The sequence below is a fragment of the Simochromis diagramma genome, unplaced genomic scaffold (assembly GCF_900408965.1).
Source record: "Simochromis diagramma unplaced genomic scaffold, fSimDia1.1 OVJJ01000457.1, whole genome shotgun sequence".
Taxonomy (NCBI): Eukaryota; Metazoa; Chordata; class Actinopteri; order Cichliformes; family Cichlidae; genus Simochromis; species Simochromis diagramma.
Genome location: NW_024387277.1, coordinates 1 through 205,000, shown reverse-complemented (window position 1 = coordinate 205,000; position 205,000 = coordinate 1). Strand labels below are relative to the sequence as shown.

The 205,000-nt window shown below is 43.4% G+C and overlaps 6 protein-coding genes across 15 annotated transcripts in view; 4 read left to right on the top strand and 2 right to left on the bottom strand.

The window, feature by feature from the left end:
* Positions 1 to 6,306, top strand: part of tubgcp4 (tubulin, gamma complex associated protein 4) — a 13,976-nt gene extending 7,670 nt beyond the window's left edge. The window contains exons 3-8 of the mRNA XM_040002780.1: positions 4,060 to 4,204; positions 4,291 to 4,468; positions 4,757 to 4,891; positions 4,981 to 5,097; positions 5,177 to 5,316; positions 5,430 to 6,306. Coding sequence (XP_039858714.1) covers positions 4,060 to 4,204; positions 4,291 to 4,468; positions 4,757 to 4,891; positions 4,981 to 5,097; positions 5,177 to 5,316; positions 5,430 to 5,436 — 722 coding nt within the window. The 3' untranslated portion in view covers positions 5,437 to 6,306. The remainder of the gene's footprint in view (positions 1 to 4,059; positions 4,205 to 4,290; positions 4,469 to 4,756; positions 4,892 to 4,980; positions 5,098 to 5,176; positions 5,317 to 5,429) is intronic.
* On the bottom strand, positions 6,296 to 27,717 carry tp53bp1 (tumor protein p53 binding protein, 1). Of its 6 annotated transcripts, XM_040002784.1 has the most exons (29): positions 27,471 to 27,717; positions 25,304 to 25,520; positions 24,609 to 24,687; positions 24,439 to 24,523; positions 24,291 to 24,358; positions 24,089 to 24,193; positions 22,709 to 22,763; positions 22,454 to 22,623; positions 21,326 to 21,452; positions 21,147 to 21,241; positions 20,877 to 21,064; positions 18,054 to 19,116; positions 17,755 to 17,871; positions 17,483 to 17,674; positions 17,341 to 17,407; positions 15,980 to 16,072; positions 14,817 to 15,075; positions 14,648 to 14,716; positions 14,406 to 14,558; positions 13,761 to 13,981; positions 13,296 to 13,466; positions 12,349 to 12,734; positions 11,979 to 12,170; positions 10,462 to 10,641; positions 9,514 to 9,702; positions 8,172 to 8,266; positions 7,776 to 7,972; positions 6,721 to 6,857; positions 6,296 to 6,629 (listed from the first exon to the last, which is right to left on the bottom strand). In XM_040002784.1, exons 2-29 carry the CDS (start codon positions 25,481 to 25,483, stop codon positions 6,430 to 6,432), a joined length of 5,133 nt encoding a protein of 1,710 aa, XP_039858718.1. In that variant the 5' UTR covers positions 25,484 to 25,520; positions 27,471 to 27,717; the 3' UTR covers positions 6,296 to 6,429. The 6 variants fall into 6 exon arrangements, with proteins under 6 accessions (XP_039858718.1, XP_039858722.1, XP_039858721.1 ...); XM_040002788.1 differs by lacking the exon at positions 27,471 to 27,717 and having other exon boundaries at positions 14,427 to 14,558; positions 25,304 to 26,644; XM_040002787.1 differs by lacking the exon at positions 27,471 to 27,717 and having other exon boundaries at positions 15,980 to 16,069; positions 25,304 to 26,644.
* A 5,926-nt stretch (positions 27,718 to 33,643) lies between these two features.
* On the top strand, positions 33,644 to 93,628 carry map1aa (microtubule-associated protein 1Aa). Of its 3 annotated transcripts, XM_040002850.1 has the most exons (7): positions 33,644 to 33,897; positions 34,599 to 34,700; positions 81,339 to 81,421; positions 82,944 to 83,084; positions 83,203 to 90,100; positions 90,188 to 90,414; positions 92,273 to 93,628. In XM_040002850.1, exons 1-7 carry the CDS (start codon positions 33,669 to 33,671, stop codon positions 92,426 to 92,428), a joined length of 7,836 nt encoding a protein of 2,611 aa, XP_039858784.1. In that variant the 5' UTR covers positions 33,644 to 33,668; the 3' UTR covers positions 92,429 to 93,628. The 3 variants fall into 3 exon arrangements, with proteins under 3 accessions (XP_039858784.1, XP_039858786.1, XP_039858785.1); XM_040002852.1 differs by lacking the exons at positions 33,644 to 33,897; positions 34,599 to 34,700 and adding an exon at positions 52,758 to 52,787; XM_040002851.1 differs by lacking the exons at positions 33,644 to 33,897; positions 34,599 to 34,700; positions 81,339 to 81,421 and having other exon boundaries at positions 82,980 to 83,095.
* Positions 93,629 to 99,059: 5,431 nt separating this feature from the next.
* ppip5k1a (diphosphoinositol pentakisphosphate kinase 1a) lies at positions 99,060 to 129,854 on the bottom strand. The gene is given in 33 exon segments (XM_040002855.1): positions 99,060 to 100,898; positions 101,942 to 102,055; positions 102,157 to 102,294; positions 103,642 to 103,821; positions 104,450 to 104,509; positions 108,131 to 108,193; positions 110,132 to 110,257; positions 111,981 to 112,074; positions 112,364 to 112,504; positions 112,592 to 112,720; positions 113,964 to 114,071; positions 114,166 to 114,280; positions 114,371 to 114,498; positions 115,000 to 115,223; positions 115,342 to 115,483; positions 116,500 to 116,682; positions 116,840 to 116,961; positions 117,236 to 117,317; positions 117,319 to 117,362; positions 117,452 to 117,537; positions 118,383 to 118,492; positions 118,593 to 118,668; positions 118,747 to 118,833; positions 119,436 to 119,537; positions 119,619 to 119,740; positions 119,830 to 119,991; positions 120,330 to 120,431; positions 122,770 to 122,924; positions 123,816 to 123,901; positions 124,030 to 124,120; positions 124,359 to 124,554; positions 125,111 to 125,628; positions 129,725 to 129,854. Coding segments are annotated over 32 exon segments (4,335 nt in total). The 5' UTR covers positions 125,255 to 125,628; positions 129,725 to 129,854; the 3' UTR covers positions 99,060 to 100,275.
* A 3,117-nt stretch (positions 129,855 to 132,971) lies between these two features.
* Positions 132,972 to 163,921, top strand: LOC120715748 (aggrecan core protein-like). 2 transcript variants are annotated; one of them, XM_040002853.1, is made up of 21 exons: positions 132,972 to 133,189; positions 138,437 to 138,668; positions 142,302 to 142,393; positions 142,497 to 142,588; positions 142,895 to 143,186; positions 143,351 to 143,525; positions 144,431 to 144,558; positions 144,640 to 144,933; positions 146,575 to 146,877; positions 146,994 to 147,168; positions 147,250 to 147,377; positions 147,457 to 147,744; positions 147,948 to 148,046; positions 148,128 to 149,708; positions 152,208 to 152,285; positions 153,096 to 153,209; positions 155,221 to 155,379; positions 155,453 to 155,535; positions 161,067 to 161,211; positions 161,577 to 161,759; positions 161,839 to 163,921. In XM_040002853.1, the coding sequence occupies exons 3-21, from the start codon at positions 142,303 to 142,305 to the stop codon at positions 161,904 to 161,906; spliced, it is 4,476 nt and encodes a 1,491-aa protein (XP_039858787.1). In that variant the 5' UTR covers positions 132,972 to 133,189; positions 138,437 to 138,668; position 142,302; the 3' UTR covers positions 161,907 to 163,921. The 2 variants fall into 2 exon arrangements, with proteins under 2 accessions (XP_039858787.1, XP_039858788.1); XM_040002854.1 differs by lacking the exon at positions 153,096 to 153,209 and having other exon boundaries at positions 132,977 to 133,189; positions 161,839 to 163,920.
* Positions 163,922 to 167,423: 3,502 nt separating this feature from the next.
* On the top strand, positions 167,424 to 191,349 carry znf408 (zinc finger protein 408). 2 transcript variants are annotated; one of them, XM_040002841.1, is made up of 9 exons: positions 167,424 to 167,575; positions 169,319 to 169,604; positions 174,373 to 174,431; positions 176,338 to 176,537; positions 180,980 to 181,737; positions 183,029 to 183,238; positions 183,541 to 183,664; positions 186,229 to 186,462; positions 189,278 to 191,349. In XM_040002841.1, exons 2-9 carry the CDS (start codon positions 169,323 to 169,325, stop codon positions 189,916 to 189,918), a joined length of 2,508 nt encoding a protein of 835 aa, XP_039858775.1. In that variant the 5' UTR covers positions 167,424 to 167,575; positions 169,319 to 169,322; the 3' UTR covers positions 189,919 to 191,349. The 2 variants fall into 2 exon arrangements, with proteins under 2 accessions (XP_039858775.1, XP_039858776.1); XM_040002842.1 differs by lacking the exon at positions 167,424 to 167,575 and adding an exon at positions 167,613 to 167,733.
* The last annotated feature ends 13,651 nt before the right edge of the window (positions 191,350 to 205,000 follow it).

Here is a 205,000-nt window from a genome sequence, read left to right as displayed (position 1 = left end):
CTGGTTTGGCAGCACTTGCACCATGTTTTTGTATGCTGACAGAAATATATTTGAGGTTGTATCAGGTTGTACACTTTCAGTGCATTGCAACTCAGTGGGTATTTTCCAGAGAATGCCAGAACTGGTATGTGCCACGCTCATGGAGTCTTAGTTTGGTCAGAAATATGCACACGAGAAGTCCACTGGAGGTCCTCTTGTATGGCTCTTACATTTATCCTCACTCAAAGGAGCAGATACCAGCGCTGCTGCACAGCTAAGCCCCGTCTGCGGCCCTGTTCGGCTCTTTTTTGTCCGATCCTTTCTCCATCGCACTCTGGCAAGAGTGGGACCAGACACACAGCAAACCTCCATGTAACGCTGGAGGTGCTTGAATACATGTGAAACATGAACAGGTTGTAGAAGCAAAACTAGACAAGAATTAGTCAGTGAGGACAGAGCGATGATCTGTGGCCACCACCTGCAAAACGAGCCAGATTTTCTTTTAGAAAATTAAAGATGACGTGCTTTAGGACCACAAAATGTGTGGACATCACATTTTGGGTTATTTAGACCGCAATACAAAATTGTGCTCTACAATGGCCTGATATCCACTAACGAGGACGTTATACCGACACTGTTCTATCGAAATTTAAAATAAATGTCCTCATATTTGGATCTCATTTTTCTCAGACACAAAAATCATGTTAAAAAAAAACAAAACAAAACAAAAAAACAAATCTGGTAATTCTTTGTTTGTACATTCATCAGGTCCCAATCAGCCCAAATAGCAAAGAGAAATTAAAAAGAAAGAGTCTTAGGAGGTTAAATATTTTTAACAAGTTTAATGACCCTTCCTGTTGGACACTATTCTTAAACTGACAGTAATGTAAACGTGTTTCGATGCATGAACGACACACGTGGAGTCAGAAATAGTTCAAACACTGCTGCCCTCTAGTGGTGAATCCTGGGACCGACTGTAAAATGAACCAAATTAAAGTTGTACAGAAGATTCATTGATGCACTTTGAATCCAGTAATGTGCATTTTTGTGTTTGGTTTTTTATGTTTCTACAGAAACAAATATTTAGGACCTTTTTGAATAGGCCATGCAAATGTGACGCGCCCATTTTCCACTGATCATTTTCCTGTTTCGACCATAAACCCGAGTGGATCGTGGCCTGTGTCCAGTGGAAAATAAATAAGAGCCCAGTCATGTGAATGCAGTCCACTCAGCTGTGTCGAACAGGCCCGAAGCCTGCTTATATAAACAATAAGTTAATTTCAGCTGTGGGAGGAGGTGGAGCATGAATGTCACTCAAATCACTGACGGCTCCTCAGCCGCGATCGCTTTACGATCTCTAATGAGCCACTGAGTCAGGAAGTGCAGCTGTGGATGAACTTGAGCTAATTAACGTTAACGAGAGGAAATACGTGACCCGAGTCGCTCGTGGAGTCCAGATTTCTGTTCAGAAATCCTCAAAGTGAAATGAGATCATTAGGTTTAAGAGAGCGTAACGATCGCCCCTCGAGCTCTGGCGCTCACACAAAACACACTTAGCTTAGTTTCAATTTGGTTTATTTAAAAATTATATAGAAACAGGAGCACTGGTGTAAACGTACATGGAACAGTACAGATACTCACAATTTAACGCAACCCTGTTCAATTTCAACCGAGACTGCAAGAAAGAAACAAACACGTTACGGCAGCACGTTACCCTCAAACACATCAGAAACACACACACGCGTGTCCAAACGCACATTCTTCATATTAACAACCAAATACTTCAAACTTTCTCTTTTTTAACATCAACTTATTAATAATAATATCAAAGAAAAGCAGTAGCATTTACAGTCAAACAGGTACTGTAGTTGGCAGAGTCTCCCTCAGTTTCTGTCTGAATAATAATAAAACAAACAATCTTTAGTTAAGTCTGTGTGGACATGTTTTTAAATCACTTTAACCTGGGATGCCAGTTCCATGAAGAACTGGAAACCAGTAACCATGACTGTAACCAGGATTTCAGAAGTTTATCTCAACTAAGACATAATCAACGCACTGTTTCTCCAAGCTAATCAAAAAATTAAGAATAATGTGATCAATTCAACAAGGTGCAGCCCTGCTCTCCTAATATGATATCACATATACTGTTACAGTGGGCGACGCTCATATTAACAATAAAACCAGTGTTTAGAAAAACCAGGGAATGTGCAAGTAACACAAGTGAGCCAAAAGCTGCCAGTTTTTCTCCTCTTGGCTCTGTATGACATCAGCGAGAGCAGGCGTGGCTTACAGCACACCGATCATACTGCTGTTCATGACAGGCAGCCAATTAGAATACAGCTGACTGAGAGGGAAAGGAGCTGAATCAGCTGGTTTCAGACAGGGGGAGGGGCTGAAAACAAGGAAGAATGATTGTGAATTATGTTACAGAGATGGGAATGAGCATGAGAGGTCCCCCTCTTTAAGTGCAGCTCACGACAGAATAACAATGTCATTGCAACCCTTCACGAGTACAATTAAAGGAAAAGACTGACATTTATCACTGAAACAAGAAAAAAGTAAACTAAATGTGGACTGGTGCGCCACAGTCTGATGTTTTTAATATTCTCAGTAAGGAACATCATGTTTAGAAGAGAAACGTTACCCTGACAGGTTATTGAAGCTGTTATTGTTGAGACCGTGTGACTCACTTTGCTTGTAAGTTGTGAGTTGGAACCTAAAAAACAAAAACTCGATCCCTACCAATCAAATAACACCTCATGTACTCCTGTGTTACAGTCATGAAATCAGCAGATAAAAAGCTGTGACACAGGAAGTGGGGACGAGCTACTGGCCAAACTGCTTAAACAGTCACAAACGGTGTAATATTGCAGTTTTGCTCATTGGTGGCTGCTTTTAACCAGTGCCACAGGCGCCCACTCCACACTTTGGTTCGCTGTTTGCTGTCTTTACAACTCAGATAATGGCTGAAAATATCAGGTACCAGGTAAGATTATTTAGAAATGAAGGTATTGTGTGAAATGCACCATGACAGTTAATGCTCCAAGTTACCTAATATTCTCTGGGATTAGCTACGATGGTCAGCTGCATAACAGTCTGGTCCCGACACAGGCGCGAACGCCTTCAGTAGCTCCGCCCAGTCAAAGCTTCTACGATGAACCGTCTTCCAGCTGCTCGTCCTGAAAAGGGTAGCTGAGAGCAGGAGGAAAGCCCTGACTGCGGGGCTGTTCGTCCAACAGCATCAGATCATCCACGTCTTTCCCTTTGTACCTCCGCCGACAGATCTTTACAGTGACTTTCCGCCCCTGAAATACTTTAAGGGCTTCTTTGGAAGCCATGGCTCTGGCAGCGGCCTCGTCGCGCCCGTATCCTGTGCCCATGAAAACAGTCTGACAGCGAATTTCACACACGTGGCCTTCCTTCTGTGTGCGTCCTGCGGGGAGGCCCGTGATGTCCTTAAGCGGCACAAACACGCACGTCAGGGTTTGCTTGCACGACTCCACGCAGCTGCGAAGGATTTCAAAATGGTCCAAGTTGGGCCCAAAGCCCCCGGCCGACACCAGCTTCCACGCCACAGCCTTGTACAGGCGGTTGAAGAAGGGCTGGTGCTCAGCTGGAGCCTGTGGAGGTGGTCCCAGCTTCTGACTCGCAGGCCGCGCCGCCGTCCTGAGCGCAGGTCTGCTGTCGAGCTCATTAGGCCCGGCCTTGGCTCTTTTCACGCAGCTGTCATCCTCAAGCTCTGCAAAAGACGACACAGCAGGCAGGAAAACGTTCAGGCACGGGACGGAAGGTTAAGAGGAAACGGGAAGCCGCAGAGGTGGGGGGGGAGAGAAACAACGGAACCTCCACAGCACGCGACCGCAGGGACTGGAGTGGGTGGAACGCCCCGCGACAGAAAACGGGGGGGAAAGCGAGGCGGAGAGAAACACTACATATCAGATGTGTGTTTCACCACACCATAAACTGCAGACTTCAGGTTTTAAACCCTCCCCCACACACACTCTTACAGACAGTATTCACCTGGTGTACTTACACCTGTTATCTCGAGCTGATGGTTGGTTACTGTGCCTGCTTTCTCAGATGCGTCACTCCCCAGAGAAGGAGCCACTCCTCCACAAGACACTTCCCCTCGCGAGGTTCCTCCCACAGGCTGGGCAGCCCTCGGTCTCACCTACAAGGTCCAGTGGCCGCTGCACATCCTCTTCACTCCTGCTGTGCTGGAGAAGTGCGTGTTTGCACCCCTTACTGCAGCTTTGATGTGTTTAGTCCCAGTGCATCCAGTCACCGTCCTCTCCTCGTGTGTGTGGTCAGGTACAATGTTGTGTTCAGGTACCTGCTGAGCGTGAGGCGGGTGCAGTCACAGCTGCAGCACTGCTGGGCTCTGCAGATGCAGAGGAAACACCTGAAGTCCAGCCAGATGGACGCTGTGAAGTGGAGGCTACGCAACCACATGGCCTTCTTGATCGACAACTTGCAGTATTATTTGCAGGTAACAATGCAGCCGAGAATTTTAAACTACCAGCGCACAAGATTATCATTTAATGACCTTTGCACGAGGTTTTAGGTGCCATCAAAGACTTTCCAGCTCAGGGTCTGAGAGATTTAACCAGTTCTCCCATATCCTACTTAAAAATTGACTGGTGGCTAAATTAAGTGACATTTCCAAGTCTGATGCAATCAGTCTCCATTCCAACTCAAGCCGATGTTAAAAACCATCATAGGAATAATAATTCAAGGAAAAAAGAATCACGTGCTGTTTGAATTATTTAAACTGCAGGTGGATGTGCTGGAGTCTCAGTTCTCTCAGCTGCTTCAGCAGATCAACTCCACCAGAGACTTCGAGAGCATCCGACTGGCCCACGATCATTTCCTCAGTAACCTGCTGGCCCAGTCCTTCATCCTCCTGAAGCCGGTATGAGACGCCAAACAAAAATGATGCTCAGCTGCTACATTTCACCCTCCTTACCTGAGGCCGCTCTGCTCACCTACTCTCACCTTCAGGTGTTTCACTGCCTCAACGAGATCCTCGAGCTGTGCCATAACTTCTGCTCTCTGGTCAGTCAGACTGTGGTTTCACTGGACGACAGGGGAACCGCTCAGCTCGATCTGCTAGTCAAGGTAGCAAATACACACCTTTTTTTTCCTCTGTCTGAAACTGTAAAGAGATTTTTGTAATGCCAACTCTGTCAAATTTCAGGGCTTCAGACGCCAGTCATCCCTCCTGTTCAAAATTCTGTCGAGCGTTAGGAACCATCAGATAAACTCTGATCTGGCTCAGCTGTTGCTGCGACTGGACTACAACAAATACTACACCCAAGCTGGAGGCACACTGGGCAGGTAGGACCAGTGTGATCGTCATCTATAGCACATGTCCAGGTGCAGAAAAATTCAACAGACGGTCATCATGTACCACGGTTAATCTAAAATATATACTTCCTGCTTTTTTTCAGTGTTTAAGAACAGCGCACAGGAAGTTATTTAACCTGCAGAAGAGACTCCCATCAGTGTTCTCCACCGGCTTCACCGAATCTTTGAACAGCCAAATTACAATGATCACTTTCACTGTAGTAATACTGAACTGAGCAGATAGTTTGGGTTTGTTTTACATGCAGAGATGATCAAACTGCTCTGAAGTTAACATGAGAAGCAAGAAAAATGAACGTCGCTGTTTTTGTAGAGCTCACTGCATCAAAAAAAGACATTTACATGTAAGAGCAAGTCTTAACTTGAGTGGAAGTAGTTCAGTGTGGCCCAAACAACCAAAGGAAAAGTCTGTTTGTTCCCTTTGTCGATGAGATCATGGAGAACAGTCTGATCTTTGTTTGATAAAACTGTAGAATTGATGTAAAAGATGAGATTGTGACATCACCTGGTTTCTGGATTTGAAATGACCACATACCATATATCTGAGCAAGCAAGGTCCTATTTGTGAAAGCAGTAGGTAGCCCTGAACAGACGGGTAAGACAGTTGTCAAAAATAAAAAAAACGAGTGCTTTTTAAACCATCAGATCTCTGTAAATGCGTGTAGCCATGGCGACACTTTGCTATGCATCTATTCTAATTGACAGATTAGCATCCTACACTGGCAGCTGCCAGTGTAGGATGCTAATCTTTATGTTTAGCTTGGCCTAAAGCACAGACATGGATTCAATGTGCAGCCTGTCATCGAACTACGCTGGATCATGGAGGCAGAGCTCACAGAAGCACTGCTGGATGTAACGTGGGTGAATCCTCCCTTTGACTCTTGTATAAACTGTAAATATTAACGGCTTGTTGCGTGTACCATTTTGTGTGGAGAAAATAAACATCAATGCATTAAAATGAAACAAGGGTCACAATTTATTATCTCATAAAAACGGACAGGATCAAGTTATATACAGCAGAAGCATGCAACAGAACTAACGCTCAACATTTAGCTTGGTCAAAGGCATTTTGCACGTGGGGTCAGATTATGAGGACGACGAGGACGAGGAATAGTCGTGGCAAAACTGAGGCTTGCAATCGAAAGCCAGGCGCTCCCCGCAGATGAGACTCTGGATGAGCCACTCCGGAGACACCAGCGGGATTTCCTGTGATGTTGCGCTTTTCTCGAGCAGCGGCGGACAGGCATGGTCTGTCACCACGAGGTCATACTTGCCAGCAGGAATGTCTAAGGATGGAGCGGGAAAGTGAACGCATTAGTTTCAGCACAGCAGCGAGACAGGGTGCATTGTTTGGACATCACTGTGTGGATCCTGTACCAGAGTCGTCTTTGTCTGCTTGGAACTGCCGGACGGAGGAGCCTCCACCCATGGTAATCAGCTGGGCCCAGAGTTCCACCGGCTTCTCAAACACCAGAAGAGCCCGCAGGCCTTTGAAGGGGCTGCAGCGAGGATGCCTGAGAGACAAACAGAAAAGATCAGAAAGAACAAAGGCTCTGTGACTTATAAACAAGAACACTTTACCAAAGTACCATCATAAAACAATGTCACAGCAGATGACATCATTGAATCAGCTGGGATTCTTACACCTCTGACCTCGTGAGGACGAGGAACAGCAGGAGAAACCAGAATTTTATCAGCACGTTTTCACACTGGTTTCCATTCTGAAGTAACATCCAGCTGTTACATTGTAGCAGACGAGACTTTTACCCCCTAATGTGCTGAAATCTGCCACTTTACTGCTCACAAGGAAAGACGTTTATTAGAAGAGCAGAGATCAGCCATGTGATCCGTTTCATTTATTATACAAATAGGTCAAATGATGAGGTGGGTGGAGCTTGATTTTGCCTTTGAGTGTCAATTCCAATAAAGATTTTTCAAAAGAAGATGGTGTTAATTTGGACCAAGTCTGAATGCAAACTGCACTGCTGGCTTCATCAGTAAACTTACAGCATTTGGTGCCCACACGTGTTGTTTGGGGTGGCTGTAGCTCAGGCGGGAGAGCAGGTCATCTACTGATCAGAAGGTTGGTGGTTCGATTCCTGGCTTCCCCTAGTCTGAATGCCAAATATCCTTGGGCACGATACTAACCCCAAATTGCTCTCTGATGCATGTGTGAATGTTAGTTAGAAAGCACTTAGAAAATGTGTGTGAATAGGTGAATGCACAAGTTGTGTAAAGTGCTCAGAAGAGTAGAAAAAGCGCTGTATAAGTACCAGTCCATTTACCATTTGGTTGTTTGTTGACTTTCATGTTCCCCCAATAAAAACAAATCTTTTGATGTGATGTGCAGCAGATGTGCTACATTTCATATGGAACCTTTTATTTTTGCACCGTACTGATAAATAAATCCCAAACATAAAGCAGCCTCTCACCACTCCACTATGGCATCGTCCAGCCCCACGCCGGCAGGCAGCAGGTAGTTCCTGTAGTTGAGCAGTTTGTTTTCTTTGCAGCAGTCTCTCACCCATATGTGCGACACACACGGCACGCCGCTGGCTAAACACAGCAGGTACTTCCTGGTACGGCAGTGCTGGTCCGCGATGAGCAGGCTCTGGTAAGCTGCCTTACACTGAAAAGGGAATCAAACACACACTCATTTACTGCACTGCATCAGACTTTAGGTGATGTTTGTAACCACGGAGAAGACAAAGTGCACATGACCAGCCACTGATATTGCTTTGGTGAATACAGCCTGGAGCTGGACAGATATGTGTAACATAAACATATCTGTGTGATCACAGGCACATGCTAGTGTTTTCATTACTTACCTGTTCTTCATTGAAGTTTGGTAGGATGAAGCCTCCGCCCGCCTGCAGCTGGGTTTCTGTGTATGACTTGTTATACGGACCCGTCTGCACATAATCTGAAGAGAAAAGCATGAAAGGAGGCAGGAAGAGCTTCAACAATTATAATTAGGGCTGGGTCCAGTGTGTAGTTAGCCAGCTGCACATACTCTCATGTTTCCAGTGGTGAATGTTCATATTAAACAAAGCCAGTTTCACATAATGAAATAAGTCTGTGCAAAACGCTCGGGATGCTCTGAACACCCACTTTCAGAGTGTTTTTCTCAGAGTGGATAATTATGTTCCCCTCATCTGTCTGTGAGGCAGCTAAGCAGAAGAAAGCTGCCTGGAGCTGCAGCTGAAACAGACGGTTTCAGACAGAGGATGAACTGAGGAGCTGCACCAAGGTCAGCATAGGACGAGGATTACTTTCAGCTGTGAACCATGTAAACCACAATCAGCCCCCTTTAATATCCCGAGATGCACCTGGCTGCACATTATATGCATTTTGTCATTGTTAGTTCATTGTAGCTTATTCGTGGTTGTTTTGATGTTCCAATACTTTTTGGAAATACACAAAAACATTACTTTGAGTGTTTGGTGTGTTAGCTACCATGAACATTTCTGCAAACCATGGAGAAAACCGTTTGTGCAGGTCATCACATTTTTTCTGATAATGTGGAGTCCTGTTCAGTTCGACAGTATTTATATTGCACCAAACGACGACAACAGTCGCCTCAATTTTCTTTATATTGTAAGATAAAGACCCCACAAAACTAGAGAGAAAACCCAAACTATCAGACACTTGGCGACATTGGGAAGGAAGAACCCTCCGCCAGCACCATGACCAGTTGGGGGTGAGGGGCACCAGCACCACATAGTGGGAAAGAGGTAATTATGGCCCAGAAATCAGCACCACAAAATGATGGGCTAAACTGGACCCAGTGGTGCTACTGGAAGAAGTTTTACTCGCTGTAGTTGAAACTGTGATTCTCCCACAGTGGGAACGAGCCCAATAAGCAAGTTTATGCACCAAATGCTTCTCAAACATGTGGAAACATATAGTGTTATTAAATGCACGATCACTGGGGAAAAGCAGTAAGAGTGAGTGTTCGTGTTCATCTGTCCAGGCACATGTATGTGATGATATCACTGCTTCATCAGTGAGCAACACTGCTGCCGCCAACAGAAAACCCTGTCGACAGCTACGTTTGGGCTTCCAGACAAATCTTTATGCAACATTAGTGTTTATGTGACATAACTGAAGGCTCAACTCTGGGCTTTGTCAAAATCAAATCTGGAGGTACTGAAGCAGAATCTGTCTCACCCTCCTCATCCTCGCTCGTGAGCTTGTTGGTCAGGCGGTCGGTCTCAGACGACGCGGTCAGCATGAAAGCGAAGCCCATAAAGAGGGACGTGTTCTGGGGCAGCGGACCGTGAGAGTCTTCCACGTCCCCAGACTGACCCGGGACATCGGTGCCACTGCCCGAGGTATTGCACACACCGACCCGCTGAGCTGAGGACGCAAACACACGCAGGACTTAGAGGTTAAAGACGGGGAACAGTGCTGCACTTTCTTTAAAGGACGAGTTCACCCAAAGCCACAATAAAGCAGTTTCTCACTTATTTTAACCATGGAGATAGTTTCTGATGTATTGTTGTGACGTGTGGAAGAGTTCCTGCCCAGAGAATAAAGCAGGAGTGTAACAGCAGCATCATTCCTGACAGCACGGGAAATAACACACCCACGGTGGGCGCACAGAGCTCAGAGAAACTGTTTCTGTGATGTGGCTGAACTCGCCTTCCCAACGTCAAACAGAACAGCTGTGCTCACATAATGCACCCGTGAAATCCACTTCCCTTCCCCTCCACCCGTGAAGAACACCACGCTAAAACTGCAAGTGGATTATTCATTACCGAGTCAGTCTCAGCAGCAGAGGACGCACACAGGCCGCAGACACAGGTCTTCATTATGCTCAGTACAAAAATGGCATATTACTGATTTCACATGAACAACAACCTGAATCAAGTCTGCATCAGGATGAATAAAACAGTTTATAACACACAATCATTAAAAGTCATCTTAAAACTGTTAAAAATCAGCTGCTAATCATCAACAGTCCATTAAAACCAGTTTGCATCGCGTTTAAAAATCACAACTTTAAAATTCAAAGTTAACTGCAATACCATAAATATATGACATTAACCCCAACAAACCACACACACACACACACACACACACACAGCCATGGTCACGGCGAGTCGGTCTTCGTACCAGCTCTGGCCCCCGCCCCCCTGCGCCCTCTCTTGGCCGGCCCCTGGTTGTCCTCGGAGGCCATCAGCTTCCTCTTGCTGGAGGTTCCCGGGGAGCGAGGGCTGTTGGAGGAGCTGCGGTTGGGAGTGTTCTGACCTCCAGGGGTTCCTCTGCGTCTCCTCTTCCCCTCAACCAAGTTATCTGAGGACAATAATAAATATCAGCAAACTGAAGGGAACACTCAGCTTGACACAGTAGCATATATTAGGTTTAAACACTGGTCTCACTATAGGTCTCAGTGTATCTGAAGAGCTGGACGACGTCTGTCTGCTGATGATGCTTTGGACACTAATATGAGCTGTAGGATGACACAGGTAGTCTTTACTCTCGGGAGCAATAACACAGGAGGAGTCTGGTGCAGGAACAGAGCTTCTGTATTAGACGACCACGCCTGCTTCCAGAGCAAATCTTTGTACGTCATCTGTCTCCTGGACAATTAACCCTGATCTCATAACTTACACAGGCAGCATAATCTTAATCATCATGTTTTGAATGGTGAACCCAAGCCTTAAATGACAGAGGGCGGAGCAAAGAGCAAACACACATGTCTGATCAGAGGATGGTGGTTTTGTTTGTTGCTGTGGGTTTTATTAAATACAGCTGCTGCAGAAAACGATCACTGTTAGGAAGGTTCAGTGTGCCGAGGAAACGCTGCTCTGGTCTCATTTTTCAGTGCAGCTGTATCAGCGGGCACGAATGAAAGGCGCCATCGAGCACTCCTGATGGCGTTCTGTACGTTCTACCATTACATTAAACCAGGGCTCTCAAAGGTGCCTTTAAGCTGAGTTCAGGATGATGCGTGAACACTCCAAACAGGCTCACAGCCCCCTGAAGCAAACCAAGCTCTTCCTAGTGTATTCTTTAGACAGAGTGCTACATGTATGCAGGACTTCTTCCCAGCTCTCTGAGCCTGCCGTTTACATACTACTGCATTTGCCTGCTGGGCCAAACACACAGACTTCCTGTAGTTACTGCCTCTAAGCATTAAAATAAGTGAGGAACCTCTAAGGCTGCATATCTGAGTAAAAAACTAAGAAGGGGACCTCGTCCTTTTATAATGACCCTGTGCTGACCCGACTGTCATCACAGAGGAACGCACGGGCCAGAAGACAGAAGAAGATGCTAACACTGGCTCCACACCATACTGTGTACTGTAACAAACACACTATAACATGCATGTTATTGGTTCCTTCTGTCTCCATCATGGATAAGAATGATTGGCTTTGAAAAGCTCTAAAAACAGTGAGAGCTGCGATCAGAGGAACAGACGCATCAGTCGAGAAGAGGATCAGAAGGAACCTGGTTAAACTCAGGCTAAACTTTCTATTGGTCTGTTTCAAAGAGTTTGACCTGTTTAAGGAGGACTGTAGGTGAAAATAAAATCCGTCTTGTCGAGGTTTAAAACAGTTAAGCACAGTCACGGGCAGAGGCGGTACCACAGCCGTGTGGGTCCATCCTCAGCTCTGCGGCTGCCTCACCCAGACTGATGTCGGAGGCCTTGGCCAGGGGAGTGGTGGGCTCGTAGGGCCCGAGGCTGTGCTGCTCCCTCAGCTTGTTTCCCTGCTCCAGCGACAGGATGACCGATGTCCTGTTGTACCACTGCCTCCGACCCTCCTTCTCCACGCTGTAAAACAGCTCCTGGCCCTCTGTTTTATGGCCCTTAACGACACCTGCACAAACACAAGAACCATCGGTCCTGCATGTTTTAGTCTTTCATGCAACAACCACAGAAACAGTCAGAGCTGATGTCACTGTTAAATCTCCTCAGTCTAAACCAGGTCGAAGAAAAGGACAAAAACCAAAATCACCACAGCGATCTTACTAAAGTACGCGCGGTCACTTCCTCACCTATACTGAAGTACTCATCTTCCAGCAGAGCAGTGACCTCCGTCTCCAGCGGGATGGGATCACACAGCAGGATATCCTTCCCGGCAACCTCACACTCGTAGCCATCGTCAAACCGCAAGCGGAATCTCCCCTCGCCGGCGTCTTTGATGATGCGACCAGAGTAGAAGTAACCATTGGATGACCACTTAGCCACCACCCGCAGGCCGATGAAGCTGCTCCCGGCTGAGCTCGCCGCCTCTGGCGAAGACCTGAGGGAGTCCGAGTGGCTGGGCAGCTCGGGGTCCGTGGGGCTGACGGGGAGCACGCGGCTGTACGGCTCATCTTCTGAGGACGACTGTGGCTGGCCCTGAGCTGTAAGTCTCTGCAGCGAGCCACCACCTCCTCCCCTTTGAGAGAGAACAGTCTCGTATAAAAGGCCTGTGTTGTCCCTATCCAAGCAGAGATGGAAGACATTCCACAGATTCACGGAATTTTAATGGAATCAGTGAATATCCTTTAGCTTTAACAGTACGCACAGTGCTGTTTTGGACCTGCTATGTCAAAATAATCCTTATTTGTTGAAACAAACCACGAGTATCTTTAAAGCAGCTTTTATCCAGCTGGAGGTTAGCAGACAAACTAGCTTTCTGTCCCGTACCTCAACTAAAGCTTACAGTCTAATCTGCTGCTGTCTGTGTGGCATGGGAGCACTTCAAGAGTATCAGCTACAAACTCTGCAAACGTGATAACACGCAGCACCCCATCTAGCCCCAGATTAACTACGCAGGGTAAATCTGCACGAGGCAGGTTCACGGTGATGCAAACCGTGGACCTGAATAAGGTTTGAGTGAGAAGAAAATGAGTAAGAAAAGGAAAAGTGTTATTAAGGTCGTGCAGCTGGCGAGGGCTCAGAGTGTTTCCTGTCCATGGTTTCTGTAAGTGCAGAGCGAGCCTCAGAGAGGACTCACCTGGACAGGGAGGAGCGGGACGGGGGTCGGCCCCTTCTAGCCCTTCCTCTGGGGGTCAGCGGGACGAAGGCCCGGGACCCCAGCGTGCTGTAGCCTCTGTTCAGTGTGACCACTGACCCTGCCCTGTGACCCCTGTGACCCCTCTGTTGATGCCCACCTCCCCTCCTTGGACTGCAGACACACAGAGGGGACGAATGGAGCCGGTCAGGTTGCACAGGCACCGATCTGGGGACACTTTGAAAAGTCACCTCACTGTCAAGTGAGAGCTGTGCAGCGACTCCAGATCTACACCTGTGACAACACAGACCTGTCGCAGGCAGGGATCAGTGAATCACTGAGAAATCAGGGTGTTAGAGTCACAGCAGGTGAAGAAGTGACACAGCATGCAACTAGTGCAGAGAGAAAGAGCAGGAAGGTTGAGGAGAAACGGTAAGAACTTTGGGACGGTGGAGGATGAGGAGTTACCTCGTGGATTTGAACCCTCTGCTCGCTGGAATGATGAAGTCTGGTCTGGTGAGGCCCGTACTGCTGCTGGTTCCCCCGGAGCTGTGCTGCAGGCTGGACGCTTTGGACGAAAGCGAGCTGATGTCCCCCAGATCACCAGAGGTCACAGAACTGCTGCCTGTGCGGCACGGAGAGATGTCGCTGTCCAAGACCTGACAGTCCACCACGGGCTCCTCGCTCTCCTGGACACGTCGGGCAGTGACACGAACACGTTAAACAGCCAAAATCCATAAATACATTTTCCTTTAAAAACAAAGAGGCCTGATAGTGAAAGAACCACGGATGTCTGCACAGGATTGCATGGCAGTCAATGCTTTCCTTCTCGTTCTGGAAGCTGCAGCTCGTGCTCATGCATACTCAGACCCATGTGATTTTTTAAGAAATGAATATTCAGCAGAAATTAAACGAACACTGTGTTTGGACAAATGATGCAGATTTTAATCACGGTGATGTTTCTCGATAAAACCACATAACTGTGATTTGCACAGCAGTGCTGCTCTCTGAACTGTGCAGAGGAGGATTGCATGAACTTACAGCCCTGACATGTTCTGACAGACAGCAAATACAAAAACACAGGCTCCAGGAATCAGACCCAGAGACAGTTACCTCGGTGACTTTGCGATCTACCTCTTTGCCGTCCTCATAATACACGTCGGTAATGATCCGAGTGACGGTGGTCCGCACTTCCTGGATGGTGCGCACGTGTCTGCGGTGAGAGGGAATGGCGGTTCTTCTAAAGGACGGGGACTCGGGTTCACCCTTTCAATACAAAAGAAATTGAAGAATGACAAATGAACGATAGAAACGCGTGGTTGATCTCTTCGTCCAAAGAGGCTCAGTGTGCGTACCCGGCCAGCTGGGGAGCGAAACCCCGCTGCATCGAAGCCGGTCTGCTGGGAGACTGTCCGCTGGCATGTCTGAGCACACAGGACAGACTGATTAATATCACAATAACATCAAATATGATGGAGACCACATTTTTATTCAACTCTGCATCACTGATCGTGAGTCGCATACCTTGCTGGGGGGTGTGGAGGTGATGGTGTTCTCAGAGGCCGGCTGGGAAACCACCTTCTGCCTGACTGTTGTGCTGCTCGGGGAGGTCGGCTCTTGAGCATCAGGCAGTCCTCTGCTGTCCTCAGGCGGCTCAGCGGGGGCGAGCGCATCCCGCAGGTCCTGCTGCGGCGCGGTCGATACATCCTGGCTGTTCGGCAGACTGTTGCATTTCGATACGGACGCCTGAGAGCTCCTCTGTGGTGAGGCGAACAGTTCCCCCCTGGAAAAGACGGTACATAACTATGGAGCATCTTACCAGTGATCAAATTACAGGTCAGCAATCCCAACGAGAACCTTTCTGCTTTTAAACATTCATGTTTAGCTTTTCTAGTGGTTAGTTAGTCCAGCAACAACCACAAAATACTTCTGTTCACTGCTTTTCACAGATTTGCTGAAAACCTGTTTGTACCAAAGGCTCCAAAAGCAGTGTCACACACCAAATCGTTACCTTTACTTTCCAAAGGTAAACACATGGCATGGACGCGTGTCTTTTCTTAATCAGTCGACTGATAACGAGTCAGAGCAGCCCTAATGTTTCCACAAAGGATCACAGCAGTGTGGCTGTTCCACTACGTTTGCAGAGAACATTCAGCACAATGACCCAACTTTGTCACACCTTACCACTCTCCATGTCCTGAGAGAATACGCACCAAGTAGAAAAAATAACCACCCAATCTCCTCTGGAAACAAAGTAGGTCTCACTGTCACATGCACACGCAGGCTCACAGCACGAAGCCTATTTCTGTCCTAACACACACTACATCAGGGGACAAATCCCAGGGTCAGACAGACATGTGAAGGACTAGATGATTTATAAAGTGGGAACAGATAGTGTCAGGATGACACAGGACAGCCAGTGTGGTGAATGCTGTCATGTGCATGTGCTAACATTAACACTGGGCAAATCACAGGCTCAAAATGCTAACAAAAGTGGGACAACACTGCTGTGAGCGTGTGGCAGGCTTTTCCCTGTGGACCTTCATGCCTGCAGTGCAAAGTCACAACATTTATCCAGACATATGAACCTGTAATGGCATTCCTTATTGACAAGCACAGTGAAAGGCTTAAACAGTGTCAATCTTTATGCATTTATCTGCCTCTGTGAGACTATGATGTGAGCTTACCTGACCAGTGTAGTGTTTCCTCCAGGCTGGCTGTCCTCCTCCACCTCCTGCTGTCGGTGCACCTGCCTGACCCGAGTGAACACCGACGGGCTGCTGGAACGTCAACAATGGAACAACAAACCTTTAAAGTTTTATCCTCACGCGCCGTAGCTCAAAGAAAACGATTTCTTTAACATAGTAAGCAAACCAACATGCTTGATATCCAGTCACTGCACTGCACACTACCTGCATGCTTACAGTCTAGCAAATGAGTATGTACAGTACATGCAGTAAGACACTTAAATCTACCCATGCATATATCCATTACACCAGGGGTGTCCAACTCCAGGCTGGAGGGCCAGTGTCCAGCAGGTTTTAGATCTCACCCTGGGTCAACACACCTGAACCCAATGAGTTCAGTACCAGGCCTCTGGAGAGCATCAAGTCATGTTGAGGAGGTCATTTAGCCATTTAAATCAGCTGTGTTGGATCAAGGACACATCTACAACCTGCAGGGCCCTCGAGGCCTGGAGTTCAACACCTGTGCCTTACACTGACAGACTTTAGCCAACCTTAAGAAAACCTCATTAATGTTACTTTTGCATCCCAGCTTTAAGGAAAGTGAGCTTCAGCAGCCCCACTAGTTCAGAGACTCATCACTCATGAAGAAAGCAAGACAACGACGGAACGGAGGCTGGTCGGAACCAGGCTGTTGGAGCTGAACGCTCCTCACCCGTTTCCTAGCCAACCTCGAATAAACAGCCTTTTATTCTGAGAATACAAGCAGCACCCATTGTAAAAAAAACCTATGGTCACAAAAGGTTGAAACACTGTGCGTGTGTGTGTGTCTTCCTGCCACACAATATATGCTTACAACTGTGTAACCACATTTCCTGGTTATCTAAAGGTCATCTCCCCACACCCGTATACGGCTTAACTCTAATGGTTCACCATATGCAAGCATAGGCGAGCCCCTAAATGACCGGGGGTGGACATCCCTCAGAAGATAAGGAAACCAGAATGTCACGTGGAATGTGCCTGCAGTTAAACAGCTAATTACCTCCCACAGCATCACAGATGTGTCGGGGAGGAGCAGAAGAATATCTAACCATGCAGTTTAAGGCACGGTTTCCAAATTTAAGTACAACAATGGCAACATTTAACAATTTGAATCCAACATAAAGTTTTGGTGCATACTTTTAACAAAGTACTAAGTTAAAAATGTTATTTAGAGTTCAATCAATACGACGTGAGCACCTCAAAACCTCAAACTACACTGGGAGATGACACAGAGACAGCATGCACAAGTGGATTAGACTGAAATGAGAAGAAGACGACAAATGAAAGAATTTAATTAACGTGCTGAGAGAGCGCCAGCTTACCTGGTTACAGCCTGGGAAATGGTCGTAACCTTGGTGACAGATCCATCCTCTTCTGGTGGCGTCGGCTCTGGGGAAAGAAATGCATCGCTGAGCGTGCGGCAGCGAGACACTTTTTCACAAACAGCGTGGAAGGAGTTCTTACTCTGCAGGCTGAAACGCTCCGAGCTGCCCTCCTCAACGGGCGTCACCAGCTTCATCCTCAAGCTCAGCTTCCCGTCACCTTTGTCAGCTGCGTCACCGCCACTTCCACCCAAAACGATATCGCTGCTGGCCATCACCACGTCTGCAGAGACATCACCCACTGCATCCGACTTTTCAGAAAAAGAGCTGATCTCTGAAGGAGGGAAAAAAATAATATTACTAGGACCGTGTTATGTTCTTTGGCTTTTGGTGAACCGGTGTGGTGCCACTCACCGATGGGAGTGCTGTGTCTCAGCGTCTGCTTCAGCTGGTTGATCAGCGGTGGCGTGGCGCCGACAACAGGTCCAATCAAGTCTCCTTCTTTAGGAAGGGTGAAGTGGAATGAAATGTCTGTAGCAGAAACACACGAGTGGAATCAGGTTAAAGACAAAGATAAAGTAATTCAACCTTTATAAGAGGCCTTTCAGTTCTTTCTAACAGACACTACTGGGTTTTGGGTTTTTACTCTTTGGACACTATGTGGACACGACTCTCTGCTTACTCTGCAGAAAACACATCTTCAGAACGCTCACCTCCCGAGCTGTCGCTCAAGCTCTTTTCTTTGAGGGCCTCTGGTTCACAGCCCGCCCTCTCCGTCTGGGACAGCCTATCGGGAGCCGAGTGCGCCTCTTTCTCCTGAGTCTGGGATTCATGGCCATTGGTAGAGACTGACACTTGGCCTGTGATTGGTTGAGAACTGTGAGTCTTTGATTGTGACGCCACCTCTTTCTCACTGTCTGTTACACAGAGGATGCTGTCCTCTGCCTTGTCCTCAATCTCCTCGTCCATGGGTTCAGGAGACAACAGCTGGCTCTGGGAGAGAACCAGACCCATTCCCGAGGTACCCTCGGCGTTCTCCACCTCCATCGCCACCTCCTGATCCTCCTCTTCACCTCGTTCGTGCATTGTGTTTTTGTCTGCCTGGCTGTTGCACCCCACCTCAGGCTGTGGCGACGACGATTCCACAAAGGGACTTTTTACAGTTCCTCCTGACACATCTGCATCCACAGCAGATGTTTGAGAAATCATAGACTGTGAAGGCAGGCTGCAGGGCGTAGTGTCTGAGGGAGTCTCCTGCACACAGCTTTTACCTGTCAGATCAGCAGAATCAAACTTTGGCTGCGAGCAAGACACCATGTCAGCACAGCCAGCATCTTTGCTGTCAGCCTTCACATCGTTTACATTCACATTTTGTACATTCAGAGAAACTGCTGATTTCTGGGCCAGATCGGTCGCTTCAGTCTCAGCACATTCAACGTGGCGCTTCGGTGATTCAGCAGAGGACAACACTTTGGAGCCGGCGGCGGCTTGTGACTCCGACGGGACGGCTTTACTCTCCTCTCTCTGATCGTGACACGAAATCACAGAGTCGCTGGTGTCGACGGCAAGCGGCTCCTCCAGTTCCTCTATCTGAGTGGCTTGACTGTCCTCCTCAGAGGTGAGCTGATGACAGCTGCTGTTCTCTGTGTTCACAGAGAGCTGCAAAGGCAAGGTGAAGGGAGCCGACTCAAGATGCTGAGACTCTGTCTCACAAGGCAACGACGCTGACTTTTCATGCGTCTGTGCATCCTGGCTCTGCGTCGGAACAAATACGTCCTAGAAACACAGAAAATCATCAGAGCTGCAGCTAAACGACACGTTTATTCACACACTGCATTAAGTCTGTTTAACTATTCATTTTCTACGCATGCACCAACGCATTCACCAACGTTTCAAAGTTAGTCTGCATTACTGTGCAAAACTTTTGAGTCACCCTTTATTTTTTTATATTTTACCAGAAAAACTGGGAAGACATTTATCGACACGCGTGCAAACGTAGCACATATGAGGGAAGAAGAGCTTTTGCTTTATTTTACCAACACAGCCTCAGCTCTCTTAGGCATTCCTGCTTTTTCTAAGCAGTCTTCAACACTACTTCTCCAGGTCTCTTTGGACATTGGCCGGGTTTGTTCTGTTTTCTGTCAAAGTGATCCCACACTGTGGTGAACTGTGGACTGGCAGTGTGCCTGGCTACACTGAAAAACCTGAAGCCACTGTCAGTCAGATGCTTTCCATGTTCATAATTCCACCTGGTTTGACAAAATCCCTGAAACGCAGCCTCAAACCACGTCAGAGCCTCCACCCTGTTCTACAGGTGGCTGTAGACACTCACTGCACACCCTCGCTACACATTTACATTCATTTGAACCAGAAATTGTGCATTCGTCACTTTCCTGATTTTCAGCCCAGCCTCTGTGTAACTTGGCGTATCTCAGCCTTCCACTGAGACCGTTCCTGACGAGGCTTCACTGATCAGCCGGTGGTTTCTAATACAGAGTCACACGTGTCTCTTAGGTCCTGCGTCAGGCATCTTAAAACATGACTTTCAGATGTTCATCTGCTGCCGATAGTCTCAGACCTGCTGTCTCTTTTGTCCAGTTTCCTCAGATTATTTTTGGTGCACATCACGCTGGGACATGAAACTTGAAACAGAGTGTTATCATTGGTATTCTTCATAGGCTCAACAAAAGAAAATGATGGGAACACATTATGTGTTTCTGTGACAGACTTCTAATAACCAAGTGCCAAAAGATACATTAGACAACACTGGCTCACCCGTTAAGTTAGGAGCCTTTTATGCTTGAATTAATCATAGGTTAATGTTATGAACTAAAATGAGTGAAGGGAAGGAAAAAACAAAAAACAACAAAAAAAAGAAAAAAAAACAGCAAATGTCCAAAGAAACCTTTGGACCTTTAGAACGTCTGGAAAACTGTCCAAAGCTACAAGAAGCCGTCTGCTTGAAAGAACAAGATATACAAAACCCAGATGACTCAAGACTTTTGCACAGTTATAAACCAGAGATTCAGCCTTTAAACTGGACGTTGCATGATGCGACTGAGAGGACATACTGCTCATCTGACACAGAAGCAAACTCTACCTGCTGCTCAAACTCTCTTTACGAGGGGCAGCCAATCAGACGAAAGCTGTTTACCACGTCTCCCTTCATTTCTGAGAGTGAAAGGAGGAGCGGCACAAAGACCCGGTGTAACAACCAGCAGCAGTCCTACACTGAAAGTAACGGTTCTCCTCCTCAGAGGAACAACTACAGTCAACATGGTTTTCTTTATAAGGGCACAAACAAAGTTGGTGCTGAAACCAATGAACTCTTCAACCAGCTGGTCAGCTGACCTACAGCCGACCACAACATCATCTGCTGATCTTTGCATTTTTTATTGATTAGACAGGTCAAACGGTCTTTGTCACTGGGCCTAGCACTCTATCCTCTGACAATTTAATACATCACATATATAATCCATATTTTCTACTGGGAACATTTTAAATAGGCTGCTGAAAGTAAAGAGTGAAGGACATACATGAGAGAACTCGGGCTGGGACGGTACAGAGAGAGTTCGCTCTAAAGCAAAACCAGGGGAACTTTGGGATATGGGAGTAGATGCAGATGGTTGTGGCTTGGGGGCAGCCTCGGTTTCCATTGGCTCGTCTTTTTCTCCTGCTCCCCTGTCATCCGGAGGCAGTGACGTATCCATTTGTGAATCAGCACCTGACAATGCAAAGGGACGTTAGCTTTATCCACCAGCTGATTCCATGTCTGAACCCAAACTGAGATAATAAAGCAGATCTACCATTTTCATCCTCTAGTTCGGTTGGTGAGCTGGGAACTATTAAAGGGGTATGGCTAAAGTTGTCTGGGGTGGGGGCGACATAATCAACAGAGCTCCTAGAAGGGAGAGAAAAAAGGACATCAGCTCATTTTTCAGGGATTTATTGTGTGTGAATGATGCAAGAGCAGCACGCCGCTTACTGGGACAGACTCTCCTGCACCAGTGTTCCCTGTCCCGATAGATGCAGCAGCTGTAGGGTGTGGGCGGGTGTGGAGGTGGGGTGACCCTGCTGCTCCGGCTCAGACACTGTACTGTCCACTGCAGCACCTGAAAGCAAAGAAGCAGTTTGAGTAATTTCAGATCATTTTCTGTTTGTACGAGAGAAACAAACCAGGACTGTTACTCACAGTGAAGGAAGCACAAACTGGGCTCCACACCTCTACTTTCAACAACTTCTCATACAGCGAGTTATTTTTTTCACAGTTATTCTGATTTAAACACATACACGGGCTTATATGGGCCTGTCTACTAAGCCTCGCCCTATGTTAGGAGCACACCAGCGTAGCTGTAAGGGCTTAGAGATCGCTGAAGACAACTAGAGCAAAGGAGGCTTTGCCATTCAGGGCCATGCTCACTGTGCCAACACGTTCCATGTGTTTGTGATTATTTGTGATTTAACAAAAAAACAAACAACCACGTCAGGTGACACCTTGTCCACGATGATTTCCCTGTAAACTCATTTTTACGCTACGTTCAACATCTGTTGGTTAGCTCGTCACTAACTTAACAGCAAAATGTAAGCAGGGCAAATCATTTAGGTAAATAACTGAGTTATTGTGTCTCTTCCTCACAGTGAGGAACTTTCAAACACTCGTCCCTCCAACAACCCCTGGGTTACTATGTGTGAGGCAGTCAAAGAGCATACAGTCATGTTTGGGTGTGGAAGGCGTGGAGTGAGATGAGAATGAACAAATAAGCAAAATACAACAGGAACCAAGACCCTTTTTTATAGTTAATGATTAAAAAATATTAAACTAAAAAAAGACCTGCATTTTTAAATAATTTAAATTACAAGGCTGACACAGTACACCTCTGCCAAAATGTGTTTTTCAGTTATCCACAGCCCACCTGTTACAGAAATGAGATCTGAAAGGTTTGTCCAAATAGCGCTGACTGCCAGACGGCAACCTTCCAAAAAAAACGCCACAACTCACACTTAAGGCCAACATTTCTGATGTGACAGTTTGTCAGTGTGGTCTTAGACAATATGAAGGTGATGGGCTTAAAAAGACAACATGTGTAATCCTTCGAGTGCTACATGAATGTACCTGTCTTGTCAGCATCGAACAGATCGTCCTGTGAGGACAGGATCTCACAGTCCTGCTGGTCCTGCTCAGCAGAGTCCTGCAGGTTCTGAGAGTGCAGCAGAACCTGGACACTCAGCTGCCTGCCTGACTGACCCAAAGACTCTGATGAGCTGCTGGAGCTCACCTCAGACCTGGAGAAGAAAAGAAATTTCAGTGCAAAGCCAAAACACAAACATCTAATGAATGCAGACTTTGAATGGTCACATGGAGCTGCACCTCAACGCTTTGCTGTCCTGACTTTCTGAAGTCCTGGAACTGATGTTCTGCTCTGCTGGGTATGAAGAGAACATTGATTATTTTGTTTAACTTCATGGAGTCACTGGGAATGCTCTGATCGGAACAAGTAAAAACGTAATTATACCCAACACCCCTCATTCTGCATCCAGAGATCAGGAACGCATTTCTGTTGCAACCATAGACTGTATATAAAGGATGGCAGCACACAAGGCAACATCAATCACCATGTTTGTGAATCCTGTGTCCAAGGCTCAACATAAGCATTTTGATCTCTGCTGTGTTGCTTATTTGAAAGCAGAAGTAGGGCTGTTTGTTTCGACCAATAACCATCATAATGTGTTTGTTCAATAACTGCAATTTCCACTATTTATGATTATTTAAAATCAAAATCAAAAAAGGGGTGACCATGGTGAGGAATGAAAGAGTCATCTGGACTTGATGCTGTTGACTGTAAAGCCCTTTTAGCAAGGGCAACCATCAGCTCCTGCTGGCCCAAAGTCTTCACCGTGGGATGCACGATGGTGTCAGGTGGGGTAAGGAGACGCACAGCAGGGGCCGAGGGAGCAATAAACAGCAAACAGCTGATCAACAGCAGAGTGACGTGTCACTGAAACCAGACCAGTTGGGCCACTAATGATCTTTCTACAGGTGCAATCAGTGAAATCTTTCACAACTTTTTCAACACAAGTCTTGTTGACTAACGACTGTGTGTCATCGTAGATACTGCTGAACTAAATCATGTGTGTATTTATGTTGAAGACGTGCAAATCGACTGGTTGTGCTTGATTTACCACAACACAAAAACAAGCATTTAGTAACAAAAAGTGAAAAAAGGACCCATTATCTTGTTTCCACTGGAAGCCAAAGTCATGACATCAAAATTTAAACAAAGGCCCAGCGAGATCTAAAGTTGTAAGCTAGTACATAAGGTGGCCAGCTTTGTTAGCAAATCACCTGTCCATGTATGAATCACAGTGAAATAGATGCCTGCTAATGAGTGCTATGAAGTGCTAATAAAATAGTATTTCACTCCTCCTTGGAGACACAGCTATCATTATTTTGTCAGATCATTTCATTAAAAGTGCAAAAAACAGCAAACAAACAACAACAGCACAAACACGGTCATGAACCTTAGTTATGCTGGTCGCATTAGCAGCCCAGCAGACAGATGTTAGTTGCAGCTGTTTGAAAAGCACAGCAGCTCTGCCTCCATGTTTTGCCTGTCAGAGGTACGACACGAATACGATGTAAACCAGAGCGTCACTGCCCCGACGCAGAGTGACAAGCAGCTGAATGCAATCCTTTATTAATGTGGATAATGACAGTGTAATACAGACACGTGGATAAAAGTCCTTATACCCAATTTGTTGCATTTGTCTCGGTCTTCCTCCTGACTGTTCACAGCTTCCCCACACAGATCCTGAGTCTGAGAAAGCTCAAGAAAACCAAACTGAGAAGCTTCCCCTGAAACACAACACAACCCGTAGCAGTTACTTCCAAGCACGACATCAAACAGACTGGCAGATGCTTTTGGAACTTAATGTGTTGGAAAAATGCGTACCTTCAGACTGAATACAGTGTGTAGTAGAATCAGCACCAGAATCCATGTCAGCGTCCTCTGGTACACACCTGAAAAATAAAGTGAAACCTTCCATTGCCATCTGACCCTGACCACAATCAAACTGCAAAAGTGGACAAATCAAACACACTTTTTGTTGTTTGGAGGAGCGCAGATATTTAAAACTTGACTGTCCTCCTGGAACACTGAACTGGGGTTGGCTGCAGCAAGACCGTCTAAGAAAGAAGCAAAAGCACTGTTTTATCTTCATTCAGGACAAGAAACACTTAACTATCTCCCACTACACTGGAAAACACTTACCAGGCTCAGCCTGGCTGTTGCTCTCTGATTGGCTGCCGGTCTGAGAGCACCTGCTTCCTATTGGTGAAGATATTAATTCCTAGAAGAGGGAAGGTTGTAATGTAAATGACAGAAGTTGTCTTTTTTATACATTTTCAACTTTTAACGTGCAACATTTGTTTTGGGTTTAAACTAATTCAAAGCTGCACAACAACTACTAACCGACAGTGGTTTACTGTTACAGATGCCTGAGTGTTGTATCTCACATGAACTGTGCTTCAGTGTTTCCCTGAAGGTTTAGTGCTTTAGAGCGTGAAGGAGAGATCGCCTGCCAGCAGGTCTGAACAGAAAGCCAGCACAGGCCTCTGTGTGACGAGTTTACTCTTTACATCTGAGTCCTCTCGACAGCTCAGATGTGAGTGTGAGTCAGTTTGCTTGTAACAGATTACCAGCCTCTGGCTCTGCCAGTATGTCCAAAGTGTAGCCTGCATTTTACCCAGTTTTTCAAAGTGAGCCTGACTGATTAATGGGCGGATGGATAGCTGAGGAAATGAACTGGACCGTCTGTGGTCGAGTTGAGTGCAACGTCCGTGAAAAAGCCACTCGTCTTACCATTTTACTCAAGTATAAATCTGTGCTTATTGTTCTTTATCTGCTCAAGTAATCAGTAACTGCATTACAGAGAGGAGAGCTACTGAATGAGATCTTCTCCTTACCAGTACCGGGCTGCGAGCGGTGGGCTGTAGACTGGACAGGCGACGGGCCAGCAGAGCTCGGTAGCTGCTCTCGGGGTCGTCTTCTAAAGCGACACTGTCCGGCTGGGAGTCCTCTACTATCAAACACGGGTTGTCTGGCTGAGGCAGGCTGGAGTCCAGTTCACTTCCACCGGGATCCATGGGGTCAGGCCGAGGGCAGGAGACGGGCTGCTGTTAGCTAGCCGAGCCGTTGTGAAACAACAGAGGTGTCGCCATGTGAGTCCCTACAACCGGCTATCTGAGGTAGTCGCTGCTAGCTAAATAAAAGGCTAGCAGCTAACGCTCCGCCCAAAAACAAAAGGGTGCCGCTTCCAACGCAACAGCAAGTATGCCCGAGAGGACCTTAACCATGCCCCCAGTGACACAGGGTACATTTACATGTAAGCCAGCAAGGCCATTACGTTTTGGTTCGCGTGTGTATTTAGCAGCTTCTTTACATTTTCTTTGGAAGGACGAACATGGACACGCCCATATTTCGCTTCCTCGCGGTAAAATTGCTAGAAGTAATTTCATTGGTTTAGCTGCGATAACGACGTCACACGACTGGTTCGACGGTAGCAGGCTGGCTATAATGGATAGCATGTGTGGTACACATTCACTGTATCATTGTATTGATGTTAATATAGCTATAATTACAGTTTCTATGTGTACCGTATGTATTGGATTTTAAGGACTCTACGTAACACGGTGGAGTTTCACAGCCTGTGGTGATAAATCGTATCAAAGACAGAAATATGGGACACCAGGTCCCGCACTGGGATCTCGGAGACCTTCATGGGTCCTTGTGGGGTTTTCAGGAAGAGATATGGGTTCACTTTTTTACTGTAATTCCCCTCAAGAGTTTGTGTGCACAGATTATATGTTACCTGACATCCTGGATACAGTATAGTCTGTGTTTTCTGTATTTTGGCAAACAAGGGTTTTCAGAAAAGGGGAACCCTGAAACCAAACCTGGGGGCATGGTTCAATAGCCTACACGTGCATCTCGGGCACTGCAGGCCTGGGCAGTAATCGTAAAAGAAACGAGGCCCTGTGATCACATGATGATTCTGGGTGATTAAAACTGCAATGAAGCCCAGGTTTATACAACACGCTTTGTAATGAGCTTTTAATCTTGTGCTGCGTGCTTGCAGGTTTGAAGATTAATATTAAGTGACTTTGTCATATGACAGCTCCAGTTTCCATGGAGACACCACATTACCAGTAACACCGCAGTCTATGCTAATGTAGATCACGGTTTGGCAGAGGAAGTACAAAGGACCAATAATGCGCTCCTATGAAGGTGGGGTGCACGGCGACCTTTAAAACCAAACTAAATGATATCCACACCATGTTCAAGAGTCAAGAAGACCCTCCACTGCAGTCATCACAACCATGAAAGGCCAACAGTTAGACATTAGAAGGGTGCTTTGGATATCAGATGATCCTGTGAGTGATTTTATACCGATATGACAGCACGAGACTAACGAAGCAGGATGAGGTCACTTTAAGCCACTGCGCGCTCCAAGTTCATTCATTTTTACTCCAGCAGGCTGGAATCGTCTCTGCAGACTGGTTTTTGTTCTTATCTTTGTGCAGCCTGTTCGCGTTTGATCTCACCCTCTACTCGCAGTGATCTATTCTGCTCAGCTTAAGCCGTGTGTGTGTGTGATGCCAGACAGAAGAGATGGGCCCTGGTCCTCTGATACAGGGAAACAGCAGCAGCATGGATACTGACCGGCATTTCAATATGGAGACATGTGGCTGGCAACAATGCAATAATGAAGCCCAGATTGTGCCAGATAGCTCGCGGTGCTTCTATTCGCGGTAACAAAAGATGAGGAGGTGTGATCTTCACCCCTAGCTGGATGGATGCTGCTGGGCATCAGCTTCCTGCAGCCAACCTTACGACTGACACCGCAAAGTTCAGCGTCACGTCGTCATTTCTGCAGGTCGGCCTGACACCCACATTAAGAAATGCGCAGGCACTGCCCAAAATGTCTAATGTGAGCCACCTCTGCTGGAGCCCGACAGACACACACGCACAGACACGCCGTGGACGCATATAACGCTTCGCCCTGACAGCCCCATCACTATCTGCGCCCGCTTCTTTACCGCAGTGCTAAGAGAAACAAAAAAAGAGCTTTACCTTTCGAGATCAATATGTCTGCTCCTGGGCTTCCCAGTTTCTCTCACCGTCCCGTTGCTTGCAATAATAACGCGTCCAGCATCGCTCAGTTCCTCCTTACCTCTGTTTTGCTGAGAGTCGGGGTGTGGGATATACACGCATGGCACGTAAAGATGCAAGGGCATTTTTTAATGTGGATTTCGCTTGAGTCAAACGCGGCACCGATTAGACTAATTTAGAAAGATAAAAGTATTTTTTACCCTCATAAACCAAAAATAAGCCCAGAATTTAATGTCTCTCAAATTTATGCTCGACTTATTTCTAAAGTCATTTGTTCTCTCGGTGTTGTACTGAACATGTGACAGATACGGGTATTTTTTTATGTTTCTCTGTGTATTCATACTGTACAGCCACGAACTTTGGAAGTGTGGCAACAAACAGACCCAAAGAATAAAAATAATAATACGGATGAGTTTTTGTGTGTAGACTGCAGTCACAGGTCGTGACGACAAACATTTGATTTGTTAAAGTAAACAGACACGGTGTGTGTGTGTGTGTGTGGGGGGGGGGTGGGTGGGTGGGTGTGTGTGTGTGTGTGTGTGTGTCTGTGTGAGGGGTGTGTGTGTGTCTGTGTGTGTGTGTGTGCGTGTGTCTGTCTGTCTGTGTGTGGGTGTGTGTGTGTGTGTCTCTGTGTGTGTGTGTGTCTGTCTGTGTGTGGGTGTGTGTGTGTGTCTGTGTGTGTGTGTGGGTGTGTGTGTGTGTGTCTGTGTGTGTGTGTCTGTCTGTCTGTGTGTGGGTGTGTGTGTCTGTGTGTGTGTCTGTGTGTCTGTCTGTCTGTGTGTGTGGGTGTGTCTGTGTGTGTGTCTGTGTGTGTGTGTGTGTGTGCCTGTCTGTCTGTGTGTGTGTGTGTCTGTGTGTGTGTGCTGAACATATTAAATGGGAAACATAAATAATCCCTGAGGAGCGATGCTCCTAAGTCTGGGAATATGTTGGAAGTGACACAGAAAGAAAATCACTGCCTTATATTCATGTATGTTGAACAGATGAAGTTTGGTTTAGACGGGAATCTACTTCCTAACCAGAAACTCCTCTTATCCGTACACGGCAGCCTTCCACATTACTCACTGATGCAAGTGTCTGTTTGAGAGATGGAAAAGTCTAAAGTAGGGTACAACAATCATCCGTTCATCATATGATTCTCAGCTTTCCTCGCTTAATATGATTCCCAGACAGATTTAGTCTCTCCTGCCCTCCTGTGTGTTTCCGGACTGTGACGAGTGTAATCAGTTTCACAAGCCTGAGCATCCTGTTGTCTGTGAATGTAACTTTCTCACATGTGTTCCCTTTTTCATAAAGTGACTGGTCAAAGTTTGGAAGTCGACAGCTCCTCACAGCTCAGATACATCTCCTGCGGTTTTCTGCACATTCAACAGTGTGTGACATGTTTCTGTGATTTGGGGGGTTAGGAATGAGGAACATCTGAGGTACATCACTGAGACAGGAAGCACAGGCTACATTACTGTTAAGATTAGTTAGCAAACTCACAACAACACTGCTTAAAAATGTCTTGTTACTTTCTTGATTTCAAAAACTGATGTTGGACCTTCTGTCTGCAATAAAGCAGAAGTGAGGAGGAGCGGCACTGCAGCTGAGACATCTCCTCCATCCTGAAGTCTAAGCTGTGTTTTAGTCAGTCCTACAAGTCCTCACACAGGCTGAGAGACGCTGTCTCTGTGCATGTTTAGGACATTTAGTGCTCTTCATTATACTTTGGACAAAAATGCGTTATACTGTATATAATCATTCGATTTTCACATGTTCACTACTATTTTTATTTTTTTTTGTATTTATCATTTTCTTCCTTCACTTACTTTTGCAGCTTAAATGGTTTTGTTATGTTAAACAACTGTGGTCCAGGTTTGAGCATGAGGTGGGTGTGGCTGTCATGTTGCGTGCTCCTGTGTTTGCCCACGCAGACTGGTTCTCAGTCAAACACAATGATGTGGATGAAGCTGTAGTCCAATGCTGAGTGGTTGGAGCAGACTGGACAGTGTTCACTGGAAATAAGAGAAGGGATGCTCTCTATGAAAAGCTCTCGGTTTCTCTTCATTCTCTTCAGCTCCTGACTTCGCTCTTCTCGGTGGCTGGCTGATGACCAACAAAAGCACAAGCAAGAGCAGACCACAGAGCGGTTGTATCACATATTTTTGACACTGCCACCATCTGTTAACAGATGCTCTCTGCAGGTAGACAGGCAGCCTGCAGCTGCCCACACACTAACATCACTGAGCCATTCATTTCCCCTTCACAGAGTAGAAAAGCACTCTGAATCAGAGGACTAACTAATGAAACTCAGAGATTAACTTTTACAAACACTAACCTCATTCAAACAATAAATGTATTACAGAAAATAAACAAACACATAATTCAATTAAAATCAGTTAAATTGTGTTCCATGTTATTTATACAGCTCCGAATCACCACAACAGTCACCTCAAGGCATTTCTTGTATTGTAAGGTAAAGCCCCCTGCTGTTGGTGTTCAGGGGAGAGAGACTCAGAGATTAATGAGAACTAATGATTAAATGCAGAGTGGTGTAAAAACACATAGCATCATCATCATGGGAAGCCCCAGCAGCCTGGGCCTATTTCAGCATAACTAACACCTGATCCAGCCCTAACCTTGAAAGTAGAGATGTTTCTGTCTCCTGAATCCAGACTGGAAGCTTAAGGCTCTGCATCCCCTTCTACTTAACAGTGCTCCATTCATTAGTATTTTGTTTTTTCAGTGAAATTATTTTTGTTATTGGTCCGCAAACAGGAAGTGTACTGGGGGGCAAAAAACTGCTCTTGTAGCTCTTTTTTCTCCCAGCAGAGGCCAGCAGATACGCTGGAGTGTTTGACCTGGACTGCTGACTCACTCCTGGTAACACACATCTTCCCTAAGAGTAAATTACTCTGTGAGGAGTCAAATTAAAGCCAACAATGAGCAATCACTGGAGCAGGAGAAGTAAGAGCCTCCAGTCACAGTCATGTGCTTCAATTTAAAAATAAAAAGCTTTATAAAGGATTAAGGGTCCAATAAAAACCACAATTATAAAAGCTTTTAAGAGACAAACAGATGAGAACATCTGTTACTCTGGATCTTCTGTCAGGAATGCAAAACTTACAAAGATGTGTATGTGTAGGAATAAAAGTCAAAAGAGAAATCTGGCTGGTACTGACTGTTTGCATTGATTCAGTTTTGGTTTTATGGAGGAGGTGGTGGGGTGGGGTGGGGGTGTCAAGTTGCAAATCCATGCATCCTCTGCAATATTAGAAAGACTGATTTTTTTCAAACTATAGAAATGATGTCAGAAAACACCTTCAAATACCAAAAGCATCAGCAATAAGAATCAGAAGGAAGGGAAAATAGCAGACAGTGGACTGAAGGATCTGTGCATTCTTGGGCAGCCTGGCTGTGATTTGTTAGACATTAGATGACTTTGTTTTAATGTGAGCTGTGTGCATTCATCCCCTGTGTGTATGCCAACGTTACCTTTCATTAAAACTTGTTTGTGAAGCAAAGAGTTCTTCAATCACATTGTCTAACAGAAATGACAAAACAAGCAGGCTCTTGTAAACTCGCAGGTGTTAAGACATAAAACCTGCATGTCTGCCCACAGTGTACTCATATCTGCAGTGAAGGGCACACATTCATCCTGCAGCCTTCCCTTTAGGCGTTATCTGAAACAGGTTCACATCATTTTCACATCCATTCATGTGTCAATAGTTGTTGGTATATATGCAAACAAAAGGCAGCAGGAGAAAAGCTGGAGTGTCCAGAAGACTCATTCTGTGTCTTTATGTTGAAGCTTTCAATATATTCAAGGTTCAAGGTTCAAGGTTCTTTATTATTTGTCACATGCATAGTTATACAAGTATAACACACAGTGAAATGTAGCCTGACACGCTCCTCGACATGTGCAAAAATTGGGGGGGGGGGGTGTAGAGGAAGAACATTATATATATATATATATATATATATATATATATATATATATACACATATAGTATATACACTGGGTGAATGTGCAGTAGTAGCAGCAAGCAGGTGAATCTGTACATTAATATGAACAGACATCTGACTATTTTACAGGATAGACAATATAAACATATTTAAAATTAAAGGAGTTGTATTCTGTTGTGTTTGTACTTTTCTGCAGTCTTCTTGTTGCCAACGATGGTCTGTATCTTGGTGACTTCCTTTACTAGTTGTTTTCTAACATGCTTGTTTTTTTTTTATTTCCTTTCCCTCCTCTCCTTATTTTCTGTCTCAGCTCAGTTGTTCCCACCCAATCACATCCTGTGTAGATCTAGTCTTGTTTTCATTGGATGTTGGGTTTTCCACCTGTTTGACCGCTTGCATTTATTCCCAATGTTCCACCTAAACTTCATAATTTTACATAAAAAAATCTGTTATTGACATTTAATAATTCTGTTATCCATCCATCCATCTATCAGGTACGCCCACGTGTAATCACAGCAGTTAACCTGACATGAAGTGTGAAAGTAAGCTTACAAGAAAGACACAAACAAAAACCTCCTTTTCTGATTTCTTAGTTTTTTGTATATTTGTCACCCTTATGTGTTTCAAATCATCAAATAAATTTTTCAATACAAAAAGCAGTTTTTAAATGATGGTTTCATTTATCCAGGGAAACAGGCATCTAAACCCACAGGGGCCTGTATGTTAAAAAGCAACTGCCTCCTAAATTTAATACCTGGTTGTGGCAACAACTTGGCAGTTTTCACATTGCTATGGAGGAACTTTGGACTGCTCTTCTTCGCAGAATTGTTTTAATTCAGCCATATTTGAGGGTTTTCCAGCAGACCTCAAAAACGTATTCACCAGCCTGGTTCTGCCAGAAGTCTCTTCCTGTTTTAAGAAAGTTTTTCCTCCCCACAGTTGCCAAGAGTTTACTCTTAGTGGACAATATAATCATTTTTTGTAAACATAAAAGTTGAACTGACAACAGTGGAGTTCATATATATGATATTATAGAGGAATTGTAAAGACCCACACTATAGACAAAAATGTCTTGATGCATGCTCAATCAGGAAATCCCAAAAAGTTGATTCTGTTCATCTGGACGTTGTCACTGGGAGAAACATCTCATCACTTACTTTACGTGAAAAGGGAAAGACCATCTTTGAATGGAGGAGGGGGCCTAAGGGTGCATCTGTCACCATCTGACGATTGCAGCCATTCCCCAACTCTCTGTGGATGGGACTCATGGCCATTGATCACCAAGCACTGATCAATGGCCATGACAATTTGCATATTAATGATGAAGAAACTGATGTTCTCCCAGCCCACTGTTCCCTCAATGGTGCTGGTTTCAGTCATGTGCAAATGTCCTATTTATAAGATTGGGTATTGATGAAAATCTCACTTTACTGCAATTTATTGCATCTCTTCAATGATTTGTTAACAAGTTGTAGAATAGGAGCAAATACACGCCTCAGCAATGCTAATACTTTTCTGCAGAGTTTCAGATTTGTTGTCATGTATAAGGACAACTTGCAACTTTAGTACTGCTTCATCATTCAAATGAAGCCTAAAATAACAGTTTTCTGTGGTGACTGTGAGCCTTTGTTGTCAGTGTTACTCTGTACACAGATGAAGCATTGTTCTATTCACAATCTGAACAAAGACACATCAGTTCAGTAATCAGAGGCACACTGCCTGGTACTCACAGTCACACAGATATAAATAGACGCTTTGTTTGCCACAAACTTTTTAGTCCCAGACACCTTTGTCTAAAAAGTTAATACAAAAACACTATGAGGGCTATTGTAAGTGCCATTGATTGGACTCAATACACACCAAAATCTTTGGTTTGAAAACAATTATTTTGTTTAATCAAACATCAACAGTTTTATGAATATTTTCACACATTCGAAGATGATAAATCTCTCTTTTCAAGAACTCTGTGGAAAAGCAACTGACACTTTGATACTGTAAATTCTTTTTTTAAGCTTCAGCTGCCTCATATAGGAAATATGATCAACATAAATTCTCATATCCCTCTCTTCTTTCTGTCCAATGGCATGCTGCAACATCAAATAGCAACATCACCTGGGATCCAATCAAGTGTTTAGCTTCTTCTGAGCCACGCCCGTCACTCCTCCCACCCCATCCTGCACTGTCATGGTGCTCGCTCTGGATGCAGTTGTCATGGAGATGGAAAAGGGCTCAGCGTCCATTAGTGGCACTGTTACCATGGAAATCTCTATCTCAGCCGCTGCCTCTGTGGAGCAAACAGAACCAGACGAGTCTGTTCAGCACCGCGGACAGCATCACCCTGGAGCTGCGTTCCAGCATAGAAACTATCGCATATTGATCGTGATTGGAGAGATTTCCTGCAGCCATCATCTCGAAGCTGCCAGGAGACAGATCACACAGGGTAAGGCAAACTCAAGTGGTCGGTGACAGCGGAGCGGGGCGATGAAACGGCTTGGTGTTTACATAGTATCTGTTCCCACTTAGTTTCTTTAATGAACTCATAAAAACAAGAAGTCCGATATTTATTGGTTAAAAATCCAGACGCAGTCCCGGAAAGAGCTTCAAATTTTAATTAGCTGCATAAGAGTGCATTAACTTTTAATAATTCCCCTCAATCTAAAAGCACTGCAGTGCAAACTTAGGTAAAACTTCCATAACTACAAATCCAGTTATTGCTAAAATATTCTTTGTAACAAATGCACAGAATGGCACCTTTCACTTTTTTATTAATCCAGCTATTTTATTATTGAAGAGTGCACATAAGCAGCATGTTAATGTTGTAGTTTTATCGTGTTCAAATGTTAATGCAGCAATAAATAAAATGTACCAAATACAATATTAAAAGGAAATGTGTGCAGTAATTAATTTTACTTATTCTTTCATTAATACTGATACTTCTTCTTCTCCTCATAAGAACAATGAATAGCTTTGTTTGTTTGTTTTTAATTGTTTGTTTATGGCAGTTTTGGTCTTCCATAAATTTAGAAAAACAAACAAACAAGCAAAACTTTTCTCACTGTCAGAGAAATGTAGTAAATTGTTGTGAGGGCATACTGAACTCTTGATTCTGAGCATTATTGCTGCTGTGTGTTCCAAAAACAGGTTTACGCTCCTGGAGCGTTGAGCTGGCTGTTTTTGACCTGGATAAAGAGCTGCAGCTGTTTGAAGCCAGGCACACTGCACAGTTTTCCTCGCAGGTCAAAGGTCAGTGTGTTCATTGTTATCTTCAATAAAGTTGACAGCAAGAGGGATTTTTTTGGATTTTAAAGGTGGAACTGTGACACAGACAGAGTGTGGCATGCTTTCACCAGCACGTACCGAGTCTATACTTGCTGCTGTTTGGGATGTGCCGGGCTTCAGGTGAACTTTGCATGGACTTTCTGAACAGTGTAATCGCAATAAGAGCTTCACTCGCCTGTACCTGTCGTGCAAAGAAATACTGGGATTTCAGCTAGAGCAGGTCATCTGCTATTTGGAAGGTTTTGGTTCAATCCCTGGCTGCTCGAGTGTCCTCGGGCAAGATGCTGAACCTCGGGTTTCTCCGATGTGCTCAATGGAGTGTGAATGTTAGATATAAGGGACCAACATGAGTGTGTGAGTCATGGGTGAAAACTGAGCGTTCGTGTAGAAAAACACTATAATAAGAACCAGTCTGTTTACAGTAAACAAGCAGTCCATCATTTTCCCCTTTACTATATCTCTAAAGTATGTGCAACTATATTTCTATACATAAAGGATATCAGCCAACATATTTAAAACCAAAACATTGTAAAAATGAGTTTTGTCTCCAGCTGAGCTCTAAGAGAGTTCATCAGGTTATCAGTTTGCACGCTTCTGTTGACTGGAACCCTGAGACCTGTCTCAGTGATACAAAACCATTAAAGCCAGTTTTTGCTGGGTGCTTTTGATGAATGACTCACAGACTTTGGTTCTTTTGAATGATCTCTGTGTCGAATTAGCAGAGAAGAACCTGGCTGTTCGTGTGTTATCAGACAAAAGTGAGAACAGGACTCTTCAGACACCAAAATCATTTTTTTCTAAATAACAATGTCGTCAACCATGATATCATCTGCTCTTTTGGCCCATGAATAAACCCATATTGCACAAGGGTAAACTGCATTGAATTCAAGTTGACAGATTAAGATGTATAGATGACGTGTTCGTGAAATGAAATCTGTGGAACCTTGAAGTCTTTCCAGCTCCGCATCTTTTATGGCTACATTATAAACTCTACATAAAAACATAAGTTTGTGATGCAATGCTAAGAGCATGCTCTCATCTCTTTGGTTTCTTTACTGATCCATTGGGATATATCCTATTGATGATGGTCTCACGTGCAGACTGCATGTCACACTTGGAATCAATAAAGGCTGAATCCGAGAGGTTTTACCCCCTGCTGGGGTGATCGAAGATCAGGACGTGCCATAGGTGATGAATGTGACTCTTGCTAGGAAAGTATCTGCTTTCTGATTCGCTGCTTTGCATTCACAAAGAAATGTATCCTACCCACACTCAGCTTTCACTCAAGCCTAGCAGGGTCAGATGAGCTGTTCGGAGGAGAAGGTGTGTTGGCTAAATAAATGGAACTCAGTGTTCAGCGTGGATTTTAAACATGGATCCTCCCACACAGTGTATTGGATGGTAGTCTTATGTGAAGAGTGGAAATATGTACATTTACTACTACAGCACACATACACAAATTTGGCTGAATTTTAGTCATATGGCCCGAGCTCTATGACACATTTCACTGGTAAATGGACATGTCTTCCAAATGCTGTGCCTCCCAGCAGGCTGCAGGTTACTTAATGCTTTTCTCTACTAACCCAGGTCTGCATGACTTCACATTATTTCACTGTGTCACTGTTATAAGTCACGCAAGATGCATAAATTCCCAACCAGGATTTTTCTGTGTTGGAAGGTTGGAACACACACCAACAGGAAGGAAGAGTGTGGCTGAGATACTTTTACAGATTTACAACCTTTCTTTGATTTCCTTCTTCTAAACCTGTTCTCCTCTCTGTTAGTCGACACACTGCTTTGTCTCATTGCTTGTTTTTATGTATTTTCTTGTACGGACATATTTTACTGAAGTCTAGAAAGATCGCAGCAAGAGCTGCAGCGGAGCTTCATCTGCCATCCAGCCTGAGGAGGAGAATTTTTCTGCTGCTGGCGAGGAGCGATAACCTTGCCACTCCTGGGAGCAGTCTTATTTCAGCTATATTAAATTATTAAATCTGTATCTACTAAAGTGCCATATTTTCTACACATGTTTGAGCTTTATTTCTGTTAGTTTAGCCTCAAAAGTCAACAATTTGAACTAGACTGCCATGTCACTTTCACTCATGCCTCCCATAGGAGGAATCTGAACGTGTTTGATGATGCCGTCACTTGTCATGCATCAACAACCAACATGTCAGTTAACCTCAAGGAGATAAAAGAGCTCAGCTCAGTTTAGTTGTCAGCCTGACCTAAAATTTAAGACATTCAAGGTTCTGACTTTGATTATCTTTTGATTATCCTCTTGTGCCACAGTGAGAAGCAGATTCTGGTTCATTTCCAGAGTATTTTCTGTAGAGCTGTCAAAATGTAGCAGAACAAATCACATCCCCACCCCATCAGCTGCAAAGCCAACACATAAAAATGGAGAAAAGCGTAAACTGTAGACCTGCTAAACATTAGCATCAGAATCATGACCATGTTAGCATGCTAATATTAGCATCTAGCCAAAAGCAATATGTGTATTTTACTTGTTACCTGGTATAAAGTACAAAGTATGTGCTACCTCTTCAAATATGACCGTAGGAGGAAACTATTCATATCCTTTTACACAGGCAAAGTGAACAATAAGGACAACATCAGCACTCACACGCAGTCAGAGGGCACACTAGCATAACACAGAGAGCTAAACAGCTGATAAAGAGGAAGTGTAACAAAGAAGTAAAGACGCACTACTAGACGCATTTTTTTATGTCCCTACGTACAAACACACACACACACACACACACACACACACACACACACACACACACACACACACACACAGGATTGTGTTTCAGTATTTGCTGAATTTGTCTACAGCCTGTAAAATAATATGTGTCTGTCAGATGTTGCCCATAAGGTAACTGAATATGGTCTAAGAGCTTATCCATGCATTCAGTCCTTCAGAAAACTGCATTAAAGCACATTACAGAATCCACTCGCTTCCACTTTCAATTATTGTATCACAGGTGGTGTTCTGATAATTCCACTTCTGCTTGTGTGTTCTGTGGTTAATTCAACCTAAGGGTAGGCTTACCCTCTGTGCCCGATGCTCAGTGTCTCAGTGGAAGCAGGAAATTACGGGAACATGCTTCAGTTTAAGAGATGTCGGTTGTCTTGTGTTTTCTCAAGAACACAGAGAGATTTTTAAATCCAGAGTTTTTTGTTATTGGGCCAATGTGAGGAAAACAAAATGAGTAAAAAGACCTTTATGTGCGCTAGAGAGACATTTAGCCTGTATAGCAGCATTCACTGAACCGCTGACAGCAGTAGCACAGCCTTCAAACAGCCTAACATATTAAGACACAGTCCTTGGTATTATGTAGTTTTGATATTTATCAGTAAATCCAAATAGATTTTTATATAATTTCAGTTATAATACAAAGGCTGTCGAGCCGACTGGAAACCTTTACAAATTTGACCTGGAATGGATTTGGCATTGACCGATATCCAGAGAAACACTCTCACGTGTGGGCATTATTAGAAGCAGCCTGTACGCTTACCTGCATATCTTAGCACCCAGATTCAAATTCACAAGCCAGGGACATGAAATAACCCCTCAGGTTGGGATTGTCTTAAATTATAATATATAGCTTCTCTTATTGAGGTTACTTTGATGGATTGGGAATTGATTTGTTGATACACACGTTACGCTCTAATGAGTATTTACAGGGAGTGCAGAATTATTAGGCAAGTTGTATTTTTGAGGAATAATTTTATTATTGACCAACAACCATGTTCTCAATGAACCCAAAAAACTCATTAATATCAAAGCTGAATGTTTTTGGAAGTAGTTTTTAGTTTGTTTTTAGTTTTAGCTATTTTAGGGGGATATCTGTGTGTGCAGGTGACTATTACTGTGCATAATTATTAGGCAACTTAACAAAAAACAAATATATACCCATTTCAATTATTTATTTTTACCACTGAAACCAATATAACATCTCCACATTCACAAATATACATTTCTGATATTCAAAAACAAAACAAAAACAAATCAGCGACCAATATAGCCACCTTTCTTTGCAAGGACACTCAAAAGCCTGCCATCCATGGATTCTGTCAGTGTTTTGATCTGTTCACCATCAACATTGCGTGCAGCAGCAACCACAGCCTCCCAGACACTGTTCAGAGAGGTGTACTGTTTTCCCTCCTTGTAAATCTCACATTTGATGATGGACCACAGGTTCTCAATGGGGTTCAGATCCGGTGAACAAGGTGGCCATGTCATTCGTTTTTCTTCTTTTATACCCTTTCTTGCCAGCCACGCTGTGGAGTACTTGGACACGTGTGATGGAGCATTGTCCTGCATGAAAATCATGTTTTTCTTGAAGGATGCAGACTTCTTCCTGTACCACTGCTTGAAGAAGGTGTCTTCCAGAAACTGGCAGTAGGACTGGGAGTTGAGCTTGACTCCATCCTCAACCCGAAAAGGCCCCACAAGCTCATCTTTGATGATACCAGCCCAAACCAGTACTCCACCTCCACCTTGCTGGCGTCTGAGTCGGACTGGAGCTCTCTGCCCTTTACCAATCCAGCCACGGGCCCATCCATCTGGCCCATCAAGACTCACTCTCATTTCATCAGTCCATAAAACCTTAGAAAAACCAGTCTTGAGATATTTCTTGGCCCAGTCTTGACGTTTCAGCTTGTGTGTCTTGTTCAGTGGTGGTCGTCTTTCAGCCTTTCTTACCTTGACCATGTCTCTGAGTATAGCACACCTTGTGCTTTTGGGCACTCCAGTGATGTTGCAGCTCTGAAATATGGCCAAACTGGTGGCAAGTGGCATCTTGGCAGCTGCACGCTTGACTTTTCTCAGTTCATGGCAGTTATTTTGCACCTTGGTTTTTCCACACGCTTCTTGCGACCCTGTTGACTATTTTGAATGAAACGCTTGATTGTTTGATGATCACGCTTCAGAAGCTTTGCAATTTTGAGACTGCTGCATCCCTCTGCAAGATATCTCACTATTTTTGACTTTTCTGAGCCTGTCAAGTCCTTCTTTTGACCCATTTTGCCAAAGGAAAGGACGTTGCCTAATAATTATGCACACCTGATATAGGGTGTTGATGTCATTAGACCACACCCCTTCTCATTACAGAGATGCACATCACCTAATATGCTTAATTGGTAGTAGGCTTTCGAGCCTATACAGCTTGGAGTAGGACAACATGCATGAAGAGGATGATGTGGACCAAATACTCATTTGCCTAATAATTCTGCACTCCCTGTATAGCTGTGCGCTAATGTATGTTTTTTATTTATTTTTTATGTTTTCAAATTTGACATTTAAGGCAAGGTGCTTTTTTGATTTCTTCAGCTACACTGGGTACACTGACATCAGCGGTTTACTTCAAAATAAGTCAGCCCAGGCACTAATCAAGCTTTGCATCGAGAGGAGGGAGAAGGTACTGAAACTGTGTTGCACTGTGAGATACTGTCTGGTTATAGTGGCCATTAAACAGATGCGTGTTGTTCCTTTTCCCTTCGAACTCTGAGAGGAAATGTGTTGTTTTATGTTTTTGTTTCTTCATCTTGCCAAACCTCTGGGAAAGCTCAGCTCACAGTTCAGCTGCTTGAGGATGAACTGGGCTGCTTGCTGGTATGCAAAGGTCACATTGGGAAATCGATCAGACCCAAGAAAAAGAAAAAACAAGAAAAAGTGTGTGTTTTCAAAAGGTCGAGGCTAGAAATCGAAGGTCTGTCTTTCCGAGCTGTCCTCCAGTGGCTTTTCCCCAAATTCCCTGATTGTGTCTCTGATTTGTATTTACCTTTCAGGAAAATCGCTCACACCACCCACAAGGTGTTTGCAGGATTGGTTTTCCAACCCGTCATACTCCAGCTCCTCCTCATCTGTGCCTTGAATACTAATGTGCAGCTGGTGGAGGAGGAGTGCACAGTCATCATGGCTGAAAGGCTCACACACTGAAAACACAAAGGAAAATCTATAAGAGAAAGAGGCTGGACTGCTCTGATTGGTTTATATGAATGTTTTGAGAGATAATTTCAGATGTTCATGTCTATTATTTCTTGGATTCATATTTAGTCATACAGCAGCATGGCTTTATGGCATCATTAACCTGTTGTCTGCAGCTTTGTCCATCCATCCATTTTCTTAAGCACTTATCCAGTTCAGGGGGGAAGCCTGTACCAGCTGTCACAGGCCGAGAGGACCTGGACAGGTTCTCAGTCTTTTGCATAGCTAACACAGAGAGGCAGACAACCATGCTCACATTCACTCTTACAGCCTAAATGTCTCATCAATCAGTTTTTTGATGGATCACCAGAAACTTCATACAAGATGAGGCCTATGATTCTCCGACATCTTTGCCACTGTGTTGACATTTGCCTGAAAAATCTTTGAAACCAGCATTTTTTCTAATATTGGTGCTCCTTCTTCCTGATGTTGCTGTCATTGGGAACCGCTACATCGATCACTACAGCCGTCTTCTTTTGCTTGTCTACCACCACTATGTCCGGTTGGTTAGCCATCACCATTTTGTCCGTCTGTATCTGGAAGTCCCACAGGATCTTAGCTTGCTCATTCTCCACCACCCTCGGGGACGTCTCCCATGTTGACCTCGGCACTTCCAGGCACAGATGTTTCTGTAACCATCAGAGTGGCAGACAGAAAGGATCCACGAAAGGGTCTCCAGTATGAAGAGTTGGACAGCACCAGGCCCCGACATGGTTCACGCCTACTGGCTGAAGAACACAAGCGTCTGGCAGTAACAATAAACTGCAAATGCTAGTAGATAAGAGATACCCAGAGTGAAGGGACTGAGAGAGCAGAGAGCAGTAATATAAGCAATGACAGAACTGACAGCCCCAAGAAGGGACCGGTCCCCTCCAACTACCGGCCAATAACCTACCTCAGTTCCACATGAAAGCTCCTGTCAGGCATCATAGCGGCTAAGATGAATAGGTACATGGGTCAGTACATGAATGGGGCACAGAAAGGGATGGGCAAGAATACCAGAGGCGCAAAACACCAGTTACTGGCAGACCAAGCAGTCAGCTGAGACTGCAAGACTCGGCTGACCAACCTGTGCTCTGCCTGGATTGACTACAAGAAGGCCTATGACTCAATGCCCCACACCTGGATCTTGGAATGTCTAGAACTATATAAGATCAACAGGACCCTGAGAGCCTTCATCAGGAACTCAATGGGGATGTGGCAGACAACACTGGAGGCCAACTTCAAGCCCATAGTACAAGTCACCATCAAGTGCAGGATCTACCAAAGAGATGCTCTGTCCCCACTGCTGTTCTGCATAGGCCTGAACCCCCTCAGTGAGATAATTGACAAGACTGGCTACGGACACCGACTATGGAATGGAGCAGTTGTCAGCCACCTCCTGTACATGGATGACATCAAGCTGTATGTCAAGAGTGAACGAGACATCGATTCACTGATCCACACTACCAGGCTATATAGCAATGACATCAGAATGTCGTTCGGGCTGGAGAAGTGTAGTCGGATGACAACAAAGAGAGGGGAGGTAGTCAGAACTGAGGGGATCGAACTACCGGAAGGCAACGTTGCAGACAACATTCATTGGAAAACCATGAAGAGGCCGCTGGGAAAGCTGCAACCACCAAGTACCTGCAGAGGGTCAGGCAAGTCCTGAGGAGTCAGCTGAATGGGAAGAATACACCTACACTGGTGATCAGATTCCCCACTGGGATAATTGGCTGGAACAAATGAGGAGATCGAAGCCACTGACATCAACATGGAAGCTCCTGACCATGCATGGAGGGTCTCACCCCGCATCCAGCACCCCAAGACTGTACGCTGAGCAAAACAAGGAGGCCGAGGAGAATTTCACCACTGATTTATCAGTGATGTCCGATAAATGGATGACTGGAATATATAGCTTATAATTTTAACAATGTATTCTATAAAATGGAACTATATATGCCAGATGTGGTGTGATGCTTCATCAGAGCTCTACAAAACGTTACAGTACTCGTACTTTACCAAACGTTTGGTGGCTAGGTGTGCAGTTCATGCTTTAAATGCATGAGGCACCATGGTGTTTTAAAATGAGGGAATTTACATCAGTAGTGTGATCTGTAGTCTTAGCAGAGAGCAGTAATATAAGCAGCGACAGGACTGACAGCCATTATTGTCTCAGTGTGATAACACCTGGACCGATGTGTTTACAGACATCATTTAATTGTGATTTTAAAGGCTGTAGGTTGCAGCCGTTGCTCTAACACTGTGTAAATGTAACAGCTGTTATTCCAGTGTAACATCCCTCTGTAAACTATTAACAGTGAGAACTACTACAAACTATCTAATGTATGAAATGGCTGTTACTTAAACCATTATATCATCTAATAGTGTCAAAATAACATCAAATTGAATTTAAACATACTGACAGAGTTAATTAACACTAGTCTTTACAAAAGAGCATTACCTAAAAATCGACACCTTCTTTTATTCTGAAGCTCAATAAAGATGCAGATTCCCAGTTGTCTCAGCAGTATTGACACACTGCTGAGGCTCTTCCATCATGATGTAATGGATATGACGCAGGTAATCAGAACATCCATCAGTGTGTATGCATTAGTGTCTCATTCCCCAGCGTCTGCCCTGCTCAGTGGTAATTACTGATTGACCAGTGAGGCACACGGACAGTCTGGCAACGTGAACGATCGCATTTCATCTCAAGAGAGGAGGAAGATGATGAAGGAAGTGCCAGTAATGGTGTCCATGAATGCAGCTGTCGCCCACATGGTGCAATTAATAAAGACTGGGTGAAGCTGTGCTTCTGACTGATGGCGGTGACTCTCAGGGGAAATGCAGTAACATTTAGTGAACGTAATCTCTGGGTCTATACACACAAACATCAACACACACACTGTGTATCAGAGGTTTTACAACCATGAATCCATACTTATGCCAGTACGTTCCATAAATCCATGATCCAAACATCACTGGGCAGTAATTCACATTTATGGCAAAGATGATCGCACCAGTGCAGCTTTCACAAATAATCAAATTCCAACCAAAGACAAGAAGTTACAAATTACAACCAAATTTCCCCTTGTGGGACAATTAAAGGATTATTCTATTCTATTCTATTCTATTCTAAGTAATAATGAATTAGATTAATTACTCTTTCAGTCAGCTGAATTCCATCAGTTTATCCCAAATACAATGTAAACATTTTTAACGTCTTAGTTAATAAAGCCTGTGTTACAGTAACTCCGCTAAACACTGAGACGTAAACAGAAACTTATTCTTTTCCATTTTTCTTTCTTTCACCTAAGGGTCACCTGTACAGTATTTGGGCAAAGACCACCACAAACCAAATCCACTTGTTATTATTTTTGATATTTTTGGTTGCCAATAGATGTGTTGAAAGCACTGCCCCTGAGTCTAAAGACTGGTGTTGGATGGAGCGCTGAGTGACCAGGGTGAGGCGGAGATGGGGATGAAGTGCGATACATGACTGACGGTTTGAAAGGTAGAATGACCACCGTGCACTGAGATTTAAAGCTCGCAGAGTGGAGGCTGATTGGCTCAGAGATGGCTGAGTCTGACAGCATGGGAAAGTGGAAGTGATATAAAGAACAGACAAGCACTCCAACACTCAGGAAAGCAGGCAGATGACAGAAACAAGTATTCGATCACCTTGAATCACCTGATTTAATACTTGGTGGGGTACGAGTTAGCGGCCACATCTGTGACACATCTCAAACATCAAACACACAGGGATTGTCCTCTTTGCAGATTTTGTTTAAACCCTTAAGGTTTCTAAGTAATCACTTGGATGCACAAAGCTTAAGCTGTCTTTTGAGCTGCTGTGTGGCTGGGCTGCTTCTTTGTTGCCTTGGCCGTATGATTTGGGTTATTGTCCCACTGGAAGACCCACCCACAACGCATTTTCAATGCGTGAAGCGAGGTTCTCATCACAGGTTTTTCTAACCTTCCTTCCTAAAATGAAAGGCAGTTGCTCTGTAACCTTGGTAGAACAACATCTTCAAAGCGTAGGGATGGTGTTCTTGGATTTAAAACTCGAGTGGCATCTAACCGCATCTCCCAAGCCTCATTGGACTCGCTCAGGTGGTCATTGGCAAACTTGGTCACATGGTCATTCCTGAGCAGCGGTGCTCTGTGGACACTGCAGGATTTCAAACTATGATGACATAATGTGTTTCTTGGTGACTGTGCTCCCAGCTGCTTTGAGACCAGTAACAAACCTAATATTGAAATAACAGACTGCTTATTACTTTGTAAGTGGTTGAAATTAAATTCAGCAGTCCAAATACTTATTTGCTCATGATGGAGAAACCATCTGTATCCCAGAGAGAGAGAGTCTGCTTCCAATGCCCCTGAAACCATTTAAGATTTTTATGATCCAAACTGATAAAAACCGGGATACACATAGACTCACTAGACCTCCACAAACTCCTGCTAGAATAATGATGAGTAATGCCATCATGTTTATGTGCTGTTCATCAGAGAGTTCACAATCTAATCCAAATCCATGAAATGTAGATCTGGAAAATGAGGTCTCAACAGACGACTGGAAGCCTGTGCCGCAGCTCGTTGTAGAAGAACACCTGGGGACTTGTTGTAAACTGTGCAGTTTTTAGTTTTATTTCGTGTTTGCCTTTAAATATGAGAAATATAGATAGTTGTTGGCTTTCCTTTTGTTCCGGTGGTTAAACCTTTGTTTGTTTTGGTGCAGATTAATGTACAGATGAATATGTTAATGAATGAAGAGGAAAAATTGCAAAGGTAATTCGAAAATTCGCTACTTTTATGATACATTTTGTTGCCATGTTGACAAGCTGTATGTATTCTTTTCAACTTTTGGCAAACGGGTGACTCGAATCTGCTCTCTGATTGGTTTCTTTATAAAAGTGGGACAATATCAAAAGGCTCCCAGCAAAACAATGAATGTCCACACACCCACCGGTATGTGCCAGACTCTTGTTCCTGTGCAGAAAGCATGTGGAAGAAGCAGAGCAGGCAGTTTTATCTCTAACTCACTAACAGTGCTGATAATATGGTGCAGTTACAGGCCTTCTCAGCTGGTAATGCAGACCTGCATGAAGGAGATTTCTCACTTAATAAAAGCTTAACACGACTCAGAAAAACTCCCTGGAAGCTAAAACGTGTTCATGTGGGAATTTATAAAGCGTGAGACTCTTTGCACTGGCCTGTGAATGAACTCGGCGTCCATGTCAAACGTGCCACCCTGCTGTACACAAACCGACACTCGGGGTCTGAGTGGGTGTTTACAGACTGTGACGGACAAAACAGCAGGTTGAAGCTGACAGGCACAGATGAGTGATGCTGCTGCACACACACACACACACACACACACACACACACACACACACACACACACACACACAGTAATGCTGTTTTATTAACCAGCTTTTTTTTCTCTTCTATAATCTTTAAAACGTTTGATTGTGATAACGATGCTGGACCAACAGCAGGGCTTCTCTCTGCACAAGCACTCATCTGTTTCTGTCTGAGGAGGCCCGAATACACAACAAATCACAGACGGACGTGCTTTGAAAAGCAATGAGTGTAGACTCCACCAATGAGCAGGAAGCTGATTCTGTGATGTTTAAACTGCATCACTGTGAGTTTAACATTTTTATGACACAACCTAAAAATCTCTCTGCACGATAGACAGGGTTGAATGCAAGCATATTAATAATTCAGCCATCGTTATTGATCTGTTCCTCTGCTTCTCTGAAGCAGCACAGAGGGTCTCCTGGTCCCTGTCGACAGCACACACCCACATACTGACACACAAGCTTGGAGGATGTCAGTTAAGCTGTTTTTCCTTAAAAGCTTTTGCAAACAGCTTTATGTATTAGGAATATTAGAAATTAGCCGACTATGAAGCTTTGTCTTTAACTAAATGACGGCTGATGTGAGCTGCACGATGAAAGAAGAGAGTCTATTGATCTGGTGATGTTGTCGGGTTGGAGGGTGAATATACTCTGGGCTACAAGTTAATAAGGTACAAACACTCCATGTAGTGTACTGGAATCCAGTCCAGCCGCCCCGCTGTGTGCAGTCAGACTTTCAGAAGCTTTTAATGTTGCTTGTTTTGTGGAAAATCTTTTCTTTTATATGCAGCAGGGATACAGAGAAGGGCACTTAGAGAGTGCAGTTCTGGACCATGGCCAGTGCCCTGGCTCATCATTTTAACCAAAGATATCTGGAACAGAACCAAAGTTTAATGGCTTCCTCCTTTCCTCGTGTTCCACCTCTCCTCCAGGTTTCATGGATTTCAGCGTCCTAGTTTTTTGTGTAATTCTGCTGTCAGACAGGAGCACAGTCAGCACAGGCAATAATAAATCTGTCGAGCCTTCATCTTCTTAGTATTGGAATAATATTACTGTGGTCCTAATTTTTAATGTCAAGAGTGAATAATAATATTTAATCAAGAAGATTTCTAAAAAGATAACAAAGCATCTCTGTACTTCAGTGTAGCACATTTTACCATGTGAAGACGTCTGAGAGACTTTCAAATCAAATCAAATCAAAATGTATTTATATACCACATTTTTAAAAAAACAGTGTCGATCAAAGTGCTTCACAAATTAGGAAATAAATAAAATAAGACAAATTTACCAAACAGCAACACAAGACAAGACAAACTTAGAAGCCAACCAAATGATAGTCAAACTAACTTAAGTCAGAGTAAAAAGAGTCTTTAAATGAGATTTAAAAGCCTGAATCGACTCAGAAGAGCGAATGGCAGTAGGGAGATTGTTCCACAGTTCAGGAGCTGCAATAGCAAAGGCACGATCACCTCTGGTTTTCAGCCTAGACTTAGGTTGCATTAAGAGCATCTGGTTCGAAGATCTTAGTGCTTTTTTAGGATTATACAAATGGAGAAGTTCTGTTAAATAGCTAGGCGCCATATTGTTTACGATTTTATAAGTGAGTAAAAGAATTTTAAAATCAATGCGAAATTTGACAGGAAGCCAGTGTAAGTTAGCTAAAACCGGAGTCATATGATCATGCATTCTGGCAGCTGATAAAAGGCGTGCAGCAGCGTTCTGTACTAATGCAAACGGTAGAGAGAGGAGTGAGGGAGGCCCAAATAAAGGGAGTTACAATAGTCCAGTCTAGTGGTAATGAATGCATGAATAAGCTTTTCAAGGTCCTTGGGGAAAAGAAAAGGTTTAGCTTTAGAAATCTGACATAGCTGATAGAAGCTGGATTTAACCACAGTAGATACTCGTTTCTCTAATTTGAAGGAGCTATCCAAGAGTACCCCAAGGTCTCTTACAATGTGGGAGAGGTAGCTAGCAAGGGGGCCAAGGGTATCGGTTAGTTGGTTCAGTGGGATATGGCTGTCAAAGACAATAACTTCAGTTCAAAGTAAAACAGTTTTGAGATAGCCAGGTTCTGACATCATGAAGACAATTAAACAACGTATCTGCGACATTCAAACTCAAAGGAAAATAAATTTGAGTGTCAGGTTCAGGTAGAAATACTGGGTTCTGTGGTGTGTTCCTCAAGCTTCTCTTGAATGGTTTTGGGGTTGGGGGCGATCTGCGTTATCCTGCTCAGGAGACCAGCACATGGGTGTGCTTGGACTGCAACAGTGTATAACTGGAAGGTGACCCAACGTTTCACAGCAGATTTGATTAAAACCAAATACTGCAATTTTCAGTTGTTCACCACACACGTAGGTTGTTTATTTACATTTTATTGAATTGTTTTTCTATTGATATGCTAGAACAACATTACAGGTAGTAAAATTTTGGATGATTAATCAGAATCAAGGAAGAAAAAACATGAAACAAAGCATGGTTCTGTTTGGTATTTAACACTATCAGCATGCTTCTCTGTTCTCCAGGACGCTCTAAAAATAATTTATTATGTAAAAGCTCAGCACAGCACATTTAAAGAAAGCCTTGTCCTTGTTTTTGTCATGATCCTGGGCCATGTTGGCCCAGCATTCTTAGTTTTCATGTATTTTTGTATTTTGTTCTTTATTTAGGCCACAGTTCCTGGGTTGCTCTGTTAAGTTGTTCCTTATTTGATTTCCCCCTTGTGACTTTTACCCCCTGTGTGCCCCTCTGTGCCTGTGAGCCCTCGTCTCCCTTCCTTGTGTTTTATTCCATGTTTCCTGTGCTCTCCTGTCTCTCTCTCTCCTCCTGTCTGCACCTCTGTGTACTTCCTGTTTTACTTTGACAGTCTCCCGTCAATGTTGTGTTACTCCTGCCGTGTCTCGTTATGATTATCTGTGTCACCTGTGTTCCCCGTGTGCTCCCACTTCCCTCGTTAACCCTCTGTGTATTTATGTGCATGTCTCCCTCAGTTCGGTGTTGCGTCGTCAATGTCTCCTCCCTGAACCTGTGTGCTTTTGAGTTCAGCTTTTTGTCTCCGTGAGTTTTGCGTTTGGGTCCTCATCTGCCTCCACACAGCCAGTTCATGACAGTTTTATTTTTATTCTTAGATCCCACTAGAGTAGCTTTGCATGTTTCACAATTCAAAATAATCCTCACCTTGTACCTCTCCTTATTACCTTCACTTGTATATGTGCCGATGTCGCTATCTGAAACTTGGCTGTCTTTCCTGTGGGCGTGCACCACTACAGCAGCATATATCTGACAGAGAAATCATGAACAGCGTAACAGGTTTACTTTAAAGGAAAATTAATTGAAAATGAAGTGAATTTGACATGTTTCGTCTTGTCCTGGGCTGTGACACTTCCACACGCTCATGCACACATGTTAGAAAGCTCAGGTTTAGTAACTGTGTTCTCACTCAGAATATTAAATAAACTATTTCACCCAGAATAGAGTTAAAAGCAATACTCAACTATCTCAGAAACACATAGACCCCCACACACTGAAAACCCATGTAACCTTGGCCAGCTGCCCTGTGTGTGTGTGTGTGTGTGTGTGTGTGTGTGTGTGTGTGTGTGTGTGTGTGTGTGTGTGTCCTTCCATTTGTCAGAGAACTGAGATGATGTCAGAGGGAGGGAGAAGAGAGCTGGAATAGCTAAGACATTTCAGGGCAGAGGAAGGCGGCTCGTCTGGAGAGAAGGGCGCGGCAGGCCGGGCATCCGAGCCGTGCGGCTAACAGCTGTCTGACATTTAAAGGAGCCTGCCGGTCATCTGAGAGGATGCTGCATCAGTGCTATGGCTGTGATGCACTTGAGTTGCTCTAACAGGCTTTTTGCGCCGACATTAGAAAAACAAATGCGAACTTAGGCAACACCCTCTTGGAAGAGCACTCAGAGTAAGCAGAGACCAGCATGCCTGACCTACATAAACATATGAAGCAATCAACATTTTAAACTTTATGAAATAATACGTGGCTGTATACATTCACGGGGCACCATTATATACTGAAAATGTCACAAATGAATTCATTAAGCCCACTCCTTAGTTACTGTTGCTATGTCAATCAAAATTTCAGCTATAGCATTAAACACATTTAGCTTAGAGAATGGATGCAGCTTTTTCAGTGTAACCTGTAAAACTATTATGAGCTCATCAACCATGAAGTACTGATCTGTTACTAACGGAGCATGAGCAAAGTTTGTGCAAGCAAAAAAGGTCAAGCTAAGACACGCCCCCACCCCAAATCTTCCTTTGTTCAGTTCTTTGCTTTGGTTTGGCGCGGGAGGAAAAGCAGGTCGTCTGTTAGGCAAAAACACTTGATTGATTGTATGAATGAGTTACCCATATTTGAGGCTCATATAGGTTAGGCCATGTAGGTGCCATGGCAGTTCAGCCCTTAGAGGGCCTTCTGTGGCCAACATATAATAGGCTTGCCCATAAAAACTCATAGTACCAGTCCCACAGTTCACCCACACCTACCCACTGTGGGTCCACGGGGGCACATTCACTGGCAAATTATTAGGAAATGTAACTATTGTGGACAAGATGAAACTACAGATTTATTACATTGTCAGGAAGACGACGCTTGAAGAAAATGATTGATTCAAAATCTCAGTAACATGGAAGTTAAAAGAACCCCGGTTCAGAAATCTGCCAAATCAAATCTGTGCTGCTGCTAATGTGGGAACCCTTGTGAATAAGGGAGCATTTGAAAGTAGTATTTTTTCCATATTCCATATCAGTTGGTGGTGGTAATGTACTATGGTGCACATCTGGACTCCAGTACTGGCGTGAAATGGAGGCCACATCTGGGCCCTGTAGAGTAGGGCGGCTGAGTGTGGGCACGCTGTGGGTATGCTGCAAGCCTACTGCCTGCTTACACTGTAAGATTTCACTGCTTTGTGTAGGCAGCCCACAGCCAACCCACAGTGCAGGCCCAGATGTCTCCTACATTTCACATCAGCACTAGGGCCCACAGTGGGCCGCCTACTGTGGCTCTACACAACTTCCAAGCAGACATGTATTCTGGGTATTATCAATGGGTTCCTGCACAAGTTCCACAGAAAGTTCTTCTGTTTTTGTGGAAACTCTAAACTACTTTGTTCATGTGGCTTTATTTACGTTTGAGTTGCACTAAATCTCATGGCAGTACAAAGTGCTTCAAATACTTATTATAGCCCCTGCAGGGTCGAGTACTTCTTTAGTCATAGCAGTCCAAAGACGATGAACAACAGTGTCATCCTGTTCAAGTGTCATCTAGTTTTTCCTCATCAGTTTTTTTTTAATCAAAGAAAATCATTTTATGTTTGATCTAAAAAAAAAGAAAGAAAAAAGCTGCAGACGTGTTTTTGTTTTGTTTTTTTGAAACAAATCATTAGTGAAATGTCTAGACTGTTCTAAGGGTCAACGAAGCACACTGCTGAATAGCATCAGTCTTAGTAAAGTGTTGTGATTCATGGTTTACAGTGGCTCAAGCTGGCACAGCTCAGAGTCTATTTTAGTTTGTCTCTGTCCCACCCAGCAGCTGCTGTTTGAGTCACAGCTGTTTGAAAGATCCCCTTCCCAGAACAGACTATCCACTTGTTTTGCATTAAATGATAATGTTTATTGAGGACTATATCTATTCTACTAAACGACATATATAGATCGACCACCTCACCAAACTTGGCAGTTGGGAATGTAAAGCAGTGAAATTCAATGTTGTAAAAAGAGAAGCTGTCTCAAGCTAAAATTGAGTGGTGACATATAATGACTCATTATTGCTGCTAATCTTAATATTATTGTTGTTGTTCTGTCGAGTCGAAGCTTAGTGACATGTAGCAGCCAAAGTAACATTTTCCATTCAGTTCAATTCAGATTTATTTTTGTCACATTAACAGTCGCCTGAGGGATTTTATAGAGTAAGGTAAAAACAGCCAGACACGCCCTATGAGCAAGCGCTTGGCAACGGTGGGAAGGAAAAACTTGCTTTTAACAGGAAGGGGTCTCTGTAGATGCTCAACACTAAACAACTACTGCAACACAAACATGTTGCATTGTTTTACAAATTAGACTTGGATGATGAGTCGTGTTGGTGACACGTTTGTAAGGCACGATAACCTGAGCGCTCGGTGCCAGTGAAGAAGCCAGAGCAAAATTTATTATGAAGGCGTGCGAAGAACCCCACAGTGGGGATGCACAGGTATCACAGTTGCTATTATTTCTCCTAATCCATCCAGGCCAGCAGTATAATGACGTTTATATTATGAATCCGTGCTGGGTCCCTTGAATCGCTTGTGTACGACGGGCTCCTGAACGCAGCAGCGCGGCGGTTAGCTCGGTGTAGGTGTTGAAGTGGAGCAGGCCGATGCTGCCTCCGTCCTCATCCGCAGCAGCAGCACCAGCGCCCCTCCCTCTGCTCCATCCACCCGCTGAAAGACGGTAGGATTCTTCATCGCTTGTTCTCGCGTCAGGCTCTCTCTCTCACTCACATTCTGCTGACTTATCCGCTTCTCGTTCGCGCCCGAGAGGCTTCGTAGTTATCCGTCGTCCGCGATGCTGTAGACGGAGAGGATGCTTTTGGAGAGCGGTGGTGTTTTTAGACACGGCTGCTTGTTTGAGATCCGCAGACGGTCGGAGCCGCTGGACGAGACTCGTCTGCACTGACAGTAACTACACGTGAGGCCGTGGACTGCAGCATATCATGTGAGTAAATACTAATACTGCATAGCATATGGCTGCTGCACAGCGTTTCTACAAGCTGAAACACTATCATACGCATACGGTGGCTTTTTATGGGAAGGATAGAGGTCATGCATCCTGGATTACACCTCAGCTGAAGGTGACCAAACGACTTTAGATTTGTGTGCGTGTGTGAAAATCCTAAAACATCTGCTTACAAATGCAGTTTCCCATCTGGGTTATTCATAGTTTTAAAGGAATTTTCATGTTTTCATAGATTTTATTGGTGAACTTCAGAATTCCTTCAGAAAATATCAAATTTAAGAATAAAGACTTAAAAGTCCAGATTTAAACTCCTGCTCATTTTGCTGAACAAAATTCACCAAACCAGCACCTAGGCCATGACCTCGGTGTCTTCAGCAGCATTCAGCATGGCATCACTTCATTTTCTTATCAGAGGACAGTGCCATTTGTTTTGATCCAGAGTACACTGTCAGTAATAAGGGTAGAAGATACAAATGTAGCCATTAGGGCTAATCATTGGACATCCCAGTAACAATGTATATGTTTTCAAGGGCCACAAAGGCAGATGTGTTTCCAGCCTCAAGCCTGCTAGCAGCCTGTCTTACTCGTGTTTACATATTAACATCCAGTTTATGCTCATTTGTTAGTGAAGTGACTGCTTTCAATTCACTCGAGTAAATTTGGATGACCTGATTTTTAAGGTGAGGAGAAAAAAAAGGCCCAGCTCATCTTCTGACCTGAAGGCAGCAGCTGAGGCTGGCTGTGAGTCTCTCCTGTGGCCAGGCTGCAGCAGCTTTGTTAGCTCATGTGAAATCTGTGGATTAGACTTCACTCTCCAAATAACACCACGCCAAAATGATGCAACAAGCTAGACAAAAATGGTCTAAAATTAGAAAGGTACATGCAGACGCACGGACAGCTGTTTTAATCCAGAAACAGGGAAGGAGAAGAAGATTAATTCCAGCCGTTAAGCTGTTTTACTTACATAATGGAAATACTCGGCAAAGATAAACATGTTTCTTTGGTGATACAGCTAATCCATGGATATCCACTCCTGCAGTTTATTAATAATTGAAATCATTTATCGCACAAATATATCCCCTGTATTTAACCCCTTTAGGTTTCTTTACTGTTCGTCGTAGCAGAGCCAGTGGTAATAATTTAATTATTAATCATCCAGAAACTCAAGGTAACATATTCCATAGTGGATTCATATTCAACAGACAGCCACAGATTGGTTTCCAGCCCTTCAAATGTACAATCTGTTTGTTTAATGTCACACTAACCTGAATATCTTTGGGCTCATTTTCACTTCTGATTTGAAAATTCTTCCTTTTATTTTGATATTTATCCTAGAAAATGTAACAAAATATTGACATTTCCTAGAACACTTTTCCTGACCCTGCAGACAAACTGGACAGAGCTACTGTGACATCACCCTTTGGATTGGTAGTTATCATGGTGAAGCCTAATTGTTAGTGCTTTGACAGTTGCCAGTGTTTTATCAGCTAATATCAGCAAGCTGCTCAGACCACCAGTGGGCCGATGTTATTGGCTGACCTATTTATTGGTCTATCGGTATACACATTAATGACAAACAATGGCTCAAAATTAAAAAGTAAAGAGGAGACAGGAGGGAAACCTTTCACTCATGGTGTGAGTGTTGACGTTGCACAATTTGTCACCGATGCCACAAACACAAAATCTAGCTGATCTCAGCACAGCTGGACAAGTACACAAATCATTAAATAACTACAAATAACAAATGTTAGTTTATTTTCTGTGTCTGAAAGAAAGAAATAATTATTTGCTGATATATTTGAATATTGGATTTTTAAAAAGTCTTAAAAATCTTAAAATTCAGTCAGGTGCCCCCAACTATAGATGGGCTGGCTGTGAATTCATCACACAGATGTCGTTGGTACTCCAAAAGGCACCAGCAGCAAACACGGAGACAGGTCTAATTTAATTACTTGAATTAGCTCTACAGATGGCCACGCCCCCAACGTTAAAGGTTTACAAAGGAATTAAGGTGCATACAGTTTTTATACCAGGCTCTAAACGTGGTTACTTGTGCTGTAAGTCGGGGATTTGAACGTGGAAGTCTGTGGGGACCGGCTCGTTTTTCTGGATCAGTCTCAAGTGGCTGTTAGAGGATCTGCATGATATTCTCTGCTATTTAACTCACTGATTGTACAAACACATTGAAGTTATGAGAAATTGCAAACATCATTTGTGTCAACTAAACAAGTTTGTTGTATAGCTAAAAGCTACACTGCCCTGTTAAAACCCTGGCCTTTACTGCGCTCTGTGTCTTTGAAACGTCCTTGAGCTGCTTTTGTCCTGCAGACTGCAGGATGTCCACACGCAGACTGAGCACAGCAGCTCGGGTCACTGGGGACCAAATGCCGCCGGATTCTTGTTTCATAATGTCCAAATCCAGCGGATCAGGTTTTATTCTTTGGGTTATTAGAGGTTTGCACAGACTCACTATCCAACAAAGCATCCCTTCCCCAAGTAACCCCCACACTGCCCTGCACTGTGCTCTGTGAACTCCTGTAATGCCTTAGGGTGGGTGTGGCGTGCGTGCTGAGATCAGCAGGATGGGACGGGGTGCGGTCACACTGGATGTCCAGCAGTGGGGATAGTACCACACTGATAAAGCTTTGGCTCAGACTGACTGAGACTCAGCTTCTTTTACAAACAGACAGTTGTCAGTGTCATACATTAAAACAGCAGAGGTGCAAGGGTGCTGCTACTTTGCCTTCACATTCAAAGATCACAGGCAAAGGAATGGGCTAAAAATGAGAGCCCAGATTCCACACCCACATACTAAAGACCACAATGCATTGCAGCCAGGGGCATACTAAACTCCTCAGGTAGCAAATTGTAATTACCTACCGACATTTTAGCATCAGCACAAGAGCCTGGTGCTGATTAGGCAAATAGTTCATTACCTGCATATACAGGAAAACGTTAATAAGATGCAAAACATAGAGACGAGCATCAGGGGTGCTTTGCAGCAAGACTGAGAGGGAAGGTTTGTAATAAGGGACTGAGACCAGCTATGATGATGTGCTGGAGGCACACAAAAAACAGATGAAGGACGGCAGTGCTGAAGACCAGGAATGAGGAATGATTACTTTTTGGCAAAAAACAAAATATTCTGTGACTAAAGCTGGACCTTTATTGGAGACACATGTGTAGACAGCAAAGACACTAAGACACGGAACATGGAGGGCAACTAAATACGTGACATCCTGCCCAGGGCTCGCAAAATCTCTAGCCGACGTCCCGGGGTTATTGTGTCTTCCAGTCGGGCTACCAAAATCTATCTCAGCCCTGCCTGTCGGGCTTTCATAGGAAAGGAAAATATATGTCAATGCTTTTGCTTTCTTTCACAAATTTAACTGGGAGTTTCCCCCTGACTCGACACACGCCTTTGTTGCTGGGACCAGTAATTTTAGGAAAGACCCCATAAGAACCCATGAGAAATACAAGAAATGCATTATTGCACAGTCTGCAGCATCTTTCCCAGAACAAACACCAATAAAAAAAAAATACTAAAAATAACCCAAGCACAACAAGAAGTCCTGAAAAATCTGTTTAGAACAGCGTGCTATGTTGCAAAGAGTGAAGTACCACCGGCAAAATGTAGCAGTCTTTGCAAACATCACAAAGCAAATGGCCTGGATGTTGGTTCCTCGTACCCGTGACGTCAGATTCAGGATCCGACACAGACTGATTCATGTTCTTCACAGTTCTTACAGGTTCATAGAAATTTCTGTTCAATTAGAACCAAATATTTGAGTTGATGATTGTAATTTTTATACAGTAATTTGTGTTTAACGATCTTTTGACTGATATTTTGTTTCTTTTACAATATTGTACATTAAAAATAAGCTCGTTTTTATTCAGGCTACTTAAATTTATTTTGTTTGCCAAAATCTAAAGAGTGCCTGAAGGGCTACCAGGGATTTCAAAGTTTTGCGAGCCCTGCTGCCACAAGTACGCACTCCTCACTGTGGGTAGATTGATGCTTTCTCCTGCTCAGTGATATGGTTGTTGGGTGTAACTGGGTACAAGAAGAAAGTTTTAGTTTTTTACACAGATTATAAAGGGAGGGGGGGAAGTATAGCAGTGAGAATAGACATAGTGTTTCTGGCAATCAAAAATAAAGCAGTGGTGTCAGTCGGTAACTGCACATGTGTACCTAACGTGCTGTACAGTAATCAGAGGAGCTATTTTTAACTGCTGTTGCTGTTGAACACAGTTTCTATAAGTGAGAAGAGTCTTTGTTGGCAGTGTAAATGAATTTCTGCTAATGAGCTCTGTCTCTCGGTTACCTGAGGCAAGATGTATTTTCAGCGGAGTTGAAATGTGATGATGTCAAGAAGAGGCGACGTGCAGGTATAAGATCAGGTTCAACAGGTACTGGCTTTTGTCTCTCCCAGGCTGGATACTGTAAACGCAAATGTGGTTTGAGAGCAGCTTTGACAGAGAGCTCAGGTTGGTGCCTGATGAGCGAGCGCATCCTTCTAACAAAGCATGACAAATCACACATTCAATCAGCACCATGTTGTTTGGGCTCATACTGCTCTGTTTCAAAGCTTTCAAAGGTCTTTTGTTTTAAGTTAATGATCAACATAATTAGCAAATTGTGATTTTTGCAATCAAGGATAAGGCGGTGAGATAAATGAATTCAGCAGCAGCAACAGTGTTAAGAGAGCATTCTCATCCCAACACATCGACGACTGGTCACATAGCGTCGGTACGTGATGAGCTGCGATAAGAACGTGTTGGTATTAACGGTGTTAACAAAGCTATCATGTCCAAGATTTGAAAATCAATTCACTGACTTGGATTCAGAGCTCACAGCTGTTGCTAACCCCAGACTCTCAGACTATGTCTGTTTTTAAATTGTTCTCCCAAATCTTGGCAGTCAGGGAACAATTACAGTTACTGTATACTAACACACATCAAAAAGGTATTCAGATTCTCCAGAATAAAAGGTTCACCTCTGACCTCTAAGGGTTAATGAAAGTTTGAGACCGTTAACATGAAGGTCCATCTTTTCTTGCTTAGATAAGTTTAAAGTGTTTGCTCCTTTCCATCAACATGCTCTGTGACACCGTTTGGTTGGACATAACTGCCTTCAGGAATATTTCCACTTCCAAGTACTCGTTCACACATTTTCATGTCTGTACGGCGGGTCGAGTAGACTCAGACTCACTTTTTACATCTGGATGTCCCTTTTTGATACTGTGCATTCTGCAAATTCATCATGGACCTTTGCACAGAGAGCAAACATCTGCCCAGCGTCAGGTGAGGAGACCTTCAGCACAGTTTCATGCTTGTGTGACTCACGAGTCTCGGGCCTGTAACTGTGCTTCCCCAAAAATAAATATCACTCTGAAGGGTTGCATTTTGACACCCCAGAGGAGATCCATGGTGGAGGCACATGTGCAAGGGGACATTAGGGGACTTTGGCTAAGAAGTCTAAATGTAGCACGTTAGCAGTTTTAGGATTTTAGCCTTTTTCCAAAACTCATGAATCTCACCTAATGCTGTATTCTGATGCTTTACAAATACTCTTGAATGGAGCAAAATATATTCTATCACACATCTACAGTTATAACCACATTAAAATCGATAGAGTCAAAATTAAAAAGTAGCTTTTAATATCAGAAGGACTGCTGCCGTGCCACAGGCTCAGCAACAACTGCGCTTTGATTATTTCCCCCCAGACTTGCCTGGAAACTGCATCAGTGTTAATACAACTGACAGGAGACGCAGCAGCTACAAATCAGCTACACTTCACACTTATGTCCCTCTGAGGAAATGAAGACTGGAGTGATTTCTTACATAACTCTTGGCCCCTAGTGCTTGGAGTCATGATTCACTTAGAATTGAATTGTCTGTAGTTACAGCAGTGCACTCCTCTCTTAGTTTATGTGAGAGTACAGCATCTGTACAGTGTGATGGATGGTCGCACAGTCACTCGTGATCCCCCGAAAGAAGAAATATCACTTATGTTTCGCTTAGTTGGAGCGAGACTGTAAAACGCAGTTTGAGAGAAACATGAAGGGCCTCAAACTCTGAAGTGATCATTCTCATTCAAGCCAAACTACCCCAGTGCCAGCTGGAGGTCACAGCTTAGCACAAACAGCAAAACTGTCACCAAATATAATTAATAGTAATTAGTAAGCTGCATTAATACTTGACATATGTCTTCAGTTAGCAAAGTATGTGAAAAACAGCCCATCGAGCACTCGCAGAAACAATTGTGCTGTATAAATGAGCACCTTTGTTTCTAACTGAGAGTCGAGCGCTGGCTGATGGTCGAGCATCTCACAACTGTAGTTCTTGAAGCTTTTCACTGCTAGCTCGCTGTAGGCATCTCAGAACGTGGTCACAGGTTGTTGAGCTTCAGTATTACATTCGGAGCAGCAGATACTTTTATTTTGTAGAACAGTCTTTACTCTGTTTGAACCTTTGTCCAGTAAATCAGAAACAACTGTCACTCCTCAAAATTTGTACATTGCTCTTATATTTGGCGCTTCCAAGTCCAATACTGGGTTTTAGTACTGTGTTACAGATAAATGTAATGCCATTACAGTAATCCATTACATCCTCAGTAAAACAGTACTCTATGTTGGTCTGTTGCTTTCCTATATTACACAGTAATACTTGCAGACTCTGTGAGCTTTCCTGTGTAAATATTCTAAGATGACACAGTGCTTTCATCGGAAGCAGTTTGTATGAGATAATAATTGCAACATGATGAAACCAGTAACTGAACTCATTATGTTCTTATTTAGTTCTCACTACTCTGACCAGTCATAACAAGCGCACCTTATTGCTTTTGTTACAGAGGGACAGCATCATTTATCATGCTGCTACTGAAAATAATAAGCTTGTATGGTAGCCTATAAACATAAGCTGCTGACAGCTGAAAACCTGCCAGATACTATAAGCAGCTTTTAATTGGTTTGTTTATAAGAGCTTCAGAGCAAAAATCAGAAAGCTGCACTTTAATGGAGAATTTAAAGTCTTACTGGAAGTCCAGCAGAACAAGGTTCTATGTGTCATCACGTCTGTGTGCTTTCTTTGCAACGGAAAAACTGAACTGCCACTGGCAATGTTATCCTGTTTTATTTTTAACCACCGTGGTTAGGGTGTAGGATCATGCTATGTGGAGGCACACAGAGTGACATATATGGGACGTGGTCTACTTTTACAAGTAAACACACAGCCGAGATCACTTAGGTGGCATTTTATGAAAGTGTGGCCCTCGGCTTGGAGATGATTTGGCAGTAAATGTGCCGCTGCCTGCATGGACGATAGCAGATGTAAAGCACTTCCTATCATGGAGACGGGAGCGTGTAGGCTGGTGCTGCTTTGGATGTATTCCTCAGTGCTGTGAGCACCCACTCACTATCGGACATCTCACTCAAATTTTCAAGTGTAGGGGGAAGCTTTACTTGTGCACTCTCTTGCAAAAACAACTTGCTACAAGATTTTGCAACATAGAGGTTGCACACTAATATAAAACGCTTCATAGTAGTTCTTAAATATGGATCGTTTTAGAAAGCAGGACGCTTCAAGATGTTCTGATGGATTATCAAAAAGAACATTTCCCATGAAAAAGAAACAAGTTAAAAGAAAAAAATCAACATAAATGCTGTTTTCTAGAAATACCCACAAAAACTTATTTGGAAAGGACATGAGAAAAAAATATCAAAGCCAAACCAAGCAAGTTGTTACCAAGCAGCAACCTTGGGGGGTAAAAAACACTCAATTACATTTATACAGCGCCAAATCACAGCAACAGTCGCCTCAAGGCACTTTATATTGTAAGGTAGACCATTATCCATATCCATATTCCATTATCAATATCACTTTTCATTTCCATTCCATTTTGATTCTGTTATCAGTTCTCATTGGTTTTGCTTTGAAAGTCACTGCCATCTCTAAGCTGCATATCAAAGACATTACATTCATGCAAATTAATTGCATGGTGTGTGGCCAAATGTTTGTGCATGTTGGTGGTATTTCCAATCTTTCTTAAAATTAATGCATTACTTTACTTAATTACTCCCAGGAGAAAGTAATTCATTACACTACTCATTACATTACTTTCATGTTTCTTCATAAAATAACCTAAAATGCATTGTCGCATAATTACTGTTAACCAATATAAACACAAGCACAAAAGCCTATCCCAATGAGGAAACACATACAGTTGTTCTCTTAGTATTTAGTTATGAGCACAAAGCTAAGAACACAAAGGAACGATGAAAACCAGAACAAAGAGATGTTAAAAGAAATCACCATGGTGGCTTTACTTCAGAAACATGTAGGCAGGTAGAAATGGAACCTGACTGCTCATTAGTTTGTTACCTGTTGAAGTTCAGGGTCTGGCTGCTGGGCTGGGGTCGGCATTCACTCTGGGTTCTTGGCTAGCTTAGCGTTAGCATGCTATCTGTGAAGGTGCTTGCAGAGAGCCACTGTCGTGTTAGCAGCATAAGCATGCAAGAAGCAAAGCAACATACAGGAGGTGTATGCACAGAGGTCTGATTAGCAAGTGAGGTACAATTGGAAACAATTATAGTGAGTTGACAATCAGGAAAGGATGGAAAACCATCAGACAGGAAATATAAACTCCAGACGCATGGCTAAATTTACCTTTAAGATAAAAAAGACTAAAGAAAGAAGCTTGAGAAGAAGAGGAAACACTGAAACCTGTAACAGAACATAAGAACACAACAAGACTAAATATAAAATATAAAAAGGCCATCACAACACCATGGTGAGGTCCATTTGATATAGAGTATTAAATTATTCTATACAGCCAACATCCTGAAGCTATATTGTTCTTCTCCATCCCATTAGAGGCCACAGTGAACAGTCATCATGCAGTTGTTATTAGAAACAGCCAGAGCCAACGAGGCTGATAGACTGTCACATTTCTACTGCAGCACCTACTCTGCTTCAGTTAATCTTTCTTTATTAGTGCATGCTGCTCAGCCAGATCACAAGCATGAGCCACAGAGGCCCACACTACATTTGGGCTGCATTTGTTTCCATGATAACAGTGTGAGTGATGTGTGGGCACAGAAGTGGCCTTACAGGAGATTGTCCTCAGACACGTTATTAAGTACAAATAAGGGTGAGCAGTGTGAAGCGGTTAATAAGCTTCTCAGACATGCAGAATATTTATATTAGTGGGCTGGAGTGGAAGTGTTTCGTCACACACAGAGGCAGCAGGGAAGAATGATGGGTAATGGCTACAGGATGTTTGTTTCACACACACATATAGAGAGAGGGAGAGAACAGGCGCACAGGCTTAAACACAGACGACTGGTAGAGTCATATATCACAGATGGTTACTAGATTTTTAAAGGAATTTTTCGAGGCAGGTTACTGGTGTTGGTTGAGGATGGGGCTCTGAATGCTTTTCTAGTTTGTTGTTTGGACTAACCAAGATATCTGAAACTAGCATACAGTGGTGTTAAAAGGTGTTTGCCCCCTTCATGAGTTACTGAGTATTTTGTAACCGTTTCAGATTATCAAAGAAATTGAAATATTAGAGTAAGATAACACATGTAAAGCCATATAATGACCCATCAAGGACTCATTTTAACCCTCGTCTCACATCTTCCCCGTGCTAACTTAGCCTGTGCTAAGGCTAACCAAAGATCTGTAGGTAGCCATGAGGTGATTATTGAAGGTCAGCAAGCTGGACTTTTGTCTCTGTTTTATCTTATGTCCAAAGCTATGCTGTAAATTTTTGTTTAATTTAAAAATACAGTAGAAACATTTTTATACATCAACTAGCTAGCTAGCTTACTGCTAACTTCTAACTCCATTTGACATCATAAACCTTTTTCACAAACTCCCGGACATTTGACTTTATTGTAAAACCTGGATTATACCCTGTTGCAGACACAGACAATGATAGCTGGAGATCCGACAGCCGAATCATTCCTGATATACATCTTTGAGGCATCCGAGCAGATTCTAGCGGAGTCACGGACGTGGAAAGTATAAAACCCACTCGACACGTGACAGAACAGCCACACTGATAATTCTTTGGAACTAAAATCTAGAATGTTGTTTATTCTGATGGTATCTTGGTGCTTGTTTTCCTATTAGGAATGAGAACTCAGAATCAGATATGGCTAGTGATATCAAAATTAACAGAAGCATTAACATTATTTGCAGATAAGGAAAGGTTCAACTCAGAGCAGCCGGGGTGTGTTTTTCTGTTGAAAAGACTTTTAAAATGTTGAGTCATTCAAATTAAAACATGGCCAAAGTTAAAAAATGAGGATTTTTGTGATGATTATAATGTGATAATAGTTAGATAAACAGAAGAGATAACGATAGCTGGGGTTAATGTTAGGCTCGACTGTACCATCAGTGGTCCTGATGTGTTTGCTGATGAACCCATTGTGACTGTTGTGACATATACAGAAACCTAAGTTTGAGCACAATTTCCCTTTGAGCTCCACATGAGGGAACCTGTGACCACGAGGAGCATTAGGAGGTGGTCAGAGGAGGCCTTAGCGGAACTACAGGGCTGTTTTGAGGTGACCGACTGGGAAACACTGTGAGCCTCACACCGAGGACATCAATAGGCTTACTGAGTGTATCACAGACTACATAACTTTCTGCACCGACTCCATTGTTCCAGCTCAGACTGTTCATTGTTACCCAAATAACAAGCCGTGGGTGACTAAGGACATCAAAGCCCTCCTCAACGACAAGAAGGGGGCTTTCAGAGGGGGCAATAAAGAAGAGGTGAGGAAGGTCCAGGTGTTACTAAAGGACAAGATCAGAGAGGCTAAGGACAATTACAGCAGGAAGCTGGAGTGGAAACTCCAGTAGAACAGCATGATAGAGGTGTGGAGGGGCATGAAGACCATCACTGGATTCAGGCCAACCAACAGCAGGGCAGCTGAGGGAGGTGAGAACAGAGCTAACGAGTTGAATCTGTTTTTCAATAGATTCGACACCACAGTGTCTGCTCACACCCCCACAACCTCACCCGTGGTCAGCCTGGAATCCAGAGCCACACCACTGTGCCAGCCTCTTCTTCACATGGCGCTGTTGCCTCCTGTGAGATTTCTGAACCCCCCCCCATCACTTTTGGTCAAGACCAGGTTCAGATGCAAATGAGAAGACTCCACTCAGTCTGCTGGACCAGACGGAGTGAGTCCCCTCGTCCCCAAGGCCTGTGCCCCCCAGCTGTGTGGAGTCTTTCATGAACTGTTTATGCTGAGTCTGAGTCTGCAGAGGGTCCCAGTGATGTGGAAGACATCATGCCTCGTCCCTGTACCAAAGACGCCACGTTCCAGTGGCCCCCAGGATTACAGGCCCGTGGCACTGACCTCCCACATCATGAAGACCCTGGAAAGACTCATTCTGAACCAGCTGCGACCCATTGTCAGACCACATCTGGATCCCCTTCAATTTGCTTATCAGCCTCGTCTCGGAACAGAGGACGCCATCATCTACCTGCTCAATCGTGTCTACACCCATCTGGACCAGCTGGCGAGCACTGTGAGTGTCATGTTTTTTGACTTTTCTAGTGCTTTCAATACCATCAGGCCGACCCTCCTGGGTGATAAGTTAACAGCGATGCAGGTGGATGCTTCTCTGGTGTCCTGGATTGTTGATTACCTGACAGGAAGACCACAATATGTACGTCTCCCACAGTGTGTGTCTGACAAGGTAATCAGCAACATAGGGGCACCACAGGGGACTGTCCTCTCCCCCTTCCTCTTCACCCTCTACACCACAGACTTCAGCCACTGCACAGAGACCTCCATCTTCAGAAGTTTTCTGATGACTCTGCGGTGGTTGGATGCATCAGCAGGGTTGATGAGACAGACTACCGGGCTGTGGTCGACTCCTTTGTCACGTGGTGTGAACAGAATCATCTGCAGCTCAACGTGGCAAAGACCAAGGAACTGATCATGGACTTCAGGAAGACCAGGAAACACTTGACCCCTGTTTCAATCCAGGGGGTCAGTGTTGACATTGTGGAGGACTATAAATACCTTGGAGTACACATGGACAATAAACTGGACCGGGCTACAAACACCACAGCACTGTACAGAAAGGGCCAGAGTCGTCTCTATTTTTTGAGGCGACTGAGGTCCTTCAACATATGCCAGAAAATGCTGAGGATTTTCTATGAGTCTGTAGTGGCCAGTGCGATCCTCTATGCCGTTGCATGCTGGGGGAGCAGGCTGAGGGTCGCAGATGCCAACAGACTCGATAAACTAATCCGTAAGGCCAGTAATGTTGTGGGGACGGAGCTGGACTCCCTCAAGGTGGTGTCGGAGAGGCGGATGTTGTCCAAGATAAAGACAATGTTGGATGACACCTCCCACCCACTCCATGACATGCTGGTCAGTCACAGGAGCGCGCTCAGTGAGAGACTGAGATTACCGAAAAGCACCACTGAACGACACAGGAAATCATTCCTGCCTGTGGCTCCCTGTACAACGCATCCACTTAACACACTGTTTACTGCAACAGCTACACCCTTTTTGCACGTTCTTCCTTTTTCAGACATTTATTAATAAGTGACTTTATGTATATATATGCCTGTATATATTGTACTATTCTTAGTGTATTGTCTGTCTTTGTTAATGTTTGTTTAGCACTGTAACAAAAGAGAATTTCTCCTAGGGATCAATAAAGTATTCTGATTCTGATTCTGATGTTAGAGATGTGAAATAGAAAAACACATAAGAAGCGAAGTGGCACTGTTAGCTCACATCAGAAAGGTCGTGGGTTTGAATCCGCCATCTGGCCGGGACGTATATGTTTGCTTGTTTTGTCCGGACACTCTGGCTTCCTCAACAGAACAAAGACATATACTCACCTCTATCCCAGCTGGGATCATTTCCAGCCCCCCCACAACCCTCAGTTAGATAATAGCACTTAATCCATTCAGATTTATTTAGCAAGCTCCTTGAGAGCACCGACCCACTGCAGGATTCTGTGCAGGACCCAGGTCGAGAGCAGAGTATAAGATGAAGGTTGATATTGGCCTGTCCCACCTTTACCTTGATGCATTGCAGCCATTACACTGAAAGAAAAAAAGGAAATGCATAACAAGTTTGCCTTGGCACAGTGTGGAGGTACACCAGGCTACAGATTCACTGCGAGGTTCCAACTGTTCCCCCCAAATTTGGTGACAGACTTCTCAGCTGTGTAATTCAGTCAGTTAGAGATGTTCAGCAGTCTCAGGAGCTTGGAAAGAAACGGATGACCTGGATGACTGAGAACATACACAGATGTTCAGCAGTGTTAATTAAATAAAAGACTAAAAAACAGTTTTTTGGACAGTTTCCTTCACAGCTGCATGCTGAATGTGAGCAAACAAAGCTCTAAGAGGCTCACAGTGATTCAGCCAGGATTATTAAACTGTTCGAATGCCTGTGGTGAGTTCAATTAAAGACTTGAAATTCAGAAAGTGTTGCAGTTCAAATGTTTATAGATCTATTTTGGTAGATTTCATGTCAATAAAATACGTGCACAGTTGTGGATCTCTTGGAAATCAAAGAGCCTACATTCTCCCTTATTCATACTGAAAATGATATAAAACAAGAATAGAAATATCATCTTTCATTGTTCTTTCAGCACCAGTTGGTTCATTAAAATGCGATGCTCATGATGCTCCTGCTTTGGTGCTTTTACACTCTGCTTGCTTGATCAGCAGCTGAGCAAATGCAGATTGTTCACAGGTTTGACATTATGTGAAAAGCTGGAGCACATGTGTTTACTGAGCAGACATGACACTAGCTGTTAGTTTGCTCCTGACTACGACTTGAACGTGTCGATGGATTATCTCTGACCCTCCGTGCATCCTTATAACATTAAGGCATGTCATTTTCTCCTCGAGTGCTACCCCCCACCCTCACTAACCTTCCCTTTCCAGCAGGGAAAGGACCCATTAATAGCCAGTGTCAGCTCCTTCACGTTTTCAAGGTTGAGGAGCATCTTTTGTGCTAAATATAGATTCTCGTGGCCGAACCGCCTACATGGTTATTATACTGCTGATGCTCTGTCACTGGCTTTTACCTCCTATACTGTGTAATGCTGCTTGCATGCTAGCGTGCAATGCGAGCCTCCCCTCCCTCTCACAGAAATGCTGCAATGCGTCTCCCTCAGCCAAGACTGGGTCAGTGTAACTCAGCAGCAGGAGCCAGTGAAGCGTGCCCATAGCAACAGTAAGACTTGTGGCTGTGGATTTTTTTTTTGGCAATATTGTTGTGATTGTACACAAGAAAGATGTAGGATTGAACCCCCACCCCTCTGTCATCGGGGCTTTAGTTAGTGGCAGTGAAGAAAAAACCCAGTGTGGAAAACAGAGGGCGGAGCTGAGGATGTTAAGGATTGTTGCTGCAAATGTTGAAAGCAGGATATTATATTATCACCAGCACTTTGCTCCATTCTGACACATTTCACTCAGTTTTGTCGCAGTGTTTGATGCAGATGTAATGTAATAATAAGTGTTTCAGTTCGGTCGTCACCCCGACCATAGTTCAGGGGGCGACTGTGGTTCAGGGGGTTAGGAAGCTTATCTTGTAACTGGAAGGTTGCCGGTTCGATCGAGCTCTGTCTGTCCTGGTCGTTGTGTCCTTGGGCAAGGCACTTCACCTACCGCCTACTGGTGTTGGCCAGAGGGGCCGATGGCGCGATATGGCAGCCTCGCCTCTGTCAGTCTGCCCCAGGGCAGCTGTGGCTACAACTGTAGCTTGCCTCCACCAGTGTGTGAATGTGAGAGTGAATGAATAGTGGAATTGTAAAGCGCTTTGAGGGTCTTGAAAAGCGCTATATAAATGCAGTCCATTATTATTATTATTATTTCATCTCTTCATCTTCAAACCTTTAGCCTGTTGATGGGACACAACAGATAAACAGTACCCACTGATATCACCGAATGCCATTTTATTTGCAGATATTAGTAAAGAAGGTTGATATTGACTCTATATTCATGCAGTGCTTTGATGTATGAGCCTGTATGTTCCCAACCAATTACATTTCCAGCAGTCTCACCTGATATACATATAGCTGTGTTAGAAAATGCTAACTTGCTAACACGATGACATTTCCTAGCATGACAGCATGTTAGCATATCTGGGTTTTGGAACAAACTCTGAAAAAAGCCTTCTGCTACTCTCAGCTGTACACTGACTTCATTTACAGAACTACAAACTGTTCTCTAACTTTCACTCTTTTTACTTGTTTTGTGTTTAAATATTCTTTTTGATACGTGTGTAAATGCTCTGATGTCGATAGTGAGATTTCAGAAGTAAAAATCCCACCCATATTCTCCACAGAGACTTTGATTATGAGCTACAGTATAATGATGTAACTGTCCAGCATTTCTTTGGGCTATGACTTTCTACAGTCATGTCCTTGGTTTAACAAAAAAAAAAATTATTAGCAGTTTCATGGAAAAGAACTAGTCTACTGACAAAAACTGAAACAGCAATATCTGTGACTGGTGGAGGCTGCTGTAACCACAGAAGTGTTTAAACCCATGACTGTGAGGTTACATGCAGAGCGTGAAGCTTCAGAAACCACAAGTCTACGTGGGCCGGGTCCTCAGAAGGTCGGGTAGGCTGGAAGTAAACGGCTGTGAAATTGGATGGTCTAGCCTTCAGATTAGCATCACCGCTGTCTCGGTGGAGTTTAATAAACTCAGCCGTCTGCTCCTTGCTATCTAAAATATAACAGGACACTGGCGTAAATTCTCGACCATCTCACAGTTCTGTTTAATCAGTTTTCTGTTTGACGTTTATTCAGCTGTATGAAAACCACCCAGGGGATTAGATAAAATAAAACTTTATTAATCTAATCTAATAACTTTAATCTGAGCCAAACCGAACAAATAACACACTGAAAAAAGCTGAAAACAGCTGAAACAGTAACATTTTTAGGTTATCTAAGTGACTTATTACATTTAACCTGAGTAGTGAAAGTCCGCGGTGATCTGAAAATGATGTGCTGGGAGTTTGCTGTTCTCGACAGCTCGAGTGACCCTCGAGCTCCCGGCTAGCTATCGAGCTGGTGGGTAACGGACGTTGGAGCACTTTTGCAAATATGTGATATCTTGATAAACCAAACAGATATTTGAAGTTTACACAGCTACATTCTCGCCTGAAAAGTTTATTTTGTGACCCAGAAAGAGTAATAAGAGTAATATTAAAACTGAGTAGCGGCCGCCATTGTTGGAAACTGGAAATCGGCTGGGCCGCGCTATGAATTCTTGGATATGAACAGCCTTCATCATGTCGCTGTGACGCAATTGGTCTACAAATGCGGCCTCAGGAGGATGCAGCCCGTGAATTTGGACACCCCCTATAACTCGGCTCTTCTTTACACATCAAATCTGTTCATGGTGACAATTCACCTCATAGCTGGTTATCCTTGTTGGAGGATTGTCTGGAATGTCAGTGGAGAAAATGAATCTGAGCTCTGGAAGCAGAACGCTTAAAAAAGCTCTGATGTGACTTGTATAGTTTATGTAAAGCACTTTGAACCGCATTGTTATTGAAATGCTCTTAAATTCCTTGAAGAAGGCGGCTTGAAGTAAAGTTGTACCAGAGAGTGCTAGCACGCCAGTTCGCTGATTTTACACTGATAACCCACAATTAAAGCTACAACACGGATATTAACTATTTGTGCATCAGCAACTACCTTTTGAAACAGTCCGACAACATGCCGCAAAGGAAAGCTGTAGTGTCTGACACCACGGAGGGCCCCAACCTACAGAGCAGAGAAGCTAATGAGAAGACTAGCATGGGAGCCGACGCGCAGTTGGATATTAGATCCGAACCAGCGGCCCGCGAGGTGATCCGGGAAGTAACTGTGAACCTCACTAAAGTTATTGAAGATAAACTTGGACGGTCTCTGCTTTTACAAGCACAAGGAAAGCAGCTGGAGGACCACGAGACACGGATAAAGGAAGCGGAGGCCCGGATCTCAGTTTTGGAGGATGCCACCAACCCGGCGCTGGATAAGCTCCAGTCACTGGAGAAACGGGTAAAGGAGCTAGCGGAGCACGCTGATGATTTGGAAAATAGAGGGAGGAGGAAAAATATTCGTATTATTGGTCTCCTGGAGGGCGCAGAAGGTAGCGACCCTATCAGTTTTTTTTTTTGAGTGCTGGCTGCCTGAGCTTCTCAATATCAAAACAAAAGCAGGTCGAGTTAAAGTGGAAAGAGCGCAGCGCACAGCAGCGCAGCGCACAGCAGCGCAAGCCCCGTCCTCTGGACAGAGAGCATGTCCTGCACTGGTGAGACTGCACAACTATCAAGACAAACAGCGGATTATGAACGCAGCATGGGCGATGAGCAGGGACAACCAGCCCTTGAAGCACGGGAACGCCACAGTGATGATTTTCCAGGATTACTCAGCCGCGGTTGTACGTAAACGGAAACGTTTTGACGAGGTAAAGAAGCACCTTAAGTCCATTGGAGCTATAGGCAGATTTACCCTGCTTTGCTGAAGGTGACCCACTGTGGATGCACTAAGATCTTCAGAGATGCGGCTGAGGTGGAAGGCTTCATCGAGTCGCTGGACTTAACCCCTGCGACTGATGACGAGTGAGAGCTGGCCTCCATTCGTCGTCCCACTCGAGCGTGGATTTGTTTTATTACACACCTCAAGTAGCTGCCTATGGTTGACTGTTCCTATATATTTCTCAAAATTTTCTCTTCCTCTTTTTCGGACGTTGCATAGTTAACACAGAGTCCCACTATCACTACCTTTCGCTATGAGGGCGACTAGAATCATCCTGCTGAACATTTGCGGTACGTTATGAGCGTTGCTATAACTCCTGGGGTGTTTTTTTTTCTCTTTTGGGCAGGGAAGTATCTTCTGCTGTTAGGAAACCTCTACACTTGAGCTCCTCCACTGTAGGAGGGGGGCAGTGGGTTCTTCTTATTTTTGTTTTGTTTTGGTAATGTTGAGCATTGTTTGTTTAGCTTGTTTTTATTTGTTTACCTGTTTTGTTTTGTCCTGGCTCTGTTTTTATGTTTACTTGCATTACTCTCATTATTTAATTTTGGGAAGATGTTCAGAATACTCCAGACCCTATCTGAATAATAAAAGACTAGCATGTCAACAGTGAACATATGCACCCGGAATGTGAATGGTATCCATATGCCTGTTAAGCGAAGAAAGGTCTTGAATTATCTCAGGAGTGAGCAGGTCCGCATTGCTTTATTACAGGAGATGCATTTGAATCCTATGGAACATGCTAAACTAACACAGGGGGATTTGGGCAGGTCTTTTTTTCATCCTTTACATCAAGAAGCAGGGGTACAGCTATATTAATAATAATAATAACAATGGATTGCATTTATATAGCGCTTTTCGGGGCCCTCAAAGCACTTTACAATTCCATTATTCATTCACTCTCACATTCACACACTGGAGGAGGCAGCTATGGTTGTAGCCACAGCTGCCCTGGGGCAGACTGACAGAAGCGAGGCTGCCATATCACACCATTGGGCCCTCTGACCATCACCAGTAGGCGGTAGGTGAAGTGTCTTGCCCAAGGACACAACGACCGAGACTGTCCGAGCTGGGGCTCGAACCGGCAACCTTCCAATTCCAAGACGAACTGCCAACTCTTTGAGCCACGATCGCCCGTATTAATTAGGAAAAATCTACCATTTACACCTCTTGATTGTATAAGCAACCCTGGGTTAACTGATGGCACGACCATAGCTGGACTGGCCATCGGGCATACCGGACATTTGCCCAGTGGGCCGATGGTGATTTTTCGTTTTTATGGGCTGATGGTGTTTTTTTGTTTTTTTGTTTTTGTAACGGTATAAACAATGAAAGGTGGTGGATTGGCCAGATGCTGGCCGATGTGTAAAAATAACTCAGTTGTTTGGTGGTGGATGTGCTGGAGCTTCCACAGAGGCCAGCAGGTGGATGAGGGAGAGGGGAGGCAGGGGGAGGAGAGACCCGAGGCGGCCGCTGGTCCGAGTGTCAGGTGAACTGAACTTCAGGTAAGAAGTTATGACCTGCAGTCTATCTGGGTCAGATATAAACCAAGTTTAGGTGGAGTTTATTTTCGTTGTGCTGACTTTTTACAGTCAGTTACAATAACTCGCACTGCGTGCTAGCTAACATGACGGAGTTTCTGTACAGCTGGGTGGGTGCTATGATGTTACTGATAGTGAACTTTATTTAATTCATAAGGTTAGTTAGTAGAGTTGCCAACCGTCCCGTAAAAAACGGAATTGTCTCGTATTCAGAGAAATTATTACGCGTTTCGTGTTGAGCTGAGAAGGAGCACAGTTTGTCCCGTACTTCAGCTAGAATGGAAAAAAGACACAAAGCTGTAGTTATTCTGTCGTCAGCTGCCTCCTCTTCTCTCATTCTCTCCCCTCCCTCTCCTGTTTCTACTTCAATCATGAAAGTGATCAATAATCAGCTGATCGGCTTTTCTCTCTTGTTTGTTTATCGCCCACTTTGCGCCGGAAAGAGGAAACCAGCGGATGTCGCGCTAAACAACAGCAGCACGTTTAAGCTTGATCAGCTGTTGTTAGAATTTATTTAATATTAATTTCTAGTATCAGCTGATGTTTGCTGGAGCCACAGCTGTAAAAGCTGCTGGTCATGATATCGGTTTGGATATGTGGTGAGAGGGAAACATGAAGATGAAACCAGGAGATGTAATTACTGAATCATCAGAGCTGAACAGGTGATGGAGAAACAGGTTTACCTTTTAGGTGACATGAATGAGTTGAAGGGAAGTTATGAACTGTTTCTGAGAGACAAATAACACCAGGATCCTTTTTTTACTTAGCTGACAGCTGGTAACTGTGCAGGGGCGGGTCTAGCAAAGTTTTGCCAGGGGGGCCAGGTAGGGCATTAACAGGGAGAGGGGGGCACAAAGATATACTTTCTTATTCTCATTTAAAATCTCTAGCTTTTAATAAATAATTATCTGAATCTTAAAAGCAAAGTTTTTATCTGATATAACATGTATAGAAATCATACATATACCAGAAGACAGTGTACATCACTGTCACAACAGCGTTTGTTTTCATTCAAAGGCTTTATGGCTTTACTACCTGGTGGGCCGATTTTTTGTCCCAGTCCAGCCCTGGGCATGACATGCAGTGAGTTAATCTGAGAGGGTGCATTAAAAAATAAATGGCTGGGCCAGTGTTGCACATCGCAAATTAGCTCGCATAGACACATTAGTTGTGCCTCTTCTTAATGACGGTATCTTAGCTAACAACCCCAACTACCAGATTCAACTTGTAATTGGCTAAAAAAAACTTAGCTTACTGGTGAGAGGGACGTTGCTTGCTGGCAGTTTTTTCAAGCAATGTTGAAATTTCCACATTCCGACACTTCAAATGCTTCAGCAGCTGTCGGCTCAGCGCAGCATCAGCACCGTGGAAATACACGGATACATCTGTAGAGTAGAGACAGAATTCACAATGTGTTTTCGGGACTTTCAGGTGTATGGACCAATGTTTTCTTTTCTGATTGAACCAGAAAGCTTTAATGAGCAGCTGGATTTGTCTCGCATTAACTGGCTGAGTTAATGCCAGTTAATGCGACATCAAAATGCAGCTGATTGAACTGAAAAGCTCGACTCTGTGGGGGTCAAAGTTTGCAGAACTACGAACGCAGCTGGAATCCACAGCTGTGCGTGTTCATGGAGCTGCATGTTCACCTGCTGGACGTCACTACCTGACAAGTTTAACTGTCTTCAGAACATTGCAGAGGCCTTATTGACAGTTTTTGGCTCTACATATCTGTGTGAGCAGATTTTCTCTCACATGAGTCCTCAGGTAGCCGTCTGAATGCTGGACACTCGGAGACCTGTGTCTCTGAGTGGGAGACCAGAGATCACATTAACATGTGTATCTCTGTATTAACAAACATGCCATATTGGCTCAGTTTATTTTTCTTATCATTGTTTTGAGGAGACCATAGATAGCATTTGTCTTTTTATTTTTTTGTTTCAAAATAGCTGATAACTATTCGCTGATAGCTGCCAACATCTGCAAACAAATATAATCTATAAAGTTGTTCTATATAGTGTGTAACTGTTAATATAGTGTGTTATTAAATTTATTGCTAATGCAGTCATATGGCACATTGACTTCTGAGGAAATTTTAGATGGCACTCATCATCAGAAAAGTTGCCGACCCCGGTATAAGGGATACCGATAGTGAAATGTGTTTTATACGGAGAAGAAATTGCCATTATGAATATTTACTGTCCCCCTAGTCACCCAGGAGACTTTTTGATTACAGCCTTCACAAAATTTGTGGACTAAAATGTTAGAGACTCATTCATTGGAGGGGACTTTAACTGTCATTTAAATCCAATTTTGGATAAATCTCCTCAGGGTAAACTGTCTCTCTCACCTCAAGCCAAGACCCTCGTTACCTTATGTAGGGAACTGGATTATGTTGAGGTGTGGAGAGCACAGCATTCAGCAAATAAGGAATTTACCCTTTTCTCTAAAGTACATACTTGTTATACAAGAATTACTACTTCTTCGTCCCAAACCTTATTTTACCATCAGTTATATCTAGCTCGATTGGTAACATAGTCATAGACCATGCGGCAGTTTTCATTCATCCGGTCGTTAAGTGATGACGTGACGAATCCTACTTCCGGGCCTAAAGTAGTCTGCGTTTAATATGGCTTTTGTGTTGTTAACATGTTTAATGTTATGTATTTTCTTCTATTTAATCTCAAAAAGCTCCTAAAACAGTCAGTGATCACTGTTGACCTCCCTCGGCTTTTATTACCGCTAATCATTTATTTAAGCTCAGTTTTTAAAACCTTAGGATGTAACTACAGCCCAGCCCATGCAGCAGTATATGAATGACTAACCTCGTATTGTGGATGGATTATCTCAGTTGTTCTCCTGGCTGAAGTTTGGTCCTTTTACAGCATCCTGCCATGCGATTACATTTGTTCCTGACCACCGAGAACACTCACGTTAACTTTTATCGAGTGGGAAAAAAGTTAGCTTGTTTATATTATGCTAACATAGCTGTGTCGCTAGCGGTCATGTAGCACATCATTATATACCAGCTAGCCAAACTTCAGTAACCCTACAAACGTCACTGCTGTTTAGTTTTCTGTCTTCATTTATGTTGGAAGTGATAACAGAGCTGTACGTTTTAATTTTTTTCCAAAACCCCGCAGTCAGGACATGCTATATTGTATTTAGATAGAAGCTAGCGAGCTAACTTCCTGCTAACTTCTAACTCCGTTAAATGTCATAAATTCCGTTTTCATGGATGCCTGGATGTTAAACTCAATTGTTACACCTGGTAGAGCAGAACGCTGATCATTTTATTAAAGATGAAAGACTTTAGACAGTTTTTCAACTCTCAGTAATGCCATAGTGATCGTTTGATATATGGACCTGCAGCGGAGTTTAGGTCCAGACACGGCTAGTGACGTCAGACTTTACGACCGGATTGCAACGTCAGGAATCCAGCCCCCCGGGATAGACATTAACACTTTGACCCTTCTATCCTGTACGATCTTGGATTCACAGGTTACCTCACAGAGGAACTTGGACAGGTCTTGTTAATTGATACACCCTCCACGGATAACCCGTCGTTACTCTGGGAGACACTAAAGGCCTACTCAAGAGGTCTCATTATTTCATATACTAAAGGTAAAAAGCGTAGACAAGCAGAGCAGAGGAAGGTTTTGGAATCCAAGCTAAAACACACAGAAGGAGATTATCTTAAAAAAACCTTCTAAGGGTAAACTCCAAGAAATGTATGCTCTATGTTCGGCATTAGACTGTCTACTGATAAAAGATGTAGAGACTAAAATTAGATTTGCTAGGCAAAGGCTATATGAGCATGGTCACAAACCTGGGAAATACTTAGCATACCTGACTAAGAAGAAATCAGACTCTCAGAACATCACTTCAATCAAAGATGTAAATGGAAAACAGCTTTTTGACAACGCCAGTATTAATGATATATTTAGAAATTTCTATGAAGACCTTTATAAATCGCAAATTCAGACAAATAGAGCAGACCTATTGGATGTATTTTTCGCCCCTCTTAACCTTCCCAAGTTGTCTGAAGACCAGAACCTCAAACTGGACTCTCCCATATCAAAACAGGAGGTATTAGATGCCATTAAAGAGCTGACGATTGGCAAAGTAGCGGGACCAGACGGACTATTTGCCGAGTTTTATAAAGAATTCTGAGGAAATTTTAGCTGGCCCGCTGTTGAACATATACAATGACTCCTTTAAAAAGGGTCTCTTGCCCAATTCTCTAAAGGAAGCCAATATATCCCTTATACTTAAAAAGGGTAAGCTACCTGAACACTGTGCCTCCTACAGGCCAATCTCTTTGTTGAATGTGGATCTGAAAATCCTCTCCAAGATATTAGCAAAATGTCTGGAACTTTTACTCCCCCTGCTTATTAACGAGGACCAAACGGGTTTCATTAAAGGGCGCAACTCATATAATAACATGCGTAGGTTGTTGAATATGATCCAGTTCTTCCAACAAAAATCTCTGCCTGGTGTGGTGATTTCCCTTGATGCCGAGAAAGCATTTGACCGTGTCGAATGGTCTTACCTGACTTTTTACACTACACCAATTCGGTTTCAGTGGAAACTTTATAAAACTGGATTAAGTTACTTTATAACAATTCCTGCTCTGCAGTTCTCACAAACGGGTTTCGGTCCTCCAACTTCCAGATACTGAAGGGAACCAGACAAGGCTGTCCCCGCTCCCCTTTGCTCTTTGCCTTAGAGCCACTGGCAGAGGCAGTACAGGCTCAGGCAGACATACATGGTCTATCCATAGGACAAAGACAACACAAGATACGCTGATGATGTACTTGTTGTGTTGACTCGGCTGGAATCATCAATCCCCTCTCTGGTTGAAACTATTAATAAGTTTAGTGAAATCTCAGGCTATAAAATTAATTATAAAATTAATATAAAACGATAAAATTAAGCAATGCCATTGGGCAGTCTGAAACAAAAACCGGGCCCCGTCTTCATTTCCCTTCACTTGGTCCCCACAGGAGTTTACGTATCTGGGAATTAGGGTCACACCCGCCTTCGACCAGATGTATAAAAGTAACTTTACAATAAGGGGGTAAAGTCCTGGCTCGGTCGTATCGCTCTTCTGAAAATGAACATTATACCCAGGCTACTTTACCCAATACAGATGGTGCCGACCCTCTTCCCACACAAAACTATCCAAACTCTAAATGGCTGGTTTAGCTCCTTTGTTTGGGCAGGGAGGAAACCTCGTCTTAAAATATCCACGTTATGTCTTCCATCCTCAAAGGGGGGCCTTGATTTCCCAGATATAAGGAAGTATCAGCTGAGCACCCATATGCGTATAGCTGCCGATTGGGTACAACAGCCTTCTCCTGTCTGGTTGGATATTGAGAGCTCTATGTCCAGCTTCCCTTTGAAAAATTTGCTTTTTGTGGGAAAACTCAAGACCTTAAGGATGTTCTGTAGCAACCTACTTACATTATCTACTGTTAAAGCTTGGCGAATGGTTCAAAAACTAGAAGGAAGGTCTCACCTAACATCTCTTTTCACTCCCTTATCCGATTATCCTCTCTTTTTGCCTGGAACCACCGACCCCGGCTTTTGGAACTAGGCTGCGAATGGTATTTCTACCTTTTCTGACTGAATGGACGGGTCTAACTTTTATGTCCTTTGACCAGCTAATCGATAAATACAACATTCATAGGACTTATTTACAAGTGAGGGACCACATCCAAAGGGCTACAACAATACTTACTAATCAAACCGTCTCTAACTGTGAAAAGCAGATATTTCAGCCAAATCTTAGAACTTCTATAAAAATTTGTTATGGCCTGTTAACAGAATTTGGGGTCATGGACACAACTTATTTGGGAAAAGGAATTACATATAGAGATTAGTGACGAGGTATGGGATGAAGTCTGGGAGAATGCTAAATCTCTGAGCGTCTGTAATAAAGTAAAGGCAATCCAAATTAAAATTTTACACAGCGCTCGCATTTCACCTTCTCAACGCCATAAATACAATTCAGACCTTTCTCCGCTGTGCCCTAAATAGTAGGGGTGCAACGATACACAAAATTCACGGTTCGGTTCGGTTCGGTTCGATACTTTGGTGTCACGGTTCGATATTTTTTCGATACAAAAAAATGTTCATGCATTTTTAATTTGTCATTTATTAAAATTATAAATATATATTTTAACTCAAAAGTACAGTTTTTAAATTTAACCCTAACCCTTGTGCGTGTTTTTTTATTTTGACAGCGAATGCGCACCTGCGGACCACTTATGTGCAGCCCTGGTTATTTAGCTCATCATATTGCAGCCACAGAAATTCTTTTGTCCATGAAACCATAAAGCTGCACTTTCTTTTTGCCTTATAGTCTGATTTGTCATAACTTCTCCGTTTTGTGGTAAGCTTTTCTTTGGCTGTCACTTCTTCACCCTGACCTGTCTTATTTGGCTCAGCAGAACTGAAATGCTTTTACACATGCACTCACATAAGCTCAGCGATTCTCTGCGCGATCAACCTCTCACATGTTTAAGCTTGCTGCGGGAGATTTCACTTGTCATGTTTGCATAGTAAGCTAACGATTAATAAGACGATGTCAGAGGAATTGGTGCGCAAATTATCATCACTCACAGATCAGTGCTGTCGCTCTCTATACACAGTTCGCACGATTGCAAAGTGAAAGCAAAAAAACAAGCGCAAATTCAAACGCGACTTCAATATGTCACATATTGACAGTGGCTCACCGATGCCAATGACATAATTACCCAGCTACATTTCTGAAAGAATGCAAAAGCATTGACATATATTTTTCCTACAATAGCCCGACGGGCAGGGAAGAGATAGATTTTGGTAGCCCGACTGAAAAAATCGCTAGCTCCGGGACGTCGGGCTAGCGATATTGCAAGCCCTGTATCTGATTGAGGAATCACTCATCTTTGGAAAAGAGAGTTTATTACAGAGAAATGGCTCTTTCCAAAATAAAAGCTATACTATCCGCTTCTTCTGGGCTATATTCTCAGCAGCATAAGGAGAATCATGTGCTAACAGCTGTCTAAATGACTCGGCTAAAGTTAGTAGCATGCTTGCTTTTTTTTGTCTGCTTCCACTTGTCTTTGCACTAGGATGATGTCGGCATAAATGTGCAGTCATATTCGTTGTGTTCCCACTAGTGCTTTCAGGTTAATCTCGTTGAAATGACCTTAACGCCACAACACGGCAAACACGTTAACGAGCTAACTGCGCTAACACACTAGTTCACACCAATGTAATTGAGCATTGCATGGCACATCCAACATACTGTTTTACTTTAGTCCATGACTCGCTTACCTTCAGGGTCATACGTCACATGAAAACCAAAATAATTCCAAACGCCAGATCTGAATGAGGTTCAATTTGCCTGTTGCAAGTAGAGCTTAACTTCTGTCTCGCTAGCTTGCCCTGCGCTCTTCCTTCTGACTATGCTGTCTGTGTTGAGCGCTCAGTGGATCTGCGCTCGACAGTGCAGCCTAGGCGGAGTAGTCGAACACAGATTCACTGAGCGCTCAACACAGACAGCATCGTCAGAAGGAAAATTGATAAAATAAATTACAAATGTTGTATTGTTCGATACATATGCGTACCGAACCGAAAGCACTGTATCGAACGGTTCAATATCGATACAAATATCGTTGCACCCCTACTAAATAGGGATGGGTATCGTTTAGGTTTTATCCGATACCGGTGCCAAACCGGTACTTTTGAAACGGTGCCAGTGCTTAAACGGTGCTTAAACCGGTGCTTAAAGAATGGAGAACACAAAATTGGTCCAAAAACCTCTCATGTTCAGCTGTTTTTTTGTAAAAAGATAACAATGTTAGCCTTTTCTGCAGCTATAGGGGATTTATGGTATCACTCTTGGCTAGAAGCAGTGCTTAAACAATGGAAAAAACACAAACTTTGTCCAAAAACCTCTCATGTTTAACTGTTTTCCACTTTTTCTTTGGTCATTTTAGCCTTTTTGGCCAGGGTGAAGGGAGTATCTGCCATCAAACAAGAAGACAGCCGCATGTAGCTATGATGATGTTTGCTAGTTCACCTTACATGCATTAATGTAATAACGTGGTTAGCCTACTCAACGTAAATTACACGAACAACATTAAGCTACTCATGCAGAGAAGAAAGGCTGCTGCTGCCGTCATCATCCGTCATCATTTCTGCTACACTGGCAGGGCTAGGGGCCAGGACTCTCCTCTTCGTGTTTTTGGGGGATGTTGCTAACTCCGGCGCTATGCGTCGCCAGGTGTTTCATCGGATTTGAGGTGTTACCTCCTTTGACAGTATCACAGTATCAGCTTAAAGCACTTGTTGCAGGCTGCTGAGTTTGCATATTTTGCTGTGAAGTACAGCTAGGCTTTTGACCACTTTGCCTTGGTCATTTTTAATCTGTAGCTCTGCTCTAAAAGAACGTACGTACCTGGCCCCGCCTACTATCCTCGGAAACGTAAAATGATTGGCTAGAATCTAAAGTGTATCACAGCTCAGGAAAAAAAAGCACCGAAATAAAGCACCGAAATGTGCGCTGCTTTTCGGTCTGGTTACTACCGTTTATGTCAGAACCGGATACCGGTACCCATCCCTAGCCCTAAATGTAAAATAGAGGTGGGCAACCTCACGCACTGTCTATGGTCCTGCCGGAAAATACAACAATTTTGGTTTGTCATAAAGTGTGAACTGGATAAGATCTTCACCACTGACACTGAATGCAACCCATTGTGTATGCTACTTTGAGTGGCAAACGACACAATCAGGGGGAAGTTTGGAAAGCAGCTCTACGCACTGTTAACATTCTGTGCAAGGAAATGTGTCCTTTTGAACTGGATCGCGGATACGGCCCCATCTAAGACTCAGTGGCACCGGACGGTACTGGAATATATGTCACTAGATTTCTTAATATGCAAGTTACATAGTAGGGACAAAAAGTTTCATAAAATATGGGACCCATTTATGGCGTATGCCGGTTTGGATATTTCTGCTATTTTCTCACAGGCCCTGGTATAATGCAAGCATGTCACTGCTATTTTACATATGTGTATTGTTAATTGTATCTCATAATCAAAGTGTCTGGATTTTCCATTTATTTATTTGTATTCTTGAGCCGGGTTGTTTGTTTTATTTTGTTTTGTCTATTTTGTTTTGTCCTGTTATGTTGGTTTTGTTTTGTTTAATGATGGTGTCAGTATAAAGTTTAAAACTCAATAAATACATGGAAATGCTCTTAAATATTAACTTGCATTGCCATGCTTATCATCCAGAGTTACAGATGCTCTACAGTCCTAATATTTACTTGACAGAGGTACATGTGAGACTGCACTTGTATTGTACCAGAAACTCTAATCTGTTTGGCTTTAATCAGCTGATGGTTTGCTTCTTGTTCCCGCCTGGTCATCAGAAGACCTTTTAAGTTTTTATGTATCTGTTCCTGCAGGCCAGCGAATTCTCCAGTATCAGAGTGATGTCCTCCAGACAGTTGTGTTGGTGAACCCATCAGAGGAAACTGCTGTTTCAGAGGTGAGTCACATTCAGAGAGCATACAGGAAACGAGTGCGTGGCGATGATCAAAGTGTTTGGTTCCTATTTGGAAAAGTTTTTTCATTTAAGTCACACTGAGGAGTTCTGGGCCAAAGTGTTCAATGTGATCTGAACTCAGTTTGTCTTATGAAGACCGTAGCAATACCTGCTGTTCACCAGGGATCCCAGAGTTGGAGGTCCATGCCTGTCCCAGGCTTCTCTGATTAGCATCAGTACACTTTGTCAGCTGAAGGACCACAGTGTGAGTCACAGACAGTGTGTTCATATGTTATCTGTCTTTGACTGCAGATAACAACTTTCATACTAGTTTTGTTTACACAGGTCGACCTCATAGCTTTAATTAGTCACTATAAACATTTAATTAGTCCTTCACGAGTAACTTGCATCTGTAGATCAATGTGGAACTACTGCCAAGTCTACATCTACAGGACTGAAACAGCTGGTCCCTCAAGCTGCCCAAGAAACTCACAGTTTTGTGTGTTTATTCTCCTTTTAATCATTTTCCTTAGGCCTCCGGAATCTCAGCTTCTCAGCTACTTATGACTAAATCGAGACTTTAAATGTGCCTAAAATGGGTCCTGTTTGTTGCAGAAATAGAAAATACTTTTTCAAACATTCTATTTTGGGTGTTAAGTGACAGGCGCTCATTTTTAAAATGCTATATTTAGATTTGTAAAAAGGAGCAGGAGTTTTTGCAGCCTGACTGACCTTTTTTTCTTAAACTCATTTTGTTAGAGCAGCTATTTTGATTGGACATATTTAGCGTTCCATTCATCACACAGAGGACAAACTGCAGCTATTTTACTCATTTCCAGCTCCATGTAGGCTACTCTGTTCTACATTTAAGCAGCTTTGTATGATGACTTGTTAGCTCCATAGACAAAAAGGAATAATATTGAATATATTTTATATTGATTATTCACAAAAAGAAAAATATCCATTTATTAAGAAAATAAAGAACATTTAATTACTTTGTAATCGTCCTGCCTGAATTGCTTAACAAACATCTGTAAAGCATTTTTCTTTCCTTTGCTTATCAGCAGCAGTTGGCCCTGGTAGTCCAGGAGCACAGCAGTCATCTGGCTATCCGTTACTTATGAAAGAAAAAGAAAACAAGGAGCCTTTTGTGCACAAGTAGATTGTGTTTCTGGTACAGGCTAGGCCGTGACACACCCTTTCAGTTCATCCTAAAGGTGCCGTTTTAGGTCCTGTCCCTTTAAGGCTAGCTTTCCTTTTCCCCCCCCCCCCCGTGTCTGATTGGCTGCTTTTCACACACAGAAAGTTGGAATTGCAGGTACATGTGGGATAAAATGATCCTATAAGTGTTTGGATGTCTGCAGCTTTGAATCAGTCCACCACATGTTTGGGTACTGAAAGATTTTTCATCATCCTTATGTGCTGCCATTTGACTATTTTGTTTGTATTTCTGGTAGATTATTGATGATATAGTATTCTAAATATATCAGTTGTTGTTACAGTCGTATTACTATCCTCTGCCTAGACTCGCTCACTGATCACCGACTCTGCTGCAAATAAGTTGCTGATCCTGAGCGGCCAGAGCTCTGAGCAAGGCGGTGACATCCAACTGCAAAGTGGAGCCTTCACCTGGCAACATTTCTCCGACATCATCTCCAACCCTGAAGTAAGCTGCACGTGCGTTCACTCTAAATACTTTGTTTCAGTGTATGCGTGTATAGATCAACGTGGAACTATAAAAATGATTTTGGGTCATGTTTCCCTCTTCCTGTGTTTGATTGAAGGTGATTGAAGTCCTGTCCAGGGCCTCTTCTGAGCAACCGTCGAAGCTTACCGTTTCCTGTCAGGGAGAAGGGGGCTGGAGCTCCCTGGGCCAAAGCCAGGAGCAGCAGTCACTCCTAAATCTTCTGGAATACCGCCTGAACCCCGAACCCCACCTCCCCAACATGGACGGAGTCACAGAGTTTACAGAGTATGTTGCAGAGACAGTGGATGTGCCATCACCCTTTGACCTTCTGGAGCCCCCAACCTCCGGTGGGTTTCTGAAGCTGTCCAAACCCTGCTGCTACATCTTCCCTGGAGGCAGGGGAGACTCTGCTCTGTTTGCGGTCAATGGATTCAACATCCTGGTGGACGGTGGGTCTGAGCGGAAGTCCTGCTTCTGGAAGCTGGTTCGGCACCTGGACAGGATCGACTCTGTCCTGCTTACCCATATTGGCGCAGATAACCTCCCTGGCATCAATGGGCTGTTCCAGCGAAAGATTGCTGAGCAGGAGGAAGAGAGGAACCAAGACTCTGGCTCCAGCAGCAGCGGTGACTGGATGAAGAACCTTATTTCCCCCGAGCTTGGGATTGTGTTTTTCAATGTCCCGGAGAAGCTGCGGATGCCCGAGTCCACCCTTAAGGTAAAGCGAAGCATTGAGGAAGCATCTCTGACACTGCAGTACCTCAACAAGCTTGGCATCACACCAGAGCCTCTTCATAGGGTAGTAAGCAACACGATTGAACCTATCACACTGTTCCACAAGCTAGGTGTGGGAAAGTTAGACATGTATGTTCTAAACCCCGTAAAAGAAAGCAAAGAGATGCAGTTTCTAATGCAGAAATGGGCCGGAAACAGCAAGGCCAAGACAGGGATCATGATGCCGAACGGAAAAGAAGGAGAAATATCGGTCCCCTATTTAACGTCAGTCACAGCTCTCATCGTGTGGATTCCTCATCGTCCAACAGAAAAGATAGTCCGTGTGCTTTTCCCAGGAAATGCACCACAGAATAAAATATTTGAAGGCCTAGAGAAACTAAAGCACCTGGACTTTCTGCGATACCCAGTGGCTACCCAAAAAGACATATCATCTGGCGCACCACCTCCCATCATAAAACAGACCAAAATAAGATCAAGAACTGATAGCAAAGAGAGTCTGAAATCTTCGCCCAAACCACATTCGAAAACAACTAAGAAAGAAGCCAGTGGACCGGAGGAAGAGTCAAAGAGCGATACCGGCAAAGAAAATAAGGCTGAAAAGAAAGAAGAGAAGAAACCCAAAAGTGAAAGTCTAAAAGCCACCAAGCAACAGAAAAACAGTGAAGTAGCCCCTGGAGTTAACAAGATGGAAAAAAAGAAAATATCAAAGGAAAAAGCTGCCAAGCAAGAGAAAGCATCAAAGATGGATGAGAAAAAAGACAAAGAGAAAAAAGAAATGAAGAAAGAGAAACGCGAGGTAAAGAAAGACGAGAACATACGAAAGGAGGAGAAGAAAGAAAGCAAAGCCAAGGAGGACAAAAAGAAAGATCCAAGTAAACCTGAACTGAGAAAAATCACAAAACCAGACCTGAAACCATTAACCCCTGAGGTGAGGAAAACTTTGCACAAGGCCAAGACTCAGGCTAAACCTAAAAGCGACAAAAATAAAGCAGTGAAGGAGGAAGTGAATGAGAAAAAACCAGTTTTAAAGAATGTGCCTGAAGAGGTTGAGGCAGCAGCTCTGGCTGACAGATCCATTGTGTCCTCACCCGAAGACCTCACTGAGGACTTTGAGGCATTGAAACAAGAGGAGCTGTCCAAACACAAGACAGAACCGATCCAGAACGATGTCATGCCTGAGCTAACAGTGCACTCTGACGCTAAAGTTTCTTCCTTAGTTTTCCCTGAGGAAAAAGTCACAGCCTCAACCACTGAGACAAAGTCTGCTTTGCCCAAATCTCCAGTCAAACAGGAAGAACAGGTGGTGGCAGCTACTCAAAAGAAGAACTACGGCGATGATGGTTCCAATAAAAAGTACGAAGAGGAGAAAATGGAAAAATATGATAAATACTCCATAAAGGATGATGTAAAAGATAGATCGAAGAAGAGCGAGAGCTCAGAGGAAGAGGGCGATGTAATCGAGAAAGCTGACCTTGAAGGGACAGAAGACGATGAGGTCCTGAAGTATAAAACTGAGGAGGTGAAAAAGGAAAAAGCAAAGGAGTGGGACACCAAGCCATCGCAAAAACCGTTACCAACTGCACAGGCAATAGCAGCCTCTGCCTCAGAGCAGTTCTCTTTTATCCAAGATGAAACCATACCCGGATACTCTGAGACTGAACAGACCATCTCTGATGAGGAGATCCATGAGGATACCGAGGACAGGATTCCACAGCTGCACTATGATGTGGGCTCTTATGACATCTCTGTTCCCGACGTTCCCGGCACCTTTGATTCGATGCACGGTATAAAGGAGATGAAGAGTTCCGCTATATCTGACGTTGCCGATGTCAAACCCAAAGCCTTTATGGGAGGTCCCGAACCTGAGCTTGCACCTTACCCCACCATCATTGCTGCTCCTCTTGCTGAAGAGGAGCACATCTCCTCAGCCACATCCATCACAGAATATGACAAACTGTCATCCTTTGCCACATCTGTAGCTGAAGACCAGTCCGTTGCCTCCGTGACAGCGCCCCAGACCGAGGAGGCTGGGCGGAACTCTCTCCTGCTGGATACCATCAACAGCATCCCCTCACGTGCAGAGGCTGCCCAAGGGAAGGACTATCTCCACTCAGCAGGAACCATCTCACCCACCTCCTCTCTAGAGGATGACAAGTGTTTTAAGTCTCCTTCCTCTGATGAGTATCAGCCCCACATCCCTGAGATCGAGGGTGAAGTGAATGTCCCATCAGTCCAGGATGAAGAAGATGATGACGAGGATGAGGATGAGGACCAGACCCCAAACGTTGACATCCCTCTGGGTAAACTTCAAGAGGGCTACGAACATGCAGCCTCCATGATGCTCCAGGAGAAGGAGAAATCGCCCTCGTCCACTTTTTCTCCTCCTCCCTTCTCCACTACACAGTACTCACCCTCACAGTCTGTCAAAGAAAACCTCTTCATTGCAGAGGGATTTAAGACTGGTGTTGAAATAAAGCCTGTATCACCCCCTCCTTCATCATTCTCCCCAGGGCCAGAGTCCCACTCCAGGCAGGAGAGTGAGGAAAGATGCCTAAGTCCGGACGATAGCACCATGAAACTTGCATCACCCACACAGTCTGTGCCTACCAGCAGCGGCTACTCTCCAACGGAGGAAAAGCCCTTTAGGACAGAAGACAGAGACGAGGCAGTGACCAGCACGAAAGCTGACATCCAGAAAACAGAGAAATCAGTCACCATCTCAGACAATACCTCCTTCATTGGTGTGTCAGGTGACAAGACCATGTTTGAAGCATCTGAAGAATCTGATGAGGAGGATGATGACGATTATTATGCCAAAAAGGATCTACAGCCTACCGTCAAGGCAAAGCTTATGGAGGCCAAAGAGGGTTGCTTCTTGGATGATGACTTTAGTTTTGATGCAAAATCTGCAGGAACTCAAAAGGAAGTTGTGAGCTCAGGCAAAACAAATGTGGCCTTTGCCACAGAGGAGAAACCCAAACCTCACGTGACGTATTTGAACAAAGATGAAAAAGATGACGACTTTCCAGTTAGGGTAGGGTCTCAGCCCGTTTTGAGTGATCGCGCCGAAGCTGACATTACAAAAGACAGCGCAGAAAAAGCAGATATCACTATTAAAGAGCCTGAAAAAAGTGTTCAGTTCAACCTGTACGAGTTTCCCGAGAAGGAGGGTAAAGTAAAGGCCTCATATGTAAGACAAGACACTCCCTATGTGCACGGCAAAACGTTCTCTTATAGTGACATTTACGACAGCAAGACAAGCTCAATTGACTCTGACTCATTTCGTCAGGAGTCCTTAGAGGTCCTTAAGGTGGAGAAAGACGTAGCAAAGGACAGCGCAGACCTGCTAAAACATGAGCCTCCCTTCACAGTCAGGGATAAGATGTCAGAAAACGAGGAATTTGCTGTTTCTTATGGAAAGGAGTCCTTATCATGGCTAGACTCCAAGAGCACTCCAGCTGCAGCTCAATTCGAAAAAGAGGTGAAAGAAAAGGAGACATCTAAACACAGTGAAAGTAGTCGATTCCCTTCAATGGCTGACAGACCTGAGGCATGGACCACTTCTTTGTCATCAGAAAAGGACCTCAGAGTCCCAACTGACAGCACAGAGGCCTCAGCGTTGGGTGTAGACAAGCTAGCTGCCTCGGCCTACAACGAGAAAGGTGCGTGCTTGGAGATTGATATGCGAAAGCTAACGGCGAGAGACGAGGAGGACTATGATGATGATATTGTTGATGACGACGAAGAAGAGGAAGATGACGAAGAGGAAGAGGACGAAGGTGCTGTTGATTCTGATATTGAGAAAGGTGCCAAAGAGAAATCTGAAAAGGAAGTGAAAAGTCCGGTCAGTGAAACGCTTGGCCAAGACAAGCCTGAGTTCATGGTTTCCATGGCTGGATATGGTAACAGCGGTCAGGGGAAGCCGGTTATTACAGGAAGCAGTTCGAGCTCCCTCACAACGGTCGAAGATAAAACCAAGGCCGACTCGTCATCGCTAAGTGGAAAACCACTGGATTTAGGGGCTGCAGGTTTCTCTAGCTACTCATCAGGATTTGAATACAGCAGCGGAAGTGACGAGAAGGAGACGTTTGTGTCCAGTCAAAGCTCAGACAAAGCAAGAGAGAACTTCACCTTGAAATCAACAGACGGCAACTATTACCAGAACGACAGAGCTGATTCTGATTTTGAGAAACAAAAGACACCAGATCTTCTGAGTAAGAGATCATTGGACACAAGCTTCCAGTACACCACAACCACCACTGCCCCTGGGTTCTCCTCCTCTTCGGCCTACAGCTACTCCTCCTCCACCTCGGGGTCTCTGTCCACCAGCCGTCAGTTCGGAGAGGAGCTGGAGACACCTGCCTCAGCCGAGCCTCTCTTTGAGTACTCCTCCTTCAAAGATGAACACTCGCCCGTTACGGATTCTCCATTCTCCAGCTCCGCTGTCGCAAAAGATGACTATTTAGAAGTGACTGAGAAACAAATTACGGCTACGAGCGCAGCTGAGACTACCTCCGGTTTGGCCCGCTTCTCACCTCTCAGTCCTTTTGAAGAGGTTAAATCATTCCCCTCCCTCTCGTCCAGTACCTTTACTGATGACAAGAAGGAGCACATGACTTCATTAGGTGGACTAACAGATAAAGTCTCTCAACCTGAGTGTTTTTCTAAGCCTGAGTGGTCTGAAGGGTCCCAGCTGGACACAGCTGTTGGATTTGGGGCCACAGCAGCGTCACCATTCTCTCAACTTTCAGAGTTCTCCAAGGACAAGGAGGCAGCTAGTGCTGCTCTGTTTGGCGTCACGTCCTCGCCTCGGCCAGACATAGAAGGCAAACATTACTTTGAGGAGACCGAAAGCAGCGAAGAAGAGGACGAGGAAGCGTATATGCGTGAGATGACTCGGAGGTCTCCTTCTAGTGGCCTGGCTAGTAGCCTTTTATTTTCTGACAAGCCTGTTGCTCCACCCATCGCTGAAAAGCCAGGAGATGCGCTTCCAGATGTTCTTGGCTCCTACACTCCCTCAACGCTTCAGACCAGCAAGCCGGACACAGTGAACGGGCCCACGGAGGTCAGCACGAGTTCCATGCTCCCACCTGCAGCAGCAGTAACTGGTGCAGCTTTAGGCTCAGCCAAGCTGGTGTCACACGAGGGAGCAGCAGGTTATGTAAGGAGCTCCTATGAGTGGGAAATGCCAAAATCCCAGATGGGAATGGTGCCAGGAGACTCTCCCCCTCATTACCGTCACGATGATGAGTTTGAAGAAGAGTGCGAGATGGAGCCAGAGCATCCTGCCCGCCCGCTCTCACTCTCCTCAACTGATCAGCCGTTCCGTTCACCGTTCTACGGGGAGGAGTGCAGCCGGGGAGGGCAGGATGACGAGGATGACGATGACGACAGCGATCGGGATGCACCCATAGGAGCCACCTCCTCCTATACGAGCCGCTCCTCTCCCGGATATTCGTCTTCTGAGTACAGGCAACGCAAAGAAGACCTCTCACCTTCCTTCATCAACCCCTGCATGCGGCAACTCTCCAGTGACGAGGACGATGAGGAGCAAGGCCGCAGAAGTGATCAGTCGCAGGAGGGTGACGAGCACGACCTCTCAGTCAAGAGAAGGGCTCACAAACACGCCCATCAACACCAATCCCACAGCAGGGACAGCAGCTCTCTGCACCAAACTGGTGGGATGTCAGCAGGATTAGGCTTGGCCACGGAGGACACTCCACCCACCTCGGTCAGCGAGTCTCTGGCCTCCCAGTCAGATTCAGATGCACCCCCGGGCAGTGAAGAATACCCTTCAGCTACTGGTGAAGGCAACATGGACTCAGATGAGGATGCTGACTACATGCCAGTTGATAAAGCTGCCCTAGGAGGAGGCAGCCACCACTTTAACTCCAGGAGGAGCCACGATCCTTCTCCTGCTCCCCTCATGGATCCTTCCCCACACCCCCCACGGCCAGACGTTTGCATGGTGGATCCCGACTCTTTAGACAACGGCTCCCTGAAAAAAGAGCCAAAAACTAAGAGCTTAAAAAAGACTGCAGGCAAAACCAAATCAGGATCACCAGCTAGGCGCAAGCGGTCTCCTATGCCTGTCAAACAGACGCAGTCTCCTCGTAGTGCTTCGCTGAAAAAGAAGGAGGCCGACAAGAGTTCGCGGATGTCTCGTCTTTCAGATGGACAGGGCTCCAAAGATGACGACCTGTCCAGGTCAAGCTACAACCCTGGCAAAGGGCTGACTAATGGTGTCAAAAGCAGTTCAGGTGAGCAAATGTCATTGAAAACATAACATCCTAACTCTTTACACAACACAAAAGGGAACAATGGTTTGGCCTTCTTTACCCACACAGGTTCTCAGAAGTCAGGCTCTGTGGCTGCTCCCGGCCAACCCATTTATGTGGATCTGACTTACATTCCCAACCACTGCAGTGCCAAGAATGTGGACCAAGAGTTTTTCAAACGCATTCGTTCTGCATACTATGTGGTGAGTGGCAACGATGCAGCGAGCGGCGAACCGAGCCGAGGAGTCCTTGATGCACTGTTGGACGGCAAAGCTCAGTGGGGATCAAACCTACAGGTATTATTTACGTGTGTTTTAACCCATCGATTTAAGTCATCACTGATGACCCTAACCCTGACTCTAACCTAGGGTTAGTTTTTAATACATTGTTCTCTATCAAGTTCTGGCAATTAGGGAACAAAGAATATAATCTTTCTAATTGACACACAGAAGAAACTATTCTTTTTTTCCTGACCTCCAACATGACCTTAAGGTTAATACTGGGGTTATCCACTTGATAAAAAAATATAAACACAATAATTTTCACTTTTAAATCTCAAAGGTTTGTGGTGGCATTTATTGACCACCTCAATCTCTTACTCGACCTACGTACTGAGGTGTGCAGCTGGTGATGCTTTTGTTTTCCACTAAGCCCAAATTTCCTTAAGTTGGACATCAGCCAGTGTTCTTTTGTGCCAGAAACCTGTTGGATGTCTACAGACATTTAACAATATCTGATTGCTGTCAGAGCCAAAGAGGTGACAACAACAATCTGCGCTAGGCCGAAAACTAGATAGCCAGCATATTCTCCGTGATCCTGCTGTTCAGCGGTTGCATTCACTTCCTGTCGGGTAACATGAACGATCAGACATCAGAGTCATTTACCTCTTTGTCCTTCCAAACCAAAACGCTCAACTCCGGTGGCTTTGGCCATGTTTTACATGCGGTCTGTTAGGACAGCTGAATACTACTACAGCTGCTAGCTTCATAAATAGGTTAAAACAATTACATTTGCCAGCTTAAGTGACATCACTGAGCTATATGAGTGTAAACATACGTCATGAATTTGTACAATTGTGGTCAAAACTTGGCATGAACGTCATGGTAATTACAAGCTTTTATTGATTTGTTTGAACTGTTGTCTTTCCAGGTTTGAAGAATGGTGCAGCAGTACATCTTTAATAATCTCTAATACATTTAAAGAAGAATAATTGGGTTAGCTGAGGGTAAAAAGTACATATACACTCACACTAATATTTGGTTACTTCTCAGCAAGTTGCTTCCTGACTCAGTGGTTTTGGTAGACACCAGCAAGCTCAGGGCATAATCCTGACTGAATATTCGATCAGTTGTCCTGGCAGAATTGGTAGAGCTTATTTAGGCTACGTTGACACTAATCCGGATAAATTGGAAAACTGCAGTTTCGTCTAAAAACGCTCCGCGTCCACACTATCGTTTTCAATCGTGTTCATCCACACTGAAAATGCTACGTTGCTGTGCTGCGTATGCGTGAAAAGTACGATGATTGACCTGTGTCTTTTCCATCTGACGTTTGTTTATTTTCCGGCTCTTTGAGACGTCGCGGCAAAATGTCGAGGAAAAGTGCCGAGTTTTATCTGGAACATGTACAAACTGATATTAATCTTTAATAGGGCTTGAGAGCAAACAAAACAAATGCTGTACGATGCCGTCCGCCATCACAGTGTGGACGGAACGCCAAAACGGAGAGAAAAAGATGCGTTTTCAAACCAAAATGTATTAGTGTGGACGTGGCCTTAAACAAGTTAGTTTGTTGGCACAGACCCAATCCTCTAACGATGGTACCCAGGCCTGTGCCATGAGGACCGATCAAACATCCACCCAACTCCTGTTTGTTAAAGTCATTGCAGATGCGTGCTGCACAATCACTCCACACTTGAAAAAGAACAGTTCAAAGAAGCCCCAAATTACCAAGACATTATTAATGTCTACGATAAGTGTTTACGAACTTTTGACCGCAACTTCACATTATAGCAAGTACTGCTAAAACTAGATCGCACTCACCGCATCAAAGCAAAAACACAATCCTTCAAAGTGTAACAAGTTTAAAAATCTTCTAGGTACTCTCAGTTCTGGTGACTACACCTCCGCACTTTCCTTTGTGTTTCCCTCTCAGGTGACGCTCATCCCCACCCACGACACTGAGGTGACCCGTGAATGGTACCAGCAGACGCACGAGAGGCAGCAGGAGCTCAACATCATGGTTCTGGCCTCCAGCAGCACCGTTGTCATGCAGGATGAGTCTTTCCCAGCTTGCAAGATCGAGTTTTAAGATCCAGCGTTTGTCTCCTCTCTCCTCTCCTACTGGCCTCCCCAGTGTACATCGGTTTTTATTTACTCTTCTCTATAGCCCGATATGCAAACATGTATCTGCCCCAGTTATTTGTATTTGAGTCCATTTGTGTGAAACAGATCTGGGTAACTGTCTCTGTTTTCTAGATTTTTATTTATTTCTAGGGTTGTTGTGGCTATCACCATTTGTATAACAGAGTCGTTTTTTTAATTGTTCACTGCAATCTTAATACTTTGTCATGTGAAGGGAAGAGTTTTATTTTCTGTCCCTTAACCAGATTTTTTCCTTATTTTATATAACGCAGTGATTTTTGCCCCTTTGTATTGTCAAAACAATACTTAGAATAGGTTCTAATTGAAGCACAATTAAAGCCAACAACAAGCAAGTCAAACAAATCACGTTTATCGTATCGGAGAAGATCTACGATATTTTCAGCTGCTCCGTTATTCACGGGCGGGTCGCCACAGACGCTAGCTCCACATTTGTTCATTTGGCATTTTCATTTGCGTTTGATTCCCTTCCTTCCTGTTAGGCAGTGTGTAAATCACCACACAACAGAGTTTGTGATGAATTTCCTCTGTGTTTCCATTTCCGTCTCTTCGGGGCTCCCGCTGACGTAGAGAAACAGAAACCCAGAGGTCCACTCGGGCTTTTCAGTATATTTGCTGTAGCTATAGGGACGCTCATACTCAAAGATAATCTGTCTCGTAGTGACTTGTGCTCTTTCTAAAGTCCTTTCAAAGTGAAAACCACTTGTTCCAGTTTCTCAGTGACTGTTTTTCCTACAGTGAATTTGAGAAATCAGTTGTCTGCGTTTGCTTCTGTAGTCTTTGGTGTATTTCCAGTCAACATATCGTCACAGAGGTCACATAGAGAGCTGTAGGTGGAGGTCATGATGTAGTTTAAAAAGAATCATCTGATCTTTGGTATTTACATATTTATATCTTTACATACAGAAAATAGCACTCATTAGAGTAGAGTAACCTCATACCTGTTGCTGTGTCGATACAAAGGTTGTGTTAAAGAATGTATTCCATTACAACGATAGGAACATGTGGTTGTAAGGAGAGATTGCGCGTTCGCCTGGTTGACGGTCGCCCACATGTGCCTTTCTGTCCTGCTGTGCTGGAAGGGAAGAGAAAGTGATGGTAGAAATGTTAGGCACGCCTGTGTGCGATACATCGCTGGCTCCTCTGATGTTTTCTTGTCAGCGCACAAAAGGTCAGAGTTGTACATAGTGAGGGTAAAACGGCACCTTTCAAAGCACCCAATCAGTATTTCAGCTGCCACTCAAAGAAACACAAAGGAGTGTGCTAGACTTCAACTGGACTTGTTTTATTAATTCGCCATCATAAATTGTGCAATTTCTTTATTTTTTGTTGAATTTAGCCACAATCAACTTGTTGCATTTGATTTTGTATTAAATTTTTTCTGGCCATAGCTTGGTGGTCATTTTTGGATAGCACTTCATTATCTTAATATTAGACGTAGATGTGATTTGGTCAAGTATTATCAATGATGATTTCTATATTTTGATACTTTTTGGGGCAATTTAATAGATTTTAACCAGGAACTAAACCAACAATCAAACAGATGTAAGGACCAACAGGCCTCACCAGGGTTGCTACTTTATGATCCGCAACGAAAACGCAGATTTTCCCCTCTATGTCTCCTCGGCTCAGCTAGCGACGCGTGTTCGACAGACGCTGGCGTCATTGGCTCATATTTACTTTGAATGTGAAGATGCAGATTACCTTTACGTTCTCCGTGGAGGACTTCGATATCCGGGTTGCCTTGGTTTTTGCTGCGCATCGTACCGTACACCCGAGTCACACTCGCCAGATCAGCCTCACCGTAGCCTGAAATACATCACATCAGCTGTGTGCAGGCTAAAGTCAGCGGTTTCTTTCTTTGAATGACAGGACACAGTCTGACTGCCATTCTGTCAACAAACAACTTACAGAAGCGACAAAGATATGGAGTCGAGGGTTATATATAATTTTATGTATAATTACATTTAGCCTACAGCTGGCTAGGGTAAACTTTCCTGTTAACTCTCTGCGCTGCCGGGTCATTCAGTGACGCTGACATTCCTGCGGTAAAGGAATATTATAATCACGCACTACTCACATATAAGCAAACCACTCAGACTGCCAGACACGAGGGACTCAGTTCGCTCACGTCACTACATTTTTATCTATAGTGGACTTCCTGTTACTCACATTTCTCTCAGTCAAAGCTTAACACACACACAGCTAACTGCTCTATTTTCATGTGCAAAAAAACAAAAGTTAAAAAAGTCAGTATCTGTGGCATTCATACTTATCTGCAGTGGAACGACTCATAAATCATAAAGACTGTTGGTTTCCAGTGAGCCCTGCTTGTGCGTGCATGTGTACCTTCCTTCTGAGTTCTCCTGTATCGTAATAGCTGAAAACAAACCTGACTTAACATAGAGATGCTATTTTAAATTATGCTAGTTAAGAAGCTAAGCTGCCTGGTACTGAGGAGGCACTGTGCTGTAAGGAAAGCCTCGTGATTGTTTCCTCCCTCCTTTTCTGCTTCATGGTTTTACTTCCATCTCTTGTTTTAAGTGCAATATTCTCTTTATCTCTCTTTAAACACGTAAACAGGTCAAATAGAAAAGTGATTTATTGTTGAAAGGGAAAAGTGTGGTGAAGATCAATAAAAATATCATTTACCGAAAGAAAATGTGTCGTCTTGTCATTTTGTGTCTGCTGGGTGTTTTTTCTTCATACACTCACATGTGTTCGTACACCACTCTGCATCTAATCATGAGTAATTATTGATCACTGGCTCTCTTCCACAGTGGGTCTTTAGCCCTGCCCCTCCCTGAGCCTGGATCTGCTGCAAGTTTCTTCCTGTTAAAAGAGAGTTTATCCTTCCCACTGTCACCAAAGGTCTTGCTCATAAGTGGTGATATGATTGTTGGGGTTTTCTTTATCATTTGGAGCTATATAATTAAAACTGAATTGAAGACTTTTAGAAAACTTGACCTCTCACCTTGAGGTCACAGATTTGAACTCGTTCAAGAGTTTCAGGAGTTACATGGATGGGGTGAAACTCCAACCTCACTTCATTCTTCAGCCTCTTACTGCAGAGGGGTAAAAATTATATTAAGTATATTTTGGATTCTCTGAACTTCGGCAGTGTTGGTATTTAAAGGTTGAACGAGCCTGATGTTGAAACAAAAAAACTACAATGTTGATAGAAACGTTACCACGGTTTATCCTCTGGGGATCATGACAGTCCAGCTTGTTTATGGGGAGATGTTTTTCAATAATTGGGAGTCGTCCTCTATGAAGACATTAATGTATTGACAATTAGTTATCTTGGCACAATAAGAAAGGTCAGAGGATCAGTAGAGTTCATCACCAGAGAACAAAGCTTTCAGACCGCCCTGTCAAAACCTTTTATTTCGGTCTGAATCATGCTTGCGGACCAGCTCTGGCTGCCCCCTCAGTAAAAATGGGTGGAAACCACCAGATAACACCACTAATGTCAGACACAGCTTCTGAAACAACCACATCGTAATCAAACCATTAAAACCTTGGTTCATCCAGTGATGCCCCACATGATACACCCCACGTGCTGTTAAAGGGTTTCTAACTCTCAGGTGCAAAGCAGTGAGAACCGCGAGCCATGGAAACTGGTTACTGTAAAAGCTAAAAGAAATCCTAATATATTCTAATTAAATAGAGTCAGTTTGTTTAAGGCTTTACACTTTTATATGCCTTTATAAGTGATGAATGGTTAAGTTTATGAACCACTCAGACTACTTTTCCTTCCTCGTGGCCTTAGTGTGGATTTAGCTGTTTTCATCTTGACACTCTGCGGTCCAGACACTGGAACAATCTGGGCTTCGTTCTGCTTGATGAACCCTTTAAAAAAAAAAAAGAAAAAGAAAAAAAGTTTAAGAGCCACAAATTATGCTGGATTGGAGTGCCGAGGCCCTCCACTGGTGATAGGAGCCATTTATCAACCAAAACAAAGCAAACAGATACGGCAGTGATTCCCAGACACCGTGGAGTCTGAAGATGGTACCATCCTAGGGGAAGGAGCAGCCTGGAAGCTGGAGGACAATCCTCGCTGTGAGAAGCTGATGAATGGATGCAGCAATGACATCACTCGCTGGGTCACAGGATCAGGCTGGAGAATAGAGGGAACAATAGATGTGGATGTTTCCCTTTGCTTTGGAGCTGGAAAGAACCACGTACTCCTCTGAAGCAGATTTGTGCCTAGCTGGTTACTCTAAGCCTGTTAACTGTAAACCGTCATATCTGACCTGTCAAAGGTCAGTGAATCCACAGACAGCATGATGTTCCCATTTGTTTTGGAAACTTCAGGATTTTGTCCAAATCTTGTTTTTGGAGGCAGAAGTTACCTTACAAATGAAAGTGTGGAGTTAGCATGCTAGTTAGCAAAGCTGCATTACTAAACTGCACAGGTGCAGCAGACACATATAGGCTAATTAATACCAAGTAACAGACAAATTATACTCACACAAAAGTCTGTAGCACACAGCAGGTCATAGTATTAGTCAGATAATCCAAAACCCGAAAAAGGTCCAGTTTAACGACTTGAAGTAGTGGATGAAGCCCAGCAGACTCCAACGGGGACACCAGTAATTATCATTAAAGCCTGAACTGCTCCTGTACTGGGCTGTAAGACTTTAACTACCATTGTAACATAGACTGACGTTTGGAGCCAACCTCGAGCAGCACAGAGTAAACTACAGTTTTAAATAAATCACTAATGTTTCAGGCCTTGCATGGTGATGAATGTCAGAAGATAAGTTGACGTATATAAAACAGCTGATACAGAAGCACTCCTTCAAGTTTACACTGGGTGATTTTCCTTTTTAATGCTTTGGTTTGACTGAACGGGGTGCCGAGCTAATAACTTCATCCAAATATAGTCACTTAGCTCTGGTCCTGGCTCTGCTAGAGGATAGATAGGCACAACAGTTACAGGCAGGCAGGCGGATACATGAGGAACTATATTCTAGGTCCTAGAATATAGGACTTCAGGAAAATCTAATGTTCAAAAAATATCGGGTCCTTTCCAGGACGGAGGTGCAACAACTTGCCAAAGACCGATGGGCTGAACCAATGAGAGCAGAAAACATCTTTCTACAGTCAGTGAAGGTTCTCAGTCATCCAGGTCATTGTAGTTTAAGAAGCTTGGACTTCTTTAAGTTGCTTGAAGCTTTTTCTCGGATGAGAGGTGAAACATCTTCAAGCAACTTAAAGAAGTTCATACGCTTTTCTATCCAAACTCATTGGGCTGAAAATACTCTCAACAGAAATCCAAAGGAAAAATCTAAAGACAATGGCAGCAACGCAACAATGACTTTAAATACACCTCACTTCATGGACTTTCTAACACATCACCTGAACATCGCAACCCTGGACATTAACAGAACTTGGTGACTGAGAGGTCTTTGTATTCCTGAAAAGAGAAGAAGTTTTTGAAAACATTTAAGAGAGAAACGTGCTACTCTTTACCTAAGTGTGTTCATCAAACACCTGGAAATGGTGCAGATGAAATTTTTCCATTCATAAAATATCCCCATCGCCTACGTTCCTCTGCACTTCTGTTCTCCGGCTCATCACTCACAGCGCTGACCTCCACGGTGACAACATACACTGTGAGAACGGTAACTCCAGGTGTCAGGACACATCTACCTTTGACACATTTACTTAGCGAACACTTCAGAGCTCATTTATTCTCAGGAAGAGACTCAGAGTCCTGGAGAGCGCTGGAGCCTCTGAACCTTCCCCCACTTTTTTTTTTTTTTTTTTTTTTTTTTTAAATTTACAACGTGCTCCATGCATAGAGAAAAAAATAATAAAGAAAACATCATTGTGTTTAGAGTGGAACAACCTGCAAGTCCTGACATCAACTTGAACACCTTGAATAACGGCTTGGCAGTAGATTGAAAGCATCTTCTTAGGTATCCAGTTTACAGTCGCTGGGGGGCCGAAGCCACCCCGGTTGTCTCAAGTCAATTTAAATTAACAGGCATTTACTAACACTAACACTATTACACCTTTTTACCACAACCAGCATCGGTCTTTTTTTTTTGATTGATTGATCATACTTCATTCATCCCGAGGGAAATTGGGTTAAGGCTGCCAGCCGTGCCAGCGCCATCTTTGATGGTGCAGCAGCTCCTCTGTTGGATCGGAGCATTCGGCCTTCGTTCCCCATTTGCATGAATGATCCACACAACCACATTCTGTTCTGCAATACGCCGACAGCTTCATGTTGCTTCAATTATTGTTCTGGGAACCCATCAGCGACCATGGAGAATAAACTTCTGGGGGCACTCGCCCCACTGCCAAGCTGGGACAGCTCGTTCCTGAGTGGTCGTTAGTTTGGAGATTTAATTCTCTTTTGCTCCCAACAGTTTGGCTACATGCAACTTCAGCTTCAATGCGACTGTGTGGAGTGAAATGGAAGCTGCAGAAACCAAAGATGACGTCCTTATATCTGAGGGATAGAACCTGCACGCTATAAGTAAGTCAGAAGGACATAAATGAACCCATCGTGCACAAAAAACATGAGCTCAAGAAGACAGCAGGGCCACACTGGTGTCACGTTTTTTATTCTGCACACAGAGACAGGTCAGAGTTTCCCAAACTCACAGTCATGGATTTCACCTGCAGTACTTTGTGATGTAACATGAAACCGGACTGATTGAACACGCAATTGCACATCAGCATCCTCGACTACCTGAATCAAGCGTGTGCGCCTGCCTCCACGCACACGGCTGCTACATAACTGGTCGCCACATTAAAAAGCACACAGAATGTAAAATGCCCCTCCCGTTTGTTCAGTGATGACATAAAAGATTAGCTTTCGGATCCTTCCTGCATCACGTCGTGACTTTACAAAAACACAAATATACACAGTAGCTGTGGTACAATTCCATATCCGATGTGTGGGTATTAAAAATACAGACTTTTGTTTTTAGATGCCGTTTCAAAATAAATATTTCCTCTATCATTTCCTACTGATTATATTAACTTTGTAATGAGGCTTGAGGACTTTGGCAGTAAGCAGTGCACACACGGTTTGACCCGGAGACTGAACACTTCCACTCAGCTTCAGCCTCTTTAAAAATCAAACATGCAGTGCCACGGACGCCCGGCACCGGAGGGACGCTGCAGATTGACGAAAAGCAGAAGATTTGCTGATTGTATTTTTCAGAGTCTGCGTTTGATCTTTTAGTTCCTGTACTGAGGAACAAACAGAAGGCTCGCTGATCGCTAACGATCATTAGCCACACCAACATGCCCTGAAAGCTGGTACTGTGAGAGTAGATATACATCCAGCACACGTAACACAATTTAAAGCTCTGTTAATCAGTAACTTTATGGTCACAATAAATCAAGAAAAAAAAGAAAATCATCTTGGACAATTTTCTGCAGCTTTTCAGCCTCATTTAGCTCAAGCTTTTAGCCTAATAGCACATTTAAGACCCCGTGTCTACAATCATTCAAACAAAGGCATTTATAACAGCGAACAAGTGACAGTAACAAAAAGCTTTTCTATTTAGCTTGACCTTCTCCAAGCTGTCCCATCTTCACCTGTGGATGGACTGAACCAGAGGGCCGAGCAGGCGATGAACAGCATGTACGGCACTGTCATCTGATTCTCCAACACAGAGCTGCCCGAGATCACTCATCAGAGTCACAAGAGAGAAAAGGGAAGGCCTGGATAGTTGTAGCTCAGTTCAATACTACGCTGTTCATATTAATGATGAATGCTGGAACCACAGCAGTTGCCCCAGTGTTGCTCTACGGCTCGCCCATGTTAGTGCGTCCAGCCTCCAGGGGCGTCTCTTGATGTGGGAGGCTTTCTGGACTGTCCATCCACAACTCCATGGACTCATGGGTGTCAAAGAATTCGTCAGGCCCCTCTGGGGACTGGGGTGTCTGGGAGCTGGAGCCTGCCTCGCTGCTGCTCTCTCTGAGCTCCAGCAGCACAGGCAGGGAGCCCGGGAGGCAGTAACCCTCCATCCGACCCAGAGAGAGTTCAGCTAAAGCCGAGCATGGAGGCCTGAGGCTGGGATCCGAGGGATCGGCAGCTAACGAAGGCCCCTCTTCCACTTCCAGCGGTGGCGCAGGGTTGTCGGGCTTCTGGTCGGTGACTGCACACGGCTCCGGATCATCTTCTGGTGAGTTATTTGGAGTCAAAGGGACTTCGGCGAGGTTTGGAACAGCAGAGTCGGTTGATTCGTGGGCTGGTGACGCAACCGCAGGTGCCAGCTGAGCAGAAAGGTTTTGAGATGAGTGGGTTTCCTCGCTGCTCTGAGGAGTGAGGGAGATCTTATCGCTGAAGCTGAACCTCGGGGAGGTGTCAGCCGTGGTGGGAGAGGAGGGCCCAGCACTGGATACGGTACTGGATGGACCGCTGCTGTCTGCAGGGACAGAAAAGAACGTCTGATCTGCAGAGGAAGCCTGTGCACACTGGTTCTAGGGATCACTCCTCATCAGCCTGGGTGACTGCTGTGGTTTGTATTTAGCAGTTTTCAGATTACAGTTGCTAAGGCTATGCTAACATCTCTGTCTCTCCTCCACAGCATGTCTTTATCCTGTCTTCCTTCTCTCACCCCAACCAATCACAGCAGATGGCCCCGCCCCTCCCTGAGCCTGGTTCTGCCGGAGGTTTCTTCCTGTTAAAAGGGAGTTTTTCCTTCCCGCTGTCACCAAACTGCTTGCTCATAGGGGGTCATATGATTGTTGGGTTTTTCTCTGTATGTATTATTGTAGGGTCGACCTTACAGTATAAAGCACCTTGAGGCGACTGTTGTTGTGAGTTGGTGTTGTGTAAATAAAATTAAACAGCAAAAGGGTAAAATTACGCTAATGGCTAAGTTAGCCAGTAGCCAAAACAACTGCAGGTAAACCACAATTGTCATAACAATCGTTAAATATATGTTTTTTTAATAAAGCCATGAAAGTGGTAAAAAAACAAAGAAACAGTTAAATTATATGAAGACCAAGAAAATTAGACGCAACATGAACACTTAGGTTCATCGTGTAAAAGGGGCAGACTTAGAAGGATGCTAATTTTTATCTGTTGTTCCTGTCATACTCATTGCTCAATATATAAATATCATTACTACTGATACTACCAAGTTCTATAGTTTTAAATAGTCTATTTCCTCCTTGCTGTTCACATGCATCACAAATGATTAAAGTTTTATTTGAATCCAAGTGTATCACCCCTGAAAAACCCACATGGGTGGGTCACTGGTCGGTTCACTGGGTTCTGCAGTCTTTATTTATCACAAAAATAGATAAATACAAAGACAGAGCCTAAACTGTGAGCTTAGTTTAAAACAGGCTGTAAGGGACAACTTGGCTTCCATAAATAATCCCCAAACATCTGGAAGTGACACAGCAGAGAAACCTAGAAATGTCAGATCCTGAGAGATGGAGGATGTGCTGCGATACTCACACCAAGGAGGCCTGTCAGAACGAGATCTGAGCGATATGGAGGAAGAGAGGACCCTTTGAGGGATGTACGAGTCTACTGACGGCTGGCTGTGTGCACCAAACATGGCTGACAAAGCTACAAAGAGACAGAGGGATCGCAGGTCAGGCTGAGCGTAGTCAGGTGTGGCTACGATGTCTATAAATACAAACAGGAGTGTGTCGGTTTGTGTGTCTTACCTCTGGTGGTCCTAGTGTGTGGATCCCCCGCGTTCTGGCACACGCTCGTGAGGAACTCGCTAACCTGTTTCAGAGACAGTGAGTTGTGCAGCGTCTCCAGAGGATAGATGGAGGGCACCATGGAGCATCCTTCAAAGCCTGCGGCAGAAGAGAGATAGGAAGCCAGCAGGCCCATCAGCCCTGAGTCTGCCCAGGGAGTCAGAAGAAGAGCAGGCAGAACCACTTCAGCTGACACCCAACACCACTGCCCCCAACGCCACCCATCACTACACCTAAAAAAAAAAAAAGTGCTCTGAAATCCTGCTCCTGCTTCAGTACAGGCTCTAACCCTGTGTGGACTCCCGCCAGCCTCCGTGGTATTTTGACCCAGGCAAGTTGCAAAAAACCATGCTGGACGCCAAGACAACATGACACCATATCAAAAACAGAACGAGTCTACGTATCTCAGACGTCTCGCGGGATTTGCAAAAGCAAGCAGGTCGCAAAAAACACAGAACGTCAGCCCTTCTGCTCAGTCCCGTTACACAGCTGCGACAGCAGCACGTTAGCAGTCAAAGCCGTCCAGACCGCAGCTCAGCCCCGACTCGTCATCCAAGGCGCTTCATCCGCTGTTAGTTCACAACCAAGCCGCATTTCACCAGAGCCGTTCACAATCACAAAGCATCAAACTGCAGCCTGCCTCGGGCTTCCACAACCTCCACAGAGGGTGTTCGTACTGCGCTCAGCTGCACGGGCTGGGGGGAGGGGGTGGTGAGTGTACGCCACATGTACAGCAAACAAGCAGGAATCACATGCTGGTTAAGGTCAGGTGGAAGGGCGTCTGGCATTCCCACGAACCCGAACAGCTGACCCCAAACGCACACGTGTGGCGGTGGTCGTGTGTTGTGATGGCACATGGAAACCTGAACAGACAGTGCAGTACAAAGAGGGTGCTGCACAGGCCTGCGCCGTCAACTCACCTGTGGGAAAGTCTAACAGTGTTGCTGCTTATTGGAGTAAATCTGGTGACTGACCAATGAGAGGACAGTGACCAGAGGCCCACGAGCTGACACTGAGACTACACAACTTACTGGGAGGAGGGCAGGCTGGCATATAGCAATCGCAGTGCTAACTGTTATTAACATACACGAGAGATTATTTAGGGCTGTTAGGTGAAACCTTACTTTTAACTTGTAGTTTCAGCTAAATTGGAAAAAATGTGATATTATTCTAAAGAAAAAGGCAATCAAAACCTGAGAGGCAGCAACCACCTCAGAGAGGAAGGACAGTAGCTGCAAAACAATGATGCCCCCCACAAAACCCCCGACAGCTCACACGACTCCAGCTTGCAATCTGCATAACCACAGAAACAGGCAAGCATGCAGAAACATCAAGAGGCAAAGCATGAGAGTCAACCACAGAACAAGCACAGTCCCAACTAAACCGCGAGCTGTGGCTGTAACAGAGCATGAGGCTGGGGTATGGAGGGCGGGGCCAGGGGCTGACCGTGGAGGTACTCTAGGGGATCGTGGCCGGAGATGAGCCAGTTTCGGAAGAGGCGGAGGTGGTAGGAGCACTGGTGGAGGTGGTGGGCCAGTGCCCGGTCCAGAGAGAGGTGGCGGCCCAGGCTGAGGTCGGTGGAGAAACGCCTCAACAACTGGGCCACGTGGTGCTCCTCCAGGGGCTCTAAAGAAGAAGAGGGAGAGCGAGAAAGGACAGAGCAGTGGTCGGAGAGGGGAGGGGGGTGGGAGCAGTACAAAAGACATGAAACGAGAGGTTTTAAGCAAGGAAGGGGGGAGAGAGAAGCACTGAAGTACGACACAGATGAGAGGAGAAATAAGAGCTCGGCGGGAGGCGGGTGGAACAGAGGAAAGATGTGTGCATGAGGGGAAACTCTAAAATGACAAGCAGCAGCCAGCAGCGTCTCCTGGCTGCCACACAGCCAAAGGTCGGGAAAAAGAAAAAGCGGCAGATCGTCAAGCGTTTTAGTAAAGCTTAAAGCAAGAGAAAAAAGGAAAAAAAGGAAAAACAAAGCAATAACACACAAACACACATGTTGCTCCTTTGCGGCGTCTCAACATTAAAACAGCTGTGGTAACAGGAACCATGAGAACCCGCGAAGGAGCAAGAGTGACGCAGGACGTTAACAGGAAGCGCAGAGCCCAAATCTGACACCACCTCTCCAAAGAAAGACGCCAGGAGCTGTTAAATGCTACGTCTACTGTCCGCAGCAGGGCCACCCGGCCACGCCGCTCGGTTACTCTGCAACACAAAAACGCCAACGCGGGGCGGGGGGAGTGCGGGGTGCTCGTACCTGCCGCAGTGCACCAGCGTGATGGGGCCACTGCAATGGTGGAGGTGTCATCTTGTGTTCCTGTGGTGAATGACATACTGTATGTGAACAACACCAGGAGAAACTCATTCAGGGTTTGTCAGTGTCTGCAAGAAAGTGGGCGATTTTAAACGTTTAAATAGAGTCTTCGTGTGTGATGTTCACAGAAACCTGCCACCAAAGCAACAACTCCTTCAGCCATCGCACTAGTTACACAAGCAAGACGAAAGAAACCGCTCAACCCAGATGAGAAATCCATATAAATCCCAACTACAGGTCTATTAAACCCATTTAAACCAGTTCCTTGGAGGACAGAAAAGCCAGCCGAGCACACCAGCATGTGGCCCAGAGCATGTGGTGCTAGGGTGACTACAGCTCCCCTGACTCAACACCCGTCACAAAGCAGTGGAAAAGAAAGTTTCAGGTTTTGTGAGCAATGGTATCATCTGTGTGCTAATGAATTTAAAAGGGAAAACCCAACAGACAAAGGAGATGGGATGAGCCAAGCCTTAAGCCTTTCCCAGTTTGCCGGTAGGAGCTTATCCTGGTTTGATCGGCTGTGACTGGACGAGCAAACCAGGAGGAAAAGTCGCAGGTTTAAAATCACCGAGGCAGAGCTCAAAGGAAAGAAGGGACGGGTTAAACACTGATTATTGTTTGAACAATGAGCTCAGCTGACAACCTCTATGATAAGGACCACAGGTGTATATGTTACGTGTACGCATGCACACACACACGCACACACACCTATTGACTGGGAGGGGGGAAATTTAAAAAAAAAAAAAAAAAAGGCAATAACTGAATTATTGGGGTAATGGTGATCAATCTGCAGACTGTATGTGGGATGTTAAACAGGGTTCCCACCCTGAGCTCTTTACAATCTTCTGCTGCTTTCTAACTGAGGAAACTGAGAAGGTGGGAAGATCATTTAGTGAACTGCAGCTTTTTCTTTTTAACAGCTGATTAATGCTAGAGAATGTAATGTACCTCAGCACCATGTTACAGTGTTAACACAGATTTGACAGATGTTTACCAGTCAGAAGTTGCTTTCATGTTCTCTTTAGGAATGATTCTATAGAGGCGCTGAACTTTAACCAAAAGCTCCCTCTAATAATGCCTTCTTGATGTCTGATTGCACTGATGCTAGATTATAGAGTCTGGTGTATTCACAGCTAGCAAGTGCTCTTCATTATGCAGATACATTGGCTAGATGTCAGCAGACTGCAGTCAACTGAATTGTATCTTCTTGGCCCCTTTAATTCAAGCTGAGCGTCTGTTTACTCTGAGACATGGAGTCCAAAATGAGAAGACGAGTCAGCAAAGCTCATTTCTGTCCAATGACAGCGACGCTGAGGCGTTTTGTTGAGAACATCCTGAGCTTGTCGCTGAGTAAGCGGTAAGGCTTTTGCCAGTGTGTGAGTCTGTTAGCCTCTGTTAGCTGCTGTTAGCTGCTGTTAGCTGTTATTACAGGCATTAGATCCTTTTCAAAGACAGTTTCACTAACATTGTTGGACTTTTACACTTAGTAAATAAACTCTGTGTATCAAAGTGTGATGTTTAGGACACTCTAGCCCAACGTTAGCTGGCACCATGTTAGCTTACTACCAGCTTTTGCAGCTTTCTCCCTCCCACATGTCCAATTTGCTGACTTTAAGTAGCAATATTGGCAATAACTAAGCTGGCATACTACGTATGTGGACTTGTCCATATCTGCTACTGTGTTCAAGATGGCGAGGAAATGTGACGGCTTTGGCAAACTGGTGCCCACTCCTAAGTGTTTTGGATGAATGGATAAATTCCAAGTTAACGAGAATGCATTCATTTGTTGGAAGATGTGTTTGTATATTATGAATACACAAACACATTTCCATTCAATAAAACATAAATAAAAGACTATATGGTGTATTCCTCACTGTGAGGACGAGACTGGGAACTGTTCTTTTCTGTGTAAAGGCCATGAAACACCAAGCGTGCTGCAAATAAGCAACAGGAAATTCTCTAAATATGCACAATTCTGGGTTCATCCAGTTCTCAAGAGAAAGCAGCAGCAAGGAGAATTTAATGGTTTGATCCAGGAGTTGAAACTGCCTTCATGCATATTTCCTGATGTCAGTGGGGCAGTTTATTTGGGACCACATCTGAGGAGGCAGAGAGATTGTTTCAGAGAGTCAATGAAGCCGGAGCAGCCTCTCACGGAAAAATGGTATTATTTTACTATTCAGGTAAATTCAATGTTTTGAGCCACGCAACCGAAATGAAGAAGAAGAAGAAGGTGCACAACGATGTTGGAGGACTGAACAGCAGCATGTTTGCTTAAGTTGAAAATCGTAGGCTCTGCATGAGCAAATAAACGGTGCAACGCACGCCGACTTCAGCTCGACTTCTACATCGTTCTTCCAACTTTGTAAAAAAATAAGATGAAACATGAAAAATGAATAAATCCAAGAACTTAAACACTGAACTGGGTTAATTTAGTAAGATATTAAATGACAACAGGCCCAAAATAAAAGACGTGAGAAGTTTAAAACATGATTTGTGTTCTTACTGTTTTAACAGTATCACTGCTACACGCTGTCTTCTAATTTAACAAACCTGTTCCACGTGAAGTTGAGCTGACAGACAGATGAAATGACATAATCCAGAGTTGGCAACACGTGTGACCAATCAAAATCTTCCTAACGAGTGCTACACTGAACATGACGACAGAGAGAAAGAGCATGCGATCGAGATGAGGAATGAGGAAAAGAATCTTGGAGCTTTGTCAGATGGATCCTATTTCCTGACTCCCGCAGCTCCGGCACCTGAAGGTGACGCGGATCTATCTTCTGTCGTCTGCTACAGACAGACCCTCACAGGGAGTCGTGAGACTTTGGCTGGTAAACATCTGACTGGTTCTTAATTAGCTGAACAGAAATTGCAATTGTGGCTTTTTGACCTACAGTAAAATATTCTGCTTCATTTCTGAGCCTTCTTTGTCTGTTGCAAGTCCTCAAAACTTTTTGTAATCCAACAATAAATAAAACAGCCCTCTGATAAGGCAGGGTTGATGAAAAAATTAAAAAAAAATAATTTGTGATTGTTGTCATTCAGACGTTTTTGTTTCACCTGGCCCAGCGATCTCAAACCTGTGAGTCTCCTGGTCAGGACCAAACTACATCAGCACTGCTGGGGACCTATATAAACTGATATGTGCTGTTCAAACAGAAGGCAAACTGTGCTGCACAGTCTACTCCCCTTCTCCTGGACATCCCTCCTCTACTTGGTAGTTTGAAAAGCAGACCAGCAGCAATAACAAGATGTTTTATTTTTCAGTCCCTATTTGGTTTTTCCCACATGTGTGAGGTCTTTGTAGGATTCTCTGACATTCCCTGTCTCTGGATTTACTTTACTATATTTTACAAACTAGTGGGAACCCTGGTTAGAGAGAGAATGTCAGGTAGTGTTAGAAAAGTCCAAAGTGTATGGGTAAACAAAAATATAATTAAAATAATTAGAAATAAAAAGATAATGGAAACCTGGAATGTTGGAGGGCCATGTGGAAAAAACAAAATAAATTTAAAAAATCCAAGGTAAAAAAAAAAAAAAAAAAAAATTATAAAAGTTTGAAGACATGCAAGACAAAGGTAGGTGAAGTGGAAAAATACTTGAAAGAAGCAGACGTACCATTAGTCGGATGCTTTGCAAACGACACAGAAAATCGTTTTACTGCCGGCATAGACAACAACTCTGAGGAAATAAAAAAAAAAAAAAATCACTAGTGTTACTATGAGCCACAGTAAAGTGTAGATTAGGTTTGATCATTTCTTGTTCTTTTCTAAGGCGGACGCAGTGCAGAAGAAGAGTCATCAACTACAAATGTGTGGTTTAGGAATCAGTCTGTGAAGCGGCCCTGACTGAAGGTGCTGTTCAAACAGGATGGTTAAAGATGGCTGAAGATGGCTGTGGGTCGAAACACTGGCACAGCATCTTCTAATAAAGTGAAATGACATGAGTTTAACTTAAAAACATGAGGATTCACGAGCCCGATACTCACGACTAAATGCTGCTTTCATTGCCTCCAAGTTTAACTGTGACAGGTGCAGTCTGACTGGGTTGTGTGCAACAATTTAAAAATGACCGGCATTACGATGCTTCAGCATAGAAAATAAATATAAATATGACCCCGACTACTCTGACACGCGAGCGTCCACTGGCTGAAAACAGAAGGGAACCTGCAGTCTTGAATATGAGGTGGAACAAGATGGATGACAAAAGAGCAAACTGTGAGACAGCCAGGAGGGTGGATGCTTTATGATACCGCACTGCCACCTGGTGGACAACATGACAACCCTTGACATACAGCACTGAGATTCTTACTTTGGAAGAGGGGCAGTTAGCTGCTCGGTGATGATGTTTCTGTTGCTTCAGCAGCTAAACAGAAACATAATGATAGACTAAGAAACTAAAAAACACGTTGGGATGTAAAAACGTGAAACAGGTTGTCTGCCATGACCAGTCAGGCACTGGGAGAGTGATGGGGACGCGTATTACTTTATTCCATTTATATCGTGCTAAGGCGCTATATAAGTGCTACCTTACAGAACAAAGGACCAAGGTGCTTTATATTGCAAGGTAGAGAGCCAAAATAAAAAGGGTCCTGCAGGTTGGTCAGTACTGCTACCTGGTGGCTGGATGAAATCCTGGTACCAAACCTGGCTTCGGACCTTAGGCGCTGTCCTGTGTCCCTACTGGTGCAGGACAAATCCCTGCCACACGTGACCAGAGTGGGCAGGCAGCTCTTAGCTGAAGGCATCGATGCCACTGACTGGGATCTTATGCATCGGTGCATCCAAATCCACCAAAGACTGTCCAGGAGCTCACTGACGCCCTGATCCAGGTAATATGAACATCTGTCAGCTCATTGGGAGCTGCCCAGATGTCAGTGGGAGTGTATACAGGGACACGAGGACAATACACACCATTTAACCACATTATGACACAATTTGGATTGTGATTTCAAAGTTTAACTCAGATTTTTGGCGAGATTTTGAATCGATCGTCCACTAAAAGCTGAATTCCACAATGTAAAGAAGTTTTTTGAGCAGTATAAATAGTTATCTACCTACTGATGAACTAAATTAGCTCTCATGTTGCAGTGATATTGGTTTTAACTGACATTCTACAAAGACGTGTGAGACTCCACAAACTCAGAGTACATCTACTGCCACGCTTCTCTCAAGTGTATCCTGAAAAACTCATTTCAAAGCAGCCGTGCTATTCTGGCTAAACCTTTCTGCATTTCCTGTTTGGCAAATATTAAATAGTTTTGGTTTGGCCTGAGGCAGGAATCCTAAAAAGGAGCACATCAAGTTTACTCAAAGCAGTAAAGGAGGAAACAAAAGAGTCAGTGGATATGGTGACTAGAATGAATATGGAGTTAACAGAAATATGACTAAAATGTAAAAAAAATATTCTATACATGTATGGGCATGTGTCCCAGTCCACTGATTATCTAACTACTGTAATGACTCCAGCTTAAACATGTTTCATGTTCACGTGTGCAGCTTTCAGGCGTCATCGCAGGTCAGACAGATATAATTTACACATTACGACACAGAGGAGGTGTGTGCTGATTTGCTGTTGTCCTGTGCAGGTTTGTGAAGGCGCGCGGTCTCAAACACGTACCGTCTTTGTAGGACAGACTGCTGGTGGAGAATTTTTTGCGGTGCGCGCGTGCGTAGTCCTGCAGGTTGGGGGCGCTAGAGGACCCACCCAGGACAGTGGTGCTGAAGAGCCCAGCGCACTGAGAGCCTGTGAGGGGGGCGGGCCGGGTTAGTCACTACTACATCACATGCTGTTACTCAAACAACTGACCAGAAAGAGACAGATTCAGAGACACAAAGAGGAAAAAGAAAGAGACAAGCAGAAAGAAGGACTCGTGGGAGACCGTGCACTCACGAGGGGCCGCAGAACTAAGCCACATTAAAGGTCCCATTTAATGTATTAAGTGCAACTTTGTAGCTAAGGCTAGAATTCTTCGTCCCCTTCGCATGTTGAATTCATACAGAAAGCTTTAAACATCAATAAGAACATCAAAGAGTACAGAAAGAGGAGAGGCGTGTAAGCTGCGTCCACACTGGAAACAATTCGCTTTGAAGCTGACGCTTGGCTGGCTGCAGACACTAAGCCCCGATTGCCTAGGTAACCCTCTAATGCATGGGGTGTCAAACACAAGGCCCGGGGGCCAGAACTGGCTTGCGAAAGACTCCAATGTGGGCAATGTGAAGGAGGACAGAACGCTTAAACTTTTACCTGCATTTTCATGCGTTTACAGCTTGTCCTAATGATAAGCACCTCCCCCATGGCCATTCACACATTAAAATAACCGTCTAAGAAATATATGATTTTCACAGGAAAAAACCCCAAAATGTCCATTTTATAACTTGAGGACAGGCTGCACAACGAGCTAACAGAACGTTTCTGTAAGTTTACACATTTATTTCTTATAATTTAAGCCTGAAGCAGCATGTCTTTATCATGTAGAAAAACTGTGCTGATGAAACTGCACTTGTTTTTCTTACATTAAAATAACTCGGGGAATAAATGTTTAGTTTAAATGTAGTCAAGTTCTTTACGAAATGACAGAAATGTAGGAGGAGTCTGAAATCCCCGCTCGAATGTATTTACTACCAGATCTGTCAGTTGACAGTATCCTCACGCTAGCGGCCACTTCAATCGCTCTGCTGGAAGAGAGAAAATGTTCTGCGGTCCTGCTCGATTCATGTTGCCAGCAGTTATTCTGTTGAAATCACTGAGTGTCTTTCACCTTCGGTGGCCTCTGGTCACCACAACGCTCCAAACTGCTTCCAGTGCAGACGCAGCGTAGAAGTTAACTGAGAAGGATTAACAGCATCATCCATGATGTTTTAGACTTTAGCTCAGACTGTGCCTGATGTCATTCACACATCATTGAAAGACAGAGTGACAGAGAGGAAACATTTCAGGTGGATTTTACAACAGCTCAATCACAGTCAACCCCTGGAGTTGGCTCAGAGGCAGAGAAAGCCCCGGAGGCTTCATGGGCCTGCATAAAGGGTCACTCTTTAACTCGGAATACAAGATTCACACAGACACTGGTGACCAATCATTTTCATCATATTTAGTTTGCATGAATGGAGCAGAAACAACCTCAAAATGACTTCCTTTCTGATTTCTTGGAATCATGTCAGCAGCAATTAGCAACAGTGTCAGACACGTGTATCTGTGCAGAATTGATTTTATGTCAGGAAACTAGGCTGCCCTGCTACAGAGGGATGTTTTACCTCTGAATGCTGACGAAGTCACAAACCTGCAAAATGCTCAGCTCGAAAAAAGCTTGTGTGCATGTCTCAGAGCAATGAGCACCGCCCTCATTCTGTGTCATTTCCATTAATAAAAATGTCTTCCCGAGATAAAAACTCTCGTAGCTGCACCCAAGCCTCCCACTCAGTCGTGTCATACAGTTGCCGCAGCAACAGAGCATTACAATACCTACCTAATCCGCTTTGTTTCATCTCCGGGGACTGACGAGAGCAGAACGAGAAGAGGCGGTAACTGCCGACTTTGGAGGACGATGTTTCCGACAGGACCTGGTGGAAAGAACACGCCACACATACCACAAGCATGTTTTACATCACGTATCAGCCACCACTACTTTATTTAGTGAAATACAGCCGTAGATAAGACCAGAGGCTAAAACCACAGGAACCAAGTTTTCTGTGGATAAAACACAGGAAAACGTGAACGATTCTTCTCTGCAGAAGCTAACAGACAGAGTTCAGTTACACTGTTTATAGTGTCTACAGTGAAGAGCTGTTGAAACAATTTTAAAACTCCTATTCTGTGTCTGCTTCTTTCTGCATTCAGTGCCAGTCTCACCTCCATGGATCCGGTCTTATGGTTGCGAATAAGTGGGGACTTCCTCTGAATGGTGATTGGCTCAGACAGCGGCACAGCACGGTCGGTTTCATCCCGTGACAGGTCCTCCAAGCTGCTGGGGTCGGGTTGTTTTTGCCCGTTCTGGATTGAGCAGACATACGGTATAAACCTGACGGCAAACACTGCCACCTGCAGAAGAGCAACGAGGAAGACTCTTTGCAATCCCACCTGCCGTGCTACCTCTGCAGAGGCGGGCCTGAAGCCAAAGCCGGTGGGAGCGTTCTCCTCCTCTTCAACACCTTTCACCCCGGGGCTGAAGTGAAGCTCCACATGGAAGCGCTCCTCAGAGGAGATGTCCTGTAGCAAGATAAAATCGGTTATTAGAAATTTCTAATTGGTGAGCCTTTAATATAAAAAATTATCGATTTTTGGGGGGTGTTATGACTTTGATTTACAATTGAAACCTGGGATCTCAAATTCAGTATAAACACCATGGATCTCTATGTAGGTCAGTACACAGAGATCCATGGTATGTTCAACCACATTTATGGCAAAGGCTGCTGACCTGACGGTTTTACAGATGATCATCATCATGAAACACCCAAACCAAAAACAGGTCGCTGTCAAAGCAGCCTGAGCTTCACCTCAAGCCGACTGCAGGGACACACCGTCAGCTGCTTGTTGTTTTTAGACTGATCATAAAAATATTCTAACATTTTGAGGTTTCTGATTTTGTCATGGTCCCCGCACCTCGCCAGCTGACAGCAGTCAGGCGCTTTGTTTTGTTTTTTCTCCTCTCGCCTCTGCTCTCCCTTTCTCTCTCGTCCTCTTCCACTCTCTCTTTCTCCTGCCGGGGCAGAGCTCAGTATGGGCTCCTGCTCCTGGCCCACGCACCTGGAGATGATCAGCACACCTGCCGCTGATTATGAGAATTGGAGTCCTACTTAAGATGGCGAGTCTGCTCTACTCGTCGCTGGATCGTTGAGCCATCAGCGTCAGTCGTCCTGCACTCTGCAAAGTTTGTTCGTGAGTACGTCTGAACCAGGAGACTAACTGTTTCTCTGTCTGTGTATAGATTTCCCCTGGACCTGTTTTCCCTGTGCATGGTGACTGAGCGTGAGCAAGAGTGATAGAGGAAAGAAGAGGAGCTGTGTGTGGTTGCGAGGGCTGTATGGAAATCTCCCCTCCCTGGACTCCTGCCCCTTTCACTCCCGGACCCTGGAACCCCGGCCCCTTTTCCCCAGACACCGTTGTGTGTGTATATATATATATTTCACCGTGGAGAACACTGTAAATAAATTCACTTTTGATTTGAAGAAACTTGTGGTCTGCGCCTGAGTCCGCTCCACTAATCGTGACAGATTTGCCCTGCACACCGCTCTGCTAGCCACCAGGTATCAGCTGAAGCATGGCCGGGGGGGGTCTAACTAATCGCTGGTGTTCAAACAGGAGAAGATAAAGATGGCTGCACTCCTGAAACAACTGTGTATCGAATTTATTCAAATAAAAAGAAGAAACGCTATAAAGCTAGCATGTCACAAATGGAACCATGTGACTGCACGTCTACCACAAACAGAACATCAGAAGGAAAGAAAAACACCTTATTGTTGTCCTCGTACAGCATGATGACAATCTGAGTCATGTAGTTGAGCTCGGAGACAGCACTGAGGTAATCCATGGCACGCTTCCACTGCTGGTCCTTCTCCTCCTGTTGCACACACACACACACACACACACACGTATACAGACTTTGTGCCTCCTCTGAAAACATTCAAAGCTCAGCCAGATCGACATTTGCTTACATCAAGCAAGCCCCCGTAGCGGAAAATGCTAAGCAGGGAGTGGACGTGGCTCTCACTGGTGAAATACAGACGGGTCCTGACGTGGCGTCCAGGAGACATCACTCCTCGAGAGTACCTGCAAACGTACAACCAAGGTCAAGTTCAAAATATTCTCCGGTCGGTCGGAACGCTATTTAAGTCACGCAACTCCTAATCTTAGACCCACAGAGGGTGCAGCTTGTTGACAGACTCGTCCTCGTGAGTCCTCTGCAGGTCCAGCTGGATCTTTCTGACCAGTGGGAGGCAGTAGGCGTATGCTATGTCCAGTTTCTCCACTCTGTTTATGCCATATTCCTGCAAAAAAACAACAGACAAATGAGCTTAAAATACTACACGACTTTAATATATACTCAGAGTATATCAGAGTAATTAAACTGTGTGATTTTCAGGTGCTTAAGAAAGTTTTACACTTTGTTACAGTGAAAATATCAGCTGTGCACAGACTAAACTTTCCTTTAGCTTCACTGGTTTTAGCAGCTATACAGCACATCACAGCACTACCATCATCAATCATATTTGACATATGTGGGCCTGTATATAGGTGTACAATAGCACTCAATATACACTGAGTGTTTTTAAACAAAGTCAACATCAGGTGTGGAGTCCACAGCTATAAAGTGCAGCACAAAGGATTCTGCTGTCACATAAAACCTTTAGCCTCAGCAGCATGTCATCTTTTCCTTGCACCTGGAGGAGCTGCTTGTTTCATGTGTTTATTGGCACATCGGTCATATAAAGACTCATGCATGGATCTGTCACTCTGAACCATCCTTATTGTCCCCCCCGCCCCCTCACCTGCGGGATGACGATGTCAGCCAGAGCTCGAGACAGTCTGAACAGTTCCAGGGTGTCCTCGAGGCCGAGGGTGGCGTTGTGGATGACGTCGTACTTGACGCAGTCGTAAATGTCGGGGATTTTACTGATGTCGTAGCGGCCGTTCTTCATGCGGAAGTCTCTCTCTAGCTTGGACCAGCGCTGCAACATCAGCTCCAGCGTCTCGCTGTGGTACAGCTGCAGGTCTGGTGAGCAACAGAGGTTTTCAGCTTTTCACTGCACCTTTCAGGGACTCTGAGCTCCAAAAGCAAAATGTTGGGTTTTTATTTGAGCTTCATAAAACGCGCTGAGGCCTGAGCTCACCTGCAGACTTGGGGTCTTCCATCCTTTTGCGGATCTGGGAGGTGAGGCTCTGAATGAGGGCGTAAACCTGGTCACATGTGGCCACTGGGTTCTTAACGATCTTCATTGAATTCACCAAAGAGGCGCTACAGGTTGGTGCTAGCTGTAAGAGCCACATGGAGAAAAGCAAAAGCTTTTATTAAAAAGATGCTCACTCAACCGAACGACTACTTTCACTTTACAAAAGGCTTAAAAGAGCCAAACTTCCAACCACACAAAAAGAAGTGACATGAAAAATGAACGATTAATACTGAAATATTTAGTTCAAGGAACACGATGCATGTGGTGACACACAGGGAGGTACACCCTGTGTCACTGCCACAAACACTGAGGAAACATGTCAGAAATGTTGTTTACCCAGTAAAAATATGTTGTATTGACTGATTATCACTGTTAGTTTGATCAATACTGAGATCGTACGAATTCATTGGTATTAGTGACACAAATACTTGTATTGGACTCGCACACACATGCTGTGTGACATCCCTGCTAATGTACAAACGTCCTTAATCACCTAAACTCAGCGAATTGCTTAAAAAACATCCTGAAACCTTTGTTCTCACACTGGTTACTGCACGTCTTTGGCCAAACGCAGTGTGGCTTTGTGACGTTTACAGATATGCTGACGTGCTGTACGGGCTCGCAGTTATGGAGATCTGACTCGGACGATTCACATTATCACCACTGCACCTCCCGGCCTGCATGCACGTTCATCACGCTGTAGTCTCTGCTGTGCTGTCAGGCTGCTGAATAAGGTCGATGTGCTGCTTTGTGGTGCAGGCACACCTCTGCAGAGCTCTTTGCATATGATTTGTTCCTACTTAACATCACCTGCCCTAAATCCAGATATTTCCAGACAGCAGCTGATGATCCGCTCGTAGAACCAAGCTCTTCACCTCCTGTTTGTCCCAGACGCCAGACTCTTGTTTCTCCCATCATCACTGCAGCGCAGAGACTCACCCACTCAGCCACACCATCAGGCTTACAGAATACTCGACTTGCTTTCACTTTGCCATTAAGATTCGGATTATTTGTGCAGCCCTACTACCACACATGCTCTCCAATATAACCACACAAACTGCTCTGGCACGTCAGCGATAAACACAGCTGGTTAGTCACCCTGTCGTAGTCCTCGTCGGTGAAGTCTCGGTCCTTCTGCAGGATTTCATGGAGCCGAGCTTTGACACGGTGTTGGCAGCTGCTCAGCGAGTCGCTGTCGTTGTCCAGCAACCCGTTCATGTTGGCGCTCTTCACCATCTGAACCAGGATGGGAGTCAGCTCGCCCTCCAGGGCCAGCAAACCCTGCCCACACAGACACATTTCACTAGTTACTGCACGTCCAGTATTTGAAGGGTGTGTGCCGTGGCTTGTACCAAAGCTCAAAGACCTCAGCCTTCCTATTTCTGTTATTACACTTCTGTGCTGACTGAAGCTCTTAGAACAGCAGGATGCTGCGTACCTTTGCAAAAGCAGCAGCTGTCATCTGCACCCTGCCTTCATCAGACGCATAAATCTTCAGGTCGTGTCTGTAGGTGCTGTGTAGGCGCAGTAACCCGCAGCCTGGAAATCCAGCATAGTCTCCTACAAAACACAGTATGCATGCACGCACGCGCACACGGACACACACACACGCACGCGCACACGGACACACACACACACGCACACAGGCTTGTTTTAAATCATTTCTCTGTTTAAGACCTTTCATAACATGTAACTGGTGAGTGAACAACACGGACCTGAGGTCTCAGCATGTTCATTTTTCCATCACCAGCTTATTGCTCAGAGTTACAATGCCAGCAGCACTGCGTGTGGTAAACACCATGTTCCAGAGGAAACATGCTTGTGTGCGTCTCACCTTGTCCTCCGGGGTACATACAGCGGAAGGCTCTCCCCAGTTCTTCAGCCTGCACTCTGCCAGCGGGGGTCAGCTCCCCCCCCCCACTTCAGCACCAGCAGCAGCGATGGCCCTTCCTTACGAGTGTCTGGAAATAACCACAGAGGCGGGCAGTCAGCACTCAGCTTTAGCTTGTTCCTTTGGGAAGAAGCCATTAAACAGTCTTTGTCTTCCTACCTTCCTCTTCACTCGAGGTCTTGGGCTGCCCATGGGGCAGGTAAGTAAGCTGCACTTTTCTGTTGATCCCCGAGAAGTGACCGTACCTTTGTTACGGGAAAAAAGCCAAAGATACTTATAGTTAGCAATGCATGACATCTCACTTCTGATAAGGAAAGACGGGCTTGCTTTTATGACGACTACCAAAATACAGCCTTGGCTGTGACTGTAAATATTTTCAGCAGTGTTATAACAGAAAGACTGACTTTGAAAACTTATGAAAATGTAGAAAAGAAGTGAACTGGTAACTTCTGAGAAACCCATCTGTCATAAACACGGAGAAAGATCTACACCTTCAACAAAACAAAAAGCTTTATAAAAATCTTTGGGAACGATCCCCGTCCTTTAGAAAGATTCGTTTTTAAGTTCACTCATTATTGTTCAGAGGGTGTCAGACTGGTTTTATATCGAGGTCCAGACTGAAACGCTCCTTCCTGTCAGCATAAAGAAGTTTATTTAATCCCAGAGACATCTGAATATAAGAAAAAGAAGTGTGCTTATACCTCAGTGTGTCTCAGTGTTTCCACGTGATAAAGAAATGCTGCTGGACTCACTGACACAAATGTGTCGACACGACTGTTTTAGTTTAAACTGTAACAAACACATGTGTCAAATTACAGGAAAGAAACCATTTCATTGACCAGACTGCCCAGTCATTTGTAATATCAAATCTTGGGTTCTGTTGTTACTTACTGTGAATGTTAGCAGAAAAAGTCGTAAAAAGTCAAAAATTTGAAGGCCTCCTTCACATTTTCTAAAGTCACCTGGTGGGGCAGCAGGCCCCGGGCCTTATGTTTGACACCCCTGCTTTAGTCAAACAGTTTGCCGAGCTGAGCCAGAAACAGATTAAATGAATATGAGATCAGGAGTCAATAAAATGCTTCTCACTTACATCTCCAGAACCGTCTTCAGCTGCTCCAGTTTGGACTTCTTCTCTTCTATCTCACAGTCGTTCTGCTGCCCGATCTCTGCTAACAGCTGCCGGGTGATGTCCAGCACCTCCTGTCGGGGTTCAAAGTCACACAGACATGTTCACACACACTTTGTCCTCACAGAGGCCGCAATGACAAATGAAACCTTGGCTATTGTTTTCTTCTTTTACCTGCAGTTGTTTTGGTTTTTTGAGTTTTAATTTCCCAGTTTTGTATCCTCCATATTTCTCAAACAGATCAAAGAACCTGGAAGCATCCGAGACATTAATCAAAGATCTTTAACCTGCAGGAAACAGGAGCATATTAACAGAGAGGCAGGCCTACATTGGGTTGCGAACTTCCATCTTCATTTTCTGTTTGGGCGTTCTGTCTCCGTGTCGGATAACGGCGATGACACAGCGAAGTTCCATCCTGCAGAGCGTGAGTAGAGATTTGAGTTGCATCAGTATAAATCTGTGTACATGACACGTTTCTTCAATAAAGCTGTGCAACTAATTAAGGCAGCACCTTTGCTATGCAGCTGAGCTTTGGGGAGTGTGATGGGCTCAATCAGGACGAACTGTGTGAAAATGTGCTGAATGCAGCGCACGCTTCAACCAACACTGATGATTTTAGAAATCTGTTTGGCTTTAGTTTGTGTGCTGCTGCGTGCTCAGCTCAGGGGCATGTTTACTGTCATCTACTGTAGCTAACACACAGTTATTATGTTAAACTGAAGAAGCAACTCTGCTTTTTAAAAAGTGACAGAATTTCTTATTTTTTTGCATTTATCAAACTACTTTTACTATATTAGGCAAAAATGGAATAAAATGTAGTTTATTTATTTATTTAATTTTTAAACGATTGAATTGATTAAGTGGGAGAAAAAAGTGACCCACACCTTTGTGGCTGTATGTGAAAAAAATAATTGGCCCTAAATCTAATGACTGGTTTTGGCAGCCTTGGCAGCGCGAGCTGCAATCAGGCGTCTGTGATAAGTCTAGTCCTCTATGTCTGCTCCTGTTATGACTCACATGGTCCCTGAAGTGGTGGGAACAATGGGGATGTCTTCAGCCTCAGTAGGGATAGACCAAGGAATCTGAAACTGCGGAGCCAGTTCACGCATCACAATATTCCTGCAGAGAAACGCAGACTCCATCACCAGATCAGAACGAGACGGTGAACACCAGAAAAGAGAAAAGAACTAAAGGTGGTACCCGAGGATCTTGGCACAGTCATCGTAGTACTTCATCGAGTTCTTCACAAAACTGAAACCGTTGACATCGCACACGTAGGAGTGTCCATTGGCCCGCAGAAGGTCAAAGCCGCACACTGTTTGCTGCAGCGACAGCAGATGAGGACGTGGTTCATACTCCACGACAAGAAACCAGAAAACTGTAACACACCTAAGGTATCAACTGCACATACCTTGAATGCCAGGCAGACCTTACGAGCCACCAGTTTTTCCATGGCTGACAGCATGACGGGGTAACGAACCTCCTTGCCCTCGCTGTCTCTCTCCACCTTCCCGTCCAAAGCAGGAGACTTTCGGGCCTCGGCATGAGCGTAGTCCGGTCCCACCGTGTACACCTGACGTGAAATGAAAACACCCACAAAAATCTGAGGGATGACCCAAGCGGGTAGTCCCCTCCTCGTGTGACTTGATAAAGTTTTACACTGGAGGCCTTTATTGACACAACGCCTAAAGACGATCTGTGCCTCCAGCTGCCCGACAGCCGCGATAGAGAGAAACCCTTGAGGTCCTCCAAATCATATCAGCGGTTTTACTGAAAACACCAGCACAGTTCAGGTTAATGTGGATTAACGTGACAGTTGATGAAATCCTTTCTACAGGTGCTTTATTAGCATTAACAAAGTGTTCTTTGCACATATTTTATCTACCATGTACTCTGTGACAAATACTCTACCTTAACATCTGTCCCATCTGTTGGCATGAACTCTTCATAGATGTAAGAGCCCGTCTTCCTCACGCTGCTCTCTGGCGAGTAGACGCTGCTCCGGCTCCCAATCTACAAAACCCAGAGAGTCGTTGAGTGGCCGCTCTCTGTTTATGAGGTTCACCTCTGCATGGTTTCCATAAAACCCATCAAACTCTAAATTAAAGGCCACACTGTGTTTGACAATGCTGCCGTGGATCAAAGACAATGCAGTTACTGATGAGCAGTAGTAGTCCCATATCCAAGGTTCATACGCATTTTTCAGGGTCAAATTCAAGCACTTTTTAAGCACTTTCAAGGTCCATTTTCAAGCTTTTCCAGCACATTACCCAAAAAAAAGAATGCATGTTTCACTTAGCATCACCCCAGTAAGGCCATGTCAAAATTAAATCATTTTACATCGACTTAAATGTCCTTTGTTCCAATTTTGTTAAAACTGAAAAATGCACCACAGACAAAAACTGAAAAAGGAAATGGTGCAATATGCACTCGCTAGTGTACAAACTCAAACACATTTCTCTTAAAAATTAAGATTTGAAAATGCGAACAAATCTGCACCAAGCACCACAATAATACACAGCAAGGCCAAATGAAGAAGTCTTCTCATCAGATATCGAGGCTTCTTTCCTGTGAGACACAAAAAAAAAATAGGAGACAGATGTTTGTTTTTTAACTAGTTAAGCACCCACGCCCCCAAAAATGGGGGCAAAAGGGAGGAGATCATGTTCAATCTGTTATAACACGGGGTCAGAAAGTGCTGACACGAGTAGTGTCACAGAAACCTCTGAATCTCAGATAAAATCTCATATAAACCATGTCTACAAACACCAAACAAAGCAAAGACAGCAAACAGTTAAAGGAGTAGCTACATCACCATGAATCTGTGGACAGGCTGTGCGGGGAGGGGTGGGGTCACACATTGAAACAGACTGATCTGCAGAGGCGCTCGGCAGCCCAGGCGGAGAAATTTTGCTTTTAGACTTTGCGACTCATCTTATTTCTCTGTCTGATATGAAAACTATTCGGTCAGATAGTTATTAGTGGTGAATGAAATACAGTTTCAAGCACTTTTAAGCACCACATCTGAAATTCAAGCACTTTTCAAACCTTGAAAAGACAATATTACAATTCAAGGATTTCAAGCACCCGTATGAACCCTGTATAGTAGGGGTGTCCAACTCCAGGCCTCGAGGGCTGGCGTCCTGCAGGTTTTAGATCTCACCCTGGGTCAACACACCTGCTGAATCAAATGAGTAGTTCATTCCCAGGCCTCTGGAGAACTTCAAGACATGTTGAGGAGGTCGTTTAGCCATTTGAATCAGCTGTGTTGGATCAAGGACACATCTAAAACCTGCAGGACACCGGCCCTTGAGGCCTGGAGTTGGGGACCCCTGCTATATATCATTAAGAGAAGAACCTTAGCCTTTCAGCTAGAGGTACTTCACTCCCACCATGAGCTACAGCTCCCCTAAGGCGTCGCTCACTGGCCCAGTCCAGCTCCTTGAGGGTTGAAAATCTTAGGGAAACATCTCCATCCCTTCTGCTTCTTCTGGATGGGTGTCAAACATACTCAGGCGGGGCTGACCTCACCTCCTGCAAGCAGGAAATGGCAGAAGCTGTTTGCGAGTGTCGAAGCCGATCCCCGCCTTTCTCACGCCCCGCGGAGCCCGGCTGGGCTAAGGCCGTTTGCATATTTAAACAGTTTTCTAACATGCACCTCCAGCAGAGGGGAAGCAGAGAAAACAGCCTGTGTAGGCTGGGCTTCACTTATACCAAGAGTGTGTCAAGAGTTGGGGTGCTGTTTAGGGGAAGGGCTGTGAATGGAACCAACCCAGGCTGCTACGTGCACATAAATAACTGTGCAGTGATGGTGGTGGTTCTGGCTCAGACTCAGGCAACGGTTGATCTGCCAACAAGACACAGACCCTGAACACATGGCCAAAATAACAAAGGAGTGGCTCCAGGACCACTCTATGAATGCCCGACTGAACATCTATGAAGGTGCACCAGCGCTCCACATCCAACCTGATGGAGCCTGAGAAGTTCTGCAAAGAAGAATGGGAGAAACTGCCCGAAAACGCGCTGAGCTTGTAACAGCAGACTAAAAGAGATCTGAGGCTGTACTTGAACAGGCTGTGAATATTTGTCATTACAGGTTATTGTTTCTAACATTTTGAGGTGAAAAACAAATTGAATACTTTGCTGCTGCACTGTACACTGCACAATACATCAGCCAATAAAATGCACTCTCTGTTTCGTGTTCTCTGATTGGTCCATTTCTGACACTGGGTTTTTTTTTTAATTCTTCTGGCAACAACAAAACGTTTTTGTTCTTTCTTTCCATACTTTAACCACATTGCATGGAACGCTTATTTATAAAGAAAAAAGCCACAAGGGCCAAATCAGAGACCTTTCTGAAGAGCCGCTGGCTTCCACCACCAGCCGATGTGGGGTAATAGATGTAGACGTTGTGGTCCTCGGCACACACGGGCTTCTCAACAAAAGGCTTCTGGAAGATTTCTCCGTTCACCTCCACATGATCCTCTCCTTCTACGAGGTTGCACTCTGAGACAGACACACACAGATCAAATGCATCTGTTTAGCACGCAGCCTCTTTTCATTACCACCCAATATTACACACATGACGTTTCACCTTGCCTGTGTTTACTCTAGCGCCCTGTGAAGCAGCTCTACCCTTTCGACCACGTGATACTCATCACTCATTTAAAAAAAAAAACAGTCATTAGTGTCAAGGATAAGGACACTTAAGACATCTGACCGTTCATCAGTCAGGAGAGTTTGTGTCACTGTGTTTAAACGGGAATTGGATGACAGAGCCAACATACCACAGCACTTAAGTATGGGACACTTGTGACTGCTTCAAATTTGATGCTATATTTATCCTTCAGCTAAGAAAAACACAAGTACAGCCTTACATAACAGACTCAAGGATGCTGCATGGACAACGGGCGCTTGGGCTGTTTTTCTGAGCTTTTTAAAGTTTTAGAATTAATGGTGGCAACATTTTTATCACGTATGAAACGCTGTTATTGGCAACCATGAAACAGACTGTAACTTTGTAACAACAAGTGAGACCTGCCCCGACTCCCTTGGTGAACTCCCACAGCCTGTGGAGTTACTTTTTAGGAGCAAATGATGCTTAAGCTTGCTTCTAAAAGCCTTTCCTTAATACTTGCCCAGAAAGAACAACAACAAAACAAATAGCCATATGACCTTAACTCATTCATTTCTTGACCTCTAAACAAGTAGAGGTCAAGAAACTATATACAGTAGATATGCAGCATCTAAAATTCTGTAACAAATAGGGGGAATAAGGTCCAGCAGAGACCTGACGGGACCTGAAAGAGGCCCTTTAACTGAAACATGTACTCTTTGCATCGTCACAAATGTTCTCAGTGCATATATGTAGTGACTTGTTATCAGCAGGAGACTGACCATCTGGTTTATCGGGGTCACGGTTCAGCACAGCATAGCGTGGTAAATCAATCCCTTCCTCCTGCAGGATGCGATACACCTCTCTCCTGTCAAAATCAAATGAAGAAACAAAAAGAGGAACAAGCACTGGCTGTTTATTTTCACATATCCTGATTCTCTTCACGTGTATTTAGCTCAAATGATGGAAGTAGATAGTTTCAGTAAAAGAGCGCACCTGTCCTGTATGTAATACTGCATATTCAGGTCATTGATGAGCAGAGGATTTCTTAGTTTGGCATAGCTCACGGCCTTATCCAGCGGAAATCCTGTTTTACACAAACATGCAGAGAAACCTGAAACAGACTCTTAAACCATAATCTTCACTATAAGACAGCCACTCAGCTCAGTGTGCGAATGCTTGGGAACTTTATAAGATGATAAACACAGCAGAATGTGTGCTACGTCACACAAACATCATCAATATGTGACGAAGCAGGGAAGCAAGAAGCACAATGAGTCTGTTGTGTTTTTGCATGTGTGTTTCAGCTGGGGAGGGCACTGTACCCTTGGAGTGGAAGGAGATGAGGCAGTCACAAAGAGGCCATTTGTCCACGGGCTCGTTGAGGATTACGTCCTCTGGGAAGATGACCACAGTGATGTACTCGAACCTGCAAAGCCTCTCCAAGATCTGGGTCATCGGCTTGGACTTTGACTTCTTCATCATGCAACAGATCCCCACGACAATCTGTCGCTCTGGGGGCTGAACGAGGAAGAGGAGAGCACGCCGGTTAAACTTTCGGCTCTACGTACATTAACTGAAATCAACAGCAAATCTATTCTCTAAAAGTGCATCTGTAAAAAGACTAAATTATTTTTTTTTTAATATCACCAACTCTGTGACCTTCATTAAGTTCTAAAATTTACTTTACTTTCTATCCCCTGTCAGCATCTGTCCACCTCACTAATCCATGCATAGCTACATGTATTTAATCGAAGCTAAATACAAACTATGGTGGCTTTTAGAAACTTCTCATCTCTTTACATGTATGCATCTGCTAAAGAAATTAGCTAATTATACTAAACTGTAAAACCTAACATAAAGGAGAGCTCTATTTTATATTTGCATCAAGTATCACTACGTCCAAAGTCATGCTAAGTCCTAATGAATCAATGACTTGATTATTTTGAAGTAATCGACTGGTCAAAAGCCATGGATATACTGGTCACTACGGCTGCCATGGTTACAACATGATAGCTTAGAGCTTCCTGCTGCTGACTAATCAGTGACAATCAATTGTGACGGGAGAGTCACCCACCGAGTCTGTGTCTTCGCCGTCCTCATACAGCTCCATATCTGTCCTTATGCTATCTTCCAGGACCTCGCTCTCATCGTCCTCGCAGCCCACGAAGAATCTGGGAGCGCCACACCGGCTCTCGCCCGGGCTGTTGGGCTCTGACATCACAGTCCCCCACGGCAGCCCTCAGCATCCCGCCGCGCCATCGTACACCAACACGCCACCGGAGCCAGGCCTGGGGAGAGGGATGGGACTGCTCTGCCGGGGAGACGCAGCAGAGACGGTGGACGAAGGCGGGCAAGGCAGAGCGGCAAGGCGAGACTGAACAAAGGGCACTCCAGCATAAAAGGTTTTGTAGGAAATTATGGTCCAGGCCGGTCCTCCGTGGTGACGACTTCACTCGAGCATTTCATTCTTCATTCAGCAAACTCACGTGTTAAACAGCTCGCTCGTATTTCACAAGAGTCTCCAGCAACGAGCTACGGCTCCACTTGTGTAATGACGGTCCCGTCGTCCATTTGTACGCAAACTTGACAGTCCTGCAACAAATGAGAGCACAACATGAAAGCTACACTTATGAGATTGTGCTTCACAGTGCAGACCAATGCTCATCTGCACTGCCTGTAGTCTGTTTGTTACCAGGTTACAAATATTAGCTGTTATAAATGTCACACTATGTTTAGCTCATGATTTCATTTCACTTTCGTGGTGGTCAGCATGTCCTGGAAGCGTTGTTCTAATAAGCCAATTTGCTGAGTGTGCAAAAACACATAGAAACTCTTTTTTTTTTTTACCAACATTGAAACAAGATTATTAAATGAATCCAGACATGTTAAACTGACTAAATCCTTTGTTCATTCCCCCACAGGCCCAATATTCAAACAGTGGTTTGATTTAAAAGTTTTCATTTTAGTCTTTTAGCTCCATAACAACTTTGTGTTTATTAGAAAAATTAACATCAAGCCTAACGCTCCAAATCTCACCCGATATTAAGCAGAATTAGCCTCGTCATTACTGGATTACACATTAAAGTGACGCTGCAGCCTGGTGCTGGCCGTCAGCTCTGTTCTGCCCAACATAAGCCGGTCACGGGCAAGGGAACGTCAGCAGACCACAACTCCTCATTACTCCCTGGCGCACTAGATGACACAGCTGATCAACAAACCACTTCAGCAGCAGGCACAGTCACTCAGGCAAAAGCTGCAAAGGCTCCCAATGAGAGTACGAACCAGTACTCGATTACACAAATGCCTGAGGATTTCAAAGTCAGGGAACACACACAAAAAGGCCAAGCTCTCTCTGCAGAGTGTGGTTGTTTATTTTAAGCCTCCAGTGACCTGAAAACTCACTGCTCTTACGTAACGGCTTTCATTAATTAACACGACAGCAAGCAGAACGCCACAGAGATTTTGTTGTTGTTCAATCGTTTTAGGGACAGCTAGTTTGCAGCTCGGACTCCCCTGGAGTTGTTCTGCATGCTCACAATAATCCATACTAATGGATTCCATGGAATACTATATTATAGTATACAATACTATGGAATCCATACTAATGGATACTGATCTTCACTGGACATAATGTGATGGTAATAATGCCCTTCAGTTTGCCACCATCTTAAACACGCTGTTTAATCTGCCTGCACCATCCTTTTAAAACAGCTTTTTCTTTTTTAAATTGGAAACTTTAAAACAGCAGGGTGAACCCAGATGACCATATAAGGAATATCAGCTCTTACTGACATCACATAGAACCCATTCAAGAAAAAAGAAGCATTTGAACTGAGTATTCAGAGCATTTCTTATATTGAAAAATATACTGGGTACTGGTTTTAAATCTATATTTGTGGACATGTGGTAAAAAACAAAATCACAATTTTCTGGGTGTCCTTGTAATGTTTTATAATAATAATAATAATAATAATAATAATAATAATAATAAACTGAGCTGTGTACTGTTACAAAAATTAAGCTAATTAAAAAATAGGGACAATCTTTGAACATTTTACACATGAAATATTAAGATAATAATCCACAAACAGATACCCACAGAGGTACTCACAGATACACATTTCAAAGACAGCTTTGCATGACTGCAGCACCTGTCGAGCCTGTTTTGATGAATACTGCATTTCTGCTGAAATTCACTCTCACGCTTTCATTATTTAAATTAAACTGTTTTCATACCAAAGTGGATGAGTGTGTGAGAGCCTGAGCATTAATCTGCTCCTTTCACCTGCTTACTCCAGCTACCAGCAGGGCTGCAGTTCCCACTGAGAACACCAAGGTCATCAAGTCCTTTGTTTTTTTTTCATAAGACTATTGAGGTGATTTAGTCTTAGTTTAAATTCCACAGTTTAACAACGAGCTGCTGTGAGCTGAACCCTGCTGCCCCTCATTTTACACAGGTTTTTAAATGTGACAGAGCTTTAGTTTTCATTACTGATTTATTTGACAATTTTCCTTAACTAGTCCATTTCTACGGCCTGAAACAGGACTGTCTATAACGGTCCTGTATAAAAAGAATGCTCCAAATCATTCCCAGTGATATGTAAAGACCCCGAATATTAAAAAAAACATGTAGGAAAGCTTTAAGCCTGGGAATACGTTTCGTTTTTAAATCTACAAAGATAAAAAAAAATACTGTTGTTGCTTTTTGTTTTGGGGGCAATGAACTGAAGTCATTAATAGATTATTCAGAGCAATTCTAATACTGATGCAAGTATTAGCACCACTAACTCCGGCTGGGAGGAGGAAGCTGGCTCAAATTCAACAAAGCAACCAACAAAAGAATTCAATTCAGCATTATTATGTTTCTTCATAGTTGCCATTTTCCTAATTTTTGGGATTTGCCAAAATTAGAGACTCCCCAATCTGTTTAGATAAAACTCTTTTCATATCAGTGAGTTTCCAGCTTCCTTTAAATGTTTAATGGGGAGCCAAGGCACTCGACAGTGGAGGTTCACACCACTTAAACGACATTGTAAGCCTAAGACTGTGTGTAGATACTTTTTACTGCCAAATGCTGATGTTGCTGATAGCAGCACAGCTGAAGAGAATATAAACCTTCGTTTCTTCTCTATAAAGGGAGCAAAGGTTCTCCTCTTGACTTGGTTTTATTTATTTTTTGAGCGGGCGTGATAAATTGAAAAATTTCCTGACAAATCTTCACCCCCTGTGATCAGCAGATGGTTATGTATGGAAGCTTTGAGATAAACTGCTGCTTAGTAACACTGATTGTATTACCAATAAGTTAGCCTATAAAAAAAAGAATAAACCAATATGTCTTAAACAGGTGACACTTGAAGTACAGCAAACAATACTGATGTTCAATTTCTGAAGAGAAGAAAAAAAGGGCAAAAATATTTCTTGGTCCCTTCTAGTGAAATATGAGAAGTTGATGCTTTTCTTTGTAATAACTGATAATAAACACGATGTCGTTCGTGCCAGTCTGTTGTCAGGGGAAACTAGACCTTTGTCAGGTCATGTTTTCAGTTTATAGACAAGCTATTAGATGATTTACCCACCATCAGCTGCTGCTCTGACCTAAACAAATGAATTTCAGTATCACATTAGACATATTTAATGAGACAAGTACATTTAGTCGGGTATTGTACTAAAGTACACCTTAGATACACTTACAGTTCTACTCTACTGTATTTTGTGAGTATATGTTGTACTTTGTGCTCCACTCGAATAATTTTCAAGTTATTATTTTGCTGACCTGTGATCCAAGATTATACTGGCAAATAGCTCGCTCTGCATTTACTTTACACTGTACTTGTATTAATGCAGTTCTGCTTAACGCTGTAATTTCCCACTGCAGTGTTGCTACTTTGTTCCTCAATGATTTAAATACCAGTTTTGCACAATAGTGGAGAAAGTATGTATACAAAACTATTTCCAGCGCCCCTTTTCATGTAATATCATCGTTACAAGGGCACAGCACAGGATATCGAAAATCAATTTGAATGAAAGTAATATGTTTGAATATAGTTTTCTTATTTACAGTGGGCTCCACCAAACCGGTTCTTGGTTCTGTGTGTCAGTAAAAACAACCTGCTCGCCCCTGCTTTACCGACACAGCTAAACACAGTGATACTAACTACGTGAAGAGATTGCATTATTAGCATGGAGAAAGACGTTTTAGTGGCTCGGGTTCGAGTTGGAAGAAGGCCTGATGGGTTTAACTACATGAATATAACACCCAAGGCGGGAGAGAGCCAACTGACGGACAGCTCGCATGAACGACCCCTGACATGTAAGGGTCCGACTTTAAATACCATTGTATGCCAAAAGGACTTGTTGTCCCGAAATGTAGGCTACATAAACGTGACTCATTATTAATATCCATATTTAAACCCCAAACCGCGAAAGCTGGTTGAATACAAAAGCCTCACTCGGCGAAGAAATTATCGTTAGGTGCCGTTACTTTTCTCATTTTTCATTTTGACATTTAGCTAATGTTAGCATTCAGCTAGCTGGCTCGCCAATGTAAACAAGTCTCCCCAAGGCCATTCTGTCTGCATCTGAAGCACAGTCCAACCAGCCCGGCAACTATCGGTGGTAACGCCTAACACCAGCTACATGCCAAGCACGTTCCCGTTCTCAGGGCTTCAGGACAAAAGTGTGAACTCACGGTGTTACTGGAAGATTTACCACTGCCATCGGCTCTCTTCCGTCCCTTGACAGTATGCATGTGAAACCAATCTTTTTATTTTTCTCAGGTTGACATAGGCCGATGAGCGTGTGAATCAGCCAATCAGAAAAGCGAACTTCCTGGGAGGCGTAACGTAAAAACAAATCACGTGTGCCAATGAGGGACACTCAGCCCAACGAAAAAAAAGGATCGTTAGCGTCCTCTAGCGTTGATACCAATAAATCATATTACACCCCATGAATTAAGAAGGGGATGTCGCTCAGGTTGATATGTGTGTGAAGGCAGACCAGCAAATACTTTTGTCAATTATCTTAAAGTTTTTTTTTACCTTAATGAACTCTTTTTATGTTTTTTTTCCAGAGCGTAAGAGGAGGAGGCAAATGTTTTTTAGAATTTCAAAACAGTTAGTTAGCCTGTCTGATAAGATTGAAATATTATGTGATATTTACTATAGTATTTAATTTTTGAAGCAGTGGTTATTTTTACTGGACCAGCGAGGATTCTGGGTAAAACTCCATGGATGAGGACTTAAAAGGACTCAAAAACATCTCTGATGGACAGAGTCTCCCGCCCCATGCATATAAATGCTGCTGAACTGCAGAGCTGCTTCAGTGCCAGACTGCTGCATCCTCGATGCATGAAGGAGCGTTTCCGCAGGTCCTTCCTCCCTGCAGCTGTCAGACTGTACAATCAGAACTGCTCCCAACAAACATAGATGTTTACATCAGTGCTGTAACTTGGCACTATTTTATCAACCGATTCACACTATAACCAGGAGTTGCCTCTTATCTGTATTTAACTTTAGTTAATTTAATAACAGTACAGTACTCTGTTTTTGGTAACCATTGTCCTTGATGTAAATATGTAAAAATTGTGCGTGTTTCTGTTCTGTGTCCTGTTTCTTTGTATATGTGTCTTTCTTGCTGCTGTCACACCCAAAGTTCCCTTTGTGGGACAATTAAAGGATTATTCTATTCTATAAATGTCAGCCTCTTTCTCTTGTCACAGAAGAAGACTTCCAGCAGGAGAGTAGCCTTACATGCTCCTGTCACTACTCTTGTTGGCAGTCTTTTCCCCACTCCACTGGTACCTTTTGTGGACAGAGATTAGAGGAGGCTGCTCCCTCAACCCCAGACCTCTGCTTTTCAAAAAGCAGGAATGGGAAAGAGGACTGCTGGGAATCCAAACCCTTTACTCCTCCATAATGAGAAGCATGAAAGAGAGCTGCACAGAGCTGGTAAGGGCAAAGAGGAAGAAGGTGAGTTTTGGCTAAAGGTCCCACCCTAAACTTCAGGTCTCAGGTCAACAGGCAGGAACACAGAGGAGAACTACTGGGAACAGTAAGCCTCGACCTCAGGCCTCAACTTCACAAACGGGAATGGGAAAAAGAATGATCTTCTTCAGTTCCTGTCCTAACGGAGGGTTCTAGGAGAGGCCCTTTGGGTGCCTGTTGTGGGCTGATAATACAAAGTGACAAACATGTTTGATCTACGAGTGGAAAACTGGAAAACCCTTTGTGATTGGCAAGGTTTACAAGGTTTTAGTATCTAGCAAATACCTGTTCCTCTGTAATCTTGGAAGCTGGTTTCTGAATCCAGCAGGACCACTGAAGCCACAGGCTGCTTTCTCATGAGTCTGGCTGGGTTGGCAAGCCACATGCACCGGGGCTTTTTTAACATTTGTCTCTTTTTTAATTGATTTTGTTGTAAATAAAAGTACTAATATTTAATATAATTTTCATATTCTGTGGTTCTTATAGCTTGTGGAGGTCAGTGTCTTGTTCTACAGCACTTACTGCTGATGGGATCTAGCGTCAGCTGGCCTTATACTTTCTGAGGTACTGAAATAAAACTTTGTTCCTTCACACTCACAACTTTGTGTAGTCAGTTTGAGCATTGGACTGCTCAGACTGTCCAGGCTCACGGAGAACATGGAAATTCCACATAAGGCTGCTGAATGAAGGCATCAAGCATGAAACCCAACAGGAGTCAGGACAGGAGGACATACAGAAGATGATCTAAAACCATATATGTTTTTTTTAAAAAGTATGAACTTTTTGCAATTTTGCTTCTGTGCACCAGCGCAGTGAATTTTAAATCAATCAAGGTGTGATTGAAGTGCAGACTTTCAGCTTGAATTCAAGGCTTTTAAAAACACCTTCCAGGAATTAGAGATGTTTAATCCCTTCATTTCAGAGGTTCAGCCTTTTTAAAAGGTGACCCTGCACTCTTGGAACAAAACCTCCGTCCTGCCGCTGCTGTTGATGTGAGGGCCAGCTTTGACGTCAGTGTTTCTCTGAGCCACTGTGTGCAGACAGGACCCTGTAACCACGGGATACTCGGTTACATACTTGTGTCCAGGCCAATGGGCGGTTGCAGAGGACTGCTATGAAAAGAGCATTTTATTAACAGCAGGCTCAACAGGGTGGTAACAAGGCTCTTCTGTAAGCGAACGTGCAGAGGAGTGGGGGCGCCCACATCCACAAATATTGCTGGTAAAAAATAAAACTACCTTTTAGTTGTCAGTGTACAGAGTAAAACGGGCTGTCAGGTGAAGAGACATCTTTTGTCACACACACTCAAATAAATCTAAATGATCGTATTCTCTTTCACTACTACGAGCGTCTGCCACAAAGACCCTCTGTGAGGAGGCCTCTGCTGCCCTCCACCCTCATATGGCTTCCATTTGCCGAAGTCAGGGGCGTTACACTCTCTGTGACTTACAGCAGTAGGTCAGCGCACGTCAAGAGGTTTCATTATGAATGCAGATCCAGTCTTTGTGCCGCTGGACACCAGCCTGCTGCTGCTGTGCTTCCTGTCTCCAAGTCGCTGAACAAGATGATGGATTTCCTCTTTTTATTAGAAAAACACAATCAGTGTATCCTACCGTGGATTTGGAGATCATAGCACAGGTTGATTGCAACAATAAGCTTCAGTTCATCACTGATAGAGATGATATCTTGAAATGAGCATTAAAAAATCCCCCAATAATGATTTAAATATCTGACACCTCAGAAGTTTAATTCCACTAACTGACTGTTGTTCAGAAACACCAATTAACCATCTGTTCTATTATAATTTCACTATAATATTCTTATAAGGATTCTGGCCATCGCAGTGAACCAATGGAAAGTGAACCAGTTCCCATAGACTCTAGTATTAAAATGTCAAATGTCAACTGTTCAACGGGTGAATTTTTTTTTTTACGAGATAACACAAGGTAAGATATTTGATTTGTCCCAAAAGTTCACAAGTCTACCATTTGGATACTGGTTAAGCTTATTGGTTTAGCTGTGGCCACTTTGATGGGTGTAGACTAGCTAACAGCTGTTTTCTAGGCCTTTTTCCATGAAATTGCGGCTCTGGGCCTGCTGTTGGTTGATTTTTTAAAATGAATGATAGAACAAATGTTTGACATATTGTGGAAGAAGATTTCTGCTTTTTGGTGAGTGAAAGTTAAGCATTATATTTGTATCTTACTTAGCTACTCTGTTTATGTGTGTCTGTGCATGCACCCTACATGGACGCACCACTTGCTAACCATTGTTAGCATCAGCTAATAGCTTAGCACTCCACCCTTTCTTCCAAACATGCAGCCATTTATGGCCGAAACAAAATACCAGGTCAGAAACGTATTTGTGAATAATCAGGTCTGCGGTAGCCATTAGTGATATCGTTATAAAATTACCTGAAATCATTTATGTTTATTCATTACTGTGCCTGTGTCTAAACAGGTAGAGTGACTTCCTCATTTATATTTTTTGCATATACTAGAAAAAAAGAAATAAAATAAAAATAAATACAGGTGAAAATTGTGCTAGTTATCCAAAGGGTTCCCTTTATGAAGAAGCTAGAGTAGCTTTAAGCTATTTTGCCACTACCTGTAAACACATCCTGTTTGGCCCACTTCAATGAGTTTGGGGTCAGAAAGTCATACAAAACACTTATAAGACTTCTTGTAAAGGGTGGGGACACATGTCTCAACAGTAGTGCCTTGATAGAGTAATCAGTGACTCTGGGAGTGGACCCAGCAGTGGTCTGGCTGAGGGAACTTGTGTTTTATTAGCTGTGATTTTGGCCCAGCAGAAGAAGGTCTGCTCTGTCCTCCACAGGACACGCAGCTCTGTGACAAACACCATAAACAGATTAACTACCCAATCTCATTTAAACGGGAAGGTAGCTGGATGTTTAAAATGATATATTGGCTGACAAAACTGTGACTACACTGTCATGATGACACATTAAAAAGTATTTTTAGATTTAGGAAACAGTCTCCATCTATCCCTCAAGCTGGGGTCCTCTACCAGAGGCCTGGGAGCTTGAGGGTCCTGCAGTATCTTAGCTGTTCCCAGGACTGCGCTCTTCTGGACAGAGATCTCTGATGTTGTTCCCGGGATCTGCTGGAGCCACTCGCCTAGCTTGGGAGTCACCGCACCGAGTGCTCCGATTACCACTGGGACCACCGTCACCTTCACCCTCCACATCCTCTCCAGCTCTTCTCTGAGCCCTTGGTACTCCTCCAGCTTCTCGTGTTCCTTCTTCCTGATGTTGCTGTCATTGGGATCGATCACTACGGCCGTCTTCTTCTGTTTGTCTACCACCACTATGTCCAGTTGGTTAGCCACCACCATTTTGTCCGTCTGTATCTGGAAGTCCCACAGGATCTTATCTCGGTCATCCTCCACCACCCTTGGAGGCGTCTCCCATGTTGACCTCGTGACTTTGCGGCCATACCTGGCACAGATGTTTCTGTATACTATGCCGGCCACTTGGTTATGGCGTTCCATGTATGCCCTGCCTGCTGGCATCTTGCACCCTGTTGTTATGTGCTGGATTGTCTCAGGGGCATCTTTACACAGCCTGCACCTGGGGTCTTGCCTGGTGTGATAGACCCCAGCCTCTATGGATCTTGTACTCAGAGCTTGTTCTTGTGCTGCCATGATTAGTGCCTCTGTGCTGTCTTTCAGTCCAGCTTTGCCTAGCCACTGGTAGGATTTCTGAATGTCAGTCACCTCTGCTATCTGCTGGTGGTACATACCAGGAGCCTGTCCTTCCATGATGGTTCCTCTTCTTTCTTGAGTTTCTGCTGCCTGAGGTATTCACTGAGCACGCGGTCAGTTGGGGCCATCTTCCTGATGTATTGGTGGATGTTTGTTGTCTCATCCTGGACTGTGGTGCTGACACTCACTAGTCCCTGGCCTCCTTCCTTCTACATATTTATATATATATATATATATATATATATATATATATATATGTATATATATATATATACACATACACATATATACATACATATATATATATATATGTGTGTATTTTTATTTTTTGCACTGCATTTAAAAACCCCCCACATGAGTTCAATCATCATCAAATGTGCCTGACCCAGATTTGGTAGCGTCCCTCTAAGAAGATGATCAAGAAGATGCCTAATGCTACTTTGGGCTGCCTGTTTTGGACTCCTCCCGGGATCAAACTGGGGATCTATTGATCACACAAATGTGAAATAAAACGTTTCCTTTTATTTTGATGTGGTGTGCACATAGTTTTCTTTTAGTAAATGTTCTCCCACTGACTAAACACTTTGTGTTCCTGTGGACTACAGAGTCCTTGGCCAAAGTCACTTCATGCCGGTGTTTGTTTTTCCTTTTAAGCTTGATGCTGTAAACTCTGCAACACCTCAGTTCCTAAAAAAATCCAAAAATAAACACAAAACATCAAATTTAACTTGTTCTGTTTGACCGGATTAAATTTTAGACTCCAACAAGAGATTTGTTGTAGTTCCACTCTTCCACATAGCAAGCAAAAATAAACAGGCTCTGCTTCCAGGAGAAGTTCTCCAGGGGGGGTTTCTAACAAAAGCACTGGAGGGCAGACTTCCTGACTACAGCTTCTCAGGTCTCAAAAGATCAAATGGAAGTAGCTCGAAACCCATCAAACATATATAACAGCTGTGTCTGTGTTAAAGTAAAACATTCATTGAGGACAGGTGAAGCTTTATCAGCTTTTTCTTTGCTCTTTGTTTGAAATGCAATATCAGCTCACATAGTGAATAAAACAAATACAACTAAAAAATGAACAAACGCTAAAAAAAGCTTCATAAGGGCTTCCCTGCTGAAACACTGATGGCTATTTCCTTTAACACAGGAAAACAAGGACGAGTTGCAAACTAAAGCCGCTCTACTGAAACTGTGATTTAAAAAAAATTAATGTGAAATTTATTCTCCAGTTTGTCAAATTCAAAAGGTTTGAGGCTCCTGGTTCTGGACTGAACCAGTACCAAAGACATGGTCAGTTGTAGCTAGAACCAGCACAGACAAAGAGTGACTCACACTAGGTGATCTGTACCGTGGTCAATGAGACAACCTGCTGATCGCCACCAGAGCAGCGCCCTCTCCCAGATCAGCTGATCTGAGTGCACAAGAGCGTTTGACCTGCAGAGTCCAGTTCGTAGAGTACAGTGACCATTTGATAAGGTGGGCCCGGCATGTTCAGTTGGACTCAGGCATGGTCTCTGTGCACTGTGCCATCTGCACCTGCCGACTGATCTCCAACAGCAGCTGCTCCATACAAATGTGTTTTTAATCACCACATGAGAGACTATAGTGTCTCACCATTTCTCTGTTAGGGCACACATGCATAAATTGAGGCCCAATCCACATGCACAGGTATTTTTGTAAGCATTGCTTTTTCTTTGCATGTTGGCCTTTCTTCTCTTTGGGAAATATTACGGTGTGATGTTCTGCCTGAGAAAGAGTCGGTATAACTCAGCTGGTAGAGTGTGAAGGTTTGGATTGTTTCCACAGGGGATCTACTCACTCACAGGTCACCACCTCCTACAAAGCTGTTACATGTTAAGTGGCCTGGTACTTATACAGTGCTTTCTGCTCAATTTGCACTCTGAACTGGACTCAAATAGAGCCTTGAGTGCTCAGTTTTATTTCAGTCTCAGCAAAGTGGCGTACATACACAGAGAGGTGAAGACAAAGCAAACTGGTTTATTCTGTGTCATGCAACTCTCAGACAACAGCACTGTCTAAGGTGGCCTTTGCAGTGAAAGGAGCTTATGAATAAAGTTAAATGTCTCCTGATCCCCAAGGATTGAACCGAAACTCTGTCATCGATCCATGATGTGTGTGTGTGTGTGTGTGTGCTCAGAGACGACAGAATTACAATTATAATGTGCCTGTAACAGCCGCAGGTGCATGAATATCTCACAGTTTACCGTTATTCTTATGTCACTGCATTACAAAGCTGCTTCTTCAGGTTGATGACAGTTTTCCAGCGTAGGGCTTGAGTCTTACAGTTTGGTCATCTTACCTCACTCTGGGTCCAGCATTAATAGCCCAACTTGTAGACACACCTCGTTCCAAAGACTGTGGATAAATAGCCTAAAAATGGAAAACTCTAAACATGGAAAACAGGGACAAGTGCTGAAACTCCGGGCATACAGGCGCAGCCGGGGCCTCCTCCCCCTCCTCTTTGAAGCAAAATCCAGGCAGTCTGGTTACAGTACACCATTCAGATTCAAATCCAGTCAGGCCAGTGCTCCCACTCTGCATCCATCAGCCTCCCATCACAGCATTCATACACCTGAGCAGCAAACTGTTAAAATCATAATTTGTGTTGCTGGAGGAAAAGAGTATTACCATCATTACTCAAACTCAAGCTAGATCCCAATCATGAGTGTCAATGGCACCAACACATTAGCCATGTGAACGCTCTGTAATTTCTGCCCTACGAGCAGTGAAAGAGCAGCTTTGTTCCTAGTGTAGAGGTCCTTTTTACTTTTTCAGGAGTGAAATCAAACACAGAGAAGGTGGGGGTGAGGCCTGATGGCAGGGTCCGTTAATGAGTCCAGGTTTGACGTCAGGACAGCAGAAAACCATAAGGAATCTGTAGGGTGCCATTATTCACTTCATCTGATTAAAGGTTTAGTTTTTTATCAGAAATCCTGCTGTGTGAAATATTTGGCTCAGAAATACCCTCGCATTTACTGTCACTTCATCTCTGAGACACTGCGTCTGCCGAACACGTCTGATTGTGAACATCAGCTGAAGAATATCACCAAGTCATTTTCACCATGTCTGTGGGATGCTGCACATCCTTTCAGCTCCACCCATTTCCCCTCTACACTCCCATCAAAGGAATCACGAACCAACCTAAAAACCCTGCACTGTTCTTTCAAAATAAAAGCATGGCATGATTCTGTTTTACTTTCTTTATAACTATGACACTTTTTTGGACACAAGTTAAAGTCCAGAACATACAATAACGTTAAGTAACTAAAATAAGCTCGCTGACCCCCTGATTGAAGTGTTACAAATCATACTTGAATAGTAATGCCAATATTATTATTTTAAGACAACAACACAGCTTTTTTTTGCCGTTTTAAGGGCTCATAGTAATTACATCACCACTTGTCCAAAACCATGTGGGACAGCTTATAGGTTTCCATGTATCATCACATGAACTTCTTATGTTTCTATTATATTCATAATGAAAACAAATCCATGCAGTGAAATGTGTGATTATGACTAAACCTGGAGTGCAGAGATAAGTCCCACTACGAGAGTTTTTATCAGTTCTTCTAAAATCATTTTACTGTGGCTGAAAAACTTCATCAGCAGCAATCCTGCCTCTGAGAAGCAATTGAAGTCACCATCTGCTCCATGTGCTCTTACTTTGAAAGCAGGTATCAGACCTGTCCAGACCTCATTCTGAGCAGCTTGATGGTGGCGTGCCCCCCCTGAGGTTTGACAGCCAGACCTGGTTTCAGGCTCCTTCCTCTGCACACAGCTGAGCATCCTGAGCTCTCTGCTCCTGCTGTTCGCCGGGACTTTTAAACTCTCAGCTTGGAGCTCAAGAAGCACACCGTGAAGAAGGATTTAACAGCCACAGGTGTGCCAGTCTTTCTACAACAGGTGAGTAATTTGCTTTTTTGCAAGACTTTTTCGGGCATATTTTCTGAGGAAGGATGGATGCTCTTACTCATGCATATATGTTATTTGGGTGCTTTTCCTTAAATCTTATTTTCACAACAAATTCTGTGTTTTTACATCATAAACTATACCTGTGAAAACCCGAGATAAGTTCAAGTCTATTTAACCTTCTGGTGCTGATCTGCATACTTGTATTTAGTGTTGTCTTCATTATATATCTGTATGTAAGAATTACAGAAAATATCACTAAAGGAAGATACGTTATCTCACAGTAAACATTTAAACAGCCCTGAGATAAATTACATATAAATAGCTCAGAATGTTACAAGTATTAGCCCAGAATTACAGAAATAAAGAAATCGTTTGATGTATTGTTTGCTTGAAATATCAGCAGTATGGTAAAAATGGCCTGTATTTGTATTTGTATTTGTATAGCGCTTTACTTCGTCCCTAAAGACCCCAACGCGCTTTACACTACATTCAGTCATCCACACACACAAAAAATCATGACCATAAATAAGAATAACAGTTTTTTTTGTCACCCCAGATGTTATGTCAAGTATAATCAAATCAAAAATGTAACAGATCGCTATGTCCACAGTGTAAGACAGGCAGGGGTTATTCCAGGACTTTTGCCTGTGGCATGGAGGAGGCTGTGAAAAAATCCCAGGTTTCAGGAAGTATAGTTCTCCTACCTGAAAATGGATCAATGTGAGGATTGTAATTCTGGAAAAACCTAAACATGAAGATGCTGCTGTCACGTAACAATGTAGCGACGCTTCAACAAATCTGGTTACAACTATAACCGTGCTTACAACAAGTGATGACATCACTAACACTGGGTTGGTTGAGGCTCTCGTCTTTTTTATGTGCTGCCGTTTTTTGGTGATGCGTTTCCTTCAGTATGATTCAGCTGTCATTCATGGCCTCTGCAGCCTTTTATTACTCCTGTTCATGGATGTACATCTTTAAGTGCTCTTTCTTAAAGCTCATTTTTTGATGCTTCGCCTCAGACCAGAAGAAGAACTGTGGCATTAAGTAGCACCAGTTCACTGACTCTTCGGCTCTTACTGGTGTTTCTGTTTTTCACAGTGCAACATGTTCATCCCTTTTTTCATGCGTGCCCAGTAATAAGTGTGAGAACAGCCTCTCTGGTCAGCTGGTCTGTTTTTAACTCTCAGAGTTTAGTGTGTTTGCTTTTAGGCAAATGAAAGAGCATTTAGACCAAAAATATTATCAAACTTATCAATTCTTCCTTTTTTATTGTTTACTGTAATTCAGCATCTGTCTGAAGCTGCAGCCTTTACAATTAGCATTTAGCATTAAGGTCAAAGAAAAGTAACCAGGAAAAGGATTTTATTTTATTTTTTATAACTTTTTATTTGTCAGTTTACAGTATGAGAATACAAAACTTACGGTCAGCATAGGAGACATACACAATTCCAGTAATAGCATCTTCTTACATCATGGTAATATTCAATTATTCAGTACAAAGGGAGTACACAACCCATTTTTCCCAGAGCTTCTTGAATTTCTCAAGCTCGAGTCTAAGGACAAAGGTAAGTCTTTCCATTCCAAAAATTTCTTCCACTACCCCACGCCATTGGGCCCTAGTTGGAGGGTCTGCCTTTTGCCATCTTCGAGTTATGGCCTTCCTGCAGCCAGCCAAAAGTATTTTCAAAGGAAAAGGATTTTAAACTGTCCTTGTTGACTTTGTAAAGCAGAGTGGTGGGTGGTGGGCCAAACCATCTTGTATGCATCTATACCTGGAAGCAGAACTCCGAGTCCATATTTGAACATTACTTAACGTCAGCTAGTTCACTGAAGAGCACAGTATTGGGGCTCAGCCATACCTATCTCACACCTTAATTTCCTCCCATGGTTGAACAACACAGTCATCACCTGTAACAAACATGACATTTTTACACCTGGTGCATCACATGAACGTTTTGCCTCATGTAAAGAAATATAAATTCAGTCGTTGTCCAGGATCAAAGGCCTGACTGGCCTCCCTCCATCACGTCGCACTCCGGTCTCCGGCCTGAATGTGAGCAGTGTTAGGACGCGATGGAAAGGGCGGACTCTGGAATCTACGCAGTGCTGTTTACACAGACCTGGTGTCGTCAGAGCTGCCATAACACAGGCTTCACAGGGAACAGATCTGGTCTTATGGGCCCAGTCTCTGTGGGAGTGGACCTTACCACAGCGGCTGAATGAATGCAGTGTGGAGCTGGCCACCAGCACCACTCACACAAACTCAGTGCTAATGAGCTGTCACTTAGCCCAGACATCGACCCTCCAGCTTTAGGGGTTCAAAGAAAGAAAGAAAAAAAGCATTATGTGAAATTCTGTGCTAAATCTGGACATCCAATCAGATCGTGCAGTTACTGCCCATTTGTTCACCAACTTCCTCCAAAAAGCCAAAAGCAAAAGTTTACCAGTAGAAAACATGAAGCACGGAGTAAATAATTAAAGTAGAAAATATCAAATGTCTATTTGTATGTGAGCCAGTTTAAGGTTTAAGGACAGGCTGAGCCTTTCACCGATCGTTTATACAAGAGCCATTTATTTATTTATTTGGCTCATGAGCAAGTTTGCTAATAATGTTGGCTGAACTAAGAGAAGCAGAAAAAATGATAGTGCTGTTTTAACGGCAGCCTCTTCCCGCTGCAAATGCAGCGATTCATTTACTCAGAACAGCAGCAGCCTCTGTTCAGAAAACAACAATCATTTTATTTAAATAAAAACCCCACAATGGTGGGGAGGGAAACAGAGAGAAACTGGCTTCTTTTTTCCACTGTAACCACGTTTCCAGGACGTTCCAGTGTGTATCTCTCTCACACACTCGGCCAAACAAATACAAATTTAAAAAAAAAGTATGTTAAAAATCAAAATGTCTCTTCCAGCGAACATAAAAAAAATCTTAGAAGTAAAGTTAAGTCTTGTGGGATTTGGCACATCTCAAATAAATAAATGAATAATCCAAAAAGTAGCTTTATTAATACTGAAATAAACAAGAAAAGAAGGTAAAATGTTCCCTCCAAACAAAACATGTAAATTCTAAACGCACAAATCAGTCCCTGCACGGTTCCACTGCTCCGCCCATCAAAAGGTCACCTGTGCGAATATATTGGTCACTGGACTGACGACTTACTACAGCTTTGTATTTATACATGAAATTTGGGGGGTTTATAATTTCCATTATCAGTTCAGATTAGCTGCAGTAGTTTTTGTTTCAGTGTAATTTTATTATTTTCAGTGTAAGTTTTATTATTACTGAATTATTATAAGTATAGTCTTTATCAGAGACAAAGAACCTGAAATCTTTCTGTGATCATTTGAATAAATGATCAGAACCAGCCTCTACAGCATCTCAGTACAGCACGTTTTACACACTCAGGCTATGGACTGCAGGAGGTAAGAAACTGAGGTTATAATACCTTTGTGGTCTCATTTTAATTGACCTGTTCTTCAACAGTTTAGATTAAGTTCTCTTTTTTCACTTCTAAAGGTAGGACATAAAAAAAAGGATTAGCATTTAACATCAGCGTCCAAGTGTGATGAAGACTTCGAGTCACAGTCGTGTTCCTGCTAATTTTCCTGTTTGATTTTTAGGATGAACATGATCCGGGGGACGGTGCTGATGGCTTTGTATGTGACTGTCACCTCAGCCACATATGATGTTTATGAGCAGCAGTCCTATATGGGTAAGAAGTGCAGCTTACAGTTTCTCTCCAGTGTCCTCATCAGTCAGCACTGGCGTGTAGCAGTCTTGTCTTTCTACACTGTGTGCATGTCTGACCTTCACAGACCCAGAGGATGTACTGAGTGTCATCATTCTCCTGGAGGGTCCACAGCGCCCTCTGCTGGGGGGAACGCTGATGTTACCGTGCCACTTTGAGGTGTGTAAATGGCAAACTACACCTTTGTTTTGTGTGCCATATAAAAGAAGGCCTTAGCCACCATGACATCATTAGCTTCAGCGTTAGCGTTAGGAGCACACGTGTTAACCACTACACAGAATGCAATAGATCAGTAATCTCAGCAGACCTGACATCAAAACAACAGTACAGCTGCTTAGTCAGCAAATAAAGTAACAGAAGCTTAGATTGAACCTGTCATATTACTTTAACTACCTGACATGTATGTACGTATGTTTGTGTCTATAAACCCTCGAAAACGTTTGTAAATGATGTCGCCTCTCATAGGATCACACTGTTGACGACCCTGGCGCTCCCACCATTTCCCCCTTGTCTCATCGGATCAAATGGAGCTTTGTGACTAAAGAAAAGGCCACAACCATCATTGTTGCCCAGGGGGGGAAAGTGCATATCACTGAGAACTACCAGGACAGAGTCCAGCTGGTAGCTTATCCTGGGACCCCGACAAACGCTAGCATCAGGATATCTGAGCTGCGTTCCAGTGACACGGGAGTGTATCGCTGTGAGGTTCAGCACGACATCGAGGACAACCACAGCATCGTGCACGTTCAGGTTCAAGGTATGAGTGACACATGATGTCTGCGAGGCAGGAGTTGATACCTTTTCTTTTGATTTTTTACTTTTATGTGATAGTGTTGACAAAATGACCAAAATTATATGGATTTTTTGGTCACATCGCACCATCGCTCTTTCTTATTGTTATCCCACTTTTTGTCTCTCCAGGCACTGTGTTCCACTACAGGGCCATCATGGGACGCTACAGTTTGACTTTTGAAAAGGCGAAGGCAGCGTGCACCCAGAATAGTGCAGTAATGGCTTCACCTGAACAGCTCCAAGCGGCGTACGATGACGGTTTTCACCAGTGTGACGCTGGCTGGCTCTCTGATCACACAGTCAGGTCAGCACCCACCCAAGGAGCAACTACTCACTAGTTTTATTTCCAAAATTTATAACATGGCCCTTCATAAAAGCAAGAAAAGAAACATATTTGAGAAATCTGCCAAAAACAAAAATGGCTAAATTCACTTTTTTAAACTTAAGTTTAAGCCAGCGCTGAGGTCAGAATTAACCAAGCAGAACAACATAGGACTAAAACTCATTTTTCTGTTCAGTAAAAAACTGTAATTTGGCATCTTAATCAAAAAAATGTTGATTAAGAGCTGGTAAAGTTTGGTGAGCGGGGATTATGGTGCGGGGCTGGAGTTGGCCCCGTAGTTCCAGTCAAAGAAACTCTTAATGCTTTAGAACAAGACATTTTGGAGTTTTGGGGGATGGCTCCTTCCTGTTCCAACATGACTGCGCAGCAGTGCACAAACCAAGGTCGATAAAGATGACTGAGGTTGGTGTGGAAATACTTGACTGGCCTGCACAGAGTCCTGAGCTTAACCTGATATGACAACTTTGGGATAAATTAGAACAGAGACTGCAAGACTGCAGATTATGATATCCCCAAATTACTTGTAATAGTTTATAGAGAGATATTATTTCTTTCCATTCCCACTTATGAAGCACCAAGCCTCTCCTTTCTTTCCTGGGCATGTTTAGCAGTTAATACAATTTGTCGTACTGGGAGTTTTCTTAAAATAGACATATTTTCCAGTCTGCTCTCAACTTCTTTGAAATGTGTTTTTAAAACACTTTACTGTGGATTTAAGGAAAAACGTGAAATCAATGAATTGTGGTCTGAAAGGACAAAGCTAATGTGAGCAGATCATAATGTGCTCATGTTAAACTTCTGTACAGCAGCAAACATGAGTTTAGTTTGCAGTGTTTTCTTCTTCACATTACTTTGTTTAACCACAGGTACCCAATCCAGAGTCCTCGTATGAACTGCTATGGTGACAAAGTAGAACTGCCTGGAGTCAGGACCTACGGCGTGAGGGATCTCAATGAGACTTATGATGTTTACTGCTTCGCTGAGAAGATGACAGGTACACTTTAATGCATTTTAAACTCATCCTTTCATGATTTGTATTCTTTATTTTTCTCACAAAGCTCTTTATCTGAGACAGGCAGAGTTTTCTACACTGCGACTGCAGAGAAGTTCACCTTCTCAGAGGCTGTGTTGGCGTGCTCTAATAAGGGTGCTCAGCTGGCCACTACAGGTCAGCTGTACCTGGCCTGGCAAGGAGGGATGGATGTCTGCAACGCTGGCTGGCTCGCAGACAGGAGTGTCCGCTATCCCATCAACATTCGTAGGCCACAGTGTGGAGGCGGGCTGATCGGGGTACGGACTGTTTATCTTCACGCAAACCAGACAGGATATCCTCTTCCCGAGTCTCGCTGTGACGCCTTCTGTTACACAGGTATCGCTCACACAATAAATGCACACAAGTGTGCATCTGTACTTTCACTAGCTTTGTATTGCCACATTTTACATGTGCAGGAAACAGTTGCATATTACTAGAACCTACATATACTAAACAGACTAAAGTACAAACCTCTGAATCTTTGAATCCTACAGCCCCAGAGATGCCACGGTTTCTCTGGGGCTGTAGGATTGTCATGTCCTGCACACACTGATCAAGAGAGTGTGATCAATCACCTGTCACCAGAGTTGGAGGGGCCTTCTGCTGACACTGGTCAGAAAGACAGTTCTGCAGCAGAAACCTCCTGGTGATTCCCTTGGTTGCTAGCAGCTTGCTGCACCAACACAAACCACAGACAGGGACTGTTTGTCTTCAATGTAAAAGATGCAACTGTGGAACAGAGCTTTTACTCTGAAGGCCAATAATTTCCCTTTACTGTTTGTGTGCCATTGTTTACAGTCTTATAACCGCTCGAAGGGTGAGCGGTTACACTTGCTTGCAGACAAGTTGAGATCTTATCTGCAAACTACGAACAACTGCAGCAATCTAAAAGTAAAGAGGGTTTCACCAACCAGTTTACCATTCAGAAGGTCACTGACTGGTCTCTAGCCACTGACATAATAACTTTCAGCCCAATTCTATTTTTTCTGCATAATCCATCATACAAAACTGAATCAAATGAAAAAAATGTTTTATTAATTTTAACTTTATGCATCAAGCAAACATTAAATGATATCAACAGTCTTTGACTTGAAGAAACGTGTTTAACATTTAAACCTATGTTCTGTATATTCCAGCATATAAAATAAAATCATGTTTTGTGTTTATACTCTTTCAAATAGATGCAAGTAAAACACAGTAAAAATGAATAGAATCAAAGACTCAGCAGCTCTTAAATCTATTGTCTGTGTTTGGCAGGAGTGGGGCGGGTGGAGGTTTGCCCACAGCGGTCATGTCAGTGGGAGGATCCGGAGATTTCTCTGTGAATGTCACGTTCCCGTGGCGGCGTGCTCGCTGCTTGCTCAGATTTGAAGTTTAATTTTTCGCTGTAGAAAGAAGTTTTCTTCCCACGCAGAGTGAACAGCAGACGCTAATGTTTGTGTCACTTTTTACTGAATCAAACTCAAAGTAATGTGATTACTTCCACGCTGTAAACGCTGCACGGTCGTACTCTCTCCTGCACTCCATATTATCCGTTGTTGATCTGCACACGTCTGTTACCATGGACGTCGCACGCTCGTACGTCGTTGTCATGAGAGACTCTCACAAACAAAATCACGTTTTAGTAACGCAGCGTGCTTACGGGAAAGTAACAGCAATCTAATTACTTTTTGTGACACTTTGACCACAACATGACATTTTGGGATTTTATATAAATAATACACCATATTGTAAGTTTTTCAATGACATGTGTATCATTGAATACTGTGAGTGGATAAGGCCTAATTAAAAGACTAGGGCTAGGGTTAGACTGGGTTAGACTGGGTTAGACTGGGTTAGACTGGGTAAACGGCTCCAGGGCAGATTCCCAGGCTAATGCGTTAGCCTTATGGCCTATAGGTGGCTTGCTCAAACCAGCTCCTCCAGAAGATTCTTTAAAAACTCACCTTTAGACGTCATCTCCTCTGTCACCTCCAGAATCGACTGATGAAGACGGCTCAGGCATGACAGAAGAGGGCAGCGGTGTGCCGCGAGTCACCACAGTGACACAGAGCCCAGAGGTGTTCTTCAGGAGCACGACGACAGAGAGTGAGGCTGCCGGAGAGGTGGAGACTATGATGCCTACTAACATGGACTTCACCTACACAGAAAGCCCCACCGACCCGCCTCTGGCTGAGCCGCCAAACATCACCGAGTCTGTCACTGATCTGATACAGTCAGCCACAGCACAGGCGGATGTTGGCAGGGAGCCACACAAAGGCTTTGTGATACCTCCAAGCGGTCAGTAAATGAGCCGCTGATGCATGCTATAATAACTGAAGAAGGACCAGAGAGATTCCCTAATAATGACGTTCCAGGATTTCAACCCACAGTAGTCTCTCCTGATTCCTCTACAGGCGTGGTCTTCCATTACCGTTCAGCTGCCGGCCGCTACGCTTTCACCTTTGTCGAGGCCCAACAAGCCTGCCAGAGTGTCGGAGGCTCAATCGCCACGCCTCAGCAGCTGCAGGCAGCGTATGAAGCTGGATACCAGCAGTGTGACGCAGGTTGGCTACTGGATCAGACTGTAAGGTAATTCTGGATTGCTATTCTGGAGCAAGTGAAGAGATTTCTGTTTTAAACCAGGTTTTATAGTTGTGTGCTCTCGTGTAGGTATCCTATCGCTTACCCTCGAGAAAGCTGTGTTGGAGATCTGGGAGATCGACCCGGGGTTCGATCCTACGGTCTGAGGCCAGCACACGAGAGATACGATGTGTACTGCTACACTGACGGGCTCAAAGGTGATAAAAGCCTAAAGTTTTAGTTATGACTTTGTAATATTGTATAGATTTTTGTTATTCACTGTCATGTGTTCCACAGGAGAGGTTTTCCACATTGAATCAGCTGAAGGTTTCACTTACAGTGAGGCTGTTCGTAGCTGTCAAGAGCAGAACGCCACAGCGGCCTCCACAGGACATCTCTATGCTGCCTGGAAAATGGGCTTTGACAAGTGCCGTGCAGGCTGGCTACTAGATCGCAGTGTGCGCTATCCCATCAACAATCCACGTGCGGAGTGCGGAGCGGGGAAAATAGGAGTGCACACTGTGTACAATCACCAGACTGGCTATCCTGAACTTGATGCCAGATTTGATGCTTACTGTTTCAGAGGTAATTCTGAATGTCTCTACTATTCATTAACCCTCTGAGGTCTAACTACACATTTGCTTTTTAAAACTATTCTCCCAATTTTGGCAACCAGGGGACAGAAAATTCATTTGTCTTTCTCCCAAACAGGGCTTCTTATATTGACGATTTATACCTTATACTTGACTCTTAACCACCATGATCATCATTCACTTACATTTTCACAGCTGACGTTCGGCTTATTGCAGATGAAACTGGACTGAACGTCACAGAAATCGAGGAGGCTCTACTAAATCTGACATCAGCTACCCATTTGTTACGACCTGGTGAGTTTCCTTCAGAGCATGACTGGATTACCCATTTGTTCCCGTTTGTTTCTAAGCTTAACTTTCAATTTCTGTTCTCAGCTGTTCCCTCCATATCTCCTCCTATCAATGTAGAGAATTCAGGCTCTGGTTCAGGCTCAGGAGACACTTCTGTAGTAGATTACACATCTGGAGGTCACTCTGGAGAATCGTCTGGATCTGGACAGCCATGTTTGTCTGCAGACGAGATTTTCTCTGGAGACTCCTCTGGTTCTGGAGATAAGGCTACTTCTGGAGATGGCTCTGCTTCTGAAGACCTCCCTTCCTCTGGCTCTGGAGACCTGGCTGGCAGTGCGCATGCTGACATACCCAGCGGAGAATCAGGTCCCAGCAGTACAGATGTTTCTGGATCAGGTAGTGGAGATGGGTCCACGATCAGTATTTGTTTTTCAGGCACTGACTCCACTCCTTCAGGCAAGGGCTCAGGTTCTGGAGGACCTCAAGAAGCTGGAGAGGGAAGCACAGAGATCCTTACTTTCCTTTCATCTGATGTGGGATCTGGAGTGCTGAGTGTTGGGGGGGGTGCGTCCTGGTCTGGATCTGGTTTCAGTTCTACAGAAAGTGGTTCTTCCACAGACATGTCCTCTGGTTTCATCACTGGTCAGGAGTTTTCTGGCTCTAGCAGTTTTCCATCCAAATTTTCCTCTGGAAGTGGTAGTGGACAGTCAGGAGAGCTTTCAGGGAGTGGAGACGCTCAGATCTTATTGATAGATGATAAACTGATTGATGCAACCACCTCCAGTAAATACAGTGAGCTTAGTGGAGACTTCTTCAGTGGCTCTGGGGACATTTCAGGATCTGGCGTTCTCATTTGTGATCTTAATGGAGATTGCAGTGGGGACCTCAGTGGTGATCTCAGTGGGGACCTCAGTGGAGACGTCAGTGGGGACCTCAGTGGGAACCTCAGTGGTGATCTCAGTGGGGACCTCAGTGGGGACCTCAGTGGAGACGTCAGTGGGGACCTCAGTGGGGACCTCAGTGCCTCGGCCTCGGGAGGGGTCTTTGAATTTTTCCCTGGTGTGACTTTGGTGGGTTCAGGGTTCACTGAGCTGACAGGGTCATCGTCTGGAGTGGAGGAGGAGGCGTCTGGGGTTTTACTCTACAGTTCTGCAGAGGGAAGTGGTGGATATCTGTCTGGATTTAGAAGCTCAAGTTTTCATTCTCTGTCTGGATCAGGACTTTCTGGATATGAGTCCTCTACAAGTGGAGGAGGAGGCAGTGTTATCTTTCAGTCTGAGGATCTAATGACAAAGGTATCTGAAAACACATCACCAGAGGACTCAGGCACGCTGTTTTCGGAGCTTGGTAAGGGGCCGTTGGAGTACAGTGGAGAAGGAAGTAGTAGTGGCAGTGGTACTTACCCTGGGAGTGGAGACTCTGACTCATCTGCTGCCAGCACGACTTTTTCAGAAGGCCCTTCTAGGCATCTGCCAGTGGCCTATCCCATCATTGAGTGCAATGTGACAGAGAGCACCACAGGACCACAGGAGGACCCTAATGGCGTGCCAGAGACCCCCGATGATGTCCCTGTAACTCTGGCCCCTGCGGTTGTCCCGGCAGGACTAGCAGCACCTCCCATTACAGTTGCACCACCCTCTGTTCAGACATCAGGCCCTGTTGAAGGTTAGTAAATATATTCTTGACACAATTTAGATTTTCTGCTCTGGATTTAAAATATCATGTCTTTGGTAGTGTATCAAATCAACATGAAGTACTCTGTAGCTGTTTGTGCCAATTAAAACGTTCAGTTCATTACTTTTAAGGGTGTCACTATAACCATAACCACTAGGTGTGTTTTGGTGGTGGTGGTGTGTTGATGTGCTAGCTGCTGCAAATATGCACCTTTGAGAGGAAACTGTTGCTTTATTGTAGTTCCTGAAACAGATGGTTAACTTTATACTTGCTTTTGCTTGGTGGGATTCAAAAAATCAAATCATTCATCAGCAATAAAAACTAAGCTTTGCATCAGATTTGAATGATTGTTACCTGAAAAAGTTAGCATGTGCCAAGCTAGCTGCTACTTACTGTTAGCAGCACGTTACATGTCTACGTAGTCATTCTCACCTAAGCGACTTCTTTGATTTGATGCCAAACTACAGGAACGGCTGCCTTACCCTGTAAACTGTTTTCCATGCATGGTTTAACTTGTGCCGTCAACAAAGCAATAATAATAATAATAAACTTTATTTATAAAGCGCACTGAAAAACTAAGTAAGGCAGGGCTGCAGAAGCATCCACCCAGTGGGCCTGTGGCTGTAATGAGACCCTGTGAGTGGGAACCACCCGGCCTAAATGTTGTTGATACTTTACCTGTGCGAGCTATGATCTTCTTCTAACATTCAAACTGTGCAAAGAAAAATGAACACAGACATTAAATGTCAAGAATAGAAACAGTTAAATGTTGAAGTGTGTCACAAACAGATACAAAGTTTAAAGAGAGCAAAAACTAAATAAATGATCAAAAGGCGTTTATATTAAAGTCTTATTGATCAGGAGGTACAGTCGGTACCAATCAGAACATCAGTGGTATGATTCCCGCTCTACAGATACTCTACGTGGAGCTATGCATCCATGGTCTTCTAAGTCTGGGAACATCAGGTTAAAGGGCTCATGTAGAGAAAAAAAGCACTCGTATACATGAGAACAGAACATTTACCAAAGCTGTGATAAAGTCTTATTTCTTTTACTTTCCTACACCTGATTGTGAGCCGACTCGCAGCTTGACATATTGCACAGTCAGTGTTACAGGCAGTGCGGATATCAGTTAGATTTTTACATGTGCACTGAAACTGTTTAACCCCGACTAAGTGAAGAAAATCAGAAACAGAAGTGATTTTAGTGACCTGCAAGGTTTTATTCTTAGTTTAGTGACTGATGGAAAAGTAAGATATGAATCCCTTTATCCCTGTACATGCTACAGCTGGTCGTGTGTATTTAGTTTTACTTTTAAAAAGTAAAGGCCTAGAGACTGGCTGGTGATCACATAGCAAACCCAAATCCTTGCTGCCGCTAACAACTGCTAAATGAGTGAAACTCTGGTTATTGCTGGGTTTTCACCCATGACAGGTGTCACTGAGGCTCAGCTTATCAATGCACAATAGAAAATACTTGAATTTTAGCATTAAGCCCCTTAAAAATAATAACTTCACAAGTACACTTTCTGTTAATTTGTTGTCGTCTTTTGGAAACTTGCGCAGGATCTACATTACTTGTATCTTGCAAAATTTCAATGCCAGCACAGACTCAGTGTTTACATTTCAGCCTAACTGTGCTGACAAGATGATAAGTCGTAAGCCCAACCAATCACTGCACTCGTGGCGTCACAGTTTTTTGAGAAGCTTAACAATAAATATAGTTTAAAAAATACAGAAACACTTGAAACAACATGCTTCTTAATCTACGTCTTTCTTTCTTTTTCTTTAGCACACCGTATACAGTGTAGTATACACAGTGTAGCTGCATGTGCTGCATCCTTCTCAGCCTCACACTGTGATGCTTTTCCACTCCAGTACAACATCACAGTGAACATTTTGTCTGTTTTGCTGTTGGTGTTTTAAATAATTTATTATCTATATTTTCTTCATCGTGTCTCATTTGTTATTTTGCCTCCATGGATCTCTTTTCTATTTTGTTTTTGGCTGTTTTTTTGACTTTTGTGATCTGGTTTATTGAGTGTTTATTCTTCTTGAGCTCTCAGTTTTTATTAGTGTCAGGTTGTGTTTTGTTCCCAGTTTGTCTTCTTTATTATTTTAACTGTAATTTTCTGGTGTGTTAATGGAGCTAATACTTACTTTTGTGTTTTTTCCTCTGCTCATATTAATTCCAGTGGAAGAATTTTTGTGTTGTGTTTTGTTTTAAACTCTTGGTAAATATGTTCTGGTTTGTGTTTCTGGTTTTCTGTTCCTATATTGAGAATTCGTCACACTTATACCTTTTAAGCAGTTCATCTGTATAATTAATAATGTCAGTGTATACATGTGAGTGTGCTCATCTCACAGTCTTTTCCGTCTTAGAGATATTTGAGATGGCTAAAGCCAAAGCCTCTTGTGTCTTTCTAAGTTGTGCTGGTGTGTGTCATTCATGGAGGACGTGTTGTGTGAATCAGTGTGCATTGTTTTTAAGGACATGTTGGCCCATGTGAACCGAACCCCTGTGGCGATGCTTCATGCACTGCAGAGAACGGCGTTGCCTTCTGTGACGGTAAGTTTCTCATTTCCTTCTCTGACAGCAGCTTCGTTCAGTACCTGTTAACAGACTTTGCCTGAAACATTTCTGTTTGTTGTCTGCATGTGTTACATTGTTGTTGGTCTGCAGTCTGTGCATTAATCAGCCTGTTATCTGAGGGTTTATTTCCAGATAAACATTTAACCTGTTGTAACTGTAGTCAGTGTTCATGAAGCAGACTCACAGTCTCTGTTTTCCTTCTCTGCTGTTGTGTCCTGACTGTATTTTTGCTTGGGTTTGTTGTCTCTCTGTGTCGAGCTCTGGGTCTTTGTGTTTGTGTGACAGATGTTCACGTTCGGCCGTTTGTCAAATGTGCATCGTCTCTGCTCTGAGGATTTACCGCGTCTGTGTCTCGTGTTCATTACAAGTGTCTTCTTCAGCCTGTGTGCTGTTTTTGGTCTGCCATGCCAGCACGCCTCCTCTGCTCATGCATGCATGCTAAATCTAACTGCTGCAACATATGTGCTTTCATCCTACTGGGAGTTAAATGGTGATTTTCTGCTGCAACTAGCAAAGGATTCAAAGATAAACTTACTGCAGGGACTAGAATCATTCTTCCTTGCAACAATCGGATATTTTGGTGTATATTTCAGTATATAAATGTCAATGTCATTCGCACATGCTAACCTGAGAGAGCTGTTAACAAAGGAACATGGATGATGATTCTAGGTGCAGTAAGTCTAATCTGAAGTTGCATTGCATGGTATTGTTCCCCACCCTGCTGATCCGCCTCCCGTCCCCACACCTCGCTGTAACAGTAGTGTTACCCGCCCCCCTTTTTTGCAGAGGTAGATGTGTGCCGTTCCGACCCTTGTGCCAATGGAGCCACCTGTGTGGAGACTGTAGACTCTTTCAAATGCTTATGCCTGCCCAGCTACGGAGGGGAGCGCTGTGAGATCGGTATGAGATCAGCTTCAGCTAAAAAATACTAACAACCTCAAAAACAACTGAAGCAAGAGAACGAGAGGCATCACCAGCAGATGGCAGTATTAGTTGTTGTGTGAGCAGCTGTGGTGGCTCATGGCATGTATCTGTGATGTTCCTGGTTTGCAATGGGAGCCTGTGTTCTGTCAGAGAGGCAGTAATGGTTTAGTGGTTTTACTGCTGCAAACATTTACTAAACTTCATTTTACTGCAGCAGTCATCCAGGTGAGCCAGAGTAACAGTGAACGTGTTACAGAGCATCCTAATGTACAGAAAAACATTCTTTAGACCTTCATAAACTTCAGTCCACACTCAGGCCTGCAGATCTTTGGTGTGAATTATTATTATAATTTCTTTCAGTTATTCACTTACATTGTTTACATAGTGCCAGCTCACAACAACAGTCATCTCAAGATACTTGTAAGGTGTAAGGGAAAGAACCGACCATAGACAATATTCAGAAACGAGCCCAACAACCAGGTGGTCTCTTACAAGCAAGTGCTTGGAGACAGAGGGAGGAAGAACCTTTTAACAGGAAGAAACCTGTTCACCAGGTCCAGTCCTAACAGAGCTTTATTAATAATGAGAGTTTGTCTGTCTCTATTGGAGTCCCTAAGTTTATTAACATTTAAATTAAAAATGATTAAAATGATTAAAAATAAACTACTGAAAATAAACTAGACTAACCAAAACAAAGCTGAAGACAGCAGCATGTGTAGTTCAAACTCAGAGGAGTGAGACAGCAGGCACGTTGGGCTCAGAATAAAAACTAGACCAACAGTTGTGTGCAGAACTGTCTCCAATCCAAACTGGGAGCTGGTTCCTTAGAGCTGAAGGCTCTGCCTCCCAGTTTACTTTCAAACACCCCAGGAAGTCAGCCCACAGTGTGAGAGGGAAGTGCTCTGTTGGGCTAGTTTGACTGATCGTATGATGGGGTCTGATCATTCATTCAAGTTCTTCTTTTAACTGGGACCTTAGAATAGAAACTAATAATATAGGATCTCTTTTTAATCCCAGCAGCGTTTTGGTTCAACTGAAGGCTCTTCCACCTGAAAACGAGGACTTTCCACAGCCCTGCCTGTGCAGGGACCAGTGTCTGTGCATCTCTGTGAGACGCGGTGGTTCTAATTGTAGCAGTGTTGCACAGATGAGTAAAATCAGGTCCACAGATTTATTTCATGTGCAGATTAAAGGACACGTGCTGACCAAAAAGGGGTTTTCACGGTGTTACTGGAGGCCAGTAGAATAAAATCCAGTGTAAATAGAAACGTTCCTGAGATTTCTAGGCCCAAATCCAACATTGCGAGTTTTTTCTTAATTACAGAAATAATTTACATTATTAAAGACGTGTTGTATGTGGACAGGCAAAGCATCTCAGAGGTGGATGTCTCAGATAAATCCAGAGTTGTCTGCTATAATAGAGCTAAACAGGACTAAATGGAAAAATGTGTGTGTTTTGTGTCATTTGTTTGAAGTGGCCCATAAATGAAAATGAACTGAACGGAGCTACAGAGTGAATGAAGCCTTTGAATGCTGCAGTAAAAGGTGGAAATTGGGCAGGCCCTACTGTCCAGCAGGATGCTACGCCTGATTTTCCTCTCAGTAAAGAGTTGTTTGTTTTGTAGGTCAGGATGGAAACGCTGCCCTTTGTCAAACTGTACACAACAGCAAACCCACTCAGGGCAAAGTGTGCTTCTCACTGACTCACAACATCAACAGCCGAGAGCAAAAATCAATAAAGTGAAGAGAAGATGGCGCTTATGAAGCGCCTTGAGGCAACTTTTGTTGTGATTTGGCGCTATATAAATAAAATTGAATTGAACTTTACTTAGCACGCTCGTTTGTAGTTGTGGACGAGTAACAAGCTTTAATTAACACTTCGTATCTAAACTCTGAGCCCTGAAAAAGACGCGTTGCATTGAGAAATCTGTGCGCTGAAGTGAGCGAGCGGTCTCACAGTGCTCATTCTTTGCTGTTGCGGCCGCAGAGGAGCAGCCGTGTGAAGAAGGCTGGACTAAGTTTCAGGGAAACTGCTACCGACACTTCACCGAGAGAGAGACGTGGGTGACAGCGGAGCAGCGCTGCCGCGATCACAACGCCCACCTGGTCAGCATCATCTCCCCAGAGGAGCAGAACTCTGTCAACGGTGAGTATTTATCAGATGTGTGTGAGAGACGGGAGCAGAGAGAGAATCGAGGCACTTTGTTTTGTCTCCACAGCAAATGCACAAGACTACCAGTGGATCGGGCTGAATGACAAGACCGTAGAGAATGACTTCCAGTGGACTGATGGCACTCCTCTGGTGAGTGGGCGTGTTGGACTGGTGTTTCACTCCATGAGGGAACAGGATATTATTCACACTGGGTCAGAACAAAAATCTATCAGTGCTTGAACTAAGGAAACGTACAATTTGAGTGTGATGGCAGCAACATTGTCATGGTGCTGGGTAGTTGACCCAGCGTTTTGGCGTTATTATTATTATTAGCTGATCTGATGTTTAATTTCTTCATGGTTATATTTATTAGTATGTAGGTTTCATTTTCAGGGTTTCCAGTTCTAGGCAGGGCTGGACTGGGACAAAAAATCGGCTCGGGCATTTTGACTAGAGACCGGCCTACCAGGTATTATAGGAAAAACCATAAATCCTTTGAATGAAAACAAACGCTGTTGTCACAGTGATGTACACTGTCTTGTTGGTATATATGTATCAGTCTAATAAACTTAAACCTACACCATCCTCCCTATTCTGGTATTCTAAACAGTACCCAAAAGTAGACTGCTTGGTCGAGTTAACCTCCTGAACTATCTACAACACATGGTGAAAACCTGAAATTAAGACAGAGAAGACTAGAGGTGAGACATGATCATTACTGATTACTGATGACAGATTTAGATATATTTTCATAAACCATTCATTTGCCACATCAATAAACAGCATAGCAGGGCAAAATATTTTTTCTAACATGGCAACCTTTAATAAGTGAAAGGAGACAGAAAGACAGGTGAGAAAGAATAAAACTTAATTGACTTTTTGATGGCATTTTACACACAGTACTGGTACAGTATCTAGAAAATGTGGAAAAATACTGGCATCATATACAGTACTTAGCTACTTCTGAAGAAATTATGATGGGACCCTAAAAAAAAATTACTATGTACCATAATGGATTTCTATACATTTGACATCAGATGAAAACATTTGTTGTAAGATTCAGATAATTATTTGTTAAGAGCGAAACATTTTAAATGAGAATAAAAAAGAAAAGTATTTCTTTGTGCCCCCCCTCTCCCTGTTAATGCCCTACCTGCCCCCCTGGCAAAACTTTGCTAGACCCGCCCCTGCACAGTTACCAGCTGTCAGCTACTTAGAAAAGGATCCTGGTGTTATTAGTCTCTCAGAAACAGTTTATAACTTCTTCAACTCATTCATGTCACCTAAAAGGTAAACCTGTTTCTCCATCACCTGTTCAGCTCTGATGATTCAGTAAGGACATCTCCTGGTTTCATCTTCATGTTTCCCTCTCACCACATATCCGAACCGGCATCCTGACCAGCAGCTTTTACAGCTGTGGCTCCAGCAAACATCAGCTGATACTAGAAATTAATATTAAATAAATTCTAACAACAGCTGATCAAGCTTAAACGTGCTGCTGTTGTTTAGCGCAACATCCGCTGGTTTCCTCTTTCTGGCGCAAAGTGGGCGATAAACAAACAAGAGAGCCGATCAGCTGATCATTGATCAGTTTCATGATTGAAATAGAAATGGGAGAGGGAGGGGGAGAGAATGAGAGAAGAAGAGGAAGCTGTGCAGCGCAAAGACACAGAATAACTCCAGCTTTGTGTCCGGGACAAACTGCGTTCCTTTTCAGCTCAATACGAAACGCGTAATATTTTCTCTGAATACCAGACTATTCCGTTTTTTACGGGACAGTTGGAAACTCTAATAACTAACCTTATAAATAAAATAAGATAAAACAAGTTCAACATCAGTAACATCATAGCACCCGCCCAGCAGTATATAAACTCCATCATGCTAGCTAGTACGCAGTACGAGTTATTGTAACTGACTGTAAAAAGTCAGCATAACGAAAATAAACTCCACCTAAACTTGGTTTATATCTGACCCAGATAGACTGCAGGTCATAACTTCTTACCTGATGTTCAGTTCACCGCCTCGGGTCTCTGCTCCTCCTGCCTTTCCGTCATCCACCTGCCAGCGTGTTGCATCTGCTGGCCTCCACCACTTGCTAATGTTACGGAATCTGTGGAAGCTCCGCAATAGCCACCACCAAACAACTGAGTTATTTTTACACATCTCCCAGCATCTGGCCAATCCACCACCTTTCAGTGTTTATACCGTTACGGAAAAAGACAAAAAAAAAAAACATCGGCCTATAAAAACGAAGAATCACCATCGGCCCACCGGGCAAATGCCAGTCCAGCTATGGTTCTAGGTTTATTTCCTGTGTCGTTCCCCTGGTGCTTTGTTCGTGTCCCTGAGTTTGTCTTTGTGAATTTCCTGTTTTACTTTGAAGGCCTGTGTCTGTTATCACTGTGTCAGCTTGTGTCTTCCTGTCGTCTTGTGAATTAGGATCAGCTGTGCTCCCCTCCAGTGTGTCACTAGGGATGGGTATTGTTTAGGTTTTATCCGATACCAGTACCAAACTGGTACTTCTGAAATGGTGCCGGTGCTTAAACGGTGCTCGAACTGGTGCTTAAAGAATGGAGAACACAAACTTTGTCCTAAAACCTCTCATGTTCAGCTGTTTTTTTGTAAAAAGATAACAATGTTAGCCTTTTCTGCAGCTATAGGGGATTTATGGCATCACTCTTGGCTGGAAGCAGTGCTTAAACAATGGAAAAAACAAACTTTGTCCAAAAACCTCTCATGTTTAGCTGTTTCCCACTTTTTCTTTGGTCATTTTAGCCTTTTTGGCCAGGGTGAAGGGAGCATCTGCCATCAAACAAGAAGACAGCCGCATGTAACTACGACGGTGTTTGCTAGTTCACCTTACATACATTAATGTAATAACGTGGTTAGCCTACTCAACGTAAATTACACACGAACAACATTAAGCTACTCACGCAGAGAAGAATGGCTGCTGCTGCCATTATCATCCGTCATCATTTCTTCTACACTGGCAGGGCTAGGGGCCAATGTGAGTGAAGTTGCCCCCCCCACCTTCTTCAAATCCAACAAAAGTGGTATCAAACGTTTGTGCTACGTTTGTGCTAAGTTTGGGCTGGTTTGTGCTGCAAAATTTTTTGTTTGTGCTGCTATCATTTTAAAAATATTAATAAAATAACATCTTGATGCGTGCTTAATCATCCAGGTAAATAAATCCCAAAAGGTTGATTCTGTTCATCTGGACATTTTCAGTTGGAGAAACGTTTCGTCACTCATCCAAGTGACTTCTTCAGTCTCAGCTGACTGCAGGTTTCCCCAACCTTATAAACACGTGTGAGTGAAGTTGGCCCCCCTATCTTCTTCAAATCGAAAAAAATTGATGTCAAACATTTGTCCTGCAAATTATTTTGTTTGTGCAGGTTATGTTTCCCTAATTTTATACACAGTACATGTACAGTGAGAGAGAGATGTTACATCTGTCTTCACTTGCATCCCCGTCATAGAAGCGTTGGAGGTCGTTCATAAGAGATGACAGGATCACCCCAACCTCAGCAACAGGACCACCCTCAGCACTGATCAGTTGTGTTTGCTTTTGGAACCGTGTCTTAATTCCACCTATTTTGCATAAGGGTCAGTACAGGCGGAAACCTAGGTGTGCCATGGGTTCCCACAGGCCCCTGCTCAAAGTCACCAAACCAGTTCGTAAGCAGGTACAGGTGTGGCCAGAAGGGTCCTCAGAGGCACTGCAAGGCTGCTTTTCCACCACAGGCTGCCACACACGACAACACCATAGACTTTCAGGAATATACAGAAACTGTCATTGCCTACATCCCAAAATGCATCGATGATGTCACAGAGACCAGGACTGTCACTGTCCGGGCCAATCAGAAACCATGGCTCACAGGTCAGGTTTAAATGCTCCTAAGGTTGAAAAATGCAAGCCTTCAGCGCCAGGAATTAGGTGAGCCTAAGAACAGCAAGGGCAAACCTGTCACGTGGCATCAGCTACAGCAAAGCTTCAGCGACAGCAGAGATACTTGGAGGCAGTGGCAAGGAATACAAACCATCACAGACTACAAGCCCACTCTACAGACCGTGGTGACACAATCCCCAGACAGTGTGTGGAGATCCCTTGCCAAAATCAGTACACGCAAAGCTCCAGGTGCTGATAACATCCTTGGACGAGCACTGACGGACTATGCTGTGGAACTCACAAATGTCTTCACAGACATCTTTAACACATCACTAGGGTCAGGCCGTCGTTCCCACATGCCTCAAAGCCTCCACCATCATTACTGTACCCAAGAAGTCATCTACCTCCTGCTTTAAGGACTACCGTGCTGTCAAAGTCACCTCCATCATTATGAAGTGCTTTGAACGGTTAGTCATGCATCAAATCAAATTATCGCTTTCCCCCAACCTGGATCCATTTGAGTTTGCATACCGGTCAAAATGCTCAACCGATGTGTGTTGAGCTCCCTTCTCTTCACTCTGCTGACCCACGACGGGATCTACTACAGGGGTGAAGTTAACCATCTGGCAGAATGGTACAGCAACAACAACCTGTCCCTGAATGTGGAGAAGACCAACAGCAACTCTACTTCCTCTGCAAACTGAGAAGCACAAGAGATTCAACCCCCATTATGAGCACCTTCTACAGAGGCACAGTTGAGAGTATCCTCACCAGCTGAATCACTGTGTGGTATGACTCCTGCACTGGGTTCTGCAGGAAAAAATGACAACGGGTAGTGAGAGCAGCCGAGAGCATTGTGGGGACCTCTCTTGCCTCCCTCCCCAGGAGATCTACTGCACCTGCCTCATCTGGAAGGTCCTCTGCATTACAGGTGACTCCACTCATCCCTTCAACAGCGTCTTCAGTTTGCTGCCATCAGGAATGATACTGAAGAGCCTCCGGGCCAGAACACGCAGACTGAGAGACAGCTTCGTCCATTGGGCTGTCAGGATGCTGACCATAGCTGTGTCCCAAAATGTCGGCTGCATCCTTCGGAGGACCCGGCCTTCGCGGTCTACGTGGGCAGGTTCCTTCAAAGACCGAGAAGGCCGGAAGTGCGAGGCTGTGAAATGGGACGGTCTAGCCTTCAGATTTGCGTCACCGCTGTCTTGGTGGAGTTTAATAAACTCGGCCGTCTGCTCCCTGCTATCTAAAATATATCAGGACACTAGCGTAAATTCTTGATCGTCTCACACTTCTGTTTAATCGGTTTTCTGTTTGACGTTTATTCAGCTGTGTGAAAATCCCAGAGGAACCCACCCGATGGATTAATAAAGTTTTATTTAATCTAATAACTTTGATCTCAGCCAAACCGATTTAGTCCGGAACAAATAAAACACCGAAAAAAGGCAAACAATTACATTTTTAAGTTATCCGAGTGACTTATATATCATGTTTAACCTGAGTAGCGAAAGAGCGGGGGTCTGAAAACGAGTGTGTAACAGCTGTGAGCATGAAGCAATTCCATTCAAAGACAATTTGCCGTTTATGCTTTTTAGTCTAATTCAACTTTATGTGTGGAAACATTTTCATCGATTAATGCTTCTATTGTTTTTTGAACTTTTTGCTGTTGAGAAAAGACAAAACAATAAAATCTAATTTAGCAGTAAAAGATGACATACAGGACAACTGGTAAAGCTGTTGTGGTCCTGTTTACACTCTGAGGTTTACCTGTTTGCTCTCGTCTCTTCAGCAATACGAGAACTGGAGGCCGAACCAGCCGGACAACTACGTGAACTCTGAAGAAGATTGTGTGGTGATGATCTGGCATTCTGACGGCCAGTGGAATGATGTACCCTGTAGTTATCATCTGCCCTTCACCTGCAAGAAAGGCTCAGGTAGGCTGGCTCAGCAAAACCTCTGGAGCAAAACCTTCAAGTCTAGTCTAGTCTGTTTGGTCTGGTTATCAATACAAGGCAGATATCTGAATGGTAGAATATATGTCCAGTGGTTTGGAGTCCTTCATAGGTGGAGCAGGTTTATCTTTTTGCATTAGGCTGGCTAAAGCTTCCTACAGTGTGACTCATACTGGGCTCTGTGAAAGAGTCCTAACACTAACAAAACAAACGTGTTGGATTTTGACTGTTGCAAAAACAAACTCGACTCGGAGCTAACTAACGCAGCAATGTTTTAGCTTTTTACCTAAAATACGTACTGCAGGAAACACATTGTTTGATATGATGTCCTCTGGTACTACCTTCAGTGTCCTGTGGTGCCCCGCCGGAGGTGGCCAATGCTTGCATGTTTGGCAAAAAGAGGGTGGTGTACCCCGTCGGCTCCATCATTCGTTATCAGTGCAATCCAGGATTTAGACAGCGCCATCTACCGCTGGTGCGCTGTCAACCAGACGGACAGTGGGAGGAGCCCCAAGTGAAATGCACTGATGGTGAGCATGCTCTGTATAGACTCGTACTGAGAAGTTATTTCTCATAATAAGTCTTTGTTTGTTTTTTCCCGCGCTGCAGTGAAAAGTCAAAGGAGAGCACAGAGGAGGAGCCGCAGGAGTCCAGAACGCAACAGCAGGCGTCGCTAAGGAGTCAAAATAGCAATTTATTATTTCAAAAGAACATTAATGGGACACAAAAATGAATTTTCTATACAAGTCAAGAAGATTTCTAGAGGTAATGTTCTGGAACACACACATGGGAGTGGCTACACCGTGGTAATGTGATTTTTTTTTTTTCTGTGGCTCCTGTCCTTATTTTATTGTTCTGGTTGTTAATGGTTATTGTGTGTCTTGTAATATATTTTTGTTTAGTATTGCTGGCACACTTTGATTCACAGATGGTACGTTCTGCTGTAGATGTTATCATAGAGACGGACGCTGGTGCAGGAATCATGTTAACATGATTCATGAAGTCAGGCACCAAAAAGTCATACGTGTGGGTGTATGTGGCACGCCGGAGATACTTCTGTAGGTTCAAGGTTATTCCTTCTTTTTCAAATTCAGCTGAGGTTCAGTTGAAGATTTACACAGTAGTGTAACTAGTGCAGTTACAATTAAAAGGCATGAGCATGTAAGACAGCTCTAAAGCTGAGAGATCCCTAACAGGCCGCATACATGAAGATATATGAGTTCAGTCATTTGGACTTTTGGGTTATGTTTGGGCAGAAATGATCCAAGTTTAACTAGAACTGAGGGGACTGTGCTATCACACCTGTTAGGTGGTTTAATTTAGACCTGGGGTTGTTTTTCCGAGTGTCACGTGAACAGACTTTGTAACAAACTGAGGACATAAAGTCACAATGGTTCTCACTAGTTCTCATTAAATAAATCAGTAATATTGCGAATTTATCTGTGATTTTATTGTTGGTATACAGCTGAGAGGTTCATTCAACTACTGTGGCGATCCATGTTATGCAAGAACTAGCCAAAAATCTATATTATTTAATATGAATATTATATTTGCTTACTGCATAGAAAGAAGATTCAGTAAAGAAAAACTCAGCACTTGTGTATTATTGACATTGTATGAAATCTCAAAATTCTGTGTGCCCAGAGAGGCCTTATGGACATGAAGCATGGCCGAGCTAAATCCAGTGGATGAGACAAATGAAAAAAAGACAAGAAGGAAGAATTTAAAGTGAACAAAAAGCAAACAGCCAACGGTCCAATATGCCTTATTACTGAGCCAGTAACTATTGTCCAAGACAACAGCAGCATTAGCAGCACACACGAGCTTCTGCTCAGCTCAAGCTTTATTTCTTAATTATGTTATGCCTAAAGCAGTCAGTTTGTCACGCTGGCTGGTTTTAGCGTTCTCTTCTATGTTCAGGCATTAATCATCCGCCACGAGCTGTGCAGTGCGTAGCTTCTCAGCGGAGCTACAACAATGAGCCTGTTTCCTGTTTCATGTCTGTAACGTCAGAAGAAATGCACGGAGCCCGTCAGCTGCCATGTTTCTCTGCAAACACAGGATTTATTTGTGTGGACGAGTCATGTCTGCAGAGAAGGTCTTCATCTGTGCGAGAGACTTCATTATGTGTTTGGTGTTTCTCGATCATTCTGGCACAGTTCTCTCATCATACTAAATACGTTCAGCAGCCACTTTATTAGGTACGCCTATGCATTACAGTAATGCACTCATGTCAGCGAGTCAAAGCTTTTAGTCATGCAGACGTGGACAGTCTGCTGAAGTTCAAACACACAGATGAATAACTCATCACAGATGTTTCTGTTGTCACAGATAAACTGGCACACACTGTAGAAAAATGTCACCTTATGGGACCACAGGGGCTCTTTGCTGCAGACGTTACAGTTTCTTTATTTCCCAACTTTGACTGCATTCATTCGTACACTTGTTTTATGTCACTGATGCTGTACATGGAGGCTGTGCCTCTTTAAAAAGCATAAACCAAAGAGCAAGAGTTCACCTTCAAAGCTGTGCATGTTTCTGACATAGAATCTTTTTTACTGAATAAAATGCATCTATTCTATAGTTTCTATTGTTGTCTATATGACAGTGTTGTTGGTTTGATTAAAAAAGACGAAAAAACTATAAAGAATGCTTCCTCACATGTACTGTGTTATTGTTGTATATTGACTCAGGAATACACACACATGCACAGACACACACACACACACACACACACACACACACACACACACACACACACACACACACTTCTGTCTGCTGTAAATACAATAAATGGTAAATGGCCTGTATTTATATAGCGCTTTACTAGTCCCTAAGGACCCCAAAGCGCTTTACACATCCAGTCATCCACACATTCACACACTGGTGATGGCAGCTACATTGTAGCCACAGCCGCCCTGGGGAGCATTGACAGAGGTGAGGCTGCCGGACACTGACCACTGACCTCTGACCACCACCAGTAGGCAACGGGTGAAGTGTCTTGCCCAAGGACACAATGACCGAGACTGTCGGAGTTGGGGCTCGAACCGGCAACCTTCCAATTACAAGATGAACTGCCAGCTCTTGAGCCACGATCAAGAGTATATTTGCAGTAAATCATATTTTCACATGCATGTATATATAAATTACATCTTATGATCATTTAAGGGAACAGGGTAACTTTGAGCCTGTACAAATATTCAGCTACTGAGAGAGGAACTCAGATGTTTTTAGTCTTTTAGTGACATTTCTCTATCAGGGAAAACCAACCGTGTGCTTCACATGTGCCTGTGAAAATGAGAGCGTCAACCCGAGCATGTGTTTGAGCACCGAGCAGCAGAGTGCTCCGGGATATGAATCCCTGACACGTAACAATGAAAATAAACACACATTTGCCTCATTATGGAATACACCCACCAACTCAGTGTCTTAGTGTGTGTAGTGACTCTGCTCAGTGTTAAATAAACCCTTTGGTTGTTACCTCCTGTAATGGGTTGGTGTTTCTCTTATGACTCTGTCAGTCTTAAATTTGCATGTGTGATGCTGTAGATGAGGGATGTCGAGGGTGAGGTACAGACCAGTGAAAATCCCCCTGTGTCAGTGTAAAAACATTTAGCTACACATGATCACTGAAATATCTTAATATATGACAAAGCAATGAAATTTCAACAGCACATCTCAGTTTTTCCACATGGTAAATATGTAAAATTACGTTGTGCTCACTGCCCAGACTGTCCTATATTTATAAAACCTTAATAAACGTTTCATTTACTAATGTTTTTGTTAATTTTGTTAATTTTTTTCTTCATTCAGTCAGCCTTGTGTCAATCCAGGAGGTCACCACCCAAACATGCCAGGTAGAGTCAACAAACAGGTCTTTCACCTTTTTGATGTCACAGTGAGCTCAGTGTTTCTGTGGTAAATAACACAGAGCTGACTCATGGGAATAATAACATTATGGTGAATTTGTATTTACCCAACAGGGTGGGGTGCATGTGGTGAGTGCTGCCTTGTCTCTGAATAAGGTTCTTTCAGTGTCCAGCAACAGAAACATCGCCGCCCTTGAGATGAATCATCTCTGCTCTAAACATGTTTTGCACTTCTATATTAGCAAAAAATGAAATGGTAAAATGTTTGTAATTGTTACTTTTAGCAAGCTGTTACTATGATTGCAGCCAATAAGAAATACTGATTTGCTTGTCGGAGTTCAAATTATGAACTGTAATAGCAGATCTGACATCATTTCAGTCAGCACCAAACAGCTTCATGCAAAACCATCGATCTTTCCATTGGACTGCTTCTCACATATATGGTGCTTTCTGTTCTTCCTGAGCACTCAAAGGGGGGATCAAACTGGCAGGTAGCGAGCGAACAGACATCTGTGAGAAAGGTGCATCACCCAGCAGCGTGGAGACTCTGAGCTGAAGTAAATCAGATGCATATGCGCTGCCTTGAAAAAGTATTTGTTTTTTTTTGTTTTTTTTGCACATTTGTGACATATTTACATGTTTCAGATCATAAGAACAGTTTTAACGTGAGACAAAAGTAACCTGAGTAAATACAAAGTGCAGTTTTTAAATGATCATTTCATTTATTAAGGGAAAGCCATGTGTGAAAAAGTAATTTTCTCTTAAATTTAATAACTGGTTGTGTCAACCTTGACACCAAGACCTGCAATCAAGCGTTTGTGATGACTGGCAGTGAGTCTTTCACGTTGGAATTTCTGGAAGGTTTTTGAGCATGTTCATATTTTTTCTTTTGGCAAATGAGATGAGCCTTGGAGTTCTTTGGTGGAGGTCTTAGTTGTGGTTAATCACAATTAATTCATGATGAAAGTTTTGCACATATAGCTAATGTTGATTCTAAGATATCTTGAAATGTGCATACATCCCATAGTTCTGTTCTACATCGCTACAAATCTGCTACATTTACTAAAAAGACTTCTTCCTCCTTCTCTTTTCAAACCTCATCCGCTCTCCACTTGCAGTTTATCCATCTACTGGGGAAACTATGGTGGCGTAAGTTAAACTGAAAAACGTGTGATGTAGACTGTCTACCTCCCAAGCTATATATATGAATGACCACTAGATGGTGTGGTGCTGCTGCCAGCTCTGAGTTGCAGCTGTGACCTTTCTTCTTCTTCTTTTTTTTTACCATGAGGAATCCAAAACGTCACCCCTTAGTATAACCTGGGGGATTACCTGTAGACGACTAGTATACTTTGTGTGGACGTCATGAATGAGACTTCTTTATCTAGGATTATTAAATGTTATTATTCGTGTAGATTATTTATTCGTGTAGATTATTTATTTGTGTAGATTAGTTCTTTTTGAAATTCAGGTTAGTCTGAAAAATAAATGATTCATCGTGTTCATACTTTTGTGCAGATGGTGCATACTGCTTTATGGGAATGGTTTGGAAATGTTTGCCTGTGTGCTTTTATGCAATATTATTTATTTATTTTCTTTTTCTTTCTTAAAAAACAAACAAACAAAAACCTTAATCTGACAGTTAAGGGCAGCACTCAATCAGACAAACAATGCCTCATCTCAAGGCCTTTATTATTAAAAATCTAAAGTAAAGGACACTCCTCTGCAAATGCCCCCCAAAATTATCCAGATAAGCACAAAATATGGATTCTCATCATGCCTTCCACCCCTCTATGATCAGCAGTTTTTGACTAGTCTGTCTGACAAATAGGACTGAATTTATACAGCTAACATAGAAATATAAAAAATAGTTAGTAAAATGTCACAAGCGTTACGTTTTTGAGGTATATATATGTATTTTTATGTGCATGCAATTAAAGACTAATTTTACTCTTTTTATTTTTATTTTTACCATTAGAAATTACTGTATTGATAGATAGACTTCATTGCCATCCAGTCTATACACTAAACAGTGCAGAAAAAAATAACTATTTCCTGGCTCAAAATAGCGCAAAAAAGAAACAAAAAATATATAATATGTACAATATATAACACATATAAACATATGTAGTAGATAATTTTAATACTTTTATAAATATATAAAAACTGAAATATAAAGTAAAAGTGTGACAATAACTAAAAAAAATTGCTTATAAATATAATTATTGGACATTAGATTCCAGAGAGAGAGAGGGGGAGAGAGAGAGAGCGCGAAAGAAAGAAAGAGACAGAGAGAGGGAGCCTTGTTTCCGGTCCGGAACCAAAGAACTATTTGAGTTTCCAGGTCGGACAATAGAAGACGCGGACTTTGGTTGATGTTTTCTTTTGCTGGATAACGATGGCTTTCCCAGAGTTTCAAGCGGAATACATATAGTGTTATAATAAACTATCTGTTCGAGATAGCGACCGCTCACTGTGTATGTACACATTTATTATAATTCTAGAAATAACTTCTAAAGTCGTTTGTGGTCCACGGACTTTTGCTAGTTAGTTAGCTAACCAACGCTACGCGGGCTGAAAAGTTGGTGGCTGTAAAACATCGACACCAGTAGTTACTGTTGACTTTCACAGCAACGTAGGTGCCTTGAACGAACGGACCAAGTCCACGGTCCGCTGTATGAGACTGCACTGCTTACACTGAGCCAAACGCTTTGCAGCTAACCTAGGAGCGCAGCTGTAGCGATCACAGTTGGCCAGAAATGCGTGTTCCCTGCGTTAGTCCTGCTCAACCTCCTTAGACCCGAACTCTTTCATGGCATGCATTTTTAATTTCTCTTTGCTATTTGGGCTGATTGAAAACAAAGAATGTTTTTTTTTTTTACCTGATGTAGTTTCTGAGAAAACTGATATCCACATATGAGGACATTCGCTTTAAATTTCGATAGAACACTAAGTCACATTTAAAAAATGATGTGCAAAACTCTTTATTTGGTGTCTTTATTTTGGTGTCCTGAGTTAAAAAAAAACAGTTGTGCCTCTTTGAGCAGTATGGCTCATTTGAAATGCTGCTAACAGCTGCAGGAAGACGTATGTCTGTGACAGTGTAAAAATATTATCAAAGATTTCTGAACATCGCACGAAACACGAAACATTTGTCCAGAAGTGCTACTTCAAACGTGTGAACATGTTTACACCTAAATGTGTAAAATTTAGCATTGTGGCTAGACAGCCCAAAATGTGATGTCCACATATGTGGACGCCACGTCCTAGGAGGTTAAAGCAGTATCCTTTCAGATAATCAGAGGTGAGAGTCAAATATACAACGTGAGAAGTAAATACTACAAACAGTGCAACAATTTTCAAGATGAAAAGAAAAAGTCCAAAGTTTTGATGGTGCATCTTTAAACGAGTCAGTCCACCTCTGTTGAAATGACCGGTTGTAGCTATATTTGAGCATTAGATGGTTATAATGATATTTGGTTTCTGCAAATGGAAATAAAACTGAAATATAATTTACAAATAGTGCATTAACCAGTTTTGAACTTTTTTAATACCCCCTCCTTTTACACAGACTTAACAGTATTAGTATATAATATTGAGATATAGCAACATTAAGCTATAAATACGAAAGATACTTTAATACTAGGATAAAAATCCTTTGCAGAATCCATGGACCTTGTCCAGTGATGTGTTTCATCCCTTGAGATCCTCTCCTGGACCTTTGCTGCACCTGCCTTCAGATACAGCTTGTTGTCTTACAGACCTTTCGGTATAGCTGAGCTTTACAGGGCGTTTTGTATCTTTAAGAATTTTTCATTTGGTAGCTATAATGCCTACATTGTTAATGCTATAGTTTTGATGAGCCCCTGGAATTACAGTCAGAAGGCTGCATTTTAACTACAGCAGCATTTCAACTAAAAAATAATCTTGAACGTCAGCAGGAACTTTTAAGTATTCTGCAAAAATTCAAGAGGGATCCAAATAAGCGTTCAAAAGTAGAGTTCAAATGAAGTACAATAAATAATGAATTGTAGTGTAAAAATTAGTTGTTGTTTAAAAGCTATTGTAAACAGTGGTGGAAGTGAGCTGTAATGAAAGTGGTTCATGGGACGCTTAGATCTTCTGCAGTGCCAACAATGTGCAGCACAGCGTTGCAAGTTTACAAACGTTATCCTTGGTTTAACTCGTGCCTGTAACCTGCTTCGTATTGTTCTCTACAGCTCGATGGCCTTTCTCGGTCCTCCCGTCCCATCTGCTCTTGCTTCATTTCTCTACTCGTCGCTTCCCTGTGGCTTTGCTGTAGGCCCCTCACGTCTCCACGAGGGCAGGCTGGGGCTTTGGTGGGTCGGACGCTCACTGGAGGCTGGATCCCTGCTGGGGAGAGACGGGGACATTGAGTGGGCCTCAGAGTATCACGCTGAGCCGGAAATTCACAGTGAAGACGGCAAACTCGCCACAAACTTTGAGACCGAAAGAGATCAGACCACGAGAACAGAGGAAGAACAGGTAATGCTCAGTGCTCACAGTATGCAGACAGAGTGGGCTATAGTCACTATTAATATTGACTGTGCTTGATTTTGAAGGAGAAGTGTATATTTTTCATTTGGGCCTATTTTATAAATATTTCCAGATCTAAATATCTGCACTGGCTATCAGTGAGCACACTTTCATGTCCTTATTTTCATCCACTCAGTGCACTTTGTTGTTCTCTGTTTGCTTCAGCATGCAGTACCAGCAGCTGGTGTGCAAAGCTAACATATAATGCAGGGAGATAATAGCAAATAGGCTGCTGTTTGGAGAGATTGTTCAAGTTGTTTGGAGTCTGATCTTGCTACTGTAAGGTATTAGTGTTTGGAGAAAATCACAGACTGTATATAAAAGATGGACATAATGAAGTGACCCTACCCATTGTAGATTTCTGCACTCTGTACTTTGAAGCTTCAGCATCTTAGTCACAGCCGTGTTGGTTTTTGTTTTGGATACAGTGACGGTGAGCATATTTGGATGAGAGGGGGAACTGCTCCGATATCAGCGAGCTGCATCTATAAGTTGTATGTGTGTGACTCACACATTTAGACACTGCTGTTTAGGGCTGGGCAAAAGACCAATCAAATGCTTGCTAAACTTAAACTACCACCTGTACTGTGTGTGAACTGCCCAGTTGAGTAACTTGAATGAGTGGAGGTGAGGCTTGTGGGGCAGCTAGCAGCTACAGCTCTCTGTATCAGCACTCCTTTGTCGCTCTGGAGGAAAACCATAGAGCTGTTATGAAGGGGTTAAACCATCCACAGAGGCCAACACCACTCTTTGTACAGAGCTGTAAAAAAACTTTATAATGCTGTCAAATTGGCCATGTTAACATGGGCCTTTTTGGAGATTGAAATGCGTTTGGAGCCAGCCAAAACTCCAGGACATGAAGTTTTTGGCACCTCCGTGTTGGCTTTATTTTTCAGCCCTGGAGGTTGCCAGAACGCTAAACTGACAGTATTGAGAAGCTTCACTGACAAGCCTGTTATTTGGCCCGAGCAACAACGGCGTCATGTCACAGCTGCTGGCTTTTTCAAGGTCTTCACGCAAGAAGCCTCTGCATTGGTTACATTCCTGTTATTATTCTCTGCTCGTAGCCAAGAGTTACACAGAGACAGACATCTGGCTTTATCCTCACAATCTTGTAGACAAGTACTTACCTCCAAGTATTCACCTGTCCAGTTCAAACATGCTAAATAGCTGTGGAAGGCCTCAGACATGTAAAGAAAGCTGCATGTGCAGAAGAATATATGTTGGACCAGCAGGTGAATCATGATTCATGACATTGTTTTGGCTGTGTAAGAACTGTAAGCCTGACAGAGACAAAAACAAGCTACAGATCTGGATTCTGTGCATGTGGTATGTAAGGAAGTGAGGAGAGTAAACACACACTGGTGTTCCTAAAAGTCTTTTCAGTGATTCTGTCTCGCAGAAATAAACAGACACTGTTGATCCAGTAAAAGTCAAACATCTTGTCCTCAGTGACATCGCAGAGCTGGAGTCCCGATGGTGGGAGTAAAAAAACGACAGGAGGTGCAGCTGAATGATATCACAGACTGGCAGAGCAGTGGCCAGCAAATCAGCCTGTAGGGAGAGAGAACGGGTGAAGCAGCAACTGAACTTTTAAATGACACTTAGGTCCCTAAGCTTTGGGACAGTGACACATTACTGGCTCTGCACGCTGTTATAGTGGATTCTAAGTCGAACAATTAAGTTGTGTTTGAAATGACTGACTTTTATTTTTCATTCTGGGGTTTTTACAGGTACAAAATCTTCCCACAGGCTAAACACACGAACACACACACACACACACACACACACACACACACACACACACACACACACACACACACACACACACACACACACACACACACACAATTTTAACAGTTGGATGAAAATCCTTCAAAACCACAAACATCACAAAATGCTTCTTTTCCTCTGCCAGGCCTTTACAGCAGCTGCCTTCATTTGTTGCTTGTTTGTGGGTCTTTCAGGAGAGTCCAAAGAGTCACGCTAAAAAGAAAGTACACTGCATTCAAACTATGATTACATAGTGAGTGATAGGGCTGTTCCATATAACAATATGTATCGGATGACGATATAAAAATGTCTATCGTTTGTTTCGTGGTGTCGCAAAATAAACTGTTTATTTTTTCACCGTTTTGATGGTCACTGTAGTGGCTATATTAATAATTAAAGTTCTCTATTTCTCTTATATTTAATATAACCACACTACAGACGGACAAGCGCCTGTTTTTATGGGTTGTCGTTAGCAACAACGACGGTAAAACCATCGCGTCACGTGTCCGCTTGTTTATTTTCCACATAAACCTTTCACAATAAAGCTCAAGATCCTGTTGAGACTTTTCAAAATAAATGGAATCACGTGAAAGATGCAGAGTGTTTACGGATGAGAAGCAAAAAAGAGCCGTCAGGTGCTAAAAAATAAACCTTAGACTCAAACGTTAGAACAGGCTTTTCCCCGCAGCACGCCGTGTAATAAATACTCACAAAGAAAACGGCGGCCGTTACAACTTATGTCTAAAAATGTGCAGTTTCATGCATCAATTAAAACACCCGACTCCAGCTACATGACGCCCAGCTGGAAACACTTCAGCAACCCGAGATTCACAGAATTTACAGAAAATATTACATTACATTTTTTGTGATTTATATCGTTATCGGGACGATAGATGTTTTATATCAGGATATGAGAGTTTGGTCATATCGCACAGCCCTAGTGAGTGATGATGAGTGAGCTATCCCACAGGAAGGCAGGACGTCACTCGTCATTCTGTAACCACTGAACTTATCAGAAGGTAGTGTCTGCTGCAGGTGAGGTGAAAGCAGTCACTTTCTTTGTGACAGCTTTTTTACCACCAGTGGACAATATCACACACAAACACCCCCCCCCCCCCCCCCCCCCCCCACACACACACACACACACACACACACACCCCACACACACACTGTGCTGTCTGCCTGCTGTCACCACCGTCGTTTGCTTTTAATATTAGTAACACAAGCAAAATCATATTTTTCCAGCTAAAATCTTTTCACTTCCTTGAGATTGTTGATTACTGCGAACTTCCTTTTTATGTTTATTCTTTTTCCTTTTGTTTTAATGTATCTGATATTTCGACCCCTCTGTTTCCAAAGCTATAATCTGGAGCTGATTTTCACATGAATCTGTTTGTACGGTTCACTGAAAATATCTCTCTGTTTTTGTTCATAGTGACCTTTAATTTGTAAAAGCCTGAAAAAGTTTTTACTGGTTATTGTGCACAGTTAATGTTCATGAGCATCACTAGGGATGGAGAAAAAACTGATACGGGATAATATCGCAATATTTTTCATGGTGATTTTGTATATATATGGATATTTAATAAAATACAGTAAAATACTCTGTGAATACCACCAACGAGCATTAAAAAATATCATTGAAAAATATCATTTTTCATCACATAAATCTGTGATTTACAAACACTGAGGTTCACACCCTCTTGTTCGATCATTGGCTAACGACATGTGAGTGACAGCTCGTTAGCCAATGAGCATGCAGTTTCATACCACAGATGATCCTCCATTTTTTTCTAGAAGTGTTTTTTGGGAGCTGTGGCTGTCGCCTCCCACCTGGAAGCCCCATCCATGTTATATACTGTCTGTGTTGGCGCTCCTCTAGCGTGTTCTCCCACCTCACCCAGTGGAAGCTGGGTTAAGCTCCAGTGCCCTGTGGTTAAGCCGGGACATGGATGAACGTGCTGAATATTTACTGCATGTAGAATGAGTGAAAAATCAAACTTGAAAAGTGAACTAAATTAGTGTCAAGTTCAATAAGGGGCGGCAGTCTGATTTGTTTGTGTGTGATTTTGGACTCTTTATTGTCTCGGTGTTTATTTCACAGCTCTACTCCTTCCTCCTGCCTCAAAGCTTTGTGTCTTTATGATGCAGCTGTGGGACAAATTGTTACTTTAATGCCCTTTAAAGCGCTGCCATCATAAGTGCATGTGATAATAGAGTTTCTCTCTGCATGCTTAACATTGAGCAGAGATAGAACAAATCACCAGTCATTAAATTTAACCTGTACAGAAACCTTCAATTATCTCATCTTTGGGCCTGAATCGTGGCTGCACCTGAGCTCGTCACATCAGCTCTGCAGGACAAAAGCAGTAAGCACTCTGCAGCAAACACGCTGATCCTGTAAGAAAAGAAACGTTCGAGCGTCGTTCCAGCAGAGTGAAGTCTCAGACCTGAATCCCTCCTGGCTGACTGAGGCATCTCATTGTGGAGTTAGCCTTGAGATGCTTCATAACGATTTCACATTGTGTGGGAGCTTTTGTCGGATGCCGTGCTGTGTCGGCAGCAGACGGAGCAAGAGCAGTAAATGGGAGTGTTTCTGCTTAATTAAGTGCAGACCCTGTGGAAAGATAATGAATCAGTGCTTGTAATTTCTACCAAACGTTTTAAAGAGAAAAAACATGAAGCGATCTGGTCAGCGATGCGTTGCTTTATCTGTGATTAATCTTTAAAAAAAAGATTTCTCACAGATAATTTGCAAGGGCACCTCGATCAATCCACGTACAATGCACAAGCTGCCCCTCTGAGACAGACGGGAGGGTACTTATCACAATTCTGAACATTATAATAAAAGTACATATTTCATCCACGTATGGCAGAGTCAGTCCCGGTGCAGGATGGGAGACGGTGTGTGAATTATAAAACATATATTAACTGTGTTTTCCAGGCTTCAGTGGTGAAAGCAGCAACTCGAGATGCTTCCATACAAAGAGCCGTCTGGGTCAAGTAAGTCAGTTTTTCAAAGCAGACATTTAATCTGATTTATTTTGGACAGTGAAATCAAACACTTCCTCCTCTGATTTATTGCCACTGAAATAAAAACAGATCAAATTTGTCACGTCCATCACTGTCCTACAGGAACTGTAGTAGTGTATAGTAGACCTATGAAAACTGAGCAGGATGTAATGGGTGAGGTCAAACACTGTCCCTGCAAATACTCCTGATGCATGTGAAACTGCTTCTCTAATCATTAAAGTGGCTTTCAAATGTCATGAACACGCGTGGCGCCGTGTGCCAATGCCAGTGTGGCAAACCCTGCACTCAGTGTGGTTACACGTCAGTCTGGTTGGTTTTATGAACGCCATGTTTACAACTTCCTGTCACAAAGAAAAGGAGCTAGGCGTTGCTGCTATCTGCCTGCTAGCATGTGGTTGCTAACATCTTACAACCATTATCGGCTGGTGTACGTTAAATAAACCAAAAAAACTAATGAGTAGTTTAACCAACTAGCAACATTTTAACTTGTGGTTGACCAGAAGTTTATTTACAATGGTTCTTTGTCCAGAAGGTAACATTAGCATGCTAACATTGTCCCACAGACAATGCTAGCATGCTAACAGTACAGAGTTGCAGTTCTTAAAAAGTCACAGGCTGTATTCATTGTGAGGGTTACCTACTTTGTCCAGTATCACATTTGGACTTCAGATGCACAGTGACTGAGCTCACCCAGTAAAACAGATGAGGCTGAACAGGCTGGACTTCCTTAAATGCAACGTTCCTTTATTTCATCAGCAAACAAATACACTCTGTATAAAAATAACACAAGTTAGCGTGATAATTTCCATGTACCAGGGAAATAAAATGGTAAAATATTAATAATTGCTTATTCAAATACAGGACATTGAATGATTGCACTAATCTAAAGGCTAATAATGTTATTATAATTCATGACAGTGCAGTCTAAGTATAGTTAGCAGGTAATAACTGTTAAGATATTTCAGCACAAACTTCGTGGTCAAGGACACAAAGTTTGTGTAATATTCATTGAGTGGGTCCGTGAATGTCCAGCATGCATGGAGGTGATGTGATTCAATGTCACATTCAGTATAATTTATTATTGAAGTATTCTGATTGATTGTGATTTGGTTCAGTAAGCCTGGAGTCTGGATTTTACCATCGTGACTTATGCAATAGAAGCAGAAACAAGACAAACTGGGAGACGTTGATTTTCTCCTGAAAATATTCAGACTTAGATATTCTACTAGACTCAGGTACGTGTTCAATGCGTGGCATGGAAGGAGAGTGGCAGCCTGGGTGGAGGCGTGTTCGCTGTGTGATGGGGAATCAGCTGTCCACGGTGCTAGCACCACGGGCTCCTGCTTAGATGTGTTGGAGTGTTCAGATAATGTTTAGCTTTTCGTATAAAGCACCCATCATATTCAACATCTGGATGCTGGAATGGCTCCTGCATCACTATTTGAAACTTCCTGTTCCTCAGCCATCTCCGTCCATTCTGGAAGTTTCTACCAGGCGGTTTGTTTTTTCAGTGCTGCAGCCTGCATGTCGTCCACATTACCTCCTCCTGCAGGCAGTGTACTCCACAGTTCCCTGATTGAAAACTGGACCATTTATCTCTCACTGACTGAAACTGGAAACACAAATATTACCATCACATTCTGACGCTTGTCTCCTGCGATGGGTCATCAGAGACTCAAACACAGACAAAGAAAATAAAGAGTAATCAAATAGACTCTGCTGCCACATTATGCATCACCTCACATACATTATGTTGGCATTCAGCCTTTTTGCCCTAATTCTCAGTAATCAAATGCAATAATGCATTATAAATTCTGGGAGCTTCTCTGATTATATACATTTTTCTTTAGTATGTATTTCTGTTGAATTCCCCCAGCTTTGCCTGCCAGGCACCAAGCAGAGCCCAGCAGAACGTGTCGGTGCAGTGTGTGTGTGGGGATGTGTGCGAGGGCGAGTGTGTGGATGTCCGTCTGCGTCTGTGTCGGGACATCCAGCCGGGAACAGAGCTGCTGCTGTACGCTGACAGCGTGGGAAAAGTGTGTTCACATGTTCGTGGTGACTCCGCTGGACATACAGGTGAGAGCGAGAACACGGTCTCCTCATGTCAGAGTCTGTCATTTATGTTATATCAGGAATATTAGAGCTTTTTCTCAGTTGGATTTTTACTCAGATCTGTATTTGTCTTTTTTAACTGCATCGTCACAGAACTTTGCAGCATGTTAAAATAAAATCACAGCCAATTAAAATACATTTAATATATAAGATGATCAAAGGTTTATTTATCTATTTAACACAGAGACCAACATCTTCTGTCATCTGCAAGGAAGAGTTTGTGTTTCACTAACAGTTTCAAATCCAATATTTATCGTCTTTTTCGCTTGGGTTTGTCCCTCACCGGTCCTAGAGAACGTCTTTCTTCTTAAGCTGTCTAAGGAGCTTGGAAAGAAAAGCGTCTGGACTTCTTTAAGTTGCTTGAAGACGTTTGACCTCTCATCCGAGAAGCTTCTTCAGTTCTAAGGTCAAATGGTGGAGAGTCCCAGTAAAATGAGCGGTGCTGAGGCAGATTTGCAGACTTTCTGCAGAGTTAGCCACTACAGACCTCCCAGCTTCATGTGGCCTTCGTATTAGCTCGTTACTTCTGTCTGAATGAAGTGGTTTCTGTGAAAATCCAAAGAATATGATGCTTATGCTGCTTTTCAATGCATCGCCTTAATGCTGTCTTAAAAATCTAACAGTGAGCAGCTAGCTACAAACTCTACATAATGACAAATAAAAAAACAGATGTGGCTCCTTATTAGGGTTAGCTTTCTAGCAAACAAGTTAAATTACACTAAGCTAGGCTAAGCATTAACCAAAAGAAGATGATGTTTGTAATCAGGTCGTCTGGCCTCCAAGGAAAGCTGTGCTGACATCAACAGGCTATTCGAGGGATTGTCTCGTTATGCTGATCGTCCTAATGTTAAAAACACTGTAACACAAGCATCAGCCTGTTGTTATGATGATATGTGGATTCAATTCATAAAATGACTTTTAGCAGTAAAGTCTCCTTATTTCCACTCTTCAGCAGTCTAGTTTGGTTGAGCTTAAACCCACTGCAGCTTACTGTTTCTGTAGTTTTGTCAACCGTTGTGTGGCTGTCTCTGCTCAGTGCAGTTAGAAAGTCGTAATCTGAGTTCCCAATGCTTCTCATGAACAAGACATTTCAGTGCTGCTGCAATGAAGACCCCAGGAGATCAGCAGCATCAGAAACCAGCCTGTCAACGTCTGCGATAACATTTTGCCCTATCAATTATTACATGTTCATGTATCTGTGGCTCCTGATCCGTATCTGTAAGAGTTTATGTATTAAACCAGGATCACATGATCGGCTGACTGTAAAGTTGCATAAACGAGCACAACTAGGTGGATGGTTTTTGGGTAAAGTTGCATAGATATATCTTTGTGTATCCAACCCTTTGCAAATGTCAAGATGAGTTAACAAATCAGACACATTTGCTGGAAATAGTCGTACTCTTGGAGTACTTGGAGTACTTCTTGTACTTCATATAGCTGTTGTTGTGAAGTGTGCAAACAGAAGTTCAAGTGGGTAAGGTGCAGTTTTCTCTCTATACTGATTTATGTGCTTCACCTGCAGGTTCGAGGGGGACATTTTCCAATTCGTAGGTCTGAGACTTGAATGTCTCAGCTTCTATGTCAACATTATTTTCATGTTTAACAGCATCATTTAGTTTCAGCCGAGAACTGCACGCTGAAAAATCTCTGCAGTCAGATAAAAGTCACTGAAAACTAGGATGGAAGCTCGGGATTAATAATTAGTAGATGTAAAAAAAAATCTGGAACACAGAATGCATTAATTAAAAGGGAAAATGGAAGGAAACAAATGTTGAGCTTATTTGTTTTAGAGACAATAATATACTCTCCAGCTCTGCTTATCTTTTATTATTTATGTTTGTGGAGGAGTGATGTGTTATATGCTGTGATCGATGGGACACCGAGGAGGAGCTTCATGCAGAAAATACCCAAAAGCACCAGACTGTGGATGTCTTATTAAACTTGTGCTTATGTCGTGTTGATTCAGGCTGAAGCTATAAATCTCAAATGCATTTCCAACACAATTTTGAATGCTAAATGAAAGATAATAAGATAAAAGCAATTGATCCCTGCAGGGAGGTTACATTGCTGTGGTGGCAGATAGTAATTAGATTTAGAGGGGGGAAAGAAAATTGCAATATAAAGAATACAATAACGAGTACATAAAGGAATTAAAATGAACAAGAAATAATGAAAGAACAAAGGTAAGCAAAGAAATAGATGGAAAATATTTAAAATCCTTCCAGAAGAAAAACACAGCAAGCAAATCATAAAACAGACAACTACTGTCCATAAGTAGTATGTGTTTGTCTAAATATGGGTTTATAAGTCATTAAATGCAATAAAGACATTTGTTTCTAAACCTAATTAGCGCACGGACAGCACAGCGGTGCTCGGTGGATATTTAGGACATAAAGGCACAACATTAACATAAATACAGTGATACAGATATAATTGAGGCACAAAAGCTTTGCCGTATTTAGGCATTAGTTCTGAAGCTGGTTTAGTCCATGTTTCACTGCAGTCCAGAGATAAAAGACAGACGGTTACAACAGCTCAGTTTTTCTTGTGCTGCACTTGTTGAACAGAGTTATTTTCCAGATGGGGCTCGTGTCCACAGGCTGCTGTTTCCGTGTTAAGTGCCTACGACCTCATTTTCTGAGCACTTCTGTCAAGCGCTCATTGTTGCTAGGATACAAAAACTGTGTTCTAGCATTCAGACTTCAGTTGCTTTAAATGTGAGAGCTTAAATAACTGGGCTGTCAGTGACAGCAAAGTTGCAAACCATCACCATCATCACTTTGCACTAACAAGTGCACATTTGCTAGGTTAAAGACTGGCCGAGGTACCACTGGCATCCTCACACGCATCTCTGTCAAGTCTACACAGGGCTGCAGTGAATGTGGAAAAAGGCTGTAGAAGCACAGCATAAACATTTACTGTAAAGTTTACTTTTTCTTCAGTACACTTCATATTCAAGTCACTGAGTAGAATGACTGAGGAGACAACTTCCAGTGGGTTAGTTTGGTAAATTGGAGTATTTATATTTATGAGTCCAGAAAACCTAATTTACCATCAAGTATTATGATTATAATCTCAGTCAGTGGAAAATAAAAAAGTACGTGCGTAGAATTACCAGTCCAGTAAAACATAAAGGTTGGCACTGTGGCCCCAAAATAAGGTTTAATTTTTTTTGCCCCCCGTAAGTTAAAGTCCTACTTCACAGTAAACCTGATGTGTGCATTTTGAAATCTGGTCTTTGGGCGTACAGGCTGGACAAACGGAATCTTTAACGCTTGGAATTTTACCAGATTACTGAGCCGTGTCAGCAGAGGTGACATTTATGGGCACAGCAGTGTTGCACAAATTGAATGACTGTCAGCCACAGGATGTGTATAAAGGATCAAAGTAGATTCAGGTTGTGCTCTGTGAACGATTATTGATTTCTGAGTGAGATCCATACCATAATCCTGCCATCTTGTTTAAAACCTGACATGCTGTGACAGCCACAGTTCAGTGGGTGTCTATGTCCAATGACTATGTCCATCTTTAATGTAAAGATATATTTGATTTTTTACTGAGAATACAGTGAGCACGGTAAGAAAAAAGAAGGCAACGATGAGCACTGTCCATACTGACGATAGGAGGATTAATATGGGAGGAAGACGCAGCTGCAGTCCCCCATGTTTAACTTCTTAAAAACTCATGGCATAGTATTGCAATACAAAATGTAAAAAATGCTGCAGTGTCTGAAATCTGGTAGTTCTGAATTCTAGATGTTTTAACCAATTGCTACATTAGCCAGAATGAGCTAGCAATAGCTTGTTAAAAATTATGTGATAATTAAGCAATGAAGTAAAGAATAATTTAACACTGACATTTATGCTGTACAGTAAAATGATGTTTCCAACATAACATGATTGTATCCATGCTTAGATGAGGAAGTTGACGGCACTTTCCTCCCCCTGAGGCTGCCATCAGTAGCCTGTTATCTTAGATTAGCATAATTTCTGGAGGCAGGGGAAGAACTAGCTTAAAAGCCCCTGTCTTGTGTTAACCACAGCAGGAAGCCAACTAGTTTAAGCCTAGCTTAAGAAATGATCTGATTTGTTAACCTCTGTAAAATCAGATTATAGCTCTTTGTTTAGTTTGTGAGGTGTATTAGTTACCTGTGTCTTTATTGTAGGCTAAGCAACCAGCTACAGCCTCCTACTGAAAAACATGTGTGGAAGTGCTCTGCCCTTTGAAAGCCAACAGGGACTGATTGTTCTCCAACTCAAATCACAAAAACCTCAAAATATTCAGTTTACCATAATATAAGGCAGAAAAAAGCAGCAAATGCAGATTTCTCGATATTTAAAGCTGGAAACAGAGAATTTGTGGTGTTTTTGACAGCTTTTGACAGCAACTGTATTTCTATTGGTCAGGAGAGAAGGTGGAGCAGAGAGACCACTCAGAAGCCACAGCTGCCAGTGTGTCAATCAATAAAGAAGTGACAGCTAACAAACAGGAAGAGAAAATGCAGGATGATGAAGAAGATGAAGATAGAAACCCCAAAAGATGCATCGAGAGGAGTCACCCAATTACACAAGGGAGGAAGAGAGTCAAGGGGGTGCTGTCAGAGCCGAGTCCAGACTATGACAGACAGCAGGACGATACCACAGACAGTGTAACAGACAGGACACCTGATAATGACACAGCAGCAACTGGTAACAAAGACAGTGTCCCGTCTCCTGTGGACAGTCAGCCACACTGTAACTCTGCTGAAGGAATAATGGCAGAGCCCAGAGACTTCCCTGCACCCGCTCCTGTCCGCTGCAGCTCCCGCCTGGCTGCTAAACCCCGACGGGTGCACTGCCTGAACAGCCGGGTGAAGCGACTCCATGCCCGCCCCGACTCATCCAAACGCCTAGAGGCACAGAGCCAGACCTCCACCAAAGATGGAAAAAGCTCAACAGAGATACCAGAAGGTGAGATGGCTGCAGTGCTTTGTCCCGATGGAGTCGCCCATATGTGGCATTCAGAGACCAGAGAGAGGCGCTACAAGTGTCCCATATGTGGTAAAAGGTTCTACCAGATCGGCCACTTGAAGAAACACCAGTTCAGTCACACGGATGAGAAGCCTTTCACTTGCCAGGAGTGTGGGAAAAACTACACGTCAGCAGAAAGCTTCAAGGCTCATCAGGTATCACTCAGTCAGCTTACTGACTAGTCCTTTATTTTGACTCCTTAATTTTATCTCATAAGTACACCGCATGATGGTGAATGCAAATATTAAATATAGTTAATATAGTTACAGTTAGGAGGTTCACTTATATACAATAAAGCTTGTGACACTGGCTCCAGATTGTTCCAAACGCTCTGTTTCAGACAGTTGTTTTCAGTCCTGGCTTTGAATGATGTCATAAGGAGCAACCAATCAGAAGAAAGGTGTTTTATAGTGAGAGGGAATGAAAGTACATCGGCTTGTTTCTGACACTGGGTGAACTGAGGGGCTGCACAAAAAGTATTTATTTGAATGATGTAAAGTGTCAGTGTAGGTAGTGTTAAAAAATAAAAAAAAGTTGGAAAACACTTTATTAGAACCAGATCAAAAGCCTCTTCTTTCATTTCATGCCTTTTTTTTTTTTTTTACCCAGTTGCTCCCTTTTCTCCTCTTATTCTCTTATTTTCTCCTCTTCTTGAATACAAAAACCAAATGATTGAGGTAGTGATCAGAATGCTGTGGCTGATCTGTATATACACAGTACAGCAATATGTCTGCGATGAGCTGAAGTTTGAGAAAAATCAGGTTGGATGGAGGTCCTTACAAAGGGTCTTAAATGCACTTTTCTAGGAAAAGTGCACTTAAAAAGCAGTAAATTGTCACTGCAGCAATTTCCAGTCAAAGTGCTGTTGTTCATCTGAGACCGTACAGGGTCAGAGCAACTTGTAAGATTTTTTGGAAAGTCTGGATGCTAAACCACAGGCAGGTTGCTTACACCTGTAGACATCCTCACACATCTTTGTTTCTCTCCGTGCTGTTCAGCGTGTCCTTTTTTATGTCCAGGCTTTGAGTCCCTGAATGATTCCTCTCCTCCAGTACAGTAAAAGTAAAGCAAAAACACAGTTTTTAAATGTTTTTATTTCTTTTTTTATTCTGAGTGGTGGACACAAAAAGTGTTGTGCCAAGGAGTAGAAAAAGTGGCCTCTGAATTGCACACCAGAATGTTTTTGGGGGGTCAGGTTGAGTGGATTGGAGACAAAGTTTGAGAGGCTGAGATGGTTTGGACATGTGCATGGAGAGGAGGGGTAGTAGAAAGGTTGAGCTGCCAGGCAGGAGGAAAGGAGGAAGAGAAGGTGGACATGCAGAGGACATCTCCTCACATACATGTGAGGAGAAGATGCTTGGGGTAGGGTGCGGGGGAGGCAGATGATCCACTGAACAAGAAGAAACAGATTGAGTTAAATATTGTATAAAATCTATTTATGTGTAGATGAGTCACCGCGGGGAGCGTCCCTTCTCCTGTCCTCACTGTGAGAAGACGTACGGCCTGAAGCGGGACCTGAAGGAGCACATGGTCCTGCACACGGGGGAGAAACCCTATACCTGTGAGCACTGTGGGAAGGCATTCGCACGACGCCCATCCCTACGCATCCACCGCCTCCTTCACTGCAGTAGAATGAGCTACACTCAGCCTCCTAAGGTAGGGAAGAGTTCCACTCTGTTAGGTGTTTGTTCTCTCACATGCGCCGACATTTTCAAGTAATTTTAATAAGGAGGACAGTGCATACAATTGATTCATTTCCTCCTGTGTGCAGTGAAGAAAGCTGTTTCCCAGTGTTGTTTGTGTCTCAGCACCACAGTTTGAAATCACTCACGTAGCATCTTTAAATTTACACGCCAGTCTTGTTTTCCTTTTTTTTTCTCCTTGAACAGCAGTTTGAAGTGAAAATGTTTAATAAGAAGGAAAGAAGACGTGCTGCTTTTGTGTTTCTCCTCTCCCAGGTGCAGTGCACAGTCTGCCGCAAGCTTCTGGCTAACTCGGGCTCTCTGAGGAACCACATGAAACTCCACACGGGGGAAAAACCTCACATCTGTCAGCACTGTGGGAAGTGCTTCAGTCAGAAAGGTAACGTCCGAGGCGTGGGTGTGATCCTTCAGCTGCAACAAGCTGATCACTGGTCAGATGTGCTCGGCTGGAAATGGCCAACTTTTTACAGAACACCAGGTCTGGTTTTAATATAAGAAAATGTAATAAATTTGTCAGACATACCTGCTTCGTAAGTCACTTCTTCATAATTAAAGAAAATATGTGATGAGCAGAAAAGAGACAGAAAAAATGCAAACAGCTGTTTTAGCCATAAGTCTGCATATTTTAGTTGAAACTCTGTGACTGTCAAAGTCATTTCAGCTTTCAGACCAGCAGTGAGATTCTCTGTCACGCTGCCTGTTGGCAGTCAGAAGGTTTTTGTTTTATGATCATTAGTAACTGCATGATCTAAACACTGCTTCTCTTTAATAACCGGCCTGCTAATATTTTATTATCAGGTGTAATCAGTTCGTCCGACTTTAATGAGGGTGCTCTTTATTTCAGATTGCATGGTTGTCTCTATGGTTCAATTCAATTTTATTCATATAGCGCCAAATCACAACAAGAGTCGCCTCGAGGCGCTTCATATATGTGCTGCAGCAAACTCTAAAGCAACATTTTGACACAATTAACAAATACTAAACAAGGTAAATGAAGCCTGTAGGAATGCCTGAGTCTAGATGTAGACAGATAGTGCTGTTGGTTCACTTCATTGTGTGTTTATTACATTTAACAAAATAAACCTATAGGCTACATGTGCAGATGCTTCTAGCACAGCTGTTTCTGTCCTGTGTGCAGTTTGCACTTTACCAACTCATCCTTTTGTGCAATAAAAATAAAAAAAAGGTCCATACCCCGCCGCTGTAGGGGGCGCCACACAAACTAACAATCAGCTGATTAGTGTACTTTAGCACGATTATAAAATATACCGGCTTCCTGTTTTGCCAGTTTATTTGAGAACATTGATCGTTTTTTCGGCAGTTTTTAGACTGTTCTATATTTCTCCATAGATATGACCTAAAACATCATTGAAGAGAACCCAATATTACATTTGTACACTATGCAGTGAGGAAGATGATTGATGAAGTCCATAATTTCACCTGCTCCACTGAGGCAGCAGAGCTGCTTCTCCCTGGTGCTGCCATGAGGCAGAAATCATTCCTGCAGCTGTACAGTAACTCTCCTTTCTGTCACAGGTGAACACACCTGTCGGGCTTAATAGATTCTGTATTATATCTTCTTGCAGCAGTTTCTTTGATTTATAGGGGACATATTATTTATTAATGCAAATTCTTAGTTTTACTTTTTACTCTTTGATTTGGATTTTCTCACAGTATAAGACCCTCACTATGCACCTGTGGCACTTTACTGTGCTCATTTATTGTGGACTGTGCTATTTTTATTTCTTTATCCTGCTGATATAACAGGGATCAATAAATCATCAATGTGTCTATTAATCTAAGAAGGACTCTGTGGGCTCAGCCTTTGACATATGCTGAGGGGCTCAGTCACTCAGAGGCAGTCAGAGCTGCTGCTCTTTTATTCGGGGGGGGGCAGCAGCTTTTTTAATGTAGATGTGTTAGTAAGTATTGAATTGACTGGTGAATATGGGAATCAAAAACCAGTCCTTATAGAGAACTGGTTCCCAGTAGTCCAGTTCCTTGGAATTGTTGGTCTGCTTGCCTGTCGGTCCTGCTGCTGTTGCACTACAATATGCATGTACGTTTTTATGTTTATTACACAAAAGGACAAGAGTGCAGCAGTAAAGTTGCATCATGCTACTTCAGCTCTTTGCAAGCTAATGCTAAGCTGAGAGCACAATGAGAAATGATAAGTGAATCAATAAGGATTGAAATCAATAAGTAAAATAGATAAGGGAATCACAATCGCTAAATTCTTATAATTCATAATTTCACTCTGCTGGTCATTTCTCACAGTTCTCTTAGTGAGATGCTATAAAGGCATCATCATGAAAGTGAAAGCAAAATGAGACGAGAGACATTTTGTTAAAGTCGTGTCCCAGGATATCACTGAAAGTCCCGAGTGTGACGCCACCCTGTGGCCTTTCTGTGTGCGTGGGTTGTCTCCTCCCACAGGTCAAAGACAAGCAGTTAGTGGGGTTCAGTTAATTGTCCATAGATGTGAAAGTGAGACCTTTGATTTGGATAACAGGCAAACAGTTTAATGGAAACACAGAAATGCTCAAACTGCAGTGTCATAAATGAAGCAGGTTTTCAGTGTTAGTCGTCTCCCTGAACCACACAGATCAAATTGATATTGATCTTCTCAACTCGATACGCTGCTGAAAAGTAAACGTGTTACTTTCTTACTGTTGTAAAGTGTTTCCCAAAATGTCACATTTGTTCTGGTCACACTGACGTCATCATTATTTTCAATAAGTGACTGTTACCCTGCTGTTTTCCTTCCACTCGATGTCGCTTCCAGCTGTGATCAATTCCTGCAGTTTATCTTTCCATTCGTCAAAGTGACACCAGCAACACGTTACTGGACAAATGCATCATTCCCCTGCTCCCACTGCTGCTACAGCCCCCCCGACCCCTCCCTTTTAATAAGCAACTGTCTCTGTCTGTTTGTGTGTGCAGGAAACCTTGAGTGCCACTTGAGAATCCACAATGGAGAGAAGCCGTTCTCCTGCTCAGAGTGCAGTCAGACATTCTCCCAAAAACCGGAGCTGCGTCGGCACATGTTCTCCCACACCGGAGGCGGTTTTCTCTGTAGCTACTGTGGAAAATCGCTGAGGGACCCCCACAGCCTAAGGTCCCACGAGAGACTGCACACTGGAGAAAGACCCCATTGCTGCCCTATCTGTGGAAAAGGTTAGAGCTGCATATTAAAGCTTTATAAGTCAAATCATTTTTTTAAAGCAAGGAATGAGGCTCTGCAGCAGACCCAGGACACGCTCTCGGCTGACCTGGGAACGCCTCGTGTTCCACGGATAAGCCAGAGGAGGTGGCCGGGGGGAGGGAGGTCTGAGCTTCTCTGCTTAGGCTGCTGCCCCCGTGACCCGGCCTGGATGAAACAGGATGAGAAATCCCTCAAGTCCTGTAATGTGTATAAATGTATAATTCTGCATAATTACCTCTGTGACATCTTGTAACTCTGTGTAGCACAGTATGCTTTATATATACTATCCCAGTTGGAAAACCAGTAAGTTGAGTACATTAAATAGAAAAACACAAGCCTTATGGATTCAGAGAAGTAAGCTATAGAGTAGGAGCTCTAATTAAATGCACTTTAAAACCTCTGAAAACGACACTATGAGAAACCCACATTTAGACCACACACACCACAAGGCATTAGTCGGGAGGCTTTTCAGTCACGCTGTAGGGTGATCGATATTAACAACTAAACCTTTAAACACAAAAGCCTCAAATCAAACCCTGAAGAGTCAAAATCTGAATCAAACGTAGAGATGTATTCTCCCTCTTACTACAAACAAATGAAGCACAACTACAGTATGTGTGCAAAAATACACATGAGTCAATATAAGGAAAATGATTACAATTGATTTAAAGGCATTCATTTATATTTAGCAAGTCATTCTGCATTTAAAGGTGGTGGTCAGAGGGCCCGGTGGCGCCTGTGTCCGGCAGCCTCGCCTCTGTCAGTGCGCCCCAGGGCAGCTGTGGCTACAATGTAGCTTGCCATTGCCAGTGTGTGAATGGGTGTGTGAATGGGTGAATGACTGAATATAGTGTAAAGCGCTTTGGGGTCCTATGGACTAGAAAAGCGCTATACAAATGCAGGCCATTTACCAAAGGTGTAAAAAAATAATGTGCACATTTACGAGCCTGAAAAGATGAATAAATAAGCCAACAGTAAGAGCACCGCACCAATCTCAGAAACCTGCTTCATCCACAAGAAAAACCTGGAAGTGTGTTACCATCCGTCAGATCAGTGAACCACTTAAAGATGGTTTAAGAGTCAAAACAAGCATCGATATAACCAACAGTGCGTGTCAATCACTAGGCCCCCTTATATACATTATATTCTCTGTTTTGTTATTTTGTCAAAGAACTAGAAATTATTTTTTTGTTAAAAACTGCAGCTGAACCTAAAATGAGGAAAGTTGGACAATTTCCCTCCAAATAGCCTCGTTTGTCTCACTCATCTGCAAACGTTGTGTTCTGCATGCATGATTGGAAAACACAAACTACTCGTTACGACTTGGGCCAGCTTTCTTTTTACGAAGCATCAAACAGAAAGTATGCATCCATCAAGTTCAGGGTTTTATTATTGATGTTCAGCACATGCAAGAAACGTTTTATCTCTCACGGACAACTGAGATGTATTTATACCTCATTTAATTCTGTTCTTGTATTTACAGCAGTGAGCAGGGACGTTATATTACTGACAGATACATGAAGGGTTATTTAGTGTTGTGAAGAAGAACTTTCAGAGTACTCTTTACAGTCCTGTGAAGAAACAAGTGCACCCTAAATAAGAGGCAGGTGTTGATGATCAAATGTATAAGTGAGCCTGACTCCCCAAAAGCAGGAGGTTTGACAGTGTGCTGCATGTAGGTGTGTGTTAATATGAAGCCGCAGTCTTCCCAGGAGTGCACATCCAAACAGATCCACCCAGGCTCAAACTGTGCAAAGCTCAGACAAACAGCTACACCTGAGGCTCTACAGCTCTCACGAGTATGTTAAATGTAAAAGTTCATGACAGTTAAATCAAAAAAAGACTGAACTGAAAGCCTCGTCTCTCTAAACAGAGCATGGAACAAAGTCCTTTGGACAAATACGAGGACATGTTTGGCCATAACTGGTGAGAAATAAACACCTCATCATCTGTCAGGCAGGGTGGTGGAGCGGTGGGCACCTTGTAGTCACGGTTGATCGTGACCTCCCCTGTACACTGAAGTACTCTGCAGTCGGTGTGTGTGAGATGGAGCTTTGCCGCAGGATAAAGATTCCAAGCACTCCAGGCCCAGTTAGTCCAGACCTGATTAAAATGCTCTAACATGACCTTAAGATAGATGAATGTCGACAGTCCTCAATGAACTGAAGCCATGTTGTAAAGAAGAGTGAGCTGAAACTCCTCCACATTGACGTGAGAGACTAATGAAGAAAATGATTTCTTCAAGTGAGCTGTTCTTAGTTTAAACCTTTTTTCCAGAGGATCATATTTCTTAGATAAACACAGGCCTTGAGTGCTTTACATACAACGGCTGTAATATATCAGATTTTTCTTGATTTTGTAAATTGCATTAAAATAATGATGGGTTATGAAATCAGACGTCCACTGTACAAAAAACAATACAGGTGTAAAAAGCAACACAGCTGCAAACAACGAGTCAGCTCATCTTCCATCATCCACGTTTAATTTGTTTTCCACTCTTTGTGCTTTTCTGATGACAGATGACCTTGGATTAAAATAAACTCATGCTCAGCTCATGTGTAGAGACATGTTGTGCAGCTTGGACTGTAACTTTATGCTCTGAACTTGCTAAAGTTTGACCCTGACAAATATATAGATATACTACACCAGCCATTAAAGTGAAAAAGGAGGATAAAGCAGGGTATACTTTAGGGTTGATTTACAAGCTGCTAATCTGAGTCAGCAGATTGTATATTCATGTTTGGTGAATCTTTGCATTTGAAGTGTACTTTTGAATTTTCTGTCTAGGCTACACGTTGGCTACCAAGTTGAGGAGACACGTGAAGTCGGCCCACATGAAGGAGAAACCATACACCTGCCACTGCGGCGCTTCCTACACTGTGAGACAAAGTCTGCTGAGGCACCAAGCTCAGCACAGGACAGACGGAGGAGTTCAAAAAGAGGAAGAAGAAGGACATGGAGAGGAGATGCACACCAGAAATCAGGAGGTTCCACAAGAGTTAGCAAGTTCAGGATGCAGTCACCCAAAGCCAATCAGAGGCAGACCCAAGAAGAACCCTCAGGGCACAGCAGAGAAGGACGGAGGTGAGGTGAAGCAGAGAAGATCACAAGAAAAAGGAGAAGAGGAAGCAAAATTAAAGACACTTGACTCAAGAGAGGGAGATAGCGTAGCTAACATCCAGCACGCCGTCGTGTACGTCCACACAGACGACCTGTCAGCGCCAAGCTCCACTCCTCTGCTCTTCACCTCGGAGGGCTCGCTGCCTGCAGGGACAGAACAGGAGCTGGTGGAGGTTTTGATATCGGAAAGCGCAGAGCAGTGCATTGTGGTCCACGGGCAGCAGGCGGTAGGAGAGCTCCTGATCTTACAAGAAGAAGGAAGTGGACTTTGCTCTGTTGCTCAGACAGTAGAGATAAACACAGTGTAGCTGTGATCATGGCTTCTGAACCCTTTGAGGACATCTTTAGTATTTAAGCCCTTCCTCTAACCTACCTCATCAACGGTTTATTTATTTTGGTACGTTTTATTGCCATTGAATGACCTTTACAGAACAGCTGTGAACTAATTTGATGGATTAGCTGCCATCAAACGATGCACACTTACTTGTCTGCCTTCTGTACAGGAAAGTGTGGGTGTATAGAAAAAGCTCTGAACACGAGCGAACTGTTGACACCCAGTGCTGACATTTACTGCTGATGCGCAGCACTTATGCTGTAAAATTGGCATCAAATCCTCTGCATTTACTTGGTTATTATCTTGAGTTAAAAGAAACAAAATAAAAACAGGGTCTTGTCATTATAACCAAAGAGCTCAATCTTTGTCTCGTTTGACCATAAAACTTTCTCCAGAAGGCAGCTGCACACGTCAGTCGAGCTCATGGATGTTTTGTAGCAGAGGCTTCATTCTTGGTTGGCACAATCAGTCCATTACAGTAACTGGCTTCACTCGTGGTGCTGGTGCTCCAGCAGCTGCCAGTTCATGGAAGATTTAAGGCTTACTGGTTCCTGGGTTGTTCCTAAACAGATTCCTGTTTGGGTGACAGATTTGGTCGTCCTACAGACCTTGGAAATATGCTGACACATCATACTTATGTCCAGTTACAGATCTGAGAGTCTGCAGTTACATAGAAATCATCCATTAGGCTTCTTTTGATCGTGCTCCAAATTCTTGTTCTTTAAAGTTATTAAAGCCCAGACTTACCATGATATTCATGACCATGATGAGTGTATGCAAATTTTTGACCACAACTGTGTGTACATGAGGTTTTAGACGATGGTATCGTTTTTGTGATTTTGCTGCTCTATGATGATACAGAGAACTGTAAATCAAACAGTCAAAATATGATTAAAGTGCAGACTTTCAGCTTTAACTCAAGGGGTTTATCCAAAGTATTGCATTAACTGTTGAACTTGTCAGCAATACCAAAAAGTCTACCTCTCCATGGTTAAGAAAAACAACTTCACAACAAGAACATTCTTGAGGAGGTGGGCGTATCTCAGGCCGATCAGTGTCTACACGTAAATACAGAAGATTTACAGTAAGGTGCAAACCAGACCAGGAAGGGCAGATTAGACTTTGGCAGAGAGCAGCTGTAACAGCTGACACAGTTCTGTCTACATTCTCAGAGGACTGGATTTAAATCCATTAACTGTTGTTTTTCTAGCTAAACTTTTTACACTCGTTGTTCTGGGAAGGACACCTTTATATTGCAGTTGTGTTATGAGCTTTGTCCACGTGTTCTTTTATCACTTGAGGTCTAAAATAGGCTGTTATGTAAGATTCTGTCCTTGTGCTGTTGTACATGGCAGTCAGGCCTGCAAAGACAAATGATGAGAATAAATGGGTGTTTGACCTTTAATCTAACCTTTCCTCCTTTGTTGTATTCTCTCTGTGTAGGATGCCATGTTATAAAGGTGCGCTTCAATCAGGGATCCCACTCATCATTAAAGACAAAAGGCTGTTCGAACAAATGGGATCTAACTAATTCCCCCGTGGAAATGACAGGAGAACATGCGGCACTGTGCAAAGATTTGAGGCCTGAATCTTAAAATAAACACTTCACTAAGATAATAGACCCACACAGACGTATATACAGACAACTATTGTGAGTGACAAGGAGCCTGGACCGTAGGGATGAGCACAATTCAAATTTCCACATTAGGATACATGTTGTAAGGTGTGCTTTAGGTGGTGGCTATATATTAGGCTGTTTTCTCATGTAATAGTGAGAGGAAGCACTTGTGCAATTTCTGTTTTGAAAAATGCGTTCTTGGGAGGTTAAGCAGACTTAAGGGCACTCACAGGCTTCAGGGCTTAAGGCAGTCACCATGTAATTGCAGTGTCTGTGGTTGGAGGCTGCCTGGAGAACTTATGTTGCATGTCATCCCCTTTCTCTTTCACCTCATTTCCTTCACCTTTCTACCATCGGCTCTCAAAAGGAATGAAAATGTCTCCCAAAGCTGCTGAAGGCAGGAAGAAGAAAAGCATTAGAAAGGATCCAAAAAGTATCATTTTGCAGCCCATCAATTCAGACCCATTCACGTTTTGCTCTTCATATTGTGGATGGAGTTTAAACTCGTGCACATTACACTGCACTGTGGGGTATTTAATGTTGGAGGGGAAATGGCAAATATGTCCATCCAGACAAAGTCTATATCATAAAGCGAGCTGTCTGAATAATGTTTTTAGAGTCACTTTCATCTACTCCACAATTTACAATCTTTCTGTTTAGTCCTTGGAAATATACACAGCCACTAGAGTAGTCTAGACTTACTTCACTTTAATTCATATGTAGAAGTGAAGAAAAGAAACCTTACGAAGCTAAGAGACACAAAAACGAAAGAAGAACCTCAGGCTGTCACAGTTTTTTTTTTTTTTTTAAACACTACTGTCTGCTGTCTTAGAACCGGGAGACTGAGACTGGGGATACAAGCAGATCCAGCTTTTCTGCAGAGACTCTGGGCTCAGCCTTAAAGACAGAGTGAGGCTCACTCTGTCTGATAGTATTGGAGGCATGTGAGGTGATGGGGAAATGTCCCACCAGATCGAAGCCCTGGGGCAGATCTCTTCAGGCTTTGGAATAATTCATGGTAGAGTGGTCTGGGCATCAGACTGTTGTCCCCATAAACTGGACTCCAGTAAGTATCAGACGATGGGTGTAAAGAAGAAAGGACGTGCTAAGCTATTAATGTGAAGGCCCAGATGATAAGAAATGAAACCAGATAAATAAAATATCATTCAATAAAACCAGCCGACAATCTTCTTGTATGAGCTAACTGTCACAATCTGGGAGGCAGATCATCTGGAGGAGGAGGATTTGTACCCAAACGCAGGCACGGACGACAGCGTAGCTGTGAGAAAGTTCATTAACAAAGAAAGGCAAAATATAAACCAAAGCAGAGCACTGCAGGGAACTACGCTAACAAAAACCTAAACTGGGAACAGCGACAAAATAATAATGAAAGGAACAAAAACCTGCAACGAGAAACCTGGAGCAGGGAGAAGCACACAGCAGAAATACAGGGGTAGACACACAGATGAACCAGCGACTAACAGAGGGAAACGCAAGGCTTAAATACACAGGGGGATAACGAGGGAATGAGACACAGAAGGGGAACACAGCTGGGAGTAATCAGACATGTCAAGACCAAGGAGAAGCAAAACTCAATACACTGACATAGGACACAGACTTTCAAAGTAAAACAGGAAACAGAACAGACACAGACTAAAAGACAAGAAAAGATAAACGATGACAAAATCAAAGTTCAATAGTAATACAGAAACACTGGGTCACAGACCCAGGACCGTGACAATAACATATTTGTCAGGTAATGCTTGTGTCATGCACCTGTCAGTCCAAGTGGGATGATAGGTGCACTTTGACAGAAGAGTCTATGGGGGTCACTAATGTTTGGGGACAGCCTCATGTGTCCTTTTAAGGAACTGCTTAAAGTTCTACCAATAATTACTAGTATAACCCATTTGATGAGGCTGTGTGCACTCCAGTGACATCACCGCATAGAAACATGAAACACTGTGTTCTGAGTCTGTTCACGTTTCTTAGGGGGAGTAAATGCAAAGCCTTAGTCATGCCGCTGAAAATGGATACGAGCCGCTGGAGCCCCAGCATGTTAGCGTCATGAAAAATACATACAACCAGATCTCAAAGGCTAATGGATGTGTGACGCACACAGAGAAGTGGTGATGCACAGGGCGAGAGGGAAAAAAATCAATTCATATTACTTAGTTAAAACTTACCCATAATTACTGTATCAGGGCTGCCACTATGCCAGCAGGTAGATATTATGTTTAATGGTTTCAGAGCGCCTTTGAAAAAATGTCTGGAAAATAAATAAAAAATGAAATACATTAAAACATGACATGAAGTACAAAGACTGATATTTCTTTAACTCGTAACTGATGAAAATTCACATCTAACTGGACACGATATGATACAAACTGAGTACATCTATGCTATTTAGTTCCATTATGGGGAAACCGGACTGCTACTACACGCTGCAGTAGTGCAGATTTCAGCTCAATCAACCAGTTTAAGGTGGAAAAACCTGACTGGACACCTCAGACCACAAAACTATCCCACATGTTTGGTCAGAGGTCAGGACAGCCTCATGGCTGATTCAAAGGTAAACGCCAGCCAGCAAATCCAACCAGTCTTTCATTCACGATGTCTGTCATAAGATGAGCCGGGGTGTTCACAGTATAAGGTAGGAATTACAGCCCTTTTAAAAAAGTGTTACTTCCCGTTTATCATGGAAAAGTAAGAACTTGGTGCAGGATTAGTGGGGAGGGAAGTGAATCAATACTCAGTACTGCAAAAGAAAAGGAAATAAACACATCTCATGTTTCCTGGATGTCTGCTCACAGCAGCGGGTCTGAAGGGTGAATGAAAAAGTGGATCTGTTTTAAAACAGTGTGATATGTCTGATATCAGACGTCTGAACTTTTATAAGAATTACAAATTGAGCAAATTTAGATGTGAACATTTATATTTAATTTAAATTAAATCACTGAATCATACCTGTTATTAATCTCTGTCTCTCTTCCACAGCATGTCTTTATCTTGTCTACCTTCTCTCACCCCAACCAATCACAGCAGATGGCCCCGCCCCTCCCTGAGCCTGGTTATGCTGGAGGTTTCTTCCTGTTAAAAGGGAGTTTTTCCTTCCCACTGTCGCCAAAATGCTTGCTCATAGGGGGTCATATGATTGTTGGGTTTTTCTCTGTATCTATGAAGCGCCTTGAGGCGACTTTTGTTGTGATTTGGCGCTATATAAATAAAATTGAATTGAATTGAATTGAACTTCTTTGGGTTAACAGCCAACTTTCTTCCATTCCTCTCCGAGTCACCTAACACATTTCTGGTGCAGAAGTTGGCCTCACTTTAAGCCATGTACTTATCAGCCGACATCAGCGTTGGACCTCTCTAATGCTCTTGTGGCTGAATGAGAGCGAAGCTACGCTTGCCAGGTTCAACATCTGTTGTGAGGAGGCTGGATTAAGTGGATGACTGAACAGCATCTGGCAATTTCGGCGACTTTCCCAAGCCAGCAATCACATCCAATTCACAGAGTGATTGGCAAGGTGTGCAGAGGTGAGAAAGGATGCAGGGTTTGAGCATACTTCAGTCAGCTGCTTTCATCACTTTAGTGTGTCTACATGAAAAGCGTACACTAATGACAGGCTTTTCACACCACTTTCCCTCCAGCTGACAAAAAACAAATGACCAAAAATACCAAAGTTTTTTTCTTACCTTTAAAGCTCGAGTTGTATGAGAGTGACGTCATATTGACAAATGACAGATTTCACTAAATGTAATTGTCTGTTCTGATAAAAGCATACAGCAGCATTTACAACTCTGATATGAAAGTACTTCACTCTGAATTCTCTTCAGTTAATAGTATTCGTTTTATTACCATACACCTGAAATACAGGCATGTAAACAGTGTAAGCACTGTAAGACTGAAGGCTGAAATGTCTTTGGGACCATTTTGAGGTGCTATTGTTATGTAAATGTGTAGTGTAGGCTTCAGGAAATTTGTTAGTGTCGTACAGTTTCGACTGTTGTGTTTATGTCTTGTTTTGTTCAGTCTTTGAGTAGGGACAGAAAAGATCTTTTAGGTTTTATTCCTCTTAGTTTACTTTTAAATGAAATTTGAACTCATTTACCTTTCTGAACATGAAGGACCAAATGCAGCCGTTTATTTTAGGCTCAAAAGATGAAAAAAGGTCAAAAAATACAAGAAATTAAATTAAAGCACACCGCCTGACAGGAAACAACAGGGGATATTAACAGACACTGTGACAAAGACTAAAGGAAAAACAGTGCTATTGATACCCAGAAGGGGTAATCAGATGGAGTGGAAACAGAACAGTAATGTAGAATGTGTAGTAGAGTAACGAGACACAGAGGCGTAAACAACAGACAGGACACAAATAAGTAACAGGAAGTGAGAAAGAATAGCTAAACATGGAAACAGAAACATATGAAAAGACACAGGAGGAAAACCTGAAGGAACAAATAAACAAACAGAAAACTAGATTGAGCACTAAAAACTCAAAAGAATGCAGAATGTAAATGATAACCAAAGCAAGAACAAAACAGACACTACAATGAACAAGAACTGAAATCTCTAAAAACTAGTAAAACCAAAGGTGCAGGACAGCGATGCTTTCATATCCAGTGTTATCAGCAAAAACTTATATTAATATTCAGTAGGCATTAAAGGAAACACCCTTGAATGCTTTAAATTGTATCTTTTGGATAGGTCCTTTTCTGTTACGATGGGGAGCTACTCTTCTTCTGTTACCCCTTTTCGTTGTGGTGTGCCCCAGGGGTCTGTTCTGGGCCCTATGTTGTTCTCATTGTACATGCTACCCTTGTGCTCTATATTTGACAAATATAACATTTCTTTTCATTTTTATGCTGATGATATTCAAATCTATTTTTGTCTGACCGATGACACCCCATCTTCTCTACGCTGCTTTCTTGATTGTATGAGGGAGGTCAAAGGCTGGTTATCCAGTAACTCCCTTTTTCTTTTCTTTTTTTTCTTTTTCTTTTTTTTTTCTTTTTTTTTTTCTGCCTGTCCCGTTTGGCTCTTTTGCCATCAGAATTGTTGTCTAAAGGCAAAGAAAGATGCCCAACGGATTTACTTTACCAAATTGACCATCCCAGCCTTGCCGTAATGGTCTATTTGATTCACCTTTTATTGTTTATTTTATTTTCACTTGCTGAATACGAGACAGACTTGACTGGGGGAAAGAAGGGGAGAAAGAAAGAGGGAAAGAGAAACAGCTGAGAAGAGGGACGGGGGAGAAGGTCAAAAGACAAAAACCAACAGAATGAGCAGAAAAAAAAGAAAAAAAAATGCATATATCAATCACCTGGATCACCTGCTGAGAAAGAAAAAAGAAAACAAGCAGAAGAGAACAAGAGTAATAGAATAAACAACATCACAATGATATATGGGAATATGACAGTAAATACTAAATATTAAACATTATTGTGCAGCACATAAGATCAACAGCACACAGTGTGCTTTGAGGTAGGAGCCAAAAAGGGTGTAGTTTGTGGGTGTGATCACCCGTGTGTACACCTGTGAGCATGGACGCGCTTGTTTTTTTTTTTTTAAAGGTTCCTTCATGTAATGATCTGCTAGAGGGTGTGGGGGGGCCACAGCCCCGTCCTCCAGGGCATGAAGCAGGTATGGAGGAGATCAAAACTCCAGACATCCAGAGGCCCCCAGAACACAAGAGACCAAGGAAGACCAACAGAGGGGCAGCCGCGCCACTGTCCCAGAAAGAGCTGAGGAGAGTCCCAGATGAGGGCTCACTCAGCAGCCGCGGAGCAGAAGCCAGGGGGAGTTGCAGTGACGCGCCCGTGAGCTCCGCCGGCAGCCAGCCGTGCCTGAGTGACCGAGCCCCAGGCCGAGAGGCCGGGGGCACCCCACCTCCGAAGTGGCCCGAGCGAGCCCCAGGCTCCAGGCCCCGATAAGCGGCCGCCAAGGAGTGAGCCGGTGTGTACCTGGACGCCCATCCCCGGACACAAAGAACCACCAACGCACCGATGTCTGAGGGAGTCCGCCACTGGCAGGGGAAGTGGTGGTAGGGGGAGATAGGCCTCCAAACCTTGGAGGGCCTAAGATGTCCCCAGAGAGGTGGCGTCTGATACCCAACATGACATATAGACACAGAAATACAGGCACACACAGATACAAACATCCATTCCCACCCTCATGCTCTCATATGCACTTACTCCACACTCAACCAACGTGGAGACAGACATAAAGAGACGCTGTACACACGATCACACTCCCCAAGCGTACTCTAACAAACCGGGTCTAGGTACCCTTGCCCCTGGAGGGGGGAACTGCACCCAGACCCAGGTGGTGTTACCCTTTTCCCTGCGGTGGGGGAGGCAGACCGCCCCGACTCCGCAGCAGCAGGGAGGCCCCACACTCCAGACCGCAGTCGGACGGCCAACTCCTCCTCCTAGCCCCCCGGCTCCAGCAGGCCGCAGAGAACGGGGGTGAGAGAAGACTCCAAACCTCCCTCCACCCGCTCATTGTAGTGTTGATGCATGTGTGTTCTAAGGTGCAATTAAAACCCAGGAGGGCATGGAGCTACCTGCCAGAGAGCAGCAGGTAAGCGCATAGTCCCTCCTGCTAGCCCTCAATGTCTACGTGTATTTAACATTGAGAGGTGGGCAACGACGCCAGGGGTGGGGGTGTACACCCTGATGGTACTTTGGATTCCGTGTATCGTGCCCACCCCCAAGATCCTATATGTATGTGTAATGAGAGTGTGAGTAATGTGAATGTCTAAGTTGTGGGATAAAATTGAGGCAGAGGCAGCCAGAAGGGGACAGAGGGGGGGGGGGGGGGGGTAGCCTCCTCTGCACCCTGGTGACATACCCCTACTCCAAGGTCTGCATGTGTGGGTGGTTGTGGTGGAGCGGGAAGAGGGTAACTCCCTTTTTCTAAATGCAAACTGAAATTATTGTCTTTCATAGCCACATCCCTCGGGGACAATTAGCCGATATATTGGGCCCTTTGCTACCTCCCTCTCTGATACAGTACGTAGCTTGGGTGTTCCTTTGGACAGTTCCTTTAAACTTGATAAATAAGTGTCCTCTCTAGTCTAGCTTTTACCAACTACGACAAATCTCTAAGGCTAAGCCTTACATACCGCGAATGGATCTTGAAAAAACATATCCATGCCTTTGTTACTTCAAGATTAGACTACTACAACTCCTTTTACCTGGACCTCCAATCTGCCCGTCTTCATAAACTGCAACTTGTCCAAAATGCAGCGGCACGCCTTTTAACTGGTACTAGAAGGTTTGATTCTATTACCCCAATCCTTGCTGACCTACACTGGCTGCACATCAAATATCGGATTGATTTTAAGATTTTATTGCTTACATTCAAAATCGTAAATAATATTGTGCTGTGCTATTTAACTGAACTTCTCAGCCTGCATACTCCTAGGAGAGCACTTCGATCATCGAGTCAAATGCTCTTGGTGCAACCTCGGTCTCGGCTGAAAACCAGAGGTGATCGTGCTTTTGCCATTGCTGCACCGAACCTCTGGAACAGTCTTCCAGCTGATATTCGCGAATTTATTCAGTCTTTTAAAACACGATTGAAAACTTATTTGATTTAGTATTTTCAGTTAGTTAGTGATTTATCGCATGTACACTTTGTACTTTTATTGCATCTGTATGTAATTTTAACCTATTGTGTTACTGGGTTTTTCCAGTTGATATTTCTGTGTTGATTTTAGCTAACTTTTACACTAGGAGTGAAATATTTGTTTTAACATAGTACTGTTACTGTATTTGTACTCTACTATTGTACCCATATGTAATTAATTTTATTTCATATTTTACTATTGAGAAACACTTTGTTGTACCTCTGGTCTCTAAATGTGCTATATAAATAAAGTATTGATTGATTGATTGATAAATTGCCAAGAAAAATGCATAAAAAAATGTGGACTTCCCAAACGTGTTCGCTTTCCCTAATGTGCTGTTTTTTGGGATTTCACACAACAAATGAAACAGCCTCATGGGGCCAAGTGAGAAGAAACAGCATTAGATTCATACAGCGTCCTGCAGGACTCCCAGCCGCTCCGAGCTTTAGCTGAAAAAAACATTACACTCTTGATGGTTGCTAAGCTTCTCTGTTAGTTGATATTTAAAGACGAAATGTTTTAATGAGCTTTTCTCGTCTTTTGGGGATTAATTTGCCATTTGATTAGTCGGACCTTTGGACTATGACCGGGGATTTTAAAACTCTTTGTCAGGTGTCACACAGTTTAGAAACTGAGAGCTTTGCAGAACATTGCACTCAGAGGACTGAGAAGGTTTTTTTGTCTGTCTGTCTTCAGTGTTGGTTGTGCGTCTCTTTCCCACCTTTGCTGACCCGTCCCCTCATGTTAGAGATCTGACTCATGCAGTGGGTCCACACACATCACCCGTCACATCACTGAAAATATGCAGTTTTTTAATTTCATTTTTTTAAATTTTTGAGCTCCAATTTAAACAGACACTGCATAGCTGACAGGACTCAGGCAGTTTTTTTAAAACCTGCAGTTCACTGAAATTTCAGAGTGACTTAGCGACACAGTGGCTACAGGCTCCCTGCAGTAATACATCACCATACACCGAGGGCTTATAACTGCAGCTGAACACCTGCCTGGTGTAACGGGGACTTTTTCATTCTCGCCTTGCCACCATTTCTGTCATCTTCATATTTTTGATTAGAAAGAATATATCACTGTCACTCAGCTTTGACTAAAGTAAAAAAATACATTTCCTCCACTTTATTATACACTGTTATCCACTGCATAAATCTGTAAGTTTCCTCATTGTCAAAGAAATGAACAGTGTCTAATTTTATGGTAGTTTCAATTTAATGAAGAGGGACAAAATATCAACTGAAAACACACAAAAACATGCAAAAAACCCACAAAAACACATTACATGAAAGTTATGAACCGATTTACATGTCACTGAGTGAAAAAAGTACAGATACAGTATCAATAAGTCAATCAAAGATACTCCTGATCTCAGCTTCTTATGTATCATATTTCTTCCGTTCCAACCTCTCCACCACCACAGGCAAGAGGTCAAAGGATGACTGATGGTTGTAGACCTGCACATGGCTGGAACAGGCGATGATACCATCTGCAAGAAGCTTGCTGAGAAGGTGACTGTCGACATGATTAATCAGAAATGGAAGATTAGCTCAAGAGGTGATGCAAGTTATCTACTAGTTGAAAGTTGTTTGATTGGGCAAGTTGCTTTCCTCCGCATTGAATGTGTGAGAATGTCAGACAGAAGGCACTTGTGTATAGAAAAACGTGGTTGGGTTAATGTTGTATAAAACACTTAGAAAAGCACCATATAAAATTTAGAAATGGAAGAATATAAAATGACTATCAGTCCCCCTCAGGCTGGAGTTCCATCCAAGATCTTGCCTCATGGATTGAGGATGAGCTTGAGAAAGGTGGTGGTTGAGCCACTGAACATCTGACGACATGACAAAGTGGTCAGATGAAACCAAAATCGAGCTCATGCCCTGAGTATGACCCAAGGAGCACCATCCCCACAGTCCAACATGGAGGTGTAAATGTGACGAGATGAGGCTGTTTTGCTGAGGATACAGGATGACTTCACTTCACCAATGGACAGGGCTACGTACGATCTTGGAAGGAAACCTTCCTCCCTCAGCCAGAACACTGAAGTCAGGCTGTGGGCGGGTCTTTTAGCATGACAAGCACCTAAAAGACATCATCAAGGCTGAAAAGAAGCACATCAAATAGTAAATGGTCTGTTTGTATAGCGCTTTACTTAGTCCCTATGGACCCCAAAGCGCTTTACACTACATTCAGTCATCCACACATTCACACACTGGTGATGGCAGCTACATTGCAGCCACAGCCACCCTGGGGCGCACTGACAGAGGAGAGGCTGCCGGACACTGGCGCCACCGGGCCCTCTGACCACCACCAGTAGGCAACAGGTGAAGTGTCTTGCCCAAGGACACAACGACCGAGACTGTCAGCCGGGGCTCGAACCGGCAACCTTCCGATTACAAGGCGAACGCCCAACTCTTGAGCCACGATCGCATCAAGGTCATTGAATGGTCTAAGCCAGGGGTGGGCAACCTGCGGCTCTTTAGTCCTTATAGTGCGGCTCCGCGTGTTTTGGGAAATAAATTAGAAGTATTTAGCTGAAGTGTATTTTATTTATGTTAGTTCTTTTTTAACTTGTAGTTCTAGAAATAAAAAAAAATTAGATTCTATTATTTTTTCATCGCTCAAAATAAGCGTCACACTCGCGGAAGCCGGTGTACCCGCCGAAACGCCGTGCATTTATCGAGACTTTCAAACCCAGGTAGGCCAATTATGGATCTTCGGATCCACATTATGTCAGCAGCTGTTCTCCACCATGAACTATGTTAAAAACAAACACTGCTCACGCCTCACAGAAGACAGCTTACAGTCCTGCGTAAACAGGTGAACAAACTGCAATTTTTATTTGATAAACTTTTATTTCATATATGAAATGCTTTATAAATCTCTCCAGCATCAAGGTTATATACACATGCACACATTCTGTAGGCAGTCTGGAAATGCTTTTGTACAGTGAATGTCAAATATGTGAAAAGAAAGTAACTAAACTCGTTAGCAGGTCTCCAGTTGTTGCCTCAGACAATGTTTCAGGGAAAAACAGCCACTGTATTGTATATATCTGTGTACATGACCCTAGCGGCAGCTGAATGAGAACGGCACTCACGACCCCAGAAAGTTAAAGTTTTTATTCATTTTTTTTTTATATTTGCCTTTTGGGCTTCAAGACTTTTGCAGAGAATAGAAGAGAAAGTCAGAGAGACCTCGGCACATGTCGGTGGATCCTGACATGATTCATGAAAATGAGTTTTAGTCAGACTCACACTTCACAGCTGGAACTGAGACACAGTTTCTGCCGCTGGGATATTATTAGCTGGTTTTCCAGTGCTCCTTTCTAATGGTCATTGTTATATATTGGTAAATGTCTGTTCTATTAGTCTGACTGCATCATTATCTGGTGCTGTCAGAGTTTTCCCACACTTCCTGTGATTTCTGATTATTTCTGCAAAGAGGTGTTATTGTGATGGACCACCTACACTATATGTACAGGACTAGCTCGTCATAGGAACTCTAGTAAGACTTCATAATACGACTCGAGCCCGATTCCCCTGTGATGAAAACAAATTTCAGGGTGTTTTTATTTCTAATGTACCTACAAATTTTAGAGGTTGACACACTATAATGGGGATAAGTCAGGTTTTTACAGGAAACAAATAATCATTGTTCCAGTTTCACCTTTTTTTTTAAATTCAAGAAATTTTATGTATTTTACAGGAAAGGAGACAAATTATTTAAATACTGCATCATTTCTTGATAACTTTGTGGAAAAACAGACAACATTTCTTCATCTTGTGATCTTGTAATAATATAAGATGGAGTGACTTACCTAACTTGCAGGTAATAAGGAGTTTCTTGTACAGTCAATCTTTATTACATTTATAATGGCGGGATAATAGGAAATTCCATAATAGAACATTCATCATCCACATCAGCACAGTGAATATCAAACAAAGATGTAAAAAAATTAATATAGAAAATGGAAAGTAATCTACTCCATAATGTGGGCCGTGCCACAATAGTACAGTGTATTTCCAGTGCAAGACGGGGAAATGTTTTTTGTTTTCTTCAAAATGATCATGACACTGCACACTACTTAAACATACTTAAAGACCAGAGCCCTGTAACAAAGCTCGCAGTTTTCTGTGCTGATATGCAACATTTGGTGAGCATGCTCTGAAACTTACATGGTCTCTCACCAAGGCTCAGCTGCTGCAGTTTCTAAATGCTCCCACTTTGCAATCACTTACAGCTGATTGTTGAATACGTTGGAGGGAAGAAGTCACAAATGGACTTTTTGCAAAGGTGGCATCCTGTTAGAGTCCAATGCTCAGAGTCAATGACCTCTTTAGGACGATCCATTTTTCTCAAATGTTGGTGAAGGCAGACAGCACGGCTCGATTTTACACACATGCAGCAATGAGACTGAAAAAATTAAACATAGCAAATTAAACAATGCTGTAAGTTGGAACACATATCGTACAGACTGATAAAATATAGAGTGAGCTTTGCAATGAATCCAAGGATAACAACAAGAAGCACTCGGGTAATATTTACTTTGGAGGGAGTGCTATTGTATTTAGCATAAACACTACGTGGAAGTAGGTCACAGGTAATGATTTGTATGAAACTGGACAAGAATAACTTGAGCATATTATTCAATATCCACTACAGCACATTTCTAGCTAACGAGGCAGCTCATTCTCATTCTCTGAATGAAACTTTGACGATCGAATGCATTTTAGTGTGAACCCGAAACAAAAAGCAGATGTGAAATGTAAAAGTGAGATATGATATTTGATTATGATAAAAAGAAAAAAAAGGAGAAAAAAAAGAGCGCTTGGACAGGTTTTTGAGGGGCTCCCACACAAACGCAAAGCAGAAGATGAAGCATCGCCAAATATGTTTCCAAAGCAACTTCCTTCCAAACCAAAGACTAGAAAATATGATGAAGCATATCCTGCCTTAGGCTTCACAAGTGCCACAGTAGGTCTCCCCATTAGTTTCCCTGCGTTGGGAGCAGCGATGGGCCGTCCAACCCATATGGAAAAGAAATAGGAAAAACTTATAAAAGACTTGCATCAGTTTAGCTTGCTTTCTAGGGATCTTATATCTGTTTTCACTCTTGTATGCTTTTCATACAAGTTTCACACAAGACAGATACAAACTTTGTAAGATTTATATATATATATCTTTTCCATGTGGGAAATCCCAGACAAACAGTATCCTACAGCTGTTTATGTTTTTGACCCATTTTGCTCAGAGAGGCATTTTTTGAAAAATGTATTGAGCAATGTTGAATATTCACACAGGAAAAAACAACTACATGTAAAATAATCACACTGTGACGCCTCTGCCTTTGTAAATGGAGGGACAGTAACTGTGTGTGTATATGTAAGTGTGTAAAAACTGCAGATGGTCAGATTAACAGTAAGATTAACATACCTTTGAGGTTGCGTGACGAACTCTGTATTCCTCGTCCACATGTAAACACAAAAACTGAGTTTTAAAACTCAGTTTTTGGTGATTCGAAACGCCGTGTATGTGTGGACGTAAGGCCCAAACCCCCAGAAACAGCTGCATTTTCAAAAACCCGTGTAGGTGTGGACGTAAAAGAGTTAGTAGTTGGTTTTTTTTTTTGCTGCCTGTAATTTATTGCAGATTACTTGTATTTGTTTAACTGTTTACTAAATGTTTGAGGTGTGAAATAAACTGCAATGGAGTTTGAAAACAAAATATGGGTGTGTTTGCGCCCGGGGGGGGATTTTCTTGTAAAACAAAGGGGGGCTTAACAA

What these genes read in the sequence shown, in the direction of transcription:
- znf408 (XM_040002841.1), top strand. Translation starts at nt 169,323, where the DNA reads ATGGCCTTTCTCGGTCCTCCCGTCCCATCTGCTCTTGCTTCATTTCTC. An exon ending in CAAAGAGCCGTCTGGGTCAA is followed by an intron (nt 174,432 to 176,337) that starts GTAAGTCAGTTT and finishes GAATTCCCCCAG; the next exon opens with CTTTGCCTGCCAGGCACCAA. An exon ending in GCTACACTCAGCCTCCTAAG is followed by an intron (nt 183,239 to 183,540) that starts GTAGGGAAGAGT and finishes CTCCTCTCCCAG; the next exon opens with GTGCAGTGCACAGTCTGCCG.
- LOC120715748 (XM_040002853.1), top strand. Translation starts at nt 142,303, where the DNA reads ATGAACATGATCCGGGGGACGGTGCTGATGGCTTTGTATGTGACTGTC. An exon ending in CGTGCACGTTCAGGTTCAAG is followed by an intron (nt 143,187 to 143,350) that starts GTATGAGTGACA and finishes TTGTCTCTCCAG; the next exon opens with GCACTGTGTTCCACTACAGG. An exon ending in CTCTCTGATCACACAGTCAG is followed by an intron (nt 143,526 to 144,430) that starts GTCAGCACCCAC and finishes GTTTAACCACAG; the next exon opens with GTACCCAATCCAGAGTCCTC.
- map1aa (XM_040002850.1), top strand. Translation starts at nt 33,669, where the DNA reads ATGGAGATGGAAAAGGGCTCAGCGTCCATTAGTGGCACTGTTACCATG. An exon ending in AGGAAACTGCTGTTTCAGAG is followed by an intron (nt 81,422 to 82,943) that starts GTGAGTCACATT and finishes TCCTCTGCCTAG; the next exon opens with ACTCGCTCACTGATCACCGA. An exon ending in AGTGGGGATCAAACCTACAG is followed by an intron (nt 90,415 to 92,272) that starts GTATTATTTACG and finishes TTTCCCTCTCAG; the next exon opens with GTGACGCTCATCCCCACCCA.
- tp53bp1 (XM_040002784.1), bottom strand. Translation starts at nt 25,483, where the DNA reads ATGGATCCCGGTGGAAGTGAACTGGACTCCAGCCTGCCTCAGCCAGAC. An exon ending in CCGCTCGCAGCCCGGTACTG is followed by an intron (nt 24,688 to 25,303) that starts GTAAGGAGAAGA and finishes TCCCTCTTCTAG; the next exon opens with GAATTAATATCTTCACCAAT. An exon ending in GAGACACAGCACTCCCATCG is followed by an intron (nt 17,675 to 17,754) that starts GTGAGTGGCACC and finishes TCCCTCCTTCAG; the next exon opens with AGATCAGCTCTTTTTCTGAA.